The 252,983-nt window shown below is 45.9% G+C and overlaps 7 protein-coding genes and 1 long non-coding RNA gene across 13 annotated transcripts; 3 read left to right on the top strand and 5 right to left on the bottom strand.

Annotated features, from left to right (window-relative positions):
- Positions 1 to 9,200: 9,200 nt before the first annotated feature.
- Positions 9,201 to 21,111, bottom strand: SRM (spermidine synthase). The gene is made up of 8 exons (XM_081871289.1): positions 20,807 to 21,111; positions 19,482 to 19,602; positions 18,120 to 18,212; positions 15,568 to 15,721; positions 13,364 to 13,447; positions 12,330 to 12,475; positions 11,194 to 11,316; positions 9,201 to 9,959 (listed from the first exon to the last, which is right to left on the bottom strand). The coding sequence occupies exons 1-8, from the start codon at positions 21,022 to 21,024 to the stop codon at positions 9,942 to 9,944; spliced, it is 957 nt and encodes a 318-aa protein (XP_081727415.1). The 5' UTR covers positions 21,025 to 21,111; the 3' UTR covers positions 9,201 to 9,941.
- A 3,742-nt stretch (positions 21,112 to 24,853) lies between these two features.
- EXOSC10 (exosome component 10) lies at positions 24,854 to 51,885 on the bottom strand. 2 transcript variants are annotated; one of them, XM_081870902.1, is made up of 25 exons: positions 51,681 to 51,885; positions 50,748 to 50,884; positions 49,431 to 49,554; positions 48,624 to 48,728; positions 48,293 to 48,461; positions 47,118 to 47,229; positions 46,465 to 46,540; positions 45,987 to 46,097; positions 44,804 to 44,947; positions 43,067 to 43,257; positions 41,863 to 42,019; positions 41,075 to 41,223; positions 39,927 to 39,977; positions 39,082 to 39,193; positions 38,169 to 38,219; positions 36,999 to 37,077; positions 36,038 to 36,159; positions 34,978 to 35,073; positions 33,204 to 33,278; positions 32,215 to 32,302; positions 31,755 to 31,828; positions 27,894 to 28,065; positions 26,945 to 27,000; positions 26,512 to 26,588; positions 24,854 to 25,087 (listed from the first exon to the last, which is right to left on the bottom strand). In XM_081870902.1, the coding sequence occupies exons 1-25, from the start codon at positions 51,801 to 51,803 to the stop codon at positions 25,057 to 25,059; spliced, it is 2,682 nt and encodes an 893-aa protein (XP_081727028.1). In that variant the 5' UTR covers positions 51,804 to 51,885; the 3' UTR covers positions 24,854 to 25,056. The 2 variants fall into 2 exon arrangements, with proteins under 2 accessions (XP_081727028.1, XP_081727029.1); XM_081870903.1 differs by having other exon boundaries at positions 48,293 to 48,458.
- LOC309347098 lies at positions 36,140 to 42,362 on the top strand. The gene is made up of 2 exons (XR_014158848.1): positions 36,140 to 36,271; positions 42,293 to 42,362. It is a non-coding gene; the product is annotated as an uncharacterized lncRNA (long non-coding RNA).
- A 1,367-nt stretch (positions 51,886 to 53,252) lies between the features above and the next one.
- MTOR (mechanistic target of rapamycin kinase) lies at positions 53,253 to 153,216 on the top strand. Of its 4 annotated transcripts, none has more exons than XM_081870649.1 (59): positions 53,253 to 53,387; positions 55,318 to 55,480; positions 56,020 to 56,128; positions 58,152 to 58,384; positions 59,121 to 59,321; positions 59,738 to 59,872; positions 61,072 to 61,344; positions 63,811 to 63,919; positions 64,618 to 64,804; positions 65,430 to 65,558; positions 67,818 to 68,062; positions 68,201 to 68,416; positions 69,239 to 69,444; positions 71,936 to 72,058; positions 72,261 to 72,350; positions 72,498 to 72,590; positions 73,347 to 73,481; positions 74,224 to 74,353; positions 77,598 to 77,848; positions 79,991 to 80,032; positions 81,960 to 82,046; positions 83,486 to 83,653; positions 84,741 to 84,853; positions 85,898 to 86,060; positions 86,761 to 86,853; positions 87,019 to 87,165; positions 89,125 to 89,267; positions 92,614 to 92,776; positions 93,275 to 93,420; positions 120,922 to 120,997; positions 123,838 to 123,977; positions 126,289 to 126,389; positions 126,939 to 127,054; positions 128,840 to 128,917; positions 129,018 to 129,125; positions 133,183 to 133,308; positions 133,417 to 133,548; positions 135,568 to 135,683; positions 136,678 to 136,795; positions 136,979 to 137,185; positions 137,457 to 137,557; positions 137,854 to 137,950; positions 138,197 to 138,295; positions 138,411 to 138,533; positions 141,381 to 141,563; positions 142,051 to 142,185; positions 142,318 to 142,492; positions 143,992 to 144,127; positions 144,229 to 144,376; positions 144,720 to 144,842; positions 145,830 to 145,912; positions 146,660 to 146,732; positions 147,364 to 147,438; positions 147,862 to 147,997; positions 148,360 to 148,425; positions 149,583 to 149,663; positions 150,485 to 150,565; positions 151,234 to 151,339; positions 152,326 to 153,216. In XM_081870649.1, exons 2-59 carry the CDS (start codon positions 55,361 to 55,363, stop codon positions 152,339 to 152,341), a joined length of 7,605 nt encoding a protein of 2,534 aa, XP_081726775.1. In that variant the 5' UTR covers positions 53,253 to 53,387; positions 55,318 to 55,360; the 3' UTR covers positions 152,342 to 153,216. The 4 variants fall into 4 exon arrangements, with proteins under 4 accessions (XP_081726775.1, XP_081726774.1, XP_081726777.1 ...); XM_081870648.1 differs by having other exon boundaries at positions 65,427 to 65,558; XM_081870651.1 differs by lacking the exon at positions 79,991 to 80,032.
- On the bottom strand, positions 97,994 to 107,386 carry ANGPTL7 (angiopoietin like 7). The gene is made up of 5 exons (XM_081871259.1): positions 106,732 to 107,386; positions 103,191 to 103,291; positions 102,141 to 102,335; positions 100,527 to 100,725; positions 97,994 to 99,678 (listed from the first exon to the last, which is right to left on the bottom strand). Exons 1-5 carry the CDS (start codon positions 107,102 to 107,104, stop codon positions 99,485 to 99,487), a joined length of 1,062 nt encoding a protein of 353 aa, XP_081727385.1. The 5' UTR covers positions 107,105 to 107,386; the 3' UTR covers positions 97,994 to 99,484.
- A 307-nt stretch (positions 153,217 to 153,523) lies between the features above and the next one.
- LOC309346932 (F-box only protein 44-like) lies at positions 153,524 to 160,881 on the bottom strand. The gene is made up of 5 exons (XM_081871305.1): positions 160,562 to 160,881; positions 158,937 to 159,114; positions 156,949 to 157,044; positions 155,189 to 155,318; positions 153,524 to 154,999 (listed from the first exon to the last, which is right to left on the bottom strand). Exons 1-5 carry the CDS (start codon positions 160,797 to 160,799, stop codon positions 154,718 to 154,720), a joined length of 924 nt encoding a protein of 307 aa, XP_081727431.1. The 5' UTR covers positions 160,800 to 160,881; the 3' UTR covers positions 153,524 to 154,717.
- A 3,948-nt stretch (positions 160,882 to 164,829) lies between these two features.
- Positions 164,830 to 172,754, bottom strand: LOC309347005 (F-box only protein 6-like). Its single transcript, XM_081871430.1, has 4 exons — positions 172,642 to 172,754; positions 170,577 to 170,672; positions 168,819 to 168,948; positions 164,830 to 165,163 (listed from the first exon to the last, which is right to left on the bottom strand). Exons 1-4 carry the CDS (start codon positions 172,722 to 172,724, stop codon positions 165,008 to 165,010), a joined length of 465 nt encoding a protein of 154 aa, XP_081727556.1. The 5' UTR covers positions 172,725 to 172,754; the 3' UTR covers positions 164,830 to 165,007.
- A 12,107-nt stretch (positions 172,755 to 184,861) lies between these two features.
- On the top strand, positions 184,862 to 194,821 carry UBIAD1 (UbiA prenyltransferase domain containing 1). 2 transcript variants are annotated; one of them, XM_081871276.1, is made up of 3 exons: positions 184,862 to 185,012; positions 189,052 to 189,616; positions 192,191 to 194,821. In XM_081871276.1, exons 2-3 carry the CDS (start codon positions 189,094 to 189,096, stop codon positions 192,676 to 192,678), a joined length of 1,011 nt encoding a protein of 336 aa, XP_081727402.1. In that variant the 5' UTR covers positions 184,862 to 185,012; positions 189,052 to 189,093; the 3' UTR covers positions 192,679 to 194,821. The 2 variants fall into 2 exon arrangements, with proteins under 2 accessions (XP_081727402.1, XP_081727403.1); XM_081871277.1 differs by lacking the exon at positions 184,862 to 185,012 and adding an exon at positions 185,026 to 185,286.
- Positions 194,822 to 252,983: the final 58,162 nt, after the last annotated feature.

The following is a 252,983-nucleotide window of genomic DNA, read 5'->3' as shown; positions in this document are numbered from 1 at the left end:
GTGCAGTCCTAAGCATAGCATAGTGGGGTCCTTTTCTCAAACCATTTATGCCAAGTGATTTTTGGGAGGGGTGTGTGTGACAAGAGGAGGCTTTGCTGTGTATTTCAGGGTTTGTTTTGTTCCCAGCAGGTTACGACTACTGGATGCCTCTAACTTTTCGTGATGGTGCTATTACTTGCCCGTGGCACTTGTACTCAATAATCCATAAATGTAAAAAGGAAAAATGGTTCTAGTCCATTTTTCAGGTTGTGTTCATTGACTTTGCAACAGCACCTCCTCACCACTGATTTAGAAGCCAAGCAAGTGCTTTGGTCATGATGCACACACACATCTGTTAATTTCAACAGGTCTCCTCTGAACAGAGGTAATATTGGATACAAGTGAATTTCAATGTATAGCACTGGTCTTTATGGAGCTTGAAGCAATCTCTGTCTGATTAACACATGTGCAACTGATACCGGGTTCAATTCTGGATCTGCACAACAGGAAAGTCAAGAAATCTTCTTTCTTGTAGTTTGGAACCGTTGCTCTGTGTCCGCTTCTCTGGAGCAGCAGAAAACAACCTTTCTCCCTCCTCTATGTGACATCCTCAAATATATAAAAGGATGTCACATAGAGGAGGGAGAAAGGTTGTTTTCTGCTGTTCTAGAGAAGCGGACACGGAGCAATGGTTCCCAACTACAAGAAAGAAGATTCCACCTAAACATTAGGAAGAACTTCCTGACAGTAAGAGCTGTTCGACAGTGGAATCTGCTGCCAAGGAGTGTGGTGGAGTCTCCTTCTTTGGAGGTCTTTAAGCAGAGGCTTGACAGCCATATGTCAGGAGTGCTCTGATGGTGTTTCCTGCTTGGCAGGGGGTTGGACTCGATGGCCCTTGTGGTCTCTTCCAGCTCTATGATTCTATGATAGTGCAGGAGAATCTTTGAGTTGGTTTCGGGGAGTTGAGCAACTTCCCTACAAGGAAAGGTTGCCTTGACACTTCCAATGTTTGTCCTCTTTGGATGTACATGAATTGTAGTGTAATGAGAGGGGGAGCTTCTGGGGCACCGCAGCTATGAAATCCAATAGAAGGCAAGAGGCAGGAGCGCCAGATTTTAGCATGGCACAGGGCGCCACTGAAATCTCAAGCACCAAGGTCTGTCACTGTGTGCAGTTGCATGCATGCCTCTCTCTGTGTGTGTCCACAGTCCACATGCATGACTTGAGCAGGCCCTCCAGTTTGCAAAGGTGCTTACAGGCCTCACAGTATGCTTGTGAAACATGGACCTCTTAAAAACGCCATCTCCAACTCCTCGAAAGATTCCATCAACAGTGTCTCCCAAAAAGTTTATACATCACTTGGGAAGACCGGCGAACTAATGCCAGCGTACTGGAAAGAAGCAAAGATCACCAGTGTTGAAGCGATGAGTCTTCAACATCCACTTTTGTGATGGCCTGGGATTCCGATTCAGAGGCTGAACCAGAGGAATCCCAGCCTGCACAGGAGTCCCCGCCTCCAGGGCCGGCTGAACTGGGGCAAGGCCTAGATGCTGAAGAGCCTGCACCTGTGGCAGAGCACCAGGAGCTGGCCCCAGGTGAAACCCTTCTGGCCCCAGAGGGGCTTGAGGACTCAGTGGCTACAGGTGAGCCTCCTCCAGGGCCCAGTAACCCTTCGGCCTCTCCTGATCTGCAGAGGCTTAGGGCAGAGAGGCGAAGGGAACTGGTTGCTCCCAGGAGGAGTGCTCGCCTTAAGGCCAGAGGAGGCGGGGCTCCTGGGGGCCGGGACCGCCCCTGGCCTTAGAAGAGGATAAAAGCCCAGTCAGCCCGGTCCCAGGTTGCGGGAGCAACGTCGTTGTTGGCTTTGGACCTTCCTGTGTTCCTGATCCCTGCTTGGCCTCCTGTTCCTGACCATCCAGTGCTCCTGTTCCCTGCTCGGCCTCCTGTTCCTGACCATCCGGTGCTCCTGTTCCCTGCTCGGCCTCCTGTTCCTGACCATCCGGTGTTCCTGTTCCCTGCTCGGCCTCCTGTTTCAGCGTTCCTGTTCCCCGCCCGGCTCTCCACCTCGGACCTCGCCCCTCTTCGTGTGGACTCAGACTACGCTCACGGTACCTTTCCCCCGGGTCCAGCACAACTTTGTTGGACTGGTCATGTTGTGCGCATGCCTGGTTATTGTCTTCCAAAGCAACTGCTCTATTCCAAACTTAAAAATGGAAAGCATAATGCTGGTGGACAACAAAAGAGGTTCAAAGACTCTCTCAATCTAAAAAAAAAAAAAAGTAGTATAAACACAGACAATTGGGAAACACTGACCTGCAAGGGCTCCAATTGGAGAACAGCTTTTACCATGGGCTTTGAAGACGTTCAAACTCAGGATGAAAGGGAGAAACGTGCTAAGAGGAAGGCACACTTGGCAAACCCTCACCATGATCAACTCCCACCCAGAAGCCTATGTCCCCACTGTGGAAGTGTAGCACCCTGCTTGTGGTTAACGCTTAGCTGGAATGAAATATTCAACGCAGCAATAGAGAAATTAAAATAATAATTTATTTGTCAGACAAATAAATGAGAGGCACAGTGGTATATGGTTACCAAGCTCTGGCCTGCCCTCCTGCCATTATGGCCACCACTTATATTTCCTTAACCCAGCCCCCTTGCTCCTCCTGTGGCTGCCTCTGTCCAATCAGCCTGGTTGAAATTCCTATTGGCTGTTTGCTAGAACCAATCACAAAAGATACACCCATTTCCTTTTGCCTTTTATGGGAAATAAAAGCTATATATTCTTCTATCTATAAATGACAAATAAGTAGTCATATATCTTACATTTGTCTCAACAAGGAACCTTAATTACCAGCTCACCTCTTGCCCTCCTTGCCCTATTGCCCTCCAAAACAGATGGATATTAGTTTTAAATTTTTATCTTAAACAGATGTCAAGGATCTTGAGTTCACATCATCATTGAAAGATCTCCTTCTTTTGAAGGTCTTTAAACAAAGGCTTGACAACCATATGTGTGCTCTAATGATGTTTCCTGCTTGGCAGGGGGGCTGGGCTGGTGGCTGACTTAATTTCAGGATAGTTACAACTCTTACAACTATATGAAATAAGAATCCATCATTTCTTAAATCCTTTGCATAATTACATTTAAGCCAATATATTTCATACATTATCATAGGTAGCTTTTTAGAAGAATAAACCTTCTCAAAGTAAAAAGGAAGGTTTACAGCCTCAAAATAAAAATAGGAAGAAGCCTCTTCTTCTGTTTACACCCCCCCTTCTCCAGCCAAGCCAGTTGCTTTTTCCATTTGCTCTTGACCTTTTAACCTTAGGAAAATATGGCTCAAGTTTAATGGGAGGCACATGGTTTTATTTTACTATTTACCAACTCTTAATTATGTTTTTCTCTGCTTTTTTTATATTCTGTAATATGTAGGGTCAGTGTAACCTTGGCTCTCAGCCTGTAATTCCCTTTTTACGACTTTGAGAATTGTTTTCTGCTATAAATCAGGGGGCCCCCTTGTCCAGGAGGATAAACATCTTGCCAAAGTACTTAGGCAACTGGTCTTCTGCCTGGCATAAAACATTTGAAAATCTTTAAGCTCATTTTAAAATACTGGCCCTGATCAAAATATAAGCTTTGATAAAAATGCAGGCTATGATTAGATGCCTCAGAAGGATGTGTGGATCCAGAACTGGCCTCCACAGTCACTTACGGGCTCACTGTTAAGACCGTGTTTATGGTAAGGTTACCAGGTTGTTTTTAAATGAATCCGGGGACACTTTTCAACTTCCTACTAAATAGATGGATTTTGTCAGGGGACTGATTTGTAAATCCGGGGACTGTCCCGGGAAAGGGGAACATCTGGTAACCTTAGTTTATAGAAGACAATCTTACTCGACTACGAGTGATCACCAAAGAAGAAGTTTCATGGGTCCCAGGGCCCTCAAGGGACCAGGATTATCTGCTCTGCATAACCCTGGAGAATCGCTGCCAGTCATGCGTTGATAGTACAGAGCTAGATGGGCCCAACATTCAATTCTCTGACTCAGGGCAAGGCAGATTCCTACACTCCTTTTTGAAAATATGATTATTGGAGGCCTCCATCTTTTTAATAGCCTCTTTTTACATTTCCTCCTCTTAATAGGGACAGGACAGCAGTGGTTCTGTGCTAAGCCTAACTTTATGGGTTGTAATGTCCTTTTTCTAATTAGAAAAGCAGCACAAATGCAAAACAATTCTGCCATCAGCCAGCGGAGAGGGATTTGGAGCCTGTTGTGTTGCATCCGTTAGCTCTTCCCCACGCAATTCGAGCCACGCACCTCCTCACTTGCAAAGCCTCCTTGGACCATGGCATGACTTGTTCCTTGATGCACTTTAGCAAGGCCTTCGTCAGCGACTCGGGCCTGGAGCATGTCATACACGGTCTCTTTTTCAGGAACAGAAACCCTAAAAGACTGGGAGAATATACAGTATGTACATTCCCCTGTACTTCATCCAAAACCTGCACCTTGTGTTCAGAATGCGCCATTGTTGGTAGGAATGAGATTCTGTTGGCACCTCTGCTCAGAAGCTCTGCACTGCCTGCCGATTTGCTACCAGACCAATGTGTTACTATAAAGCCCTAAACTGCTTGGGACTAGTTTACTTGTGGGATCGCCTTCCCCCATAAGCACCCACTTTGACTGCTTCAATTATCAGAACCGGCACTCTTACAGGCGCCACATCTTACTTATTCTACACTTGCAAGATACCGTTTTACAAAGCGTGGCAGCACCTACACTTCGGAACTCCCCGCCTGTTGATAGTAGGGAGGTACCTTTGCTGTGTTTTTTTCAGCACCTGCTTAAAACACCTCTATATCTGTAGCTCAGTGGCCAAGCAATTGCTTTGCATGCAGAAGGTCACAGATGAAACTGGCCTCCTGACCTTTTTTTGGGGGGATCTCCCCTTTTTGCCTCCCTTGCAAATCCAGAGTGAAGACACACAGGTAGGCCTGGGGTCCCGCACCAATGGAATCCTGAGCCTTCCGCACGTGACCAAGGCAGACGGAGGGACATACACCAGTGTCAGGTGTTGGACTTTGACAGCCCCAGTATCGTAGAGCTGGAGAAGAAGGTGACCATCTATGTCAACTGTGAGTGCCCCGTGGACTGCTGGGGGAGGGGTCAACAGGGCCTCGTACTGGGAGACAGGTTGGTGGGGGACGACGGCAGTGAAACCTGTTAGCAAAGTCACTCAAATAGCACAGAGTCCAGAGAGAGGAGTAATCCTGACAACACCTTAGAGAAGGAGTAAAAATGGTGTAGAATTTGAGGAGAATGTACATAGCAGGGAGATGTACAACCAAACATACAGAGGATAAACTTCCTCCAAACTACACAGCCAACCAGGGCACTCGCTGCTTCACAGAAGATCCCTGGCATCTCCGGGTAGGGGCTGGCGATGTCTCCTGTCTGAAACCATGCAGAATCACGGCTCATCTGTGTAGACAATATTGAACCTGGTGGGGCAATGGTTTGGCACAGAAGACTGCAGCTTTGCACAGCCCTGAGAACAGCCTCTGCAACTTCTGTTCCAGAGGCTCACAGCATGTACAGATTAAAAGGTAAAGGTAAAAGGCCCCTGGATGGTTAAGTCCAGTCAAAGGCGACCATGGATTTGCAGCTTTCAGGCCGAGGGAGTTGTGGCGTTAGCTTTCTGGGTCATGTGGCCAGCATGATTAAACTGCTTCTGGCGCAATGGGACACCGTGATGGAAGCCAGAGCACACGGAAACGTTTACCTTCCCGCCACAGTGGTACATATTTATGTATTTGCACTGGTGTGCTTTCTAACTGCTAGGTTGGCAGGAGCTGGGACAGAGCAACAGGAGCTCATCCCGTCATGGGGATTCGAACCGCCAACCTTCTGATCGGCAAGCCCAAGAGGCTCTGTGGTTTAGACCACAGCGCCACCTATGTCCCTAAAATAGATTAGTACCCACCAGTGTTGAGGGGGGAATCAGCACAAAATGGGAACTACCGTATTTAGCAGCTGATAAGTCCTCTCGCCCTTTGTGCTGATTGGAGCCAATCCGAGTGAAAGGAGGCGAGTCGGTCACTGGTGATCGGCTCCTAGGGTCACTTTGAAGAAGGTCCGTGGGAAGAACATGGAGCTATTTTTGTATTGCTCTAAAGCAGTGTTTCCCAAACTTGGGTCTTCAGCTGCTTTTGGACAACAACTCCCATCATCCCTAGCTAGCAAGATCAGTGGTCAGGGGTGATGGTATTGCAGTCCAAAAGCAGCTGAAGACCTACGATTGGGGAACACTGCTCTAAAGCTAAGCCTTTGGTAACTTTGAAAACTCAAGGTGCTTCAGTAGCACGTTCTGCCGCAGACAATAGGAAAACACAGCTTAAGCCGCTCCAAAAGCAGATATTGGAGCCCTCCAAATCACTTGCCCAGCTACGATCCCAGAAAACGGCAGATCTAGCTGAAAGGCAACACATGGGAGATCTGCATTGATAGTTGCAATGCATCCTGAATTCTTATTATTGCATAAAATGGTTGTATAATCTTAGAAGTGGGTGTGGCTGTGTCATAAAGGAAGCCTGCCCCTCTGAATTTGCTATTGCCCTACTGGTGCCCATGTACCCAAGCTCTCCCACGCCACCGGAAACATGCTGAGCGGATGCTGAGATTTCATGGCATATCATCCCACCTGCCTCTCTCTCTCTCTCTCTCTCTCCTCTGGCAAGAACTGCCAGGTAGAAACTAGAGAAGGGCTGTGGCTCACTAACAGAGCACCCGCCTTGCAAGCAGAAGGTCCCAGGTTCAAGTCCAGGAAGGGCTGGGAGAGAGACTCCCTGTTTGGATTGCTGCCAGACAGTGGAAGCAGGGAAGAGCTCTCTAACCAGTGAACATAATAAAACTGAAGATGCAGCTAAAACCTTAGGAGAAGCATCTCTTATGGCTCCAAGAGGGCAGTAGCTTAGTGAAAAAGCACCAGTTTTGCATGAAGAAGGTCCCAGGTTCAATCCCCAGGTAGGTTTGGAAAACTGCCCTCTCTCTCTGAACCCTTGGAGAGCCACTGCCGGTCAGTGTGGACAATACTGGCTTAGGTGGTCCAATAGTTTGACCGGGCTAATTAGAGGCTGCCTAAATTCCTAGATTTAAAAACAAAACAAGAGCCATGCAAGTAATGAGATTCTTATTAAGTTAGCTCCACATGTACTAGCAAGTTCTCGTGTAAACAGAATAGAAAAAAGGCTGGGTATTTTGGGAGGAGGGGAAGCTTCTCCTGCTGCTGGCCCTGTGAGCCTCTCAGATGTTGCTGAACTACAACTCCCATCATCCATGACCACTGGGCCCAGGTTGCTGGGAATGATGGGAGCTAGAGTCCAGCAATAAAAGGAAGGCCACAAGTCCTCCATTCACGGCAACTTGCAATAATATTATTTATTTAGTATTTATACCCCGCCCATCTGGCTGGGTTTCCTCAGCGACTCTGGGCGGCTCCAAACAGAATAATAAAACACAATACAGCATTAAACATTTAAAACTTCCCTAAAGAGGGCTGCCTTCAGATGTCTTTTAAAAGTAAGATAGCTGCTTATTGCCTTGACATCTGATGGGAGGGCGGTCCACAGGGCAGGCGCTACCACCGAGAAGGCCCTCTGCCTGGTTCCCTGTAACCTCACTTCTCGCAGGGAGGGAACCCCCAGAAAGCCCTCGGCGCTGGACCTCAGTGTCCGGGCTGAACGATGGGGGTGGAGACGCTCCTTCAGGTATACAAGGCAGGGAGGAGGAACCTGCAGCCCTCGAGATGTTGCTGGACTACAAATGCCATCACCCAACTGATTGTTGGCCCTCGCTGGCTGCAAATGACAGGGATGGGAGTTCAACAGCATGTGGAAAGCCATAACCTCCCTCTTCTCTGCTTTAGGCAGAGCAAATGCCCTAAAGGAGAAATAAATGTCTCTCTGTGCCTCGTTCTATACATGCACTGTTCCACCTTCACGACATTTTTTAAAAAATGGGAGAACAAAGCCAACTCAACACTTTGGGCAAACCTTTCTTGTATCACAGGGCAGAGTTCAGGTGATTTTCAAGCACAGGCTGATATTAACAGATTCCCCCCCTCCCAACCCACGATCACCTTTGAAAACAGACATTTTGCAATCAGATATAAATGGTCCAAGATAGGCAACTGGTCTAGAGTTCTTGCAGAGGTGACAGCCATGTTGGCTGTTGAGCACCTCACAACAGCTGGAAGGCCACAGATACCTGACAATAATACATACAGTGGTACCTCAGGTTAAGTCCTTAATTCGTTCCGGAGGGCTGTACTTAACCTGAAACTGTTCTTAACCTGAAGCACCACTTTAGCTAATGGGGCCTCCTGCTGCTGCCGCACCGCTGCTGCACGATTTCTGTTCTCAGTCTGAAGCAAAGTTCTTAACCTGAAGCACTATTTCTAGGTTAGCGGAGTGTGTAACCTGAAGCGTATGTAACCTGAAGCGTATGTAACCCGAGGTACCACTGTATTGCTAAGAGGGAGGGAACCAGATGCATGAGCAGAGCTCTAAAACAGGGTTACCCAAACTTCCTCCAGCTGTTTTGGGACTGCAACGCTCACCATCCCTACCTAGCAGGACCAGTGGTCAGGGATGATGGGAACTGAGGTCCCCAAACAGCTGGAGACCCAAGTTTGGGAAAACCTGCTCTAAAACAAGAAGACTAAAAATAAAATGATCCTTGGATCCCAACCCAGCAGTTCTTAAGACACGTGTGGGTAAGCTGAATGCCCTCCACCCCAGCTGCAACTGAACTCCCATCAGCCTCAGCAGGCACTGCCAGTGATGATGGAAGTTGTCATACAGAAAGATCTCAAGGACCAACGATTCTCTGACTCTTTAAGAAAGCCCATTAACTCTTCCCACAAAAGCAGGTGCTACTGCTGAGGCCTTGAATGCTGATGGGACTAGGTTTTTTAGTAACTGGGGAGAGGGGAAGAGGCCCAATTAATTTCTAGGTCCACCCCCAAAGAAGAAACATGATTTAGAGCCACAGTTTGGGCGCCGAGGTGATGACGAGCCGTTGGAAATGTTTCGCTGGAGACGCCGGCTGATGTTAGGGCCTGGTAAGATCGTAATAAGCAAGGCACCCTGATCGTACGGAAAAGAGAGGGGGCTTATCTCAAAAGCTCACCCACCCACCCAGCCCTTAAGAAAATGATACTTAAATTTTATTTGAGTCCGTTTACTATACAAAGAGGTTAACAGTTCTCTACAGACAACTTTGGTCTTTCTGCGCTCAGCCAATTAAAACGCCGCGAAGAGACCCCATTGATGGGCTCAGGAGTCGGGGCAGGTGACCAAAACCACCTGACCAGGCAAGGAGGAAAGAGGTGTGGGCATTCTGTGGAGGTGGGGGGTAAGGGGGAGCGAGGCAAGGGGAAAGGGGGGGAGAAGAGAAAACATATCCAACTATGTCAGCTCCCACCCCACCCAATACCAATCCCCATGCCCCCTCGAAAGGCAGAGCGTCAAACCATTGTGCCTGGTCCTTCCAAACTAGATGGCAACCACTTTAAAGGGAGATACATTGTCAGTTATAAATACAGCATTTTCGGGGTGGGGGGGGGTGTTAAAAAGGAAGCAGGTAGGCGCCTGAAGGCTCTACATTAATGCTCCACATGTTGGAGAGACGAGTTCAAGCAATGGGCCAACAGCTTAGCCTGAACTAGGTGGATGGGGTTGTTTGGAAGTGGGGTCCTGCGGTTGGGTGCAAACCCAGAGTCCTTTCATTTTTTTAAATACATAATTGGAAGGAATGTTTAGCTGGCAGGCTGGAGGCCGCAAGGCAAGCGAGGACCACGTCAGGCCGCCCGCCCGCCAGAGACGATCCGCTAGGTGGATGAGGCTTCCGGGGTTTTCCGTCCCGCCGGGGTATCCGAGGCCAGAGGTGGATCTGCGTTGGGGTTCTCACACGGCGCTCAGAGCCTGGTGAGGAGGAAAAGGGAAACGAGGATAATCAACAGGATGGCGCGACCCTCATTTAGGGCTTTCCATGGCCGCATCCACAACACTGTGATACCACTTTAAGCAGCCATGGCTTCCCCCAGAGAATTCCTGGAACTGTAGTTTGTTAGGGGTCCAGGGAGTTGATAGGAGACCCCCTGTTCCCCTCCAGGAATTACAGTTCCCAGAGTTTCATAACCAATCCTTCTTCAAAGGAAACTCTGGGAATTGTAGCTCTGAAAGGGGAATAAAGGTAAAGGGACCCCTGACCATTAGGTCCAGTCGTGGCCGACTCTGGGGTTCCGGCGCTCATCTCGCTTTATTGGCCGAGGGAGCCGGTGTACAGTTTCCGGGTCATGTGGCCAGCATGACTAAGCCGCTTCTGGCGAACCAGAGCAGTGCACGGAAACGCCGCTTACCTTCCCACCGGAGTGGGAAGGTATTTATCTACTTGCACTTGACGTGCTTTTGAACTGCTAGGTTGGCAGGAGCAGGGACCGAGCAACGGGAGCTCACCCCATCGTGGGGATTTGAACCGCCGACCTTCTGATCGGCAAGTACTAGGCTCTGTGGTTTAACTCACAGCGCCACCTGTGTTCCTAGAAGGGGAATAGCGGTCTCCTAACAACTCTCAGCATCCTTAACGAACTACAGATCCCAGAATGCTTTGGGGTGGGGGTGGGGAAATGTGACTACTTAAAAGTGGTATCACAGTGCAGTAATTTTTAGGTCTTGCCTTCTTTCTGTGATGGCAAGTAGTCTTAAAACTGTTTCTAATATTGTGTTTTAATGTTGGGATCCGCCCTGGGACCTTGGGTGAATGACAATTATTATCATTATTAACAGTAATAATTTAGATGTACACTGGAACTTCTGGTTACGTACTTAATTTGTTCCGGAGGTCTGTTCTTAAGCTGAAACTGTTCTTAACCTGAGGTACCACTTAAGCTAATGGGGCCTTCCACTGCTGCTGCCACCCCGTGATTTCTGTTCTCATCCTGAAGCAAAGTTCTTAACCTGAGGTACTATTTCTGGGTTAGCGGAGTCTGTAACCTGAAGCATATGTAACCCGAGGTACCACTGTATGGTGTGATTGTGGCTTTTCCTGGAGAAATGGTGAATTGGAGGCAGCAATGCTTCTGAATACCAGCTGCTTCCCCCCACCCCAAAGAAAACTTCACTTTGTAAGGACAGCATCTCAGCCCCGGTGATTTACCTTTCGTGCAAATTCAGGCAGGACAAAGGCTGCCCGGTGGACATCCGAGTTGTAATACTTAAGATTCATTGCTTCCACTTCCTTCTGGGACAACTGTTGGACAGGGTCCCTGAAATTAGTGTTCTGCAGGAAGAATAAAAATTGGATTTATTTGCAGGAACATCCCTGTTTGCGTCCACAAGGGGGCAGAAATGGGGGGGGGCCTTACTGATGCATAAGTATCCTAATCCCCGCATCAATGGCATGTTGTCTGTATTGCACCCACCCTACTCTTTCTTGCCAAAGGAGCTCAAGGTTCTCCATCTCCTCGTTTTACCCTTATTTATTGCATTTATAGCCCAAGGAGCTCAAGGGAGTGTATACGCATCTCCTCTGCCCCCTTCACAATGACCCTGTGAGGTAGGAGTGGCCAAGAGGCAGTAGCACAGGAAAGAGGTGTGGATTGGAGAGAGTCATGACAGCCGGACAGAAGTCCCTGGGGGACTGCACGCAACCCGGATTTACAGTGGTACCTTGGTACTCAAACAACTTGGAACCCAAAACTGCAAACCCAGAAGTAAGTGTTCCAGTTTGCGAACATTTTTCGGAAGCCGAACGTGCTTGTGCTCCGTTTTGAGTGTTACGCTTCCAATTTAAGTGCCACACTTATGTTTTGTGTGTTATGCTGAGGTCTGTCTGCTTTTGCTATTTATTTTGTGTTTTTGCGGCTCTTTTGGTTTCGTTTTTGTGACTGTGTGGAACCCAGTTCAGCTACTGATTGTGTGACTGCAGTACATCGCTTATTGCTTTCATTTTATGGATCGATGGTCTCGTTAGTAAAAGTCATGTTGAATTGCTGTTTTAGGTGTTGTTTTCAAAAGTCTGGAATGGATTAATCCGTTTTGCATTACTTTCTATGGGAAAAGACGCCTTGGTTTTGGAATGCTTTGGTTTTGGAACGGACTTCCGGAACGGATTATGTTTGGGAACCAAGGTACCACTGTACTTAGGAACCAAGGTACCACTGCCCAGTGACATTGATGGAAAAGACTGATTCACGCCCGTAAGTTTCAATGCTCTGCAAAGGGCTTGCTCCGGCATGCAAGCCTCTGCTCCCCAAGCCCTGACTGACAGAAAGAAGCGGCAATATCCCTTACTGAATTCTTGCTGCAGAGCATGAAGCCGATCTGTCCGCTGGGGTAGGTCGGGATGGTGCAGTAGGCGTACTCGACCACGGGGAACAGCGACTTGCAGAACTGGCGCATCTCCTTAATGAGGTCCAGGTGCAGCCACTGGCATTCGCCTGGCAGAGAGACAAATGTGGAGAGGGGCGTTATCAAAGCCTTCCTGGGTAGCTGGGGGAAAGAAGAGCTGGTATTTGGTTAGCCAAGAATCTGGGGCCCTTCCACCTCTCAGGAACTAGGGGGCAGTCTTCCAAAGAACTAGATCTGAGCTGGACCACCCAGAAACCTGAAAGGGAGTTCCACTGCACATGTGCCACCACTGAGAAGGCCCTACATTATTTTTTTGGCTGTTGCAGCAACCCTGATACGCTGTGTTAAATGCAGCATGGTATTTCAATTTGTACTTTTATACCTTGCTTCATTTCTTACATATTTCATTTTTGCTGTGTATGTATGTATGTATTTGGTTGGTTTTCAGCTTAAAATTTTACAGTCACATATCCAACATACAACATAGAAACAAGATTCCAAAGAATCTCCCCTTTGTGGGTCCTGTTGTTAATCATTTCCTCCTGCATCTTCTACAACAATCCAAATCTTTTACCTCTCCATTGTGTCCAAAATTCACCATTAAACTACAAGTGTTATTCCAACCCTACTAACGATTTTAACTGTATACAATGGTTTTCAAGATAAATTAGAAATTTCCCCCATTACTTATTAAAATGGATGTGTTAGTTTGAACTGCAATAGAATGAAAAATAATACAGGAAGAAATACAAACACAATTAAAACCCAATACGAGTATTTACTGTGGGCGTGCTGCAGACCACCTGAATGAAGCTCATGGACCTACCTGAGTAGGGGGACCCCTGATCTTGGGGGCACCAGGCTTTCCATCCCTGCTTTTTTTTTTATTTTTTTAAAGGAGGGGTGGGGGGAAACCCAACAGTGCTCAGTGCCTCCAACTGGTCATCAGCACACAGGCTATTTCGGCTGTCCCTCACCTTGGCAGCATAGAATGCCATCTTCCCGCAGAGCTGTCTTCATCAGCTGGTAGTAGGATTCTTTGAAGAGGCTTTCTGCAGGACCTGGAGAGGAAGGAACAGCACCAGGGAGGGTTCAGTATGAAAATAAAGGTAAAAGGTAAAGGGACCCCTGACCATTAGGTCCAGTTGTGGACGACTCTGGGGTTGCGACGCTCATCTCGCTTTATTGGCCGAGGGAGCCGGCGTACAGCTTCCGGGTCATGTGGCCAGCATGACTAAGCCGCTTCTGGCAAACCAGAGCAACGCACGGAAACGCCTTTGCCTTCCCGCCAGAGCGGTACCTATTTATCTACTTGCACTTTGAGGTGCTTTCGAACTGATAGGTTAGCAGGAGCAGGGACCGAACAATGGGAGCTCACCCCATTGCAGGGATTCGAACCGCCGACCTTCTGATCAGCGAGCCCTAGGCTTTGTGGTTTAACCCACAGCGCCACCCACGTCCCGCCAGTATGAAAATACCTGGGAGGTATTTCTGGGATCGCTCGGATCACACCCTGCAAAACTGCATTCATCCATTTATATTCACCCTATCTGCAAGCCACACCTTTGAGGGCAAACCTCCCGCCACACAAAGCAGTTCGAAAGCGCATGAAAGTGCAAGTAGATAAATAGGTACCGCTCCGGTGGGAAGGTAAACGGCATTTCCGTGCGCTGCTCTGGTTTTGCCAGAAGTGGCTTAGTCATGCTGGCCACATGACCTGGAAAAACTGTCTGCAGACAAACGCTGGCTCCCTCAGCCAGTAAAGCGAGATGAGCGCCGCAACCCCAGAGTCGTCCGCGACTGGACCTAATGGTCAGGGGTCCCTTTGCCTTTACCTTTAATCAGAGTGTCTGAATTTGCTTCTCCTCTTCTCTTTTTCTTTTGAGCCAAAAGCATTTACCGTATTTTTCGCCCTATAGGGCGCACCGGCCCATAGGGCGCACTTATTTTTTTTTGGGGGGGGGGAAATCCCCACGAGCCCCAAAGGGCAAAGAAGCCATGACAGCCTCGGGGCTGGGGGGCTGGGAGCGAAGGCGAGGTTGCGCAACCTCGCCATCACTCTCGGAGCTTGCGGGGATGTGGGGGGGGAAGCCCAAGCTTCCCCCGACCCCAGCCCCCAGAACAGGCTGCTGTCTGCAAGCCTTGGGAGCTTGGTGGGAACTCCCGCGGGCTCCCAAGGCTTGCGGATAGCTTCCTGAAGCCTGGAGAGTGAGAGGGGTCGGTGCGCACCAACACCTCTCGCTCTCCAGGCTTCAGCGAAAGCCTGCATTTGCCCCATAGGACGCACACACATCTCCCCTTCATTTTTGGAGGGGAAAAAGTGCGTCCTATAGGGCGAAAAATACGGCATATACAGTGGTACCTCTGGTTACGTACTTAATTTGTTCTGGAGGTCCGTTCTTAAACTGAAACTGTTCTTAACCTGAAGCACCACTTTAGCTAATGGGGCCTCCTGCTGCTGCCGCGCTGCCAAAGCATGATTTCTGTTCTCATCCTGAAGCAAAATTCTTAACCCGAGGTACTATTTCTGGGTTAGCGGAGTCTGTAACCTGAAGCGTATGTAACCTGAGGTACCACTGTACTGCTTAATATTACCAAAAAAACAAAAAACCACCTGAAAGACAACAGCGGCAGCAACAGGGGCAGTTCCCACAAGTATCCAAACCAATCCGTGTTGCAAAGAGAACGTCAAAAATGTCTAGGCAACACAATGACCATACATACCTACATAATAGACAATCTTTCAGAGACTTTGAGACTAAATATTTCATTTTGGACTTGTTATGGTTTGTAGGAATTCTATAAAGATTGTCCATTACGTATGTATATGGTCATCGTGTGGCCTAGGAGTTCCCACAAAGAAGGATTCAGGGATTTTTGGAACTGGCAGAGAAAGCTTTCCGGCAGACCGCAGTGATTTGCTGGGTGCATAAGGCGGTCTCTCATGTCAACTGCTCCTGAGCTGTATAAGGACTTCAAACACCTTGAAAGTGACCTGGAAGTGGACTGGGTGATGGTGCTAATCCCAGAAGTCATTTGCCCCCACAAGCCACTTAGGTGTGCGATCTGTACAAGCTGCAGCCTCCAGGTCAACCCCAAGAATGCATGCCCCAGCATGTACATAAGATTCACGATCCAATCACAGTCGCTGGTCAAGATCCCCGACGCCCTCTGCACTCACCCATGGGGTCGGAAGAGTCTGTGATTATCACATCAAAAGCCTCCTGGTTCTGCTTCATGAATTCGAAGCCGTCTCCAACATGCAAGGTGAGTTTCGGGCTGGAATATCCCACGGCCATTCCTGGGAGGTACTTCTTAGATGCTTGGATCACATCCTGCCCCCCCCCCCCAAGAAAGAGAAAGAAAAAGTTTTGTCTATTTACTCGCCCAATTGATAAACCACACATATAGATGGCAAACCTCCCACCAAGTCCTAGGTGTACAGTAAGAAAAACAAACAAAATAATAAATTAATAAACGCGCCCGAGTTTGCTTTCTTCCTCCTCCTTCCCTATCCCCTTTTCCTTTTGTGCTAAGACTCCAAGCTGAGATTCCATGAGCTTCGGTTGGATGAAGAACAGGATTTTAGGCAGGGAAATTGCTTTAAATAAATAACAGTAATAAATTACTAAAACCACTGGAATAAATAAATCACTAGAAACCACACTTGGGTCCTATCTGCACGATACATTCTAGGCCGCATCATACCACTTTAAACAGTCATGGCTTCTCCCAAAGAATCCTGGGAACTGTAGTTTGTGAAAGGTGCAGAGAGTTGTTAGGAGACTCCTATTCTGATCGGAGAGCCAAATCAGGACCACAGGGAACAGAGAGGGAGGTTTCGGGGCTGCTGAGGAGAATCCAGAAGAATGAAGAGATGTTTGGGGATTTAAAGAAATCCCAAACCAAAGTGGTTCAGCTTATCTCCTCCCATTGAGGCAATGTGCCTTGCATCTCTAAGGAATGTTGGCTGTAGAAGTAACCGGCCCTGGGATGGGGAGGAAAGGCTCAGCTGGCCGGCTTTGCATTTTTGGAGGAACTCTGAACACAAACGTTCCTGTTAGGGACTGCACTGCAGCATTTTTAAAATTATTATTTAGACATACATACAGTGGTACCTCGGGTTAAGAACTTAATTCGTTCTGGAGGTCTGTTCTTAACCTGAAACTGTTCTTAACCTGAGGTACCACTTTAGCTAATGGGGCCTCCCGCTGCCACCGCACGATTTCTGTTCGCATCCTGAAGCAAAGTTCTTAACCCGAGGTACTATTTCTGGGTTAGCAGAGTCTGTAACCTGAAGTGTCTGTAACCCGAGGTACCACTGTACATACATACATACATAACAATAATGTACATACACTTACAGAAAAAAAAAAGAAAAGGCAAAGGAAAAAGAAAAATACATAAAATAGGTAAACACCCATGTGACTTCCCTCTGCCAGTGCTCGTCATCTTTATTACTTTATAGTTCTTATTTGCATTGCAATTCATGTATCTCCACCTTACTTCTCTTATTAAACTGTTAATTTTTTCTAGGTCAACTTTACAACTTAGTCTAAACATATCAGCATGCTATCTTCAGAGAAGTGTGTACTCATATATTCTTCAAACCATATCCATTGTGACCTTAATTTCTGATTTGCACTGCAGCATTTTGTTGCAGGTGCTACCTGTGCAAACCTGCCACCCCTACCCCCAATTTGGATTCCTGCCGACTTTGCCCTGGCAAGATTTCATTAGCATGATGCAAAATGCATTTTTCTCTCTCTGCCTCATCTTGCAAAAAACCCCAAAAAACTTCCAAGGTTGGGTGGAGGAGGAGGTGGTACTCGCCCCGCCCCCTCTTTGAGTTCAGTCTGTAGAGCATGAATGAGACTCTTAAATCTCAGGGTTGAGGGCTTGAGCCCCACGCTGGGCAAAAAGATTCCTGCCCTGCAGGTGGTTTGACAAGATAAGCTGCATAGTTTCCTTCAGTCCTATAATTCTTCACAACTAGAGGACAAGGAAGTAGGTCTTTAATAAGGAAGGCGGTTAAGAAATCATAGCCCCGGGGAAAGGATAGGTTGATAATTGCTTTTATCCTGTCAAAGAGCTCTGAAATGTACCAGGCAACAAGACAGTCAACGCCCTCAGAGCTTGGGCAAGAGGAAAGAAATTAGGCTAATAACACAGAAACTTTGGCTTGCAGCCACCGAAGCCTTAGGCCGATTGAAATTTATGAGCCCAAGTTAGTCATCTTCATTTATTTATTTCAACGGGTCTACTGGCTCCATGGGAAGGTGGTGGACTCTCCCCCTTCCTTGGAGGTTTTTAAGCAGAGGTTGGGTGGCCATCTGTCATGGATGCTCTAGCAGTGATTCCTGCATTGCAGAGGGTTGGACTAGATGACCGTCAGGGTCCCTTCCAATGCTACAATTCTATCAAACCTAACCTTGGCTCTCACCCATTGTGAGCTCTTGAGGTCAAATCCTTCTAAATTTTCTGTTACTGGTTTCCCATCGCCCCACCCCGCTGCCGGAGGACCTCTTGGAAACTCCCAGGGGTCTTGGCGGACCACTGGCCACCAATTTACTGGTCAACCAAACAGACCCCCTTGTTGCAGCAATCATAAATGTGTCGTGGGAGATGCCGTGCAATTTTAAATTGCACGTCGTGGACTGCAGGCTGAGGATCACAGTTTGGGGGAATCCCATTTGACAGGCAACGATCCATAAGCAGAACTAACTTTGTTACCTCGTCAATTTCGCACTGTATTACGGACTCCACGGAGGGGTGCTTGACCACTTCCCGCAAGACTCCTCCATCGCCGCCCCCAATGATGAGCACCTGTGTAGTGGAGACGGCACGGTTACTTTGCTCTGAGAACGCCCACCCATTCATCCCCCTAGACGAGGGCCGTGTTCCCTTTCGGGGGCCACATGCCAGAAGCAAACGTGGGTGGAGCAACGAATGCGAATTTTACCTTTGGACAGTAGGCTAGTTTCCCCACTCTACTCACACGCCCCTCTCTGCCCTCCATCCAAACAAGCAAGAGGCATAGTCACGGTCCAAGGACAAGGACATATTCCAGCTAGGCAAAAACATGGAAGGAGGGTGCAAAGCAGAGAGGGTGTGGCTGAGGAGGATGTGTGGTCAGAGATTCTTTAGTTGAGATTCCTGCATTGCAGGGGGTTGGAGGAGATGATCCTCAGGCTTCCTTTCAACTCTACAATTCTATGAATCTAGGATCCCCACCCCTGACCAACTGCAGCCTTCCCTTCTGTCGTTACATGGTCATTAACCTAAGCAATGAAACCTGCCCTTACCCCTTTCTGTACTTTACAATATTCTACATCTTTACTTCTTAAGTTAGATTACCTACCACCCACTCTCAAAGCAACTTACAGTTGAACTATGAATATATGTAACCATAGGACACGGGAGGCACTGTGGTCTAAACCACTGAGCCTCTTGGGCTTGCCGATCAGGAGGTCGGCGGTTCAAATCCCCATAAAGGGGTGAGCTCCTGTTGCTCTGTCCCAGCTCCTGCCAACCTAGCAGTTCGAAAGCACGCCAGTGCAAGTAGATAAATAGGTACCAGTCCGGCGGGAAGGTAAACGGCGTTTCTGTGCGCTCTGGCTTCCGTTACGGTGTCCCGTTGCACCAGAAGCGGTTTAGCCCTGCTGGCCACATGACCGGGAAAGCTGTCTGTGGACCAACGCTGGCTCCCTCGGCCTGAAAGCGAGATGCGCGCCGCAACCCCATAGTCGCCTTTGTCTGGGCTTAAAGGTCCTTTACCTTTACATGTAACCCTAAAAGCTAATGGCTGCCCAATAAAAATTAACAAAGGGTTGGATCCAGTGCTAGCCCTGTGCACAGCAGACTCACTGAAGTCAATGGACGTGACTAAATTGGGCCCATTAATTTCAGCAGGTCTGCTCTCCAGTAGGACTTAGTTGGAGACAGGTCAAAGAATCAAATGTGGCAAAATATGCAGGTAACCCCGCCGCAAAAAAACCCCACGGGTGCTGGCCTAGAGGACCTGATGCAGCAAAGTTCTTCACAGGATCATGTCCAGAGATGGATCCCCCAGGAGGATGACAGTACGAGGCTTACCTTCTGTGGGTTTGGGTGACTGCACAAGGGAAGGTTAGCGATCATTTCCTGGTACGAAAACTCGTCCCTTTCTGTGCACTGGATAACGCCATCGAGAACCAAGACGTTCCCGTATGTTTTGCTAGAGGAAGAAGAGAGCAGGGGAAATGATGGGTCTGAATAGCAGGGCAAAGGTGTACGGTCTCCAAAATATGCCCCTTTAAGTCCCTGAACACCAACGTTGCAGAGCTCCAGGGACAATACCTGGATGGCCACAAGTTCCCCATCCTTGAAGTAGGCCATCAGTTGCCTTCACTGTCCCTAAGGTGCCTTTAATGCAAGGACAGGGACCTCTGGCCATGCTGGCTGAGGCTGGTGAGAACTGGGAATCTAACAACCTATAGAGGTGCAAAGGGTCCCTGTTCCTGAACGAGGCCATCACTTGCCTTTCCTGTCCCAAGTTACCTCCATCATAAATCTGACCATCACTTGACTTCACTGTCCCTAAGGTGCCTTTAAGGCAAAGACAGGGACTGCTGTCTGGGGCTTGTGAGAACTTGAACAACGTACAGGGACACAAAGGGCCCCTGTTCCTCAACTAGGCCATCACTTGCCTTCACTGCCCCTAGCTACCCCCAAAATAACTCTGCCTTCTTTTTTTTTTAAATACAGAAGCAGATGAAGATACAGCCCTCCAGATGTTGTTGATCTACAGATCCCATCATCCCTAACAGCTGGCTAGAGCCCAATAGCACCTGCCTTGCATACAAAGAGCCCCAAAGGGCTCCAAGTAGGGCTGGGGAAGACTCCTGCCTCTGAATCCCAACAATGCCGCTGCCAGTCAGTGCAGGTAACGCTGACCTAGATGGACCAGTTGTCAAATTCCAAGGCAGCACCTGCTGCCACCAGCCAGGAAGGAGTCACCTTGAGTGAGAGGCAGAGCTTAGAGCAGCGTTTCTCAAACCTGGGTCTCCATCTACAACTCCCATCACTCTTACTGTAGCAGGACCAGTGATGAGGGATGATGGCAGCTGCAGTCCGACAACAGCTGGGGACCAGAGTTTGAGAAACACATGTGGAGGGTGTCCCACTGAGACTCAGGTTCAAATGCCCCACTTGGCCACAAAAGCTCAATGGGGGGAGCTCGGGGGGAGCCAAACAATGAGATCTTTTTCTGGGGGTGGGTGGATGGGTGGGAAGACTCCTTGGACAAAAAGGTGGGCTGTATGAACGCCACCCAAGGGCAGCCCCGCCCTGTGCTTTTGACAGGATCGGGGCAGCGCACCCGTGCACGCCATCCTCACGTGCTCAATCCCCGCATCCTGGCCTTTCTCCCGCACCCTTACCTCCTGAAGACCAGGATCTCTTGGAAGGGCGACCGCTGGTGATGCAGGACCTCCTGGACTTGCAGAGAGAGGGCCTGCCCGGGCCAGAGGCTGCACGTCTCGCGGAACCAGCCCTCTTGGATGACGGCTGCTGGGGCTGCCGCCTCCTCCTCCACCTCCCCTCCCGCTGCTGCTGCCCTCCTTCCTCCTCCTTCTCTTCCTCCCAGGCCAAGCTCCATGGCCGGCCGAACTGGGCAAGGCGAAGCGGCTGCCCCTCCGCTCCGCCTCGCCTCCGCAAGCGCAGGCCACCTGTGCACGCCTCAGCCGAACCGGCGCAGCGGCGGCTTCAAGGGAGGCGCGCCCAAGCGCGGCGCCGACCAATGAGGAGCCGCGTCCGCGGGGCCGGCGGAGGCAGCGGCAGCCTCTGGTTGGCTGCGGGCGGAGAGGGTTCGACGGGGAGGCGAGGCGAGCGAGCAAGGTAGGGTGCGCTCGCGGGGCGGGCGGGCCACGTGGGGCGCTGGGCGTTCCTTGCGCGTGAGAGCGAGATAGAGACGTCGCGGAGCAGCTGCGGTAGGGAGGGCGATGCGGGCTCCTGATTGGCTGGAAGGAGGGGAAGGCTGAAGCCTCTCTCCACGTGGCTCTTCAGCAAGGGCAAGTGAGGCCACGTTGCATCTTCAATCCATGTGCACGGGGTGGCTTTTTTTTTGCATTTGAGCAAGTCCATTAAACTCCGCGGGGCTTCTTCAAAGGTTCTTTAAGTGCCATGCATAGCCTGATATTCTCAGTCGAATATAAAAGCTTAAGAGAAAAGCAATGACAAACCTAGACAGCATCTTAAAAAGCAGAGACATCACCTTGCCATCAAAGGTCCGTATAGTTAAAGCTGTGGTTTTCCCAGTAGCTGATGTATGGAAGTGAGAGCTGGACCATAAAGTCCCATGGACTGCAAGAAGATCAAACGTATCAATTCTTAAGGAAATCAGCCCTGAGTGCTCACTGGAAGGACAGATCGTGAAGCTGAGGCTCCAATACTTTGGCCACCTCATGAAAAGAGGACTCCCTGGAAAAGACCCTGATGTTGGGAAAGATTGAGGGCACAAGGAGAAGGGGACGACAGAGGACGAGATGGTTGGACAGTGTTCTCGAAACTACCAGCATGAGTTTGACCAAACTGCAGGAGGCAGTGGAAGACACTGGCGTGCTCTGCTCTATGGGCTCACGAAGAGTCGGACACGACTAAACAACATCTCAAGAAACAATGTAGTGTGCCTTTCAGGGGTTAAGAGAAACCTCTGTGATAGACAGCACCAAAGTGACTGCTTGAGTGCAAGGGTTGCCAGAAGAGAATAACACCACCACTAATAGTTTATTAGGGACACGGGTAGCACTGTGGGTTAAACCAGAGCCTAGGGCTTGCCGATCAGAAGGTTGGTGGTTCGAATCCCTGCAATGGGGTGAGCTCCCGTTGCTCAGTCCCTGCTCCTGCCAACCTAGCAGTTCGAAAGCACCTTGAAGTGCAAGTAGATAAATAGGTACCGCTCCGGTGGGAAGGTAAACGGCGTTTCTGTGTGCTGCTCTGGTTCACCAGAAGCGGCTTAGTCATGCTGGCCACATGACCCGGAAGATGTACGCCGGCTCCCTCAGCCAATAAAGCGAGATGAGCGCCGCAGCCCCAAAGTCGGTCATGACTGGACCGAATGGTCAGGGGTCCCTTTACCTTTACCTAATAATTTATTATTTGTAAGATCGGGTCAACATCTTAGGGACTCCACTCTGGATTTGTGTAGGGTTTACCCTTTTTATCATTTTTATTTAAATTTTCTGTTTTACAAGTAATATCTAAAATGTAGCATACATTATTGGAGTGGGAGGTCAAAGATGAACAGGTCAAGGAGGTAATGATCAAGTGGGCTGTAGATATAGGGGAAACTATCAACAGCATGGGAAGAACTATGGAAAAAGAACTGGAAATTTACAGCCTGTGAAGTGTTGAGGGGAAATTTAATTGGTGGTTTATAGATGGTATTTAACACCTGCCCAAATAGCTAAAATGTATAAAACAAAAACACATCTGTGTTGGAGGTGTGGTAAAGCAGAGGGGACATTCATACATGTCTGGTGGACCTGTGAAAAAACCAAAAGCTTCTGGGACATAGTGTATGATGAACTTAAAAAAATGTTAAAGTATAACTTTATGAAAAATACAGATTTCCTATTAGGGATAACGGACACAGGTATAACAAGAAACGGTCAGAAAATATTCCTCTATGCCACTGGTGCGGCAAGGACTTTAACTGCCAGAAATTGGAAAAAAGAATTTGTGCCGACAAAAGCAGAATGGCAGGATAAATTATTAAAGTATATCAAATTGGCTAGATTAACAGAGGCAAATGGGGCCTCCCCAGACAAGAATTTCAAAAAGAATGGGGAAAATGTAAAGAAAACTTTACAAAACAGTTCCCTAAAATACATACCTGGACTTGTTTCGATTAATGTCTGGAGACTTGGGGGGGGGGGGTATGTTGGGGTTTTTTTAAGTCATAATTTGAAAAATCATAACTCATAAAGGAAACAGTTCATAAGAAGTAAACAAGGAGGCCATGTACAGGATAAAGGAAGTCTTTTATTTTGTTTGTTAAATTTTGTTATGTTTATGCTTTGTTTATGTCTAATGGTGGTGGATTTGTTTATTTGAGTTGTGGTGGGTTTATGTTGTAAACAAAAAAATAATAATTAAAAAAATCTGTTTTACAATTTAGAGTATTTAAACTACGGAGTATGGAGTGAATGCAGGGGGGGAGGCAAGCAGGAAAAGCCCCCAAGAGCCACACACAAGCTTCGCGCAGCTCTTGCGGGCTTTTCCCCAGGAGGGAGAAGGGACTGACGCGGCCAGTCAGTCCCTTCTCCCTCCTCTAGAAAAGCCTTGCGCAATCTCTCCAGCCCGGGAGGCTGTGCAAGGCTAAAGAGGAAGCCCGGGCAGCGAGCGCGATCTATCCCCAATGGTGGTGGATTCATTTATTTGAGTTGTGGTGGATTTATGTTGTAAATAAAATAAAATAATTTATTTTTAAAAATTGTTTTACAATTTAGAGTATTAATTTAAACCACCTTAAAATATCAATTTTCCCTTCTTCTCTTTCCATGGTTCATCTTGCATAGCATAAATCCCTGCATATTTTATACAAACCATTCAGTATTCTATTATTACTTCCATCAAAACTTATTTACACTGTTGAATTTATCTTAATGCTGACCAGGGCTGTTAATAGGAAGCAGACAACTCTTCCTGTTACATCAGCTCCACTGGCTACTAGTCTTGTTTCCAGGCATAATTCAAAATGTTGATTATCACCTATAAAGACCTGTATGGCTTAGGCCTGGGCTATCTGAAAGGCCATATTCTCCCATGCAAACTTGCCCAGATGGGAACAGGGCCTTTTCAGTGACTGCCCCCCATCTTTGGAACTCCCTCCCTGGAGAAGCCAGACTGACTCCTCCTTTGCTGGCCTTCTTCCGCCCACTTTTCCTTCCAACAGGCCTTTGGGAACTGACTGTTTCTGAGGAAAGGGCTGGTGCTGTGGGGCTAGTCTTGTTATTGTCTGTGTTTTCAAAGGATCCTCCTTTATATAATTTTAATTCTATTAGTGCTTAATTACATTTTGACAATGGTCCTTTCTATGTTTTTTAGCTAGCTCTGTTTTGTCTGCGTAAACTACCTTGAGTCTGGGACTGGGGAAAAGGTGAGATAATAATATTATAACAATAATAGGTAATACTGCACTAATACTGCCAGCTCAGGTTAAGGCAGCTGAGATCCACACTGGTCTCCTGCAGAGCTGCTGCCTATCTGTGCAGACAGTACTGAGCTAGATGGAACAAGGATCATTTCTCCTTAAGTGGCAGGAAGGGGCAGGACGACGATCAGGTGAGCTGTGAATTCTGGCTCTACCAGACTCAAATGTGCAATATTAAATCATGAGGATCTTATATAAAGATGCTTTGAGAGCCTCTCTGGGCTTTTCTGAACGAATGAAGGAAAGGGGGAGAAGAAACAAACAAACAGCCGTGCGAATCTATTAAGATGCTCCCTTTCCTCCATCATTTGTGGGGGAAAGAAAAGCAGATTAATATATATCTTTTTTATTTTTTAAAAAAGAGCAACAGCAGGTATCCGTACAAAAAACGGCAGTGGCAAACAGCATCCCCTTTCGTTTAAAAGCCATTCCAACTCTGCATTCCACGGCTCCTTCCAAAAGCTTCCAGGAGTCGTACTATCTTTTCGGCCAGTTATGCCTGAAGCCTCTGCAAAGAGAATTGCATTATAAATTCTTATTTCAGAATAAATTTTAGCCGGGGACGTTCCAACCATCAGCTGAAGCTTACCATATTTTTTGCACCATAGGACGCAGTTTTTCCATCTTAAAAACTAAGGGGGAAAGTCTGTGCGTCCTATGGAGTGAATGCGGGGGGGGGGGGGGAGGCATGCAGGAAAAGCCCCCAAGAGCCACACACAAGCTTCGCACGGCTCTTGCGGGCTTTTCCCCAGGAGAGAGAAGGGACTGACGCGGCCAGTCAGTCCCTTCTCCCTCCTCTAGAAAAGCCTTGCGCAATCTCTCCAGCCCGGGAGGCTGTGCAAGGCTAAAGAGGAAGCCCGGGCAGCGAGCGTGATCTATCCCGCTCGCTGCCCGGGCTTCCTCTTTTGCCTAGCACGCCTTTCCAGCTGCGGGAGGCTGCACAAGGCTAAAGAAGCCAACTTTTTAAAAATCTCTCTATCTCTACCTCTTTTTCTTTTTTTCGTCCTTTCTCCACCCCCTTATTTTCCTCTGGATCAGTGTTTTTATCTAGATTAACGTTTTAGTTTGGAGAGGGGAATATTATAAAAAAGGAAACTTTGCAGCTTTTATTTTAGTATACAATAAAAACAGATTAAACAAAACACAGGAGAAGGAACTAGCATAGAAGAAGAAGAGAAAAGGGAAAGAGGGAGGATACAAAGCCATTTACCAGAGGTAGATCTTAACCCTTGCCTCACCTGGGAGCTTCTCTGGGCAGGAATTCCCTTGGCTTAAGTGGGGTGAGGGAAGAGTGGCAGGTAGGGGGGTACCTACCTAGACAGTGAAGCCACATGTCTCTCCAATGAAAATTGGGAGTGGGCATTGTGTGAAGTGGCTGTGGATCTCCTGCCACAGAAGTGTAGGACTGTATAGAGTTGGGATGGCCACCCGAGGGTCATCTAGCCCAGCCCCCTCACAATCTAGGAATCACAGCTAAAGAACGCCAGGCAGATGGTCCCCCAACCGCTGCTTAAAAGCCTCCAGTGGTGGAGACCCCCAACAACTTCCGAGGTCACAGAATTGCAGGGTTGGAAGGGAACCCCAGGAGTCATCTAGTCCAGCCCCGGTGGACAGCAGGCACGATCCATCCCGTTGTGCAAGGCTAAAGATGCTGCTCAAGGCTAAAGAGGAAGCGTGCAGCCTGTCCATTGCTCTTTGGGGCTGGGGGGGAATAATATTTTTTTCCTTGATTTTCCCCTCTAAAAACTAGGTGCGTCCTGTGGTCCAGTGCGTCCAATAGAGCGAAAAATACGGTAACTGCTCTCTTGATGCAGAATGTACTTGAAAAAAAGCGTCCCGTCCCCCGAACAAACAATGTTGAGGACTAGAAAGCTTTAAAGTCCTATTTGCAAGGCAGCTCGAATGTTCTAGCAAACAACTGTCCGGACATACCTGTTGGATTTCCCAGCCATGTACGACATGCTTTTCGTTCCGGCTGGTTGCTGGACTTTGCCGGCTCCAGGAAACTTCTATGTTTGGTTTTTATTTTTGAGAGAGAAAAAGGCGGAAAGAAGGTAGTCATGTCAAAACAGCAGTTCTTGGCCCAAGGTCACCCAGTGAGCTTTATGGTCAAGTGGGGATTTGAAAGCTCTAACCACTACCCCACTGGCCCATCTAGTCGAGCATCCTATTCTCACGATGCCCCCAAGGGAAGCCCAGAACCAGGGCCTGAACACTCTTCCCCTCCTGTGTTTTCCAGCAGCTGATATTCAAAAGCATTATTGACCATGGAGGCAGAACTGAGCCATCCTCTGCTACTAGCCTTCATGGGCTCCCCTGCCTCAAGAGATTTATCAAAATTCCTGTGTGCAGAAAACAACCTTACCTTGCCAGCTTGCTTGGAGGGATCAAACTGTGTTGAGGGTTTAGGCCTGCTGCTTCCTGATAAAAAGAGAGAGGGAGAAAGATGGGGACAGAAGGCAAATCTTAGCAAGGGAGATCGCTCTTGCAGAGAATAGATCATTTCAAGAGCCGTCAAGACCAGCAAAGTTTAGGCACGAATAAAAAGCACCGGCTGTAAAACAGACATGCAGTGGAAGAATTCAAACAGCCAAGACTTCTAAAAAAGGAACTAGGTAAAGGGACCCCTGACCATTAGGTCCAGTTGTGACCGACTCTGGGGTTGCGGCGCTCATCTCGCTTTATTGGCCAAGGGAGCCGGTGTACAGCTTCCGGGTCATGTGGCCAGCATGACTAAGCCGCTTCTGGCGAGCCAGAGCAGCACACGGAAACGCCGTTTGCCTTCCCGCCGGAGCGGTACCTATTTATCTACTTGCACTCTGACGTGCTTTCGAACTGCTAGGTTGGCAGGAGCAGGGACCGAGCAACGGGAGCTCACCCCATCGCCGACCTTCTGATCAGCAAGTCCGAGGCTCTGTGGTTTAACACACAGCGCCACCCGCGTCCCTAAAAAAAAAAAAAAGGAACTAGGCAGCGTCTTATTTTGCCTTGGCGTCAAAACAAAGCAGAGGGCGTAAACAAAACTAAACAGCAGTAGTAATAGCAATAAAATAAATAATAATGTTGGTGATAAAAAGGTTAGGAAACTGCTATACACAGACCGTTGGTCCATCCAGCTCAGTACTGTCTACACTGACTGGCAGCAGCCCTCTGGCATTTCCATCTCTCCCAGCCGTAGCTGGAGAGTCCATTGGGGATCTAAGCTGGGACCACTGAGTTAGGCACCTTCCCCACACGTGACTATTACATAAGGAGAGCCCTAGTGGATCCTGAGTCCAGCCTCTTGAGCTCACGGGGGCCGACAGGAGCCTCACCGGCAAACACTTTGAGGTCGGATTTGCTGTAATCAAAGGGGGTGAAGGGCTTTGGAGTGGCCTCTGGTTCTTCCGTCTGCGGGGAAGCTTTGGGCTTCTTCTTCTCGGCCCGGGGGGTCTCGGTACCCGGATCGCTTACCACTCTCTCCCGCTTGTGGCCTGCTTGTTCCTGCTGTAAAACCAAAGGAGGGAGGAAGGAAGGAGTTTCAAAACATAGCCTGGAAGAAGAGGGCAGGGAAGGGCTGCAGCTCAGCAGAGGAACATATGCTTTGCATGCAGAAGGTCCCAGGTTAAAGCCCAACATTTTTTCCAGGTGGGGCTGCGCCTGTACTGCCACAGAGAATGCCCTCATCCAGGCTACCTCCTGGCACCCCCAAGGTCAGGGAAACTACCAAGGGGGCCCCCTTGTTTGATCTCAGCACCCAAGAGGGTCTATAGGGAAGGAGACGGCCTTTCAGGTATTCAAGGCCTGGGTTATTTAGGGCTATCACCCAGTGAGCTTCATGGCTGAGTCGGGATTCGAACCCTGATCTCCCAGGTCATATAATCCAACAGTCTAATAACTGTTAAACTACAATACAGATAAAAGCAGCGGCTGGATTACTGGCTGGGGTTCCTTTTGGGTCACATATAACCCTTGCTCTAAAGAAGCCGCACTGGCTTCCGGTTTGTTTCCAGGCTCAGTTCAAAGGGCTCATGCGAGCGACCTTGGGCCAGTCGCTATCCCTCAGCCTAACCTACTTAGCAGGGTTGTTTTGAGGATAAAATGGGGAGGAGGAGGAGAATCATGTACACCACCTAGAGCAGTGGTTCTCAAAGGGTTTGGCAGGAGAAGATGGCAAGAGAGTTGGGAAGATAAGATCCAGGGACAATCAAGGAAACATTTAAACATGTATACCAGTATAGCATAGTATATAGTACAGTGGTGCCTCGCAAGACGAACGCCTTGCAAGACAGAAAACCCGCTAGACGAAAGGGTTTTCCGTTTTGGAGGCGCTTCGCAAAACAAATTTCCCTATGGGCTTGCTTCGCAAGACAAAAATGTCTTGCAAGTTTCTGCGGGGTTTTTTCCCTTTTTCCCCTCTTTCCCTAAGCTGCTAAGCCGCTTATCAGCTGATCCGATGATAAGCCGCTTAACAGCTGATTGCTAAAAGCCGCTAAACCGCTAATACCGCTAATTCGCTAAGCTGTCAATGGGCTTGCTTCGCAAGACGAAAAAACCGCTATACGAAGAGCCTCACGGGACGGATTAATTTCGTCTTGCGAGGCACCACTGTATAGTAATCAATTTTAAAAAAATAATAATTTCAGAATATGGATAGATATCTTTTCAAAATTAGAACAAAAACCATCTTAAAAAACCATCTTTAGACCCGGCCAGTATGGCCAACTATCGCCCAGTCTCAAATCTTCCATTCTTGGGCAAGGTGATTGAGCGCGTGGTTGCTGAACAACTCCAGGCACGCCTGGAGGATGCGGACCATTTGGATCCCTTCCAATCGGGATTCAGGCCTCATCATGGGACTGAAACTGCCTTGGTCGCGCTGGTTGATGATCTCCGGCGAGCTAGGGACAAAGGTGAGAGCTGTTTCCTAGTTCTGCTGGATCTCTCAGCGGCCTTTGATACAATCGACCATAACATCCTTCTGGACCGTCTAGAGGGGCTGGGAGCTGGGGGCACTGTTATACAGTGGTTTCGCTCCTTCCTCCTGGGCCGTGTTCAGAAAGTGGTGGTGGGGGATGAGTGTTCAGACCCCTGGGCCCTCACTTGTGGGGTGCCTCAGGGTTCCGTCCTCTCCCCCATGCTTTTTAACATCTATATGAAGCCGCTGGGAGAGATCATCAGGGGGTTTGGACTGGGTGTCCATCAATATGCAGATGATACCCAGCTCTACCTCTCTTTCAAATCAGAACCAGTGAAGGCGGTGAAGGTCCTGTGTGAGTGCCTGGAGGCGGTTGGAGGATGGATGGCGGCTAATGGATTGAGGTTGAATCCTGACAAGACAGAAGTACTGTTTTTGGGGGACAGGGGGCGGGCTGGTGTGGAGGACTCCCTGGTCCTGAATGGGGTAACTGTGCCCCTGAAGGACCAGGTGCGCAGCCTGGGAGTCATTTTGGACTCACAGCTGTCCATGGAGGCGCAGGTCAATTCTGTATCCAGGGCAGCTGTCTACCAACTCCACCTGGTACGCAGGCTGAGACCCTACCTGCCCGCGGACTGTCTCGCCAGAGTGGTGCATGCTCTAGTTATCTCCCGCTTGGACTACTGCAATGCGCTCTACGTGGGGCTACCTTTGAAGGTGACTCGGAAACTACAACTAATCCAGAATGCGGCAGCTAGACTGGTGACTGGGGGCAGCCGCCGAGACCACATAACACCGGTCTTGAAAGACCTACATTGGCTCCCAGTACGTTTCCGAGCACAATTCAAAGTGCTGGTGTTGACCTTTAAAGCCCTAAACGGCCTCGGCCCAGTATACCTGAAGGAGCGTCTCCACCCCCATCGTTCTGCCCGGACGCTGAGGTCCAGCGCCGAGGGCCTTCTGGCGGTTCCCTCATTACGAGAAGCAAAGCTACAGGGAACCAGGCAGAGGGCCTTCTCGGTAGTGGCACCCGCCTTGTGGAACGCCCTCCCATCAGATGTCAAAGCGATAAATAACTACCTGACATTCAGAAGACATCTTAAGGCAGCCCTGTTCAGGGAAGTTTTTAATCTGTGATATTTTAGTGTATCTCTGGTTTTTATGGAAGCCGCCCAGAGTGGCTGGGGAAACCCAGCCAGATGGGCGGGGTACAAATAATAAATTTAATTTAATTTAATTTTTAATCAGTGATACTGAGGACAATCCCAGCTGTGATTTTTTTTATTTATCAATAAAGAAATACATTACTGAACAAACAATTTTTTATTCTGAAAGTGTGCCCCAGAGAAAAAAGTTAGCGAACCAGTAACCTACAGCCTCCCTTGGGGGAAACGTGGCAAAGAAGATGGAGTAAATAAACACAAAACAAATGTGTATGTTGCTAGAAATTCTATAGGTTGACCTCCATGTAAAGAATGTAAATAGTTTTAATGGGATTTTGAATGAGTGTAAAATTAAGTGTTACTGTTTTAAACTTCCTTGGATTGTCTACCCTGGTGGGTTGTTTATCATCACCAATAAATTTATTGTACTGGCCAAAAGCCATGACAAATCCATATTTTTAAGGCTATGGCACTCAGTATTCCTGAGCTGTCTCCCATCCAAGTACTAACCAGGCCTGATCCTGCTTAGCTTCTGAGATCAGACAAGACTGGGTGTGTTCAGGGTAGTATGGCTGTAGATAACCACTATTCTGAATTATGCTTTTTATAGGGTAGGACGCACTGTGGATGGGTTTATGGAGCCAAGGAGGCAGGGCCCCCCAAATCTAGATCTAGATCACTGGTCCTCAGCTATAATATTTTACATACAAATTGACACTGAGGTTTTTAAAAATTGGGATATTATTTTTACAGGTGAGTGTGGCTGGGGGTGGGTCCCCAAATGTATGTTTGGGCTAAAACAAAGGTCAGCAAGTTTTTTCAGCAGGGGGCCAGTCCACTGTCCCTCAGACCTTGTGGGGGGCTGGACTATATGGGGGGGGGAATGAACAAATTCCTATGCCCCACAAATAACCCAGAGATGCATTTTAAATAAAAGGACACATTCTACTCATGTAAAAACACACTGATTCCCGGACCGTCCGCAGGCCGGATTTAGAAGGCGATTGGGCCAGATTTGGCCCCCGGGCCTTAGTTTGCCTACCAGTGGGCTAAAAGATGGGCCCTAGATCTGCAAATGTTTAGTCGTAGATGCTGGGTTGGGGGACCCCACTTACCGCAACCAGCTGTCGGACAGAGACTGCGTTTTCCGCTTTGCCTTTGCTTTCCTTCTTGGGGACTTCATGAGCCGCTGGTGGGAGAAGGATGGAAAGGGCAAAGTTAGCACAAGGACTGCCATGCTGGCACACAACTAGCAATGCATTGTGGTCAACCAGAGCTTTGAGAATCCAGGACACCCAAGCCTAGGGTTGCCATACACCCAGGATTTCCCAGATGTAGCCAGTATTCAGCCCTCGTAATCGCTGAAAAGTCCCGGAAAATCGGGACGTGTGGCAGCCCATGTCGGTAGTATAGATTTTGGCAAATTTAATTAAAGCTATTAAAAAAAAAGACCTTTGATCTGTAGAAAACGCAACTTGAAAAAAAGAGACGATGCATGTATTTTTTTGTAAATGAAGAGATCTTTAATAAAAATATAATAAAAACAAAACAAAAACAAACAGGCCAGCCTCACACCTGTCTGCTGGATCTTCTTCTTAGCAGATTCTTTCTTTGTCCCTGCTTGAAGCTGGGCCTGGCTGAGGAGCTTCCACCGATTACTGATCTGGGAGGAGGAAACACACACAAAAATTCGGAAATGACTGGCAGAATCCGAGACCGGGGAGAAGAGTTGGTGGAAGAAGATTGGAAGAAATTTAAAATTTATTTACAGAAACATTGTAAAAATTTTGAATGTTGATGACGTTGAAATGAAATGAAGTGGTTCTAGTAATAAGGTAAAATAAGAATATGTAAGAATGGATTGATACTAGACGAAAATTTGAAGCTATAATATGTGAGGAAAATAATTAAGGATAAATCAAGAGGGTATGAATTTGCTGAACCAATTTTTAAATGGAATACAAAAAAGGGAGGTGTGAGGAAGTCAGGAAAACAAGTTAAGAACGGTGAGAAATTAAAAAGAGGGATTTTTCTTTTTTCTTTTTCTTTTTCTGTTAAATTTAAATTTTTGTATTTTTGTGTTTTTTGTTCATTGTCCTGTAACTCCTTTTTTGTTAAAAAACTAATAAAATATCATTTAAAAAAAAAGAAACACACACAAAAATTGCAGCTCTGCCAATGTTACACCGTGTTCTGGTGTATGTGGCTGAGCCAGCCCAATCTCCAGGGAGGGTGTAGGCAGTAGCACAGTGGTTGAGGAACCTGCACTGTGTGCAAAAGGTCTCAGGTTCGATCCCTGGCAGATCCAGGTATGGTAGGGAGACGGAACATCTGAAACTCTGGGGAGCCGCTACCTGTCAGTGCTGACAGCAATGAGCTAGATGAAGCAATGGTCAGACGTGGTGTGAGGCAGATTGCCACCCACGCTCCTGTTGTTCTCCAGTTAACAAGATCAGGCAGCAGCATTGGAGGGGACCGCAGCCCAAAGGCCAATGGCAGTCAGTGTGGACAACTCCGGCTTATAACCAGAGCAGGGGGAGGTTTTGTTAAATAACCGTTCTTACCTCATAGATTTTCGATGATGGGTCAAACTTTGCCAACTGGGAGATATGAGCGGGGTTCTGGTCCGCTGGCAAATACTGGAGGGAAGGAAAAACACGACCATGGGAATAATAATAATAATAATAATAATAATAATAAATTATTTATACCCTGCCCTCCCCAGCCAAGACCGGGCTCAGGGCAGCTAACAACCAATAATAAAAACAAGCTGATTAAAATACAATTTAAAAAACAAGATTAAAATACAACATTAAAACATTAGGATGCAGCCTCTTCACAGGAGGAGAAAGGAGAAAGAAAGAGGGGGAGGGAATCAAACTGATTCTAAGCCAAAGGCCAGGTGGAACAACTCTGTCTTACAGGCCCTGTGGAAAGAAATCAGATCCCGCTGGGCCCTGGTCTCATGAGACAGAGCGTTCCACCAGGCCGGAGGCAGAGTTGAAAAGGCCCTGGCTCTGGTTGAGGCTAATCTAACTTTCTTAGTGCCCGGGACCTCTAGGCTGTTGCTATTTATGGACCTTAAGGTCCTCCGTGGGGCATACCAGGAGAGGTGGTCCCGTAGGTATATAGATATCCCCTAATATCTAGATTAGGGCTGGGGAACCCTCTTCAGCCCGAGAATCACATTTCCCTTCCGAGTAACCTTCCGGGGGCCAGGTGGCAAAAGCAAGCAGAGCAATTAATGTTAATTTTGCCTTTGCCTAACTAGTTTCTTCTCTGTCTCTCTCCGCCTGCCTCTCTCACACATACAGCCCTCTTTATCCTCTGTCCAGACAGGTAAGAATTCAAAGACATATTCCAGCCAGGCAAAAGCATTCAAGGAGGGTTTGGAGCAGGAACAGTGAAGGGGTGTGGCTTGGGGAGGGGCCAGAGGGCCGCACAGAGAAGTCTGGAGGGCCACAACCTGCCTGCTGCCCTGGCCAGATTCCCCACTTCTGATCTTAACTAACCAGGGCCCACTCGCAATTGTAAGCTGTTTGAGGGAACCAATCCTGGATTAAAAGTGGGGTGCACCGCATGTTAGTTAAAAGAAATCAGAATTCCAAGGGACCACTTCACTTCCCGACAGGATTTATGCAGCAGGAATCTATCTTGCAGTATGAATTCTGCAACTCCCAAGGAGTGGGGAGACTCACAAAGCCCCCTAGAAGCAACAGCTTCCCAGCTGTGGAGTATGTGCAATTCAGACACTGCATTAACAAGCAATATATCTGTTTACATATATAATCATGTTGCCAAGACATAAAGAGAGAAAGAAGGGCAACATGAAAAATCTCTGGGTTTATTTTTTTTACAACTTGGAAACGTTTTCCTTCTCCCTACAAGCAGAATAGCAGGAAAACATTATGATTAAAATATGCACAGCCAATAAGTTAGAGATGATGGGAGTTGTCATTTGCTTATTAACACTGGCTAGGTTCACTAACCCAGGGCTTAGTGTGGTGCAAACCCTGCCTAATGGCTTGTTTGAATGTCAGCAAACTATGATCTGAAGACATGGTTTGTTGCTGTCTTTACCAACCTTGGCTTGTCTTAATTATAGCTTGTCACTATGTGTGAACCCAGTACCCTTTATCAACCATGGTTTGTTTGGCCATCGCACCCCAAAATACAAAGGCACAAGGAACAAGAAGCTAGAAGACAGAACAAACTTTGGAATAAATGAGTTGTGGTTTGCTTGCTCATCTGTGGTTAGCTCACAGTTGTTAAGCAAACCATGGTTGTAAGTGTTACATATGAGCCAAACCACTGGGTAGGAAAACAAGGACTTTTTACCATTCGGAATGGGTTTTCGAAGGATTCCATGATCTGGCGGGCTTTCCGTTGGGTGACCGTCAAACTCTCGTCCTCTTCCTCACTTGCTTCTGTCTCCTTTGGGAAGGCAGAAATATAGATTAGTGGGACTAAGTACAGAACTGGAGAGGCCTGCCTGGAAATCCCCTGAATGGGTTAAGATTGCATTTTAAATATCAAGAGGTCCCACCCTGCCGCCGCCCTCCCTTGTGCTTTAAAAGAATGGTAAGTAGAAGCAAACAGATGCTGAATTGTACTTCTGGTTTGGCTGGTTGTTTATAGCATTTTGATCCACTGTTGCTTTTATTAATAAATACAGTGGAACCTTGGTTCTTGAACTTAATCCGTTCCGGAAGTCTGTTCGACTCCTGAAACCGTTTGAAAACCAAGGCGCAGCTTCCAATTGGCTGCAGGAGCTTCCCGCACTCAAGTGAAAGTCAAGTTCGATGTTCAGCTTCCGAAAAACGTTTGGAAACCGCAACACTTACTTCTGGGTTTGTCAACTAAGCCGATTTGTCAACTAAGCTGTTCGAGAAGCAAGGTTCCACTGTAACCTAGAGACTTTAGTACCTTGGATCCCGAAAGCCTTGCCTTGTGACTCAAACCCGGAAGTGACTGTTCTGGTTTGTGGACGTTCTTTGGGAGCCGAACATCCGACGCGGCTTCTGCGGCTTCCGATCGTGTGCAGGAAGCTCCTGCAGCCAATCGGAAGCCACGCCTTGGTTTCCAAATGTTTTGGAAGTGGAACGGACTTCCGGAACGGATTCCGTTTGACAGCCAAGGTACGACTGTACTTGCTTTTTAATCTGTTGTGAGGTCAAGCGACTAATAGGTGGGCAACCCAAGCTAGGTGTCAAACATGGGCGGAGACAAGGATCATGCCCCATTCAGTGGGGCAGGGTAGGGAAAAGACAGGGATTGTGTCCCCGCTCCCAAGTGGCTGGGGAAAAGACCAGGATTGTGGGCCAACAGCTGAATACTGTTCCCTACCCCTGTTCTAGCTCATTTGGTCCCCTGCCCTGTTCTCAGAAACCTAACCTACATTAAAGATGTCAATGCTGGCTCTCAGCAGGAGGCAGGACAGACTTGGCAACTCGTCCGACCTTTCCGTCTCCTCCTCTGCTTCTGAAAAGAGACGCGCCTGCTCCCGGCTCAGCCCAGGTGCTGAATGACAAGAGGCGGGGGAAGGAAACAAAAGCACAAGGAATTAAGACTACCATTTACTTTAAATTGCATAGAAATTTATTTATGCATGCTACTACAGCAGCAGCAGCGAGTGCTACTTGCCCCAAAGTGGAAAGAAGCAGATGTCCCAGTAAAGGAAGAATGGATACAAAAACTTATGGAATATGCAGAAATGGCGAAACTTACCGGAAGACTAAGAAATCAAGATAACAAACATTTTTATAAAAAGAATGGAAATGGTTCATTGAATACTTACAGATAAACTGCAAACCGATAAAAACATTGGCAGGATTACTGTAATAACCTGCAGTTTCATAAGAGTATATATTTAAAGAAGATGAATAAATGAGTAAATTAAGTTAATTTGGATATGCAGAAGATATTAAAAAAATTAATGTAAGGAACCGCAGAAAGAGGGGGGAGGAAGTCAAACTTTGAAATGTTAAATTGATTGTAAAACTAATGAAATGTATAAACTTGAAAAATATAAATAAACCTTTTTTAAACAAAGACTAACATTTACTTATTACATTTTAATCCTCAAACGAACTTCGTGATGGGCGCATGGTTCTCCTTTCCTTACTTTTTAACACTCCCCTGAGGCAACTTAGGTTGACAGATTCATAGACCCACACGGTTATATAGGGCCCGTCTACACTATACATTTAAGGCTGTGCTAGACCGCTTTAAACTGTCATGACTTCCCCCATGGAATCGTGGGAGCCTGCCAACAAAGTGAACCAGCTACAGGGGTTTGTGTGCTTAGAACCCAGGGGTGGGGGGTGGGGGTCCCCCTTCACCCCTCTTTCCAGACCCACCTGGATCCAAGTGGTTTGGCTTCTCGTCCTGAGGCATGTGCGAGCTGTCATGAGGTCCAAACAAATGATTCTCCGGCTTCTGCCAAAGGAAATTAAAGATATCCTAGCCCTCGTGATTCTGAAGGAAGGGCTGGTCACATAGGGAACTGCTTGATATCAGGTCAAACCATTGGCCCCTCTCCCTCAGGTTTACCTACACTGACTGGCAGAAACTCTCCAGGCTTTCAGACCTAGCTGGAGATTGAACCTGTGACTTTCTGCATGCAAAGCTACAACACCCAGAACCCTTAAACTTTTTATTTATTTACTTACTGTTGGCAGGTAAAGCCTTTAACCTCTTGCAAGCAGTACTTGCAGGATCGCCGTACCCACTATGTGCCCACCCAGCTGCATTGATCTGCAGATGTCACATAATACTTGTTCCTTAGTTGGAAGAAACTAAGTGTTGGTGCTGACCTTTGAAGCCCTAAACGGCCTTGGTCCAGTATACCTGAAGGAGCGTCTCCACCCCCATCATTATACCCGGACACTGAGGTCCAGCACCGAGGGCCTTCCGGTGGTTCCCTCACTGCGAGAAGCCAAGTTACAGGGAACCAGGCAGAGGGCCTTCTCGGTAGTGGCACCCGCCCTGTGGAACGCCCTCCCACCAGATGTCAAAGAGAAAAACAACTACCAGACTTTTAGAAGGCATCTGAAGGCAGCTCTGTTTAGGGAAGCTTTTAATGTTTATTAGGTTATTGTATTTTAATATTCTTTTGGAAGCCGCCCAGAGTGGCCAGATGGGCGGGGTATAAATAATAAATTATTATTATTATTATTATTATTATTATTATTATTATTATTATTATTATTATTATCTGACCTTTTAGTGTGGCTGAATCTGAACTTTGGAACTCCCTGCCTACTGACACCAGGCAGGAGCTGTTACTGCACTCTTTTTAGTCCCCTGCTTAAAACATTTTTGTTTAGGCAAGTCTATCCAAATACACACACATCAATGTGTCTCAATCTCTTACACTTCAGGTTAAATTATTTCAAGCTGTTTTTCTATCAATAGTTTTAATATTTCCCTATAAGCCGCTCAGATGTCTCACTCCAGTCAAGTGGAATGTAAATTTGGTACATGAAAAAGTAAAACAAATGCAAGATTGGCATCAGAAAGAAGCTTACCTCTGTGTTTCGAAGAGGTCCTCTCTTTTTCACTCCAACTGCAATTTCAGACTAAGAGAGGGCAAGGAGAGATAATTATAAGGATAAAATTAAGATCACATTAAAAATCTCTTGCACACACACACACACACATACACACACTCCACCCTGACACCTCCAAGTCTACTTCCCAGTCACAGGCTGAACAGCAATGATATCAGCAGTCAAGGAATGCCCATAAAAAATTTAACTGCTCAAGAAAACATATGCTAGAAGGCTGACAGACAGTGCATAATTTTATTCTCATTGCATAACTGGTGCTAACTTGGCATAAGAGCAGGGTGATTTTAGGGAAGAGAGTTGGTATGATCCTAGGAACAGGGGAAGCTTCCTTTTATCAAGTCAGACTGTTGGCCTACCCACCTCAGAATTGTCTATACTGACTGGCAGCAGCTCTCCAAGAATTCAGAGACAGGAGTCTCTCCTGAAGGAGCATCTCCACCCCCATCGTTCAGCCCAGACACTGAGGTCCAGCTCCGAGGGCCTTCTGGCAGTTCCCTCACTGCGAGAAGTGGTCACAGAGAACCAGGCAGAGGGCCTTCTCGGTAGTGGCACCAGCCCTATGGAATGCCCTCCCATCAGATGTCAAGGAAATAAACAACTGTCTGACTTTTAGAAGACATCTGAAAGCAACCCTGTATTGGGAAATTTTTAATGTCTAATGTTTTACAATTTATGTGCTATAAGTCACCCAGAATGGCTGGGGAAACCTAGCCAGATGGGTGGGGTATAAATAATAGAATTCTTCTTCTTCTTCTTCTTCTTCTTCTTCTTCTTCTTCTTCTTCTTCCAACTCCACAGAGATGCCAGGGATTGAACCTGTTCAGTTGCTTTGAAACACAGCTGTCCTGTACTTAATACTGTCCCCCCATACCTTCAACAGTGGCATCTCTCTGGCCTGCTGGATGAAGAGGTGCATTTCGTTGATCTGCTGGCGAACAAGGGGAGGAACTGGGTTGCAGCAGGCGATGATGCCCTGGGGCTCCCTGCAAACCAACAAAAGGAGCAGGACATTTTTAAAAAGATAAAACGCTAGCCAATGAAAACCATAGCATTGTGGAGCTGGAAGGGACAAAAAAGGGTCATCAAGTCCAACCCCCTGTAATGTAACAACTACAGCAACAACAACAACAGGGTGTTGACTTTGAGATGCTATAGGACCAGGATGATCTTAGCCACTTCCTGTCCCAGAGCTGGTCATTAAAGAAATGTGGGTGGGGCACAGAAGAATGATGGAGCCACAGACCAATCACAGGAGAAGAAGGAAGAAAAGCCTCAGGGGTATCTGCAATGCCTATCCCCAATAGAGATATAAAGGTTGGGAGAGAATGAAGAAGGAAAGCAGAAAGAATTCCGATAGGAGGAGCGTTTTTCCTTCCTAGCTTCTGATCGAATTTTCTCATGGAAAACTTGCCAGTTTGGGGGAAAGGAAAATTACTATTTGGGCACCTGATTTCAAAATTCACCTGTTCACCCCATGCTTTCCCCAAAGAGGTGACCCAGCTAATGTTTTAAATACTATTAATTGGATCTACTGATAAGCGATGTGTTCCGTGCATTTGTTTAATGGGGTTGTCATTTGGCTTTGGGGAGTTTATTCTGTTCGCGGCCATGATATATATTTTTTCTCAATTGTTGGCAGCACATGCGTGTTTTTTCGTTGTTGCTGCTGCAAATAAACACCCGTTCTTCCCCTTGCAAAGCAAAAGGCACACTCACTTGGGCAGCTCCTCCGCTATCTTGAGCAGCATATGGTTCGGCAGCACGTACCTGCGGGACAAGGAGAGAAATGAATGGTAGAATCATAGATTTGGAAGGGGACCCCCAAAGGTAATCGAGTCCAACCCCCTCGCAATGCTAGCATCACAGCTAGAGAATCACAGGCAGATGGCCATCCAACCTCTGCTGGAAAACCTCCAATGAATCAATTACGAACTAAATGTTAAATGCCACTACTTTCGCTATACAATGAAATCAGTCTTGTAAAGAGACCTGCCAAATATATTACTAGCTTTAACTCTCTTTCTCCTTCCCCTTTTAGAGAGGAAGAGGAAGGGAAACAAGCCTGTAGGGGACAGATAGAAACCTCAAATCCTACTATGACTCTGCCCACCTGTGAAACGTGCCCTGCAAAGGAATGGGTGGGTGAAATAATAATGGGTGGCCAGATCCAGTTCTCCACTGCTGGTAAAGGTAAAAGGTAAAAGACCCCACGTCCAGTCAAAGGCAACTATGAGGTTGCGGCGCTCATATCGCTTTCACGCCGTTTGTCCACAAACATCTTTCTGGGTCATGTGGCCAGCAGGACTAAACCACTTCTGGTGCAACGGGACACCGTGACGGAAACCAGAGTGCACGGAAACGCCTTTTACCTTCCTCCCGCAGAGGTCCCTATTTATCTACTTGCACTGGCGTGCTTTCGAACTGCTAGGTTGGCAGGAGCTGGGACAGAGCAACGGGAGCTCACCACCGTTGCACGGATTCAAATTCCCAACCTTATGATCGGAAAGTTCAAGAGGCTCAATAATACAGGCAGCTTTGAAAGGATTCCTTTGCCGAGCAAGGGCTCGCTCTGTTCCATCCCAATTCTAACAGCTCCCCTTTTATTTATAGCATTTATACCCACCATTTCTCCCCCAAGGAGGCCAAGTGGACGGCTCACCACTCATTTAATCCCAACGATGGCCCTGAGAGGTAGGCTGGATTGAGTGAGGAAGTGACTGGGTCAAGGTCACGCCCAGTGAGAGCTCCAGGGCCAAGTGGGGACCAGAACCCGTGTCTCTCCCAGATCCTAGTCAGACACTCTAACCACTACACCACACTGGGTCCTATAGCCCGCTCCAGCAGTCCCCTGTAAAAGAGCTCACCCTGTGCTCTCATCTTCCTGCCGCCCCATCTTGTCCCTCCAGGCAAAGAGGAGCCGGAAGGCCGCCAGCTGCTGGCTGTTGAGGTGCTTCTTCTGCTTCCGGTAGAGCTCCAGGTACGAGTCTTCGGTGAAGATGGGCTTGACGTATTTCTAAGGGAGAAGAGGCAGGTGGAAGCGGCATGAGCGACCTGTAAGGACTTGTGTGCTGCTGCTGGTAGGGGGGATCCCTGACCCACAGCTGCCTGGCGCGGGTGGGAGTCCAGCTCTAGTTTCCCAGCACCCGCTCAAAGCCTTCCATGCTGCATTTCCTTACTTTTTTTACTGGAATTTTATTTACAACATAACATAACCCCCCCCCCACCCCCCAATACACAAATCCACCCTCATTAAACGTGAACATAACATACAATGAGCATAACATACAACAATACAAACAACCAAATAAAAGGCTTCCTTTATCCTGTATCTGTCCGCCTTATTTACTTCTTGTAAACTGTTTCCTTTATGAATAATTATTAAGATTTTTCTAATTATAACTTAAATATCCACAAAGTCTCCAGCAGACATTAATCGGAACAAGCCCAGGTATGTATTTTAGGGCACTGTTTTGTGAACCATTCTCTGCATTTTCCCCATGCTTTTAGAAACTCTTGTCTAGTGTGCTGCATTTTCCTATCTGGGGGTGGAGGGGTGTGTGTGTGAGTGTGTGTGTGTGTGTGTGTGTGTGTGTGCGCGCGCGCGCGCACTCCTCCTTCCCTTGCATGCCTCTGCCCAACACAGGGAGCTCACCTTCAAGCAGATGTCCTTGCTCCGCTGCCACACCACTTGGAGCTGAGTAGGCTGCCCATTGGCCTTCTCCCAAAGCTCCTCCCTGACCCGGTCATAGATGTACAGCAAGTAATGCGTGTCGTCGCGGGCGTAATTGAGCATCTCTTCTGGGAGGGGTCTAGAGGAGAGACAGAGAAACATGGATTACGGGGAATCTCGGGTGTGGTGGTCAGGAGGGAGCCAGCAGTAAATCACACAAAGCAGAGTTAACTCTTTATTAGAAAGAATGGGACCCGCACATTTCATTTCCTTGGGAAATGATATATAATGAATTGAAAAGGATGTTCAAAATAACTTTTATTTAAAAAAAACCCAGAAGCTTTTCATTTAGGAATTATAGGGACAGAACTAGCTAAATTGTATAGAAATTTATTTATGTATGCTACTACAGCAGCAAGAATGCTACTTGCCCCAAAGTGGAAAGAAGCAGAAGTCCCAGTAAAGGAAGAATAGATATAAAAGCTTATGGAATGTGCAGAAAAAGGTGAAACTTACTGGAAGAATAAGAAATCGAGATAACAAACTTTTAAATAAAAGAATGGAAATGGTTTACTGAATATTTACAGATATATTGTAAACAGATAACAACATTAGCAGGATTAGAGTTATAACCTGCAGTTTTAAAAGAGTATACATTTACAGTAGATAATTAAATGAGCAAGTTAAATGAACTTGGGAAATGCAGAAGGTGTTAAAAAATAAATTTAAGGAACTGCAGAAAGAGGGGGAAGGAAGTCAAATTTTGAAATGTTAAATTGATTGTAAAACTAAAAATGTATAAACTTGAAAAGTATAAATAAAATATAATAAGAATAAGAATAAGAATAATAAGAATAAGAATAATAATAGAACAGGATCTGCACAAACTTGGTGCAGTATCAGGCTTAATGAGGACAGCTGCCCATCCCCAGCAGGTCTTCCCTAATGGATCACTTGCCAAGACTAAAGGTCCCCACCTCCCTACAGCCATCTATGTCTTCTCCTCTCTAGGGTTTCCCCCAAGCAATCAAAGACTGTGCCTGCGTGCCTATCGTTGCCCCTCCCACTTCATGCCTCTTCTGGTTCTGGGAGACCAGGGCGGATGGAAGCTTGTTGTACAGACTCACATTGGTATAACCTCAAGATGGGATTGGAACATCCCAAATCTACCCCCAGTCCTCCATACCGTATCCTCCAGTCCGCCAGCTGGTACTGTTTGTTGGCATCCACCTTGCAGTAGAGCTTGAGCAAGTGGTCCAGGGAGTGCCGGCCGAGATTGAGGAGCCGAGCCGCCTGGTGGGTGTCGAAGACGTTCACCAAGTAGAGGCCGAAGTCTCGCTGGAGCCACTCCACGTCCGAGTCGGCCCCGTGCAGGACCTGCGAAGCACCAGAGCCATAAATAGCGGGGGGAATGTCAAGAAGGTCCCCTATCTTCCCACCCACCCGTGTATGTATCCTTCTGGTCATTCCAGGATGGCACTGCCTAGGCCAGGGTTTCTGAAACTTGGGTCTTCGGCTGTTTTTGGACTACAACTCACCATCCCTGGTGGTCTTGTAGTAAGGTTTAAGCCAGGCATAGGTAAACTCGGCCCTCCAGACATTTTGGGACTACAACGCCTATCATCCCTGACCACTGGTCCTATTAGCTAGGGATGATGGGAGCTGTAGTCCCAAAACATCTGGAGGCCCGAGTTTGCCTATGCCTCGTTTAAGCTTACTGGGAAATGATATATAATGAATTGAAAAGGATGTTCAAAATAACTGTATTTTAATATTTTGTTGGAAGCCGCCCAGAGTGGCTGGGGAAGTCCAGCCAGATGGGCGGAGTAGAAATATATTATTATTATTATTATTATTATTATTATTATTATTATTATTAAAAACAAACAAACCCAGAAGCTTTTTTGGGGGGGGGATTATAGGGACAGACCTAACTAAATTGTATAGAAATTTATTTATTTACAGCAGCAAAAATGCTACTCCCTCAAAAGTGGAAAGAAGCAGAAGTACCACCAAAGGAAGAATGGATACAAAGGCTTATGGAATATGCAGAAATGGTGAAACTTACCGGAAGACTAAGAAATCAAGATAACAAACATTTTTATAAAAAGAATGGAAATGGTTCATTGAATACTTACAGATAAATTGCAAACAGATAAAAACATTGGCAGGATTATTGTAATAACCTGCAGTTTTATAAGTGTATGTATTTAAAGAAAATGAATAAATGAGCAAATTAAGTTAATTTAGACATGCAGAAGATATGAAAAAATAAATGTAAGGAACCGCAGAAAGAGGAGGAAGGAAATCAAACTTTGAAATGTTAAATTGATTGTAAAACTAATGAAATGTATAAACTTGAAAAGTATAAATAACAACTTAAAAACAACAACTCCCACCATCGATAGCTAGCAGGGCCAGTGGTCAGGGATAATGGGGGCTGTAGTCCAAAAACAGGGAGAAACTCCACCCTAAGCACTTGAATTCCCACACCCCTGGGGCAGTTCGCAACCTTTTGCAAGGCTCCCCTTTCCCCCCGGTGTTTCTACAATTACTGTTGTCCCTGGATACAAGAGCTGGGAGCCCCAGAACATCTGGAGGGCCACAGCCTGTCCATCCTTAGGCTTACTGGCTTGGTGTCTGCTGCTCTACAGAGCAGTTAATGCAAATGGCCAAACAGGGCGCAGCAGCTCATCGGTCCAGCCTGGCCAGGTGACTTGAGGAACCAAGAGGAGCCCAGCTGCTCCTCCAGGCTCAGTTCCTCAGCCTGAGGAATCTGTCCTAAGAAGAAGCACCTGGACAACCCTGCTAGATTTTATTTGCATCGGCTTGTTGTTTTAAGCTTGACTGGAAGAGTGGGGTGAAGGACAAACCCAAACCTGACCCTGCTGCCATTTGTAAAAAGAAAGAAAAGGCCTTTCACCTTGACCACTGCAGGGTCTGTGAAGGTCTCGTTCAATATGTACAAGTCACTACGCAGCTCCAATGTGTCGATGATGAAATCTTCTGTCCGGGTGGAAATCTGCATAAGGCATGTCAAGCCCAGGAAACTCCGGTAGGAATGGTGCTGTGGAGGGCAGGATGAGAGAGGGAGAGAAATAAAGGAAAGGGGTCCATCAATTCACAGCAAACGCAACAGCTCGCCTTCCCTGGGTGGGTAACTGGAAGAACTGTTTTCAGAGCCTGCTAAAAACATTTTTTGTTTAGACAAGCCTATCCAGGCATGCAGGGATGCGGGTGACGCTGTGGGTTAAACCACAGAGCCTAGGACTTGCCGATCAGAAGGTCAGCGGTTCGAATCCCCGCAACAGGGTAAGCTCCCGTTGCTCAGTCCCTGCTTGAAAGCAGTTCAAAAGCACGTCAAAGTGCAAGTAGATAAATAGGTACCGATCCGGCGGGAAGGTAAACGCCGTTTCCGTGCGCTGCTCTGGTTCGCCAGAAGCGGCTTAGTCATGCTGGCCACATGACCCGGAAGCTGTACGCCAGCTCCCTCGGCCAATAAAGCAAGATGAGTGCCGCAACCCCAGAGTCGGTCACGACTGGACCTAATGGTCAGGGGTCCCTTTACCTTTGCCCAGGCATGCAGAATGTTGATGTGTGTTTTAATCAGTTTTTTAGTTTATGGCTGATTTTAATTTTTTGAATGTTTAATAGTTATTTTTACTGCTTTTACTGATTATGTCATTGTTTTATTGCCTTTGTAAACGGCTTGTTTTTGTTTTTTTACAATCCAGTGGTGTATTTTTTTTTAATGAAATAAATAAATTACCCAGCGGCATCTCTAGGTAGGGCTGGGAGAGACTCCTTGCCTGAAAGCCAGGAGGGCAGCTGCCAGTCAGTGTAGACAATACCAAGCTAGATGGACCCAATCGTCTGGTTTTGTATAAAAAGTGGCTTCCTGGGCTCATATAGGACCACAGTTGCACTCTGTCAGATGCATGAATCAAATTAACGATTTGAAAGATTGTGGAATTAACAGAAGATCCAAGCTGAATGTGAAACCTCTAGTTTTCACACCCAAGCTTCACTTCACACCTTCATCTCCTTGCCCAATGCAAAAGTTTTGCTGCAGGACACAAAACTGAAAAACCAGGACAAATTCTTACCTCCAAGTCCAGGGCGAACTCTTTGCAGCCCACCAGCTTCTCGTTCAGCTCCACCAGTTCGTCCAAGGTGGAGATGAAGTGGCAGGGTGTCTCCTCCAGGGACCTGAACATCTGGGAGGGGAGAAGAGTTTGGATTTGATATCCCGCTTTATCACTACCCTAAGGAGTCTCAAAGCGGCTAACATTCTCCTTTCCCTTCCTCCCCCACAACAAACACTCTGTGAGGTGAGTGGGGCTGACAGACTTCAGAGAAGTGTGACTAGCCCAAGGTCACCCAGCAGCTGCAGGTGGAGGAGCTGAGACGCGAACCCGGTTCACCAGATTACGAGTGCACCGCTCTTAACCACTATACCACAAGGTGTAGCAAGGCATTACGGCTCGGCAGGCATGAAGCCAGAAGGCTTTAACTTTTGTGCGTGATCTACTCAATGAAACATTATTTGAGAAAGAAAGCAAGCAAGAAAGAAAGCTAGCTTACCTGGACTTGTGGCTTTTCAAGAAGTTCGGCTGGTGGTGAAAAATGTGCCAGTTCGTACTGGTAAGGGTGAGCAAACCTTTTAGGATGAGAGGAAGGAGAAGGGAAAGTTAGAGAGCTCTGAGCAAGCTCCAGATGCAGAATCAATTGCCTAGGGAGATATTTAGGCCTGCCGGACCATTTAGGGACAAACCACACACACCTGCTGTATACCTGATGTCAAATATGGCGTCACAGGTGTGGGAGCAGGTACATAAGAACTCAGGATCAGGCCAAAGGGGGCCTATCTAGTCCAGCCTCCTGTTCTCGCAGTGGCCAGACAGATGCCCCAAAGCAAAGGCTGCGAGCAGGACTTAAGTGCAACAGCAGTTTTCTCTTTACCTGCGATTCCCAATAACTGGCACTCAAAGGCATACTGCTTTGGACAGAGGCAGGAGAATGTAACCTTCTGGGCTAGTAGCCAACGAAGGACATGGTTGGGCCAATACAGGGTGTGAGAGCCTCCACAATCAAGCTGATCCCTGGGTTCTGCGAAGCTTTGTGCTGGTTGTGCTGCCAAGTGTTTAGACAAGTAAGTGCCTTCCCCCACCCCCGGCCACCTGTCAAACTCGGGGGAACTGAAAGGCCCCGACCTGCTTGATCAATCGCTCTCTTACATGTCCTGCTCAGTCTGTTGGGTCCTCTGCTGATAGAGGAAGTCGGCCAACGCAGCCGGCACATCCAAATCCTCCGGGCGTTCCTTCCGTTCCCGCCTGCTTTTTGAGAGCACTGTATGTCCGGAGAGGGAAAAAAGGGTTAGAGGTGATGGATCTACTTTCTAGGACTTATTTATTTTTTAATTGGCAGGCTACTGCTTTCCCTCTGCAATAATAACCTTTGCACTCTGAGCATAGGAACACAGCAAGCTGCTAGGGACCTTTTGTCCATCTTCCTCAGTGTTGTCTACACCAGTGTTTCCCAACCATGGGTATCCAGCTTTTTTTTTTTTTACTACTGTAGGAGTGCTAATATCCAGAGTGTGGGGTCAGGTGGGATTACTATGAGGAATTATAAAATATGCATCAAGCCATTGTGTCCACGATGAATGCATTGTGTTGACTGGGTTTAATTCATTGACAATAATTTCTGACCAAATCCCACAACCCTCTGCATCTCTGCCCATTTCTCTTGCTTAACAAGTCACGTACACAGCCCAGTTGCTTTGCCAGGCATACATCCTAGGCCATAAAGATAGTGGGCAGTTTCCTTGATGTAGCTTTTCTGATATGTTAATCTTAGAATGTTAATCTTAGGGCCAGGAAACAGGTCTCACATAAAGGTGATAATGATCGCTGTCCTCCTGGCCATCCTTCTTATCATGTATATTGCTTGTTCGGGGTTGCCAAATGCACTCCTTCGTAGTTCTGTTTTGTTTACCCCAAAAGTATGTGTGCTTAATTAGTTTTGGTAGTTTAACTTTGTCCCCACGTGGGGTTTGTTGAAATGCTCAGAAGAAATTTGATTGGTTCTTACCAACACTCTGTAAAAGTTCTTTTGTGAATAAAACGACCTGGGCCGAGGGGTGGAGAGAAAGGCAGAGATTATTATATGCACCCTTCCCAGAGTCTTGCTGGTTCAAGCCTCTGTGTGGCCCTCCAGCTGTTTTGGGACTACAACCCCCATCATCCCTAGTTAGCAAAGACCAGTGGTCAGGGATGATGGGAACTGTAGTCCGAAAACAGCTGGAGACCCAAGTTTGGGAAATACTGGTCTACACTGACCGACAGCAGCTCTCCGGGGTTTCAGGCAGGGAGTCTCTCCCAGCCTTGCCTTGGAGATGGCATGCCCTTACCTTCTGGCAGTGGCTTCAGAGCGTTGGGCTTAACAAAGAGCTTTGGGACGAAGGGGGTGTTGGAGTTGTCCACCTTCTCACGGAACTTGAGCTGAGGGCGGACGATGTTCTTGGCGTGCAGCAGGCGGAAGGTTTCTGACTTTGTTCGCTTGTTGGCTTCCCCAGTCTGCTGGAAGACAAAAATCAGACAACCCCCTTCAGCCCTGACCGTTGGGGTGGGGGCTGATGGGAAATGCAGTCTGACACCGTCTGGACAGCCACAGGTTTCCCCACCCCTGGCTTAAAGAGAAAGAGCCCCTTAAAGGACATAGGAAGAATGGAAGCTTCTCACCTTGCGGTTCCAGCTGGAGACAATGGTCTTAGGAGGCTGCAAGCCCGAGGGGAGGATAGGCTGCTGGTTCTTGTTGACACCTGCTGCTTCATCCAATAGCATGCCCTGAAATTGCAGGTCACAGTGTGAGATGGGACCAGGGGTGGCAGGCAGAGGATGCAATTTTGGGGGAAGGACCTGGGGCTATCTATAAAGGTGACTCGGAAATTATAATTAATCCAGAATGCAGCAACAAGACTGGTGACTGGGATCAGCCACCAGGACCATATAACACTGGTCCTAAAGTATCTACGCTGGCTCCCAGAACGTTTCTGAGCACAATTCAAAGTGTTGTTGCTGACTTTTAAAGCCCTAAACTGCCTTGGCCCTTGATACCTGAAGGAGTGTCTCCACCCCCATCATTCAGTCCGGACACTGAGGTCCTCCTCTGAAGGCCTTCTGGGGGTTCCCTCACTCCAAGAAGTGAGGTTACAGGGAAGCAGGCGGAGGGCCTTCTCGGTAGTGGCACCCGCCCTGTGGAACACCCTACTACCAGATCAACTATCTGACTTTTAGAAGACATCTGAAAGCAGCCCTGTTTAGGGCAGTTTTTAATGTATGATATCTTATTATGCTTTTATATTTGCTGAAAGCTGCCCAGAGTGACTGGGGCAACCCAGTCAGATGGGTGGGGTACTATTATTATTATTATTATTATTATTATTATTATTATTAGCACACCCAACATGGGATCCTCATGGAGCGGCAACACCTAGGTGTTCAGGGGTGGGGAGTGAGAAGCACTGCACAAGGCCCGACGATGCTCACCACTCTTTCTAGGATGGCATCATTGGCATCGACCAGCAGGTCAAACTTGTCTTCCAGTTCTGTGATCTTGTTCCGGTCCCGGAGGTGGCTGCGGCAGCCATGGTACTGCATCACTCTGCTCATGCTGGGAAGAGAAAAAAACAGGTTGTTGGAGTGTGTCACACAATCCTTAGCAGCGTGTCTCAGCTCCCCGAAATCAAGCTGTGACCAGAACCTGCAATCTTAGTCCTACAATCTCTGTTGATACAAGCACTTTGGTACATCAGCCCCTCTTGGCTCCATAGGTCATACTAATTGCCTGCCCAGCTTTAGGTAAAGGTAAAGGGACCCCTGACCATTAGGTCCAGTCATGGCAGACTCTGGGGTTGTGGCACTCATCTCACTTTATTGTCCGAGGGATCCGGTGTACAGCTTCCGGGTCATGTGGCCAGCATGACTAAGCCACTTCTGGCAAACCAGAGGAGCAAACAGAAACGCCGTTTACCTTCCCGCCTATTTATCTACTTGCACTTTGACGTGCTTTCAAACTGCTAGGTTGGCAGGAGCAGGGACCAAGCAATGGGAGCTCATCCCCTGTGGGGATTTGAACTGCCGACCTTCTGATCGGCAAGTCCTAGGCTCTGTGGTTTAACCCACAGCGCCACCCACGTCCCTATCCAGCTTTACTTGATGCCAATTTCCTTTCACCTCTGAAATGCTAAGCTGAAATGACCTGGGGCTCCTCCCACCCTTACCTTACGTCATCTGGCAGTTTGAGAAAGCTGTGGCACAAGATCTGTCCCTGCTGCTGCCTTTTCTGGCTCCTGCTAGACCTAAGAGACAGTGATGGTGTCTCCAGCAGCTGCCTCTCCCTTGGCTGGTCTCCTAACCCACCTTCGGTCGCCAACTGTGTGGGAACTCACTCATTCCCAGGAACCTCCTCCTCCCCCCCCCGGGGGGGAGGGGAGCTGATGGGGTTGTTGGGAGGGACAAGCAGCACTCACTTGGGGGAGGGCATCTCCCTCCCCCACTGCCTGTGTCACCATTGCTCAGGGTCTTCACCCACATTGGCAGCCCCTGGGATCGTCCTCCTGTTGGCCCAACCCTGAGCTTTCCTGGATCTCCTCTTCCAGACCCAACCAGTTCCTGACAAAACAAGACTGATGGGTAGTTCATTATTATTATTAATTAAATTTGTATAGCACCCTACACCCATAGATCTCAGTGTGGTTCACATCTTGGGCACACGGGGCAAAAGCAATGTGAAAAGTGGCCCAGCTTTTAAAAAAAGTGAATCTTGGCATCACAACAAGCCTGCAAGAGAGCAGTAACACTCACCAGTGCAGCAATCGATCCCCTTGCATTTCGCAGAAGTTCTGGAAACCAGGAAAACTGCGGTAGAAATCGTATTCGTCTCCGGGCTGAGGGAGGCCGCCAGAAGCCTTGGTGGCTGACACCACCGTTCCAAGGGCATGCTGGACCGTGGGGAAAAGGACAGTGCGGTGGTCATTGCCGAACAGTTTTATCTATTTCACCAATGAAGCAAGGCAGATGCTTGACGACTAAGCTACAACCCTTAAATACCAGCTACAATAAAAAGCTCTTTTCAAGCCTAATTTCCACAGAGAGAGGGGGACATTGTGTGGGTGCACTGGAATACGGTGTACAGTTCCGGTCGCCTCAACTCAAAAAGGATATTGTTGGGAAAGGTTGAGAAAAGGACAACCAAAACAATCAAGGGAATGCAGGGACTCCCGTTACGAGGAAAGGTGCAGCGTCCGTGCCTTTCTACTTTAGAGTTAAGAGGCAACATGATAGGAGCATGTAAAATTATGAACGGCAGAGATAAATAGAATAGTTTCTCTCTCCCTCTCAGCATTAGAACTCATGGTCTTCCAATAAAGCTGAATGTTGGAGGATTAATACTATAAAAAACTTCTTTTGTAAACCGCTTTGACGGTGGGTTTTTGCTTTTCCTTTTTTACAGTGAAGCGGTGAATAACTTTCATGAAATAAATAACTAAAAAAAAACCTGTAAGCTGCTTTGGCAGAATATGGCGAATGAAGGACTAAATAAATAAGGCTTATTATATATTTTGCAATGACTCGCAGAAACAGCGGCAGCCCAAAATTAGATGCATTTTCCTATATCTTTCCCCACGCTGCTGGGTCCCCCAAGAGACTACAAATCCCGCCATGCTTTGCTCTTCCACGCAAGCCAAGCGGCACCCGTAGCGACTTTGCCTTTTCCCGAGTTTTCACCTCCTATACCTTTACGAAGGAATCGGCGTCTTTGAACCCAGGCAGCACGGCGTCCGCTGCCGTGTCGCCCTCTGCCCCCGGCGGCTCGGCGTTGTTGTCTGAGCCGCCGCCGCCGCGCTCCTTGGCCGCCATTTTCCTTTCCCGTTCCCAGCTGCCGCCGCTTCGCCACTCAGTGGGCCGCCGCCATATTGGGATCACACTTCCCGCAGGAGAGCGCTCATCTCGTTTCTCTCTCGCGAGAAAAACGAACCACAGACGTCATGAAAGTAGAGGTGACTGCATCTTCGGAGGTTAAATTTCCGAGTTCACTTGGGGGGAGTTTTTTGAGTGCGTGTTTTTGTGCATATATCTGCGCGCGTGTGTTTTTTAAGGTGTAATCATTCATCTTGTTTTTATTATTGCTCGTAAGCCGCTCTGAGCCCAGCCTTGGCTGAGGAGGGCGGGGTATAAAAAATTATTATTATTATTATTATTATTATTATTATTATGTGTGTGTGTATGTGTACTGTATATATATATATGTATGTATATATGTATATATGTGTGTGTGCATATGTATGTATATATATATATGTGTGTGTGTGTGTATATATATATATTTATATATGTGTGTGTGTGTACTGTATGTATATATATATATGTGTGTGTGTGTATATATATGTGTATTTGTGTATATATATGTGCTTGTATACATATATGTGTGTGTATACATATATGTTTGTGTGTGCGTGTGTGTGTATGTATATATATATGTGTGTGTGTGTGTGTGTATATATATATATATATATATATGTATATATGTGTGTGTGTGTCGAGATAGATGAAAATACACATATATTGCAAAGTAGAATGGAAGCTTTTTGCAACCCTCCCCGGTGCAATGCACCTAGTAATAATCCTAACCTGTATTATTGAGGGATAGGAAAATGTCCGATCTTGTATTGCTGACTGAATTTTGACTGATTTATGTACTGCACTGCACTTTGATTCTCTATTCACTTCATTGGAAACCTTTGGTTAAAGCAATATATAAATGAAGCATACCATAGGACAAAAATAATTCAACCATTAAAATGTATTTTTTCAATATTAGCTTTGAAATTTAAAAATTCCTCCGCAGTGGGGTCCATCAAATTAAGTCTTGTGATTATGGTAGGGAAGGTCAGAGAGTCTTCGGCTCCGTGAAGGCAAAAGAGAGAGCCGCTTCCCACCCCCCACCCCCACAACCATAGAGCCTTCAGATGGCTGAAGCCTTGAACTCTCTATGGTTCATGATAAGCCTGGCGCAGGCGCACGCGCACTTGCGACTCCTGGGCGGAAGCGACTGCGCCACATCCCCACCTTCCCGCTTAACTAGCGTCCTACTGGTCCCTGCGAGTGTCAATCTCCCAATTTTTCTCTTCTGATTAGACGGTTTCTCCGTACCTCCCTGAGGGGGCGGGGAAAAGAGGAAGGTGGCTTTCTTTTTATTTATTTTTTTAAAGAGGGCGGGGACAATACCCTGTCACTCCCTCCTCTTCTCTATTTCTACTAGCAGGGCCCCTATCCGTCAACAGCTTAGAGGCTTCTGGTTGGTTAGCTTAGCCGGTTAGGGGGCGGTGCTGACACTGAGGGCGGGCGCAGAAGCGGGGAAAGAAGGCGAGCGCTCTGCCGGGCCGCGAAGGAGAGAATGCGGCCGAGGAGGCGGTGAGAGGAAAAGAGGAAGGAAAGGAAAAGGTGACACTCGGGGGGTAAAGGGGTTGGAGGAATTACCTCGGGGTTTGCATTTTAATTTTTACCTCAGGATTTGTGTATACTCGTGAGTAAACTTCTCCAGTGGAGCTTACTCCCAGGTAGGGCCGTCTGCATCTCAGTTACGTTCTGCAGTTTCTTTGAATCCCAATTACGGTTTATTGCCTTTTTCCTTATTAATAATACGTTTTAACGTAACAGCTTGCGTGTGTGTGTGTGTGTAAACACACATATGTATAGGTTTTTAAGAGGTAGTATCCATATACGTATATATACATATAGGTATATACATATATATATATACACACACACATACATATATATGTACACAGTGGTACCTCAGGTTACATACGCTTCAGGTTACATACGCTTCAGGTTACAGACTCCGCTAACCCAGAAATAGTGCTTCAGGTTAAGAACTTTGCTTCAGGATGAGAACAGAAATTGTGCTCTGGCGGCGCGGCAGCAGCAGGAGACCCCATTAGCTAAAGTGGTGCTTCAGGTTGAGAACAGTTTCAGGTTAAGAACGGACCTCCAGAACGAAGTAAGTACTTAAGCCGAGGTACCACTGTATATACACACACGTGTGTGTATGTGTGTGCATGTATATGTACACACACATCCAGTGGTACCTCGGGTTAAGTACTTAATTCGTTCTGGAGGTCTGTTCTTAACCTGAAACTGTTCTTAACCTGAAGCACCACTTTAGCTAATGGGCCTTCTGCTGTCGCCATGCCGCCGGAGCACGATTTCTGTTCTCATCCTGAAGCAAGGTTCTTAACCCAAGGTACTATTTCTGGGTTAGCGGAGTCTGTAACCTGAAGCGTATGTAACCTGAGATACCACTGTACATATATATATATATATAGAGAGAGAGAGATTCTTCTAGGTGGTATCCAACTCAATGCTAGTCCTACTCAGAGTAGTCCCATTGTAGCTTTGTTTTCAGCTGTTCTTTATCCATAAGACAGTCTGGAGTCCCTGTCGGAAAAAGGCGGGGCTTAAATAAACAACAACAACAACAAATAATGAGCCTAACTTAGTTGTGCCCGTTAATCCAAGTGGGTTGCATCAGATCAGAGACCTGTAACATGACGGACTTGGTCTTGCAAGGGTTGCATCTCTTCGATTAGGCTTCCTGTCAAGGATGGCACTGGCTTTATTGCTTGTCATTGGTATTATCATTATTATTATTTAGTCATTGCTAATTAGAATACACACACACACATATATATATATATTTAGTCATTGCTAATTAGAATACACACACACACACACACACATATATAGATATGCGTGCGCACACACACATTGGTACCTCGGTTTTCAAGTGTCTCGGAAGCTGAACATTTCGGTTTTGGAATGCCGAAAACCCGGAAGTAAATGCTTCTGTTTTCGGACATGCCTCAGAAGCCTAACGGCATTTGCTGAGTCCCCCCCCCCAATTTTCTCCATTGAAATTGCAGACTGCCCTTTGCGCCTCGGTTTTTGAAATGGTAGCGGATCAGTAACCAATGCAGATCTCGTGAGTACAGGTGATATATGCTGACAAAGCCTCACTCTCCTCAGCAGTCGTCCTGCATCATTCTGCACTAACTGCAGCTTCCAGATCAAGCGTTGGATCAAGCCCCACATAGCGCTCATTGCCATAATCCAGTATTGACGCAACCAGTGCATTAACTACTTGTGAACTATCTAACAGTGGGATAAAGAATTCTGCTGTTTTATTTATGCTTTATTGATTTAATATGCTGTAAACTTCTTTGAGATTTTTCTTAAAAATATAAAGCGGTATAGAAATTAAATAAATAAATATTGCAACAGCTTGTTGAAAAAGGAAAAGCTTTTTCAAAAAGGAAAAGCTCTTTTTTCACCAGTTCATAATGGTCTCTTTCTGCCATTCTGTCTCCTTAAGGGCCCAGAGGACTTGATGCTAGTCGCTCTGATTTGCCTCCACCATGTCGGGGACGGTCATTATCCTTCAGCAGTTTGCTGGTGGCCTCAAGAGCCGGAATGAAGAGGCCAGGGCAAAAGCTGCCAAAGATTTGCAGCATTATGTCACTATGGAGCTCCGGGAGGTGAGTGAGATGGGAGGAGAGCTGGGCAGAGCTCCATATATCTTTTTCCTGGGAGTGGAAGTGTCCTTGCTGTCAGACTTAGATTGTAATCTCCCTGGGGGCAGATACCTTTCTTTGGATTTTGTTTGACGTGTACATCATGTAAACGGGTGCCGTTTAAATAATAATTTGACCCACAGGCTATTTAAAAACATTTTCAAATTTCATAGGCAACTGTCCTCCACCAGGCCATTCTGTCCATACCTGAACCCTTTTAATTGGAGAGCCTGGGATTGGACCTGGAACCTCCTACATGCAAAGCACATGCTGCAATACCCAACTCTGGTTCCTCTCCAACATCTAACACCTTTCCACCAAGGCACAAACGAGAAAGCCTAAGAGATTTCTTTGAGTTTGGATCAGTCATGTGTTCTTAACACTTTTTATTCATTTCTGCCTCCCCCATTCCCCCGTACAATTTATGGAGACTGGAAAAGCCTTTACTTATTCATGGCCAAGAACTGCTTTTCAAACATTTTTGTTTGTTTTCTCCTGCACAGATGAGTCAAGAGGAATCTACCCGTTTTTACGACCAGCTGAATCATCATATCTTTGAGCTTGTCTCTAGTTCAGATGCAAATGAGAGGAAAGGGGGCATTTTGGCCATAGGTAAGTGCCTGCATATTTTGTCTAACAAAAATCTTGATATGCTGAGAGTTCCTTTATTTTTTGCCACATTGGGTTATAGTATATTCTCTCTCTCTCTCTCTCTCTCTCTCACACACACACACACACACACAATTTATAAATAGTTCTTTTGTTTAACAAATAACCCAATGTAACCCAATGTTTTGACAAGAAAGCCATTCAGAATGCAAAAAGAACAATTAAAAAAGGGGTATTTTTATTTTATTCCCTACATTTTAAAAAAGCCTGTGTAACAGCTTGTTCTGCTGCCTTACAGCCTCCCCTTATTTTAGGAGTGGGGAACTGGATGGAGTCTCAAGGGCCTGATAGAGAGACTTGACAGTGGGCACATTTGGCCCTCAGGCCTGATGTTCCTCACTCCTGCCTTATACCATGCAGTATTATCATTATTATTATTATTAGCCTTTTTTTTTAACATTCAAAGTAGCCATAAAAACACAGCTTCAAACAATATTGTAAATAACTGAAATGCTGTCTCCTCTCCTGCCAGGGAGCCTAAACCTCCAATTAGCTGGAGAGGGGGTGAGTGAGTGAACCCATTGTCCATTTTTCATTTCCACTTAGCTGGGCCTGTTTAGGAAAAAGCTTGGCAAAAAGATGGATATTTGCTTATTGGGAATGGAAACTGCAGAGCAGTGTTCTGTAAGCAGCAGAAGCCTGCAGAATCTGCTGGACAAATGGTACCTGCAACTCAGTATATGACAGTGTTGAATATTCCTGTTTGGGTTCTAGCCAGCCTTTCCTTTCCCAAGATACTCCATTCCATTCCACTTTTCTAATAGAAGTTCAGCAGCCTTCAGCATGCTAAGCCATCATTAGACTGTTGGTGTGTGTGTTCCCTCCATCCTTTGGTTTTTTCCAATCTAAATTTTTTTTCTTTCCTTTCCTTTTTTTCCCTTCTGCAAACCCCGGGGTTCCCTCAAGCCTGCTGTTACCTCTCTTATGTATGGATGGTGCTGTTTTGCTGTGTAAGAATCTGCTCTTGGAGTTCACTCTTACTGTGCAGGATGATAATTGTATATACCTGTGATGGGATAATGAGCTGCTTGTGCGTAAAAGCTTGATCCCTCTGGTATTTGGCTGGTCAACCAAACCGAGTCACTAACGGAGCCCCCAAAGCATGACTCCGTCAGTCGCTGGTAGAATCTGACAGTGGGCGTCTACGGAACTTACGCCAGCATAAAAGTTGTTTGACGGACATGCGCCTCCGTGACTCTCTGCGTGACAGCTTCCGGCGAAGGGTGGGAGTTCCCAAGGGGGGTCCTGTTACCTCTTCACTATTCTCACTGGAAGTATCCCAGAGCCTCCCCTCCGACTCCCCCTCCGCCGGAGCTCCTGCTCTCCCCCTACTGGTTCCTTCTTCTGCTGCAGAATCTCTCCTATTCTCCTGGAGCCTTTCCACCACCTGTTCCTCCGATGGCAGTTCCCTGACAATACCTTACCAATTAAGCCAGGGATGGAGAACTTCAGGGCTGGGGCCAAAGGAAGCCCTCTGGGCCTCTCTGTCTGGATCTCTGGCCTCTCCCCAGGCCAGAGCGTCCCTCCTCAGACCTCCTTCATATCCCCCTAGAATGTTTTTGCCTGGCTGGAATATGTCCTTGAACTCTGACAGTGCCTCTTGTTTGTCTGGAAGAAGGATAAGGAGTGGCATGTGAGTGTGTGTAGAAGGCACCTTTGTACAGTAGGCTAATGTTTACATTAATTGCTTCGACCCCTTTCGCCTATCCGGCCACAGCATGTGGCCCCTCAGAAGGCTGCCCAGGTGGAAGTGTGGCCCTTGAGCTGATAAAGATTCCCCTGCCTCTGAATTACGATTTTCAAAAATGGTGGGTTGTCTTTCTCTAGGGTGGTTTGCAGTATAGGAAGAGGTAGCAGGGATGTATTTAAATTAGTGAATTGTAGGGATATTCGCTTTCTTCCAATGTCTAACCCAGCTGTGGCACTTTTGAAACACCCCCTGGCATTTTTCTTTTCTTTTCCCCAGCGAGCCTAATTGGCGTTGAGGGAGGCAATGTCACCCGCATTGGCAGGTTTGCCAATTACCTAAGGAATCTCCTTCCCTCGAATGACCCCGTTGTTATGGAGATGGCCTCCAAGGCCATTGGGCGCCTGGCCATGGCAGGTGACACCTTCACAGCGGAATATGTGGAGTTTGAAGTCAAGCGGGCTCTGGAGTGGCTGGGAGCCGACAGGAATGAAGGACGGAGGCACGCAGCGGTAAGAGTCCATTCTTTGGATGCAAACAGCTTGCAGGGCTTTTGAGGATTTCAGGAGTGGTACTTCAAGGGGAGATCCGGAACTGTGAGCAAATGCCTGAGCCTTGGTCATGTCCTCTGCTGTTTTTCCTTCCTCATCTCAGTGTCTTCTCTTCCTACCATACATTTAACCAGTGCTGTTTTGAAACACCAAACTTTGCACCATAACATAAGGCAGGGTTGTCCAGGAAGTTAACCACTCTAAGGGCATATTGTGCTATGAAACATGTGTTTGGGTTTATACCAGCTTAAGACTCTCTGCTTTCCCCAAATTAACTTTTGGAATTGTAACCTGTTGATGATGCTCAACCCTGCTCAATGGGGGATTCCCACCCCTCAAGCAAGCACCAGATTCAGATATGTTTGTCCTTAGGACCACAGCAGGGGAGGAAACAATTAAACTCTCCATCCACTCCTGTTGTGACCTTGATAATTATTAAACTTCCTCCCCCAGCAGATGCTATTTGTGTTTCTCAAAAAACCTGTGTGTTAAATGCAGAGCCGCATTTACTGTTGTATCTAGTTTGGTCTCGTGAGTTAGAAGTGGGGTATGAACAAATCTCCACCTTGCTCTTTGTATGATCTTCAGACAGAAGACATGACCCTCATGTGTGTGCCTGCCAGCACTGTTAGTAAGCATCTGATTTCTTGTTTCCTTCCTCTTGACTCGTATCGTTTCACTCTTACCTCCCCTCCAGGTCTTGGTTCTGCGAGAGCTGGCAATCAGCGTCCCCACTTTCTTCTTCCAGCAAGTGCAGCCGTTTTTCGACAACATCTTTGTGGCCGTGTGGGACCCAAAGCAGGCCATCCGTGAGGGAGCTGTTTCTGCATTACGAGCCTGCCTCATCCTGACTACCCAGCGAGAGTCAAAAGAGATGCAGAAACCGCAGTGGTATCGAGTAAGGAGAAATCTTTCAGGGCTGATGTGGGTGGAAGAAGCTCTTATCCATGCCACGCTATTGTAAATAACGCTCCCCCTCCTCATTTAATCCCCACAACAACCCTGTAAGGTTAGTCTGAGAAGTGGTGACTGACCCAAGATGACCCAATGACTTTCATATAAACCCTGGACTCCCAACTCTTGGTCTGATGCTTTAAGCACTATGCCACACTGGCTCTCAGCGTTGTAAGCCTTGGCATTCAGTTCAGCCATAAATCTGCTAGCATGTCTCTCAGCCTCGCTGCCCAACTCTGTGTTAATGAAGATAAAACACTGACTTCCTTGACAGTGTGAAGGAATAAGATACAAGTGTCTGAGCAGTAAGAAAAACAGCTATATAAATGCCAAGTAATAATAATAATAATGTCATTTTAGCAAACATACGAGGAAGCTGAGAAGGGTTTTGATGAAACTGTGGCCAAGGAGAAGGGTATGAACCGCGATGACCGCATCCATGGGGCCTTGCTCATCCTTAATGAGCTGGTGAGGATCAGCAGCATGGAAGGAGAGGTGAGTTGATAAGGGGGGCACAGCTGGGGTGTACTACTCTGGACGTTGAGCTATGAAACTAGTTCCTATAGGAGGCAACAATCGCCACCAACTTGTATGGCTTTAAAAGAGGATTAGGCAAATTCATGGGACAATAAAGCTATCAATGATGGCTAGACATGTTTTACCTCCACAATGCTTCAAAGTACCAGTTGCTGGAAACTGCAGGAAGGGAAAGTGCTATTGTCTTCAGTTTCTGCTTGTGAGCTTCACATAGAGATCGGGTTGGCCACTGTGAGAGCACAATGTGCCATTCGCCTGATCCAGCAGAGTTCTTAATGTTCTTCTGCCAGCTAGTTTAAGGTTGCTGATTTGAATCAGAGCCCACAAATATATTGAGGTCGGGCTGGTTGGGCCAATGATGATTTTTTAGAGTCAGCTTGCATTGCAAATATTTGTGAGCTGTTAACTTGCCTGCAGTGACCAGGTGCCAACAACCTCTTCAAACTCCTCCTCCTCCTCTCCATTAAATGGCAGAAAAGCAACCAAAATATGCCAAGACTGTAAAAGGTCAAAGGAATTATGTGTTCAGATTTTGCATAGAACCCAATCACTCTCTTGAGCGTTCCAGACGATTTAGGAGCATGTTCTCGGGTTGGGTTCATCAACCTTCCCAGGCTTGAGTCCCCATCTTCAATGCTAACCTGAAACAAAGGATCTTGTTTTGATTTTTAAAAATATATCCTTCTCCCCCTACTCTTTTTGCTCATTTTCTTAGGACATAGCTGCACAGCGGATGAACTGGATTTATCTCTGATTTCATCTCCTTTGGGCAGGCATGGCCCAATTTGGCTCTCCAGCTGTTTTTGGGGACTACAACTCCCATCATCCCTAGCTAACAGGACCAGTGGTCAGGGATGATGGGAATTGTAGTCCCAAAACAGCTGGAGAGTCAAGTTGGGCCATGCCTGCCTTAGGGGTTCTTGGGAATGATAGTTCTGTGTGTATTTAGTGGAGGAGGCTTCATGGGAGCTTAGGTATAGACATGTAACAAAGAGGTAAATGATCATTGGCCACACTGACAGGAACTGTAGCCAAAAAAATCTGGAGGGCATCTGGTAGGAGAAGCCCAAGCGGGCTGATCTTCTGTTGCCTTCCATGCTGGGGTGGGTGGCCAGGAAAAGCAGCATTAAACATCCTCTTCCTTCTCTTCCCCACAGCGTCTTAGAGAAGAGATGGAGGAGATTACACAGCAGCAGATGGTGCATGACAAATACTGCAAAGACATGCTGGGCTTTGGGACCAAACCTCGCCACATCACCCCATTTTCCAGCTTCCAGTCTATACAGCCTCAGCAGTCCAATGCCTTGGTGGGGCTACTGGGCTACAGCCCCCACCCAATAATGGGTTTCGGTGCATCACCTGTCCCACCCAAGTCAACCTTGGTAGAAAGTCGGTGCTGCAGAGAACTCATGGAAGAGAAGTTCGACCAGGTGAGTTTGAATACACCCCCCCCCCCTTATTTTGCCCTTCAAACTGCAACAAAACAGGCACAGCTTGAACAGCATCCCTTGGAGTTATGGAATCTCTCTGTTCATTTTTTCACCTGTTGCTGAAGAGAGATAATTTATGCGCCCAGTTCAAAATTTCCCTCTGAACAAACTCTGCGGTCATACTTATTTGTTGATGGGTACAGCAGTGAATGTGGCTCATTTCAGCCATTGCGGCAATCTGTTCCATGCATGCAACAGACCAACCATGATACTGTGCTGCTTTTTTGTCTGCTCAACTTGTAAGGTCCTTCTTTCTGCGGTGTACCAGCCTCCTAAGGCAGAGCAAAGACCCATAGTATAGTTTGTGAAATCAGACATAACTTCAAGTCAGTGCAAATGGTTTTGTAAATTAACTTCATCCATAGTTTCATATCCCAGCTTGTGATCTGACATGGGTTCAAATGTGAAAATAAGTAGTGTTTAAATAAAACATTATTTTGTGGGAGGATGACAGAGTTATTTGTTAGAAACAAATTGATCAATGCAAAAATACAAGGAGCAAAGGACATTCGTTTAGATGAGGTTTGATGGACGGAGAACCTTCTATCCTTTCCATCCTGGAAAGGAACAGAGAAGGACTGGAGTAACCTCACCATGCTCATTTCAGAGTTACTAGCCACAACTTTCAGGGACCTCTTCCCTTCTTTCCCAACTCCCACAGACAGTCTTACATTGAATGCAACAGTCCCAGCTTCCCAGAAAAAGGTAATGAGATCCCTCCCATTTGGTTCTGATTCTCTGCTGGTTCTATATGAGTTGACTCTGGCTCCCATTCAGATAGCCAGAATTTGTCCTATTTGGATTAGGTCTGGTGAGTTATATCCAATACTGTACTGGTCTTGCTCAGAATGTACCCATTGAAATTAACAGGCCTTAGTTAGCCATGTCCATTAATATTGGTGGGCCTACTCTGTATAGGCTATACATCCCCTTGAAATGAATATACCCATTGAAATTAACAGGCCTTAGTTAGCCATGTCCATTAATGTTGGTGGGCCTACTCTGTATAATAATAATAATAATTTTTATTTATACCCCGCCCTCCCCAGCCAAGGCCGGGCTCAGAGCACCTTATAAGCAATAATAAAAACAAGTTAAATAATTACAACTTAAAAACAAAATTAAAAATACAACATTAAAATATTGAAACATTAAAATATTAAAATGTAGCCGCATCGCAGGAGGAGAAGGAAAAGAAAAAAGAAAGAGAGGGAGGGAATCAAATTGGCTCCAAGCCAAAGGCCAGGTGGAACAACTCTGTCTTACAGGCCCTGCGGAAAGAAATCAGATCCTGCAGGGCCCTGGTCTCATGAGGCAGAGCGTTCCACCAGACCGGAGCCAGAGTTGAAAAGGCCCTGGCTCTGGTTGAAGCCAATCTAACTTCCTTAGGGCCCGGGACCACTAGGGTGCTGCTATTTATGGACCTTGAGGCTCTCCGTGGGGCATACCGGGAGAGGCAGTCCCGTAGGTACGAGGATCCTAGGTCCCCGACCAGAGATAAAAGAGCACAGCCAGTTACGGGCTATGCCCTGTATCCCCACGTCTGCGAGGCGGTAGTCCAGAAGATCATGATCAACCATGTCAAAGGCTGCTGACAAATCTAAAAGGATCATCAATCCTGACCCGCCTCAATCCAGCTGTCTACGGAGATCGTCTGTTAGGGCAACCAGAGCCATCTCGGTCCCAAAACCAGGACGGAAACTGTACTGAAATGGATCTAAAGCCATCTAAAGCATGTATAGGTTATACATCCCCTTGAAATGAATGGACATAGCTAACTTGGGTCTATCAATTTCAGTGGGTCTGCTTTTGGTGAGACTTGAGTGGGATACAAACCAATGTATGTGTCTAATACTAAAGTTAAAGTTACTGTAATTATTTTTTTATTATGCTATCTATTATTATACTTTTTATTATGTTTTGACAACTATGCTCCATAAAGTGTTCTTAATGTTAACGTCCTATGATCTTTTGATAAAGGACAGCATATCAATTGAAAATAATAATAACAACAACAACAAAACAACAACAAATAATATAGATCATTACTGATAAGTAATTCTACAGTAGACAGCCATTGAACTTACTGTGTACTGCAAATTTTAAACAATTTTAGAGGAACTGAAGTGTATCTCAAACAATGTTTTAAAACTAACCCTTGAAGTGCATTTCTCTCACTATTCTACAAAAGAAAATTGTTCATGAGAGGTTTTGCCCCCATTTTTTTTCTCCACTGGAAAAATTGCAGGGGGGAAAGACCCCTCTGGTTGCTATCTCAGCCCTTCACATCTCTTAACAACCACCCACACATCTGCAGTCTGAAGTGGTATGGTCCAACCATACACCTCAAGCCTCGTTTTCTGTTCTGTTGCCATAACACCCTTTTACCTTTTGTCTGTCTCTCAGGTGTGCTACTGGGTTCTGAAGTGCCGAAGCAGCAAGAACTCTCTGATCCAAATGACTGTCCTCAGCTTACTGCCGCGCCTGGCAGCTTTTCGTCCTTCTGCTTTCACAGGTAAAAGCACTCTTGCATGCTGCTTTTTCAGAGACAGGATTTTAAAATTTCATTTTGCAGGAGGCAACAGGTGGAGGAGATGGGACTGCAGGAGCAAACCCATTTGCTATTCCTATACAGAATGGAATATACTTATTCTACTACAGACTGGTGGTGACTGGGTGGAATATATCCTACTGCTACAACTATGCTGGCTGAGGCTGATGGAAGTGGTAGTCCAAAATATCTGAAGTGCTCCAGCTTGGGAAAGGCTGGGATAGAACTTCCAGATTCTGTGCCCTAGAACCAGAGCCATGCCTTAGCCACAGCTGTTATTTCTCTGTGCCTGCTGGCTGGTGGCTGTGAATGACCTCTGAGCATAAGCAAACTGCCTTTACTTCCTCACTCACTAGGTAAGGACCCACAAGCAGGACCCAACATAATAAAAGCCTTGCTGGATCAGGCCACTGGCCCATCAGGTCCAGCATCCCATTCTCACAGTGGCCAACCAGGACTTAAGTGCAAGAGCACTCTCCCCTCTTGCTGTTTCCAGCAACTTTTAACCAAAAATCGCCCACCTATATTTGAAAGCCGGGCTTGTGGTAAACAAGTTTGTGAGCAGATTTGGCCAGTAACCTCTTTCTCACTGAACAAATGCAGCCCTGAAATAATGTTGCTTGTGCTTCCTCTCTCCTCTTTTCATGTGAACGTGTGGCCAGCTGACCACTACCTTCCAGACACCATGAACCACGTGCTGAGCTGTGTCAAAAAAGAGAAGGAGCGAACTGCCGCTTTCCAGGCCTTGGGCTTGCTCTCGGTGGCCGTGCGGTCAGAATTCCAGGTGTACCTTCCCAAAGTTCTTGAAATTATCAAGGCTGCCCTCCCACCAAAGGATCTTACCCATAAGTGAGTGTGCTGCATGCAAAGGTCAGGAGACTGCTGTGATGTTCACGGGTTTCCCTTTTAAATGATAATCTCCAAACTGTGATCTGTGGGAGGGAATGATTTTTTGCCCGGTGTTTCTTCTGAAACATACAGAAGCTGCCAAGAATTGGGCTTGTGCCAAAATTATAATTAATATGATTTAAAGGTTTCCAAGCTACTTGGAACATATTTTAAAGCATAAGTGTAATTACATTATTCCATTAATTCATTCACACAAAATGTTAACAAATTCACACAAACCACCTACGATTCATTGATATAATTTATACACATACATATATAGAGAGAGACATGCACACATACAAATAGAACACACATTACGCACAAAAGCGCGTGCGTGCGCGTGCGCACACACACACACACAACCTATATTTTAATTGTGGTAACCTTCCCTGGGATCTTACAAATTGATAATGGTAATAGTAATAATAACACGCCCACTTGGTTTTCTTCTGGCTCGTTCTTAGGTGGTGTACCTTTGTCTTGGGGGACAGCAGGGGGCAGGAGAAATGGTTATACAAATAGGATGATATTCAGGATGACACTTCCTTCTTCTTGAAACTGTAATTCTGATTCACTTCAGCAGGAGGCAGAAGTCGGTTCAGGTGGATGCCACCGTCTTTACCTGTATCAGTATGCTGGCACGTGCGATGGGGCCCTCCATCCAGCAAGACATCAAGGAGCTTCTGGAACCCATGCTGGCTGTAGGACTGAGGTAGGGATTATCCGTTACCTCTGCCAGCCACTATGTGGCACTTGTGGGTTTGCGTTTCCCTCTGCTAACCACTAGCCTTTTTTCAAAAGTCACAACTGGCTAGGGCTCTGCTTCAGGCTTTAAGCACCTCCCACATTTCTAGCATGTTCTCTTTGGGTCCTGCTGCAAACACTGCAGCAACCCTGGAGCGGGCAGGGTTTGTCTCTAGTGCTAGTTCTACTCAGAGCGGATGCACTGAAATTAATGGCCATGATTAAATTAGCCCCAGTGGGTCTGCCCTGGGTAATACTTCGTACTACCCCAAATACATCTGAAACATCAAGTGGGCTTACCCCACGGAGCTGTTGCACTTGGTGGCTTCTCCTTGGTGCATGCCCACTTCATGGTTGCAGACGCATGCCTCTTGTTTAAGTGCAGCAGTGTTCCCTGCAGGGCTGGGGAGCAATGGGGCCCTCGAGGCGTCTCGATCTGGCCCTCTGGACTCTCCCCAGGACTCTCCTCCTTGAGTGCTTTTACCTGGCTGGAATGTGTCCTAGAACAGTTGACAGTTTCTCCCGCTTTCCCGGATGGAGGGATGTGGGTGTTGTGATGTCTTAACACCTGACTTCTGTAGCTTACTGTACAAAGGTGAGAGCAGCATCCATTGCCCCACTTGTTTTTTGCCTCTGGCCCCTATCCCATACTGCCATGTGTTGCCCGTGCAGGAATGCATCCGTTGGGCTCCATCTCTGAAGAATGGAGCTGAAGGGATATAAGATACAGTTTAAGTGTGTTACCCCATGCTACCCATTACAGCTATCTTGCCAGGAGAGCATTGGGCTATGTGTGCATGTTTGTGCTGAAGCATCCCAGAAGTTTTGACTCTTTTTCAAAGTATTAATTGCATTGTTTAATTACTGACACAGACCTCATTTGAGAGGAAGGGCCAGATAGAATTTTAATAATAACGAATAATGATGCAGGGGAGTTTGCTGGGAGCACGTGTGTCCCCATCGTCATGAATCCATTGGCTCACCTTCCTGTGTTGTTGGTACATGGGTGTTGCTGCTGGCACAGTTCCCAGTTGGTGGGCACTGGCAGAGTTTTTGTTTATTCAACCCGTGTGTTTTTCTTTCCCCCTCCTGAGCTGGCTTTGCATTGGATGCCGTGAGCATTCTGCTGGCATAGCAGGGGTGGTATTCCTAATCCCGGCGTCATGCAATTTAGGATTGTGCTGTTAATCATATTCTGCCCCTCTGTCAGGTGTAGGGGGTACGCAGAGTGCAGCACGTGTTGTTAGCTCTGAAGAAGCTGCTGTTTTTCCGTGAAATGTCAAGGTCTCCATGTGTCTCTCCAGAATGGAGTGTGTGCTGGTATTTAAAGTATTTCCAAAATTCCACATGAATTCCTCTGAAGGCCTCAATGTCCACTTCTGTCATTTTAAATATCTCCTGTGAGGCAAATGCCCAAGCAAAGAAGCAAGAAATTTTTATTAATCATTATTACCAGTGGGGCAAGTTTGAGAGCTGAATTCTTTTGTCTCTTGACCTTCCACAACCCTCTTGGTAGGAGTCTGGCAACTACAGTGGTTCCTCAGGTTAAGTATTTAATTCGTCCTGGAGGTCTGTTCTTAACCTGAAGCACCACTTTAGCTAATGGGGCCTCCTGCTGCCGCCACGCTGCCGGAGCCCGATTTCTGTTCTTATCCTGAAGCAAAGTTCTTAACCTGAAGCACTTTTTCTGGGTTATCGGAGTGTGTAACCTGAAGCGTATGTAACCTGAAGCGTATGTAACCTGAGGTACCACTGTATTGGGAATTATATCTAGGCAACTAGTCTGAGGCCGGAATTGTTTTCAGGCCTGGAAGGACTCTGCCAAGACATTTCTGATGATTTTTTAATCTGTGTGTCAGAAAGATAGAGAGACTTTTCCTAATAGACCCAAATGACTTTGGTTTTTTTTAAAAAAAAAATCTTTTGTGGGCTTTGACACCACCAAAGCCTGCAAAAGAGTTTGCCCAATAAGACTGGACTATTGGACTGGAGCAGAAGTGGGGAGCCCGTAACTCTCCAGGTGTTGCTAGACTACAACTCCAGTCATTCCTAACCATTGGCTGTTCTGGCAGTGGCTGATGGGAGTTGTACCCTGGTAACTTCTGGAGGGGCACAAGTTCTCTATTTTCAGCCTAGAGGATGAGGAGAGACCTGTAAAAGGATTTGAACCCCTGCTTAATGGCTTGCCAAGCTAAAGGACCTGTGTGGACCTCTGTCTTGCCCTCAGCCCTGCCCTGACAGCCGTGCTGTACGACTTGAGTCGCCAGATCCCCCAGCTGAAGAAGGAGATCCAGGACGGGCTGCTGAAGATGCTCTCCATGGTTCTGATGCACAGGCCCCTGCGCCATCCAGGCATGCCAAAAGGCTTGGCCCACCAGCTGGCTTCTCCCAGCCTCACCAATATCCCTGAGACCAATGATGTGGGCAGCACCACACTTGCGCTCCGCACCCTGGGCAGCTTTGAATTTGAAGGTGAGTGACAGCAGCGGGAGGAAACAAGTTGAAATCCTAAATAAGAGGAGCAGCAGGGTCATCCCCTGCCTTGCGTCTCATGCGTGAGAGTGGCAGCAAAATATTTTATCCATCTGTTCCACCCCCCTTCCCTTTTAGGGCATTCACTGACTCAGTTTGTCCGGCACTGTGCGGACCACTTCCTCAACAGCGAGCACAAGGAGGTCCGGATGGAGGCGGCTCGCACATGTTCGCGCCTGCTCACGCCGTCCATTCACTTGATTAGTGGGCACACCCATGTCGTCAGCCAGACTGCTGTGCAGGTGGTGGCGGATGTCCTCAGCAAACTGTTGGTGGTCGGTATCACAGACCCAGGTGAGTGCAGAGGCCAGGGGTAGGCTTGTCACTTCTATGGTGCTTTTATCAGGTTCCCAGCAAAGGATATGAACAGTGCCCACGCCCTTCTGCTTTAATCTTGCTATTCTGATCATTGGGTAGGCCAGCAGTTTAACTCCCAATAATCAGTTTTTCAGGGTGCTGTGATATGCCAACTCCTGGAGAACAACACTACTTTAGTAAGAGAGCACCTTCTTTGGAAGGTTCCAGATCCAGTTCCTGACATCTCTGGCGAAAACAATCGAGTAGTAAATGATGGGCAACATTTCTCTTTCCCTAAGACCGCAGAACAGGGCTGCCTAACCTTTTTTGGCCGAAAGGCTACATTCGCATTTGGCCCACTTTCTGAGGGGCTGGAGGATGCATGCTAGTGGTCAGAAGTGGGTGTGGTCACCACATATGTTCTCATAATCTTAAATATACATGCCCAGGCACACCTCTTCAGTTCAGCCGTGGAAGGGGTTTCTTGACCTCTCCCCACTCATCAGTTGATGGATCAGAAAGGGTCATTGGGATGCTGGGCTTATTGGGGTGTCTACTTTGTACCCCCCTGTTATTGCTGCCAAAATCAGTGGGGTCTTTGGGAATTAGCCACCCTTCCCCTAGAGAGCCACTGCCAATCAGAACCAACATTACTGGACTGGACGGACCCAGTATGAGGCGGCTTCTGGCATTTCTATGTCTTCCTCTAGCAAGAGAACAGGCACAGAAGCAATGCCCTCCCTGTGATTTGACTATATCATTCAGCACTGTTAAACTAGGCTTCACTCAAGCACCTTCTGCTCAAATGTGCTCTTTCAGACCCTGACATCCGATACTGTGTGCTGGCCTCCCTGGATGAGCGATTCGACGCACACCTGGCCCAGGCGGAGAACTTGCAGGCTCTTTTTGTAGCCCTGAATGACCAGGTGTTTGAAATCCGCGAACTCGGCATCTGCACCGTGGGCCGGCTGAGCAGCATGAACCCGGCTTTCGTCATGCCCTTCCTACGCAAGATGCTGATTCAGGTAATGGGAGTTGGAAGATTTCGGAGAGGCACCAAGAAGGTGAAACTGTCTGGCCCTGGAAGCAGTGAGAGCCCTGCTCCAGTTCAGAGGTGATTGGGTTTTATCCAATGCTAGAGTTGACTCATTGAAGTTAATGGACATGACTCACTTAAGTTTATTAATTTCAGTGGGTCTACTCTGAGGCCACATTTGCACCATACACTTAAAGCACTGTGGCACCACTAACCAGTCATGAAATCCCCTAGAGAATTCTGGGAGCTGTAGTTTGTTAAGGGTGCTGAAAGTTGTTAGGAGACTCATCTATTCCCCTTGCGGACCTACAATTCTCAGAGTTCCCTGAGAAAAGGGATTGACTATTAAACCCTTCTGGGAACTGTAGCTTTGTGAGAGGAATAGGAAGGTCTAACAACTCTCTGCACCCTTAATCAACTACAGCCCCCAGAATTCTTTGGGTGGAGGTCATGGCAAGTTAAGCATATGGAGTGAATGTGGCCTGAGTTGAATGCAACTCTTTCACTACACCCTTGTTTTGACCACGTTCCAGGTGCACTTCTCTAGGTTTTGTTTAAGGGACCTTGTCATAGCGACAGAAGAATCTGCCTTGTACTGTGTCACATGGGGAAGGAAATGAATTGAATAGTCATGTCTAGTATCATTGCTTGGGGAATATGGAGTTAACTTGTTAAGCCTGACCTGTCTGGGTGCTCAGATTGGAAGGTGGGAAAACCGTTGAAGATGTGAGGGATCTCACGTAGCCTGTCTTTAGTTGAGATTTAAAACCTAAAAGCTTCCTTGAACCTTGTTGATTGCTAGGCTTGTGAGTCACCTAGCCCCAGACTATACCCACAGTTCTTCTTTAGTATTCAGATCAAGGAGGGTCTTTCACAAAGGATATATACCAGTGAGAAGGATCATAGAAAAGTCTTATGTGAAGAACTGCCTGGTAAGTCTGTGGTCTTAGGGAATGTGACTGCAGGGGAGAGCTGGTTTTGTGGCTAACCATTTATTTAGTTTTTCTTTTGCTCCATTGCTGAGATATGCTGTTTTCTATAGGTTTTTCTATGTAAACTATTTTTTGTAAGAACTTCCCTCCTTCCCTTTTTAGTTAATATTTAACTTGATTTCATTAACACTTGTCTCTGTTTATACATCCCTACATCTGTAGCCAAGTTCCATGCTGTTTGAGTTGTCCTTGAGCAGACACAAGGGCTGTTTTGTGAAAGGCAGCCGGGGTCAAACCACTCATTCACCTGGTGGCAGTGAAAAGGTCTAAAGCATGGGTAGGCAAACTAAGGCCCGGGGGCCGGATCCAGCCCAATCCCCTTCTAAATCCAGCCCACTGACGGTCCTGGGAATCAGCGTGTTTTTACATGAGTAGAATGTGTGCTTTTATTTAAAATGCATCTCTGGGTTATTTGTGGGGCCTGCCTGGTGTTTTTACATGAGTAGAATGTGTGCTTTTATTTAACATGCATTTCTGGGTTATTTGTGGGGCATAGGAATTTGTTCATCCCCCCCCCCCATATAGTCTGGCCCCCCACAAGGTCTGAGAGACAGTGGACCGGCCCCCTGCTGAAAAAGTTTGCTGACCCCTGTCTAAAGGAAAGTGTGGGCAAGCAGAGTGTACACTCTGTTTGGCTGGATCTTTCTTTCCCCACATGGCATGGGGCCCAGGGTACAACATTGTGGTGCCTTCTCACAGAGATCATTGGCCCATCTAGCACAATAACCAGCAGCAGCTTTCCAGGGTTTCCGACAGGGGGCATTCCTAGCCTTACCTGGAGATGCTGTGGTTTGAACCTGGGGCCTTCTGCATGCAAAGCAAGTGCTCTGCAACTAAACTATAACCTTTCCCTTGGAGATGGGGATGTGTTTGTGCACTCATACAAGGGGGGCTTCCTGAGGGCAGATTAGGAGGACCTAAAAGGTTCCCCTTTGCATTTTTAGTTTTCTTCTTGGACTTTTCCCTGCATATGCCCCAACTAAGGAGGAAAAATGTGGGTTTGTGCAATTGATGGAGAGAATATGAATGCTTGAGTTGGCCTTCTTCATTCTTCAGTCCCTAGATGATGTTGGACTACGGCTCCCATAATCCCTGGCAATTGGCTAAGCTGGCTGCAGATGGTTGGAGTTGCAGTCCAGCAACATCTGGGGACTCAAGTTGAAGAACTTTGGTGTGGAGAGTCAAGACTTCATTGTGTGTTCTTGGGTGAAGCTTCCTAGCCAACCAGCAGCCTGATGTCCTGACCAAAACTGAAACCACCCCTGACCTGGCCTGATGTTACAAGCAGGTCTTTTCTTCATTATCTTTGCTTCTTCCATTGGAGGCTAAAGTCCACTGTTCCATTACATAGAGATAAGGGCCAGATGGAGAAAGATAATCTTTTGCTGCTTGAGAATGGGAGTTGTAGGCCTGTTATTTACTTCCCAATCTCCTTCTAACTGGGGAAATACTAGCTCTCACCTCCATGGCATCTTTTCCCCCCTTCAGATCCTGACAGAGCTGGAGCACAGTGGCGTTGGCAGGATCAAAGAGCAGAGTGCAAGGATGTTGGGGCACCTGGTCTCCAATGCCCCGAGACTTATCCGCCCCTATATGGAACCCATTCTCAAGGTAGGCCTTTCATAGCACATGTAGGATGGTTGTGTCCCCCCCCCCCCCCCGGAATTCATTTATACATTACGCCATGAATTGAATGATTTACATCCGCTGTACTTTTCTGGGCGGGGCATGAATGCTTGGCTGAAATGGGCCACAAACGCAGACTTATTTTCCTCCCTGATCAAAATTCCTCCTTCTGCATGTCATTCAACAGGCACTGATTGTGAAACTGAAAGACCCTGACCCTGATCCGAACCCTGGAGTAATCAATAACGTCCTGGCTACCATTGGTGAACTGGCACAGGTAAACCTCTAGAAGTTTGGAATTTTATTTTTCTTGACAGAGCCACACTTTTCATGGCAGTGTGAGAGCTGCCATGGTCACTTCATGCCTGTAAACTTTCTGTTCCTTCTGCTCACCTGCCAAATCCTCTTTTTCCTCCCTCATCAGGTTAGCGGGCTAGAGATGAGGAAATGGGTGGATGAGCTTTTCATCATTATCATGGACATGCTCCAAGACTCCTCCCTACTTGCTAAGAGACAGGTGAGCAGCGTGGCCTGCTTTCATGAAAGCCTTTTTGATTTTCCTCTTGATCTTAGAATATTGTACAAAGCAAACTTCATAATAAGAATCACTTTTCACAAAAAGATGCCTCTAAGCTACTTGCAGTTCTTAAAATACAAATAGCATAACAGACATTAATACCAAATTTAGAAGAACAATAATGGGACAAGAAACCCTGCAAAGTGCTCATTCAGGAAGCCACCTCCTCCCTTTATTTGTTCAGAAATTACAACCTTCTCAGTGATAGCCACACATGTATGGAATGCTCTCTTCAGGGAGACTTGCCTGGTGCCCACCTTGACATTTGTTTTCCTAGGTTTTTGGGGCAGCAGCAATGATGTGATACTATACTGTTTGTAAAAATATTTCTTTGATTTTAGTATTTCATTTTCTTTAGTTTTGATTTGGGACATTTTTTAGTGGGAAGCCATGTATAATTTGAATGAACCAAACTTACACAAAACAGGAACTCACTGCCACGCTGGTAATTCCCCAAGCCAGGAAGACTGGGAGGCACAATGTTAAAAAATCAGCAAAGGACTTAGTGCCTAGCTTTGACGTTTAAGCCAAATTGCCATTCCTTGCCCCTATCTCTCTCAGTCTTTTTCTTTTTAATGTCTAAGGCCACCTTCTCCAATCTGGTGACCTGTAGAATGATATCAATGGCTATTAGCCACAATCCTAACTATGTCTCAAAAACAAAAAGCATTCTTTTTTACGGTGGATTTGTTCCAGGTGGCTCTCTGGACCCTGGGTCAGCTGGTGGCCAGCACTGGCTATGTGGTGGAACCCTATAGGAAATATCCAACTCTCTTGGAGGTGTTGCTGAACTTCCTGAAGACGGAGCAGAACCAGGGTACCCGGAGAGAGGTAGGCTGCTATGGGCTGAGAAACAAGGGCAGGCTTGGTAAAAATTCTCTGGAATTCATGCCAAAGGGGGTGAATGGAAGTATGTTCTCTTGTACTTTGACCAATTTGACCAACACACACAATTGTGTGTTGAATGATTACAGGTGACCATGGTGAGATATGAGAAGTTTTGATTTCTTACTGTGAAAATTGTGCTCCACAGGTTGGGGGGGGGGGTTGTTACTTAAATCAATACTTTTTCTAAAAAAAAGTGTGATGTACTTTTTAAAGATCCCTAAAGCTTATGATAGGGTGACAGTAGTGCGGGAGAACATGTGAAGGGCTTTTTGTAAACCGCTTTGAGGTTTTATACCATATTTGCAGGCTTTATAACATATTTATAACATGCAAGTTAAATAAATAGGTGGAGAAGGCTTGATAAAATAATCAGGGAGCTGCACAGTGACCCAAAGTGCCTCCTAGCTGATGGATGGCTGGTAGAATCATCCCATCTGGTAAATTCTCTGCTTTGAATCAGTCACTGTTGTCTCTCTATCTATATTTAAGCCAGATCTGAGACTCTTAGGATTGTCCAGCTATACACTGAAAGCCAAAATTCTGTCCTTGGAATTGCTGGTTTGAGGTTGTGCTTTCACAGTTATTGTCTGCCTTTTGGGTTGGTGATGCTTCTTTTGATGATGCTTTCCTTTGAAGCGTGATGATGCTTTCCCCCACCCCACCCCACATCTTTTGTTCCTGTTAGGCTATCCGTGTCCTTGGCCTCCTGGGGGCTCTGGATCCATACAAGCACAAAGTGAACATTGGCATGATAGACCAGTCGCGGGATGCCTCTGCTGTCAGCCTGTCAGAGTCTAAATCAAGCCAAGATTCTTGTAAGTAGACTCAGAAAGGGGAGGTCCAGGGGTTCAGTCTGCTTCAAGGAAGAGCTCTTAGCCTTGGTGCTGGGTCTCCTGTCCCCCAAAATTCTTATGACCAAGATATAGAATGTGGCTTCCCTCCAGATGTTTGTGGACTCCACCTCCCAGCACCATCCCCTGAACCATTGGACATTCTGGCTGCTGGGAGTTGGAGTCCAAGCAACATCTGGATCCCATTGGTGACCTCTGGCTGGTAGATGAGGTGTGGGGTGCATGGATTTTTTAAACCTGAAGTTCCACCCGCAAATGTATACACGAGTTGGAATACTTGTGCCTCATGCTTGAATCGATAAAATGGAAATAGGTGGAGACCTTGTTCAGAGGGCTGCTGTGAGGATGGGCTAGATGGTTTCTACCACCACTCCTCTGCCAAACCCCTCCCCCAACATTACATTAATAGCTCAGCCGTGTTGATAAGCAGTGATTTTCCTTGATTCTCCTCAGAAGACATGGGTGATATGTAGGGATGTTACCTTCTTTAAAATATAAATAAATACAAAAAAACCCTGCCACTTAATAGAGTAGTTGTATGGAATTTGATTGATTGATCAGGTTGATTCAATCTATTTACATGTGCAGAAAGAAATGTACATTGTTGTTTGTAGATCAGCCTTTCTCAATGGAGCACATGCACCTTCCTTCTCTGTGATAGCAGCGTTCTGGGAAATGTAATCCACAGGCCCCCTAGCCTGCATATTAAATGGCAGGGATGGGGAACCTGTAGTCCTCTAGATGTTGTTGAACTACTGCTCCCATCATCTCTAACCCCTGGCTGTGCTGGGTTGAAGCTGGCAGGAGCTGAAACATAAGAAGCTGCCTTATACAGAGTCTGGTTTATCTAAGTCTCGGTATTGTTGATGCTGACCAGCAGTAGCTCCACAGAGTTTTAGACAGGACATCTTTCCCAACCCTTCCTGGAGATTGAACATGAAAAAAACTGTGCTCTCCCACCGAGCTGCTTCCATTCCCTTTAGATTTCAGTCAAGCTATGGGCTAGAAGTGGCAATCATAGACTTTTCTGTTTGAAACCTTTCCTGCAAATAACCACTCAGTTTATTTATTTAGACATAATGATCTACCCATCCTTCTTAAAAGAAAGGAAGTTGATGGGCAATTTAGCCTTCAATAGCAGCCTGCTTTTAAATGGTGAAACTGTCTCCACATCCACAAAAATTGTGGCTCCCCTTTTGAGGAGAGGCTGCCCATGAAAACCTCACACGTCAGCTCAGTTTTTCTCATTTCCTGTCTCTTTCTGCCTGTTTGTGTAGCTGTTTCCTGAATTAGAAAGTTTAAAGGTGCTAAACTACTTGGTGGGGTGGAACCATGCAGCTGCCTGCCAGATGTTTGCCTCAGTCTGCTCTCCTTTGGTTCAAAGAGTCCCCTCCCTGCACCCAAATGTAGCAATCTGGATTTACAAAATTGGGCATGATATGCCTGTTAGCCAAGTCCTGAACCCACATAATTAAACTTACAAGCAGCTATAATGAAGCACCCACCATTTGGAGCTGGAGCTCTTTTAGGGTTTGATGGAAAACCAGGATTCTGGCATGGAGAGCCAAATGGAGAGAAGAAAGCCAACAATAAGTAGAGGATATTATAAATCTCCCTCTCTCCAGCTGTGACTATAACTGATTAGCTTGTAAGCTTTCCTGAGAACTGAAAAGCCACTTAATACTGTGACTTATGATCAACATTTATTAAGGAAATTGTTTGACGGAGACGCTTGTTTGGCCAGAGATGGGATCTGGAAAGTTCCTGGCAAAGAGGGGTTAGTGTTTCATGGAGGTTCTCTTCAACTCCCCTGCACCATGTAATACTTCAAATACTTGCTCCATTGTAATGATAGAGCTGAAACAAGCTCTATCCACAGTCAGTTGAGTTTAAACACAATGTTTGCATGCTAGATGCCCTGGTGGGTTATGACTGCAAGTCTGCAAGTGCCGGAAAGGCATCAAATTCAGCTTCCTGAAATGCCCCGGATTGAGAAACAAACATTATGATTGGTTTAAAAGGGTTTGGGCAGTGCCTGGCAGTTCTCAGAAGCAAGAGATTAGCGGCTGAATAAGCTTTCCATTGGGCCAGGGGGCGACTGTGCTTCATTCAGCCCTTTGCCTCTCCCTATGCTCTGTGGCAGAAGTATAGATTCAACAAAATGGTTTACAACTGCAGAATAAATTAGGCAAACTAAGGCTGGAGACATGTAATTTATAGCAACCGTCGCCAACCTTTTTGGGGCAATGGGCACATTTCAAATTTGGAGAGAGTGCTGGGGGCACCAGACACAAAGTGTAGGAAGTGGCATAGCACAAAGTTAGAGAGTACAGTCATGGCGCACATTTTCCCATAATTGTATTTCCATACTAAAAAAGACTTAATCTGTTGAATATCTTCTGTTAAAGGTACATGAACCTGGTTTCCTCCCAATGCTAAACCAAAACCTCAGGCTGCCATCCTGTGTCTGTGGGAGGAAGCCCTGTTAAACACAGACTTACTTCTGAGTAGACGCATATACAATTGTACTATAAATTAACTATACAATGCATTTTTAACAAGTATCTGGTCCTTGGCACCTGCACAACAGGAGGCATGCTTAAGCCCCCTTGCAAAGTTTTCACATTTGCCTTCATGGGGAGGGGGGAATTCTTTAACATCCACCCATGCTTACTGTGTAGTAGTAGTTGCAGAAAATAGCTTTCAGGGACTACCTGATCTCAGGTGAACCCCCCACAGGAAAGTAGCATCCTAGCTGGAAGGGCAAACTATTGAGATTCCAAGGATAAGATAGAAGCAGGAAAAGTGCACTAAAGTGGAACCAGTAGCAGTTTAGGACCCTAGGGATTTCTGATGACCGATGTCCAAACAGCTCATTTATCAATCACAGCTCTAACTTCACTTGTTGGCCAAAAACACTTGACAGGCAGGAGCAGCTTCTGATTCACAGAAATCACAGAAAGTTTTCTTTCTGAAAGGGCTAGCCACTTCTTCTTCTTCCTCCTCCTCCTCCTCCTCCTCCTCCTCCTCCTCCTCCTCCTCCTCCTCCTCCTCCTTGTTCTTTAAATAAAAGCTCAGAGTTTCAAGGCCCCAGTCTAGGAGCTCCAAAGAATCTTCACAGTGGCTAGAGTTAGTGACTCAATATTCTATAGTGATCACATAACACCCCCCCCCCAATATCTGCGGTTAATCCTTCCTCCCTTTTCAGCCGATTATAGCACCAGCGAGATGCTGGTCAACATGGGCAACCTCCCCCTGGATGAGTTCTACCCTGCCGTCTCCATGGTGGCCCTCATGAGGATCTTCCGGGACCAGTCCTTGTCCCACCACCACACAATGGTGGTCCAAGCCATCACCTTCATTTTCAAGTCTCTCGGGCTCAAGTGTGTGCAGTTCCTGCCTCAGGTCATGCCGACCTTTCTCAACGTCATTCGGGTTTGTGATGGTGCCATCCGCGAGGTGAGTGCGCTCTTGTCTGTCCTCCTCCACCCTCCCCTGAAACCAGAATCGGCTTTGAGGAAACAAAACCAAGAAGGCCGATTCCTGAAATATGGGGCGTTGCTGAGTTGTTCGTGCCTGCAGGCATGCTGCAAAAGTGAGTGACCGCTTCCCGTCTCCGTTTCAATCTTTTCTGGAATATCGTCTGTTACTAACCATTCTTCGCTGCTGCCTTAGAAGACCTGCTATTTAGTGGCTTCCGCTTTTGTGAAGCCTCTTATGCTTTGAGCTAGCTTTCGCTGGTCTCCCTTGCCCTTCTGCCTGTTGTAACCTTCAGACCTCTATACCAGGCATCTGCTGCTTTTTGTTGTGGTTGTGGCTGCTGCCCTCACTACCGTCAGCAGGGGAAGCACATGTGTGATGCCGCAGCTGGCCAGATTCCCCCACCTTGGTTCCCATCACGGTTCTGGCAGGTGCCGGGTTGCTCTGAGCAAGTTTCAATTCTAATTCCAAAACTATAGAGTTGTATCCAATCAAGTTTATAAGGGTAGATCCATTGGAATTAATGGACCTAAGCTAGTCATCCCCATTACTCCATTTGGAACACGGTGTATAGGGTTGCCTCACCTCAAAAAGGATGTTGTAGAGTTTGTAAAGGTTCAGAAAAGGGCCAGCAAAATAAGGGGGTTGAGCAACTCCTCTGTGCAGAAAAGTTGCAGTGTTTCGGACTTTTTAAGTTCAGAGACAAGGTGAGGAATAGGTGGCATGATAGAAGTTTATAAACTGATGCATGCCACGTAGAAAGTAGATATAGAAAAGTCTTTCTCCCTCTCTCATAGCACTAGAGCTCAAGGTCATCCACTGAAGCTGAATGTTGGAAGATTCGGGACAAATAAAAAGTCTTTCGTTATGCAGTGCATAGTTAAACTGTGGTGGTGGTGATGATGATGATGATGATGATGATGATGATGATGATGCTGATAATAAATTTTAATTTATACCCCGCCCTCCCCAGCCAAGGCCGGGCTCAGGGCGGCTAACAAGCAATAATAAAAACAAGTTGAATGAATACAACTTAAAAACAAGATTAAAATACAACATTAAAATATTGAAACATTAAAATATTAAAATGCAGCCTCATCACAGGAGGAGAAAGGAAAAAGGAAAAAGAAAGAGGGGGAGGGAATCAAATTGGCTCCAAGCCAAAGGCCAGGCGGAACAACTTACAGGCCCTGCGGAAAGAAATCAGATCCTTTCAGGGCCGTGGTCTCATGAAGCAGAGGATTGGATAAATTCCTAGAGGAGGAGGCTATCAGTGGCTACCAGCCATGATGGCTGTGCTCTGCCTCCACAGTGGAAGCAATAATGCTTCCGGATACCCGTTGCCGGGAGAGTTGCTCTTGTGCTCAGATCCTGCTTAAGGGTTTCCCACAGGCATTCTGGACTACATAGGTCATTGGCTTGATCCAGCAAGCTCTTCTCATGTTCCTATTAATTTCAATGGACTTGCTCTGAAGAGGACTAAGATTGGACCTATAGTGTTTATATCAGATTTGAGAAACTCTTGTGGTTGATTGTGGATATGCTGCCGCTTGCCACCAAAGAACTAAACCGCAGCCTAAATTTATGTTCTGCTTCAAGCAAACTGCAAAGCTCTATCATTCATTTTAAAATAATTATAATAATGGATGGTAAGGATCTGAAACAAAAAAAGGGGTGTTTGCTTTGTCATTGGCATACCCAATGGGCTGGGAGACATGAGTTTTCAATTTGTCTGCCAAACCGAAAACAACTATTGAAATTGCACTGGGACCCACAAAGGACTCAGCTGCTTTTTGCTTGATTTTGCTTCCCGAATGGAGCGCAATTTGGAGGAATTAGGGTTGTTCCCTGGATTGAGCTCCATGTGTGGAGAGTGGACAAGCTGGGAACGTATGTTTGGTTAAGAGCTGTGTGTTGTATGTGGGATGAGCTTTCCCTGGCATGCACTGCTGTTAAAGTTACCTTTGTAGGACTGCAGCCGCCACCGGCTGGTTCTCTCCCAGAACAAAACAACTTGTGGATTTCAAGGCCAAATTCTGGTGCTCTGGGTGCCTGGACCAGACTTGATCTGACTTCCTTGAAAGCTACATACTTTTGCCTACTCTTTTTACAAATTTTCAGGTAAAAGAAGATGGTGAAAGTGTGCTGGGGAGAAGAGCTGAGGTGGGTACATACGGCATTTAAACACCTAAACAGGGCACTTCATGTGATGTGTATAAAGCATCTCGTATTCCCAAGCAAAGGCAGCTTTATGTCAAGCTCGGTGTTACACATCTTTGATAAATGGAAGTACAGAAGACGACAACAAGAATCTACCGACAGCATATGAATCAATCTAGCTTACCTTACCCAACAAGCCCTCCCCTCTCCCGTCACAAATGCAAACAAACCCCACTGCAACCAACCACACACAACCAACCACACCCTGCCCCCCAATACGTATCAATGCCAAGGAAAGGTAATAATGCAATAAACGAATAGAAAGAGAACCTACCCAGTTGACGCTGACCCAAAACCCCACACATACACTATACAAAAGAATATAAGCCTCACCACCTAACCCCTCCTCTCCCCGCTCTTCTTCCCCAACCTTATACTGTACTCAACACTAATGTCTCACAACAAATGTAACTGATTTGTAAGAAAGACTGTACAACCTGAAAAAAGAGGCAAGGCATGTACTTTTGTAAACCGAGAAAATCTTTAATAAAAATAAATTAAAATAAATGGAAGTACTGTACAAAAGAAACCTGCAGACCCAAATATAGATGTTTTAGTTGTAGGCAATATGTGAAATTCACCTCTTTGTCCTCCCTGCTCCTTTGCCTGCTCACTTCTCCCTTCCTGCACACACCACACAGTTTTTCCATTCCCTAGGAGTCCCTATAGACTTATTGGCCTGTACCTTTTCAGGCCTCATCCCCCACCCCGCCTGGCTGCACCCCTTGTCACTGCTCCCCTTTCTGGCAAACCCACAGAACCCCATCCAAACTTACCTTTTGCTTCTCTCATGAAAGCTTTGCTGCTAAGATTCTGTTGCTTGTACCTCTTATCCCCCGACCCCAAATTTGGAATGTTTATTAACATTCCATGGCATCAAAGCTGTTCAGCCGATGGCATGCCAACCAGGCAACAGGCTTTGAGCCTATTTCAGCACATGGTTCTCCCCTCCTCAAAGGCACTATGTCACAAAGCAACACCCAGCATGTGAACTAAGCAAAAAGAAGCAGGCTTCATTTGGGGACACTTTACCCTGGCGTGAACTAAGCTAACAAGGGCCCTAGGAAAGGAAACGCATTCCTGTTAAGTCCTTACAAAATGCAAGTAGTCTCCCCGCCCAACATGTAACCTAACCTGTCACAATAGTAGCCATTTTACTCATATTTTTGTGTGAATATACCTATATTTAATACTGTCATAGAAACAGTGAATGAACCTGTTTTTTCACAAAATAGTTTTCCAGCTAATTTCCCACACTTTTCTGCAACAGCCTCCTAATAAATTTACAGAGCTAGTTCCTCCCCTCTTCTGTTGCATTGTTCAGCTGAACCACCAAACAGATATTGACAAGATAGTAAAAGGTGAACTTTCAGCATAGAGCTCGGCCATCTTTTCTTCTGAAAAGGATGTGGATTCTCTTGCTGTGTGTCGTGTGCTTACAAATGCATCTAGGCACATGAGAGCGAAAGCGTTTGAGAGAGAGGGAAGTGGGGGTGCAAGAGGGGGGCATGGCTTGGATATCATGAAAACCCTGGGTGAGTTTGGCTGGTGGGACAAGTTGGGGCGGGATGAGTTGGCGAAGTTCTGTGGCGCTCCAGTCATGGTGTCAGCACTTGCATGTCTTGATGCTTTGTGGCTTGTTTGAATGCCTCTTGTGTGTGTGCACCCAAGATTTTGAATTGTGCACAGGAGGGCCTGTGAACTTCATAGAAATGGTTCCAAAGCAAAATTGAGCCCTGTGTTTGCAGCATGCCATAGCAGCGTGGTGGGTGGCTGTTCTTGTAAAGAGCTTGTGAGCCAGAGTTCCTGAGAACTACTCTGTCCCAAGCCTGACCTACGTTTCTATAACCCCTTTCCCTGCTCCTTTCAGTTCCTGTTCCAGCAGCTGGGGATGTTGGTGTCCTTTGTGAGAAGCCACATCCGACCTTACATGGATGAAATTGTCACCCTTATGAGAGTAAGTATAGCTGCCTTTTTGGACGCGGGTGGCGCTGTGGGTAAAAGCCTCAGCGCCTAGGACTTGCCGATCGCATGGTCGGCGGTTCGAATCCCCGCGGCGGGGTGCGCTCCCGTCGTTCGGTCCCAGCGCCTGCCAACCTAGCAGTTCGAAAGCAGCCCCGGGTGCAAGTAGATAAATAGGGACCGCTTACCAGCGGGAAGGTAAACGGCGTTCCATGTGCTGCGCTGGCTCACCAGATGCAGCTTGTCACGCTGGCCACGTGACCCGGAAGTGTCTGCGGACAGCGCTGGCCCCCGGCCTATAGAGTGAGATGGGCGCACAACCCTAGAGTCTGGCAAGACTGGCCCGTACGGGCAGGGGTACCTTTACCTTTACCTATAGCTGCCTTTTAGCTCAGTGCTTCTTCTAAAAGACTCCTTGCAGAAAACATGGACTCTGTAAGGGCACAAGGAGCAACTTCATGCTATTGACCCATCTAGTTATCTGTCCTGACTGGCAGCAGCAGCTAAGAACATCAGAAATGTCTTCAGCTGAGGCACTGTAGAAGCTTGAGAGCCACCAGCCTCGGCACCTTAATTTTGGCAAGAGGCTTCTCAAAAGTACAGCTGGGCATTAAAGAGTTCTGATATATACCTTGAAAATTTATTAGAAGCATTTTATATGGCACAGATGTATTAAGGCAGAGTTTTGTGGTTTACTGGGCCCAGATTCCCTTTGATCCTATTAAGAGGCATCAGTTGGTAAAGATTTAACTCTTTATTGAAGTCAAGCCTGGCTTGGTTTTATTTGCTCTGCACTGGAAAGGGAAATTGAGTTGGTGGTGGTTGTGGTCCATGCCCTGGTGTTTATTTTGTTCCAGGTCATGTGTGCTAAGTTTGCTTTGCTTACAAGAAAATCATTTCCCTCACTTTGGGTTGGGGGTAATAATCCTTTCAGGTTCTTCTGGCAGCCTGCCTGGTGGGCTGCAGAACAGACAGACCCATTTATGAAGCCAGGTGAGAGGCAGGAGGATTGTATTTCAGCATGGTGCAGAGGCCTACAGCACATAGTTAAAACTGAAATGCACCACTGCAAGGCATAGTGATGGCCGCCAGCTTGAACCACTTCAAAAGGAGATTAGACAAATTCATGTAGGGTAAGGCTATCAATACCCACTAGCCATGATGTTCTGCCTTTGCATACCAGCTGCTGGGGATCATGCGTGTGAGAATACTATCGCGCACATGTCCTGCTTATGTGTATCCCATAGGCATCTGGTTCGCCACAGTGAGAACAGCCTGCTGGACCGGGCAATAGATGTAGTTTATGTGGGATCTTAAGTTTTGGAGGACTTGAGAGTCACCTGAAGCCTCCCTAATTCATCCTACATGCCAAGTGTTCTTTAGCTTCGTATTTTTCAAAGTGTCCTCACCCCTAACTGTCCTTTCTCCCTCCAGGACTTCTGGGTTGTGAACAACTCGATACAGAGCACCATTATCCTCCTCATTGAGCAAATCGTGGTGGCCTTAGGTGGGGAGTTCAAGCTCTACCTTCCCCAACTCATCCCTCACATGCTGCGAGTCTTCATGCACGACAGCAGCAGCAGCCGCAGCGTCTCCACCAAGGTGAGCACAATGCTGCATTGGGGCAGAGGTCCTGGATGGCACCTGGGTGTCACCACTAATATATTTCAGGACAGTTTTTAAGTGGTGGATTGAGTGTGGTAAGCTTGATGGGTGGTTCAGCTGGCATTTAGCATTTTTCCGGCGTACAGCTTCCGGGTCATGTGGCCAGCATGACTAAGCCGCTTCTGGCGAACCAGAGCAGCGCATGGAAATGCCGTTTACCTTCCCGCCAGAGCGGTACCTATTTATCTACTTGCACTTTGACGTGCTTTCAAACTGCTAGGTTGGCAGGAGCAGGGACCGAGCAACGGGAGCTCACCCCGTCGCAGGGATTCAAACCGCCGACCTTCTGATCAGCAAGACCTAGGCTCTGTAGTTTAACCCGCAGCGCCACCCGCGTCCCTCCATTAGGGTGCATACACACCATATATTTAAAGCACTTCATTCATTCATTCATTCTCTGCCTTTTTCCCTGATGGCTTACAGATAAAAACATTGGGGGGGATTAAAAACCAATTAAACATTAATAGAATTAAATCTCTCTCCCTCTCTCTCCCTCTCTCGCTTCCCCCAAAGGATCTGGGAACTGTAGTTTATTAAGGGTGCTGGGAATTGTAGCTCTGTAGGGGTAAACTACCCAGGATTCTTTGGGGGAAGCCATGTTCTATAAATGAATGGCATGACTTGCCTTAGTATTCAGGCAAACATGATCATCAGCTGCAATACATTCTCTACAAGGGAAGTATTTTGTTCAGTGGTGTGAAATTATCCCAGTCTTCTCTACCAAGTGGGAAAAGCACGGGGAGGTGTGTGGCTTGAGCAGGGAACTGATCATTCTCTAACATTCACTTGATGTTTTTGGACAGGTGGCCGAGAACCTGTGGCCCTCCCACATATTATTGGATGATAGCTCCCTTCTTTCCTAGACGTTGGAAGTGCTGGTCAAAGCTAATGGGAGTTGTAGTCCAACAACATCTGGAAGGTCCCAGGGTCCCCATCCCTAGTTTTCTGCTTTAAAGCATCCTTGTGGTTAATCTTACAGTGACTGTTTGAATGTCATTCCTATTGAGCTTTCTCTCCTTTCCAGCTGTTGAACGCCATCCAGCTATTTGGAGCCAATCTGGACGATTACCTGCATTTATTACTACCTCCCATTGTAAAGCTTTTTGACGCCCCAGATGCCCCACTGTCAGCTCGCAAGTAAGTGCTGGTCTCTCCTGTATACTTCTCTCTGCAGGGTAGTCCCTAAGCATGTTCCTTGGTGATGCCACATTTATTATTACTATTTTTATTGGGTTTTATCCAAATAAAATGTTCTTAGAGTAGACTCATTCAAATGAATGGACCTAAGTTAGTCATCTTCATTAACTTGAATGGCTCTACGTTGAGTGGGGTGAACATTGGCTACAACCAGTTGTTGTTTCAGTTATGAATTCCTTTCAGTGAGGCATTCATAAGCAATTTGTAATATAATAGCCTATATAAGACAGTTACATATATAAACACAGTTAGAAACAATTGCACATATTTTTTATTTATTCTTTAGATTTTCACCCTGCACTTTCCTCTAGGGAGCCCACTATGGCGATACAATAAACAATACAATAATGTTTTTTGTTATTTTAAGAATTTGAAAAAGCTTTGTAACAACAGCACATGCATAAAATCAGTTTGTGACTTTCATTTCTGCCTTGTCTTCCCACTATCCATTTTCTCTTCCCTCTCATGAAACAGAAAAACTGTAACCTCATTGACTCAAAGTTGTTGTCACTCCAAAGAAAAAGAAGCTGATAGTCAGGGGGTAGTGAGAAATCAACACCACCCTTTCTCTCTGCTCACTGATATGATTACTATTGGACAAAGAAAGGCAGAGGAATATCCTTTTGTTCAAAGAGAAGATCATATCTTCCTCCTCACTTTTTAATACCTCTTTACCTGATGTGAATATTAAGCCAATTCCATAGTCCATCCCTCTTCCTCAGAGGGAAAAAAGGATGCAGTTGGTACTGCTCGTATATTTCCCCAAAGCTTTACCAACTTGAGTTTATAGGTTGTTTTTTTACATAGACCGTGTGTATCTTTTTTTTAAAAAAAAAATCTTTATTAATTTAAATTACACACCTATTCAAAGAATTTACAATGTGTATCTTTACCACAAGTGTTCAGTTCAGTTTAGATAATAATCACAATGCTTCTTTTCTTCTGCTACTCCCCCCCCCCCAAAAAAAACACCCCTCTCTTCAGAGCTGCCTTAGAAACTGTGGATCGCTTGACAGAGTCTCTAGATTTCACTGATTACGCCTCACGGATCATCCATCCCATAGTGCGGACCCTAGACCAGAGCCCAGAGCTTCGGACGACTGCCATGGACACACTGTCATCATTGGTCTTCCAGCTAGGGAAGAAGGTAAGAAAGGTCATTTTTCCAGAAATAGAGCTTTTTGGAGCAGTGGGTGGTATTTGACTTGAAATCTTTTGTCTTCTAATTTACCGCATTTTTCCATGTATAAGACTAAGTTTTCCCCCTAAAAAATAATGTCCAAAATTTGGGGGCATCTTGTACACTGATAGATCCCCCCATTTTCTTAAAATGGAGTCCCCAAAAATAGGGGGATCTTATACATGGGGGAGTCTTATAGACGGAAAAATATGGTAAATACTTTCCCCCTAAAGTGGTATGTGGCTTCCCAAATAGTCATTTGCTTGGCTGGAATGTTGTCCCTCTTAGTGTACACAGCTGTGTGCACCCACATACTTCAAATGGGGCATTAATTTATTGCAGGAAGGAGATGGAGTTTGCCAGCATTTATTTTCCAGTTTCAAAGTATCCTGGCTTGTTACCACATATGAACCAGGGATAAGTGGTTTATAGCAAACTAGTCAGTTTCAAGCCAAGCCAGCTTCAGCAATTGGATTATGAAGCTGACTTGTTTTAACAAACCAATAGCTTGTTTTAAAACATCAACTCCTGGCTGTGGACAAAGGGATGTGCATGAGCCTGCCACTTTGCTTCGACTCAGCTCTCCCATGTAGTGCTTAAATCACTGTTCCGCATTCTGAGTGAACCAGCCCACAGTCTCTTGGTGACCATTTCCTTTTGTTTGCAGTACCAAATTTTCATCCCGATGGTCAACAAGGTGTTGGTGCGCCACAGGATAAACCACCAGCGGTACGATGTCCTCATCTGCAGGATTGTGAAGGTCAGACTTCTTTAAAGTAGTCACATGGAAGGCTGAGGGGAGGCTGATGGATTCATATTAAGGTGTCAAGCCATTCAGTGGTGGCTCTTGGTGGAGCAATAAGCTAATTGAAATCAGCAGTGTCAAGCGCAGCACGGTTTAATGACAGATCTGCTCTCAAATTAGGGCTACACCCTTGCTGATGAAGAAGAAGATCCCTTGATCTACCAGCACCGCATGCAAAGGAGCAACCAAGGAGAGGCTTTAGCCAGTGGTCCTGTGGAAACAGGCCCTATGAAGAAGCTGCATGTCAGCACCATCAACTTGCAAAAGGTAGTCGGGGGGGCACTGCATCCTGCAGAGACTCATTAGTTGAGACTAATGAGTGCTTTTCAGAAAGAAGTCTTATTATTAAAGGAGATGATGATGATGATGATGATGATGATGATGATGATGATGATGATTCAGAAATGCCTTCAGGTCCAGTTTTCCATTTTCCACCAAGCTTAAAGGAATTGTTTCAGACACCCTCAAATTTGTCCACATTGAATCTCCAAACTTAAAAAAAGTTGTGTTTTTTTGTTTGTTTTGTTTTTTAAGTGAGGCTTCCCTAGGCATGGTGAGGTCCATTTCAGAACCTTCCCTTTTTCCAGGTCAGAGCATGTTGCTTGGGATGTGTGTAAGCAAAGTACGAGTATTCCTCCTACAACTGAGTGTAAGGGAAATTTATTAAGTGCATATATTGAGAAGGACCAAGGAGGAAACCTTTAGCATTTTCTTAGAGGCCAGCCTTCCACTGGAGATTACACAGTTAGCAGCTGGTTCACACACACACACATATTTCCTGATCGATTACAGCGGCACGAAGTGGCGACTTGTGAATGGACCATTGCAGAGCAAACACAAAAGGGTCAAGCTTTTGCATTTCCTCTGGGTCAGAGCTTGCATTATTTTATGTTATCTTGTAAATTCTTTTCACGCATTCAGTGGTCAAAATTCTTCCTGCACTGTTATTGTTGCACAAGGTGGGAGATGGGCCCACATGTATTTAAAATGCTTTCAAACTCTCAGCCTCCTGCTTTCTGGAAAGTGGCTCCATGAACCATTTAAACCCTGAGAACCATGTTTAAGTCCAGAGGTCCTTTTGCCCCTTCCTTTACAGCAGACCACTGTGCAACCCCACTCCCAGGCTCCTAGCTTTGCAGGAGTTTTATTTCATGCACAACATTTCCCCCTCCAGCTGTTCCCAGTTAGGCATTAATGCAATTACATTGAATGGGTATGATCAAAGTGTAGCCCTTGGCCAGATCTAAAAGGAAGTGCCTGTGTTTGCGGTGCTCTCTCGAGCTATTAAAAGTATAGAAACATCACCTGTGGAATGGATGCCTTTTTATGAAATTAGTGGGGCAACCCTGTGATTGTTGTACCTTACAAAATAAACCCTGAATAAGTTTTTCTCATGTGTGGCATGCAAGGCATACATTCATTCATTGTTTACATAATTAGTTTTTAAAATTATGTAACCATCGCCCATATCTGTGTGCATGTGTTTGTAACAAGAAGAAAAACAGGTTATGAGCCAAAAGTGGCAGCCATAGAAGCCACCTGCTGTATCTCTGCATGATTTGAGGGAAGTGGGCACCACATCTCTGTTGGTGGATTAGGCAATTTTGCCAAATGTGCATTGGATGTGATTGGGTCATCTACTCACACTCGTTCTGTATAAAGTATCACATGGAACAAAAACCTGTAGTTGGCATCCTAGCAATGACAGCCAATTAAGCATAACATATATATGCAAAAAAAAAAAAATCAAATTGCTTCCAAAACTGTTGCTTGGGATATATTTCTCTCTCCCTTTTTCTTGCTTAATGTAAGAGAAATGTATTGGGTGATGCCTTCTGCTAGGTGAGACTATCTGCCCATCTAGCCTAGTACTTTCTATCCTGGTAGACAGTGGCTTCCCAGGATCTCGGGCAAAGGAGGGTCTTTCCCAGACTGGAGGTAGGCCATGCATTGAACCTGAGGCCTGTTGGATGGAAAGCAAGTGCTGTCTAAGCTGTCTATTTAACCTTAATTAAAAACATGATAAGTTCATTATACTTCTGAGCCAAGACATGCATTTAGCTGTTTACACTTTGCACTTAGCTAAATTGTTTTGGAATTTTAATAGCTGGAGGGGGAGAAAACAATGGAGTTGTGGCCCACTCCGTAGCTGATTTGATCTGGGGCTTTTTGTGTTTATTTTTTAACACGGTGCAATGAAAGTGTCCTTTGTGTGCATTCCATCAGGCCTGGGGAGCAGCACGGAGAGTTTCCAAAGATGACTGGCTGGAGTGGCTGCGACGACTGAGCTTGGAGCTGCTGAAGGATTCCTCATCGCCATCCCTGCGCTCATGCTGGGCCTTGGCCCAGGCCTACAACCCTATGGCCAGGTACTGGCATTTCCTGCCTCTCCTAACTGTGTGTCCACTGAAGCCAAGTGCCATAAAAGAGGTGGAAATAGAAGGGCAAAGGCATTCGTGGAAAGAGCTTTTAACTGCTGTCCGGGGGCAAATAAAACCATTTGGGAATCTGATTTCATAGCCAACTTCCCCACCGTCCCCCTGGACTGGCAGCTCCTTAAGGTGTTTTGGGTTTTTTAAAGAGATCATAGACAGGAAGCCCTGCCCCCCGCCGGCTGCTTTCTTTTTTTAATACGTCTTCTGCTATTTCCAGCATATAATAGTAAACGGAAAAGGTGCTGTAAAATGCAGTGAAATTAGTTTGAGGGCATGATGTCTCCAATAAAGGCACTTCCATGCTTCTGTGACACTGCTGCTATCAAAGTTGCCCTAATCTTTCCCAATGCTCTGGATCACACTGTAAAGTGTAGTGTGTGTGTGTGTGTGTGTGTGTGTGTGTAACAACTGGTGGACTTCTCTCACTAATTGAATTGCTTTGAGAGAGTTGGAGGTTTCTATACATATTTCTAGCAGAAGGAACTCGAGAACTGTTGCCACAATTAATGCTGTAACTGCATGTGTGTGGCAGGCAGGATTGGATGGAGGAGGGGGAGATAGTCCTCCCGCAAAGTCTCACTTTAACCTCTAAGCTGCCTTGTGGTTCACAGAATTAAGGAGTTCCAAGATTTATTGGATTGAGTGTTCAAATCCAGATGAAGCTGCCTTTAGCCATCTTAAGAGAAGTGAAGGAATTTGCCCGTGTTTGAGAAGGAAGCTATTCTCTGTGTGTCCCATTCAGCATTCTAATGCAGACAGGTCGGCCCACTTTCACCCTGGAGGGCACTAGTTGGTCTGGTCATGTTGTTCGATCCCAAGACAGGGAATGAGAAGTAGCAGCAGGATTGGACTCCCTCTCAGGGGATGGGTTCGAGAAGAATGTAAGGAGAGTCTCGCTGATTTGGGCCGAGGGTCTATCTACTTCAGCAGCCTGTTTCTCACTGTGACCAAGCAGGGTGTGAAGGCAATAGCCCTCTTTTGCTTTAGTTCTCAGCATCTGCTATGCATGGGTGTCCTGTCTCCGAACACTACTACTAACGTCTTTGTAGTTTCTGGGTTTCTGGAGAACCAGAAGAGCTGAAAAACAGTGGTGTGGAGGGGGCAGGCAGGAGGGATCGAGCAGAGATCCTGCACATTGGGGACAGGAATCTCAAGAGCCATAAGCACAGAGCCAGCCTGTTACCTAAAAGAGAAATGGAAACAATTAGTCATGTTGGCGCCTCTCACCTCTGACCTTCAGAACGGAGGCCTCCTTCCCTGCCAGCCGTCTTTGCCACAGGCATCTGTTTCTTGGCATAAGGTCCCATTGTGTGACCAGTTTCATATATTTCTGGGCAGATTGCCTTAAGAATGGCTGTGAGGTTGTTGGCTCTTCACCCCAGAAACACTCCCTTCACTGTAAGAACATTAGAAGGGCCTAGCTGCTGGATCAGGCCAAAGGCTCATCTAGTCCAACAGCCTGTTTTTCACAGTGGCCAACCAGATCACTTAATGGAAAGCCAGCCCACAGTGAGGGCAGCTGGTATTTAGAGATTCTGCTGCTTCTGATCCTGCAGGTAGCATACACAGCCCTTGTGACTGGCCATTGTTAGTTTCATCTCCATGCTGTTGTGGGAGAACATCTACTTAGATGGCAAACGGGTTAGGTGCCGTATATTTTATGGCGGCTACGGCGGGTACAAATAAGAGCTCAGAACAGACACGAAGCTGCCTTATACTGAATTGGATTGTCATTCTCTTTAGGTCTCAGGCAAAACCCGTTCTCAGCCTGATCACCTTTAAAGTGGAGTTGCTGGTGATCAGACCAGAGGCAAAGCATAAAATTGTTTATATCTGTTTTAGATGTCCTGTTTCTTATGTATGCAAATGATAAAATTCAATCATTTGATCCTGCATGTACCCGGAGCTGTAGAAAATAAGAGCATACTAGATAAAGCCAGTGGCCCTTCTTTTCTGACCGTGGCAAACCAGAGGCCTGTGGGAAACGTATAAGTGGGACATGAGAACAAGAGCATTCTACCCACTTGCCCCCCTCGTGGTTTCCAGAAACTGGTATTAGAAGCCTTATTGCTACCAGTTGTGGGAGCATAGCAGAGCTATCATAGCTAAAAAGGTAAAGGTAAAGGGACCCCTGACCATTAGGTCCAGTCGTGACCGACTCTGGGGTTGCGACGCTCATCTCGCTTTACTGGCCGAGGGAGCCGGCGTACAGCTTCCGGGTCATGTGGCCAGCATGACTAAGCCGCTTCTGGCAAACCAGAGCAGCGCACGGAAATGCCGTTTACCTTCCCACCGGAGTGGTACCTATTTATCTACTTGCACTTTGATGTGCTTTTGAACTGCTAGGTTGGCAGGAGCAGGGACCGAGCAACGGGAGCTCACTCCGTCATGGGGATTCGAACCGCTGACCTTCTGATTGGCAAGTCCTAGGCTCTGTGGTTTAACCCACAGCGCCACCTGCGTCCCAGCTATCATAGCTAGTAGCCATCAAATAGCCTTGGCATCTATGAATTTGTCTAATCCTCTTTTAAACCCATCTTAGTTGGTGGCCATCACTGCCTCCTGTGTGAGTGAGTTACATAGGTTAGCTATGCGCTTCAGCAGCAAGAGGCTTCCCTCACAGCAAATTCGGGGCTGCATTTTTAGACCAGGGGTGGAACCCCTGCAGCCTTTCCAAAAGGGAGTTGGAGTCAATCAGCCCGAGTCAGCATTGCAGGTGGTTAGAGATTATGGGAATGTGAGTGCAGTTGTATCCTGGAGAGCCACAGATTCCGCATCTCTGCTTTAGAAGTCTCATTATACTCCTAATTTTGTCCCCAGATAACCTCAGACCCATGCCACAGTTGTATCCACAGCTGATTCTGCATCTGTTAAGGCTGTAATCCTGTTGTCTCTTGTGGGTTTGGATCCTAATTTCTCTAGTAATTCAGCAAGATCCCTTTCTAGCCTTTTCAAGCTAACCCTGCTCCAAGAAATACATAGGCTCTTTCATTGGATCTCTGAGACCAACATCAATTTCGGATAGACTGCTGAAGCAGCAGGTGCTGTGACTCAGTCCAGAAATCCTGCTTTATGTTTTTTTAAAAACAAAAAACCCTGAGTAACATTCCATTGTTTTGGGTGGCCTTTCTAGTGAACAGGGTTTGTTGACATTTGCAACTCTAGGCCTGTGGAATAGCGGGGCTTACTCCGTTCTTTACTCCTTAACTTAGTATAAGGAGACTAATGACTTGCTTGCTTAATGCCACATCACTCTTTCCCTCTTCTTCTCCCTTCCCAGAGATCTTTTTAATGCCGCATTTGTTTCATGCTGGTCTGAACTCAACGAAGACCAGCAGGATGAGCTGATCCGCAGCATTGAGTTGGCATTGACTTCTCAAGATATAGCAGAGGTCACCCAGACCCTTTTGAACTTGGCAGAGTTCATGGAGCACAGTGACAAGGTAAAGATGCCATTGAAGGAACCCTTTGGGGGAGCGGAGGGGATGGGGGAACTGATTATCTACTTGCATCAGCCTTGAAAGCCAACCAGTGAGGAGGATGGCTTTTATGTCCTTCAGTCCTGCTTCCATTACCTTGTTTGCCTCTTGCTGCTTCTGCTGTGGACTGCTTATATCTCACCTCGCCTTGCCTCTGGTGCTTGATGGCACCCAGTCATAGAAAGCTGCCATATACTGAGTCATACCACTGGGTCCATATAGCTCATAACGGTCTACAACTCTACACTGTTTGGCAGCCCCTTTCCAAGGGATATTCTGATCCCTATCTGGAGATGCCAGGGATTGAACCTGGAACCTTCTGCATGCAAAGCAGATGCTCTACCACTGAGCTATCCATCTCCCAAAGGTCCATATTCCAACCTTGTTCTTGCCCCTGGGCACACCTACTGTCTATAAGCCAGACTCCTGAACTTTCTTTGGCCTTCCTTTCTGTATTTTCAGGGGCCGCTGCCTTTGGGGGATGATAATGGCATTGTCTTGCTGGGGGAGCGGGCAGCCAAATGCCGGGCATATGCTAAGGCACTGCACTACAAGGAGCTGGAGTTCCAGAAGGGTCCAACCCCAGCAATCCTGGAGTCTCTTATCAGGTAGGGCCATTTCTTCTGAACTTCCTTTGTCAGAAATGCTGTTCCTGGCAGCTGGAAAAAAGCATTCAACAACCGTACTTCTCTACATAGTAAGCTTCTACCTATGTAGCACACTATCAAAGTGTTTGTCTATGTATTGAAGTATGTATCTATGTTTCCTTGCTATTTTTTCAAATTGGTGCTTGTGTGCAATGACAGAAATGGAGAATGAAGCTAGCATTATGAGATGTGCTGCATTAGTGCAGGACTTGCATACAACCCTTCCAGAAGTTTGGGACTACAGCTCCCATCAGCCGCAGCCAATGCCTATGCTGGATGGGGCTGATGGGATTTGTAGTCTATACCACGGGAGGGTGCCACATTGGTGAAAGCTGGTTCAGGGCAGAAAATGTGGTTGCTTCATAAACTTTATTAGGAGGATGGGACATGTATCTCTAAAACTATTCCTTTTTCCACTTAGACAAAAGCATTTTAAGGCAAATCTTGGCACTAGGAAGATCTCCCCTCTGTGTATCATCCCTGGCCAAAAAATTTAAGTGACTTTCAAGAGACTTTATATAAAGGACATTTTGAAGACATTTGGCCGTTGCCTTTTTAGAACACACAGAAATACCCTAAATAGCTGTGCAGTTTATAAAGTGCTTGGACTCCCACATCACAGTGGCTTGGGGGGATCAGTAGAGATTTCAGTATCGATTGGCCTGGCAACAGCAGCAGAAGCACTTCAGCACAATATAAGCTCATAAAAACTCCGGGAATTGACCCTCCCTGTTTCTTAAAATACCACCATCTGGTATTTATATGCCTGGGTCCAAGTACAATAGAAATGGTACAACTCACTGCCAGAAATTCTGCAGACTTTCCTCTTTTCTTTGCTCCTGCCTGGGCCTAGGCTGGGTGCCTCTATGAGCAACTCTGACCTTTTCTCCCTGTCCTATTTGTTTGGATCTTGCACTTCAGGGACTACCATTATGAGAGAAAGAAAGAGATTTATTTCCATCCACTTAGTACAATACTCATTTGCAGTTTCCTATAGACCACACTGTCTTTCCTCCCTTCTCCTCCTCTCCCCATCTCAAATGTCCTCTTCCCTCTCACCTCTAAACAAATTACAAGTCAACATTTTTGCCTGCTTCTGATGTCCATTTCAATGGTGTGGCGAGGGCAACGTGCAGAAATATTCCGGGCATCCTTGGGCACCCTTTCCGCAGCGACTGTGTCTGCCTCTGAGCCTGTGGAGGCAGGAAGTGAGAGGGATGACTGCTATTCAGCACTGAATGCTATGCTGTGTTAAGAACACATTAATCTATGATACCTAATTGTTGCTTTTCTGGAAGGAAAACCAAGCAAAATACCACTTATCCCTCTGCTTTGTAAGGGGAGGGAGATAAAAAACAACAACACCTAGCCTGTTAAATGTTCATCTGATATACCTGGTTAAAGCAATGGCAGGCTGTTTGTGTTTGGCTTGTCCATTGGCTTGTGTGGGACATACAGTTTTTGAGAAATGCTTCTCTCTCTCTCTCTCTCTCTCTCTCTCTGTGTGTGTGTGTGTGTGTGTGTGTGTTCGTGTTCCCCCCTTCCTTGTTTCTGAGCCAGCAAACCAGCAATAACTTCCACACAATTTTGTCCGGTTGGGGTCTCTGGATTTGGGGTTTATTATTGCTGTCAGCCAGCCACAAAGTGATCTCTTTGTAAAATTCCCATACCATGGTCAGAGTGATATTGGTGAAGTAACTTTTCTCAGCTGTCGTTTCCAGAAATTCTCCTGAGCTGCATTCCCAGCTGATGACAGATTGTCAGCTTGGAGAGCAGGCAAGAGGTGTACTTGAATCTAATGAAAGAACAAGAGCAGCTGCTTTTAAATGATGATGATTTAACGGCAGGGGGAAAGAATAGCTCTTTGAAAGGGCCATGTCTGTGCTTCCTCTTCTTGCAATGTGCCTATGAATACGGGAGCATATGAAGCTGCCCTATCAAAGAGACAGACCAGCAGGGGATAGTCCATTAGGGCAAATGGAGCGGTGTCCAATCAACCTCACTCTGCCCTCAGCCAGCCCTGCCTTCTTACTTGCGTCCAGTCCAGGGGGTGGCACTGCCTGTCAGATTCCTCCTCTTTCATCTGAGTGTTGCCCTTGTAGAATTCAACAGGGAGGAGAAGGAGGAATCTTGCAGAGCATGTGCTCCTCATGCAAAGGTGTTCAGGTTGAAATCCCCGAGCAGCCTCAGTTAAAAGGACCTTGAGCTTGCAGTTCCACTGCCTGAGAGAAACTGCTGGGCGGAGCAGACAGTGCTGGGACTGATGGACGAATGGTCTGTCTCAGAGATGCCTGGTGTCCCTTTGGATTGGTGAGGTAGAAAGTAGGCGGATTAATTACAGGCAGAGCTAGCTATTTCCACTTATGGTCCCATTCTTTCTACTTGGGAGGCTATACAAATAACTTAAACCCTAAAACAGTTTTAAATTGAAACCCGCCTAGCCTAGAGTGGCCAACTATATGCCACTCTGAAGGCCACAGTCCTCCCCCTGCTCTTGCTCCACAGGAACAGCTGCTATTTGTTGGTATACTGCCTTGGAACATGAAAGCTTCATGAAGCTAGGATAACTTAATAACCATTTGTGCAACAAGAAAGGAGATTGAAATGTGGCTCGCTTTCAACTTTTAAAAAATAAATAAATCCAGAGGGGGCTTTTTCATTAGTACATGTGTTTGGGGAAGATTTGGCCCTCCCAGATGTTGCTGAACTACAACTCCCATCAGCCCCAGCCAGTAGAGGCTGGAATCAAAGCTTGAATTTCTCAAGGACCTTTCCTGAAGGGCCACTTATATCTGCAGACTAATTATTCTGGTGTTAATTACAGATAGGTAGCCGTGTTGGTCTGCCATGGTCAAAACAAAATAAAAAAAAATTCCTTCCAGTAGCACCTTAAAGACCAACTGAGTTAGTTCTAGGTATGAGCTTTCGTGTGCATGCACACTTCTTCAGATACCATCTGAAGGTATCTGAAGAAGTGTGCATGCACACGAAAGCTCATACCTAGAACTAACTCAGTTGGTCTTTAAGGTGCTACTGGAAGGAATTTTTTTTATCTGGTGTTAATTAGCTCTTGAAGTGTGCTCTCTGGTACCCTAGTTTCAGTCCATCTTAAATTGAAATGGATTCAGTTTAAATAGAAATGTCTTTACAAGCTCAGTTGTCGCAAGCAATTGGAATTGTGCCTGAACGTCTTATTTTTTATTAGCCTATTTTTCTGTTTGCTTCCTTGTTTATTTAGGGCTTTTTCCAGTCTGGTGTATTGACTTCATTATGTTACTTCACTTCTGGAGCTAAGCATTTTGTTGCTGTTAATCAGTCTCTGTTCTGTTCCCAGCCAGTAGTCTTGGCTTAATTCAAACTGTGGACTTCTTGTAGAATTTTCTGTCCCTGGAGATGCATAATTCCTCTTGGGTTAAGCCATGTGCCTTTTGCCTGCCTGTTTCTGACAGATCTGTTAATCAATCACTGGCTGCAATTACTCTCTTCCTCTTCCCAAGCAAACAAAATGTACACGTACGTGTGTGTGTGTGTGTGTGAGAGAGAGAGAGAGAGAGAGGGGATAGCAGCTTCTATATTGTCATGCTTAAACTGCTTTTTGGACTGGTGCACAACCTAATGATGTTTATAGCATGCTTCTGAACTGCTACTGCCCATCCTTTAAAGATACAAAATTGCCTAGTTCTGAGTCTTCTATCTCATTATTGACGACAATGATGGGCAGTTGCTGTCAAGGAGGGGCATGGGAGTGGAGCCACTGGAGGGAAAGCCTTTCCAGGCTTCTTTAAAAGCCCCCAGGTAATGCTAGTCCAGGCATAGGCAAACTCGGCCCTCCAGATGTTTTGAGACTACAATTCCCATCATCCCTGACCACTGGTCCTGTTACCTAGGGATGATGGGAGCTGAAGTCCCAAAACATCTGGAGGGCTAGTTAGTGTCTGGGTGAGGCAGCACCTTTTCTAATAAGGCAAGCAGATCCCACTGGGAGCTGCCCAGGGTTTTGTCTGCTGTGACTGGCAATCATTATTACATCCCCCATGGACCCCAAGCCCCACCAATAGCTCTTCCTGAAATATTCCAGGCAGTTCCTGTCCCTTTCCTTCACTCTTTATCTATGGAAAACCAGGCATGCTTGAGTCTCTGAAGGAAATGGGACATGTAGCTTTAGCATGCCTATGGACCAGTCCTGTACAGCATTAGGTCACTGTGCATAGAATTGTAAGTCCCTAGTGGTGCTCACTCTCTAGTAAACCTGCTTGGCAGCGCAGCCTTTTATTAATTGTGTGTGGCTGTCCCTGTGTGCATTGCCCAATTTATCTCTGCCATGTTCCTGTTATCTTCTGCATGTCTCTCATTTTCCATATCATATCCATCCATTGCTCTTTTCTCTTGCCTGCTGAGCTATTTTCAGACCCTGTGTCTGCCACACAACACATACTGTCACCTTTCCTGGAGCCTTGCTTGTTCTTTTCTTCAAGGACTTCTGATTTTAATCTGCCTGCTTGTTAGGTATTTTGACAAAAGACTCAAGACCAAGTTTAAAAACAAGAGAGTTTATTATAGAATCTGAAAAAAACAAAACAAAAAAATCCATTGTGGAGGCATGGCAGATTTTGTACAGAGCGCTCTTTCAATTTACAGCACACACAGATCCACCTGGAGCATCACCCACTCAGCAACCATCTTTAACAACAATATGCTCCTGGAGGGATGGTCCCAAATTTTGGCCAGTCAACATGTACAAGACACTTTCCAGGAAACCAATGTCTTCTGGTGCCAAGATAGCAACTTTAAATTATGCTAGATCCCTCTTGTAAATAATAATTAAAAAGTGAATAAAAAATAGATATATTAACTATGAACCCACTCTGGCAACGAAGTTAAGCAGGGAACTGAGCTGTGAGAGGAGTCCTTGGTAACTTGTGTTTTTTTTAAACAATTCTTTTCCCCAATTGTGATGCATTGCAATGTGTGCATAATATTATTCCTCACATCTCTTTATTTGTATTGAACACTGCACAGTATATTAACAGGACTGAGGAATCTCAGGCCTGGTGGTTGCATGTGGGCCTTGTGGCATCTCTATTTGGTCCTGCTCTGCACCCTACTTGGGTGCTTTTGCCTGGCTGTGGTATGTGCCTTTGAGCTGTGGTAGTGTCTGTGGGTGGGAGATGTGTGTTGGTATGCAGAAACCTCTGGTTTTAGTGTGACTGGAATGGACCCTGCTGTAGAAAGATTAAAAGTTGCTCAATCCACTTTTTCCTATGGCCACATCCACCACTGTCTTGAGGCCCCTTTAGAGTTGCCTGTGACAGAATGTGGCCCTCGGGTTGCAAGAGGTTCCTCATCCCTGGCTTATAGAACCTCAGAATATTAATGTATATTTTTTATTGTTGTTGACAGCTTCCTTTTGTAGTAAACCCCTCCCCCACAAAAGCTTAAGGCATAAATAGTAGGCTTTTAAATCTGGAATGTCTTTGATGCCCCTCCCCATTCATCAATAGGAAGATCTGTGGGGAACTCCAATTACAATTCATCCAACGTCCCAATCTGATTCTTGTTTCTCTTTTAAATTGTGAGCCTATGCTTTTGAAAAGAGGTTCACCTCGCTTGCAGTCATCTTCCTAACTCAGCACTTCCCTCCCTCCCCCATTCCCTTACCTCATTTTGGCCGTTGCTGTATCTGTGCACTTGAGTCAACCTAAAACAGGGAGTGATTGCAAGGTGGACATTTTAAAAAAGCTGGGAAAGTTAATACCGCACTTTGCATCCCTGTACTCCGGGGTGAAATGCTATAGCAACTCTGTGATATTTGTGAATGGAACAAAATTCTTCTCTTATTAGGATGCTGCTTGCCAGGTCTACATGTCCTGGGACATTTGAGCATCCTACTGGAAGAGAGCGTTGTGATGAGAAAGATGCAGAAGTACAGCCCTTGTATTTCAGACCAGTGGTTGTGGTTTATTTTTTGGTTAGCATTTGTGTGTATCTTTCTCCCTGTCCCCCATGAAGTTGTGTCTCTGCTGCCTTACTCAACTTTGTTGGTATCCCCCTGGGCTTTGAAGTCTGCCGGCCGAATCTTCATCTCAACCCTCTTCAGGGAATAGGTTTTACCGTGCCATCCGTACCAAGTAATCCCATCTGTGCTCTTGTTGTGCTCTCCATTGCGGTAGTAAACCCCGTTCAGGTTGGAGTCTGTACAGCAGTTGTACCAGTAGCCGCCTGTTGAGAAACAAAAGTGGAGAAAATCTTTTGATCTGTCTTCGAAAGCAGTGGGTTTTGAAACTTTTCGCCTCCAGGGAGCCTCCTTTTGCATTGACATCTGCCATCATGGGACCAAGCAAATTGCAAAGCATTCTGGGGCACACACGGTTTCATTAATGCATTGGCCTACCCCTGAGCCAGAGGATCAGGTAGCAGGCAATGGGAAATAGCTTTCTCTGCCCACAATCTAGGAGAGCCATTGCCAGTTGGCCTAGACTAGGTATAGGGAACCTTGCCCCCCACCCGGTACATTGCTGAACTGACACTCCAATCACCCCAGCCATTGGCTATGCTTGCTGGGGCTGCTAGGAGTTGTAGTTCAGCAATATCTAGAGGGCCAAAGGTTCCCCTGAATTTGATGGACAAATAGTCTAACCTTTTATAAGGCAGCTTCCTATGTTCCTGTTTGCTTCAGAAAGTGCTTCACGTATCACATTTAGTAGTTCTCATTGTTCTTGCAATGCTTACAACTTCAAAGCAAATACAGTGGTACCTCGGGTTACATACGCTTCAGGTTACATACGCTTCAGGTTACAGACTCCGCTAACCCAGAAATAGTACCTCTGGTTAAGAACTTTGCTTCAGTATGAAAACAGAAATCATGCTCCAGCGGTGTGAAAGCAGCAGGAGGCCCCATTAGCTAAAGTGGTGCTTCAGGTTAAGAACAGTTTCAGGTTAAGAACGGACCTCCGGAACGAATTAAGTACTTAACCCGAGGTACCACTGTAAAGGTTTTGGAAATGTTTCTAAATTGCCCTGTTCAGCTAAAACTTAGTGTAGGAGGAGGAGCCCATCTACATGCTTACCTTTGCGTAACAGTGCACAATGATCCACGCACTTGTCGTTGTCCTTGTCCTTAGTGCTGAAGGCTGTGTTGTTGTGGTACCTCAGGGAGTCATGTGGAATGTTGCCACTGTAGTTGGCCAAGAAGAGGCGGTAGCTGTTTAGCTCGTTGCCCAGAGTGAAGTGGTTGTACAGAGCATAGCGGATGTTGCCATTCCAGTCCTGCAAGGGTAAACAGGAGGTGGATGAAGGTGAAGAGGAAACATCTTCTGTTAGCAAATTTATCTAGGAAAACCGTTTCCAGGAATGTATGCACCTATCCCTCCTTGCAAGGAGTGCCATATCTTCAGGCATCCATTGCTCTTTCAAATGGATGTGATGGATTCCTGCGTAGGAAACGATACGGCCATTTCCTCAACGTTTTGCATTTCATTCATGTGTTCAACCACAGGGCATCTTGTCTGCTCAAGAAGGACAAGGACAGGGCACCACAGTTCAAGAAGGACGCTGACAAACTGGAACGTGTCCAGAGGAGGGCAACCAAAATGGTCAAAGGCCTGGAAACGATGCCTTATGAGGAATGGCTAAGGGAGCTGGGCATGTTTAGCCTGGAGAAGAGGAGGTTAAGGGGTGATATGATAGCCATGTTCAAATATATAAAAGGATGTCACATAGAGGAGGGAGAAAGGTTGTTTTCTGCTGCTCCAGAGAAGCGAACACGGAGCAATGGCTCCAAACTACAAGAAAGAAGATTCCACCTAAACATTAGGAAGAACTTCCTGACAGTAAGAGCTGTTCGACAGTGGAATTTGCTGCCCAGGAGTGTGGTGGAGTCTCCTTCTTTGGAAGTCTTTAAGCAGAGGCTTGACAACCATATGTCAGGAGTGCTCTGATGGTGTTTCCTGCTTGGCAGGGGGTTGGACTCGATGGCCCTTGTGGTCTATTCCAATTCTATGATTCTATGCTAGCTCCACGGAAACTACTTCTCATCTTGTTCATAAGCCCGGTGTTTGTTGTAAAATCGTGCCCCTCCTGGTGCTGAAGGCTTAGAGCGAATAGCGTTTTTGGAACAGAGGATGCTTTAAGCATTCAATTATAGATGACTCCCTTCAGCAAAACCTCTTGCTCTGCCTGCAGTTTGGCAGGAAAATACCTCTGTAGTTGTGGAGCAGCCGCTGAGGACATCTGGGTATGTGCCCTTGCTTTTTGAGTTGAAGGGCACTGTTAAGAGGGCATAATGGAGGGTGGGGGAGATATCTGACTTGCCAACCCCAGATACTGACGCCTATGTAAAGCAGTACCTAGAAATTGCAATACAGTCGTACCTTGGATCCCGAATGCCCTGGAACTCAAACATTTTGGCTCCCAAACACCGCAAACCCAGAAGTGAGTGTTCCGGTTTGTTAATGTTCTTTTGGAACCCAAACATCCGATGGGTCAGCCAATCAGAAACTGTAGTTTGGTTTTTGAACGTTTTGGAAGTCAAATGGACTTCTGGAACGGATTCCATTTGACTTCCAAGGTTCGGCTGTATCTCAAATTGCTGTTGGAGACTGCTCATCCTTCTAATTTCCTCAGCTGTTCAACATAGATCAATTACCAAAAATTCGCCTGGTTTTTTGAAACCATTCCCTTACCTCAAGCTCCACACGCAGCATTGTTGGGCGCCGGGAAAGCCTATGGATGTGTTCATTTCCCAGCCAAAAGTCTCCCTGGATGCTGCCAAACCCTTGCTTGTATTGCTTCCAGTCCCGGCTGAAGGAAATCAGGCCAACTTTACGCCTCTGGATGACTGTCCATCCTCCTCCGTCAGTCTCCATGTCACAGTATACCTGGAGCAATAGGAAAGAGCATTGATTCCAGTCATTCATGGAGACTAGGGACTGTCCAGGCCCCTTTTGGGCAGGGGGCATGTATTTGTTGCTGCCAAATTGGACTGAATAGTTGAGTTGATTTGAATATCTGTTCTTCCCCTCCTCTCACCCCACAAACCATATCAGTATGAATATAAGTGAAAAAATGTATTATTGGTAATGGCAGAATAAGGGATTTTAGGCACTGGGTAGCAGCATTTACCATGAGGTCAGCTGCTTTTTAGTTTAGGAGAGATGTTCTCTGTGATGCTACAGGTGGAATGAAGCTACTTTCTCAGAAAGCCATTTTGAGTACCAAGAAAGGGAAATCCATGAACATCAAAAGGTTTTTTAAAATAATGATCATCATCATCATCATCATCCTAAGTGTCACTCTTTCAGTCCAGGAATCCTGGACAGTTTTCCCTACTGGACCATTGTAGAGAAGCTCTTACCAGCACCCCTAGAGGGTCACCTTCTGTGGGTCATGGAGGCTCAGAGAGAGCAAATGTGTGCTCCTTCCATAGGAACCTGTCCTGAAAGCTGCCCATCTTGACTACAGTGGTACCTCGGGTTACATATGCTTCAGGTTACAGACTCTGCTAACCCAGAAATAGTGCTTCAGGTTAAGAACTTTGCTTCACAATGAGAACAGAAATTGTGCTCTGGTGGCGCAGCAGTAGCAGGAGGCCCCATTAGCTAAAGTGGTGCTTCAGATTAAGAACAGTTTCAGGTTAAGTACGGACCTCCGGAACGAATTAAGTACTTAACCCGAGGTACCACTGTATAACTGGGGCATAAGTAAGTCATAGCATTTGTATTAAAACTTCTTACTTGCATTTCTGGCGTTCCCAGGAATTCATCAGGGAGAAGTCTGTAGACCCCTGAAGTTCTGTAATTTCTCTGATAAAGCGATGAGCAGTCGTACACAGCATCTGTGTCAATGGAGGGGGTGGAATGGGAAGCAACAAATGTTTAGCAATGACCGACGAGTATTATCTGATGAGGTCAATCTGCTTCAACACCCCCAACCCACAAATTGTGATCTTTTGACACATTTTTCTTAAATGTAACCTTGCTTATGTTACAGTTCCTCCAAAAACAGCATGTAAGTTTTAAACCGTTACGTTGCAATATTTAGTGAAGCCTCCCTAGAATTTCAAAGCCAGAAGGGGAACCCTGAGACCATCAAGCCTCAACCACCTCCAACATTAAGCTATGTGACTCAGACAGCCATGTGCTCCACAAATAAGAGGACAGCTGTGTATCTCTTCAGGATGCTTGCAGCTGATGCCTTCCTCAAGCAAGTGAGCCAAACTGTGTTCTACTGGTGAATGAAGCCATTGCCCAGTTTGGGAGAGCTAATAATAATAATTTTATGATGTATACCCTGCCCATCTGGCTGGGTTTCCCCAGCTACTCTGGGTGGCTTACAGCACATAAAAAATTGTAAAAGATTAAACATTAAAAATTTCACGATACAGGGTTGCCTTCAGATCTGCATGATGGCGGCTGCACTCTAGAAGCATTTCCTGAACCTAGTAGGCTGTTTCAGCAATTGATTGGCACACATGGAATCAGGAGGGCCATCCTGCTTACAGAGAGACCTACTCAAGTTATTTTTCTCGTGTCCATATATAAGTGTAGATTTTGGGCACTAACGTCTCCAGCCTTCTGTAACCCTTCAAAAACACAACCATTGAACAGTAAGGACTTGGAGCGGGATCAGGCTAGCAGAAAGGGAGGCTCGCTCAGTGGCACAAGGGGGATTTGATGGCTTTGGCATGTGTGCCTGAACCCCCCCCCCCCCAAAAAAAAACCCATTCTAAAATTATGCAAACATTATCCTGATTAGTAAAGAACAAAGAACCAGAATGGTTCAGTAACCATAGTATTGAACTTTGAGGACTTAAGGTTCAGATCCCAGCTCGGCTGGGTGAGTTTGGGCAGCTTACAAACCCTTGGCCTTGACTGCAGCTGTAAATTTGACGTAATAGCAACGTATCTCACCATGGTCTTTTAAAGGTGAAAGAGAAATTGTTTTAGCAGTGTAGCAGAAGTACTTGTCTGTTCAGAAATGGCTAGTGCAAGAGCTGGTGTAACCAACAGACTAGGCTACAAATCTAGAAACTTCAGGTTTGAATCTCACTTTGAATTTTCTAGTTACAGATAGGTATCCGTGTTGGTCTGCCATAGTCAAAACAAAAAATTCCTTCCAGTAGCACCTTAAAGACCAACTAAGTTAGTTCTTGGTATGAGCTTTTGTGTATCTGAAGAAGTGTGCATGCACACGAAAGCTCATACCTAGAACTAACTTAGTTGGTCTTTAAGGTGCTACTGGAAGGAATTTTTTGTTTTGAATTTTCTAGGTAGCCTCAGGGCAGGCATTCTCTGCTGCATGCTTTGTCCTACAATAGGGGCGTATCACACCCATACCAGCCTGCCTCACAATAATTTACTATAGCAAGATTGTGTAAAGTGACCTGAACACTCAGAAACAGCACTTCACAGATGCTGAGCAGTAGTGTTACTACTTCTGAGTGTGAGAGAGCCAGTTTCTCCTCCAAAAACTTCTCTTATTGCAAAAGCCCCCAGACTGAAGCAATGGGGAATAGCAAATACAGTTTGTTGCCATTCCGCAAAGCCCAACGTCTTGATCTGATAGGATGGCCATGCCTGGGACAGCTTCCCCGGTTTGCAGTTGTGCTCTCGGGCAGACGAGCCAAATCAGCACATCTGACATGTTTGGACTGTGCACGGTCTGTTTTCTGCATCATGGCCTGCTCCCACTTGGAAAGTACATTCCCACTCCGGCGAGCGTATCAGCCTTTTTGGAAATGGTTGCTTCCCTTTCCATGTTAAGAACTGAACATCCAGCTGCTTCAAGGGGAAGGGAGAGGCCCTTCCCGAGGTTAACTTTTATCCATCCTGACAGGTGTAACAGAGTGCAAGGTGAATGATTTCCACCTATTAGGAAATATTAGGTGCCAACTGGGGCTTCTTCGCAGCCAGCAATTCAAGTCCCTACGTGGCTGCCTTCCGCATGCAGTGTGGCCTTACCATGCCTGTAATAAGACATGTTGTGGTTTAATAATTTTTTACCTTGAAGGCACACTCTGGACTATTTATGTGAATACTGCAAAAACCTCAGTGTGAGGATTTTTTCCCCCAGGGCACACTTCTATATAGCTTGGTTGCTCACAATTGAGGGAAAGAGCTGCTTCCAGGCGGCCATGGCTATAAGCTAAGTTGAGTTGATTATTTATTTCACTATAAACCTCAAATGATGAACCGGCTAGTTAAAAGGTGTGTTAGTAAAAGTGTGTGTGGCTATATTGGCCCCTGTGGGAAAAGGTGACTAGGTGGTAACCAAGGTTATGTTACTCAATTAAATCGGATGAGCTTTAATTGATTATTGGGGTGGAGTTTTTAAAAATAAAGCTATACATATAGTGTTGAAGGAAAATTCATATTTTCTTTTAGGGAATGGTTGCGGATCAGTAGTAGAACAACTGCTTTGCATGCAGAGGGCAGCAGGTTCAATTCTGGGGGTCTCCAGGCAAGGCTGGAAATTAGTCCTGCCTAAATCTTGAAGGGCTGCTGTTGGTCAGTGTGGGCAGTATCAAGCTAGATAGTGATCTGACTTGGTTCTTTAATTTTGAATGGTGCAGATATATATGTAAAATATCTCACAACATTCCCCCTTGAGTGAGCATACAGGTGGAGTGCCTCTTTGAAGATGACACCATCCACAGTTTTCATGCAGGCTTTTTTCTTTTTTAAGCGTTTTGTCATTGAGCTGAAATGGCTTTCAGTTTGATTTACTGAGGTTTTAAAACTATTTAATCCAACCAGTGTTTGTTAAAGATGGCAATGCTAGCGTCCATGCATCTCCGGATATGACTGCTCATATTCTCACACAGAGTTCTTTGTGCGAAATCACACATGTGCTCACAACCTTCCCTCTTTCCTCACAAACTGCTCCTGGAAAAAAACATGAATGGGATCTGGCTGCACTTTCCTATCTTTAAGCACACACAAAGACAGAGAGACCATAATCTTAATGTAGGACTGTCTCTCCTCACTTTTCTGCTGACATTCTAAAGAGTGATTGTGTTTTGAGTGTCTGCAGGTCTTATACGCAGAACAAAGCTGTTATCATTTAAAGCATTCAAGCTCTCTTGGAAATGAAATAGTTGAACAACTCAAAAGCAAATACACAAGATTGTGATTCCCTGTTTAAAAGCACCTCTCCTGGGGTGCATTTTGCCCAGCAGAGTTTGCTTGCAGTATTGGGGGTCTTAACTGAGGGGAGCAGCTTCTGAGGTTCTATTTTTTCCATGCATTTATTTGCCATACCGCTGGTCCTCCTTACCTGCGGATGTTTGCGTGACAGTCTGAGCTGCCTGGAGCTGCACGATGCCCAGCTGGTTGTTCATCTCCGAGTACTTCCCTTCCACGTCATTGAGGCGCAGGTCCATCTGCTTGAAGCTTCCTTCCAGCTCCATCACCTGCATGATGGCGTTTCCCAGTTCATCCTCCTGCTTCTTGCTCAGCTCCTGTATCAAGGTGGACAGGTTGGCCACGTGCATCTTCAGCTCCTTCAGCTCCTCGCAGCAGCCTAGGTTCTTGGGGTTCCCATTGATCACCTTCCTCTTTGGAGGTTTCTGCAGCCAGGCTGGGTACACGGCCAAAGAGATGGTTACTGCACATAACCAAGCCAGCTGAGTGCTGAACGTGGTCTGCATGCTGTGTCTAGGGATTTTTCTTCTTCTCTGCTCCCCCGCTCACTTGGTCCTAGGGATTGCTTCAGAAATTCTTATCTCCTGTCCCAGGAGGAGGAAGAGTTGCTTTTTTAGTTGAACTGTATTTGTACAGATGTTTTCTGTAAAGCCACAGCTATTGTTTCCCTCTTTCTCTTTCTCAATGAACCAAGTCTCTCAAAGGTGGATCGCTCCTGTCGGAGTCTATGCTCTCGAGAAATGTGTGTGCCTCTCCCTCGCACACCGCATCTTAAATATCTCTTGCTTCTGGGTACCTCCCCCCCCCCCTTGCAGCCCATACACAGCCCGCTAAGCCACTCCCCACTCATCTGCTCATATCAGGTGGAAACAAATACTTTTTAGGGCTTGTTTGCGTGAATGTGAGCGGGGGGGTTAAGGGTGGGCAGCTTGGAGGCTTTTTCTGTTCAACTTTGTCATTCTCTCAGATTTGGGAGTGGGGGGAGTGCAGGGAAGTCATGGGAGTTGCCAGTAAATGCCTCCTACTGGATTTTAGCCTTTTTGGTGACTAATCCTCTGGCAGCATGTTAAGGGACAGAGCAGGAGTTCAAGTTTGGTAAATGGAAGGGGGTTCTGCAGGTCAAAAGATTATATAAGAGGTTGGGGGGGGCTGATCCCACTTCTAGCAGCCCTTTATTAAGAGAGAAAGGGTGACTTGGATTTCTGGTATGTTTTTCTGACTGCCTCGGAGGAAGGGACCCAAAGGCCAACTGGTTCAGAACTGGGAGGGAAAGGGCTACGTCATGTCACCTATCAGATGTCCAGCACGCAGAGAGAAAATGCCTGCAAAGTCTTGTGACTCAAGCAAGCGAACCCAACCTCAGCACTGCCATGTGCAGGTGGTATAACAAGTAGCAAATCTGAACTGGTCCAGCGTCTGTCCTGATCCATCAAGCAGTGAACACGAGCAAACCCCATTCCTTAGGGGAAATTTCAGTAGGTACATTTCTCACATTATAATACAGTAAGTAACAGTGTGAGAAACTAAGATATGAAAGCTAGGAGCTAAGTGATACCTTAAACTATGGTTACCAGATTTTTTTCAATGAATCCAGGGGCACTTTTTTTTTTTTTTTTTAAGCAGAGTAGTCGTGAGGATGGTGAGGCAAAAGACCCGGGGCTCAAGCACACATGCATATTGTATAAAGGTGCAAAGCCCTTCTTTCGCACCCTGTGAAACATAGATGCGCAGAGTTTTTTAAAAACTGGGCAATGGCACACCGCCCGCCCGTGACTCCCGAGCCTTCCCCAATCTCCTGCCCCCTTCCCCCTTTGTTTTGACAGATCGGGGGAGGCTCAGGAATCGCAGGCAGGCGGCCGTTGCCCAGGAGTGGCGCAATGAGCGCGGTTTCTCTTCCAGGCAAGGTGCAAAGCCCTTCTTTCACACCCTGTGAAACATAAATGCACAGAGTTTTTTAAAAAACTGGGCAATGCCCGCCTCCCCAAGACTCCCCCGATCTGTCAAAACAAAGGAGAAAGGGGGCAGGAGATCTGTACCATTGGACGTTCCTGGTTCTCCTTCGGCAGTGGCGGTGGCAGCGAGCAGCTCCTGAAGCTAGCCAGAGCCAACTGTGCTACCAGGCTGGCTCTGGGCTGCTGAGGCTGCCACTGCCACATTTTCTGGGGACAGATTTGCAAATCTGGGGATATTCTGGGGATGGAATTTGTCCAGGGACAGATTTGCAAATCCGGGGACTGTCCCCGGGAACAGGGGACGTCTGGTCACCCTACCTTAAACCCAGGTTATGGATGCAGCAACAGAATGTCTATGCACGCTTTTTTAATAACAAAGCTGAAAATGAATGAACTGCAGCTAAAATATCTGTAACTAAAATATTATGTTCATTTTTCACATGGTCTAGTCCTTCCCCTGCCCACCCCCCTAATATTCTTAAGAGGGTCTCTTCTCCAGTCTTCAGAGAGTAGCTGGAAGTGGGGAGGCAGAAAAAGGTCCTTTCTTTACACTTTGCAGCTTTAATCTGAAATCTTACGCGCAGCACTGCACCCAGAGCTCAGAAACTGCTCACGCTAATGAAATTCCCGGTCGCAAAATGCACATAGATTAAAACTATGGGAGATTTGAACACTGATAGGTACAGTTGCTCACATCATAGAATCTCAGACATAGTGAGAAGGGGGACCCCAGGGTGGAAACTACTCTGCTGGCAGAGACATGTCCAAAGGGGATTCAGTGCATCTCTTTTAGCTCCCAGATACCTAATACAGACAGACTAGCTGTGGTAATGTGTTTACAACTCTTTAGAATTGGAAACAGTCAAGGATAAACCGGGGTTGTCCCTCCACTGTCAAAAGCAGCGAACCTTTCAATACTTTGCTGGGAATCTCAAGTACAGAGAGTTGCTATTGCATTTAGGTCTTGCTTGCGGACTTCCCATTGGGGCACCTGATGACAATCTGTGACAATAAGATGATGAACTAGATGGACCCCTTTTAGCCTGATCCAGCATGTCTGCTTTTTGTTCTTATGCTATCATCTCAACTACTGCCATGGAGCCAGATTCTTGTTCTGCAATTGCATTTCTGCATGAAGTGGCTCATGCATGGATGAAACCTGATATAAATAAAACACAAAACCTCCAGTGTATATATATATATATATTAGGTCTTCCTGGATCAGTTTATTTCCTTTGCTTTTTTGTTTTTTTCCTTTTTGGTGGGTGGTGTTCTCTTAAAAGGGGTGGGGTAGAGCTGTAGCAAGTAGAGCATCTTCTCTGCATGCAGAAAGTCCAAGATTTAATGTCTGAAACCTTGGAGAGCCACTGCCTGTCAGTGTAGATAATCCTCAACTGGATGGACCAATGGTCTGGCTTGACTTGATATCATTATAGTCTTTGTTTTATGATATAAAGTAACTTCCTATGGTCCTACCTTTTAAGGAACCACCCTTTCAACATTGAACAGTCTACTGAGGAGCACCTTCAAGTCTGCCACATAAACTTCTGTGAATTATACCGTATTGGCCTGAATATAAGCCTCACTTTTTCCCCAAATTCCAACCGTGAAAAGTTTTTTGTTTTTTTTTAAATTAATATTTATTAAGAGTTTAAAGATTACAAAAAGAAAGAAAAAGAATTAAACAAATCAATATAATATAATACAATACAAAAACAGAAACAAAAACACTACATAAAACATTGAATTAACAAAACAAAACAAGAGCAATTAAAAACACTTCCAATATTTTCAAGCTTATCTTTCATTCACTTGTTTCATTGACTTCCTCACGCCTCCCTTTTTGTATTCCACTTCAATTAACTGTTTCAGCAATTCCTTTCCATCTTCCTCTGTTTTCTGTCCTGTAATTAATCTTAACATATTCTAACCTTGTTTTTTCCCTTTAATACATTAACAATCTATATGTACCTAGTTCCTTATAACATTTCTGCCAAAGCCATATAACTTCATTCCACCATTTTTCTAAAGCTCATTAATTTTACAATATTTCTGTAAATAATCTTTAATTTTTTTCCAATCTTCTTCCACCGACTCTTCTCCCTGGTCCCAACCGTAAAAAGTTAAAGTGTGGTTTATATTCACGACCTTACAGTATGCAGCTAGGAGTGTGGGACAATTAGTGCCAGGAGCACGCCATGCATAGTCCCCTGTCCTCTCCCCCAAGGCAAGGAAGGGTGAGAGAACGAGGAAGGGGAAAGGGTGCCAACAGTACAGGTTGGCTCTCCCCCTCCCCCCTTATGCAGCTAGGAGTAGTGAGGAAGGGTGTGGCTTATATTTGGGTATTTTCTTTTCTTTTCCCCCTCCAGTTTTTAAGGTGCGGCTTACATTCGGCTGCAGCTTATATTCAGGCCAATACGGTGTGTCTAAAGCACACAGCTAGTCCAGGGAAACCTAGATGCTGCAATCCGTGCTCTTCCAAGTCTGCATTTTACTGAGAAAGATCAGTTGAAGCGGGCCAGCTGCCTCTCATGGAATCTTGTTGATCATTACTATCCTTCTCATTAAGGAACTTAAGCAAGATCAGTAGTTGCCTCTGCAGTCAAAAACACAAAAAAGCCCAGTTTTGAAAAAGTAAAACCATTCCACAAATTTTGTAGCACCCCCCACTAAGAAGAAAAAAGCATATTGTTCCCAGGAATGCTGCAAAGCCACACAAGTTAGTTTGCTATAACTAAGAAGGTCTTTAGTTTGGTCGGTGCCCCTGTAATAGAATGCCTATAGGTCTCCATGCATGCCACCTTGACTTCCATGTTGGAAGGAAGGCGGGATATCAACATGCTAATAGCTTCACATATTCCCTGTAGGAGGGAGGGAGAAGAATTTCTGGAATTTCATCCTCCTGTCCCAAGCAGCACTGCTCACTTGCACGCACCCGTGGTCTCTGGCTCCCATGACCTGAGATGCCACCAAATTTCTGCACTCGGAAACTACGGGGATGAAAGATCCACATTTTCCTCATGTTGACGCAGATTATTTTGTACAAAAGTTTCTTGAATGGAATTGCTTTTAAAGAAATACATGGGGCGTTGACCCCTCTCCACACAGTCTTGACCCTTGACCTTTTTCATTCTCTCTCTAATCCCATCTGAGTCTCCTCCCAGCCACGGTTTCGCTTGTTCCTAGGGGCAAATTCTTATTTGGGCCTCTTGTGATGAGAAACATATTTGTCAAACTGAAGGCCAAGGAGAGGATCGTGATCCTCTGTGTGTCAGTTGTTGCCTCCCCTAGTTGTCCTTGTTCTTTTTGCATTTGTCTCCTTTGTGCCCTGGTATCCCTCTGCTAGGATTTCAGCAAGGTGTTTTGTTTTGTCACTTCTATGCCAGTGTTTCTTAGAATGTGTGTACTCAATTTAATGATGCAGGTGGACTATCATTTAGATCAGGGATCAGCAAACTTTTTCAGCAGGGGGCTGGTCCACTGTGTCTCAGACCTTGTGGAGGGTCGGACTATATTTGGGGGGGGGGGGAGAGAGAGAGAGATGATGCAAGAGCAGCACGAGCCCTGGTGGCTGCTTACCTGTGTCTTGCGAGCGACAGGAGCTGGCAGCAGCAGAGGGACAATAAGCGGCGTGCTTAAAATGGCGACTGCCTTGAGCAGACACTGGCTGCTGCTGCTGGCACCAACAAATTCCAGCCCCCTTCCTCCTCTAGGCAGGGCAGGGAGAAGCCAGGAGGAGGCACTGCTGCCGCCACCACCTTGTGAGGGAGAGGGAAAGAACGTGTGCGCTGGCGATCCACGTGGCGATTCCCAAACAGTTCGTGGGCCGGATCCAGAAGGCAATTGGACCTGATCGGGCCCGCAGTCCTTAGTTTGCTTACCCATGATTTAGATTGTGTGTCACCAATATGACACAAGTGCCCACAGAGGCCTTCCTTGGTGGCATCAGGGTCCTGTCTTCTCAGTGAAATTAAGTGGGAAGCCTTTAGCCAATAGCTTTAGCCTAAATTGCAGCACAGGTGCCATTTCAGGGTAGAGGGGCTTACAGCTAGGGAGTAGAGAATTGTGACATGCCTGTAGTGACTATGACAGTTTCTTGGGGTTGCACATGATACCGTTGTGCCCATAAAGGTTGAGAACCCTTGTCTAGGATTATTTTGTACAATGCCTTAGCTGCATAAAGTTCTGCAGGTCTTGGCTGGACAGGCAGAGTGACATTCCAGGACCAAGGTGGGAAATCTCCAGTAACAAATGGTATCCCATTGCTGTAAAGCACATGTGGTGTGTGTCTCTTTCTCAAGCCAACTTAAGCAGCCTTTTAAATAAACCTACAAAAATTACAAGCCTGAAATAAATTTTGCTAGCTTTACTAGAGTCTGACAGAAAGCTCCATCCCTAGAAACATAGGAGTCTGCCTTATGCTGTGTCAGACCATTGGCCTATCTAACTCAGTGTTATCAACACTGACTGGCAGCAGCTGTCTGGGGTTTCAGGCCGGGAGTCTCTCCCAGCCCCACCTTTGGATGCTGGGGATTGAACTTGGGTCCTTCTGCATGCAACTATGTGGTCTGTCTTTTGCATTACTATGTTGGGTGTAGAATAAGGAGGTTTGCTTCTCCGCCATCCTGCTTTGGGTTGTGTCCAACTAAGTCCTACTCACTGAACCCATTGAAATGAATCTAAGTTGCTTGTGTCCATTAACTTCAATGGGTCTACTGTGAGTAGGACTAGCATTAGATAAAACCCCTTGTGTCTATGCTCTGTTCTTCCTCTGCCAACTGATCTCATTCCTCTGCATGGCTACTGGGCAAATGTTTTAAAACACAAGACTAGTTTTAAGCTCCAGCCACACTGTGCCAGCTACTAGCATTGCAGACTGAGCTCAGTACAGCAAGTGGGGACACTGGCTAAGTAGCTGGCCCCCAAGGACCAGTGCCTATCCACTAGATCAGGCATGGCAAACCTGTAGTCCTCCAGATTTTGTTGGACTCCAGCTGCCATCAGCTCTAGCCAGTATGGCCAGTGATCAGGGGAGTTGCATGATGGGAGTTGCAGTCCAGAAATAACTGAGGACCACAGATTCTACGTCTCTGCCCTTTGAAGCTTCAGCCTCTGGCACCTCTCCTCTGTCTGACATGTTTTTCTCACAATAGAAGACCTGAGAGGCTCCCACTCTCATCCCCAGCTCATCCTTGCTTTCCCATTTTGGTCTAAGTTGCTTCTTATCTTCTGATTTTTCAATGCCACTTCTGAAACTGGATCTGTGCCTGCTCTGAACCATGCTACCCACTTCTGGCTCCTCAAGAAAGACAAACAGGAACACCAAAACCTCACCAGGGCTGTATCCAACTAAGTTCTGGAGTCTGACCGTTGCTATCGTTGGTGTGACTCCTTTGATCAGTTTTCTGACTTGTCTCTGAAGACCATTTAAGCAGGGCCTATTTTTCAGATGGGATGCTAGGTTAAATGTGCATGGAGGGCATGCTTGCAAACTGAATTGGCCATGAAACCCTTATGCAGGGGTGTGAAGAAGCCAAATGTGGCTCTCCAGGCCTCCCTATTTGGCCCTCTGGTCTCTTCCCCAGGTTACAACCCTTCCTCAGCTGCACCCTCACCATCCCCAGATGTTTATGCCTGGCTAGAATGTGTCCCTCTTGCTTGCCTGGATGGAGAATAGAGAGAGGGAGGGGTGTAAAAACTGGCCTATGCTACAAAGCTAAAATTCATATTCACAAACCCTGAGACTGGGAATGCTGGGTTGGTGTATACACTCTTAGACTTCACATGGTGGTATTGATATGTCAAAAGCTGAGGCTTTGGGGAATCAGCCCCCAAATGGACACATGCATTATTCAGCCTCCTGCTGCCCTATGCAAGAGAGAAACCTAACTCTAGACATCAGGTGTCGGGGAAAATGGCAGGTTAATGCAGTTTGAGGTTCCCCATGCCTCCTCTACATCTCTGTGGACTTCAACCTTTTGGTAGCCAATCTACCAAAACCATTTTAAAGTCCCAAGGACTTAGGCTGCAACCCTAAACCAAATAATTGCAGAGTATAAACCATATTAAACACAGTGGGATTTACCTCTTGAGTAAACACTCTTAGGATTGCTCTGTTGAGATGATCAGCAGAGAGAATTATTTCTCCAGAGCCAGCCAGTCAGTGAGGAAAAACATCCACCTGTTTCTTACCAACAAATGTTGAGAATCGCAGCAACAGCATGTGGCAGTTCTGTCTGAGAGGAATATTAGCCCCTTGGGGTGATATGCATGAGCTTAAAAATATTTTTCTCTTTCTCTGATGCTTCCCGCTTGTTGAACAGTAACTGGAAAACAGTCTTGTAATTCCTTAAGAATGTTAAAGAATTTCAAAAGTTGATGCCTGAGTGTCCAATTTGATGGTTTGGGGCCAGAGTGTGTTTTGCCAGTTGCCTGTGGAGGTGGCAAAAGCTACCCTTGAGCTTTTAAAAAATGTATGTTTTTTTAAAGGTGCTGTCACAGTTCTTCTTGGAAGCTGGTTGTCTAAACAGTTAGTCACAAGCTTCTAGGAAAGTCTATATTCTTTCGCATCCCATCTGACGCTGCTCTTTTCCAGCCTCAAAAGAGAACTTCCATCTGTTTTAAGTGACTCTCTTCCTTACAAAAACACACATTCCAGTTACTGATGATAAAACAACTTCCATAATCTGTCAATAAGCCACTAATAACAGCTGCTTTCACACATGCATGCACGCACACACAGGCATACACACACACACACACTCAAAGACACGTGACAAATCTTTCATACAGTGGTGCCTCGCAAGACGAAATTAATCCGTTCCGCGATTCTCTTCGTCTAGCGGTTTTTTCGTCTTGCGAAGCAAGCCCATTGACAGCTTAGCGGATTAGCGCTATTAGCGGTCTAGCGGCTTTTAGCGATCAGCTGAGAAGCGGCTTATCAGCGGATCAGCTGTTAAGCGGCTTAGCAGCTTAGGAACAGGGCGAAAAAAGCGGAAAAAACCCCGCGGGAACTCGCAAGATTTTTTCGTCTTGCGAAGCAACCCCATAGAGAAATTCGTTTAGCAAAGCGCCTCCAAAACGGAAAACCCTTTCGTCTAGCGGGTTTTCCGTCTTGCGAGGCGTTCGTCTTGCGGGGCACCACTGTACTTGGAAGAAATTATTGCTGTCTTTGGTGGGGGACCTTGGACCTGCAGGCCCAATTAGGCCCACCAGACGGCTCTGTTTGGCCTGCGGGACCATCTGAGCCAAGTCACACCTACCTGCTCTAAACCAGACTTCATATATGACATCTGTATGGGCAAAAAATGGGTCACCTGGTGTAATTATGAGCCCAGGTATTTGACAGGTAAGTGGCCCCATGAGGGCAGGGAGATTAGAATATTTGCCACCAGCCAGATTCAGTTTTCCACCCCTGCCCTGATATATGTAACATGCAAGTAGTTTTATAACCTTTTTTTTATTATGCAGAACTCAAGTTGCCCAGATGTTGGCTGGGCCCCAAAGGCTAACTTAATGTTCTATTTCAACCCAGTTTCAAGCCCTGTTATTATCCAATAGTCAAAACTGATTTGTTTATTATTTATTCATCAGTTTGATTTAAATGGATAATCTCTGCTCTCAAGGTTCACAGTACAAAGACACAGCACATGAGGAAAAAGAGACAGGAGGGAGGGAGGGAGGGAGGGAGGGAGGGAGGGAAAAACAAGCTCATGTGTATAAAATCACAGTTGTTGTAACACAGTTAGATAGTTCTGGCTATGCAGATTTTGGCTATCCAGAAGACCAGCAACTCCTTGTCAGTGGTGATTCCTTCTGTCTTTCTTTCTCTGAAAGCACTATTCCCCCCATTCCACCTGCCCAAGATTAGATCCAGGAGCAGAGCAAGTGACAATGTCCAAGCCAGGAGGGCAGGGACTGTTCATCTTGGGGTCAGCATCTTCCCCAAAGTCTTGATTTTTTTCCAGTATAAAGTCTGGGATACACACACAAGCACAAACTCTTTCAAAATGCTTTCAAACAGAAGATCCCAGCAGGTTGTATATCTGAGTCTCCATCTGCAAGCTGATAAATTATAAGGATCAACATTATTGTCAAGTGGATTCGGCTCTCTTGAGGAGAGGGAATTGAAAATGATGTGTGTGTTTTTCAAAAAAGAAACGTTTGTGCTTCTTCCAAGATTTAAGAATATGTGTGGTCTCGCTCAGCCTTTTGTTTTGAAGTATAAAACATCTTGTCTCGTTCTCCTTTTTGACAAGCTGTGGAAAGGAGAGAGAAGTTAGTGCTAGAAAGTGGCAGCAACAGAGCAGCCATAATTATGATAGAGGCTGGGAAAGGATAATGGCCAATTTGTCAGTAGGTGTTGACAAGAGAGATAAAGTTGGAAGTAATTAACTGCCTGACATACAGGGAGTGATGTTTCTGCCTGCCAATGGGACTGTGACGGCCATTTATCACTTTTACAATGCACTACAATGAATCACTCTTGCTCAAGGAGCAGGAAAGACATGGGCGTCCTTAATTCCCTCCCTGGAACATCAGAGGTTTATCTCCCAAGTCCATCTTCTGTCTCAGAGGTGAGAGAATCCTGGCTTGCTGTTTTGTCGATAAGGATAATGTTGGTGCTAGCGAGTAATTGGCTGACGATTTGGAAGCTTACAGCCTGCTGCAGGGGGTGGATAACCAGGGTTTTATTACACCAGTGCTTACAACTCTGCATAGCTTCTCATAATTGGGGCTTGACCTTTGCCAGGATCTAACCTTGTTGGTTCTGTGAGTCTCTTGGTGACGTTCAGTACTGTTAGGAGGCATGGTGTGCTTCTGGACTTCCTGACAGGGACAGAACCAAAGGATGCTATTTTGCAGTAGCTCTGATCCCTGCTTATGGGTTGGTCCCAGAATATAGGGATGAGGAATTCCTGTTTGGCACGTAGACCATTGGTGTATGCCTGCATGGTGCTTCTCGGCTTGATTCTGTCAACAGACCATGAACTTGTCCGTTTTTAAGCACTGTACATGAGGCAATAGCTTAGGAGAAGAGTTGTGGTTCAGTGGTGGCTCTCACAAAAGATCGCTGACACAAATAGGATTGTGTAACAAGTAGTGAAAGAGACCCTGCTGTCTGTCAGAGTTGACAGGATTGAGCTAGCTGGGCCAGAGGCCTGTATTGGTATAAGGCAGCGCCCTATAGCTTGAGTGAAGGGATATAGCTCAGAGAAGGTGCCCCCGTACCTTGTATGGAGAAGGTCCTAGTTTCAGTCTTCTAACTCCAGTTAGAAGTATCAGGTACAAAGTGACAGACAAAACCCTGCCTGAGACCCTGGGAAGCCAGAGCAGGGCTTCATTGACAAATATACTGACATGTAATGCTTCCTGTGTTCCAATGTAAATGTAAACATCTTCCATATTGTAAATGTGTGTGCTCGTGTGCTGAGAAGCCTGAGAGAGGATGCTCTAGAAAGAGGTTTATGACTAAGATTAAAAAAAATTGAGCCAGGACTTCCTCGCTGTTCCTCTTAAGATCTGTGCTACAGTTCTGTACATTCTTATTATCAAGAGGAGTGATAAGCATTTGAAGTTCTGTTTGACTATTGCCTGCAGTTTGTCTAAATGGGAATGTATTAGCAGGGCTCTAAAAAAAGGTCCTCTCTCTTCCTTGTGCGGTATCCTAGAAAAGCTAAACTTACTCTGAGCACTTACGATTTGCTCCTACAATGAAGGGGAGTGTGTAGGCAAAAGGTTGCCATCAAGCAGGCTTCATGAAATCCCAGCCAACCCTATAAAACTAGAAAGTCACAACGCAAAGCAAGTGTGTGTGGCCAGAGTGTCGTTGCTTGCCCTTTTATAAGTCGGCCAGGTTTTCTCCAGAAGCCCATAAAACCCGGCATGAATTTGAATCCTTTCATAGGGATTGCAGCGCTGGACTCAGCTGGGTAGGTCTGCTAGGCTCAGAGGGTACCAGCCTGGCCTATGCTTTCTCCAGACAGGAGACAGGACAACGAGGTGTTGCTGTTCTACCACGTTAATTCAGTGTTCTCGAATCATTGCCAAAAGAGAAGCTCATCGGCACATCTTGTGCTGGCTTGTTTTGGAGTGGGTTTTCTTTTTTGACAGACTCCAATGCAAGAATTGTGGACGACTCCATCCTTGCATATGGTTCTTTGCCAGACTGGTGCCCCACGGACTGTAATTCCCATCAGCCTCAGTGACAGTAGTTGTTAACTCTTTGCTATTTTGTTGGTTTGCTGCATCAACTGCAAGAATGTGAGCATCCAGCCATCCATACCAGAAACTGGTGAACTCAGATAGCGGAAGGGGAGTGGGTAAAGCAGGGTGAGGAGAAAAATGCACCAGACAGGGAAATAAAGTGAAGCTATTCACCACTAAAGGGACGCGGGTGGTGCTGTGGGTTAAACTACAGAGCCTATGACTTGCCGATCAGAAGGTCAGCAGTTCAAATCCCCGCGACAGGGTGAGCTTCCGTTGCTCGGTCCCTGCTCCTGCCAACCTAGCAGTTTGAAAGCACGTCAGAGTACAAGTAGATAAATAGGTACCGCTCCGGCAGGAAGGTAAACGGCATTTCCATGCGCTGCTCTGGTCCGCCATGCTGGCCACATGACCCAGAAGCTGTACGTCGGCTCCCTCGGCCAATAAAGTGAGATGAGCGCCGCAACCCCAGAGTCGGCCACAACTGGACCTAATGGTCAGGGGTCCCTTTACCTTTATTCACCACTAAGAACCTAAGAAGAACCTGCTGGATCAGGCCAGTGGCCCTTCTAGTCCAACATCCTATTCTCACAGTGGCCATCCATATGCCCCAAATGGGAAGCCCACAAGCAGGATTCAAGCACAAGAGTATTCTCCCCTCCTGTGGTTTCCAGCAGCTGGTATTCAGAAGCACTGCTGCTGCCTCCCAACTGTTGGGGGAACTGGAAACAAAAGGACAAGAGAAAAAGTGAATGTCCAATGCATGCAGGCCCTTCATCAAGACTTTTCATATACAGAAGTTCAGTCTCTTGGTCTCCCTCAGTAGAAGAAAACAGTATAATACATAGATTGAACTTGTGTATTTGAAACTCCCCGATGAAGAACCTGAGAGGTCCAAAATTCATGGGACATTCACTTTTACTGCTGCTGCTTTGCTTCCTGATCCTGCCCCCCTAAATTTGCTGGGCGTTTCTGTCCCACCTTTTGCAAAAAGGGGACAATTGATGCTTCTTCAAGAGAGTAGCAAACTGCAGGGCTGAAGTGGGAGAGGCAGCTGTTTAATATAAAATGTTTATTTCTTCTTCAGTCCTTATGAGATCTGTCTTAAGAGCGCTTAAAACCTCTAATTCTTTTGAGGGATTAGTAGTCTTTCTAAAGGGAGCGGGGAGGAGGACTTCCACCAATATTTATTTTTTTAAAGAAAACCTGTTATGACTGGATGCCCATAAAGCCCTTGAATACGTGGATGTTCAAGAGGAGGAATAGGCCGCGGGTAGGAAGTCCTAGCTTAAGGGAACGCAGCCTAGAGGAAATTAAAACAATGACATGCAATAGACATGTGAGCCTCAGCTGAAGTCCCCTGCTGCCAACTCTGCTAAATCTTGTTCAAAGCCTAAAATCATGTGGTGGCGGCGGCAGCAGCTATTTGGGGGAATGGAAGGCTTGGTGGCTGAGAACAGTAACTACAGCAGAGGTGTGTGGAAGAATCCTGCCTATGAAATGGGCAATGCTGGTCTTCTTCTTTATTTACAGATGGCGTCTCATCTTCAGTATCCACTTTGTACCAGATTAGCAACTGCATCAGTTGTCCGCATAAATGACTGATGTGACTTGCACAATGACAATTGTGCCATCCAGGTGTTGTGGGTCTACAACTCCCATCCACCCTGATCATTGACCATGCTGGTTGGGGCTGATAGGAACTCAAGTCCCACAACATCCTGAGGGCCACAGGTCTCCCATCCCTGAACTAGACTGTCACTTGCCTTTACTGCTGCATGCTACCTCCCATCACACACCTGCCATCTTGTAATGCAGGGATGGGGAGACTGTGGCCCTTCAGATGTTGCTGGACTACAACTCCCATCATCTCTGACCATTGATCATGCTGATTGGGGCTGATGGGAGATGGAGTCCAGCCATATATGAAGGGCTGCTCTATATTCTCCTGTCATTGCACATATAGCAGGGGAAGATTGGTCGCAGTGGGGAAACTGCCATTTTATGATTGTTTATGGTGCTGTTTTAAAATGTATTTATACTAGTTTGGTTTGAACTTGTTTTAAAAAAAAATTGTTTGTGGAAGCTGGAAAAGCGAAATAGAAATAAATAAAACACTAGGATCTGCCCTAAATGGCTTTTTATTCCCACTTACCTCTTTCCAGTATTAACAATAAACTGCAGCAACCAGAGGCAGCAGCCGGGGTTCTGGAATATGCAATGAAACACTTTGGGGAGCTGGTGAGTAGCCTCTTAATTCCCCATCTCCCTGTTTTCATTTTGAGAAAGAGGGCCACAGCTCCATAGTAGAAGATCTGTTCAGCTTGCAGAAGATCCAGGTTCAATCCCCAGGCAGGACTGAGAAGGATTCCTGCATGAAATTTGAAAGAGCTGCTACCAGTCCATGTAGACCATACTGAGCGATAGGGACGCATTTTTTCCAGCTTAGTATAAGGCAGCTTCCTATGCTAGCCCTTCATCCATAACCTTGAGGACCAGAATCTTACTTTACTTTTAGAGCAGAGGTTCTTTACCTGTGATCCTTGGATTCCTAGGATCACAGGCTTTGGGGGTCCATGAACTTTAGAGAGTGTAAAAATATGACACACACACACACACACACACACACACCATTTCCTTCCTGTTTCTTTGAAAATTGTCTTTGTGAAAAAAATTCTGGGGAGAGCTTCCATTAGATTTCCAACGGGGTCTATCACTCCAAAAAGGTTAAGAACCACTGTTTTAGAGGAGGGTTCAGACTAGAGCATCTGCTTTGCATGCAAAAGGTCCCCTAGCATATTCAGATAGGGCTGGGGGCGGGGGAGACCTTTGCCTGAAATGCTGAAGACCCGCTGCCAGTCAGCGCAGCCAGATTCATAGTCTGACTTTGGTATGAGGCAGCTTTCTATCTGCCTATGAGTGGAACCCATAATCCCCTGATCACATCAGCAACCTTTGCATGCTCGCCTGTTTTGAAATGATCTGCCTGTGGAGCCCCAGAGGCCAGACCTGCAATGTCTCACGTGGAGGGGCACTGAAGTGTGGCATGTGTTGTGTGTGTGTGCAGCTTTATCCTGCCTGCAGGGCCCTCAAAGAATCCACTGCTTGGCATAACGTCGCAGCAAGAACTGCCAAGGGCTGAGCAGAAAAGAACATTGGCCTAGAGCCCATGTTGGGGCGGGCGGGCAGGAGGGGGTTGCGGGAAGCAAAAAAATCCCAAAGAAATCCAAGTGGTAGCTTGTCCCCTCCCCTTGTCCCCCCCCCCCTTTTAATCCCTTGAAAATGAAAATCCTTAAAGAAATGAGAGGCTGGTGAAAGTGTTGGGAATTTGAAAACTGTCATTGGTCGGCACTTCTGTTCTTTTTTACCGCTCACCTTCAGAAAATCTGGACTGCTAAGGCCAGTAATAAGGCCTTAGTATCCTTTCCCTTGCTGCTGTACAATGCCCCACGTGCTTGTAGGCTGTCTGTCTGCTGGGCTGTTCCAAACTTCATCCCCTGCTGCTCTTGTTTATATGTGTTGATGCTACTTAGACTTGGAGCTGATGGCACAGCAGGCAGTGGAGGCTGGCTCTGTTAGGGCAAAGGGGATGTTGTCTCACCAACCTCAGCCAGCCCCCACCTGCCTGCCTTCTTACTTACATCCAGCCCTGCCTGTCAGCTTCCTCCTCTTCCTTAGTCTCAGTGTTGCCCTTGCTGTACTAAAAGCAGGCAGGAGAAGGGGGTGGGCAAAACTAGAATGAATTGACTCTGCCTGCCACTGGCTCTGGCTTCACCACCTGCTGGTGTCTCTGCCTTCTGCCCTACTGCCTGCAATGGGCACCAGCCATCAGTGGTTGCAAGGGAGGCTCTACTTCTGTCCTCGGGTCTCCCAGTGGTGTTTGCTGATGCTCAAAAGGGATGGCTAGATTTTAAGGGGATGGAGCCAAGAGCCACATTCATCTTTCGCTAGCCTTCTGGGGGCCACGTCCCAGCAGTGACTCTCACGTGGAAACACACACACACAAACAGACACACACACAGGCACACAGCTGCCCTTTCTCACGTGACCCAGGCAAACCAGCCAGTCATACTGGCCTAGATGGACCAATGGTCTGATTATTATTCATCTCTTTATTTTTCATCCATTTACCTAGGGTTATATCCAACTGAGTAGGGGCGTGGGTGGCGCTGTGGTCTAAATGACTGAGCCTCTTGGGCTTGCCGATCAGAAGGTCGGCGGTTTGAATCCTCACGACGAGTGAGCTCCCTTTACTCTGTCCCAGCTCCTGCCAACCTAGCAGTTCAAAAGCACACCGGTGCAAGTAGATAAATAGGTACCGCTGTGGTGGGAAGGTAAACTGCATTTCCATGCACTCTGGTTTCCGTCACACTACCGGTTCCGTTGCGCCGGTAGCAGTTTAGTCATGCTGGCCACATGCCCCAGAAAGCTGTCTGTGGATAAACGCTTGAATCCCTTGGCCTGAAAATGAGATGAGCGCCGCAACCCTATAGTCGCCTTTGACTGGACTTAACCATTCAGGGGTCCTTTACCTTTTACCTTTACCTTTATATCCAACTGAGCCCTGCTCAGAGTAGATTGACTGGTGCAGGGTAATGTAAACTAATTTGTGTTAGTTGGAACCTTGTAATAGTGGCCTGTTATACTTGATTTTGGTATGGATATTTATTCTGCCATGTTCAGTTCTAGGTACCCCCATTACTTTGGGGCATCTGTTGTTGTATGTCATGTCTTATTAAAAATAACAACATTTTTTAAAAAGTAGATCTATTGAAATTAATGAACCCAAGGTAGTCATGTCCATTCACTTCAGTAGGGCTACTTTGAGGCAGACTAGCATTGGATACAACTCCTAGGTTTTTATTTCCCCCCTTCCTTTCTGCAAACATCTTCCCAGTGCTGCTTACACAAAGCGTTCCCTCCCATAATGCTAATGGCATAACTATAGACCTATTGTGAGATGGGACATGAAAGCATATGAGACTTGCATCACTTGGGTCTTCTTTACTCCTGCCACTTTCCCACACTAAAATTTGCTATTTTGTTAACCCTCTCTTCCCGCCTCTTCCCCACTTTTATAGGAAATTCAAGCAACCTGGTATGAGAAACTGCATGAATGGGAAGATGCTCTGGTGGCCTATGACAAAAAGATGGATACAAACAAGGATGACCCAGAACTGATGCTGGGGCGCATGCGCTGCCTGGAAGCCCTGGGGGAATGGTAAGAAGAGCCAGCGTGGTGTGGTTAAGAGTGTCAGACAAGGAGCTGTGTTAAAATCCCTACTTGCAGATGCACATTGGGGGGCTGTCTCTCAAACTAGCCTACCTCACAGGGTTATTGTGAGAATAAAATGAAGAAGGGGTAACCTGTGTATGGCACTTTGAGCAATGTAAGGGGAAAGTCAGTTATAGATGCAATAATACATAAATAAAGAGCATCTTATTAGCATGCTAAAGGCCATCCATGGCGTCTCCAGGTAGGAATGGTATTTATCCTCTGTCAGAAGCCTGGAGAGCTGCTGCCAGTCAGCATAGACAAAGCTGAGCTAAGCGGACCAATTATCTGATTTGGTACAAGGCAGCTTCCTATTAATCTGCAACTTTATTCAGAACCATGCTCAGTTGTAGAACATCTGCTTGGCATGCAGAAGGTCTCATGTTCAATCCTCAGGTGTCTCCAGGCAGAGCTGCAGGAGACATCTGTCTAAAAGCCTGGAGAGCTACTGCCAGTCAAAGTAGGCAGTTCTGAGCTAGAGGGACCCAGTTGTCCATCTCAGAATAAGCCAGCTTCCTAAACTCCTATGGGAAACAAAAACAGACATTTGGTATGTGAAGCATGTGCTCTTCCACTGAGTTACAATCCTTTCCATGGTTCTAATTAATAACTTAGGAATAGATATTTTGATTCCCCCTCTTCTTGTTTAAACTACTTCAGAAATTTTTGCTGGAAAGTGGGAATATATTAAAATAAGGTACCTGCCCATTAGCCCATATAAGAGTTTGCAAAATGACTTCCCTTCCAAAGGAGGGTGGGAGGTGTGGGTAGTTTGCTTTTTGCAGGCTTGCGTGGATCAAGAGCCTTTGTGAAGTGAGGAGTCTTTATCCCTAGCAGGGATCTGCAGCATGCACATTCAGTGTGCATATGTGTGTATGAGAGAGAAAGGGAATGTGCTTTTTTTGGAGCCTAATTGGAAAAGACAGAACCTGCATAAGGTACTGTGCAGTTCAACCTGGATGGTTCAGCAAATCCAAGCCAGTCCTGCCTAAATCGCTGCATGCCTCATGTCATTGAGCCTCTCTGTTTCGATGGGTCCTGACGTGAACCCAGGTCGATGGCACAAGGGGAGTGGGAGAGGGGAGGGGAAGATGCCTGTCGATTGAAGTCACTCCACAGACCAAGGGGGCTGCACAGAATTACCTGAAGCAGCACAACCTGTACCTGATGTTCCCATCTTTTTGCATCCTGGGTGGCAGAACGGGGAGGGGGGAGCCAAGTGACTTTGTGGAGAGTGAGAAGTTAGGCTGTGTTGGCTTTACCAAGTCTTCAGATGAATACACAATGTTTAAGAACAAAAGAAGTTCTGTCAGCTGAATCAGGTCATTGACACATTCTAGTCCAGCATTTGGTTCTCGGGGGGGGTGGGGTGGGGTGGGACCAGATGCCTCTAGAGAGCCTGGAAACAAGATTCCAGCACAAGAGCAGTCTCCCCACTTGCAGTTCCTAGCAACTGACATTGTAGGTAGAACACAGCCATCGTGGAATGCAGCTTTGGTGCCTAAAGGTCAGCTAACATCATATTAAAAGAACCATCAGATTCAATTAAAATGAGTACAAATCTGACAAATGAAACCAGTAAAGAGGAGGAAATTTCCTTCTGAGAATCACCTGCCTGCCACCCTTGCCTTTATTGTCTTTTAAGACTCCCAGTGAAGTCTCTTGTGTCCTTCCAGCCCTTTTGACAACCTTAAATATTTTCCTTCAATGTTGCTGCTGTTTTGATCACTTTTCACTTTCAATCAGTGTTGTTGCTCATTAGCTGCCAACTTTCCTGCATGTGGTTTTATTTGCCTTTTAACACTGTCTTGTTGGATTGTGTGTGTGTGCGCGTGCATTTAAAGACTGCTTTCATGGGTGGGTGTGTTTAATGACACTGTATTTTAGGTTACAACCTTAGGTTACAATTACAATTCCCTTGGAGTGAGTTGTCTCCAGCATTAGTCCTATACAGGATAGACCCTTTCAAATTCATGAACATGACTAACTGTGGTCAATTAATTTTAATGGGTCTTCTGAGTAAAATTTGGCTGGCAACAACCCAGTAAATCCAACTGATCTCAATGGGGCTTCTGTGTGAGTATGAACAGTATTCCAGTATCATCAGCAAACTGCAGTTTGGGGTTTATTTTTTCACAATTACTGAATACTGTTTCCTTAATGGAAAGGCAGTATAAAATGCACATTTTAAATAAAAGCAGGGAAGAGGATTATCAACAAACTAACTTTTGCATCCTTGTTTTTTTCTTCTTCCTAGGGGACAACTTCACCAGCAGTGTTGTGAGAAGTGGACCTTAGTGAACGATGAAACCCAGGCGAAAATGGCAAGAATGGCAGCAGCAGCTGCATGGGGGTTAGGTAAGTCCCAGCTTTAAGACTGTCCTTCTCTTCCCTGCATGCACACACACACATATATATATTGGGGGTGGGGTGGGGAGTTTTGCCAAGTGTCTAATCTAAGCACTGAAACAGACAGTCCCTCTAAAATGCTGTTTCACAGAGAAGGGTGTCCAGCACAGGTAGACATGGGATGGCAAATGATTTGTTGAACACTGGGGGTGCATTTTCCACATAGGAGAAGCAGTTCTGCAGTGGATATAGGGAGGTCATCGAATTTTCTTCCATTGAGTAGGTTTAAGCTCATTTCTTTCAGGGGCGCTATGGGGCATCTATATCTCCACATACGTAGCCCTTCAAACGTTTTCGACTACAACGCCCAACAGCCACAGACTCTTGCCAGGGATGATGGGAGTTGTGGTCCAGGGACATCTGGAGGGTGCAATGTTGGCTACCTCCGGTACAGGGATTAATCCCTTTCTTCAGATAGATTGGAGAGGATAGATGAGCATGTCCCGCTGCATGCCTCCCAACTCTTACGGCTTACGCAGGTTGTGTCTGTCTCTGCAGGTCAGTGGGATAGCATGGAGGAGTACACCTGTATGATCCCAAGGGATACCCATGATGGCGCCTTCTATCGGGCTGTGCTGGCCTTGCATCAGGACCTCTTTTCATTGGCTCAGCAGGTACACTGTGAACCTTTCTGCCATCACCCGCTGTGGTTTGAAGAGCAGCAACTGGGTGTTGCTTTCCCGTATGGCAGGGAAGGCTCCTGTTTGAGGGGACCCCTGGCAAAATGCCCTCTGGTGGGCCTCCTACACAAGGGGGCCCTCCTTCGGCAGCCCATGTTGGGATCTGACCATGGTAATTCATGCTGTGCTGGCTGGGGTTGCTGGGAGTTGTGGCTCAAAACATCTGAAGGGCACCAAAGTGTGGGAGGCTGCTCTAGGACACAAGAAATCTTCAGTCTTTATGGTGCCACAGGACCATGCTGTAACAGACTCAAATGGCTGTTGATCAGGCACTTTTGTAAAGTGTCCCTATATGGCAAGTCTTACCCGCCATCCAGGCAAGCAGCAATTCGCAAACTGGTCTTTGGTCTAATCCTGCATGGATATTCCTATGCTTCTGTTGAGGATTCAATTTATGTTGTCTTTGTGAATGTGAAATACACTGTTAATTTTAGGAGGGGAACTTGTATTATTTGGGGGGGGGGGTGGCTACATCCATCCTGCCCCACCCTGTATTAAGAGCTGAAGTTGTAGAATGAATTCCTCTTTAAGAAAGAAAGAAAATAATCCAAATAAGCCCTGTCAGAATCTGTCTGTCTCTATTGATGTGCACAAGAAAATTCAGCCAGGCGTTTGAAAGAGCTAAGGCCTCTGTAATTAACCTTTTTCACATTCTGGGAAGGGGGTGGGGGAAGAGGGAAAACTCTGGTGGAAATATTATATAATATATGGCACGACACCCAATGTTTTGGACTTCTCTTTGTGCATAGCCTGTAAAATGTGAAATGGAAGCTCGGGCACACATAGAACCTCAAAACCTAATGGAGAAAAATTATGGGATGTGCCTAGGTCATAGTAGGCAGTGCGCTTTCAAGCATACATCATACAGGCACCATTTTATTTGTATGCCGCCTTTTCATAGTTAAAGCCAGGCTCAAGGCAGCTTACAGCATGAAAAAAATGCAATATATAAATTACATAAGCAGGGTGGGACTCTGGTCATCCAGTTGTTGTTGTTGGGACTCCAGCTCCCATCAGCCTCGGCTGGCAGGGCCAATAATCAGGGAATATGGGAGATGTATTCCAGCAGCGTCTGGAGGACCACAGGTTCTCCACCACTGCTGTCGAGGATTGGTCCTTGTAGATGCACCTTGGCCAAATCCTGGATGACATTCTGGGAAGCTTTTCAGCTGGTACACCTCTTGATAATTGGTGTGTCTCCAGGGTCTCAGGCAGAGGGTCTGAGAACGTTGAATTGGAAATGTTGAGGATTCTGCATGCAAGACAGGTGCTCTGCTACTGAGCTACAGCCCCTCTGCAAGCCTGACTCAGCTTGTATGTTCCTGGGCATATGGAGTCACTGTCAGTACTTTGAAGGAAATGCAAAAGTGGAGTCTGTGTACAAAGCAGGGCAATGTATCTGTTCTAGAGCAACAGGCAGGAATAGAAAGGAGCCAGTAATAATGGACAACCCAAGAAAGACCCTGGCCAGTCCACAAGATCTTGAAAAAGCGCAACTATCCCGAACGAGTGAAGGAAACAAAGTTCTAGATGTACATGGTCATTTTTTCCTTCATAACTGAAGTGCAACAGCCTCTCTTCACCTCTCCATTGTTTTTTGTCTTTTTTGTCTTTAAGCTTATTGTACTATGTTTTCAGTGTCTCCATCGCCTTAGTAGACAATCAAGATATTATTATTATTATTATTTATTAGACCCTTCCTTTCTTTTCCTCCATCAGTGCATTGACAAAGCCCGAGATCTGTTAGATGCTGAGCTGACAGCTATGGCAGGAGAGAGTTACAGCCGTGCCTATGGGGTGAGTACTTTGCTCCTGGCCTCGGGTGATGACCCTCTGTTTGGGAATTGTTCCGGCGCAGCAGTGATTGGGATGGAATGTGATTGGCTGTTTCCTTTAGGCGATGGTATCCTGCCAGATGCTTTCGGAGCTGGAAGAAGTCATCCAGTATAAACTTGTACCGGAGCGACGTGAGATCATTCGCCAGATCTGGTGGGAGAGACTCCAGGTAAAGACACTGCAGAAAGTTTATAACACCAGTATGGTGTAGTGATAATTGAGTGCTGGGCTTGGATCTAGGAGACCAGGGTTCAAATCCACATTCAGGCATGAAGTTCACTGACTGACCTTGAGCCAGTCACACACTTACCTAACCTACTTCACAGGGTTGTTGTGAGAATAAAATGGGGAATCATGTAAACCACCTTTTGTCTCTTGGAGGAAAGTTGGAGATAGGTAGAGTACCTAGAGCAGTAGCCATGTCAGCAGTCACCGAACTCTCTAGCTCCCCTGAACCTTAGCTTCCTTTCATCCATCCTTTCTACCGCCCTACCTTGGAGCAGACGCGGGCTTGCAGCTTGATAGCCAGTGGCTGCTGTCCCATATTAACTCCAGCACCCACCCAGAGGAAGAATTTTTTCCACCGTGGCGCTCTCCTTCCTGTTGTTCCTGCGTGTGCTTCCGTGCGGCACAAGAAGCTGTTTACCTGTTGCTGCCAACGGCTTGCTTTCCCCCCCCCCCCCTTCTCTCTTTCCCTGTGCCATTTGGGAAGCTGTGACAAAGCTCTTTGCCTCCAAGATTGCATTCCTGTCTGGAAAGTCTCAGAGAACATTCCGCCCAGAAGGAATAGCCCGGAGCAACGGGGTGGGTGAAGTCTGCAACTGCAACTGTTTATAGACCTTGAAAAGTAAGGGAGAAAGAAAAAAACAGGACACTGAGTTCTTGTGTGTTTTTACAGCATCTTCCTAACAAATACAAAAAGGCCCACTTTATGTGGACCTCAGGGAGCTTTAGATTTCCTACCTAATTTGGATGTGGGATGGCATACCTGGCTATCTAATAAAGGCACTGTACTCTCTCTGTTTCTCCGGAGCAGGAAAACCTCTTCAGTCTTTCTAACCAATGTTTAATACTCTGTTTTGAATGCAAGGTCTACAGTAGAAGTAAACTGCTGCCAAGGAGTGTGGTGGAGTCTCCTTCTTTGGAGGTCTTTAAGCAGAGGCTTGATGACCATATGTCAGGAGTACTCTGATGGTGTTTCCTGCTTGGCAGGGGGTTGGACTCGATGGCCCTTGTGGTCTCTTCCAACTCTATGATTCTATGATTCTATGATTCTTGGAGATGTAAACTCTTGTTTTCCTTTGGTGCAAATTGCCACCATTTGTGGAAGATAGGAAAAGCCCAGATGGGTTCTGGGTCCCTCTAAATTTCTCATTGGTTACATAGGAAGCTGCCTATACTGAGCTAGACCATTGGTTCATGTACCTTAGTGCTGTCTACACTGACTGGCAGTGGCTCCCCAACATTTCAGACAGAAGACATTCCTAGCCCTAAACTTGTATGTACTGGGGATTAAACCTGGGAGCTTCTACATGCAAGGCTGATGCTGTGCCACTAAAGGGTCTTTTCCCATCCCACCCCTCCAGCTGTTGTTCAAAGCTGGCATGGACTTCTCCAATTTGACTCATGTCTCCACCATGGCAGTGGGCATTGAGCTATTGTGGCACTCAGCACAGGTAGGTGAGAGGAAGATGCCTCTCCTGGCTCAGCCTGCCTGCCAACAAGGCAGCCTAATTCAAAGGGATGGCCAGGCCAGCGAGGCAGCAGGAAAACACCAACACTAGGCAGGGAGAACAACAGACAAAGCAGAAATGCAAAAATATCTGTGTGGGGAATGTGTTCGCTTAGCGCCCCCCCCCCCAAAAAAAACCCTTTTCTTTCTCCTTGTTTTTCTTCCTTTTTGATGCAGGAACAAATTGTCGTTGGAACTCAAAATAACATGTTCTTTTTCGGAAATTGAGTCAGACCCCTGTCTTGTTGTTTTGAAAAGGATTTAGGAGGACACAGACGTTACTGCTTTGTGTTTTCAAGTCTGTTCCTTTTACTGGGGGTTGATCGTTCCTCCTCTCCGAATTGCCCCCCTTTTTTTCCATTAACGAACATAGTTAACGCTGGAGAACCTGGCCGGCTCCTGGAGCTGGCTTCTACTTACAGTCCCCAAGGACTGAAGTTCAGCAGCGTGTGCAGGGTGGAGTGGTGTGCAAACTGCGAAAATTAAATGCATATTGCTTGATGTAATAAAGCAGTGACATTTTCTCTTTAGGAGAAGTTGTCTGTGTTCAGCATTAGCAGGAGCACTAGCTGCTTGTTTGGACCCACGATAGGTTAGATATTCCTTACTAACTGCAACATACAGCAGTCTTTATTTTCTTTTCCTTCCTTCCCTTTCTCCCCTAAGACAGCCTTTTTTCTGTTGATGGCCACAAGAGTAATGGTTCAAGGAATACACATTGGTCTCTCCCTCTGTGTCCCCTTTTGCATTTCCAGCTGGTCATTAGAACAACTGGTAGCTAAGCATTTGTACCTGCCTTTGTGTATTTCCTCCTCCCGATCCATTTTTCTTCTTCCATCGTGCCATGGTTATGGTTTACTTTATCACTTTCCTCTATATGTTATGCTCAAAGCATGACAAAAAACCAAAATCATTACAAAAGACCTCTCAATACCACTATCCACATAAAAAGAAAACAAATTCCTTCCAGTAGCACCTTAAAGACCAACTAAGTCAGTTCTTGGTATGAGCTTTCGTGTGCATGCACACTTCTTCAGATACACTGCCATTTCATGCGGCTCAATGTGGTGCCTTCCATAGTTCCAGTTACAGATAGGTAGCCGTGTTGGTCTGCCATAGTCAAAACAAAACAAATTCCTTCCAGTAGCACCTTAAAGACCAACTAAGTCAGTTCTTGGTGTGAGCTTTCGTGTGCATGCACACTTCTTCAGATACACTGCCATTTCATGCGGCTCAATGTGGTGCCTTCCATAGTTCCAGTTACAGATAGGTAGCCGTGTTGGTCTGCCATAGTCAAAACAAAGCAGTGTATCTGAAGAAGTGTGCATGCACACGAAAGCTCATACCAAGAACTGACTTAGTTGGTCTTTAAGGTGCTACTGGAAGGAATTTGTTTTGTTTTGACTATGGCAGACCAACACGGCTACCTATCTGTCACATAAAAAGAGTCCAACATAATAACAAAAATGCATAATATGAAATAATTTCTGTTTCAAGTTAGGAAAATTAGTAACTTATTGAACAGCAAGAACAAAGTGGGAATGAAGTATGTCTGCTTCTGTTTTCACCTATCAAGGCAAGGGCTATAGCTCAGTGGCAGAACACCTGCTTTGGATACAGAAGGCCTACTGTTCAATCCCCAGCTCCCCCATGTTAGCCTGGGAATGTCCCTCACCCAACAGCCCTGGAGAGCTGCTGCCAGTCAGTGTTGACAAGGCCGAGCTAGATGGACCAGTGGCCTGCCTTGGAATAAGGCAACCTCCTATCCTTGTAGCAGGGATGGGGAAGCTTTGGCCAGAAGTTGTTGGACTCAGACTCCCATTAGCCCCAGTCAGCATGGTCACTGGTCAGGGGTGGTGAGAATTTGTAGTCCAACTACATCTGCAAGATTGTAGGTTCCCTGCTAGATCATAGCAGCAGAGTGAGCCCTTTTTAAAGACCTAGAAAGGGAAGCAGGGCCAGTGCCTGATGTTAGCAGAAACAGGGCAAAACGTCCTCTGACCTAGAGAGTTCAGCAAATCTCCTAAGATGATGTTGTTCATGGACATGGCTCCACTGCCTGTTACAGCTAGTAGCTACCAATTGACTTATCCTCCTATGCAAAGGTTTAGGAGCAGAGGAAGCTTCCTTGTACTGAGCCAGGCCTTTGGCTCATCTTGTTCAGTATTCCCTGCACTGACTGGCAGACCCTCTCCAGGCTATCAGGCAGGAATTCTTTCCCTGCCTTAACCTGGAGATGCCATTGGGGAATGAACCCGGTACCTTTTGCATGCAAAGCAGATGCTCTACCACTGAGCCACGACCCTTTGTGTAGATAGCTACCATCACACCGGGTGGAAATGACTTGCGTAGGCTGCTGGCGCACCATGTGCAGCTGCTTCTTGTTTGCCGTAAGCCTATTGCCTATTTTAATTTCCATGGACAGCAGGAATAAGAAATAAACCAACAGATACATGGACCTAAGAGGTCTCTGCCTATGCTTCTCTTTTTCTAGGGCTGCCAGCGGATCGTTGAGGACTGGCAGAGGATACTTATGGTCCGGTCCCTTGTCGTTAACCCCCACGAGGACATGAGGACTTGGCTCAAGTACGCCAGTTTGTGCGGCAAGAGTGGGCGGCTGGTGAGTGTGTCTTGCAACTCCAGCAGGTATGAGAACAGGAAAAAGAGTTGGACACAAAAATCCACAGTAACCTTCCCCCACCCCCCTCCTCTTTTCTGTTTATTCAAGGCTTTGGCTCATAAGACCCTCGTGTTGCTTCTTGGGGTTGACCCGTCCCGGCAGTTGGATCACCCGTTGCCAACTGTTCATCCTCAGGTGACCTACGCATACATGAAGCACATGTGGAAAAGTGCCCGCAAGGTAAAAATGTTGGAAAGAATTTCGAAAATGCTTTTCTCCCTCTTGCTGATAACTCCTGCTTCCTAGGACTGCTGCAGTGCAAGGAGCAAAATGCACAAGTATCTTCTCCCTTCCTTGCCCAGCCACCTTTTCTGGTTTCGAAGTGGATGGCTCTCCACCGTGTCCCAGCATTTTCTATACCCTTGTGTGTGTTGTGTCAGTGGTCAGTAAACAAACAAGCAAACACACCAGGCAAACCAGAAAAGGGTTTAGGGGTGGGGCTTTTTTGCACAGACAAAACATCTCTGCAGACTTAGATACCCAGCCAACAAACAGCTGGAGAATGCACAGGGCTATGCAAGGCCAAATCACTTGGCTTTGCAGGGGCACGGCCGAGTCTCTTTGGCACAGCCATGTGAGGGGAATTTACATAATCAAATCCAATAAACCTCAGTCTGGATCCCTTCTTATTCCTGTTTAATATATGGTAAAGTCTCTCTTTTAGTCCTGAATGTGCTGCCACGTCATTCCTTCTATTCAGTGCCCCCACCCCAAACCCATCTTGGTTTTTGCCGACTGCGGAGGGTAAATCTCTTATAATTGTGTGGCTCAGCTGCACACCTTCTGAAATGCAGAAAGGGCCACCCCACCAACAGCTAATCTTTTGACTATTTTTGAATTGGACAGGTTTACACCCGTGCTTTTCTTGTAGCCAGCTCAACTCACAGTGGGGGGAGATTTAAGCAACCTTGCATGTTTGTGTGTGTGTGTGTGTAAACTTCATCAAGTATTAATGTAACACCTTAAGAAATAATAATAATTTAGGAATCCTTGAATTTTCAGAAGAAGTTGTAAATTTGTACAAGCTAAGCTCATTGAGAGGGAAGAGGGGTAGGTGGCATTGCTGAAAGGGTCTTGTGCCTCACCTATGGTGTAGTTATGAAGGTGTGGGTGGGTGCGTGCCCTTTGCACTAGGGATGGGGGCTGAGAGCCAGAAGCCACTATATCCGGCATTAAGATTCTTCCCAGGGCACCCTTGTCACCAGTCCTGTTCAGAGCCCTCCTCAAGTGCCTTTGCCTGGCCTGTAATGTGTTTTTGTAATGCAATGATGATGCTTGCTTGCCTGGATGGAGGGTGGTTTTTGTGTGTGTGTGTGCGCGCGCGCACGCACAGAGATAGAAAAACTCCTGTCTTTTATATGACTGTAATGTAGCTGAATGCTGCTCTGCCCATGTTTGCCTCTGGCCACACTTGCCAATGGAATGTCACCCCCAGAGGGTTTGCCCATGAGGGAACACGGCAGCCCTCAGGCTGAGAATGGTTCCTTTACACTTCTACAGAAGTTGCAGGAGGAAATCCACTTTGATTATGTAGCTTTAATGAATTGTTAGGGCATGTCCAAAGAATCTTTGCCTTCTCTTTCTGGCTTGGGTGCAGAAGTGTTGCAACCCAAGAGAGGAGGGACGGGAAGAAAATGGTGATGTTCATCTTCCTCTTTAGTGCAAAAGCTGCTCTGCATGGCACAGATGAATTACCAGCTTGGTGTGTGATTGCTGGCTCATTTTACCCTATTGTTTCCAAGGCTTTAAAAAAAATCCACGTTTTTTTAAAGAAAAAGGAAAGGGATATAAATGTATTTTTAATTGAAGAGATATACACAGGGTACTCTAAAATAACATAAGCTGACCGCTTGTATGAAGGAAGGTGAGACCTTGAATCACTTTATCATTTACTGGCTACGACATCTGACAAATGGCTGGAAATCAGGCTTGAGATGGAAGAGGAGAGAGAGAAAACGCCTTGGGTTGTGTCAAACTATGACCTACTCAGAGGAAATCCACTGAAATCAATGGACCTAAGTTAGCCATGCCTATTAATTTATATGGGTCTGCTCTGAGTAGGGCCCATATTGGATACAACCCAGTGATTCCTGATTTGTATGTGTATGTGTATCTTTACAGCTGCAAAGTCCCCCCTTTGTCAATGCTTGATAACAGCCTAGCAGTGAACTTCAAAGCACACATGCATTCATTTTGCAGATCGACGCGTTCCAGCACATGCAACACTTTGTTCAGACCATGCAGCAGCAGGCTCAGCATGCCATCGCGACTGAGGATCAGCAGCATAGGCAGGAGCTCCACAAGCTCATGGCACGGTCAGTACCTTCCTTCCCCGAGGCTCAGCAACCAGGCCAGAAGCAGCGACATGCCTTCCCAAAAACTGCAGATAACACAAAGTGTCAGCCGATGGCCTGAACAGCTGAAACCATGCACACTCTGGATGAAACAACTCTCTCGACATCAGTAACCTGTGCTAGTAGCCACAAGAAGCTTGCTGTTCCCAAAGCAGTACCATTCCAGCAGTGTTAGCACCATTTATTCTGCTTTCATTTGATAACATCATTGTGCCAGCTGCTCAGCAGAGACCACTTTGCTGTGTGTTCCGCATTATGTAAGCTGGATTGATTCTTACTGCAAGGATGGGGAAGCTGTGGTTCTTCAGCTTTTGTCGGACTCCCATCTAGTCATCCCACCAGCATGACCAATCTTCAAAGATGCTGGGAATTGTTGCCCAAGAAATATCTGTGGGGCTCCCTCACCTGAGTTACATGCACTGACCTCCTGAAGCCACCTCTAATAAGATGAGGCATGCTTTTCAGGGTGCTTAAAATGAAAAGAGATGGTAAAAGAGTTCTGAGAAGGGTCTCCACAAACCAAATGACTGGCAGTAAAACAGCAAATGCATTTCAGTGTAAACAAGTGTGAGGCTGAATGCTGGAAGATTCAGGGCAGGCAGAAGAAAGCACTTCTTCACACAGCGCATAGTTAAACAGTGGAACAATGGCTCCCACGAGCAGTGATGGCCACCAACTTGGGTTCTTTAATAGAGAATTAGTGGGGTAGGAGAGATGAAAAGAATGCCAATATATTTCACAAAACATCTAGCAACCCATGTGTCCCTTTGGTTTCAGGTTAGTTAGTATAGAGGTTCAGTTCAGTTAGTACGAGTCTAAAAAGTCTGGGACTCAAATTGTCACAGTCCTCTAACAGCTATGGTGGCTCATTTACTAGAAGTAATGTATTTAGCGTTAACTCTGGAAGTGTATACTCGATTCTGACCAAACTTCTCCTCTGGGCATATGCTCTCAGGTGTTTTCTGAAACTGGGCGAGTGGCAGCTGAACCTGCAAGGTATCAACGAGAGCACTATCCCCAAGGTCCTGCAGTACTACAGTGCCTCCACAGAGCATGACCGCAATTGGTACAAGGTAAGCAAAAGGTCCCTATGTCGCCTAGAGTAGCAGCAGCGCTTCTGGTGCGGCCTGTCAGTCCGGGGTACAAAACACTTAAGCACCTCTGCCCTCCACCTTCTGCAGCAGAGTGTTGGCTGGGGGATCAGCAGGGGCGTTGTTTATTGGCTCTTCTAATGCGTGCACACCCACACCCGGCAGGCTTGGCACGCATGGGCAGTCATGAATTTTGAGGCCGTCCTCCACTACAAGCATCAGAACCAGGCCAGGGACGAGAAGAAGAAGCTTCGCCACGCCAGCGGAGCCAGTGTCACCAGTGCCAACACGGAGGGCAGCAACAGCGAGAGCGAGACAGAAAGCACCGAAAACAGCCCCGTCCCATCTCCCGTGCAGAAGAAAGTCATGGAGGTACACTCCAATTGTCTCCCCTTTGGCTCTCCAGGCCCAGTGGGCTATGTGTCCAGCTGCTTCCCCTTCCTTTCAGCCTTCCAATTGATATGCCCCAAGAGTGGGGAAGCTGTGGCACTCTAGACGTTGGCAAAACACCCGCCGGCCCAGGGTCAGGGATGGTGGGCATTGTAGCACAGCAACATCTGCGGGGACGCAGGTTCCCCATCCCTGGCTTGGCTGTCACTTGCTTTCATGCGGAGTGACCTGCAAAATGTTTGTTCCCTGGCAGGACTTGTCCAAAACACTCCTGATGTACACTGTTCCAGCAGTGCAGGGTTTCTTCCGGTCCATCTCTTTGTCACGAGGAAACAATTTACAGGATACCCTCAGGTGAGGACCCGCCCCCCCCCCTTGTGCAGTGGCAATGAATCAATGCTGCCCTTGCCCTGTTTATTTTGATGGGGACTCTCCACCGCCGGAGGCAGTGCACCTCTGAATTGCTAGAAAGCCCACGTGGGGAGAGAACTGCTCTTGCACTCAGGTCCTGCTTGCTGGCTTCCCACTAGGGCATCTGGTTGGGCACTGTAAGAACAGGATGCTGGACTAAGTGGGGCACTGCCCTGATCCAGCTGCAGGACTCTTCTTGCATTCTTATGAGCCTGACGTGTTTTGATCTTTTTCCTTAGAGTCCTTACTCTATGGTTCGACTACGGCCACTGGCCAGAAGTCAATGAGGCATTGGTAGAAGGGGTGAAGGCCATCCAGATTGATACCTGGTTACAGGTAAGGGACTGGTTTCTTGTGAGCATCCCTTACATTATTTATACCTAAGTACAACAGCGGACTAAAGAAAATAATCCATGGTTATGTCTGGATTTCCCAAGCCCCATCGTTCATAAACCTGAATTTGTTATTCTGCCATTTTTCCTTTGCTTGTCTTAGCTTTGTATGAAATAAGAGCATCTTTTGAGAAATGTCTGAGTTCATTCCCCATCCCCACCCCTTACCTCTCTTGTCCTCTAAAATCAGGTTATCCCTCAGCTCATTGCTAGAATCGACACCCCTCGTCCTTTGGTGGGCCGACTTATTTACCAGCTTCTCACAGATATTGGAAGGTACCACCCACAGGTAAGCACTCCTGCTTTCTTTTCCCACCAGCCCCGCCCCCCCAAAAAAACCTCGTTGAGGCTCCAGACTGTAAACAAACTCCGGTTTTATAAATTGATGCTTTCTGATACTTTAGGCTTTGATCTACCCACTGACTGTCGCTTCAAAGTCAACCACAACGGCCCGTCACAATGCCGCCAACAAAATCTTGAAGAATATGTGCGAACACAGCAACACACTAGTCCAGCAGGCCATGATGGTGAGTGTTGCATGCATGCACACATTTTGCTTCTCCTTCCACCTTGTGCAACATTCCAAGTTGGGGCATTCATTTAGGTTTTTACCCCTCCTTGTCAATAACCTCAGTGGTGGGTTGTATTGTTTTAATTAATATATCCCTCTGCTTTGCAATTTGGTCGACAGAGTAACCATTATGAGCTTCACTTTGTCTTCCCCTTTGTACTCAAAAACATCCTAATTATGGTTTTGCAAGGATTGATCTGCCTGACTCTTAGGGAGTTGTGTGTGCTATTTATTTTAACACTCTTCCCTTTGTATTCTGAAACAATTCTAATTACAGTTTCGGCAAGGATTGATCCGCTTGACTCTTCTGTCTGAGAATGTGTGTGATCTTTTTCTTTAATGCTAGCATACAGAATTTTAAAGAGGGTGACTGTCAGTCAGTCAGTTTTATTGCACATAGCCAAAGGCTGCTTCAATGTACACAGAATCATTCAACAATTAAAAGAAAATATATTGGATTGATACAAAAGACTTAAAACATTTATATTATCAAAACATTACGTACTCTAAACAGAGCTATAAAAGTACCCCAATATACAAATCAAGTCATTAAACAATAAAATTCATAAGCTAAAATCATCACATGGCCACTAATATATCAAAAAACAATGAAGAGAGTGATTGGGGTCCGGAACCAGTGGGCTGGTACTTCTTTATTTGCTTATAGTTGAATTTTGGGATTCGATTGCATAGGATGTAGTGATTGCCACCAGCTTGAATGCCTTTAAAAGAGAACTAGATAAAACCACGGTGGCTGAGGCTAGTTGCTACTAGCTACAATAGCTATCTACTGTATGTTCTGCCTCTATGATCAGAGGCCATATGCCTGCGGATATCAGTTGATGGGAGACACAGGTGGGGAGAACTCTGTTGCAAGCTCCCCAAAAGGATCTGGGAAGCTACTGTGAGAACAGGATGCTATCTCTTCTGCAGCGGAAGCAGCAATCTTTAGAATGCACCAGCACCCCCTCCCTTCAATCAAGTTATTAAACAGAGATTGGATGGCTGTTTGTCAGGGCTGTGATTCCTGCATTTCAGCAAAGGCGGTTTTAGAGTAGCACGACTGGTGCAGTGCTGTGGAATGGAGCATTAGAGGCAGTGCGGGTGCAGAATTTAAGCGTTGCACAGGGAGCCACTGAAATTTGAGAGCCTAAAGGCTGCCCCTGATTGCAGGAAGTTGAACTAGATGACCCTTGGGGCACCTTCCAGGCCTATGATTCAAAGTGGAGGCTGCTCCCTCCTTCCACCCCACCCGAGCTACAGCCATGCCATGTGCTTCCAGCAACAGTTGCGGAAAACCAGGCATCTTTCATTTCCTTCCGCCTCACCGTGTGTTCTTCCCCCCCCCCCCCCTCATCCCGCATAGTAGTGAACTTGTGGAACTCGCTGCCATAAAAATGTGGCAACGGCCACCAGCTTAGATGGCTTTAAAAGGCACATTTGTGAAGGGTAAGGCAACCAGTGGCTACGGTCATGGTGGTCATGTGCTGCCTCTGGAAACAGTGGCAGTGTGCTTCTGAATTGCTGGTGCCTGGATCACAATGGCAAGAGTCAACTGATTGGTCACTGTGGGAAATGGAGTGCTGGACTAGATGGGCTTGTGGCCTGATCCAGCAGCCAGGCTCTTTTTACATTCTTAGCCAGGCTTCCTCAACCTCGGCCCTCCAGATGTTTTGAGACTACAGTTTCCATCATCCCTGACCACTGGTCCTGCTAGCTAGGGATCATGGGAGTTGTAGGCCAAAAACATCTGGAGGGTCGAGGTTGAGGAAGCCTGTTTTTAGCTCTCCCACCGAAAGTCCCTGTCCTTCTCTCCCTGAACCCCACTTTCAAAGTCAAATGGTTAAAGAATACACGGAGGGGGTGTGTGTTAAAGCTCTTGTGAGGTCACAGGTGCATGAACATCAGGGGAAGGCAGAAAGTGAGAGAGAAATGTTTCTTCACTGAATGCTGCTCTGGGAGACTTTCTTGGATGGAGAGTGGGAGCAAAATGTGTTAAATAAATAGAACTGTCTACAGTGGTACCTCGGGTTACATACACTTCAGGTTACAGACTCCGCTAACCCAGAAATAGTACCTCGGGTTAAGAACTTTGCTTCAGCATGAGAACAGAAATTGTGCTCCGGCGGCACGGCAGCAGCAGGAGGCCCCGTTAGCTAAAGTGGTGCTTCAGGTTAAGAACAGTTTCAGGTTAAGAACGGACCTCCAGAACGAATTAAGTACTTAACCCGAGGTACCACTGTAATTTGGTACAGTAGGCTCATATGCTCACATGCTGATGTTGGGATTGCGCAACGTAGCACCACAGTGTTTTAAGACGCTCCTTAAGCTCCCTCTTGTGGTCAGTCAGAAGTACTATTAACCCCTGCAACAGATAATGCCTCTTGCTAGCCTTGTTGTTGTTGTTGTTGTTGTTGTTGTTGTTGTTGTTGTTGTTGTTATTTATAGAATTTATATACCTCCCTATATCTGGAGTTTTTGATATGGAACACAGAGAGTTGTGTCTCTGTGTGGTATAGAGAACCTGACTTGTGTGTTTGGAAAGTTGCCTTGTGTGCAAAGGTAGGAGTCACATCAGTTGTGCCACTGGTCCTGCCCACTGCGTTATGTAGACCCCAGGAAGTGGCTCTGAAGGGTGTGGCCCTCTGCCTAAAATAAGGTTCCCCACCCCAGGTTGTCCCAAGATAACAGGGCTGGGGAACACACAGAGAGACACCCCAACCTGAAAACTGCTGCTGCCAAAGGTTCAGGTGGACCCTTGTATATATACAAGGCAGTGATTTCCATCATGTGTTCCATTCAGGTGAGCGAAGAACTGATCCGTGTGGCCATCCTCTGGCATGAGATGTGGCACGAGGGGCTGGAGGAGGCATCACGTCTCTATTTTGGAGAGAGGAACGTCAAGGGGATGTTTGAAGTGCTGGAGCCCCTTCATGCCATGATGGAGCGTGGGCCTCAGACTCTTAAGGAAACTTCCTTCAACCAGGTATGAAAATATGAGTTGAGGACTGTCAATATCTGCTGCAATTCCAAGTCCAGGTCCACAAAGCAAGAATTGTGAGTGGTTCACATTAGGAACGATTTAATCTTGAAATGAGCAGCCTCACTAAATAAGCACACAGGTGGCTACTCCAGGTGTTTTGGATGTTACAACTCCATCAGCCCCGACCATTGACTTTGCTGGCTGGTCCCAGCAAAACCTGCAATACATAAACAACTAATCACAAGGTCTTTCAGCCTCTTTGCTTCATGGGTCTGTCTTTTGGAAGTAGCAAGTTATAAGAAGTTGGCCCCGATTGAAGATTAGGGGAAGAAAGAAAAACAAAAAACCCTGTAGGTTGAGGCAGACTTGCCCACCTTTTGTGAAGGAATTTAGCACAATTGAGTACCGTGTGACAGTACAACCCCTCGGCAGTCTCTGCACTAGTCGGCAACCATAGAGTGATGGGCTAATTTTTCTCCTTGCTCGGCAGGCTTACGGCAGAGATCTGATGGAGGCCCAAGAATGGTGCAGGAAATACATGAAATCAGGAAATGTGAAGGACCTCACCCAAGCCTGGGATCTCTATTATCACGTGTTCAGGCGCATCTCTAAGCAGCTGCCTCAGGTAAGCTGAGAGGCACAGGGTTTTTCCCCTTGGGGGTGGGATCTACCATTGGCAACCATTCAACAGGCACTTCAAACTGCCTGTATTAAAATGCCATACTTTTGTCTACCCGCTTCGCCTTTTTGCTGGCAGCTGACTTCCTTGGAGCTCCAGTACGTCTCACCCAAACTCCTGATGTGCCGAGATTTGGAGCTAGCGGTCCCAGGGACGTATGACCCTAACCAGCAAGTCATCCGCATCCAGTCTATTGCGCCATCATTGCAAGTCATCACGTCCAAACAGAGGCCAAGGAAATTAACCTTAATGGGTAAGAAATTGACTTTTTTTTTTTCAATGGGTGAAGAAGCACACATACCTTCTTCCCAGCTTTAGTTTCAAGTCTCTCTGTCTGTTTTTCTCTCTGGTGTTCTGATGATCACTGATTTAGAGGGGGAAGGATGGGAGGGGGAATAGATGTACTCATAAACTGTACAATTCATAGGTTTGTTGGTAGCTAAAGAAGGGGTGAAGAACTTCTGGTCCTGGGACCAAATGCAGTCTTCCAACCTCTTGGGACTCTCCCCTGGTGTCCCTCACCTGCCTACTTTCCCCAAGTATTTTTGCTGACTGTAATCAATGCTGACTGGGGATGCAGGTGGCACTGTGGGTTAAACCACAGTGCCTAGGACTTGCCGATCAGAAGGTCGGCGGTTTGAATCCCTGCGATGGGGTGAGCTTCCGTTGCTCAGTCCCTGCTCCAGCCAACCTAGCAGTTCGAAAACACGTCAAAACGCAAGTAGATAAATAGGTACTGCTCTGGCAGGAAGGTAAACAGTGTTTCCGTGCACTGCTCTGGTTCGCCAGAAGCGGCTTAGTCATGCTGTCCACATGACCTGGAAGCTGTACACCGGCTCCCTTGGCCAGTAAAGCAAGATGAGCACCGCAACCCCAGAGTCGGTCACGACTGGACCTAATGGTCAGGGGTCCCTTTACCATTTAATGTGCCCTTGAGCTCCAGTAATGCCTTTTGCTTGCTTGGGTAGATAGAGATGGTTGTGTGAGTTTGTGTAGAAGCCAGCCTATTGTACACTGTTCAAGGTAAAAAATACATTAATTGCTCCACCCACTTTTGCCTCTGGCCCCTCCTACCACTGGGATATTGCCCCTTCAGAGGGTTGGCCAGAAGTGGTGTGTGAGGCCTCTGTTTCCCCCCAGTATGCAGAAGTGGTTGATGTCTTCGTCCCCAAAATCCTTTAAAGCTTTTCCCTCTGTTAAGCTTGCTGATGTTCACGTATCCATCCAAAGTGCCCTGGTTTTTCGCTGATGTGTGGGCAACTTGTTCTTAATCATTGTTTATTAAGTGTCTGTTTACTTTTTATCATGTATAAAAAATAATAAGTGCAGCTGGCTTATGAATGATAAGACAGACAAATTGTTATGGATGCTTTAGTTGAGATTCCTGCATTGCAGGGGGTTGGACAAGATGACCCTTGGGGTTCCTTCCAGATCTGTGATTCTTTGAGGCAAGCCTGCTAGCACTTTTTGAACTGACCAGAAGTTGCTTAAGAAGAGCAGAATTATTTGAGTTTTTGTTTGACCAGAAGAATACTGAAAGAAATGGAATAGAAAGCAATGCCATGCAAGACATGGTACAAGAGAAAGAGAGCACAAAACTTTCTTTAATTTATTTCATAAAATGTATATACTATTTGATTGTTGAGGGAGAGAAACCCTCAATTTGACTAGGGGGCATATTCATACCCAGCTCCCTTCAAACCTTCATCTGAGTTTACACAACTTAAGAAACCTTCTCCTTTTCCCATACAGGTAGCAACGGGCACGAATTTGTCTTCCTTCTGAAGGGCCATGAAGATCTGCGTCAGGATGAAAGAGTGATGCAGCTTTTTGGCCTTGTGAACACTCTGCTAGCCAACGACCCAACATCCCTGCGTAAAAACCTCAGGTGTGTTGAAGGAAACCTGGTTGTTGGAATGAGTGTATTTTCAATAAAGCTGGGGCAGGCAATTTTTCAACAGTTTAATATCCTTCTCCCTCTGGTTCCAGCATCCAAAGATATGCAGTTATTCCACTTTCTACAAACTCGGGGCTTATTGGCTGGGTGCCCCACTGTGACACTCTGCACGCACTCATCCGAGACTACCGAGAAAAGAAGAAGATTCTGCTCAACATTGAACACCGCATCATGCTGAGGGTAAGGCTGTGCCTGCAATAGAAGATTCTAAGTTCTTCACAGTGGGGAAGAGTTAAAGTTGCCTTTGGAGCTCTTATGTATAAAAGAACCATAGCTCAGTGGTAAAGCACATGTTTTAATCCTTGACAACCCATGTTAGATCTATAAGAGACTTCAGACTGAAACCATGGAGAACTGCTGCCAGTCAGTGTAGACATTACAGAGCTGGATGGACCCAGTGGTCTAGCTTGGTATACAGCAGCTTCTTATGTTCCCTTCCTGTATTTCCTAAAAATGTATCTTCTTGTGTCTCCTTGAGAAACATGGTAGCTTTTAAATGTTGTCTTTCTCCAATTATTTTCAGATGGCTCCTGATTATGATCACCTCACTCTGATGCAGAAGGTGGAGGTGTTTGAACATGCTGTTAATAATACAGCCGGGGATGATCTCGCCAAACTTCTTTGGCTGAAGAGTCCCAGCTCGGAGGTACAACAGGCTCTGAATGCTTTCTGAAGTACTTGCAGACTTGGATAAGGCATATTTCAGTCAGTGAATGAAGAATGATAGAATACAACTGCTAGTTATCAAAGTTGCTACTTTATATTCCCTAGCGCTAGATACTGCGTGTTCTGTGGTACGTTGGTTCAATCTCAAACCATGGTTTGGAGAATTGGAAGCAAGTCTCGGGCTCACAAACTCCGATTTTACTCCCTTTGCTTCCTGGTTTAAGCAAGCCAATGTTTACTGTGACATTTGCACTAGGTAAACTTTGGTTTGCACAACCCAGGAAATGAAGGGGGGCGGATTAGAGCACAGGAAGGGTAATGAGAGGAAGGACAAATCTAAAGCTAGTTTCCAACCTTCTAAACTGTCCAAGTGTGATAGAAAATACAAAGGTCTCAGGTTTAAAAATATGTGCCAGGCAAAATCGCTTTGAGCTTGCTGCTAGCAAAAAATAAAAAGGAAAGCCTACATATGACTTGAAGAACAAAAGCCACAGTCATAACAGCCACAGCTTGTGTTTCTGTGAATAGAAAAGACTGAAAAGTGCCTGTTAACCTGACTGTGCATGAAATGTTCACAAACCTAATTGCAGGGAAGGGCCTTTTATAGACGGTTGATGGTTCTGAGAGGAAAGGAGCATCTTGGTGGACACTTGAGATTCATACCTGTGTGGGTTTAGAAAGAATATATGGGGTGTGCAAATAGTTGTGCAAGAGAGCGGGAAAAGCTCTGGCTGGATTTCACTTTAGGTTGTATCCAACTAAGTCCTGCTCAGAGTAGACCTAAGTTTGTCATGTCCATTAATTTCACTGAGTCTACTCTGGATCTAGTCCATGGATTTTAAAATATCCAGCCCAATCTCCGGTTGGCATTCCCTTGCATAAATTTGCTCTTTAATGCTGCCCCATCTCAAACCATTTCTCTGGCAAATACGTTTCACTCACATCTATGATCCGTGTTCCTCTTTAGGTGTGGTTCGACAGAAGAACAAATTACACTCGGTCGTTAGCAGTGATGTCGATGGTTGGTTACATTTTGGGCCTTGGTGACAGGCAAGTGGAACTGAACTCTTTTTCCCTTTAAAAAAAATAACCATTCAAAAATCAAAGCAATCATTGCACCTGGAGCAGGAGAAGCGGGCAATGAAATCTTAGGCTACTAGACATGATGACTGTGTTCTCCCTCTACTTTCAAAGGCATTATGCCTCTGAATGCCAGTTGCTGGAAACTGCAGGTGGGCAGAGTCCTGTTCTCAGGCCCTGCTTGTGGGCTTCCCAGCAGAGGCGTCTGGTTGGCCACTGTGAGACCAGGCTAGATGGGCCATTGGCTTGATCCAGCAGACTCATCTTAAGTTCGTCTCCATGCCTTTGTCTCCTGGATCAGCTGCCAGTGCATCAACCTACTTTTCTTGGTATAAAGTATTTCTACCCTTTTGACAAAAAGTGGCTTGCAACTGTTTAAAACGGGACCAGACCTGCCAGCCCTCCACATGTTGTTGGGCTCCCTAACTCCCTTTGCAGGCTGGAGTTGAAATCTAACAACATTGGGAGACGGGGGGCAGAGATTATTCCCCCCTGGTTTAAAACAATATCGCAAGGAATAACATGTGTCAACAAAATAAGAACTATCTAAAATCTGCCATGCAGGAGGGAGATGAAATAGTGATAAAACAGGGGAAGAACGTGCATTTACAGTGTTCTCGGGCCACAATCAAGGATCTGTTCTGACAGGACATAGAGGACCAAAGTAGTTTGTGGAGAATTGTTCACTAATTATTCATTGTTCTATTGCTTCGACAGGCATCCCTCCAACCTTATGCTCGACAGGCTGAGTGGCAAGATTCTGCACATTGACTTTGGAGACTGTTTTGAGGTAACACGATTCCATTTTCAGAAAATGGGATGGAAGTTGGAAGTGTGAAGGCACAGCGGGTGGGAAGGAAGGAAGCTGAGAAATGTACATCCCTCCAGATTCTGCTGGACTACAGCTCCCATCATCCCTGACCACCAGGCATGCTGGCTGTTTGGGCTGCTGGAAGTTGGAGTCTAACAACCTCTGTGTTCCCAGTTTCTGAAGAAAGCCTTCCATAATGCACTGGGAGCCAAAACTGAAACAATATGGGTGTTTTAATTTGCCCTTGAAAGCAGAGATCTGTGTGTGTTTTGCAGCAGGGCTAATAGCAGCTGCTGCAGGAACATCATAAAGATCTATGAAATGGCATGAGGAAAAGGATTGGACTTCTCTCTCCCACCCTGCTCTTTTCCTAGCATCGCTGCCCTGATCCTACTCAGGTGGGATAGAGGAAGCCCAGTTAATTTAAGTTAAAATTAAATTGTCAGGGAATTCAGTTGCCGCTGCCCCCTGCACTAATTTCTTTTGGCCTTAAGAATCCTGCCCCATCGGTGTAATAATAATAATAATTTTATTATTTATACCCCACCTACTCTGGTCGGCTTACAACATATGTCTTAATTTAATTGCCTTTCTTCCATCCTGGTTCTAGGTGGCGATGACCAGGGAAAAGTTCCCTGAGAAGATTCCTTTCAGGCTGACAAGGATGCTGACAAACGCCATGGAGGTAAGCAGGAGGAGAAATGTCTCTTAACTGTGGAGCTACAATATGGGAAACATAAGGATGCCATCACAAGGCGATAGACATTTCCCCTTCTTCTTCAACAGACAATTAATTCATTCGTTTGCTTTCATTTGGAGCCAGGATGGGGAGCCTGTGACTCTCATCCTGGACTACAATTCCCATCATCCCTGACCACTGGCCATGCTGACTGAAGCTGATGGGAGTTCAGGGGTTCTAACATGGAGAGCCACAGGTTCCCCATCCTTGGTTTGGAGGCTTATCAGGGTCAGTCTGGTGCCAAGCTTTCCTTTTACTTACCTGCTATAGATTTTCCCTGTAATGTAAGGCTGCAGCAGCAGAGTGTTGTGTATGTTTTTGGAAGCAAAATATAAATAAATGCTTCCTCTCTTCTCTCTCCCCCTGCAGGTGACTGGCTTAGATGGAAACTACAGAATCACTTGCCACACTGTCATGGAAGTCTTGCGAGAACACAAAGACAGCGTCATGGCTGTGCTGGAAGCCTTTGTCTATGACCCCTTGCTGAACTGGAGGCTGATGGATAGTAAGTTTGCCTGGAGAATAAGAGAGAAGTGAGGCAGAAGATGACCAATTTAGGCATCCAGTTGCCCTGGCCAGCTTGTCTGCTGAGCCGTGTGGTTTGCTACTGACTGCCCATGGTTGTGGAGCTACTGTGGAGGGAGAGTGGTGGCCTTCAAGCCCTGGGATAAATAGTGGCAACTGGCTAGCTGCTATAAGAAGCAGAATGTTGAACTAGACAAACTTACTGGTCTGATCCACCGAGGTTGGTCTTATGGGGGAAGTCTGTCCCCAGACTTAGTTGTCTGGAACAGCAGCTGAAAAAATTAAGGCCCATAAGGAAAACCTGCAATGCATTGAACCTTTCTTTTTCTGTCTCTCTTGCAGCAAACACAAAAGGCAACAAGCGATCACGGACACGGACGGACTCCTACTCTGCTGGCCAGTCAGTAGGCGAGTATTGGCCCAAACAGTGCTTTTTGTTGTTGTCCTTTTGTGCGGGATATCCTTCATTTAGGTTGAGCCAGAATAGTTTCCCCTTCCCTAATTAGACTGCAACAAGAAGGGAGCTTTGTGGTTCCAGGATTCCATGGCCAAAGCCCTTCTGGTTTCTGAAATGGGGCATTGAACAATTCTCTTTCCCCCTTCCTCATGGGAAATATGTTCATATTCAGGCAGGGGTGGGGAGATGAGAGCACCAGGCAGGTGCTAAAACAGAGGCTGCTTTGTTGCACCTAAGTGTGCAGCAGTGAAGCAGCTTTTCAGCTAAGGCTGATGCAATTCCCACAATCCAAACTAGTTAGCCCCTATAAAACAGCTGTGTGGCAGAAGTGAGGAACCTTTTTTAACCTGAAGGCAGCGTTTCCTTGGGGGGGAAACCTTCTAGGGACCACTTTTTGGTAGTGGGTGGGACAACAAGTCAGTGACTCTTAACTTTTGTACCAGCAGGGATAGTGAGGGATGGAGAAGCTTGGGAGGGGCTGCATTTGGCCCCCAGGTCAGAGACTTCCCTGTCTTTCTCTATGGGAACACAGTGGCCAGTAACCAAAGCCCAGCTCTTACCAACAGCCTATTGGTAAAACCTATTTGGTGTTTCGCAACTTTCTGACTAGTTGCAGGACCTTAGCCAGACCTAGCAGAGTACACGCAGAATCCACAGAAGCAATTGGCGACTTGGCTGCAGACAGGATAGACGAAGCAGGAACCAGGAACTTGTAGTTAGGTGTTTATTATATACAGTGGACTATTTACAGGAACAGAACATTTGCTAGCTCTCTCTGACACAACTCTCAACTCCCACACTGAACTACTGAACTTCTGAACTCACGAACTAACACATTCCAGTTAGTAGGCCATTATCACTCCCTTGAGAGAGCTTGACCAATCAGGAAGCTGTCTCCATGCCTCTGTTATCACCAGGCAGACTTACTCCTTCAGTTTGCCTTCTGGCTGTCTGCCAAACCTTAATTGACTCTGTGTGAGTAGCTGCACGTACACAGTTTCCCAACACATCCAGCATCCTAAAGTGAGGCAGCTCCAAGCGGCAGAGTAATGGAACTAATTGCATATTTCTCTTTTGGTCTGATCATCTCTCCCTCCTTCCCTCTTAGAAATGCTGGACAGTGTGGAGCTGGGTGAAACAGCCCACAAGAAAGCTGGGACCACGGTGCCTGAATCCATCCATTCCTTCAGTAAGTTTGGACCCCTTGAGGGAGCACTTGGGTCTTCTGTTCTGCTGCTGTTGGTGTTAAGGGCCCGAAATGTAGAATCCAAACTGCCTCTGATGGGGTAGAGTGTGCATAAAAAGAGCCCTGCGGAATCAAGACCTAAAGGTCCATGTAGTCCAGCTTCCCATCTCCCAACCAGACACCTTCCAAGGAGCCTATAAGCAAGGCATGAAGGCTGCAGCTCTCCCCCACTGGATATTCACATCACCAAGTTTGTTCAGAGCTAACTTGCCTCTGAAACTTTATTTCCATTTTTTTTAATTGAAAGCAATGTCTTATCTAATAACCGTTGCATAGGCCTGTCCTCTGAATTTGTCTACACTTCTTTTTTCAGATCCATCTAAGCTAGTGGTCATCTCAACACCTTGGGGCAGCCAGTTCCTAATTCCATGTTGTGTGAAAAACATCCTGTGTCTGCCACTCATTGGTTTTCATTGTGTGACCCAAAGTCCCAGTATCAGGAGAGAGGCCAAATATTCCTGTCACTCATAATACTATAGACCCCTGTCATATTCTCCTTTCAGTCATATTTCCCTCCCCCATTAAACTGAGAAGCCCCAAGTGCTATAACTTTTTTATTACAGGGCTGGTTCACCAACCTCTGATCAGTTTAGTTCTCTGAAGAAGGGGGTGGCCAAAACTGTACAAAAAAATACCTGTAACTCACTTGATTTCTCCCTTCCAACCAGTGTCAAGGGCCGAGGGTTTTATGCCACCGCTACCCATTTATTTTAGGTTTCAAGTCTTAAGGTTATCTCTTTCTCTTTTGTCTTTTTGCCTTCTAGTAGGGGACGGTCTTGTGAAACCAGAGGCTCTAAATAAAAAGGCTATACAGATTATCAACAGGGTCCGTGATAAACTCACTGGTAAGTAATGCCATATTCTGCAAAACACAAAAGATGAACATAAACATTTATATTATATTTGAATCCAGGTGCTTTGTTGGCACAGTCTTAAAATTCAGTGCAACTGTGTAGGGGAGAGGAGGGAAGTGGGGGGCAAGATGCTGAATCATGGGTTGGAGGAGGGCCACTAAACTGAAGCAGAGTCCCTTTCCTCTCGGAAGAAAAAGGAAAGCAACTTCTTGGGAGGAGGAAAAAGTCGTAGAGAATCCACTGTAGATGCTTATATACTTTATTTGGGCTGTCACCAAGGTTAGTCCTACTCAGAGTAGACCCTTGAAACTAATGGATCTAAATTAGTAATGAGCATTAATTTCAGTGGGTTTGCTGTGAGGAGGACTTAGTTGGATATGACCCTTCGTCTTTATCGAGTGTGGGGAACCTTTGCCCCTCCTAATTTCCCTGAACTGCAACCCATCAGCCGCAGGAAGAAAGGCCACAGGGGTGCCAGGAGTTGTAGTTTAGTGACATGAGGAGGGCCGAAGGTTTCCCCTCACCTGGTCCTAACTTATACACCATTCCACCTGTTTCTTTTGTATTTGGTTTTCTTCCAGAGTAACAGAAATGTGAAGGTGAGCTTCAGAGTCTCCTAATTATTCTCTCTCTCCCTCTCCCTCTTTCTCTCTGCAAAGGACGGGACTTCTCTCATGACGAAACACTGGATGTGCCCACACAAGTAGAACTTCTAATTAAGCAGGCTACCTCCCACGAGAACCTTTGTCAGTGCTACATTGGATGGTAAGTTTTGTAACTTCACAAACGGCCTACTGTTCACGCTTGTCTTATGAGATGCCCTAAGTGGGAAGCAAACAGAATGGTTGGTTTGTTCACCTTACTAGCCAAGGAGGAGTGCTGGGAAGGAGAGGCAATTTCCATTCAAAAGCAACAGAAGCAATCAGCAAAAGAACAATCAGGCGCTCCTTTCAAGCCCTTATCTGTTCCATACCTGATATAAACAGAAAAATCCAGAAAAATCAATGAGCTTATAGTCCAAAATGTTGGCAGTTGACAAATCATCAATAGAAAGAGGTATTCGGTATGCTGAGGTTCAGATAATAAATTCATCTATTCTGGATGTGGACTCTTATTTCTGCATGCTTGTTGTTTCTTTGTAATATGAAGCAACTCCAGTGGTGTCGTGGTTGGAGTGTCAGACCAGGGTTCAAATCCCTGCTCAAGTGTGAAACTCACTGAGTGGACTTGGGCCAGTCAGTCTTTCAGCCTAACCTACCTTACAGGGTTGTTGTGAGGATAAAATGGAGAGGAAGAGAGTAGTATATGCCACCTTGAACTCCTTAGAGAAAAGGTGGGATATACAGTGGTACCTCGGGTTAAGTACTTAATTCGTTCCGGAGGTCCGTTCTTAAGCTGAAACTGTTCTTAACCTGAAGAACCACTTTAGCTAATGGGGCCTCCCGCTGCCACCGTACAATTTCTGTTCTCATCCTGAAGCAAAGTTCTTAACCTGAGGTAATATTTCTGGGTTAGCGGAGTCTGTAACCTGAAGCATATGTAACCTGAAGCGTATGTAACCCGAGGTACCACTGTAAATGCAACAAGCAGACACACAAACCTGATGTCAGGGGTGGAGTGGGTGGGCATGCCTAGCCCAAAACCTGCGGGCCAAGTTTGGCCCGCAGAGCCAAGGTTCCCACCCCTGTTGTATGAGACATCCTGGCCAAATCATGAGCCAGTCTATCACATTTGTCCCTTTCTTCCCTTAGGTGCCCTTTTTGGTAACAGAAGACACACGATGGAACATCCTTAGCCTTTCCTTCTCAAGGCTTCTCCGCTCCCAGCATGTTTCTTCTCAGAAGCTGAGAGGGGAACAAGGACTGTGTGGGCAGGGTGAGAATTGCCTTTCATCAAATACTTTGAACTGTAAATGAGAACTGTATATTAAAAGTTTGTTTTGAGCTGATTTGCAACTGCTGATGCGCACTGGGCAGTAATGAAACACGACAGAGTTTCCAGAGTGCTTTAAAAAGGAACTGATACTGACCAGACGTTGACTAATGTGGTCGCTGGGGGATGACTTGGCAAGAAAAAAATTAGGAGCGAGACTGTATTTTCAAGATACAGGAAGTAAGTAATGTGGCCAAGCAGTAGTGAATTCACTTCCATGACCCAAGTGACCTTGATCAGGTTTTGGAAAGGCACAGAGGCCTCTTTAGAACTGCAGCCTGTTGCTCGTTGCTTGACATTGCCCCAAGCAGATTGTGACTGACACTTGTGTTGGAAAACGCAGTTGTAAGCATGTTTCTGGCTAAATGTGCATGGAAGAGCCCAAAGAAATCACGAGAGACTCTGTAAGAGCTGAACATCATAATTGGGTTGGGGATTGCAAGAGACAAGCTTGTGCCTTTGGGAAGTCTTCCATACTCGCACGGAGCAAAGAGAGAAATGGGGGTGGGGGGAGCATAAAGCCAGTGATGACGGGCCTGGAAGGGTATAAAAATGGGTGCTTGGAAAGCCTGGAGTGAACCCATAATGTCATGACTTCATTAATGAAACAAATATAAAGTAAAATGCACAAAGAAGTGTACTGATATTTAGATGCCATGTTGTAGTTGGATAATTTTTGTGCCAATAAAAAGTACACCAAACTGTGTGAAGCTGGATTCTGAATGTTTTCATCCACGACTGCATGACTCGGGACAGTGGGGAGCAAATGAGCAGGGAAACATTCCTATGCCAGTTCACATATTGTAATGAAAAGGGACAGTGCAGTCCTTGCAGAGGGGGAATGGATCACCTTGGTTTCACTTTCAGATCCGTCCATTGAAAACACATGGGCATATTGCCCCCAGTGATGAAACTTACACCACCAGATGGAAAACCTAGATGGTCTCCAAACTTGTCTCCTTCACCTGGGGTGAAATGTTCACGTAGTTCCCCCACATGCAGAAAGGAAGTGGCATGGTCTTTTCATTTATTTATTTCAGCACTTATATTATGTAAAGCACCCCCAGCAGTTCACACCATCGTAGTCTCTGCACTTAGGACTGTTTCCATTTCACGTCACTTTCTGACCCATCTATACAATTCAGGTAACAAGTTCACATAGGGATAAAGCAGATGGATGGTTGCTTCAAGTCTGTCCCATTTTAATCTTCAATTTCCCCCCCTGATAATTAATGCCCGTCTGCTATCAACATTCCCAGTAAAGCTTTACATTGAGTTTAACACATTGATACCGCATTTAGTCCATCCACCTAATATTTTCTGTAGAGCAGGGATGGGGGAACCTTTGTCATTCCCTTATAGATCCTTCAAAAAGCCAAGTAGGTAGCCTTGCATGTCTGCTGCTGCAACAACAAAATCAAGAGCCTTGTGGTATCTTTAAAGTCTGGATCATTTTTTATGGCAGATGCTTTTGGTGGCTAGAGTTGCCTTCATCAGATGCATAAAGTGCTGTCCTCTGTATAAATACAGGCATATGACAGAGGTATATGGGAGAATGTAAACATCAAGGTTTTAAATGGCAATGAAAGTCATTCTGTAACAATTCTACATGGAGCCTGCCAGCAAAAAAGACATGAATTTCAAGTGAGCAAACCTAACCAGCAGTCGGATAGTAACCTTACAGATTAATAGTGTTACTTCTGCAGAAGCTTGCCTGAGGCATAGGCCACACACAAGTCACAGGAATGGCATGGTCACCTAAGTAGTTAGATAGAAAAACACACCGAGTCCACAGAGAATTACAGGACTATTCTTCCCCCCCCAAAAAAAGTATAGCCACAAACAATTGGCAATAGCCAATGCCCTTTTAACTAGGCAGAGCACGGACAGATTATTTTATCCACTCAATGGGTCAATTCCCTGTTCCATGTCCCCGCACCTTGTGCTGTGAAAACGGAAGACCCTCTGCTGCCTGAAAACCATCTCAGTTTCAGAGCTAGCTTCCATCCTCCTCCTGGATAGCCCATTGAGAAACAGCCTGCGTTCTTTAATTCCAGAAATGCCCATTATAGAGAGAGTGAGCAGGTGCAGGCATACAACGTGACAGAAGCTCAGAACATCTGAAATCTGCAACAAGACCGGTGCAAATTTTAGAGGAGGACGAGGGGAAGGACTCCATGCAGGACTCGCGGGAGAAAACAAAAGTACTTGTTACCAGTGGAGATAGTTGCCGCGGCAGGGACACTGGATGCCTCGGTAATAAATAAAGCTACATCTGCTCAACTCTCTGCCGTCCTTATAGTACATGGTTTTGTCCAAGGAAAACGGGCCAATGGTGACGCTGCTTTTGGTGATCCTCATCCTTTGGTTTGTTTTCATGCATCTGGCTATTCTCATCAAAAGGCTGGATTCCTGCCAATTCAGATTTTGGCTTTGGTGTTGGAAGAAGATGTGGCGGACTCCGGGAGGGAAGTTGTGAAATGTGTGCGAAACCTGAACGTGACGAGCAGTTGGGGGGAGAGAGGGGGGTGATGGCAGAGTTGCTTGGGTTTAGGAGAGATTAGCCACTTGGGCAGGGGAAGAAGGCACTTACCCCACCTCCCAATACATAAGGAACCATTTACCACTGGATGCACCCATGGGCCACAGCCAACCCCACTCTTTGAACCGAGCTGACTTTACCTCGCGCCATTCCTCATCTTCTGAATGGCACGTGTACCGGCCTTTGGAACAATATTCTCTGATCACAGTGAAGTCTGCAGACAAGAGCTTTACAGAGAGCTGGTAGCGGCGGCCGAGAACACCATAGAACCTATTTATTTTAGGGGCAGAGCAGACCAAGGAAAAAGAACACCAAGAGTTAGATTCACTGCACCTCCGTGCTGGGACATCTACTTCACATGCAGAAGGTCCCAGGTTCATCTCCAGGCATGTCCCCTGTCTGAAACCCTGGAGTGCTGCTGCCAGTCAGTGTAGCTCATGCTGAGCTAGATGAGCAGTGTCCTGACTCAGTATAAGCTTCCTATGTAAGCATCTCCCTGGCCCCGGGATGGCGAGAGGAAGAGCAAAGACCATCACATTGCTGAGCTTGTTCCTACAGAAGCCTTCTGGTAGAGAAGTGGCTCACGAGGTATTAAAAATGAAGAAATTAATGACGCTCCAATCAGCACTTCTGCTATCAAATTTGAACTGGGTACCACTCGAAATTGCCAAGGTGTGTTACGTTCCACAGAGAGCCAGGAATACAGCAATGTCCCCTTCTCCTTCATGACGGCACAATGGTGGCCTTCACACATATCGCTACACAGCAGAGAAGTGGTGTGTTTGTGTGACCTAATAACCACTACTGAAGTTCACTAGCACAAATATGTCATTTTGGCTGCCACCAGGCCCTTCCTTTCCCTTATCAGTTGACAATTTGGATGTTCATGGGTATAACCAATGTGTGCAGCTTTTTCTGAATGGCTTACTTGGACATCTCCTTTAGCAGGGAATCTGTGGCCCTCCAAGTGTTGCTAGATGCCAACTCCCATCGCTCCTTGCAGTTGGCCATGGTGGGAGCTGGGAGTTCAACAACATCAGGACGGCCAGAGGTTCCCCATCCCTTTGCCTTACAAAGGGGCCCGGGAACGAGCCTTTGCTCCTTCAGATGTGTACAGAATACAGCTTCCGATAACACAGGCTGCTTCCTTGTAAAGTCAGCACACCCAAACATTCCCAACCGCAGTGTTTCATTTCATTTCTGCTAGCTCGGAGAAGTGAGAGAAAACGACATATCCCGTATTGTGAAAAACTCAACCGAATCCCCATGCCTTGCTGAGTGAGAGAAGACAGCATGTCCACACCCACCCGTGGCTGGGATGCCTTGGCATAAAATCACAGAATTGTAGAGTTGGAAGGGACCATGAGGGGCACTGTGAGCCAGCGTGGTGTAGTGGTTCAGAGCGGTGGACTCGTAATCTGGTGAACTGGGTTCGATTCCCCGCTCCTCCACATGCAGCTGCTGGGTGACCTTGGGCTAGTCACACTTCTCTGAAGTCTCTCAGCCCCACTCACCTCATAGAGTGTTTGTTGTGGGGGAGGAAGGGAAAGGAGATTGTGAGCCCCTTTGAAACTCCTTAGGGTAGTGATAAAGCGGGATATCAAATCCAAACTCCTCCTCCTCATGTAGTGTATGTAGGAATCCTTTTGCCCAGCATAGTGCATGACCTTTAGATTATGAGTCTCATGGTCTACCAACCTCTAGCCAGACTCACTGTTCTGTGTCCAAACCCCAGGCCTCTTCTGGATTTGTCCATGGTCCACCAAAACCTGCTCCTCTGTCTGCAACCCACTGGCCCCTCCTGTTGTGTGACACTCATAGATACCTTAGAACTTTGTCTCACTGTGTACCTCCTGGTCTGATCCCACCCCCAGCCAGGACAGATTGCTCAGTCACTCACCAATCCTTCACCACAATCGTGGGCCTGCCCTCATCCATCAGCTCATCCCAGTAGCCTTCATCCTTTAAAGTGATGAGCTGAGACTTGACGCAGAGCCTGAGACACAAAATGGGAAAGCCATCAAAAACCACCCTGAGAGTTTGGACAACGCTGCTTTCAATACATGCTTCGCACACCTATTGGGTTGGCTGTTGCAGCAAGCAGAATGTCAGATGATAGCCACATTCACACCATTTAAAAACACTCTGATGCCACTTTAGCCAGTCATGGCTTGTTTCCCCAAAGAATTCTGGGAGATGTAGTTTGTTAAAGGTGCTGAGAGTTGTTACCAGACCCCTGTTCCCCTCACAGAACTACCATGCCCAGAGCTCCCTGGGGAAAGAGGGGTTGACTGTTAAGCCACTCTGGGAATTGTAGCTCTGTTTGGGGAATAGGGGTCTCCTCACAACTCTCAGCTCCCTTAAACTACAGCTCCCAGAATTCTTTGGGGGAAGCCATGACTTACTAAAGTGACATCAGAGTGTAATGTGTGAATGAGGCTTATATGGGGCTTTACCCTGATCCTGCAAGGTTCCTACAGTTGTAAGCTTTAAAGAGGGGATGGACAACTTTTGGCCTTTCAGTTATTGCTTGACACACACACACACAACTCCAGTCATTCCTGACCACTGGGCATGCTGGCTGGGGCAGAGGGGAAATAGAGGAGAACCCTGGTGTAGAGTTAACCCCTTCCTGTTATTACAGTGGTATACCTTGTTTCCCAAACATAATCCGTTCCGGAAGTCTGTTCCAAAACCAAAGCGTTCTAAAACCAAGGCATGCTTCCCCATAGAAAGTAATGCAAAATGGATTAATCTGTTCCAAACTTTTAAAAACAACCCCTAAAACAGCAATTTAACATGAAGTTTACTATCTAACAAGACCACTGATCCATAAAATGAAAGTATCAATCAATGTACTGTACTATAAAATAAATAAGACAGTATTGTAGATGATTTAAAAAAAAATGTAAAAAATTCTTACGTGCACTGATGATAGTCATTGTTTGGATGGGGGGCTTTTATCCATTTCCGCAGTCACACAATCAGTCAGTAGCTGATCTGGGTTCCACACAATCACAAAAATGAAGTCACAAGCCACAGCCACAACTCAGTCCCATAAAACGAAGAACAAGTCGCAGTCAAAAAACCAAAAAAGCCACACAAACAAAAGCGCAAAAAAAAGCAAAAAAAAAGAGCTCCAAATATCACCTCTGTGTTGCGTGGGTGCTCAGGACTCAACAGGAAGCCTCTGATTAGCAGCGGGGGACTCAATTTACAAACGGAATACACTCAACAGGAAGTGGAACATGTTCCGCTTCCAAGGCAGCGTTCACAAACCACAACACCTACTTCCAGGTTTGCAGCGTTCTATTTCCAAGTTGTTCATAAACTAAGCTGTTCTAAAACCAAGGTACCACTGTATTGCATTTGAAGTGGAGGTACTATCTCCTGGATAGCCCAGTTGGTTAGAGTGTGGTAACACGAAGGTTGAAGCTAATCTAAGTTAGAAATGAGCATTCATTTCAGTGGGTCAGCTGCATAATCCTGCATTGCAGGGGGGTTGGACTAGATGATCCTCAGGGTGTCTTCCAGCTCTTATGCTTCTATGATCTACCGTATTTTTTGCTCTATAAGACTCACTTTTTCCCTCCTAAAAAGTAAGGGGAAATGTGTGTGCGTCTTATGGAACCAATGCAGGCTGCGCAGCTATCCCAGAAGCCAGAACAGCAAGAGGGATTGCTGTTTTCACTGCGCAGTGATCCCTCTTGCTGTTCTGGCTTCTGAGATTCAGATTATTATTTTTTCTTGTTTTCCTGCTCCAAAAACTAGGTGCGTCTTGTGGTCTGGTGCGTATTATAGAGCGAAAAATACGGTACATGCAGACCACGAGGAACCCCTTCCCCATCGCCTAATGAATTATGGCTCAGCCACCGCTGTGATCCTCACCGACCGTAGGCAGCAAAGCATTTGTTAACCTCTTGATAAGGGATAGCGTCATCTTTCACATAGAAATGCCTCTGAAGGAAATCCCACTTCTGGAGTTTTGAGGAATCCGCTTCCGACATTTCTTTAATTTTCCACTGGCCCCTTGGAGATGTTTGGGTATCCCAGAAGTCCAAGCCCTCTGGGAGAAAAAAAAATGAGAACGTAAGAGCAATAAGGCGGGCCAACGGCCCATCTAGTCCAATATCCTGTTCTCGCCGCAACCCCATAGTCTCCTTTGACTGGACTTAACCGTCCAGGGGTCCTTTACCTTTTAGAGAGATGCAGAGCTCTACAGTTGCCCCAGGCCTGAGGTTTCTGACCACTGCTATGTATCTTTGCTAACTTTGTGTCCCTTTAAATTGCCCTTTTTCTGTCTCCATTCAAATCCACTCAAATGTGTCCGTATCTGAATATTTGGGGGAAAAATGGGAACTTATAGCTGCATTCTCTCTATTGCCTGTTCATAAGATCTTACTTATCTCCAATCTTGCTACTAGCCTAAACTTTTCCCCCCTAGCCATATCTAGAAACCCCAAAATTTCTCATTCAGAAATATAATGCGGTCCAGCTAACCTTTTTTTTTTGAACACAGACATTTCAATATTCCACTATGTAAAAATAACAACTGTGGACATAGAAGACTATTGTGCAGAAGAAACAAGTTATCTTGTCTACAGGTAAAAGGTAAAGGACCCCTGGACGGTTAAGTCCAATCAAAGGCAACTATAGGGTGTGGTGCTCATCTCGCTTTAGGCCAAGGGAGCTGGCGTTTGTACACAGGCAGCTTTCTGGGTCTTGGGGCCAGCCTGACTAAACTGCTTCTGGTGCAATGGGACACTGTAACAGAAACCAGAGCGCAGTAAGTGTTTACCTTCCCACAGCAGTATCAATTTATCTACTTGCACTGGCATGCTTTCAAACTGCTAGGTTGGCAGGAGCTGGGACAGAGCAATGGGAGCTCACCCCATCGCGGGGATTCAAACCACTGACCTTCTGATCAGCAAGCCCAAGAGGCTCAGTGGTTTAGACCACAGCGCCACCTGCATACTAGTCCACTGCTGACTGGTGCCCACTGGGACTGATAGGGTGGAAGGCAGGGAGCCCAACAGTAGGTGGCGCTAGACCCAATGGCAGGCAGAGCCAAGTGATTCCAGCTTTGTCCCCATCTATCACCTTGCTGAATTCTACAGGGATTAAGGTGGAGGAAACTAACAGGCAGTGCTATCCCATGGACTGGGCGCAAGTAAGAAGGCAGGACAAGCGAGGGCTACCTGAGGGCAGACTGAGACTGGGGGTCCACCCTAATGGACCAGACTCCAGTGGTCTTAGATGCCTCCTTTCCACAGACAAGGAGGTTATCAGATGGAGGGGAGAATCCAAACATGTGGTCTCCCACCAACCAGCAGGCCAGGTTTAGGCAAGCTTTGGCATTCCAGACATTGCAGAACCACTGGCCTCGCTTGTTGGGCCTGGTGGGAGTTGTAGGTCAGCAACATCTACAGGGTCAAAGCTTTCCCAATACCAGATTCTTTGAGAAAGACATTTGTCCTTCAGAAAAAAGAAATAAAAGGCCAAAAGGGACACACCTTCTCCACAAGGATTCTTGATCAAGTTCCTCTCCAGGTGAGAAAAAACATAGAACTCTTTGGTCTTCTTCAAGTTCTCATTTTTATGGCGGTATTTGCTCTTCCAGAGGATGGGCAAGTCCACCAGGTCTCTCCACCGGGAGCAGACCAGCCGGCAGCTGAGAACCAGCTCATTCATAGGAATCAGCGACAAGATGTCCAGCATGACGTGGTCTGGCAAGTTGCCAATGTTCGTCATCTCCCTTCAAGGGCCTGCGAAGAAGAAAAACAAAACAGAACCATAAAAGGGAAGAGGATCACATGAAGTCCATTTGCAGGAAGCAGATGCCGATCTCATGAGCATCCTTGACGTGGAAGCTGTCTCAAAGCGTCAGAGGCCTCCAGAAGCAAAAGGAGAGGTGCAGGTGCAGGAGGTCCCCGGTTCAGACTTTTTCGCCTCTTCTGCATAGGTGGGCCATAGATCTGTGTGGTGAATCTTCTGCAGCATGAGGGCCACATTCCTCTCTAGGGAGTCCCCCGGGGGCCAATGGTGGGTGGGGCCAGAAGCAAAATAGGGCAGAGCAGCAAATATTAATTTGGAACTTTTTGTACAGCAGAGGAGCTCACACACTTCTTTGTCCTCCATCCAGGCAAGCCAGATGCAGGAATTGAGTTCAAGGACACATTCAGGCCAGGCAAAAACTCTTAAGGAAGGTATGAAACAAGGCTGGTGATGGGCAAAGCCTGGGGAGTGAGGATTTGCCTGCGGGTTCCCCATCCCTATCCCTCTCTGCTTCTTATAGGAGCACAGGAAACTGCCTTATACAGAGTCAGGCCAGCTGGTCCACCTGGCTCAGTATTGTCTACACTGACCGGCAGCAGCTCTCCAGTGCTTCAGGCAGGGGACAGTCCCAACCCAACCTGGAGATGCTGGGAACTTTCTGTACGCTCTACTACTGTGGTCTTTCCCCTAAAAACAAAGTAAGATTCTAGTCCTCATGGTTCCAAATTACGGCTACATTAAATAGGATCTTTATTATACTGAGTCAGAACAGCGGCCCACCTGGCTTAGTATTGTCTACACTGACTGGCAAGATTTCGGGCAGAAGTCTCCCAATGGTAACTGGAGATGCTGGGGATTTCCAGACAGATCTCTGGGCCCTTTGCGATGGGGAGGTTTAAGGGGAAACAAGAAGGGCCTTTCTGGATCAGGCCACAAAGGGCCATCTTATGCAGCATCCTGTGACCCTTTGGGGGGGGGGAGCCAAACCAGATCCCTCTAGGAAGCCCACAACAGGGCATGATGCCAGCAGTCCCCACTCCACTCCCTGAGTAGTATTCTCAGATTCTGAAATCCAGAGGTTGGATATAGGAACTGGGCTGCCTCGCAGGGTTGTCGCCGGGGGCATAAAAGAAAATTCCGTGCAAATCCTAATAAGCATGATACATTACTGGGTAGCTCAGTTGGTTAGAAGTGTGGCACTGATAACGCCAAGGTCACAGGTTTGATCCCCATGTGGGACAGCTTTATTCCTGCATTACAGGGGTTGGACTAGGGATGTTCCTCAAGGTCCCTTCCAACCCTAAGATTCTATGAGCAAGACGATTCTCCAGTGTCAGTTCCTGCTCTCTCGCATTGACCTGAGGCCATGAGCCTTCTCGAGACCACTGCCCAACTAACTCCCTTTTTGCTGATCCTACCCAAAACTTTGGTGGGACGCGGGTGGTGCTGTGGGTTAAACCACAGAGCCTAGGACTTGCCGATCAGAAGGTCGGCGGTTCGAATCCCCGCGACGGGGTGAGCTCCCGTTGCTCAGTCCCTGCTCCTGCCAACCTAGCAGTTTGAAAGCACGTCAAAGTGCAAGTAGATAAATAGGTACCACTCCGGCGGGAAGGTAAACGGCATTTCCGTGCGCTGCTCTGGTTCGCCAAAAGCAGCTTAGTCATGCTGGCCACATGACCCAGAAGCTGTACGCTGGCTCCGTCAGCCAATAAAGCGAGATGAGCGCCGCAACCCCAGAGTCGGCCACGACTGGACGATCCCTTTACCTTTTACCTTTTACCTTTTACCTTTACCCAAGACTTAAGACGTCCCCCCACCCCAGCCAGGCGTGCCTTACCTTCAAAGGACCGCCTTTGGGGGCGTTTACCTGGGTCTAGGAAGCGAGCAGGATCCAGCTGGGAAAGATGAGCAGTCTCTGCCCCGCTCGGCTTCCAGCTTCCGAAGGCAGGCAGGCAGGAGAAGTGGGAAGAAGAACCAGGAACCGTTCCCCCTTCACCCCGCTGCTGTTTTGCCTCCTCCGGAGAGGGGCGGGGCGGACTACGCAGGCGGCGCCTCCCCCTCCGTGGGCGGTCCGGAGATGGGAATCCCGGGCAAGGCGATGACGCGCGTCTGCTGTCCTCACGCAGCTCCTTGCAGCGACAGTACTGCCGTCCAACGCGCGAGGTGCGACGCTAACTAGGAAGTTAAATCCCACGACGGACTTCGGGTCTTAGCCTCGTGTCAGAAGAGCGCAGCTTCTTGCTCATCTTCTTGCTCTCTTTTTTTAAAATGTATTTTTATTACAGATTTTCTTGGTTTACAAAAGTATGTGCAATGTCTCTCTCTCTCTCTCCTTTTTTTTCCCAAGTAACATTTTTAACAGATCAGTTTTGTTTGTTGAGACATTAGAAAGAAAAGGGGGAGAGAGGTGGACATCTTCGTGCTTTTATGTTTTAAATTATGTTCATAGGTTCTCAAGGAATGTGGCACGGAGAGGAGGAAGGCAAGCGGGGCGGGAAGGTCCAGGGACAAATCAAAGAAACGTTTGGACATTTCTGCCAACCCAGTGCCAGATTTACGTATAAGCTAAACAAGCTATACCTTAGGGCCCCACTCTCTTGGGGGGCCCCAAAAAATTTAAAGGGGGGGACTGGATGTATATTTCCAAAATATAAGATAAAAAACAAAAAACGGCTTTAGCTATTAGGTCCATAAATTACCATATATCATGTGTTCAACACAAAAAACCAACGACAGTTTGTTGTTGACAAAGGACAACTGGACATATAGGGCCTCATCAAGTCCAGAAAGATGGCATCGGTTCAGAAAGCAGGCTTCGGGGGCTGGGGGGCCGAGGGAAGTCCAAGGATTAAGGGAATCCTATATATGTATAAATATTGATTATATTTGAATGTAAATGATATTTGTAAAAAAAAATTAAAAAATTAAGAGAAACTTCTACTCTGAGTAGACCCATTGGAACTAATGGAAACAAAGGAGTCATGCCCTTCAAAATCAGGGAGTGCACTCCAAGAAGGACTAGTGCTTATGCAGAACCCTGGGAGATTAGACAGGTTGTGCATCCACAGCAGTGACCAGGGATGACCACTGGGAGGAGCGCAGAGAAAAGAAACAGCCATTGTGCATCTGCAGCAACCCAACCATGTGCTGACCTTTAAAGCCCTAAATGGCCTTGGCCCAGTATGCCTGAAGGAACGTCTTCACCCCCATCGTTCAGCCCTGACACTGAGGTCCAGCTCCGAGGGCCTTCTGGCGGTTCCCTCACTGCGAGAAGTGAGGTTACAGGGAACCAGGCAGAGGGCCTTCTCGGTGGTGGCGCCCGCCCTGTGGAACGCCCTCCCATCAGATGTCAAGGAAATAAACAACTATCTGACTTTTAGAAGACATCTGAAGGTGGCCCTGTTTAGAGAAGTTTTTAATGTTTGATGTTTTATTCTGTTTAATATTTTGTTGGGATCCGCCCAAAGTGGCTGGGGAAACCCAGCCAGATGGGTGGGGTATGTATGTATGTATGTATGTATAAATAAAATTATCATGATTATTATTACCGTTATTATTTATTATGCCTTCACCTGCCCTCATTTGGCATTGGTCTCTGCAGCCACAGCAGACGCTGCAACCTCCCAACAGTTTGACTTCACTCCCAAAAGCGCAGACGTTTCCTAGGCAGACGGATGCCAACAACATTCCCCTGTTGCCTTCCCTTCATGTATGTTAATGTCTATTTACCAAATTTGATATCCCACCTTTTTCTCCAAGGAGTTCCAGGTGCCTTGCATGGTTCTTCCCCATCTCATTTAATCCCCAATTAAGAACCCTGCAAGGTAGGTTAGGCCAGGAGGCCATGACTGGCCCCAAATCACCCAGTGAGCCTCATGGCAAAGTGGGGAGGGGGCAGGATTTGAACCCGGCATCTCCCAAGGCCCTAGTCCGACACTCTGACCATTTTGCCACATTTCAATATATATATTGATATGTGTCCTACCTCAAAAAGCAGGAGGCCGTACAGACATGTGGCAACAGCAACAGATCACAAAAATAATTTAAAATGCATTTATTCTGCGGTACCAAAAAAATACCTTGTAAAAGTCTCACCCGCACAAGAACAAGTAAAGAAACAATTGGCCCAGCCAAAGAAGGGGTGTGCTTTGTTTTCTCTCCAGCTTCAAAGGGAATTCAGCAAATCAGTTCCGTTGACCAACAGTGTAAGTGAACTTAAGGGTGATGCTGGTGTTAGTTATGCGCACACCTTTATGGTTACGTTCGTTGACATTTTGGCCTCGGTGTTCAAAGTAGATGTAGCGGACACCAGGAGGGCAGCCAAAGATGGTGTAACAAACCTACAGGATTGGGGGGGGGGGAGAGAGAAAGATGGGTGGTGATTTGGGTAAAGTTTAATTTATGCATTATTATTCCTTGCCTGTCCCTTCACCAAAATGTCCCATAGGGCAGGCTGTTGCAACATTTATTTCAAAGTACAGTTGTACCTCAGTTTTCAAACATAATCCGTTACGGAAGACCGTTCGAGTTCTGAAACATTTGAAAACCAAGGCACAAAGGGCAGTCTGCAAATTTAATAAATAAAATTGAGAAAAATGACATACAGTGGTTACCTCGGCATGTTCGACTTCCGAGGTGTGTTCAAAAACCGAAGCATTTACTTTCAGGGTTTATGGTGTTCAAAAACCGAAAAGCTTTGTCAACAGAGACATTCAGAAACCAAGGTACCACTGTAATTTTCAAAATAAGATTTGCAAATGCAAAAATAAAGTAAGATTTGCAAATCCAAAAATAAAATTCGTCTAAAGTACATAATAAGGGGTATAATTTGTTGCTGAAGTGGAATACAATAGACGAGACAGTTAAATCAGCCATGATTAAATGGGCACAGGACATTGGCCATGACATTATGTTTGCTGACTGGGAACAGTTATGGACCACCGGTATTAAATTTACGGCATGTAATGCCTTAAGAGAAAATATTATGAAAATGATTTATAGGTGGTACATGACCCCAGTCAAGCTTGCGAAGATTTACCATCTGCCCAATAATAAATGCTGGAAATGTAATGAGACTGAAGGTACCTTCTTTCACCTTTGGTGGACCTGCCCAAAGCTTAAAGCCTTTTGGGAAATGATCTATAATGAAATTAAGAAGGTACTTAAATGTACCTTCCACAAGAAACCAGAGGCATTTCTTTTGGGCATGGTCGGCCAATTGGTGTCAAGGAAGGATAGGACTTTTTTTATGTACGCCACTACAGCAGCAAGGATCCTTCTAGCAAAGTATTGGAAGACACAACAACTTCCCACACTGGAAGAATGGCAGACGAAAGTGATTGACTTTATGGGATTGGCAGAAATGACTGGCAGAATCCGTGACCAAGAGAAAGAGACGGTGGAGGAAGATTGGAAGAAGTTCAAAGCTTATCTTAAGAACTGTTACAATATTGATGAGTGCTAAAATGTCAAGGGAAAGGAAGATACAGAATTGCAGCTGAAATTGTTTGTGGAATTAAGATGAAATTGAGAAAGATAATAAGTTTTAATTAATTGGAGTAAAGGGTTGCTGAAAAATTGTAAAATAAGGATGCAAAAAGGGTGAGGTATGGGGAAGTCCGAGAAAGAAGGCTTATGAAAATGAGGTTATGAAACTATATGTGTGTGTTTGTTTTTGTTTGATGATGTGTGTATGTTGTATCGTTTTAAAATTGGAAAATTAATAAAAATTATTTTTAAAAAATAATAAAATAAAATAAAGTACATAATAAGGGAAGTGGGTGGCACTGTGGTCTAAACCACTGAGCCTATGGCTTGCCGATCGGAAGGTCGGTGGTTCGAACCCCCGCGGCGAGGTGAGCTCCCATTGCTTGTTCCCAGCTCCTGCCAACCTAGCAGTTTGAAAGCACATCAAAGTGCAAGTAGATAAATAGGTACTACTCTGGCGGGAAGGTAAACAGTGTTTCCGTGCACTGATCTGGTTTCGCCAGAAGCAGCTTAGTCATGCTGGCCACATGACCCGGAAAAACTGCCTGCGGACAAACGTCGGCTCCCTCAGCCAGTAAAGCGAGATGAGCGCCGCAACCCCAGAGTTGTTCATGACTGGACTTAACTGTCAGGCGTCCTTTCCCTTTAGAGTACATAATAAAAACAGTCATAAAGAGGAACAAAAACGCAACAGTAATCTTTTAAAAGCTGTAAAAGGAATGAATAGTTATATCGAGACAGTTACGGAATACACACAACTGTTCCAAAATGGTAGAGCACAGTAGAAATTGTGCAACAGAGGTGAACCCCACAAAGATAGGGGGCAAGGCAGAAATCTCTCTTAGGACCCATTTGCTGCAGACTGCGACTCCTGGGGCCCCAACCTTCCACCTGGGTTATTAATAAATAATAATAATAATAAAACAGTGTTATCTTGGTTCCTGAACGGAATGCATTCTAGAAATCCGTTCGACTTCCAAAACCAAGGTGTGGCTTCGGATTGGCACAGGTGCGCAGAAACAATAGTGGAAGCCGGATTGGATGTTTGGCTTCCGAAAGCGTTAGAAAACCAGAAGACTCCAGGTTTCGATTGTTCGAAAGCCAAAACGTACGAGTACCAAGGCATTCAGGAACCAGAGTACCAAAGCGTTCAGGAACCAAGGTACCACTGTAATAATTTTTTTATTATTTCTACCCTGCCCATCTGGCTGGGTTTCCCCAGCCACTCTGGGTGGCTTACAGTTAAGTTTTATTTATTTATTCGACTTATATACTCCCCTTCATCACAAGAGCAGTTCACAAGGTGAAAATACAAGGTGAAAGCACAAATAAATAGTTAAAACAAAAACAACAAAACAGTAACCTCCCTCCCAGAAACATATTTAAAAGGCTGTAGAATATTAATCAGCATAAGGCCTGGCACCTAAAGATATATACAGTGGTGCCTCGCAAGACGAAAAGAATCCGTTCCGCGAGTCTCTTCGTCTTGCGGTTTTTTCGTCTTGCGAAGCAAGCCCATTGACGGCTTAGCGGATTAGCGCTATTAGTGGCTTAGCAGCTTAGCGGATCAGCTGATAAGCGGCTTAGCGGATCAGCTGATAAGCGGCTTAGCGGCTTAGAAAAAGAGGGGGAAAGGGGGGAAAAACCCACAGGAACTCGCAAGACATTTTCGTCTTGCGAAGCAAGCCCATAGGGAAATTTGTTTTGCGAAGCACCTCCAAAACGGAAAACCCTTTTGTCTAGCGGGTTTTCCGTCTTGCGAGGCGTTCGTCTTGCGGGGCACCACTGTAATGGCACCTAAAGATATATAATGAAGGCACCAGGTGAACCTCCCTGGGGAGAGCAGTCCACAGATAGGGAGCCACTGCAGAAAAGGCCCCGGCTCTTGGGTTGCCACCTTCTGGAAGGGGCACACGAAGGTGGGTCTCAGATGATGATTGCAGGGTCCGGGTCAGTTTGGCTGCGGCTCCAATCTGGTGGAACGCTCTGTCACAAGAGACTAGGGCCCTGCGGGATTTGACATCTTTCCGCAGGGCCTGCAAGACAGAGCTGTTCCCCCAGGCCTTTGGTCAGGGCGCAGCCTGACTCCCTCCTTTGGCAATCTTTACAGAATTTAAGCTTAATGGTTGCCATCAATTGGATTTTAATTAATTTTTATAATGAAATGCTTTTAGAATGTTGCACTATTTTATTGTTGTTAGCCGCCCTGAGCCCAGCTTCGGCTGGGGAGGGTGGGATATAAATAAAATTTATTATTATTATTATTATTATTATTATTATTATTATTATTTATAGGGGGAGAGGCAGTCCTTGAAGTATTACGGTTCTGAGCCGTTTAAGGCTTTATAGGTCAAAACCAGCACTTTTGAATTAATTGGGTCCAGAAACTAATTGGAAGCTGGTGCAGTTGGTGCCAGGTGTAATATGCTCAAACCATCTTGCCTTAGTGAGCAACCTGGCCGCCAAATTCTGCACCAGCTGAAGCTTCTGAACCGTCTTCCTTCTTACCTCTCGCCACCTTCCATGTTTAGATCCATTCATGAACAAGTCTTCAGAACACCGCTCTCTTAGGACCTTGAAGTCTGCTGATAACAGCTGTACCAGCAGCTGGTATTGGGTGCCTTTGGTGCAGTAAAAACTATATTGAGAGACAGAGAAACAGAGAATATGCCACACCATAAAAATTGTACTGAATCCTCACTCTCACAAGGAGCTAAAATCTAAGAAGAGCCTGGCTGGTGGATCAGGATAATGGCCCATCTTAGCCCAGAATCCTCTTCTCTTCCTCTAATAATTGTCATAGTTCTAACAGATATCATCTTGGCCCCTCTCCTGCCCATCACCGCTGGGCAGTTGGTGGCGGATGACCCTGTGGCTGGGACAGAACTGCGACCCGTGATTCTGGTACCCACAAGGATTGTGGAGGCCTCATCCAGTAGCCCTGTCTAAGAGGAAAATACAAGCCCTCAGGAGTTGAACTTCAGAGCCAGCAATCCTGCACACTCCAACTACTAGCCAGAGGCCCCTGCAGGAGCCCACCCCACCCATGTTGTTAGAAGCAATGATGACAGAGTTTTGTTGGCCAGGGTAACTGGCAGGCAGTCACTGTCCAACTTAGGAAAGCAATGTGGATCTTTTAAGGAAGCTGTCACGCCACCAAAGCTGGGCTTAGCATGGTGGTGAAAGCCTGCACAGGTCCAAAAAAGTTGGACCACTGTTGGAGCCTATTGCCAACTTTGGAACTGTCCGTGGTCCTGAAGTCCAGGTCCTAACAGACACACTTGTCCCCATCCATCTAACTCGCTGGCCAACTCTGGAACTTCACATGGTCCTGAACCCTAGGTTCAATCAAACCTTCGACATTGTCCTGTCCTTTTTAGTCCAGAAAGTATTGATCTGATGTGTATAGATCTTTTCTAATGTGTAGCGATCTTTCCTAATCTAATTAATTCAAGAGGGTTCTGGAAGCTTCTTTGTGTGAAAGAAACAAGCAGAAGGTTCATGATGCTTGGGTTATTCCTTCAGAGAAGCTGAGTACAGCTGGTTTAAACTGGTTCTGGTATCTCTTTCAGTCAAGGTCACGCTGACTATAAAAGTAAGGCCAGAAGGAGCCTGGGTTTCACTTTCTCTTTCTATCTCTCTTCCTTGATGTGGTGTTCTGTACATAGTATGTTTAGTGTTAAGGTTTAAACTTATTATATGTTATTGTAAGTTTAAGTTAATTCTGCTGCAACTGGGTTTCTTATGGACTGTGCCAATCCTGAATGTATTGGATTTGTGACCATTATGCTCATTTGCCTTCAGTAGCAGTATAGCTCTGTTGGATGAAATATAATTGCCTCTGATCTATTTTGGGGAATCCTGCAACATGTTTGAGTTTTTACTCTACTAACTATACAGTGGTACATCAGATTACATACTCTTCAGGTTATAGACTCTGCTAACCCAGAAATATTGCTTCAGGTTAAGAACTTTGCTTCAGCATGAGAACAGAAATTGTGCTCCGGCAGCGTGGCGGGAGTAGGAGGCCCCATTAGCTAAAATGGTGCTTCAGGTTAAGAACAATTTCAGGTTAATAACAGACGCCCGGAACGAATTAAGTACTTAACCCGAGGTACCGCTGTACATTGGAATCTACTCTGGATCAATATGGAGTAGAATTTCCATGACATGGCCAACCCACTGGCCACCTCTATCCTTTTGATCTACTGGAACCTTTGAGAGTGTCTTCTTGCCACACAAACTCACCAAACTCACTGCACTCACCAGTCCGTCACCACGACAGTGGGTTTCACCCTATCTATCAGCTCATCCCAGTAGCCTTCGTCCTTCAAGATGATGAACTGAGACTTGGCGCAGAGCCTAAGTGAAAACCACAAAGTAACACCATCACTATCCTGCCTTTTGCTCCAAGGATTTGGGGGCGGGGGAAGTCAGCCGCCGGAAGCTCCAAGCCAAATGCAGCCCCACTGAAGGAGGCTCATCAACCCACCTATGGAGATGACTAGCAAGCCTCACTGCAGAAGGGCACTGGTGCTTGGCCACTTATTAACGTGGTGCTCTAGGGAAATCCTGGCCTCCGTTTTGGGGACGTTGGTTGGTTGGTACTGGTTCCTGCCTTGTTTAGTGTGCAAGAAGAATGTTGCAAACCTGAAATCCACTCCCTGTGGCAGGGCTTTGAAACTGTGCAACACATGACCCACAAAGCTGAAAGCATGCCAGAAGCCAGAGGTTGTGGGGATGCTCTTCCTAGCGCCTGTTAGCCTCCTGAGAGGCAGCATGGTGTTCTGATCAGCGTATAAAACATACAAAGCTGCCTTATACCATTGTTCCATCTAGCTCAGCATAGCCTACACTGACTGGCAGTGGCTCTCCAGGTTTCAAGCAGGAATCTCTCCTGACCCTACCTGGAGATCCTAGGGATTGGAACCAGGACTTTCTGCATGCAGAGCAGGTGAGCTGTGGCCCTTCCTACATCCCAGGCAGAGAAGTTAATACAGTGGTACCTTGGTTCTCAAATGCCTTGGCACTCGAACAAATCGGCTCCTGAACGCCGCAAACCTGGAAGTAAGTGTTCCGGTTTGTGGATGCTTTTCGGAAGCCAAACGTTCAACGCAGCTTCCGCTTGAGTGCAGGAAGCTCCTTGCAACCGATCAGAAGCCGCGCCTGTTGGGTTTTTTGACTACGTGCTATTCTGTGCAGCTTCACACAGAGTCAATTAGGAGTTGGCTGAAGGCCAAGAAGACTGAGCAGAGGAGTTATCTGTCTAGAGATATGAAGTCTTGGAAACAGCTCTACCATTGGTTGAAGTCTCACACAGGCATGATGATTTAGGACCTTACTGACCGGAATGTGTTGGTTGATCAGTGTGGTGTTCTGAGAGTCGTTTGGAGTTTGTTAAGAGAGAGCTAGTTAAGATCCGTGTATCTGTTCATGTATATAGTAACTTGTAAACACCTTATAAATAATTAAGTTACTAGTAGCAGGTGTACCTGGGTACCATGGGTGGCGCTGTGGGTTAAACCACAGAGCCTAGGACTTGCCGATCAGAAGGTCGGCAGTTTGAATCCCCGCGATGGGGTGAGCTCCCATTCCTCGGTCCCAGCTCCTGCCAACCTAGCAGTTCGAAAGCATGTCAAAGTGCAAGTAGATAAATAGGTACCGCTCCGGCGGGAAGGTAAACAGTGTTTCCGTGCGCTGCTCTGGTTTGCCAGAAGTGGCTTAGTCATGCTGGCCACATGACCCGGGAGCTGTACACCGGCTCCCTTGGCCAATAAAGCGAGATGAGCACCGCAACCCCAGAGTTGGCCACGACTGGACCTAATGGTCAGGGGTCCCTTTACCTTTACCTTTACCTTTACCTTTACCTTTAGCAGCATTTTGTTCCTGCTTCATCCATCCTGCCTGCAACTGATTGCTTTCTAGAACTCTGCGTATGCTCTGCTAAGGTCTGGCTAAGGTCCTGCAACAGGTCAAAGTTGCAAAACACCAATAGGTTTTCGAATGGTTTCAGGAGTCGGACGGATTCCCGGAACGGATTAAGTTCGAAAACCAAGGTACCACTGTACATGGGGGGGGAGAATGGTTGCAGTTTCATGCAGGTGTGTCTGACCCTATACCAATTTATTGGCTATTAAAAAGAACTCAGTAGATTGAACTTGTTGATGTAAGTTGTGATTATTATTATTAATATTTTAAGAAACTGGTCCAGGATTGAGGAGAGGGTATCTAAAGGCAGGCTTCCATGCCGGCCCAAGATTCCCCACAGGAAAACAGTGAATCGCTCTCCCCATCTCCAGCTGAATCCCAGATCAAACAGTATTATCCTTACCCATCACAAGCAGCAAAGCATTTTTTAACCTGAAGACAGGGCCCATCATCCACAGGGCGGTTCCGCAGAAGAAAGTCCCTCATTCCAAGTCGCAGTGAGGCCTTTTCAGACACTTCCTGAATTTTCCATTGGGCCTCTCCAACGGTCTTGGTTGTCCAATAGTCCAAGCCATCTGTAGGAAAAGGGGACAAGTGATAGGGAAGGGTTAACAACATAAGAAGAGCCCTGCTGGATCAGGCCCAAGGTCCATCTAGTCCAGCATCCTATTCACACAACCTATAAATTACTGGGAAATTTATGAAAGGGCATGTTAAATAACATAATTTAAATACTTGTGGCATTGAGTGGTGTAGATATCTCAGGTTGTTAGTAAAACAGTGTACAGTGTAGGCTACAGTCCTAACCCCATTTACCTGGGGGTAAGCCCCACTGAATTCAATAGGACTTGCTTCTGAGTAGACACAGTTTGGACTGCATTTTTAAGTTTGCAAGGTCTAATATTTTAAAGCGGAATCCAGAAATGAACTTTAAAATACTCCTGTGTTTTTTTTCCCAATAGCTAGAACTACCAGCTTTTTGCCAGTTTTAACGCTCAGTTCCACTTTCCTGGGAAATCATGAAAACTGGAGTTCTGTAAATGTGGCTCTGGGATGCTGCCCCAGAAATCTGCAAATCCCAGGGGGCTGGTGTCTATTGGGACTGGGAGGGCAGAAGGCAGAGAGCCCAGAGCCAATGACAAGAGAACCCACCAATTCTAGTTTGCTTGTCTCCATCCCATCAGATGTCAAGAAAATAAACAACTACCTGACTTTTAGAAAACATCTGAAGGCAGCCCTGTTTAGGGAAGTTTTTAATGTTTGATGTTGTATTCTGTTTTTAATCTGTTGGGAGCCACCCAGAGTGGCTGGGTAAACCCTGCCGGATGGGCAGGGTATAAATAATAATTAGTAGTAGTAGTTGTTGCTGTAGTACCTGGGACCTGCTGCACGCAGACCAGATGCCCCAACACTGAGTGTTTTTTTAAGGACTATAAGCAGAGGCTTTTGGGGACTTCCGGGTTGGCACCTCCGGCAATGGCTGAGCTCCTCCGATCGGGAGGAACTTACTCAGTGAAAAAAAGGGTCTGACCGCCATGGCGAAGGCGGAGACCCACTGAAATCACAGGTGGAAGAAGCCTGTGAACCTGGGATTCGGCTGGCACCTTTTGCGCCTCCCCTACTCGCGGGGAAACCCTGTTTAGGGGATCCGGAGCGACGTGGGGTGAGCGGCGCGGTGCTCTGAATCGACTGCTTCTTTCACGGAGTGAAGCCGCATTGCTTTTGCTGGAGAGCGCTGACTTTTTCCTGTGGACAATTGGATTTTAAACAACTACCTGTGAGTAGAACGGAAAATTGGATTTTTAAGTACCTTAATTTGGCGCCAAAGCGGGAAGGTCATAAACAGGAAGTCCGCCTTCCGCTTTTGTAAATAGACTGAAGCAAAGACGTTACAAGCTAAAGTCTTTGAAAGCTTTTGATAAAGGATTAAATCTCCATCGGTCAAAAATACAAAACCCCCCTTGGGAGCAGGTGAAGAGGGGGGAAATTTTGCAAAATTAATGAGTGATAGAAAAATGATGGATTGATATTTTACGGATTTAGCAGAAATGTTATAAGGAGTTAAACACATACAAGCATTTTAGTTTTAAGGTTAAAATAAGGTTAAAAAAAGAAAGAAAATGGTGAAAGGAGGGAAAGTAAAGTTATATTATATTGAGATAAATTACAGAACAAAAATTGGAAAAGATGGAAAGGATTTGCTGAAATTGATAATCGAATTAGAATACAAAAAAAGGAGGTGTGAGGAGGTCAAGGAAATAAGCGAATGAAAAATAAGGTGGGAAGATTAGTTGTGTTTTTTGTCCTTTTTTATTCTTTTTTTTCTTTCTCTTGTTGTGATGTGTTGTTTTGTTTTTGTTTGGTGTTATTGTTTTTACTTTTGCTTTTAGTAACCCTTGAAAATTTTAATAAATATTATTTATATATATATATATATATATATATATATATATATAAGCAGAGGCTTTTGGAAAGGACTGTGCAAATCAGTTCCCTCTATGCTCAAGGTAGGCTTGTTGGTATTTCTCCCGAATAAGCAGGGACTTGCCTTCTCCAAAGGGGTTCTTGATCAAATTCTTCTCCAGGCGGCCCAAAATGTAGTAGGCCTTTATATCATGTGGCACAACTGGCACACGTTTGTTGCTGTCCTTCCGCCGGAAGAGCCGCTTCCAGAGAATGGGCAAGTCCACCAGGTCCCGCCAGCGGGAGCAGACTGGACGGCAGTTTCGAATCAGGTCGCCCATAGGGACAAGAGACAAGATATCCAACAGGAGGTGATCGGGCAAAACGCAGAGGCTTGCCATCGCCTTTCAAAGAAGTCCACTCCACCTGGAGAGGAGAACTGGGAGAGGGAGGGAGAGAAGCACACAAGAAGGATGTGATCACACTAAATCTCCTAGCAAGGAAAGGGCAACCCAAATGATCAAGGGGATGGAACGATTTCCCTATGAAGAAAGATTGAAATGTTTGGGACGTACAGTGGTACCTCGGTTTTCAAACGTCTCTGTTGACAAAGGTTTCAGTTTTCGAACGCCGAAAGCCCAGAAGTAAACACTTCCATTTTTGAACATGCCTCTGCAGGCCGCCCTTTGCGCCTCGGTTTTCGAACGTTTCAGAACTTGAACGGTCTTCCGGAATGGATTATGTTGGAAAACCAAGGTACCACTGTATAGTGGTACCTCGGGTTACATACGCTTCAGGTTACATACAAATTAAGTACTTAACCCTCGTACCTACGGGACCGCCTCTCCCGGTATGCCCCACGGAGAACCTTAAGGTCCATAAATAGCAACACCCTAGAGGTCCCGGGCCCTAAGGAAGTTAGATTAGCCTCAACCAGAGCCAGGGACTTCTCAACACTGGCTCCGGCCTGGTGGAACGCTCTGTCTCATAAGACCAGGGCCCTGCAGGATCTGATTTCTTTCCGCAGCGCCTATAAGACAGAGTTGTTCCGCCTGGCCTTTGGCTTAGAATCAGTTTGATTCCCCCCCCCCTCTTTCTTTTTTCCTTTCTCCTCCTGTGAGGAGTCTGCATCTTAATGTTTTAATGTTTTATTTTAATTTTGTTTTTTAAGTTGTATTTTAATCAACTTGTTTTTATTATTGGTTGCTAGCCGCCCTGAACCTGGTCTTGGCTGGGGAGGGCGGGGTATGTATGTATGTATGTATGTATGTATGTATAAATAAATAAATAAATAAATAAATAAATTATTATTATTATTATTATTATTATTATTATTATTATTATTAACCCGAGGTACCACTGTATAAGGTTAGAGGAAAGCTGAGTAAGAGGAGACATGATAAAAGTTTATAAAAATTATGCTTGGCATTGAGAAAGTGGATAGAGAAGCATTTTTCTCCTTCTCTCCCAACATTGGAACTTGGGGACATCCAGTGAAGTGGACATCCATTGAAACTAAATCCACTGAAACTAAACCAGGCAGAGGGACTTCTCGGTAGTGGCACCTACCCTGTGGAAAGCCCTCCCATCAGATGTCAAGGAGACGAGTAAATCTATAACCTTTAGAAGACATCTGAAAGCAGCCCTGTATGTAAAGGTAAAGGACCCCTGGAAGGCTAAGTCCAGTCAAAGGTGACTATGGGGTTGCGGTGCTCATCTCGCTTTTCAGACCGAGGGAGCCAGCATTTGTCCACAGACAGCTTTCTGGGTCATGTGGCCAGCAGGACTAAACTGCTTCTGGCACAACAGAAACACTGTGACAGAAACCAGAGCGCATGGAAATGCTGTTTACCTTCCCTCCGCAGCAGTACCTATTTATCTACTTGCACTGGTGTGCTTTCAAACTGCTAGGTTAGCAGGAGCTGGGACACAGCAACAGGAGCTCATTCTGTCACAGGGATTTGAACCACTAACCTTCCAATCGGTAAGCCCAAGAGGCTCAGTGGTTTAGACTACAGTGCCACCCGCGTCCCTAGCCCTGTAAAGGGAAGTTTTAAACATGTTATATTTTAATATGTTTTTCTATACTTTGGAAGCCACCCAGAGAGGCAGGGGCAACTCAGTCAGATGGATGGAGTACAATTATTATTATTATTATAGGAAGATTCAGGACATATAACAGAAAATACTTCTTCATGAAATGCAGAGTTAAACTGTGGAACTCTCTCCCATTTGAAGCACCAGCATGGATGGCTCATGTCCTGCTTGTGGGATTCCTCCTCAGGGACCTGAGTGAACAGAATGCTGGACAAATGGGCGTTTGGCCCAATGCAACAGGTCTCCTCTGATGTTCTCATAAATAGCAGAGACACCAGAAACTGCCTTGCACTAAGTCAAACCATTTCTCTATCTAGTTCAGTATTGTCTGCACTGACTGGCAGAAGTCTTGCAGGATTTCAGACAAAGCTGTCCCCCAGCCTTACCTAGTGATGACAGGGACTTGACCTGGGATACCACCTGCATGCATGGAAATAGACAATGCCAAGGAAGGCCCTTGCAACACAATGTTGCTGTGTCAGGGCCACCCAGTGAGGGAGGCTGCCCATGGGCTGGAATGCAGGGAGACCAGCAGTAGGGGGCGCCAATGACAAAGAGAGCCAGCTAAGTCTGGTTTCATCCCTGCTGAGTTCTGCAGTCTTAAGGAGGAAGGTGCCATCAATCAGTACTAATCCCTGGGGGGTGGTTGTAAAAAAAAAAGCAGGCAGGCAGGGGCTGGCTAAGGTTCATGGGGCAGAGAATTCTATCCACTGAAGTCAATAGACCTTCGTTGTGATTATTACGCATTCAAATAAAATGTGCATGATTATTTAAATCTATTAATTGGTGGATATTATTATTTCTAATTGTTTCTAACATGCATTTTTTTGAACCGTTGTACTTAATTGACGACATGAGATGTTGTGAGCTGCTTTGGGCACAATTTTGTGGGAAAGTGGCATACAAATAAACAGATAATGTTGATGATGATATATCCCGCCTTTCTCCATAAGCTCAAGGTGATGCATCCCAGCTCTGCCCCCTCATTATTTAACCCCCCACAACAACCCTGCGAGGTGCATTTTGCTGAGAGGCAGTGACTAGCCCAAAGTCACACCCAGTGAGTTTCAAAGCCCAGTGTGAAATTTGAACCCAAGTCTTACTCCGACACTCTTAACCATGATGGCCACACCTTGCAGGCTAGACCCATCCTTTAAAATTAAGTGGACAGGCCAGACAACTCTAAATTCCATCCCTGGTCCATTGTGTATAAAATTCCTGAACTCTGCAGCTGCGTTTTTAGAAGGCTGGGGAACCAACTGCCTTTTATTTTTTCGATGGGGGTTAAAATAGATTGTGAAGTTGTGGCGTTTGCCCTCTTAGGTGGGTCATAAGGAAAGGGTTAAATGAGTGTGAAGTGATTGGCCAGTGGGAACCCAAGGGGAGGAGTTAGAGTTAGAGTTGGAGTTGTGTAAAAGTCAGTTGGGAGAAGGAAGAGGGAGGATATAAGTCTGTGGATTGGTCTAGTTTTGATGTGAGAGCGAGTGATTCAGATAAACAGGAGGAATAATCAGTTAGACGTTATTAGGAAGCTATAGCTATAGAAACTAAGGATAAAAAACTGACAAGAAAAATGATCTGAAACCATAACCTTGTTCATGCTTATCAAATAAACTTGATCATTTGTTTTAATGTCAACAACTGTCTGGACTCTGTGTGTACACGAGAGAAACGGGTTGGTGGCAGCGGGGAAGTGATCATAGTGGTGACACAGGGATCAATAGACCGTCAAACGTCCGGGGACCCTGTGTGATCCCCACAGAGGTATATAGAATTCATTGAGGCATGGTGGGGGTAAAGAGTAACTTTCTCCCGTTATTCACACTACACAGGAGTTTTTGGGGGGTGAGTGGGAGCACACTGGCAACAGGGATGGGGCTGATCCACTCCACCAGCTCTCTTAACATGCACCAAGGCACCCTGAACCACCAAGAGGGAGAGGGTTTTGCAAAACCACTCATTCCAAGGGTTGTAGCCAGCTAAATTATTCTCAGGAGCGGGCCCATAGCAATGAATGAACCTGCTAGTTATGTCCATTAACTCCACTGGGTCTACTCTGAGTTGGAAACTAGCGAGAGAGACTTAAAGATGCTTAACTGCTCAATTCTCTCATTCTTTGGGTCCTGCCCAGTTGCAGGAATTTATGTATAGGTTGGGGGGGGGTTGCCCCTCCAGCAGATATCATGCACATGCAGCCCACTACCAAAATCAGCACAATCACTTTTGTGACTTTTGTGATTTGTCCCCACAAAACACTTCATTGCAGTTTCTTCCTATCTATTCAAAGGGCCTTTGCTGCATGATACCAAATGTAACAATTCACTGATAAATTTATCTATGTACTGGCTCACAGGGAAAACATCAGAAATTCGTATAGACATGTGAGCTCAGCTACTCAGCAGCCCCTCTGCCTGAGTGATTCCTGGCATCCTGATACCCGGGTGCCAGACAGGTAGCCATTCCAGAAATAACAAACAAAAGAAGACAAAAGGGTGTGATTAACTTGGCTGGGGAACACGGAAATATAAATATCTCTTTTGTTACACTTGATGGGTGTTTGGTGGAGGGCAAGGAGAACCATGGGGCAGGGTCCAGGATGCTCAGATTACTTCCACCAGACCTCCCCTTTCATGATGTAACCATGATGTATTAGTGATGTAGTTTGGGCGGGGTGTAACGTGGGGATTAGCAGCTAAAAAAAGTTTGGGGTCTTTTGTTCTGGGCTTCCATCTTGTTCCACCTTGTGGCAGGTGAGAGTCCTGTCGTGAAAGTCTTCAATAAAGACCAAGCCTACTGGCTGCTGTTTTGCTCTGGTATTCCTGGCTGGTGTCCTTGTTTTTTGTCCAAGGAGCCCTCAGATTTCTCCATTAACATCCCAAAGCTAAGAGGCTCCTTGTTTGCCTAAAAACTTCTAGGGGCAGTGTGGTGCGATGGTTAGAGTGTCGGACTAGGGCCTTGAGAAACCAGGGTTCAAATATCCCACTTGGCCATGAAGCTCACTGGGTGACTCACTACCTCTCAGCCAAACCTACCTCACAGGGTTGTTGTAGAGATTCAGTGAGGAGGAGGCAGAGCCATGTACAACACCTTGAGCTTCTTGGGGGAAAAGGTGGGATTTAAAGGCAATAAAACAAAATAAATAATACTGACTTGGGAAGGGTGCAGGAAACAAAACCGTGTAGGCTCCAAATTGAAGTCGAGTCTCTGCCCGCAGAGCAACCAGAAGAAAGGGGAGGAGCAAGATGGAAGTTGGGCGTGTCCCCCTCCTCCTCCCATAGCCCCTCCCTTTATAGAAATCCTGGGCAAGACTCATTTGCATACGATTTAGAGGGCCTTACGCACAGCTGCTGTGGCTTTGCTCTTTATCCTCTTAATCATTTTCTAGGGGGTATCCTGGGTTTGCTTACCCAAGAGTAACTCAGACTGAAATCATCGGGGCTTACTTCTGAGTAGTAGGCAATGGGCTGTCTGCGGTGCAAGCCCTACTCAGAGTAGGCCCATTGACATTCGTGGACAAGAGTAACTTGGGTTAAATAGTTTTGGTGGATCAACTCTGAGAAGGACTGTGTTGGGTCCAGCACAACTGCATGTTTGTTTAGTCGTTTAGTTGTGTCAGACTCTTTGTGACCCCCTGGACCAGAGCACGCCAGGCACTCCTGTCTCCCACTGCTTCCTGCAGTTTAGTCAAACTCATGCTGGTAGCTTCGAGAACACTGTCCAACCATATCGTCCTTTGTCGTCCCCTTCTCCTTGTGCCCTCCATCTTTCCCAACATCAGGGTCTTTTCCAGGGAGACTTCTCTTCTTATGGGGTGGCCAAAGAATTGGAGCCCCAGCTTCAGGATCTGTCCTTCCAGTGAGCACTCAGGGCTGATTTCCTTAAGAATGGATAGGTTTGATCTTCTTCTTCTTTGATCTTCTTCTTCCATGGGACTCTCAAGAGTCTCCTCCAGCACCATAATCCAAAAGCATCAATTCTTCGGCGATCAGCCTTCTTTATGGTCCAGCTCTCACTTCCATACATCACTACTGGGAAAACCATAGCTGTAACTATACGGACCTTTGTTGGCAAGGTGATGTCTCTGCTTTTTAATATGCTATCTAGGTTTGCCATCGCCTTTCTGCCAAGGAGCAGGCGTCTTTTAATTTCGTGACTGCTGTCACCATCTGCAGTGATCATGGAGCCCAAGAAAGTAAAATCTCTCACTGCCTCCATTTCTTCCCCTTCTGTTTGCCAGGAGGTGATGGGACCAGCTGCATAGCACTGCACATTTAAAGTTCTCCATTGCAAGCTTTCAAATGATTCCCTGTGCTGAGCCGCCTTCCGTTTACTCTTAAGTAAGTCTCACGGAAGTCAGTGGGGCTTGCTTCCAAGTAACGGCGCTGCTGGCCTTCCATTAACTCTCTTTCCTCCTCTCTCCAAGGATTTTTGATGAAATAAGAATAAAAATGGGGTCCCTTCAAGGGGGTCAGCTTCTTAAGGAAGACTGGACCTTCGGAGAGAGCGTACCTTTTAAGGCTCAAACTGGTCGGGAAATGAACAGAGACCAGACCAGGATATACAAAAGCAAAGCAGCTATATGCCTGGTCTTTATTAAAGCTGTTGCAACAGGGTGTTCCCCCCCACACACTCAGGAGAGAGGAGGAGGACCCAGGACAAAGGTGTGCAAACCCTTATATAGACTTTGAAATTGCCCACCCTGGAGCTCAAGACCACTTCCAGAAACATCATATGTACATCACAGAAGGGGCGGACTACAACAGAAATCTGAGTGCGTTGTTTTTTTCCTCTTGTCTGCTAGGTTGCTTGCTTGGATTACTTGGGAATCCTGGCCACTCTTCTGTTGCTCAGTTCCTGAATCCAGGGCACAGGCTCACACCCTTTAAATGTGCCTTTAAGACAGGATTTGTGAAAGAGACAATGGGGAGATTTCCTATTTCCTTCGACCTTGCAGAGGAATATTTGAGGTCATTTTGGGAGAGAGAAAATGGTTTCAGGACTTTTCTGTGGGTTTCAGACATGTGGTTTGTATGTGTTTGCTTGGTACATTTATGAACATCTATTTTATATATGGGACATGGGTGGCACTGTGGGTAAAACAACAAAGCCTAGGACTTGCCGATCAGAAGGTCCGCGGTTCACATCCCCATGACGGGGTGAGCTCCCATTGCTCGGTCCCATTGCTCCTGCCAACCTAGCAGTTTGAAAATACGTCAAAGTGCAAGTAGATAGTTTCTGCTCCGGCGGGAAGGTAAATGGTGTTTCCGTGCACTGCTCTGGTTCGCCAGAAGTGGCTTAGTCATGCTGGCCACATGACCCGGAAGCTGTACGCCGGCTCCCTCGGCCAATAAAGCGAGATGAGCGCTGCAACCCCAGAATCGTCCACGACTGGACCTAATGGTCAAGGGTCCCTTTACCTTTACCTATTTTAAATATAAAAGAGCTTAAAATTCTTATAACATTTGAACAGCCCAAATGCACAAGATGGATTGTGGCAGGCAGGTGGAGGCTATGCCAATTTACTCAGCCTATCGCTTTCTATTCTTATCCACCCAGGCAGCTATCGTTAAGGGGTGTGTGTGCTGACTTCCACGATGAAACGAAGGAGGAGAACCACATTTCTGAATAGTAAGGAAATGCATGGAAGCGGCCAATGGGGACAGCGACCCCTGGAGGCAGAGAGCGAGCATCTCTCTACTGCCGCATTCCTGTCCGCCTCATCCCAGATACAACAGGATTGGGGAATTGCCCCCCTCTAGTGGTTGTTGGAAGGAAATCAGCCCTGAGTGCTCACTGGAAGGACAGATCCTGAAGCTGAGACTCACTCCAATACTTTGGCCACCTCATGAGAAGAGAAGACTCCCTGGAAAAGACCCTGATGTTGGGAAAGATGGAGGGCACAAGGAGAAGGGGACGACAGAGGATGAGATGGTTTGATAGTGTTCTCGAAGCTACCAGCATGAGTTTGACCAAACTGCGGGAGGCAGTGGAAGACAGGAGTGCCTGGCGTGCTCTGGTCCAGGGGGTCATGAAGAGTCGGACACGACTAAACGACTAAACAACAAAGTGGTTGTTGGACGCCAGTGTGACCAATGATCAAGGATTGTTTTACACCATGGGTAGGTAAACTAAGGCCTGGGGGCCAGATCGCCTTCTAAATACGGCCCACGGATCGTCTGGGAATCAGCGTGTTTTTACATGAGTAGAATGTGTGCTTTTATTTAAAATGCATCTCTGGGTTATTTGTGGGGCATAGGAATTTGTTCTTTTCCCCCCCAAATTATAGTCTGCCCCCCCACAAAGTTTGAGGGACAGTGGACCGGCCCCCTGCTGAAAAAGTTTGCTGACCCCTGTTTTACACAGTTGACATCTATTGTCACGTGTGCGAAGGATAGCGCCAGGATCCCAATATGACTTTTCTTTTTGACATCTCTGGAGTCAGAGGAACATCTGTCGCCCTCCAGATCCTGCTGGTGTACAACGCCTGTCAGTCCCAACCAGCACAGCCAAAGTCCATGGATGAGATAGGAACAATCTCTGCAGTGCCGCAAGTTCAGCATACTTGCCTTGCAGAGACTTTTCACCTGACTATTGCAAGAGATAATCGTGGAAAAGAGAGCATAAGTGAGGCGACCCAGTCCTGGAGATCTCTCTGCTATGCAGTCTGGCCCACAAACACTGTAAACTAATAAATAACATGAATGAATAAAAGTAATAAAAGGCAATCTTTACAAAACTTTAGTTTATGGTTGCCATCAATTTTGATTTTAATTAACTTTTATAATGTTTTTATAATGTTGCACTGTTTTAGTGTTGTTAGCCGCCCTGAGCCCGGCTTCGGCTGGGGAGGGTGGGACATAAATAAAATTTATTATTATTATTATTATTATTATTATTATTATTATTATTATTAAGTACACTGCCTCCTTTTTGGGGGTGGGAAGAGAATTGTCGGCAGATTGCACCCTCCGTGAAAAGGATGATCCCAAGCCTTCTTTCCAGCCTGTTGGTTTTTTTTCCGTGGGGGTGTGATTTTCCATGTATGGGAGGTATAGCCCATAAATGTGTGCTTTCCAATAAATGACTCCTAAGTCCCCCCTCCCCTTCTTTCCCCCTCTTTTCTTCCTAACCTAACACTGTATGCAACGCCAATGTCTCGCAATGAATGAAACTGATCTGTAGAAAACACATCTTAAAAAAAGAGACGATGCAAGTATTTTTGCAAACTCAGAAATTTTTAATAATTTTTTTTAATGACTCCTAAGTTTCAACTGAACTGGTACAGTCCCTTGTGGCAGGGCTGTACCACCTTGCCATTGCAACGTATGAACAAGCAAGGGGGGTGCAGTGTCTCCCCACTACAAATGCCACACAGTCGTCAATGAAAACGCAGTCTGAAGCCAGGATGACACACCCAGTTTGGTGTAGTCAGACCTCGGGTTGCGAACGTGATCCGTGCGGGAGGCACGTTCGCAACCCGCAGCACCGCGTCTGCGCATGTGCAGGTTGCGATTGAGTGCTTCTGCACATGCGCAAAGCACAATTTAGTGCTTCTGCGCATGCGCGACAGCCGAAACCCAGAAGTAACCCGTTCCGGTATTTCCAGGTTTTGGCGGGTCTGTAACCCCAAAAAACACAACCTTAAGCGTCTGTATGAGGTATGACTGTATATATATAGCATAGCTGTCAACTTTCCCCTTTTCTTGCAAAGAATCCTATTCGGAATTTCCCTTTAAAAAAGGAAAAAGTTGACAGCTATGATCTATAGTGTGTATAGTGTGTTTGTGTGTGTGTAGTGTATCTATATACTGTGTGTGTGTATAGGACGTGTGTGTGTATATATATATATAATATAGTATGTATGTGTGTGTGAATATAGTGAATGTATATATAGTGAATGTGTATGTATATGTGTGTGTGTATACACACACACACAAATACATATCTATATAGATATAGATATAGATATATGAATGAAAGGTCGGGTTCCAGGAAGAATCTGGCGTGAATAACCCGCCCCGGAAAACCAAATAAGCAAGCAAGCAGACACGCGGGCGTTCAGCTCGCCGGCCTCCCTGGGTCGGAACCTTTGACTCCGAGGGAGTTCTGTTTCCGGCCGGGCCGCTTTCGGAGGCGCACGCGCTTCGGGCGCGCGTCGGCGGGGGCGAGGAGAAGGGAGCGGACCCGCCGATGGCAGAGGCGAGCCGGAGTGGGCGTCGGCGTCGGCGTCGCGGGAGCTGGGGCTGCTCGGGAGCCGCCTTCTCTGGGCGCAGGGTGAGTCCTGAGCGGGGAGAGGTTCCCCCCTTCCGGCTTCCTCCCGCCCGGACTTCGCCCCCCCTGCAGGGTAGGACGCTGCTGCGGAGGCTGCCGCCCCGCGGAGGCAGGAGACTGGGGTGGGGCGGGCCGAGGGCCTGGCCTTTCTTCTGGGCTGGAAGTGGCCCGGCTTCCTCAATGCTCGCGGGAGGAGGCGGCGGCGGCGGGCAAGCGGGGCTTCGGCGTCTCCTCGGACGGCAGAATGGGACAAGGCGGGGTAGGGCTTGCGTGACCGGTATGGAATTCATTCCCTTGGTTGTCATGTATATGTTACTTTTATATATCCTACATTTTGTCTTATCTCTCTGGAGAGCAGGCGCTCAAAAGACCCAGTTTGACTACATACGTTACTTTTATATATCCTGCATTTTGATTTTTCCTGTAACACTGGAGAGCAGGGGCGGAACCAGACTCAATGACCCAGTTTGGCTATATATGTTACTTTTATATATCCTGTACAGTATTTTGATTTTTCTCTCTGGTTAGCAGGGGTGGAACCAGGCTCAATGACTCAGTTTGGCTATACAGTGGTACCTTGGGTTACAGATGCTTCAGGTTACAGACGCTTCAGGTTACAGACTCTGCTAACCCAGAAATAGTACCTTGGGTACCTCTTTGCTTCAGGATGAGAACAGAAATCGGGCTCCAGCGGCGCAGCAGCAGCAGGAGGCCCCATTAGCTAAAGTGGTGCTTCAGGTTAAGAACAGTTTCAGGTTAAGTACGGACCTCTGGAACGAATTAAGTACTTAACCCGAGGTACCACTGTATATGTTACTTTTATATATCCTGTATTTTGATTTTTCTGTCCAGAGAGCAGGAGCGAAACCAGGCTCAATGACCCAGTTTGACAATATATGTTACTTTTATATATCCTATATTTTGATTTTGATTTTTTTCACATATTTTCTATTAAATGTTAGTTTTGCATTTTAGAACATTCATTTAAACAACCTTAAAATATCAATGACTTCCCCCCTTCTCTTTGCGTGGTACATTTTGCATAACATAAATCCCTGCATATTTCATATAAACCAAACCATTCAATATTACATTATTACATCCATCAAAACTTATTTACACTGTTGAATTTATCTTAATACTGCCCACATTTTCAATGTACACCATTTCCCCCCATATATTCAATTAACATTTTCCAGTCTTTTTTAAACGTATGTTGTTCGTGTTCTCTTATTCTATATGTTAGGTCCGTAAGCTGCGCATATTCCATCAGTTTAAGTTGCCATTCTTCTTTAGTTGGGACTTTGCTCGTTTTCTGTTTTTGGGCTACCGTAGTGGCATACATAAATAACCTTGTTTGACACCTGGGAATTTCCGTCAGAATTATCCCCAACAGAAAGGACTCTGGGTTTTTGGGGGGAAGTACTTTTAAACATTTTTTTTTCAATTCATTATGAATTATTTCCCAACACTCTTTTACCCTTTTACAGATCCACCACATATGACAGAACATACCCTCAGTCTCATTTCACCTCCAGCACTTATCTGATTTAGTCTTATACATCTTAGCAAGCCCACTCGGAGTTACACACCATCTGTGAATCATTTTCAGGTAGTTCTCCTCCAAGGAATAACAAACTGTAAACTTCAGATCGCTCTTTCAAAGCTTTTCCCAGAGATTAAATCTATATTATGTCCTTTATCTATTGCCCAGTGTGTCATAGAAGCTTTGTTTCCCAATGTAGTAACAGATTGTATATTTAGATTTTTCTGTCTGGAGAGCAGGGGCAGAACCATACTCAAAGACCCAGTTTGAGACACACACACACACACACACACACACACACACACACACACACACTTGCATACCCCCACCTCAATGGTGCCCCTCTGGAGGCTTCATTTGGGGCAAAAAAAACCCTGGCTCACACACACAGACGTAGCTGTGGGTCTGCTGGGGAGATCACTTCACCCAGGGATTTGACTTAACTCCCCACCCTCCACCGACTGTAGAGTCGGACCCTATTGTCTCTTGAGGCAGGTAGACGCCAAAAACAATTAGATTTATATGCCACCTTTCTTCCACTCCCCCACTCCCCCTCTCCCATTTCATCCTCACAACAACCCTGTGAGGTAGGTTAGGCCGAGAGCCCACAGTCTACATTTGTGAGCTCCATCATAGGGATTCGAACCCAAGTCATAGTCTGAATCTGCAACCACACTGGCATAATTATTGTTATTGCTATTATTAGCACCCAGCATTAACATCGGAGTTCAATATTGAAAGCTGTTTAAAACAGCTTTAGAATAGCAAAAAAGAAGAAGTCGTCTATTATAGTACATTGTGTTTATCCAGTTTTTGGTTTGCTTGTTTTTGGTTTGCTTTTGTATTTATTACAGGGGTTAACGAAACAGGAATGTTGAATGTTGAACAGGCAAACTGTTCTGGCTTCCATATTGCCATAAGGGTGTAAAATGTCTGTTCTGTTAGTCACCTTTAATAAATATATGGTTTGAATGTTGAACTGCATACTACCAGTTCCGGATCAAACTTGTCTGAAGTGCTGGTTGATGCTTTCATTACTTATCTGTCTAGTACATATTCTGTTTGTTATTTTGTAAACCACTTGGGAGACTGGGATATGTAAAAATATTAGATAAATAATATTAGATAAATAAATTAAGTTCTACAATCATGCATTTTAAAATAACTTAAAATAAGTTTAAAAACAATACAAAACAACTAAAGAGAGGTCATTAAAAAGTGTTGCTTTAAAACTTATTGCTGAAAGCCCAGCTATGAATTATTGTGGGCTTCTGACATTTTAGAGACCTCAGAAACTCTCCTACAGATCACACAGCCTTCTTTGGCATGTAAAGGCATAAGTCAGACTTTCAAGGAAAACAACAGGGTGACAGGTGGAAGTTGGGCAAGGAATGCTTCAAATGCCCATCACACATTGTTTTATTTCAGTCCGTTCTGATTAATCCCCGTGCTTTAATTCAGTGCTCATTTTAAAGGCAAGTTTCATTAGCCTTATGTCCTCCAAATGTTTTTGGCTACACCACGCTGGTGAAGGGAAGGGAGGCTTTGTTTCTTGGTTTCAATTTGGGTGTTTTTGACTATATTTATGTTCTATTATGGCGTGTCCTATGCGGGACCAGTGTGCCCTGTGCTATTGCAGAACGTTTGCCTTCTCTGAATCGCTTGGAGCACAGTGGAAAATGTGGATTTTTATTTTTTTAAATGGCTGGAAGGTGGTTTAAGCAATGGCTGTTGTGAAAAATCTTTTAATTAGTATACTAAATCAAACCTGAAACCTTCGAAAGTGTCAGGCTCTCCTTCATTGGAGGTTTTTAAACAGAGGTTAGATGGCCCCTAAGTTGCAGGGGATTGGAGTCGATGCCCCTTTGGGGCCTTTCCAACTTTACAGTCCTATTATTCTGTAATTCAATGTCATTGACAGGGTGTGGGGGGGCTGCACCTGTTGAAATTTTATTAGATAAACCTGCAACCCTCCAGATATTTTGACTACAACTCCCACCAGTCCCATTTTGTGTTGTGAACCGCTCTGTGGTCTTCGGATGAAGGGCGGCGTACAGATTTAATAAATAACAATAATCCCAGTCAGTAACCAAAAGCATCCGATGGGCATCAGATGGCTGAACTAAGTCATAGGAGTCCCATAAAAGGAATATAAAGACCTGATTCAGCATCATCAGTCAGCCTGTTGCTGGATCATTCTGCAAAATCTCAAGCCGGATCTCTCCCCAACTTAGCTACATTTTTTTAAACGGGAAATGTTGGGGATGGGGGGAGAGCCCCGAGGGCCAGAGAGGAGTGGACAAATTAGTTCCCTGGGTCCTGCGGTCTCCCCACCCATGTGTTACACAGTTCTAGAAGGGTGCCCAATTCTCTCCATCAAGGAAATAACTCCTCTAAAGAGGAGGAAAGGGCTATTGTGAAAGGGGTAAGGTACAGGTTTTCCTCAGATTTAATGGACCACCACACAAATTTCTCTTCTTCCTTTCCCCTTTTCAGGTTCACTTCTGACACCTGGCGTTGCAGCAGCCTGTTTGAACAATGGAAGCGGAAGATGAGATGGAAAAGATCAATATTGTCAGCGAAAACAACCAGGAGAGCGAGCCAGAAGATCAAGGGGCGGCGTTGCTGGGCACCCCAAAGAGCCTGCCCAGCACCTGGCAGCACAAGTGTGCCTCTTATGTCCTGGCCCTCCGCCCCTGGAGCTTTAGTGCTTCCCTCACCCCGGTGGCCCTAGGCAGCGCTCTCGCCTACCGCTCCCTGGGGACTTTGGACCCTGGTCTCCTGGTCGGCAGCGCAGTGACCGTCTTGGCCGTCCACGGGGCCGGGAACCTCGTGAACACTTACTACGACTTCTCCAAGGGGATCGATCACAAGAAGAGCGACGACCGGACCCTGGTGGACCGGATATTGGAGCCCCAGGACGTGGTCAGATTCGGCGTCTTCTTGTACACCCTCGGCTGCATATCTGCGGCCTGCCTCTATTGCCTCTCTACCCTCAAGCTGGAGCATCTAGCCCTGATCTACTTCGGAGGGCTCTCCAGCTCCTTTCTCTATACTGGAGGTAAGGAATCCTCACCAACACATGCAGACCTTTTCTTGTTGCAGAGCATCTTTCCCCAACCTGGGGCCCTCCAGGTGTGTGGGGCTCCCAAATCCCTGGGATGCGAGAGTCCAAAGGTTTTGAAGGGTACCAAACTTAAGGTGTAGGCTCTTTAAGAAGAGCTGGGCAATATCTGGTTTTCAACATCCTTATATATCACAAGCTAAACATGGTGATATACCGGTATATCACAATGTCTGAAATAAGGATGGAGCATTGGCTGGCTTCATGGTTTTTCCTGCATCGTGATTTTTGCTGGCATCTGCTTCTTTGATTCGCTGCCCCATGCATGAGGCAGGGGAGAGCTGAGCTGGCAGAGTTAACAGTAGCTGCAGAAATTGAGAGAAGCATTGGCTGGCTTCACAGTTTTCCTCACATTGTGATTTTTGCATAGCACACCCACACACAATTCGTGATATATTGCCAGGTAAAAAGTTATGAAACCGATTTCACAATATGGACTTCAAACTGGTTTTGGACAATATATCAGTATATCGTCCAGCCCTAGCCAGGTTCAGTAGCTGAGGCGACAGGGGTTCTGCGCCAGAATTCTGCAATTTAGGCTTAGGGCTGAGTGATAACTGGTTTTCAACATTGCGATACAGTGGTGCCCCGCAAGACGAATGCCTCGCTAAACGAAAAACCCGCAAGACGAAAGGGTTTTCCGATTTTTTAGCGGCTTCGCAAGACGAATTTCCCTATGGGCTTGCTTCGCAAGACGAAAGCCCATAGGGAAATCTCCGGGGACAACGGGGAAGCGCAGCGCGCCTTCTCCTCTGTTCCCGGACCTGTCCTGAAGGCTTGCGGTGGGAGGTCCGGGAACAGAGGAGAAGGCGCGCAGCGCCTCTCCTCTGTTCCCGGGGCTTGCAGTGGGAGGAGGGTTTTTCCTCCCCACCGCCAACATTCAGAAGGCTGTTCTGAAGGCTGGCGGTGGGAAGAAAAGCCCTTCTCCCCCGCCAGCCTTCAGAAGAGTTCCCTGCAGGGCTCCCCAAGCTGCGAATGCCTGCCCCGCGCGAGGGGCGCTCTGAAGCAGAGCGCCCCTCGCGCGGAGCAGCAGGCTGCGATCCGCAGCTTGGAGAGCCCTGCGGGGAAGTCCTGCAGGGCTCCCCAAGCTGCAGATGTCTGCCCCGTGCGAGGGGCGCTCTGCTTCAGAGCGTCCCTCGCACCGGGCAGCAGGCTGCTATCCGCAGCCTAGGCAGCCCTGCAGGAACTCTTCTGAAGGCTGGCGGTGGGAGAAGGGCTTTTCTTCCCACTGCCAGCCTTCAGAAGGCTGTTCTGAAGGCTGGCGGTGGGGAGAAAAGTCCTTCTCCCCCCCCCCCCCCGCCAGCCTTCAGAAGAGGTCCGGGGACAGATTGTCCCCGGACCTGGTCTGAGGGCCGTCTCCCTAGGAACGCATTAATTGATTTTCAATGTATTCCTATGGGAAACCGTGCTTCGCAAGACGAAAAACTCGCAAGAAGAAAAAACTTGTGGAACGAATTAATTTTGTCTTGCGAGGCACCACTGTATATCACCAACTAAACATGGTGAGATACCAATATAGTACTGTGACTGAAATAAGCATTTAGTTACGCAGAGGTATAGGCTTCACAGTTTTCCCTGCATTGTGATTTTTGCTGTGTTGATCATCTATGTTGCCTTCTGCCAAAAAATTATCAACATAGGGCATTTTGCAAACATGTTTTAGAGAAGCATTATCCCTGTTACATCCCCAGCAGCTGGATGTCTTAGATAATCCTTTCATAAATGAGTGCAATGGAGTTCTAAAAATTATTTTTCATTCTATGAGTCTTAATTTGAGGTCCAGAGACACCCTTGTTATAGAACTTAACACAATTGCTTGGTTGTGATTGAGATTCCCAATTCTTTTTTCCATTCCTCCATTCATAATTGCATATCAAACTGGTTTGCTGCTAAGGAACATTTATATATGGTAATTGTGGGGTGGTGTTTTTGTTTGTTTGTATGTTGGTTACATAAGAGTTAATCGACTCTTTTAATATCTGGGGTCTCTGAGCCGCAGAAGGTCTTTTGTAGGCTTAAGACTCCACCCTCCTGGTCTTCAGTTCATGGGTGATAAGACTGTCGGTGCCCACTAGCCGCAATGGCTATTCTCTGCTTCCACTATTGAAGGCCACAGGCCTGCGAGCAACAGTTTCTAGGAATCAGCAGCAGGGAGAGCACTGTTGCACATGGGTCTGGGTTGTGGCGTTCCCATGATGGGACCACCTGATTGGCCACCATGAGATCAGGTGGCTTTCGCCCTGATCCTGTCGGGCTCTCATTATGATAGTATTATTTATTGCATTTATATCCCCCCCCCAAGGAGCTCAAGGTGGTGCACGAGGTTCTTCTCATTGAATCCCCACAACCACTCTGTGAGTTAGGCTACGTTAAGAGAGGCAGTGCCTGGCCTGTGCTCACCCAAAGAGCTTAATGGCATGGGGAGGGGATTCGAACCCTGGTCCCGGCCTGCCGCTCTAACTGCTACAGTTTTGCTGCCTCCTCTGTCATTCTGTTCTGTCGTGACTGCAGGCATTGGCTTCAAGTACGTGGCACTGGGCGACGTGGTGATCCTCATCACCTTTGGGCCACTGGCCGTGATGTTCGCCTACGCCGTGCAGGTGGGCTACCTGTCGGTTTCACCCTTGCTCTACGCCGTCCCTCTGGCCCTGAGCACCGAGGCCATCCTGCACAGCAACAACACCCGGGACATGGAGTCGGACCGGCAGGCCGGCATCGTCACCCTGGCCATCCTCATTGGGCCGACGTTCTCCTACTTCCTGTACAACGCCCTCCTCTTCCTGCCCTACCTGGTCTTCTGCGTCCTGGCTACCCGCTACACCATCACGATGGCCCTCCCACTCCTCACAATCCCCATGGCCTTCTCCCTGGAGAGGCAGTTCCGCAGCCAGAGCTTCGTCAAGCTCCCCCAAAGGACAGCCAAGCTCAACCTCTTGCTGGGACTCTTCTACGTCTTCGCCATCCTCTCGGCGCCCCCGGGGGCTCTTCCGAAGCTCTAGTGGGGGGGGGGGCGAGTTCTGTGGAGGCGACCGTGGCTGGAAACTCCGGGTTCTCCCTTGAGAACTGGGTGCAGTGGAGGTCAAGGCGAGAGGGGCCGCTGCCCCACCAACTCCGGCTTGCATCCAGTCCAAGGTGGTGAAACTGGCTGTCGGCTTCCTCCTCCTCTTTAGTCTCAGTATTGCCATTATAGAACTCAGTATGGAGGAAAAGGAGGAGGATGGGGGCAAAGCTGGGATTGGCTGGTTCTACCTGTCGTTCTCTCTGGCCCCACCTTCTTGGGGGCCTCTCTGCCTTCTGCCACACCTGTATCGGTGGGCACCAGCCTCCGCTGCCTGGGCAGTGCTTGTGGGGTTATTTTTCTCAGAGAACAAGAATAAGAGGTCTCTCAATTGAGCTTTTTAAATTTTTTTGTCTTAATGGTTTAGGTGGCCAGGCCGTGACCTAGAGTTGCAGCAGTCCTGCTCATGGGACCCCTCTGTAAAGATGCTGCAAAGTGTTTTCTTTTAAGTGGGGTGGGGGTGGAAAGACATATTAAAGCTTAACTCCCAATGTTCCGTTTGTTCTCCCACCACTCCCCAAAAGTTGGAAAATAAATGTTTAAAGAAACTGTCCAGCTTTCTAGGGAAGGATGTGCCATACTTTGCAGAGCTAGTTGAAATTGAAAGTAAGCTGAGCAAGGAATTCAAGGAACCCTGAAGGATAGGCAGCCTTTGCCAAGCAGGTGCCCTCCAAATGTTGCTGAACTGCAACTCCCATCAGCCCCAGCCAGTGTGGTCCAATTGATGATGGAAGTTGTGGTCCATCAGCATCAGGTCATCAACAGGTTGCCCATTGCTGCATTAAAAGAACGCTGAGTTATGACGGAGGTATCTGGGCGTGGTAGAGACACGTCAGGAGGTAGCTAGGGGGCAGTAAGGGCAAGTGACAGTCCAAAAACTGTTGGACTCCCAACTCTTATCAGCCCAGCAAGTTGGAATTAGGGCTGGGTGGGATCTGGTTCTCTCTCTCTCTCTCTCTCTCTCACACACACACACACACTCTCTCTCTCTCTCTCTCTCTCTCTCTCACACACACACACACACATATACATATATAATTTTCAACAAAAATAACAAAAAACTCCCCGCACAATAACAAATACAATAAGAAATACAAAGAAAAATATACACAAAAACAATATCAAATCCATAAAATGGGATTCTCCGAATTCCGTGACTTCCCTCTCCCCCCACCCCTGGTCCCCTAAATTTTCTTTTCGGCTGCATATCATTTTTACTCCAAATTATTTTTGGCGATATCTGTTTTTCAGCATCATATCACCAGCTAAACCTTGCGATATACTGATATATCACAATGTCTGAAATAAGGATGGAGCTGTGTAAAGGCATTGGCTGGCTTCACAGTTTTTCCCACACTCTGATTTTTACATAGCACACACACATCATGATTTGCGATATATTGCCAGGTCAAAATTTATGAAACGGATCGCACGATATGGACTTCAAACTGGTTTTGGAAGGTATATCAATATATCGCCCAGCCCTAGTTGGAATTCAGTAACTGTTTGGATTCAGAACTGTTTGGGGAAGGCCAGTTAAGCATATAACGGCATAGAAAACCAATGTTTAAATGCACAGCCTGAACCAAGAAAGAAGTGTCTTCCCCATCCTCTTGACAGCCTCCTGTAGGTGGAACTCCGCCAAACCTCTCATCGGAATGAATTCCAGAGGACTGACAAGATGCCATGACACAGAAATCCTTGGTTCATTTTCTCTCCTCTCCAGAGAGATGGGTGCCAAGACGGATCTACCCTTTGGATCTTGACGATGATTATTAAATCCTCCATATAGTTCTATAATAGGCACCCTCCTTATTTAACAGGTACCCCACTTTAACCACTGCCAAAAAGCTCAAGGGACCAGTGGTGGTGACAGTGGTGCTTGGAAGCCCAGGTGTTGACAGTTGGACAACCTGCTGTTTTTAATTTTAGTGATGTGCTGAGCCTATTGAGGTTGGTGGGGGCGGTCAGTAGGTTGGGTCTCTTGGGGATAGGGTCCCCGAAAGATCTTCCTCCCCTCTTTCCTGTTTGTTTCCTGGGAAGAGTTCTTGAAAAATAAAGCAAAACTTTTATCTTACTTAAAAGCCATAGACTGGGCGCCCTGTGGCCTAAGAAAAGTGTTGTTTGCCAGAAAGCTTGAAAGGTGAGCAGAAAGGGCAAATCTGGCCGCTTTGCCGTGTGTCCAGGTGATGAGACTTGAAACGGCAACCGGTTTTGTATTGAGGGTGGATCACAAACTGTCCTAAAAAAAGAGAACCAGGGTCCCTTTTTCTTTTGTGCTCTCTGGTGGAGAAACGGCCCCTAAAAAACCAGGCTGCAAAAAATTCTGGAGTGTTATGCTTCCTAATGGTGCTTGTTAGAGCTTCAGTTTAACAGCAGCTGAGTTCTCTCCCTGCACCCAATCCTTTTTACAGCACTCCCTAAAGGAAAGGCCGGGGGAACCTTGCAACCCCTTCCAGAAGTTTTTTGACTACATCTCCCATAAGCCCCAGCCAGATCAGGTACGATGGGAGCAACATCTGGAGGGCCACCCATTTCTCATCCCTGGACTAAAGGCCCCTGGGAGCTGGGAACACCAAAGAAAACTCCCTGTTGTGCCTCTGTATGAGTGGCTGCTCAAGCAGGGATGGCTCACCTGTAGTCCATCCGGACTTGTTGGGACTCCCAATTCCCATCAGCCCCAATGGTCACGGATAGCGGGACTTGTAGTCCCACCAAATCTGGAGAACTGCAAATCTCCCATCCCCTGCCTGAAAGGAGGTGGCTGAAAGGAAAAAGGTGCACTTGGATTGTTCATGCCTGCAGACACCCAAAATATGTCAGCTGACAAGGGATGGTGAGGGGCCGCTGGCAGCCCGAAATGACAAATTTGCATTATTAGGAAATTTCGGGAGTGGTTAGTAGGTGATCTTCCATGTATGTTTGGAAAGCCACTGGTGTCTCAGCCTAGTGATGGCCTTTCCCTGGTGATGTGTTCACTTTAACAGCTGCCAGAAGCAGATTGTGGGCGGTGTTTTGCAATGCTATTTTTCTAGAACTCACCTCATTCTCTTATACTGGCAATGGCACCCACCTGAGAGGGGCTGGAATATTCGTTCCAGCTGAAAAAAAGCCCTGGTGTTTAGGGTGGTTTGTTGCAGAACCATGCTGTGGCTCAATATGTCGAGGGCTTTCTCCTTCCATCTCTCCTCCTGCTGAAGGTTGTCCTTCCTTTCCTTTCCCTGCTCCTTGCTTACGTTGCCCTATTTCATCAGTGATCACTTTCAGCTCCCGCCTTGGGTTCCCATCCCACGGATTCAGGGTTGGGCAAGCTGAGTCAAGTCTTCCTCCTACTGGGTCCTGCTGGCTCGCTCTTGTTCCAGAGCAGGAGGGCAGGTATGTCACAAATTGAGCCTGCCTCACCCTTGGCAAGAGGGATGGTGACTCCACGCGGGGAAGCTGTTAGCTGCCTGGAAGCCTCTGCGGTTTGGTTGTCGTAACCAGAAGGGAGCTCCAACCAGGCTTGCTGGTTTTGCAGCAAACCAGATCAGTTCACCCTGCTGTAATGAGTGCCATAATGGCTGGGGTTTCCACACTCCCTGTGTCAACACAAATTACGTGTATGAAGCAGAGGAATTATTTACGCCTCTGCTTTATGGGCCGACTGCACAGGATATTTTCTTCCTGGGTGTTTTCTACAGCTCTTCCGGTGCCGAGCTCATGCTGGGGCACATTGAATTTTTCAGCTTTTGAATTCCACATTTGTGCTAAAATGTCGTAGCATGACTTGGGAATTCAAAAGGTACTTTGGTTAAGTCAGTGTAATTTAGTTTTGCTTGGTAAACAAAGCGTGGGGGGAAACTGCATAGAAATAATGGCAAATGATTGCTAAGTGCTTGCAGTTGAACCCGTCTCAGTTGCTAAAAGGCACTTCCAGCCACTGAGCCTCTGGTGACAGAGAAACACCCCCCAGACTGCAAACCTCCTCCTTCAGGGGCAGTGCAACCCCATCCATGGTACACAGCTGATCAATTTCTCCAACACATGAGTGCCTCCAAGATTCAAGTTCAGCTTGTTTTCCCTCTTCCATTTCACCACTGCGTTCAGGCGGTGGATTAGGGACTGCAAAGCCTCTCCTGATTTCAGATCCTATGGAGAAATAGAGCTGAGTGTCATCAGCATACTGTTGACATTTTGCCCTGAAACTGCCAATGGACACTCCGAGCTGCTTCATGCAGATATTAAGTAGCACTGGGAATAAGGCCGTCCACTGCAGCACCCCATAATGTAAAGGGAAAGGACTCCTGGATGGGTAAAGGTAAAGGGACCCCTGACCATTAGGTCCAGTCGTGACCGACTCTGGGGTTGCAGTGCTCATCTCGCTTTACTGGCCGAGGGAGCCGGTGTACAGCTTCCAGGTCATGTGGCCAGCATGACTAAGCCACTTCTGGCGAACCAGAGCAGCTCACAGAAACGCCATTTACCTTCCCACCGGAGCGGTGCCTATTTATTTACTTGCACTTTTGATGTGCTTTCGAACTGCTAGGTTGGCAGGAGCAGGGACCAAGGTACGGGAGCTCACCCCGTCGCAGGGATTCGAACCGCCGACCTTCTGATCGGCAAGTCCTAGGCTCTGTGGTTTAACCCACAGCGCCACCTGCGTCCCCCTGGATGGTTACGCTCAGTCAAAGGCAACTATGGGCTTGCGACACTCTTCAGGCCGAGGGAGCCAGCGTTTGTCCACAGACAGCTTTCCGGGTCATGTGGCCAACAGGACTAAACTGCTTCTGGCACAACAGGACACCGTGACAGGGTCCTTTACCTTACCATATGCAACATCCTCCGAGGAGCACGCAGACATGCCAAGAGCTGATGCCCAGGGAGTTCAATCCTCTCTGGCCCAGGTGCGCGAGTGTTTCCTGCGCATGGAACTCTTGCATGAGCCCAAACCCTACCCATCGAATCCTCCTCCCACCTGCTGGTGCAGGGTGAGTTCAATCCTGTTAGGTTCTGGGCGTTCAATCCTGCTTGGTTTTCTCACACCCTCAAAGGCCACACCACCAGCTGTGTAGTGTTTAGTTTCCAAGAGATGGTTTCCGAAGCACCCAAGCCTTGCCCCTTGATGAGGGATTCAATTTGCTAGCCTTCCTAGTGGAAGTTGAATACTAGTAGTGTTGCAGGAAACCCCCCCCCCCCCCAATCATTCAGTTTGTACAAACTTCACACACACTCATACACTACATGCGCTACGCTTCTGTTATAAATTCATAGAAAATCAACCATACATCAGATTTGCACTGTTCCACTTTTATTTTACTCCATGAAGGAAGGACTACAAAATGGGGAAGGTTTGATACAGGGCAGCCATAATCCCTTGAGCATACCAGCACATACACAGGAGCCCTGCCCAGTTGCTATGCCAACCCTGATGGTCCCAGACGGAAGACCATCAAGATCACAAAGAACTTGCATATGGGAGTGGATTCAGCATGGACTGGACAAAGGACAATAATCAGCTCTTCCCTCTGGGGGCAGGAAACTGCAAACTCCCCTCTGTCACCTGGAAAGTACTCATGGGGAGGGGGAAAGGGGGAACCAGCCAGGTGACAGGACACTCAGGTTACCACCGCAACTCCTCCCTCAACCCCTCCTTTCTGTGATGAAGGTGTGATGTATCTGAGGGGTGCTCTTAAGTTACACCCCTTCTGTGATGTATGTATGATGTTTCTGGGAGTGGTCTCGGGTGGCAATTTCAAAAGTCTTTATAAGGCCTTGCGCACCATTTTTCTGGGTCCCTCCTCTCTCCTGCAAGTGTGGGGAGCACCCTGTTGCAACAGTTCAATAAAGGCCAAGCCTACAGGCTGCTGTTTTGCTCCAAGTAATCCTGGTTGGTGTCTTTGTTTTTGTCCAAGGGAGCCCTCGGATTTTTCCGTTAACAGTAGTATCATCAAGAGTGTTGACCCATTGGAATTAATGGACCTAAGTTCGTAAGAACATAAGAAGAGCCTTCTTCCACAGTGGCCAGCCAGATACCTGTGGAAAACACACAAACAGGATCTGAGCACAAGAACACTTCCCCCTTCTGCCGTTTCCTGGAAATGGTATTCAAAAGCATCACTGCCATCAATAGCCCTCTCCTGCATGAATTTGTCCGATCCTTTTAAAGCCATCTAGGTTGGCGGCCATCCCTGCCTCCTGGGGGATCAAGTTTCAAACTTTCACTATGTACTGCATGAAGAAATAGTTCATTTTTATCTGTCCTGAGTCATCCAATGTTCAGCTAATGTTATGTGAAAGAACGCCACTTGCACAACTTTTAGGAAGCCCTCGCTATATAAATGTTGCCGGCTATTAAATCAGATTAAGGCAGGCTTAGAGGCTGTTCTGACAGCACAAGGAGGAGGACTATTAAAGGTGACTCTTGGGCTGAACCAGGTGAGTGAGGCATCTGTGCATGTGGGGTGTCAGGGTGAGAAAGCCAGAGAGGTACCTTTCACTCTTTCGTAACATCAGAACCCATAGGCATCCAGCGAGGCTGGATTCAGGATACACAAAAGGAAGGACTTCTTTACACAGAGAGCATGGCTAAACTATGGAACTCACTGCCACAGGATTTAGTGATGGCCGCTAACTGGGATGGTTATAAGAAGGGAGTAGAGAATGCACTTGGAGGCAGCAATGCTTCTGAATACCAGTTGCTTAAGAAACTGCAGGAGGGGAAAACGCTCTTGTTCTCGGGCAGTTTTGCCCTCCCCCCATGTATTTTTTTGAGCCCCCTCCCTGGGTCCCTTCAGTGTTCAAAGAGTGTGCGTTTCCTCCCCCCTGACTCCTTGTGACGCCGTGTGTGCAACTTCAGGATGTTGTGTCGGGCCCCCTCCATCAACTAGAGAAGACGGCGCCTCTGATAGCGCTTGGACCAATGAAGTCATAGAATTGTAGAGTTGGAAGGGACCCCGAGGGTCATCTAGTCCAGCCCCATGCAATGCAGGGTTCAAATGACCAGAAAGGAGATTCCGACCAAACATCAGAAAGGACCTCCTGGTATTAAGAGCAGTTCGACAGCAGAACAAACTCACTTGGAAGGTGGTGGACTCACCTTCATTGGAGGTATCTAAGCAAAGGTTGGGTGGCCATTTATCAGGGATTCTTTAGCTGTGGTTTCTGCGTTGCTGGGGGTTGGACTAGATGACCCTGGGGGTACCTTACAACTCTACAACTCTAGGATACTACTATCCATGTTCTGCTCCCTGTGGTGAATTTTTGATCACACTATAGCAGCAGTTCTCAACCTTGTGGGTCCCCAGATGTTGTTGGACTACAACTCCCATCATCCCTGGCCACTGGTCATGCTGGCTAGGAATGATGGGAGTTGTAGTCCAACAACATCTGGGGACCCACAGGTTGAGAAACACTGCATTATAGGAAGAAGTGATGAGCAAAGCCTGGCTACTCACCTTCTTTGGTGATCCCTCATAGCCAAGTAAGATTGTCTTCCACAAACATGGTTTTAACAGTGAGTCCATATGTGACCGTGGAGTCCAATTCTGGATCCACACATCCTTCCACAGTGGGGACATAGGTTTCCAGGTGGGAGTTGATAATGGTGAGGGTTTGCCAAGCGTGCCTTCCTCTTAGCACGTTTCTCCCTTTCGTCCTGAGTTTGAGCGTCTTCAAAGCCTATGACACCTTTGGTAAAGGCTGTTCTCCAACTGGAGCGCTCGCAGGCCAGTGTTTCCCAGTTGTCAGTGTTTATCCTACACTTTTTAAGATTTGCCTGGAGAGAGTCTTTAAACCTCTCTTGTTGACCACCAGTATTATGCTTTCCATTTTAAAGTTGGGAATAGAGTAGTTGCTTTGGAAGACGATAATCAGGCATCCGCATCAACGAAGTTGATGTTGAAGAATCATCGCTTTGACACTGGCAATCTTTGCTTCTTCCAGTAAATGGGCATTAGTTTGCCTGTCTTCCCGGGTGATGTGTAAAAATTTTCAGGGACACTCGGATATGCCTCTGGGTATCCTGCAGGTGGTAGCATTTCACCACTTACCTGAGACTTAGTTGGTTTTTTCAGATTGCAATTCAGTATCTCGGGGAGACTCACTGCTCTGTGCAGCAGGATCAGTCTGTGGCATCTCTGGCTAAGGCTGGGCAAGACCCTTGCTTGAAACCACTGAGAGTTACGGCTGGTCAGTGGAGACAATACTGAGTGGGGCATCTGGCCCAACCTGCTGCAATGCAGATATCAGAGCTAAAGGATCCTGGACAGATAGCCATCCAATGTCTGTTTCAAAACCTCCAATGAAGGAGAGGTCACCATCCGAGGAAGCCCATTCTGCTGTCAAACAGCTCCTTCACTGGAGGTTTTTAAAACAGAAGTTGGATGGCCATGTGTCAGGAATTCTTTGCTTGCAACACCTGAAATTCAGGGGGTTGAGCTAGACTAAAGGTAAAGGGACCCCTGACCATTAGGTCCAGTCGTGGCCGACTCTGGGGTTGCGGCGCTCATCTCGCTTTATTGGCCGAGGGAGCCGGCGTACAGCTTCTGGGTCATGTGGCCAGCATGCCTAAGCTGCTTCTGAGCAGCACACGGAAATGCTGTTTACCTTCCCGCCGGAGCGGTACCTATTTATCTACTTGCACTTTGACGTGCTTTCTTTTTTTAAAAAAATAATATTTATTACTTTCCCAATTTAAACACTACAAAAAAAGAACAATACAATACAACACAAAAACACCACACAACACCAACACATTTAAACTAACAAAACCAAACAAACAAACAAACAAAAAACAATTTAAAACACATCAAATAATTTCAATATCTTATCTTTCATTCACTTATTTCTGCGACCTCCTTTGACGTGCTTTTGAACTGGCAGGAGCAGGGACCAAGCAACGGGAGCTCACCCCGTCGTGGGGATTCGAACCGCCAACCTTCTGATTGGCAAGTCCTAGGCTCTGTGTTTTAACCCACAGCGCACCCGCGTCCCTAGAGCTAGACTAGGCATAGGCAAACTCGGCCCTCCAGATATGTTTTGGCCTACAACTCCCATGATCCCTAGCTAGCAGGACCACTGGTCACGGATGATGGGAATTGCAGTCCCAAAACATCTGGAGGGCCGAGTTTGCCTATATCTGAGCTAGACGACCCTTGGCGTCTTTTTCAACTTGACAGTTCTATAATTTTATTATTCTATGTGGCCCCCCCCCCCCCAATCATGAGCATAGCAAAAATATGAATCCATTTCGAATGGGTCTGCTGGTTCAGGCCAGTGTTTTGAGCAAGGTCATGGAAGATGATTCATCTGGTTCGTATTGGAGCCAGAGTCCTCTCTTATCTCTCTCCGCTGCCCTCCCCCTCTTGTCAAGTCTTTCCTTAAAGAGCTAATTTATCCGGGGTGAGCAAATGTGTGGAACATCTCAGCTGTACAGTGCACCAGGGAGACTTCTTCTCTCGGAAATAATGGTTGGGGAAATTGCATGTAATTGAAAAGCCTTAATGACATTAATGTAATGAGGAGGACCGGTGGCTCGAGAAGATAAAAAGCCCCGGCTTGGCTGCTTTGCTGCCCTCATTCCAGGCCTTCTCGCCTGGGAAAGAGAGAGGACGGAGGTTTAGGAGCGCACAGAAAGATGCAGAAAGGCAGTTTGGTGTAGTGGTTGGGATGAAGAAACCTGGGAGACCTGGGTTCATATCCTGATTCGGCCATAAAGCCATAATGACCATGGGCCAGTGTCTCCACCTATCAGGGGTGTTGTGAGGGTAAAATGGGGCTCGGGATGAGGAGAAGCATGTATACCACCTTGAGGGCAAAGTGAGATAAATGTAATAAATAAAATAAATGAAGATGGCTTGAGTGAAACAAACTAGGCACCCACACCTTAATTTTCAAAGTTGGGACGGGTGGGGGAAGGAGGATCTGGAGGAAGGACTGGTCTGTTTTGTTGGGTCCCAAGCAGGATCAGAACCCAGAATTCCCTAGGAGAAGGCCACCTTACTGCTGTAATATAAAGTTACTGACTCATACTTGTGTGTATGACGTTGCAAGTGAGTGTGGCTTAGCAGGCTCTTGGCAGTCTCTGCTTCCCCACTTCTCAATCTTTTTCTCTTTATGCTTGGTGGAAGAAGGAAAAAAGGAGCCATGCGGCCAATGGCTCCCAGCTACAAGAAAAGCCAAAGGAAGTGAATCTCTCCAAAAGGGAGATTTTACAGCCTGCTATCCCAAAGATTGCATTATCATTTTTGTAAGGAAACTAAGTACTTTTAAAGTCGTTTGGAAACTTTCTTCTTCGTTTCACTGCCAGGAGATGGAGATTTGTTTGTTGTATCTTCTGGAAACTTTGTGAGTAAAATATTCTCTTACCTGCAAAGCTAAGTGTCTGTGATTTATTCTAGCCTAAGTATTTTTGTGGGGAACATTTGTTTAAGGGTGGGTGAGGGCTGATGTAAATCTAACCAAGTTTTAATGTGCTTGGAGCAATCACCATTGTACTTAACTCTGCTATGGAGAGTAGGACTCTCTTTTCCAAACCTCTCTCTCCAACACTTCCTCCATGCAGATGGGCTGTGAGGACTCTGGGACCTCATCCTCTAAAACCTTTGTCGACCTCATTGCCACATTTTCAATTTTATTTCAATGAGGACTCGTAGCTTCCTTTTTTTTTAGAAAGAAAAAGAAGAGAGGCAAAAGAAGAAAACAAACCAGAGTTGTCAGGATTCTGCAACTTCCATTACTTCTAAATTGGCTTGGATGAAAAAAATGAGATAGAATCTGAGATGTCACCAACAACCCAACATACTTGTCCGATATCCACCTTCCCAATGGAATTTTACTTAGCTCATTCAATGCTTTTATTTTTATGTTGCCTACCATATTCATCTGTCTCATATGTGATTCTATGTACCACAATGTGTTCTAATATTAGTCTATTGCATATCTGTTTTATAATCCATTACTGTCACTATATATTGAATTTTTATTTCTACTGGGTAACATCTATTATTTTTCGCATGGTTACAGGCCCTGTTGACTTTAGTTTTTTTTTTAATATTTGAGACGGGCCGCTCCTGTGTGTTTCTGAACATTCCATGACATCACAGAAGCTCAGCCAGTGGCTGGGTAGAGGGGATAGGTTTGGGACAGGCCATCCACAGACAACAAACCCTTCTCATGTAGGCCTTGGTGATAACAAAACAGAACTATTGGTCCCACTTGGACCCAAACTGTCCTGCTCACTGAATCTTCCCCCAAAGCATTTGACAGTAAGTGGCCTTCTCTGGCCTTGCCTGGAGAGGTCTTTTTCTTTGCCTCTGCCCTCTCTCTGTTGGGATTTCCTCCTTAAGTGGTGAATTGCTGCTCTAGTTTTCAGGAGGCTGTTTTTCACTTTAAGGTGGAGCGGAATATCTGCCTGAGTTAAAAAATCTATAGCTCCCAGCACTGCTAAAAAATTCATAAGGCTTAATAAAACTCTGTGTTATTGCAGCAGAGGGGCTGGGGACAGGGCGGAGTGTGTGTGGAGAATGGAGAAGCAGGAACAGCCCAGCTTCTTCTTGAAGTCTTGGGCAACCCGCCACCGTTTTGAAAAGAGGTCATTTTGGTGCCTCCAACTTATAATTTGAGGAAGAGGAGAAATCTCTTCCTCTGTCTCGTAGGATGGTAAGAAGAGCAGGCAGGAACTGGCCAATGGCTTCTCTGCTTGGGCATCCTGTGGGAAACCAGCAAGCAGGATTCGACCTCAAGAGCCCTCTCCCCTCGTGTGGTTTCTGGCAATTGTTATTCAGAAGCATTGCTGCCTCCCAACAGTGGAGGCAGAGTGTAGTCGGCCATCATGGCTTTTAGCTATCAGCAGCCTTCTCATCTATGGATTTGTCTAATCCTCTTCCATGAATTCGTCTAATCCTCTTAGTTGGTGTCCACCACTGCCTCATGTGGCAGGGAGTTCCATAGGTTCAGCAGGTGCCGTGTGGACTTTCTTTTATCTGTCCCGAATCTTCCAACGCCCATCAAACTTCCATTCCATTGTAGGAACAAAGGATAGCTATGGCACATCTAGCACGGGTTAGCAGGACCTCTGCAGGGTTTCTGGCACTGAGACCTTCAAAATAACAACAACAACAACAACAACAACAACAACAACAACAACAACAACAGTAATAATAATACCTTTATTGTCAATGTACAACCTGTGTACAATGAAATTAACCAAGCCTTCCCCCCCCCCCAAAACAACACTCAATCTGTTTACTAGCTCCATCTGGTACGCAGGCTGAGACCCTACTTGCCCGCGGACTGTCTCACCAGAGTGGTGCATGCTCTAGTTATTTCCCACTTGGACTACTGCAACGTGCTCTATGTGGGGCTACCTTTGAAGATGACCTGGAAACTACAACTAATCCAGAATGTGGCAGCTAGACTGGTGACTGGGAGCAGCCGAGACCACATAACACAGGTCTTGAAAGACCTACATTGGCTCCCAGTACGTTTCCGAGCACAATTCAAAGTGTTGGTGCTGACCTTTAAAGCCCTAAACGGCCTCGGTCCAGTATATCTGAAGGAGCGACTCCACCCCCATCGTTCTACCCGGACACTGAGGTCCAGCACCCAGGGCCTTCTGGTGGTTCCCTCACTGCGAGAAGCCAAGTTACAGGGAACCATGCAGAGGGCCTTCTCGGTAGTGGCGCCCGCCCTGTGGAACGCCCTCTCACCAGATGTCAAAGAGAACAACTACCAGACTTTTAGAAGACATCTGAAGGCAGCCCTGTTTAGGGAAGCTTTTAATGTTTAATGTTTAATGTATTACAGTATTTTAATATTTTTTTGGAAGCCGCCCAGAGTGGCTGGGGAAGCCCAGCCAGATGGACGGGGTATAAATAATAAATTATTATTATTATTATTATTATTATTATTATTATTATTATTATTATCAATCTCATTGCACTCTGTGTGCTTGGGGCATTCTAGTCATAGGGAAACATTTTGCTATCATTTCCACAGGGGGAGGACAAGTCAAGGAAGAAATCCAATTGCTGGAGTGAGGTGGCCCACCCATGTTTTCAGCAGGGCCAGGAAATGTGGACACATGCCCTGCATATAGAAGTGCCCAGGTTTTCGATAGGAATGTAGAGATCTGCCTTATACGGAGTCAGACCATTGGGTCCATCTAGCTCCATACTGCCTACACTGACTGGCAGGCACGAGTCACTCACAGCCCCACCTGGAAGATGCCGTTGGAGACGGAACCCAGGGCCTTCTGCATGCAGAGCAGTTGCTCTGCCAACAGAGATGCGGTCTTTCATCTCCCTCTTTTCTTCCCTTTCTCCGCTTTAGAGACTGCAGGAAGTTCCTTGTGAGAAGGACTCTGCCAGGCGCCCAGAGGCCTTGTTGAACAGCAGAAAGCATCATGAGCACCACAAGCTGGCTGCATTTGTTGCCTTGGAAACTGCCGCACATGTGGCCACCTGTCCCAGTTTCTGCGCTAGAGTCAGTCACCCTTGGTGCAGAAGATTAAACTAAACACAACAAAGCATCCAGGGCCTTCTGTGTATGTGGGTGTGTAGGAAGGAAGGAAGGAAGTGGGTGGAAACAAGGAGAGTCAAGGCTTCTGCAAGAATTACCGTATTTTTTGCTCTATAAGACTCACTTTTTCCCTCCTAAAAAGTAAGGGGAAATGTGTGTGCATCTTATGGAGTGAATGCAGGCTGCGCAGCTATCCCAGAAGCCAGAACAGCAAGAGGGATTGCTGCGCAGTGAAAGCAGAGATTCCTCTTGCTGTTCTGGCTTCTGAGATTCAGAATATTTTTTTTCTTGTTTTCCTCCGCCAAAAACTAGGTGCGTCTTGTGGTCAGGTGCGTCTTATAGAGTGAAAAGTACGGTAAGTTGGACTCACACCCACCCACCCACACCCCTGTGCTGATCCAGCCAGCTTGGGAGCTGGCAGGACCCTAAACAAAGCTTAACTCCTGGCTGAAGCTACTGCTGCACCTGTTGAATTCATTCCCTCTTCCAATAGCCCAGGTATGGGAGGGCAATTGGCCCTCTAGATTTTGGTGAACTCCCATTATCCTTGTCCATTGGCCAGACTGGCTGCGGCTGATGGGAGCTGTAGATCGGCAAATATCTGGAGTACCAAAGGTTTGCCTGAAACAGCCTGGTTGTAATACCAATGTTATTTGTACAGCGGGTCCTTAGAGGTCCTCCATCCCAGCCCCCTTCCTTCTCAGTGCAGCAACCTTGCAACTCCAGCATCCATGACAGATGACCGCATCCAACCTCTGCTTGGTCCAACTAGCTCATCAGTGTCTACGATGCCTGAGAGCATTCCCCAAGGATTTCAGACATGATTCTTTCCCAGCCCCACCCGGAGATGCCAGAATTTGAACCTGCAATGCCTGTGCTCCACTGCTGAGCAATGAGTTTTTCCTTTAAAGTATGTGTGTGTGTGTGTAGCAATGGGAGAGAAGTTGACAGGGAAGGGCCATCGCTCAGTAGTGGAGCATTTGCTTTTCATGCAGAAGGGTCCAGGTTCACTCTCCAGGATCTTCAGGTAGGCCTGGGAATATCCCCTGCATGAATCCTTGGAGAACCACTGCCAATGGTTAACAGGCTCGATGGACCAATGCTCTGATTTCATATAAGGCACTTAGTGGCAGAGCATCTCTCAGTAGGACTGGGTCAAAGACTTCTGCCTGAAATCCTGGACAGCTTCTGCCAGTCAGTACTGAGCCCGATAGGCCAATGGTTCCAATTTCTTATAAAGCCACTTCCGAGCTGGATTGGAGGTGGGGTTGCGGGCCCACACCCTCCCCACGCACGCAGAGGCTGGCTTACAGCCCCCGGGAGAGTAAGGGAATCCTCAGGCGCATCACCAATCGGCTGGCCGGGGAGGCGTGGCCTGGGCCATTTAAGGCTAGCACGCCCGAGGACTTTCCTCTGTTTCACATGCCAGCTGCTCCGGTTTCCCACCCCGCCCTTCCTTAGGATTAGTCCTTTGACCTTGCTATGGACTACGGTTGGTCGCCGTCAAGGGGCCTGGTAGGAATTTTTCCACTTGGCAAATTGGCACCAGCCATTTGGTTTTTTCGCCTACCTCGTAGCAAACGTCACAACTTTCCCGGTATTGGCAGTTAGGCATTGGCAGGGGTATTGTTATGCAAATGAAGGGGGAAGGAAGCGCCATCACCTTCCTCCAAGGTAAAAGGATAGTCCGGTAAAGGATTCTGGGGGGTGTTGCCCTGTCCGAAGCCTATGGAGGTGTGGGCCTAAGGCACGCCCCCGAGCGGTGACCCCGGGGGGATCCTAGTTGAAGTACTTCAGCAGGACTCCCCCCATTGGTGGTTAATCCTTACCAGTTTTCATGCAATTGGGCTGAAGCCGGTTAGTCGATAGGAACCAATGCCTAAGCCAATACCACTCAATTCCTGCAATCAATAAAGTTGTGGCCTTTTACACCCATTAACCTTAAATAACGTGTCCGTTGTCTTTATTTCACAAGGGGGGAGGGGGACTCGCCACGCAAGGCAGCTTCTTGTGCTCCTAAAACAGATCCATCCACTTCCACGTGAGTAAAGGTGAGCCCTGAAAAATGGTTCTTTGCACCATCATAGAATGGTAGAGTCGGAAGGGACCCCACGAGTCATCTACTCCAGTGTTTCCCAACCTTGGGCCTCCAGCTGTTTTTGAACTACAATTCCCATCATCCCTGACCACTGGTCTTGCTAGCTAGGGATGATGGGAGTTGTAGGCCAAAAAGATCTGGAGGCCCAAGGTTGGGAAACACTGATCTACTCCAACCTCGTGCAATGCAGAAACCGAGAATCCCCGACAATTGGCTATCCAAGTGTTTAAAAAACACTTGGAACTCAGCTTTTACCTGCCCTTCTTTGCGGTTTCCTCTCTCCTCATCCTAAAAGCAGGCTAAAAGTTTGGGTAATACAGAAACGTATTTAGACACAATCAATGAGCTGATTAATTGATGAAAAAATAGATGATTAATCAAAAAGCAGCCGCCTTCCAACCCAGCCCTAATTTTGCAATCCTTTGTGCAGCGAGGTGGTTGCCGCCCACAGATCTATCGGAGGGAGATTCCCTGGTAGTTAATCAGCCAGTGTTGTCAATAACTTGCAGAGATGAATGAACCAGTGGAGGAAATCATTGAGTTGGTGGTTTTGTTTTTTTTTGTTTTGCAGAGAAATGGGCTTGAAAAGGAATACCAGCAAGGAGGAACAGTTCCTCCAGTTCCGAGAGGCGCGGGCCTCTTTGTACCTTGCAAAAGACCCACTGCTATTTCTGCAGCAGGGTTCCTGTCTGCTGCATCCTAAAGTCACCCAATCACTCTGGAGAAGGCATGCAGGAAACGAGCTGTTCCGTATCCTTCAAAGCTAAGCATTTAGGAGCACTGAAAATGCAAGGTTCCAAGAGAACGGTGTGCACGTTTTTATGTCATGCAGTGAAACTTCCAAGTAAACCCCACACAAATCTGGAGTGAAGTCCCTAAGATGTTTGGGTGGTGCCTTGTACGCCTCCTTCCTGCCACTCCTGCAGCTAAGCTGGTGCCAAATAGTTATTTATTTATTGCATTTATATACCCCCCTTTATGGGATGCAGGTGGCGCTGTGGGTTAAACCACAGAGCCTAGGACTTGCCGATCAGAAGGTTGGTGGTTCGAATCCCCGCGATGGGGTGAGCTCCCGTTGTTTGGTCCCTGCTCCTGCCAACCTAGCCGTTCAAAAGCACTTCAAAGTGTGGAGTTTGGAGTTTACAGGGTTAAAACTCCTTGGTGTCCTGTATCTGGGAGGGGCCTGACGCAGGGCCCTACGTCACAGACTTTGTCCGTCTTTGTCTGTGAGAGTTGGTTTCACTTTAGACTGAGAGACGCTGCAAAGAAGCTGCGTGTGCTCTAAGCACGGAGAGATGCCGGAAAGTTCTGATGGATTTATTGCTGTGTAAATAAACGTTTTTAGAGATAGCAACGAACTGTCTCTGGACTTGATTTATCCCTCTTTCTCACACGGACGGCAGGACCGCTGCAACTCTGTTTTTCTTGCCCAGGTCAGTCCCAGCAGAGCTACGCAGGGAAGTGCTGACTGGACGGCAGGATTTAATGGCCAAACAAAGTGCAAGTAGATAAATAGGTACCGCTCTAGCGGGAAGGTAAACGGTGTTTCCGTACGCTGCTCTGGTTCACCAGAGGCGGCTTAATCATGCTGGCCACATGACCTGGAAGCTGTATTCCGGCTCCCTTGGCCAATAAAGCGAGATGAGCGCTGCAACCCCAGAGTCGGTCATGACTGGACCTAATGGTCAGGGGTCCCTTTACCCTTTACCTTTATACCCCCTTTATCTTCCAAGCAGCTCAAGGTGGTGTACATTGCCCCCCCCATTTCATCCTCACAACAACCCTGTGAGGTAGGTTAGGCTAAGAGATGGTGACTGGCCCAAGGTCACCCAGTGAGCTTCATGGCTGAGTGGGGATTCGAACCCTGATCTCCTAGGTCATAGCCCAACACTCTAACCATTATGCCACACTGTCTTATCAACATATTGCTCTGCTTTCCATCGGACCACATCAGCGAGGCTTAGAGGGGGGTCTGGGCATCTGGACAGCCCAGGACCTCCATACACACTGCCCAATCTTGCAACCCGGGAAAGATAATTGGGTGCTGCTAATGCAGCAAAAATAATAATGCAGCAGTTGTGAGTTACCAGTTACTGCAGCCACAGCAGGCGCTGTGATTCTCCCGTGGTTTGACTTCACCCTTGGAGGCAAACTCCATTGTGTCCTATGTGTGCGCTCACTGACATGTGCGCATATATATACACACACACACACATAAAATCTGCCAGATCTCAATGTACGTTCAGGCTCATTTCCAGTGCCCTTTCCCTCTCAAAAGCATGTTTTGCAGGTGGAAGTACGGATGGCAATGAATGAGGTTTTCGCTCTCTCTTTTTTGCCTTGGCTTGTCCAGCCTCTCCACTTCAATCTGCTATAAATTGCTCTACTCCCTGCCAAATGTGCGACAGCAAAGAGAGATCCCCTTGGCTCGGTGCCAGCCTCGTGGATATAATCTCAGCTGCCAATCCAAGCACACCAAGGCGAGGGAAACATGTCACTGCCAAGAGCATAAAAGGAGCCCTGAAGCTGCATCAGGCCAGGGACCCATCTATTCCAGCACCCTCGTCTCGCAGCCGTCAGCCAGAATCCCACAAGCAGGACCTGAGTGTGAGAGCTGCTCTCCCCTCCTGCAATCCCCAGCATCTAGAATTCAGAAGCATTACTGCCTCTGAACATGGAGGAAGAGCATAGTCATATTCCATGGGAAGAGGGTGAAATATGGTGTTAAGGTGGGGGGAACGAGTAGCATGAGACTGGTATGGAGGGTTCAAATATTGAAGCGCCCTGGAGTCTTTTTTAAAAAAAACAGGGAGACTGTTCATTGGGTCCAGGTAGTAAGCATGTAGGGAGGAAAATGAGCATCTGTGAGCATGTGCAAAGTGCCTTTCTCTCACTACTGAATAATTGCAGCCATTGGAGGAAAGGTTCTTAAGTTAGCAGACTAGGATGGCCAGCTAGGCTGTGGGCTTCAAATGTTCCAACTCTTGTCAGCCCCATCAAGCATGGCCAGTGGTCAGAGATGACTTTAAATGGTGTTAATATTGGGTCATTAAATTATAATATTTCCTGTCTTCGATCACATTTTATCCAGCAGTGACAGGTGAGCAATGGGACGAGTGGGCGGAAGGCAGGGAGCCCAAACATTCATTGAAGCCAGATAGGTGGAGGTAGGGGGACGCGGGTGGTGCTGTGGGTTACACCACAGAGCCTAGGACTTGCCGATCAGAAGGTTGGTGGTTCGAATCCCCGCAACGGGGTGAGCTCCCATTGGTCGGTCCCAGCACCTGCCAACCTAGCAGTTCGAAAGCACGTCAAAGTGCAAGTAGATAAATAGGTACCGCTCTGGTGAGAAAGTAAACGGTGTTTCCGTGCGCTGCTCTGGTTCACCAGAAGTGGCTTAGTCATGCTGGCCACATGACCCGGAAGCTGTATGCCGGCTCCCTTGGCCAATAAAGCAAGATGAGCGCCGCAACCCCAGAGTCGGTCACGACTGGACCTAATGGTCAGGGGTCCCTTTACCTTTACCTATAACTCATTAGCAGAGTACGTGCATCACAGACAGAAGGTCCCAAGTTCAGTCCCTGATGGCATCTTGAGGTAGGGCTGCAAATGCCCCTTCTCTGAAACCCTGAATGGCTGCTGCCGGCCAGTGTAGGAAATATCAAACTAGATGTGGACTGTGGCTGTGACTCAGTATAAGACAGCTGCGTACCTCCATGTAGGATCTTCTCCATATTCCAGATGGGCCAGCTAAACTGGAATTATCACTACATAATGATAATCTTTATGGAAGCCATTTAAGAGGGGAGCCTAATCTGTTTTTATGAGGTGACTTTTGAAACTTTCAGTGCTGGGTGATGGGGACAGGCGAGGAATATTAAGAGGCAGGGAGGGGTGTGTGCGTGTGCGTGAGTGAGTGAGTGAGTGAGTGTGGGAGAGAGAAATCTGCAATCTAGTGGCTGCTTCTCCCCGTTAATTGGACACCTAATCCCTGTAGGGTTGAGACAGCAGCGTGCTTCCCTGGGATGGGAATGAGAAAGGGCGTCCAATTAGTAGAGTTCCATGCAATTGAGACTGGATTGCAAAGCAGGTGATTCAGGGAAAGGGGGGGGGGATTGAAATGTATGACAGATGAGACCCCTGCCATTTCCCTTCTCCTCAGCTTATTTGTGGGCCAAATTACCTGTGAGGGTCCCCCCCCCCATCATTGTCTGCTGCCCACCTCCCTTTGGAGACGATGAGTTTGGGATTATCAGCGCCTTTGCATACATCAGCTCTGAATTGTCATGCAAATTGTAAGTGCTGCTTTGTTCAGCCTCACGGAGCTTCTGGTAAACAAAGCCCCCCAGATGCGCTCTGGATTTAAGTGCAGGGACAGAAAGTCAGGCGGGCAGGGAGGATTGTCGAGCTGGAGAAAAGTTGCAGGAAAGGGGGATTGAAACGATCAAGGAGCTGGAGAGAATCCCTTGTGGGGGGGTATATTGTTATGACTCATTGGCTTTTAAGGGTTTTTTGGGGGGGGTTGCTATGAAGAAGGGCCACAATAAGATTATGCAGAGGATCAAATTAGGGGTGGTTGTTTTCCTCCTCCCTCTCTTATAATGCAGTGGTACCTCAGGTTAAGAACTTAATTCGTTCTGGAGGTCTGTTCTTAACTTGAAACTGTTCTTAACCTGAAGCACCACATTAGCTAATGGGGCCTCCTGCTGCTGCCTCCATGCCGCCAGAGCACGATTTCTGTTCTCATCCTGAAGCAAAGTTCTTAACCCGAGGTATAGTGGAGATAGTGTATAGTGGGATAGTGGAGTCTGCAACCTGAAGCGTATGTAACCTGAAGCATATGTAACCCGAGGTACCACTGTACTAGAAACTGGGGGCATGTATAAGAACATACAGTAAGTGAAGGGATAACTAAAACAAGACGGTCAAAACCAACTACAGTGGTACCTCGAGCACCTTACTTGCATCAGCAAAGGGATCTCACTCTAAGTTCTTTAACCTCCCTTATCCATCACTCTGCCCCCAAAAAACAACAGCAACAACAACAGCAGCACGGCTCCTCTCCCCATTTTGTATAACTAGATTTTAAGCCTGTCTATCAGGAATGCTTTGTGTGTGGTTCCTGCACTGCATGGTGATGCTTAATGTCTCTTCATACTCTCTGGTTCTAGCTGGATGCTGTATATTCCCTGAGACTTATTTACCTGACAGTGTCTGGGAAAAGACCAGCGAAAAAATCGGGCCTGGCGTAGCAATTCCCAGCCCTGGTGCCCATTTTCTCTTTGTAAAGGCCACGTACGCTGGAGCCTAGAAGCGCAGAGGCTTGGGAATTAACTCGTTTATTCTTTCCCCGGCTTTCCGAACACTGAGGGTTGCGGTACCCATTGTGCTTTATTAGTTTAATATATGTTGAGGGCTTCAAATGGATGCCGGGGAGCAGGTGGAACAGATGAAATGTGACTAAGTTCCAGGATGATTGATAATGAGCAGGGCCTGGGAAATCAATGGTGTTAATTCCTGGCCTGTCGGTGGGAGAGAAAATTAATGAGAAAATCTGTCTAACTTAATGGTATTTACACATTTTACCGAGGGTGATAAAATTGTCTCCAGGTGCACCATGGCATTGCAATTACGGCGTTCTGACTGTTCCAGAGGCAGGTGCGCATGTGTGCGCACACACAAAAGGTGTGCGAGAGAGGACGTTTTGCCAGCCATGGCGACACCAGCCAACCCTGTAAACCAGAAGCGAGAACATGTCGTCATAGTAGCATGAGCAGCATAGCTGTCAAGTGTCCCTTATTTGGAGGGACAGGCCCTTATCCCAGCGCCATGTCCCGCTGCTGTCCCTTATTGATGGATGTCGCTTAAATTTCAAAGGAAGCAGCTCCTCTCCCTCCCTCCCTGCCGGCCAGGGAGGAGGGAGCTCCAACTGTGTTGCTTTGCTGCCTAGCCCGCCCCCCTCCGGCCTCCGCTCACCAGCCTCGGCCCCCGGGAACCCCTCCCTGCCGGGACTGGTGGGAGCCTTGGGCCCTTCTGCTACCATCCTCCTCGCAGCTGCCAAACTGAGCGCCTCTGCCTGGGTCCTCCCCTCTGCCTGTCACCGCCGCTCCCGCTCCCGCTAGGCCATACTGCGGCTGTGCCGCCGAAGGACCCGAATGAGATGGGCAGCCTGGCATGGTCTATGAATTGATGAGGAGCCTTGAGAGAAGAGCGAGGGCAACCATAGAGAAAGCAGTTCAGAGAGAGGAGGAAGAGGAGGAGGCGGAGGCGCGGGCAGATGTTCCAAGGGCTACAAGGGAAGGACCACAAGCGCTTCTCCCATAGATTTGTAGTGGTAGACTAGGATAGATGGTCTGATCTGCAGGTTTACTTCGGGCGCTATTCCTCTCCCTTCCTCCTGCCCCACCTGATGGAATTGAGAGCTGCTGATGGAGCACGAGAGAAAAGATACAGAACTGCAGCAGCATCTTCATAGCTTGGACTTCATTTTGCACGAAAAGTGGTGGCTGCTTGTAGTTATTTAATTGCAGTGTTTCATCAGCTGGTGTCTTGAGCAGCAACCTCTGGAAACGAAGGGCTAAAAAACGGCGCTGCTCTCCAAAATTATCTGGTCCCTTTTAACTGGTTGACTAAAATCCCTTATTTTGGCTGCTGGTCCCTTATTTTCAAGGCTGCTGGTCCCTTATTTTCAAATCTGTAAGTTGACAGCTATGATGAGCAGGAGTGGTGCAGTGGATAGGATGTTGGACTAGGGAGAGCTCTGAATCTCTGGCATCTTCAGGTAGGACTGGGAATGCCCCCTGCCCAAAACTCTGGAGTGGTGCTGCCAGTCAGTGTGGACCACACTGAGCTAGATGGAGCAATGGGCCTGGCTCAGCAGAAGGCAGCTTCCTGCCTTCTCATTGTCTTCAGGGTAGGGTGGTTGTTCAGTGGTGGAGCACCTGCTTGGCATGCAGAAGGTCCCAGGTTCAACCTCTCCAGGTAGGGCTGAGAGAGACTCCCTGTCTGAAACCCTGTAGAGTTGTTGCCAGTGGTCGGATTTAATAATATCACACATTTCCTATGTTCCTAAGGATGTCAGACCAAATAACTGCTTCCCACTAATTTGAGTGGTGGCAGTTCCCCTTTTTATATGTTCCTCTCTTTCTCTCTCTGCTGGTTCATTTTGCAAGTGACTTAGACCAGGGTCATAATGTGAGTTGTTGGCACCTGGACTGGGGCGGGGCAGGTTTTGCGCCCCCCCTGGTTGCAGTCCGCCCCTTTGCTGGCCTGCCCCTCTCCATCTTTCACTTCCTCCCTCCCTCACCCCTTGGTGGGTGGTGGCAGAGCCCTCCCCCTCCCTCCCTCTCAGCTGGCCCAGGAGTGTGGCCCATGGGGCATCCCTTTGCCAGTCACAAAGAGGAGGAGGCGCTGTCGTCACCACCTCAGCCCCAAAGTCCCAGCTTGGGCACAGCTTGCCTCCCTGCAGCTCTGGCCTCAGTAAGGGAGCCTGATGTGGGGGTGCCTGGCTGTGCCCCCTCAGAAATTTGTGCCCGAGGCCACACACCCCACGCTATGCCACTGGCTAAGCCCATTCTAAAGGAAGGTGGCGAACCTCTGAGCTTTCCTGGAGCCTTTGGCCATCCAGATGTTGTTTGCCCCTGTTAAGTTGTGGGTGAACATATCAGACGACACAGCGATTCTTCAAACAGCTCTTGTTTATTCACAGGCCAGATCAGAACTGAACTGAAGGGTTCAGCCAGCCTGCTTATATAGAGCTCCAGTACAACGTAACTGTAACAACTTTCTGTAATTATCCAATCACTGAACGTCACTTTGGATCCCTTATTTGCATATGTGGACCTGAACTATCTACAGTATCCCCCTGCTGGCCCAGGGTGAGAACTTCAGTACATAACAGCCCCCAACTCCTGTCATCATCCCTAACCATTGGCCATGCTTACTGGGGCTGATGGGAGTTCAGGAGGGACAATTCAGGAGGGACGCGGGTTCAACAGCCCTTTGCTTGAATATGTCCTACTGGAGGTCCTGTCCACAGTCCCTATGAAGGTTAGAATTGCATCCAAAGCTCAGAACAGACACATTGATGCTTAACAACCTGACTAACAGGTTCATTTTTAATGGGTCTACTTTGAGCATAACTTATTTGAATACACCTCACAATCCTCAAGGTGCTGCAGGACTCTTGTCTTGGAAGTGCCACAAGACCCTTTGCTGCTTTTCTGCAAGAGGTTTCAGAGGGTTTCAAATTCAGGTGTCCTCAGTCCTTGTGTGTCTGGTCGCCATCCAGACACTGGCAGGATTATGCACTCTGAGCAAAACAGACCCATTAAAATTCCACTCTGGTGCTTTGCCTGACCATCTGCCAAGCCAGAAGCTGGCACCAATTTGAGTATTTACTGTGGTGTGTTCCTAATAAACCAAAGTGTACTTTCATTTACCTCCTCTACAGCAATCAAGGAGCCTTGGCTGCAATAAATCGTTTCATTTCCAAACTCACGCACTCTCCTGCCTTGTCACTGTGCCTGCCAAGGTGGAGAGACAAAATGTTCCATAGTCTCCACAGAAGGAAAATAACCCACATTTTGTACCTTTCCCTATGACGTTAATGACTGACACAGAAAATTGCATGGGGACATTCCCAATAAAACCAGAACAGGGCAGCAGGGGAAGAGAGAGAGAGAGAGAGAGAGAGAGAGAGAGAGAGAGAGAGAGAGAGATCTGCAAGATTACCACCATAGAAGAGGAGGAGGAAGAGGAGGAGGAGGAGGAGTTTGGATTTGATATCCCGCTTTATCACTACCTGAAGGAGTCTCAAAGCGGTTAACATTCTCCTTTCCCTTCCTCCCCCACAACAAACACTCTGTGAGGTGAGTGGGGCTGAGAGACTTCAGAGAAGTGTGACTGGCCCAAGGTCACCCAGCAGCTGCATTTGGAGGAGCGGAGATGCGAACCCAGTTCACCAGATTACGAGTCTATCGCTCTTAACCACTACACCACATTGGCTCTCAGGGATGTAGGGATGCAGGAGGGCAGGGATTTCCATTCTGATCTATATTCATCACAATTCCCATTTCTGTTCCGCTGCAGTTTGGTTTGCACCAAACACTACATTATTTGTCTCACTCTCTACTATTTAAGTTACGGAGCTTGCCATAACTACCGTATTTACACAAATTACACCACTTACATTCATTTCAATGTAAAGGAAATGCCAAAAGCATGTTTTCGAAAAGCCATCAATTACATATCATTTGTGGACTTTGTGAAACCAGCAACGATGATGTGAATGGATACTGGCCATACTCGCTTGACCAAAGGCGAATGAACTGCAGCAATTTCTACTTCCTTTTCTGCCAGAATCCTCTGACATCCCTACGCAAAGGACAGGACATTGACACCACAAAGTTAACAAGAGGTCTATGAGTTGCTGAACTGTTTTGCCATTCCTGATATGTTATCAATAAGCATTCTCCAGCCCATGGGAAGGCAAACTAAGGCCCTGGGACTGGATCCGGCCCAATTGCCTTCTAAATCCGGCCTGCTGATGGTCTGGGAATCAGCGTGTTTTTACATGAGTAGAATGTGTCATTTTATTTAAAATGCATCTCTGGGTTATTTGTGGGGCCTGCCTGGTGCTTTTATTTAAATGTGTGGTTTTATTTAAAATGCATCTCTGGGTTATTTGTGGGGTGGTTTTATTTAAAATGCATCTCTGGGTTTTATTTAAAATGCATGTGTAGTTTTATTTAAAATGCATCTCTGGGTTATTTGTGGGGCATAGGAATTCGTTCATTCCCCCCCCCCAAAATATATATAGTCAGGCCCCCCACTAGGTCTGAGGGATAGTGGACCAGCCCCCTGCTGAAAAAGTTTGCTGAACCCTGTGTGTCCAGCCTTTCTTAGCAGTAACATCTCTTCTGCTTTCTTGATTGAGATGGCTCTCCCCACTCCTGTTGTGGTCTGTTTGCATATCAGCCATGGAAGATTAAAGCTACCACTGATGTGTCAAATGCATCAACACAGACAGAGAGAGAAACAGAGAAAGATGCAAAACAAAGAATACACACTTTGGCATTATCTTTGACAGTTGAGAGAAATAGATATTGTTATGAGTTTAGCGGGGAGGAAGTAGGCAGCATGTGAGATATTCCTAACCCCTGGATCCAGCAAGAGTTCCAATATAAGTCAGGCTAACTTCCAGTTTTGAGATGATCACCTGCATGACAGTTCATTAAAAGAACAAAGGAAAGGGCTGTGCGTGCAAGACAGCAAATGGGTTGAGGGCAGAGACTGAGTTTAGAGTTGAAAGGGGAGTGATGTGTCCTAGAAGCAAAGCAGTAAGCTGGAGAGAGTCAGAGCAATGCTTGAGAGCAATGTTTGATTTCTGTTTGAATCCAAGGCTGCGGCGATGGGAGAAACAAGACCCTTTTGAGGTGTTAATGCTGTGAATCCCTCCACTGCAGGTTGCACATATGTACAAATAAACCATATATCCTAAGAAGCAAAGATCACCAGTGTTGAAGCAATGATTCTTCAACATCAGCTTCTTTGGACTGGTCATGTTGTGTGGATGCCTGATTATCGTCTTCCAAAGCAACTACTCTATTCCCAACTTAAAAATGGAAAGCGTAATGCTGGTGGTCAACAAAAGAGGTTTAAAGACTCTCTCCAGGCAAATCTTTTTTAAAAATGTAGTATAAACACCGACAACTGGGAAACACTGGCTTGTGAGTGCTCCAGTTGGAAAATAGCCTTGACCAAAGGTGTCATGGACTTTGAAGACGCTTGAACTCAGGATGAAAGGCAGAAACGCGCTAAGAGGAAGGCACGCTTGGCAAACTCTCACCATGATCAACTCCTGCCCGGAAACCTATGTCCCCACTGTGGAAGGACGTGTGGATCCGGAATTGGCCTCCATGGTCACTTACAGCCTCACTGTTAAAACCGTGTTCATGGAAGACAATCTTACTTGGCAACAAGTGATCTCCAAAGAAGAAGATCTCCTAAAGGCACCAAAGTCTTTGCTGTGTCTCATTTCTAAAAGGAAACATGAACCCTGGGTAAGTGCCTGGAGCCCCTGGAATCCTATGGAAACCTAGCAAACTGTCCTATGAATCCTTCGTCAAAAGACGCGAGTTGGGTGCTTTGGAGCGGCATCTGTTAAGAATAAAACAAGTCTGTACTGTAAGTCCGTACAGGTGACCTCTTGCTCCAGCCCTGTGGCTCTGCAGCTTCCCAGCAGCCGATCTGGGGGTAAACAGTACTATGGGAGGACTTAACCCATGACATCATCTTCCCTGGGACTTTAATTAAAGGTCGGGAAACAGGGGAGAAGTTTTCTCTTTTTTAAAACAGGTGTTGCTACCTGTAGGTTTACAACAGGGGTGACTAAACTTTTTTCAAAGAGGGCCAGATTTGATGAAGTGAAAATCCATGAGGGCCGACCAAACGGCCGACCAAAGTTGTTGACCTTTTTATTGGATTGAAGTAGTTGACCTTTTTTAAAGATTGGAGTTGTTTTTTAGGATTTTACCCCAGGAAATAAACTGCCACAGGGGTCAGATTAAACCAACTGGCGGGCCGGGTTAGGCCCCCCAAAAGGACTTTGGACATACCTGGTTTACTTTTTTTAAAAAATAACTTTTATTAAGTTTTCCATTTAACAATCCAATCATATCACATTAATTATTCCAAATTGTACCAATACATATCATAAAGTCCAAATATTTTGCCAAATTATAAATTTTTGTTGGGGGTTCAAACGCTTTGAGTTCAGTAAGGGTCCAGTCATCTCATATTTCTGCTGCTTTTAGTATTCACCAATCCCATCTTTCGATCTTCTTGTTGTTATCTTTTTCCTTCTTAATGGCCTCTGAGTTGTTTCCACAGGCGTGTTAAAGTACAGTGGTGCCTTGCAAGACGAAATTAATCTGTTCCGCGAGTCTCTTCATCTTGTGGTTTTTTCGTCTTGCGAAGCACGGCTATTAGCGGCTTAGCGGCTATTAATGGCTTAGCGGCTTTAAGAAAAAGGAAACAAACTCACAAGAACTTGCAAGACGTTTCGTCTTACGAAGCAAGCCCATAGGGAAATTCATCTTGCGGAACGACTCAAAAAACGGAAACCTCTTTCGTCTTGTGCGTTTTTCGTCTTGCGAGGCATTCGTCTTGTGAGGTACCACTGTAAACATTATCATGCTTCTGTGTGAACTTTGTAAGGCTCTCCCTTTTTTAAAGCTGGTAAGTCTTTTGTTTGCAATAAATCTTGACATGCTGATCCAAAAGTCCTGCTCGGGCGGCAGCCGCCATCTTTCTCAGTTCCGAGGAAATAAAATCTAAGCGTCTGCTCATTCATTTTCCCAGACCATAAATCATGGACATGCACCATAAATCATGGACATGCCTGGTTTACAATGTAATCAGCCTGATACAAAAGGAAGAGGCAGGTAGAGAGAGGGAGCAGAGTTGCCAAGGCCGAATTGGAAGTGGCAAAAGCTAGCAGGCACTCCTGCAGAGAAGCGACAAACTCCCTCCTCTTTACCCCTGCCCTGAAGTGGGTGGGGAAACACTTTCCTAACCCTTTGTAGGCAATCTAAGCAGATGGGAGGGGAAGCCAGAGGCAAAAGTTGGTGGAGCAAAGAGCAAAGAGCACAAACTTTATCTTTCTGGATGGTCGGCTGGTTTCTACACATTCTCAGGATGCAAAGCTGGCGAGGGGGCATGGCATGGGGGGGAAAGGGGTGGATAGGAGGAGGCGATGTGGCATGGGGAGCTTCCTGAGGGCTAGACGACCTCATTCAGCCCATAAACCTGAGCTTCCCCAAGCCTGCCTTAATGCACCGAGTCTGTCCACAGCATGGTGGCAGGGCTATTGTGCCCAGGCAGATAGGGCGTGGAAGGAGTGGCATTTCACCAGTGCTGGAGCGGCAGTTACAAGGTGAAATGGAGGTTTTTTTTAAAAAGGAGAGATCTGCCAAAGCTGTCTGCCTACCCCTGCAGCCTCACAATTCCATTACTGAGCCTTTGTAATAAAGATATTTCTTCCCCACTTCCCACAACCCCTCTCCCAGTCGCTGGTAATAAAGAGATGCACGTTGTGTCTCTCTGAGGATTCTGGCAGAGCCGACTGAAGAGTGCCAGGCACATGAACCTTTTAAGATTTTAATCCTTTGATTCTTTAAGAGTTTTATATCTTTTTTTCTCCCCTCTCCGCCCCCTCCTCCCCCGCACCTTGCTCAAGCTCTTATCGCGCAGTGCTGAGTTCCAGGCGATAAGCCCACAACGGAGGGAGCCCTGAGCCTCGCTTATAGACAGGAGAAGAATCAGATTCTTCTGCCCCTCAGAAGAGAAAAATCCCCAGACTGGCTCTATTTCCCACCCTGTTTAAAAAACCCAGAGGGATTAAATAGACTGTGAAGAAGGTTTTGTTCCCTTGGGGGGGGGGGGGAGAGAAGCCTGATAGGAGAAGCAGATATAATAAAAGTAATAATAATAATAATAATAATAATAATAATAATAATAATAATAATACCCCGCCCATCTGGCTGGGTTTCCCCAGCCACTCTGGACGGCTCCCAACAGAATATTAAAACCACGATCAAACATCAAACATTAAAAACTTCCCTAAACAGGACTGCCTTCAGATATCTTCTAAAAGTCAGGTAGTTATTTATTTCCTTGACATCTGATGGGAGGGCGTTACACAGGGCGGGCACAACTACCGAGAAGGCCCTGTACCTGGTTCCCTGCAACCTCACTTCTCGCAGGGAAGCAACTGCCAGAAGACCTTTGGAGGTAAACCTCAGGGTCCGGGCTGAATGATGGGGGTGGAGAATGAGAATTGTGAAATTCTGACCCCGCTGGATAAGGATTTTTTCAAAAAAAGATTTTCCGCATCCTAAGGCCTGATTTCTTAACCTAAGATAAAAACCCTTCTGTTTTCACCGCCAAACCTATCAGGGGAACATTTGCAACAGTTTGGCACGATTTTTGAGTGAATTGCAGAATGTTAGATATTTTGTGAAATTCTGACCTCGCGGGTTAGGGATATTTTTCAAAAAAAGATTTTTCGCATCCTAAGGCCTGATTTCTTAACCTAGGATAAAAACCCTTCTGTTTCCACTGCCAAACCTTTCGGGGGAGAATTTGCAACAGTTTGGCACCATTCTTGAGTGAATTGGAGAATTTGAGATTTTTGCTGAAATTGTGACCCTGGGGTTTAGAAATTTTTTTTCACAGGTTATGTCACTGAGGGCTGATTTCTTGACCTATGCTAAAAAGCCTTCTATTTCGACCACCAATGCTTTCAGTGGAGCATTTGCAACCGTTTGGAACCATTTTTGAGTGAATTGCCGAAAGTCAGATTTTTTCTGAAATTGTGACCCCGGGGCTTAGGGATTTTTTCAAAAAAATATTTTTCTGCCAGTTAAGTTGTCAAGGTCTGATGTCTTGTCCTGTGATAAAAAGCCTTCTGTTTCAACCGCCAAACCTTTCAGGGGAGCATTTCCAACCGTTGGGCACCATTTTTGAGTGAATTGCTGAAAGTCAGATTTTTTCTGAAATTGTGACCCTGGGGCTTAGGGGTTTTTTCAAAAAAATCTTCTTCCGCAGGTTAAGTTGTTGAGGTCTGATTTCTTGTCCTGTGATAGAAAGCCTCCTGTTTCGACCAACAAACCTTTCAGTGGAGCATTTGCAACTGTTGGGCACCATTTTTGAGTGAATTGCTGAAAGTCAGATTTTTTCTGAAATTGTGACCCTGGGGCTTAGGGGTTTTTTAAAAAAAATCTTCTTCCGCAGGTTAAGTTGTTGAGGTCTGATTTCTTGTCCTGTGATAGAAAGCCTCCTGTTTCGACCAACAAACCTTTCAGTGGAGCATTTGCAACCGTTGGGCACCATTTTTGAGTGAATTGCCGAAAGTCACATTTTCTTTTGAAATTGTGACCCCGGGGCTTAGGGATTTTTTCAAAAAAATATTTTTCCTCCGGTTAAGTTGTCGAGGGCTGATTTCTTGTCCTGTGATAGAAAGCCTCCTGTTTCGACCGACAAACCTTTCAGGGGAGCATTTGCAACTGTTGGGCACCATTTTTTTTTTTTATTAAAAGTTTTTCAATTTTATAAACCAAAAAGATCCAATTGACACAACAGAAAAACATAAACATAAACAGAAAACATAAATATACATTTAACAACAAAACAAAACAGATATAATTCCCAAATCTTATCTCCATTACCTTATATCCCGGACTTCCTCTCACCTCCCCCTTTTGTATTCCAGTTTAAACTTAAATTCAGGAAAGTCCTTATTTCCACATTAATATAACTTATCTTAACTTATTTTTCCACCTTTACATTACAGCTGGTAACCATTTAATTTCTGTCCAACATCATTCTATCTTTCATTAATTTTACAGTATTTCTGTAGATAGTCCTTGAATTTCTTCCAATCTTCTTCCGCCGACTCTTTCCCCTGGTCTCGGATTCTGCCAGTCATTTCCGCCAGTCCCATGTATTCGATCATCTTCATCTGCCATTCCTCCAGAGTGGGTAAATCTTGTATTTTCCAATATTTTGCTATAAGAATTCTAGCTGCTGTTGTCGCATACATAAAGAAAGTTCTGTCCTTCTTTGGCACCAATTGGCCAACCATGCCCATGAGAAAGGCCTCTGGTTTCTTCAAGAATGTGTACTTAAGTACCTTTTTCAAATCATTATAAATCATTTCCCAGAATGCCTTAGTCCTTGGGCACCTCCACCAAAGGTGAAAGAACGTACCTTCAGTCTCTTTACACTTCCAACATTTGTTATCGGGCAAATGATAGATTTTTGCCAGCTTGACTGGAGGCATGTACCACCTGTAGATCATTTTCATAATATTCTCTCTTAAGGCATTACATGCCGTGAATTTCAAACCGGTGGTCCATAACTGTTCCCAGTCAGCAAACATAAGGTTGTGACCAACATCTTGTGCCCATTTAATCATAGCAGACTTCACAGTTTCATCCTGAGTATTCCATTTCAACAGCAGATTATACATCTTAGACAAATTCTTAGTTTTAGGTTCTAACAATTCTGTTTCTAATTTCAATTTTTCCACCTGGAATCCAATTTTTTTATCCATTTTATACACCTCCATTATCTGGTAGTAATGAAGCCAATCTCGTACTTTACTCTTTAGTTTCTCAAAACTCTGCAATTTCCATTTCTCTCCCTCTTGTTCCAAAATCTCACAATATTTTGGCCAGTTGGACTCCATATTAAGTCTTTTGAAAGCCTTAGCTTCCATCGGTGACAACCACCTTGGGGTTTTATTTTCCAGTAAATCTTTGTATCTTATCCAAACATTAAACAATGCTTTCCTGACAATATGATTTTTAAACGCTTTATGAACCTTAACCTTGTCATACCATAAATATGCATGCCACCCAAAAGCATTATTAAAACCTTCCAGGTCCAAAATGTCTGTATTCTCAAGAAGCAGCCAGTCTTTCAACCAGCAAAAAGCTGCTGATTCATAATAGAGTTTGAAGTCTGGCAGGGCAAAGCCCCCCCTTTCCTTTACATCAGTTAAAATCTTAAATTTTATTCTGGGCTTTTTGCCCTGCCAGACAAATCTAGAAATATCCTTCTGCCACTTCTTGAAACAGTCCATCTTGTCCACAATTTGCAATGTTTGGAACAGAAATAGCATTCTAGGCAATACATTCATTTTTATAACTGCAATTCGGCCCAACAAGGAAAGCTTCAAATTTGACCATATTTCTAAATCTCTTTTCACTTCTGACCAGCATTTTTCATAATTGTCTTTAAATAAATTCACATTTTTCGCTGTCATCTTAATCCCTAAATATTTAACTTTCTTAACCACAGTCAAACCAGTCTCATTCCATTGATGTTAGATTTTTCTCTAAAACTTTAGTTTTTGACTTGTTCAGTTTAAAACCTGCTACTTGACCAAATTCATTAATTAGATCTAAAACCCTTTTCGTACTAGATTCTGGCTCCTGTAATGTTAAGACTAGGTCATCTGCAAATGCTCTCAATTTATATTGTTTAGCTCCGACCTGTATCCCTCTAACCAACTGGTCTTTTCTAATCATATTCAGCACGACCTCCAAGACCGATATAAAAAGCAGTGGGGAGATTGGGCACCCCTGTCGTGTCCCTTTTTCTATCTTAAATTCCTCCGTAACCACATTATTTATAATTAATTTTGCTTTTTGTTCCGAATAAATTGCGCCTATACCGTTTTCAAACCCTTGCCCTACCCCCATACCATGTAAATTCTTTTTCATAAAACTCCAGGAAATATTGTCAAAGGCTTTCTCCACGTCCACAAATATAAAGACTGCTTTCGTATTTATATTTACTTCTAGTTTTTCTAAAATGTCAATTATGTTCCTCAAATTATCAGATAAATGCCTTCCCGGGAGAAAGCCCGCCTGGTCTTTATGAATCTCATCCACCAAAACCTTTTTCAATCTTCTAGCCAAAATATCAGCAAAAATTTTGTAATCCACATTTAATAAGGATATGGGACGGTAGTTCTTAAGTTGAGTCTTTTCAGTCTCTGTTTTCGGTATAAGCGTGATGTATGCATCTTTCCACGACTCCGGCGCCCTTTTCCCCTCCAAAATCTCATTGCAGACCTCCTTCAAAGGTTGTATTAAATAGTCCTTCAAAGATTTGTAATACCGAGAGGTCAGCCCATCTGGTCCTGGAGACTTGCCCAATTGCATACTTTGGATGGCACCTTCTATTTCCTGTTCTGATATTTTGTAGTTCAACATCAGTTTATTTTCTTGTGAAATTTTCTGTAATCCATTTATCTTTAAAAAACGTTCTATGTCTGTATCTTTCTGGGGCCCTTTTAAGTATAATTGTTTAAAATACTTTTGAAAACAGTTTCTGATCTCAGTTGGATTATGTATATTCTTCCCTTCCACTTCTATATTTGTGATGGTATTTAACTTTTGTCTCTTTCTCATTTGCCAGGCCAAAAGTTTCCCACACTTATTTGCCGATTCAAAGGTCTTTTGTCTCATTTGTTTAATCTTCCATTCTATTTCTTGGTTCATTAATTCCATATATTGTGTCTGATGTAATTTTATTTCTCTCAAAATTTCTTGAGACTTCGGTTTTGCTCTCAATTTCTTTTTCCCCTCTTCTATTTTCTTTAAAATTTTATCTTTCTTCTCATTTTGGCTTTTCTTCTTTATTGCATTCTGTTGGATCAGAAACCCTCTCATAACGGCCTTACTTGCGTCCCATATTATTCTTTTTTCAACGTCAGTATTCATATTTATTTCAAAATAGTCTCTCAGAGTTTTTTGGGCCTTTTTGTAAACTTCTTCATCTCTGAATAAGGTGTCATTCATCCTCCATCTAAAAGAACCAGTTTTTGTTAGTTTCATCTCCATCCTAACGGCATTGTGGTCGGAGCAGGTTTTTGGGCAGATTTCCACTCTCTTTATCTTCGGTGCCATCCCTCTAGTTATCCATATTTGGTCAATTCGAGTCCATGTCATCTTGGCTTCAGAGAAGAAGGTTCCCTCTCTTCTCAAAGGGTTCTTAATTCTCCAGATATCCACCAAGTCCATATTGTCAGTCAATTCAAAGAAAGTTGTCCATATTTGTAGATACAACTCCATTCATGTCTCCCATCAAAATTAAATTGTAATCCAGATGTTCAAGTAGGGTTTCATGCAACTTCTTAAAAAATTCCGATTTTCCCTCATTCGGTGCATAAATTCCCACTGCCAAAAATTTTTCTCCTTGATATTGAATTTCAACTGCCAAATATCTTCCTTGTTCATCTTTAAAAATTAGTTTTGGTAAAAGTCTCTCCTTTACATATATCACCACACCCCTTTTTTTTACTCTGTCCGATGAAATAAATTCTTGTCCCAATCTCTTATTAATAAGTAATTTCCTGTGTTGCCTCGTTACATGTGTTTCTTGCAAACAAATTAGATCCAATTGTTCTTTTTTCAATATATGAAACACACATCTTCTTTTTCGAGGGGAAATCAGTCCATTACAATTCCAACTAAGAAGTTGCAAGGCCATGATGGGATTATTCTGCTTCTCCTCCCACTGCTCCTAGTAGTTGCTCTTCGTCTGTCGGTGGTTTTCCCTTCTCTGGGCTGGGGAGTCCAAATGGTAAGTTTGCTATACCCAAAATTCCTTTTTCCAGTGTTTTTGTCACTTCCTCTGATTCTGCTTTTTTCTGAAGATGTTCTCCGTGGTCTCTCAAAAACTTCTCTTTGTCGTTCACTGTTCTTATTCTTATTTTCCTATCTTTATGTTTGAAAGATAGGCCTTGGGGAAATTCCCACCTGAAAAGTATCTTGTTCCTTCTCAACAGAACCACAAGATCTCTGTATTGTGCCCTTAAATCCAAAATGTATTTTGGAATATCCTTGAAAATCTCCACAAAAGAGTCCCCAATTTCCAAAGTTCTCTGGTAATGTAAATTCAGAATTTTATCTCTTTCTTCTTTCGTTCGCAGAGTAATCAGACAGTCTCTTACCCTATTCTTCTTCTGGCGTATCCCAATTCTGAAAGCGCTCACAATCTTAAATTCTTCCTTCCCCAATTCCTCTTGCCAAAAGCCTGTAAATTCCTTTGTGAGAAAGTCCTCCAGATTCTCGTTCTCAATTTCCGGCACCGCTCTAAGTCTCAGATTTTGCTCCTTGGATCGTAGTTCTATACAAGACAGTGCCAATTCATGGTCTTCCAGTCTCTTGTATGCTGGTAAAAATTTTTCCTCAGCGGCAGATGCAATCTGTTTCGCTTCCTCAGCTACCTTCCGGGTGGTGGCTGTTTCCTCAATTAATTTTTCAATAGATTCTGTGTTAAACGATACTTTCTTTACCAAATCATTAATGTTTGCCATATTCACATCAATTTTTGCTGATGCTGTCACCACCTGTTTTTTTTGTATCTACCACTTCTTTTGCTAAATTTTCCAAGGAGTCATTAATTTTGCTAAGTGCTTGGGTCAACACATCGTCAGTTGACATAGTTTTTAATTTAGTCTGTGTGGCGGTTGCCCCTCCTGTTACTCCCGGAGTTGAAGGCCTTCGCTGATGGTATGTTTTGCCTGATCTGGTATGATGTATTGAGTCTAATTTTTCTTTACCATCTGCTGCCATAGCCTTCTCATGAGAATTCAAGGTCAAATCCCACGCCTGAGGAATTTCTTGAAAGTTTGTTTTGAGAAGTAATTTTCCAGTGGCGCAGTTACTATAGCAGGATAGGAATTTTTCAGTGGCTTAGCTGTTTATTGCAACAATGTCACTGTCCTCTAGGGGGATAACTTCAGCAACAAAATAAATCTTTAACAGCAAATATGGTCTTTAAAAAGCCCCCTTAGCCCTTCAAAGCCACAGAGTTTCAGAGTCCCAAATAGCTATTGTAAGAACCCTAAAAGGGTTACTTTGTACTCAGAAGAAGTCCAAAAACATTGTATCTTTCTTGCAGGGTTACTTAAATAACTTTACTTTCCCTTTCAAGTAAAGCCCCTTTCAGCAGACAGTCCGTTTCCAGGGCTTTGAGACAACGGAATTAGCTTACAAGTTCAACTTTCATGCAGGGATATAAATTAAGTCTTCCCCCCTCCGTTCCTGCAGACTAGGGGGGAGACCACTTTTTGGTGTTGGATTTTATATCTTTCAAAAATAAGTCTTTTCAAGATTTCCGCCTTAGAAGCCCCTTCTGCTGTATTCTATCTACAATCAGGGGAAGCAGACTTCCTGTTTATACTTTCCCCTTTCAGCACCGAATTTGTACAAATTTGTTCTTCAGTTTAAGTCCAAAAGAAGCCTACTCACGGGTAAATATTTTAGTGTCGAATTGTCCAGGAAAAAGTCAGCGCTCTCCAGCCACAGCTGCGCAGCTTCACTCCGCAAAAATGACAGTTGGCTCTCAGCACCGCGCCGCTCACACCGATACGCTTCGGAGCCTTTAAAAAGGCTCTTTCTCCGGTCGGGGAGGGCGCGAAAAGTGCCCACTGAGCCCCCACGCTCACGGGCTTCACCCGCCTGTGATTTTCAGAGGTCCCCCGCTTCGCTGTAGTGGCAGGACCCAATCTCACGGAGCTACTCCCTCTGGAACTCAGAGGGATTCCGCCATTAGCGGGAGGCGCCAACCCGGAAGTCCCCCCCGACCGCCAAACCTTTCAGGGGAGCATTTGCAACCGTTGGGCACCATTTTTGAGTGAATTGCCGAAAGACACATTTTTTCTGAAATTGTGACCCCGGGGCTTAGGGATTTTTTCAAAAAAATATTTTTGCTCCGGTTAAGTTGTCGAGGTCTGATTTCTTGTCCTGTGATAAAAAGCCTTCTGTTTCGACCGCCAAACCTTTCAGGGGAGCATTTGCAACCGTTGGGCACCATTTTTGAATGAATTGCCGAAAGTGAGATTTTTTCTGAAATTGTGACCCCGGGGCTTAGGGATTTTTTCAAAAAAATCTTCTTCCGCAGGTTAAGTTGTCGAGGGCTGATTTCTTGTCCTCTGATAAAAAGCCTTCTGTTTCGACCGCCATACGATTCAGGGGAGCATTTGCAACCGTTGGGCACCATTTTTGAGTGAATTGCCAAAAGTCAGATTTTTTCTGAAATTGTGACCCCGGGGCTTAGGGATTTTTTCAAAAAAATATTTTTGCTCCAGTTAAGTTGTCGAGGTCTGATTTCTTCTCCTGTGATAAAAAGCCTTCTGTTTCGACCGCCAAACCTTTCAGGGGAGCATTTGCAACCGTTGGGCACCATTTTTGAATGAATTGCCGAAAGTCAGATTTTCTGAAATTGTGACCCCGGGGCTTAGGGATTTTTTCAAAAAAATCTTCTTCCGCAGGTTTAGTTGTCGAGGTCTAATTTCTTGTCCTGTGATAAAAAGCCTTCTGTTTCGACCGCCAAACCATTCAGGGGAGCATTTGCAACCGTTTGGAACCATTTTTGAATGAATTGCCGAAAGTCACATTTTTTCTGAAATTGTGACCCCGGGGCTTAGGGATTTTTTCAAAAAAATCTTATTCCGCAGGTTAAGTTGTCGAGGTCTGATTTCTTGTCCTGTGATAAGAAGCCTTCTGTTTCGACCGCCAAACCTTTCAGGGGAGCATTTGCAACCGTTGGGCACCATTTTTGAGTGAATTGCCAAAGGTCAGATTTTTTCTGAAATTGTGACCCTGGGTCTTAGGGAATTTTTCAAAAAAATATTCTTCCGCAGGTGAAGTTGTCGAGGTCTGATTTCTTGTCCTGTGATAGAAAGCCTCCTGGTTCGACCGACAAACCTTTCAGGGGAGCATTTGCAACCGTTGGGACCATTTTTGAGTGAATTACCGAAAGTCAGATTTTTTCTTAGGTATTTTTTCAAAAAAATATTTTTCCTCCGGTTAAGTTGTCAAGGTCTGATTTCTTGTCCTGTGATAAAAAGCCTTCTGTTTCGACCGCCAAACCATTCAGGGGAGCATTTGCAACCGTTGGGCATCAGTTTTGAGTGAATTGCCGAAAGTCAGACTTTTTCTGAAATTGTGACCCCGGGGCTTAGGGATTTTTTCAAAAAAATCTTCTTCCTCCTGTTAAGTTGTCGAGGTCTGATTTCTTGTCCTGTGATAAAAAGCCTTCTGTTTCGACCGCCAAACCTTTCAGGGGAGCATTTGCAACCGTTGGGCACCATTTTTGAATGAATTGCCTCGGGGCTTAGGGATTTTTTCAAAAAAATATTTTTCCTCCGGTTAAGTTGTCGAGGTCTGATTTCTTGTCCTGTGATAAAAAGCCTTCTGTTTCGACCGCCAAACCATTCAGCGGAACATTTGCAACTGTTGGGGACCATTTTTGAGTGAATTGCCGAAAGTCACATTTTTTCTGAAATTGTGACCCCGGGGCTTAGGGATTTTTTCAAAAAAATCTTCTTCCTCCTGTTAAGTTGTCGAGGTCTGATTTCTTGTCCTGTGATAAAAAGCCTTCTGTTTCGACCGCCAAACCTTTCAGGGGAGCATTTGCAACCGTTGGGCACCATTTTTGAATGAATTGCCTCGGGGCTTAGGGATTTTTTCAAAAAAATATTTTTCCTCCGGTTAAGTTGTCGAGGTCTGATTTCTTGTCCTGTGATAAAAAGCCTTCTGTTTCGACCGCCAAACCATTCAGCGGAACATTTGCAACTGTTGGGGACCATTTTTGAGTGAATTGCCGAAAGTCACATTTTTTCTGAAATTGTGACCCCGGGGCTTAGGGATTTTTTCAAAAAAATATTTTTCCGCAGGTTAAGTTGTCGAGGGCTGATTTCTTGTCCTGTGATAAAAAGCCTTCTGTTTCGACCGCCAAACCTTTCAGGGGAGCATTTGCAACCGTTGGGCACCATTTTTGAGTGAATTGCCAAAGGTCAGATTTTTTCTGAAATTGTGACCCTGGGGCTTAGGGATTTTTTCAAAAAAATCTTCTTCCGCAGGTGAAGTTGTCGAGGTCTGATTTCTTGTCCTGTGATAAAAAGCCTTCTGTTTCGACCGCCAAACCTTTCAGGGGAGCATTTGCAACCGTTGGGCACCATTTTTGAATGAATTGCCAAAAGTCACATTTTATCTGAAATTGTGACCCCGGGGCTTAGGGATTTTTTCAAAAAAATATTTTTCCTCCGGTTAAGTTGTCGAGGTCTGATTTCTTGTCCTGTGATAAAAAGCCTTCTGTTTCGACTGCCAAACCATTCAGCGGAACATTTGCAACCGTTGGGGACCAGTTTTGAGTGAATTGCCGAAAGTCACATTTTTTCTGAAATTGTGACCCCGGGGCTTAGGGATTTTTTCAAAAAAATCTTATTCCGCAGGTTAAGTTGTCGAGGGCTGATTTCTTGTCCTCTGATAAAAAGCCTTCTGTTTCGACCGACAAACCATTCAGCGGAACATTTGCAACCGTTGGGCACCATTTTTGAATGAATTGCCGGAAGTCATATTTTCTGAAATTGTGACCCCGGGGCTTAGGGATTTTTTCAAAAAAATCTTCTTCCGCAGGTTAAGTTGTCGAGGTCTAATTTCTTGTCCTGTGATAAAAAGCCTTCTGTTTCGACCGCCAAACCATTCAGGGGAGCATTTGCAACCGTTTGGAACCATTTTTGAGTTTATTGCCGAAAGTCACATTTTTTCTGAAATTGTGACCTTAGGGATTTTTTCAAAAAAATATTTTTCCTCCGGTTAAGTTGTCGAGGTCTGATTTCTTGTCCTGTGATAAAAAGCCTTCTGTTTCGACCGCCAAACCTTTCAGGGGAGCATTTGCAACCGTTGGGCACCACTTTTGAGTGAATTGCCAAAGGTCAGATTTTTTCTGAAATTGTGACCCCGGGTCTTAGGGAATTTTTCAAAAAAAACTTCTTCCGCAGGTGAAGTTGTCGAGGTCTGATTTCTTGTCCTGTGATAGAAAGCCTCCTGGTTCGACCGACAAACCTTTCAGGGGAGCATTTGCAACCGTTGGGCACCATTTTTGAGTGAATTGCCGAAAGTCAGATTTTTTCTTAGGTATTTTTTCAAAAAAATCTTCTTCCTCCTGTTAAGTTGTCGAGGTCCGATTTCTTGTCCTGTGATAAAAAGCCTTCTGTTTCGACCGCCAAACCTTTCAGGGGAGCATTTGCAACCGTTGGGCACCATTTTTGAGTGAATTGCCAAAAGTCAGATTTTTTCTGAAATTGTGACCCCGGGGCTTAGGGATTTTTTCAAAAAAATATTTTTGCTCCAGTTAAGTTGTCGAGGTCTGATTTCTTCTCCTGTGATAAAAAGCCTTCTGTTTCGACCGCCAAACCTTTCAGGGGAGCATTTGCAACCGTTGGGCACCATTTTTGAATGAATTGCCGAAAGTCAGATTTTCTGAAATTGTGACCCCGGGGCTTAGGGATTTTTTCAAAAAAATCTTCTTCCGCAGGTTTAGTTGTCGAGGTCTAATTTCTTGTCCTGTGATAAAAAGCCTTCTGTTTCGACCGCCAAACCATTCAGGGGAGCATTTGCAACCGTTTGGAACCATTTTTGAATGAATTGCCGAAAGTCACATTTTTTCTGAAATTGTGACCCCGGGGCTTAGGGATTTTTTCAAAAAAATCTTATTCCGCAGGTTAAGTTGTCGAGGTCTGATTTCTTGTCCTGTGATAAGAAGCCTTCTGTTTCGACCGCCAAACCTTTCAGGGGAGCATTTGCAACCGTTGGGCACCATTTTTGAGTGAATTGCCAAAGGTCAGATTTTTTCTGAAATTGTGACCCTGGGTCTTAGGGAATTTTTCAAAAAAATATTCTTCCGCAGGTGAAGTTGTCGAGGTCTGATTTCTTGTCCTGTGATAGAAAGCCTCCTGGTTCGACTGACAAACCTTTCCGGGGAGCATTTGCAACCGTTGGGACCATTTTTGAGTGAATTGCCGAAAGTCAGATTTTTTCTTAGGTATTTTTTCAAAAAAATATTTTTCCTCCGGTTAAGTTGTCAAGGTCTGATTTCTTGTCCTGTGATAAAAAGCCTTCTGTTTCGACCGCCAAACCATTCAGGGGAGCATTTGCAACCGTTGGGCATCAGTTTTGAGTGAATTGCCGAAAGTCAGACTTTTTCTGAAATTGTGACCCCGGGGCTTAGGGATTTTTTCAAAAAAATCTTCTTCCTCCTGTTAAGTTGTCGAGGTCTGATTTCTTGTCCTGTGATAAAAAGCCTTCTGTTTCGACCGCCAAACCTTTCAGGGGAGCATTTGCAACCGTTGGGCACCATTTTTGAATGAATTGCCTCGGGGCTTAGGGATTTTTTCAAAAAAATATTTTTCCTCCGGTTAAGTTGTCGAGGTCTGATTTCTTGTCCTGTGATAAAAAGCCTTCTGTTTCGACCGCCAAACCATTCAGCGGAACATTTGCAACCGTTGGGGACCATTTTTGAGTGAATTGCCGAAAGTCACATTTTTTCTGAAATTGTGACCCCGGGGCTTAGGGATTTTTTCAAAAAAATATTTTTCCGCAGGTTAAGTTGTCGAGGGCTGATTTCTTGTCCTGTGATAAAAAGCCTTCTGTTTCGACCGCCAAACCATTCAGCGGAACATTTGCAACCGTTGGGGACCATTTTTGAGTGAATTGCCGAAAGTCACATTTTTTCTGAAATTGTGACCCCGGGGCTTAGGGATTTTTTCAAAAAAATATTTTTCCGCAGGTTAAGTTGTCGAGGGCTGATTTCTTGTCCTGTGATAAAAAGCCTTCTGTTTCGACCGCCAAACCATTCAGCGGAACATTTGCAACCGTTGGGGACCATTTTTGAGTGAATTGCCGAAAGTCACATTTTTTCTGAAATTGTGACCCCGGGGCTTAGGGATTTTTTCAAAAAAATATTTTTCCGCAGGTTAAGTTGTCGAGGGCTGATTTCTTGTCCTGTGATAAAAAGCCTTCTGTTTCGACCGCCAAACCATTCAGGGGAGCATTTGCAACCGTTTGGAACCATTTTTGAATGAATTGCCGAAAGTCACATTTTTTCTGAAATTGTGACCCCGGGGCTTAGGGATTTTTTCAAAAAAATCTTATTCCGCAGGTTAAGTTGTCGAGGTCTGATTTCTTGTCCTGTGATAAAAAGCCTTCTGTTTCGACCGCCAAACCTTTCAGGGGAGCATTTGCAACCGTTGGGCACCATTTTTGAGTGAATTGCCAAAGGTCAGATTTTTTCTGAAATTGTGACCCTGGGTCTTAGGGAATTTTTCAAAAAAATATTCTTCCGCAGGTGAAGTTGTCGAGGTCTGATTTCTTGTCCTGTGATAGAAAGCCTCCTGGTTCGACCGACAAACCTTTCCGGGGAGCATTTGCAACCGTTGGGACCATTTTTGAGTGAATTGCCGAAAGTCAGATTTTTTCTTAGGTATTTTTTCAAAAAAATATTTTTCCTCCGGTTAAGTTGTCAAGGTCTGATTTCTTGTCCTGTGATAAAAAGCCTTCTGTTTCGACCGCCAAACCATTCAGGGGAGCATTTGCAACCGTTGGGCATCAGTTTTGAGTGAATTGCCGAAAGTCAGACTTTTTCTGAAATCGTGACCCCGGGGCTTAGGGATTTTTTCAAAAAAATCTTCTTCCTCCTGTTAAGTTGTCGAGGTCTGATTTCTTGTCCTGTGATAAAAAGCCTTCTGTTTCGACCGCCAAACCTTTCAGGGGAGCATTTGCAACCGTTGGGCACCATTTTTGAATGAATTGCCTCGGGGCTTAGGGATTTTTTCAAAAAAATCTTCTTCCTCCTGTTAAGTTGTCGAGGTCTGATTTCTTGTCCTGTGATAAAAAGCCTTCTGTTTCGACCGCCAAACCTTTCAGGGGAGCATTTGCAACCGTTGGGCACCATTTTTGAATGAATTGCCAAAAGTCACATTTTATCTGAAATTGTGACCCCGGGGCTTAGGGATTTTTTCAAAAAAATATTTTTCCTCCGGTTAAGTTGTCGAGGTCTGATTTCTTGTCCTGTGATAAAAAGCCTTCTGTTTCGACTGCCAAACCATTCAGCGGAACATTTGCAACCGTTGGGGACCAGTTTTGAGTGAATTGCCGAAAGTCACATTTTTTCTGAAATTGTGACCCCGGGGCTTAGGGATTTTTTCAAAAAAATCTTATTCCGCAGGTTAAGTTGTCGAGGGCTGATTTCTTGTCCTCTGATAAAAAGCCTTCTGTTTCGACCGACAAACCATTCAGCGGAACATTTGCAACCGTTGGGCACCATTTTTGAATGAATTGCCGGAAGTCATATTTTCTGAAATTGTGACCCCGGGGCTTAGGGATTTTTTCAAAAAAATCTTCTTCCGCAGGTTAAGTTGTCGAGGTCTAATTTCTTGTCCTGTGATAAAAAGCCTTCTGTTTCGACCGCCAAACCATTCAGGGGAGCATTTGCAACCGTTTGGAACCATTTTTGAGTTTATTGCCGAAAGTCACATTTTTTCTGAAATTGTGACCTTAGGGATTTTTTCAAAAAAATATTTTTCCTCCGGTTAAGTTGTCAAGGTCTGATTTCTTGTCCTGTGATAAAAAGCCTTCTGTTTCGACCGCCAAACCTTTCAGGGGAGCATTTGCAACCGTTGGGCACCACTTTTGAGTGAATTGCCAAAGGTCAGATTTTTTCTGAAATTGTGACCCCGGGTCTTAGGGAATTTTTCAAAAAAAACTTCTTCCGCAGGTGAAGTTGTCGAGGTCTGATTTCTTGTCCTGTGATAGAAAGCCTCCTGGTTCGACCGCCAAACCTTTCAGGGGAGCATTTGCAACCGTTGGGCACCATTTTTGAGTGAATTGCCGAAAGTCAGATTTTTTCTTAGGTATTTTTTCAAAAAAATCTTCTTCCTCCTGTTAAGTTGTCGAGGTCCGATTTCTTGTCCTGTGATAAAAAGCCTTCTGTTTCGACCGCCAAACCATTCAGGGGAGCATTTGCAACCGTTAGGAACCATTTTTGAGTGAATTGCCGAAAGTCAGATTTTTTTCTGAAATTGTGACCCCGGGGCTTAGGGATTTTTTCAAAAAAATATTTTTCCTCCGGTTAAGTTGTCGAGGTCTGATTTCTTGTCCTGTGATAAAAAGCCTTCTGTTTCGACCGCCAAACCTTTCAGGGGAGCATTTGCAACCGTTGGGCACCATTTTTGAATGAATTGCCGAAAGTCATATTTTCTGAAATTGTGACCCCGGGGCTTAGGGATTTTTTCAAAAAAATATTTTTCCGCAGGTTAAGTTGTCGAGGGCTGATTTCTTGTCCTGTGATAAAAAGCCTTCTGTTTCGACCGCCAAACCTTTCAGGGGAGCATTTGCAACCGTTGGGCACCATTTTTGAGTGAATTGCCAAAGGTCAGATTTTTTCTGAAATTGTGACCCTGGGGCTTAGGGATTTTTTCAAAAAAATCTTCTTCCGCAGGTGAAGTTGTCGAGGTCTGATTTCTTGTCCTGTGATAAAAAGCCTTCTGTTTCGACCGCCAAACCTTTCAGGGGAGCATTTGCAACCGTTTGGAACCATTTTTGAGTGAATTGCCGAAAGTCACATTTTTTCTGAAATTGTGACCCCGGGGCTGAGGGAATTTTTCAAAAAAATATTTTTCCTCCGGTGAAGTTGTCGAGGGCTGATTTCTTGTCCTATGATAAAAAGCCTTCTGTTTCGACCGCGAAACCTTTCAGGGGAGCATTTGCAACCGTTGGGCACCATTTTTGAGTGAATTGCCAAAGGTCAGATTTTTTCTGAAATTGTGACCCCGGGTCTTAGGGATTTTTTCAAAAAAATATTTTTCCTCCTGTTAAGTTTTCGAGATCTGATTTCTTGTCCTCCTGGTTCGACCGACAAACCTTTCAGGGCAGCATTTGCAACCGTTGGGCACCATTTTTGAGTGAATTGACGAAAGTCAGATTTTTTCTTAGGTATTTTTTCAAAAAAATATTTTTCCTCCGGTTAAGTTGTCGAGGTCTGATTTCTTGTCCTGTGATAAAAAGCCTTCTATTTCGACCGCCAAACCATTCAGGGGAGCATTTGCAACCGTTGGGCACCAGTTTTGAGTGAATTGCCGAAAGTCAGACTTTTTCTGAAATTGTGACCCCGGGGCTTAGGGATTTTTTCAAAAAAATATTTTTCCTCCGGTTAAGTTGTCGAGGTCTGATTTCTTGTCCTGTGATAAAAAGCCTTCTGTTTCGACCGCCAAACCTTTCAGGGGAGCATTTGCAACCGTTGGGCACCATTTTTGAGTGAATTGCCAAAGGTCAGATTTTTTCTGAAATTGTGACCCCGGGTCTTAGGGAATTTTTCAAAAAAATATTCTTCCGCAGGTGAAGTTGTCGAGGTCTGATTTCTTGTCCTGTGATAGAAAGCCTCCTGGTTCGACCGACAAACCTTTCAGGGGAGCATTTGCAACCGTTGGCCACCATTTTTGAGTGAATTGCCGAAAGTCAGATTTTTTCTTAGGTATTTTTTCAAAAAAATATTTTTCCTCCTGTTAAGTTGTCGAGGGCTGATTTCTTGTCCTGTGATAAAAAGCCTTCTGTTTCGACCGCCAAACCTTTCAGGGGAGCATTTGCAACCGTTGGGCACCATTTTTGAATGAATTGCCAAAAGTCACATTTTATCTGAAATTGTGACCCCGGGTCTTAGGGATTTTTTCAAAAAAAAAATTTCCCCCCTGTTAAGTTTTCGAGGTCTGATTTCTTGTCCTGTGATAAAAAGCTTTCTGTTTCGACCGCCAAACCTTTCAGGGGAGCATTTGCAACCATTTGGAACGATTTTTGAGTGAATTGCCGAAAGTCAGATTTTTTCTGAAATTGTGACCCCGGGGCTTAGGGATTTTTTCAAAAAAATATTTTTCCTCCGGTTAAGTTGTCGAGGTCTGATTTCTTGTCCTGTGATAAAAAGCCGTCTGTTTCAACCGCCAAACCATTCAGCGGAATATTTGCAACCGTTGGGGAACAGTTTTGAGTGAATTGCCGAAAGTCAGATTTTTTCTGAAATTGTGACCCCGGGGCTTAGGGATATTTTCACAAAAATATTTTTCCTCCGGTTAAGTTTTCGAGGGCTGATTTCTTGTCCTGTGATAAAAAGCCTTCTGTTTCGACCGCCAAACCTTTCAGGGGAGCATTTGCAACTGTTGGGCACCATTTTTGAATGAATTGCCAAAAGTCAGATTTTCTGAAATTGTGACCCCGGGTCTTAGGGATTTTTTCACAAAAATCTTCTTCCGCAGGTGAAGTTGTCGAGGTCTGATTTCTTGTCCTGTGATAAAAAGCCTTCTGTTTCGACCGCCAAACCATACAGGGGAGAATTTGCAACCATTTGGAACGATTTTTGAGTAAATTGCTGAAAGTCAGATTTTTTCTGAAATTGTGACCCCGGGGCTTAGGGATTTTTTCAAAAAAATCTTCTTCCGCAGGTGAAGTTGTCGAGGTCTGATTTCTTGTCCTGTGATAGAAAGCCTCCTGGTTCGACCGACAAACCTTTCAGGGGAGCATTTGCAACCGTTGGGCACCATTTTTGAGTGAATTGCCGAAAGTCAGATTTTTTCTTAGGTATTTTTTCAAAAAAATATTTTTCCTCCGGTTAAGTTGTCGAGGTCTGATTTCTTGTCCTGTGATAAAAAGCCTTCTGTTTCGACCGCCAAACCATTCAGTGGAGCATTTGCAACCGTTGGGCACCATTATTGAGTGAATTGCCGAAAGTCAGATTTTTTCTGAAATTGTGACCCCGGGGCTTAGGGATTTTTTCAAAAAAATATTTTTCCTCCGGTTAAGTTGTCGAGGTCTGATTTCTTGTCCTGTGATAAAAAGCCTTCTGTTTCGACCGCCAAACCATTCATGGGAGCATTTGCAACCATTTGGAACGATTTTTGAGTGAATTGCCGAAAGTCAGATTTTTTTCTGAAATTGTGACCCCAGGTCTTAGGGAATTTTTCAAAAAAATCTTCTTCTGCAGGTGAAGTTGTCGAGGTCTGATTTCTTGTCCTGTGATAGAAAGCCTCCTGTTTCGACCGACAAACCTTTCAGGGGAGCATTTGCAACCGTTGGGCACCATTTTTGAGTGAATTGCCAAAGGTCAGATTTTTTCTGAAATTGTGACCCCGGGTCTTAGGGATTTTTTCAAAAAAATCTTCTTCCGCAGGTTAAGTTGTCGAGGTCTGATTTCTTGTCCTGTGATAAAAAGCCTTCTGTTTCGACCGCCAAACCATTCAGGGGAGCATTTGCAACCGTTTGGAACGATTTTTGAGTGAATTGCCGAAAGTCAGATTTTTTCTGAAATTGTGACCCCGGGGCTTAGGGATTTTTTCAAAAAAATATTTTTCCTCCTGTTAAGTTTTCGAGGTCTGATTTCTTGTCCTGTGATAAAAAGCCTTCTGTTTCGACCGCCAAACCTTTCAGGGGAGCATTTGCAACCGTTTGGCACCATTTTTGAATGATTTGCCAAAAGTCACATTTTATCTGAAATTGTGACCCCGGGGCTTAGGGATTTTTTTCAAAAAAATCTTATTGCGCAGGTTAAGTTGTCGAGGTCTGATTTCTTGTCCTGTGATAAAAAGCCTTCTGTTTCGACCGCCAAACCATACAGGGGAGCATTTGCAACCATTTGGAACGATTTTTGAGTGAATTGCTGAAAGTCAGATTTTTTCTGATATTGTGACCCCGGGGCTTAGGGATTTTTTCAAAAAAATATTTTTCCTCCGTTTAAGTTGTCGAGGTCTGATTTCTTGTCCTGTGATAAAAAGCCTTCTGTTTCGACCGCCAAACCATTCAGGGGAGCATTTGAAACCGTTGGGCACCATTTTTGAATGAATTGCCGAAAGTCAGATTTTTTCTGAAATTGTGACCCCGGGGCTTAGGGATTTTTTCAAAAAAATATTTTTCCTCCGGTTAAGTTGTCGAGGTCTGATTTCTTGTCCTGTGATAAAAAGCCTTCTGTTTCGACCGCCAAACCATTCAGGGGAGCATTTGCAACCATTTGGAACGATTTTTGAGTGAATTGCCGAAAGTCAGATTTTTTCTGAAATTGTGACCCCGGGGCTTAGGGATTTTTTCAAAAAAATATTTTTCCTCCGGTTAAGTTGTCGAGGTCTGATTTCTTGTCCTGTGATAAAAAGCCTTCTGTTTCGACCGCCAAACCATTCAGCGGAACATTTGCAACCGTTGGGGACCAGTTTTGAGTGAATTGCCGAAAGTCAGATTTTTTCTGAAATTGTGACCCCGGGGCTTAGGGATTTTTTCACAAAAATATTTTTCCTCCGGTTAAGTTGTCGAGGGCGGATTTCTTGTCCTGTGATAAAAAGCCTTCTGTTTCGACCGCCAAACCTTTCAGGGGAGCATTTGCAACTGTTGGGCACCATTTTTGAATGAATTGCCGAAAGTCAGCGGGGCTTAGGGATTTTTTCAAAAAAATCTTCTTCCTCCGGTTAAGTTGTCGAGGGCTGATTTCTTGTCCTGTGATAAAAAGCCTTCTGTTTCGACCGCCAAACCTTTCAGGGGAGCATTTGCAACCGTTGGGCACCATTTTTGAGTGAATTGCCGAAAGTCAGATTTTTTCTTAGGTATTTTTTCAAAAAAATATTTTTCCTCCGGTTAAGTTGTCGAGGTCTGATTTCTTGTCCTGTGATAAAAAGCCTTCTGTTTCGACCGCCAAACCATTCAGGGGAGCATTTGCAACCGTTCGGCACCATTATTGAGTGAATTGCCGAAAGTCAGATTTTTTCTGAAATTGTGACCCCGGGGCTTAGGGATTTTTTCAAAAAAATCTTCTTCCGCAGGTTAAGTTGTCGAGGTCTGATTTCTTGTCCTGTGATAAAAAGCCTTCTGTTTCGACCGCCAAACCATTCAGGGGAGCATTTGCAACCGTTTGGAACGATTTTTGAGTGAATTGCCGAAAGTCAGATTTTTTCTGAAATTGTGACCCCGGGGCTTAGGGATTTTTTCAAAAAAATATTTGTCCTCCTGTTAAGTTTTCGAGGTCTGATTTCTTGTCCTGTGATAAAAAGCCTTCTGTTTCGACCGCCAAACCTTTCAGGGGAGCATTTGCAACCGTTGGGCACCATTTATGAATGATTTGCCAAAAGTCACATTTTATCTGAAATTGTGACCCCGGGGCTTTGGGATTTTTTTCAAAAAAATCTTATTCCACAGGTTAAGTTGTCGAGGTCTGATTTCTTGTCCTGTGATAAAAAGCCTTCTGTTTCGACCGCCAAACCATACAGGGGAGCATTTGCAACCATTTGGAACGATTTTTGAGTGAATTGCCGAAAGTCAGATTTTTTCTGAAATTGTGACCCCGGGGCTTAGGGATTTTTTCAAAAAAATATTTTTGCTCTGGTTAAGTTGTCGAGGTCTGATTTCTTGTCCTGTGATAAAAAGCTTTCTGTTTCGACCGCCAAACCATTCAGCGGAACATTTGCAACCGTTGGGGACCAGTTTTGAGTGAATTGCCGAAAGTCACATTTTTTCTGAAATTGTGACCCCGGGGCTTAGGGATTTTTTCAAAAAAATATTTTTCCGCAGGTTAAGTTGTCGAGGGCTGATTTCTTGTCCTCTGATAAAAAGCCTTCTGTTTCGACCGCCAAACCATTCAGCGCAACATTTGCAACCGTTGGGCACCATTTTTGAATGAATTGCCGGAAGTCATATTTTCTGAAATTGTGACTCCGGGGCTTAGGGTTTTTTCCAAAAAAAATTTCTTCCGCAGGTTAAGTTGTCGAGGTCTAATTTCTTGTCCTGTGATAAAAAGCCTTCTGTTTCGACCGCCAAACCATTCAGGGGAGCATTTGCAACCGTTGGGGACCAGTTTTGAGTGAATTGCCGAATGTCAGACTTTTTCTGAAATTGTGACCCCGGGGCTTAGGGATATTTTCAAAAAAATATTTTTCCTCCTGTTAAGTTTTCGAGGTCTGATTTCTTGTCCTGTGATAAAAAGCCTTCTGTTTCGACCGCCAAACCTTTCAGGGGAGCATTTGCAACCGTTGGGCACCATTTTTGAATGAATTGCCAAAAGTCACCTTTTATCTGAAATTGTGACCCCGGGGCTTAGGGATTTTTTTCAAAAAAATCTTATTCCGCAGGTTAAGTTGTCGAGGTCTGATTTCTTGTCCTGTGATAAAAAGCCTTCTGTTTCGACCGCCAAACCATTCAGGGGAGCATTTGCAACCATTTGGAACGATTTTTGAGTGAATTGCCGAAAGTCAGATTTTTTCTGAAATTGTGACCCCGGGGCTTAGGGATTTTTTCAAAAAAATATTTTTCCTCCGGTTAAGTTGTCGAGGTCTGATTTCTTGTCCTGTGATAAAAAGCCTTCTGTTTCGACCGCCAAACCATTCAGCGGAACATTTGCAACCGTTGGGGACCAGTTTTGAGTGAATTGCCGAAAGTCAGATTTTTTCTGAAATTGTGACCCCCGGGGCTTAGGGATTTTTTCACAAAAATATTTTTCCTCCGGTTAAGTTGTCAAGGGCTGATTTCTTGTCCTGTGATAAAAAGCCTTCTGTTTCGACCGCCAAACCATTCAGGGGAGCATTTGCAACCGTTGGGCACCATTACTGAGTGAATTGCCGAAAGTCAGATTTTTTCTGAAATTGTGACCCCGGGGTTTAGGGATTTTTTCAAAAAAATCTTCTTCCGCAGGTAAAGTTGTCGAGGTCTGATTTCTTGTCCTGTGATAAAAAGCCTTCTGTTTCGACCGCCAAACCATTCAGGGGAGCCTTTCTAACCGTTTGGAACGTTTTTTGAGTGAATTGCCGAAAGTCACATTTTATCTGAAATTGTGACCCCGGGGCTTAGGGATTTTTTCAAAAAAATATTTTTCTGCAGGTTAAGTTGTCGAGGGCTGATTTCTTGTCCTGTGATAAAAAGCCTTCTGTTTCGACCGCCAAACCTTTCAGGGGAGCATTTGCAACCGTTGGTGCACCATTTTTGAATGAATTGCCGAAAGTCATTTTTTCTGAAATTGTGACCCCGGGGCTTAGGGATTTTTTCAAAAAAATCTTCTTCCGCAGGTTAAGTTGTCGAGGGCTGATTTCTTGTCCTGTGATAAAAAGCCTTCTGTTTCGACCGCCATACGATTCAGGGGAGCATTTGCACCCGTTGGGCCCCATTTTTGAATGAATTGCCGAAAGTCACATTTTTTTCTGAAATTGTGACTCCGGGGCTTAGGGATTTTTTCAAAAAAATATTTTTACGCATGTTAAGTTGTCGAGGTCTGATTTCTTGTCCTGTGATAAAAAGCCTTCTGTTTCGACCGCCAAACCTTTCAGGGGAGCATTTGCAACTGTTGGGCACCATTTTTGAGTGAATTGCCGAAAGTCACATTTTTTCTGAAATTGTGACCCCGGGGCTTAGGGATTTTTTCAAAAAAATATTTTTCCTCCGGTTAAGTTGTCGAGGTCTGATTTCTTGTCCTGTGATACAAAGCCTTCTGTTTCGACCGCCAAACCTTTCAGGGGAGCATTTGCAACCGTTGGGCACCATTTTTGAGTGAATTGCCAAAGGTCAGATTTTTTCTGAAATTGTGACCCCGGGTCTTAGGTAATTTTTCAAAAAAATCTTCATCCGCAGGTGAAGTTGTCGAGGTCTGATTTCTTGTCCTGTGATAGAAAGCCTCCTGGTTCGACCGACAAACCTTTCAGGGGAGCATTTGCAACCGTTGGGCACCATTTTTGAGTGAATTGCCGAAAGTCAGATTTTTTCTTAGGTATTTTTTCAAAAAAATCTTCTTCCGCAGGTTAAGTTGTCGAGGTCTAATTTCTTGTCCTGTGATAAAAAGCCTTCTGTTTCGACCGCCAAACCATTCAGGGGAGCATTTGCAACCGTTGGGGACCAGTTTTGAGTGAATTGCCGAAAGTCAGACTTTTTCTGAAATTGTGACCCCGGGGCTTAGGGATTTTTTCAAAAAAATATTTTTCCTCCGGTTAAGTTTTCGAGGTCTGATTTCTTGTCCTGTGATAAAAAGCCTTCTGTTTCGACCGCCAAACCTTTCAGGGGAGCATTTGCAACCGTTGGGCACCATTTTTGAATGAATTGCCAAAAGTCACATTTTATCTGAAATTGTGACCCCGGGGCTTAGGGATTTTTTCAAAAAAATCTTCTTCCGCAGGTGAAGTTGTCGAGGTCTGATTTCTTGTCCTGTGATAGAAAGCCTCCTGTTTCGACCGACAAACCTTTCAGGGGAGCATTTGCAACCGTTGGGCACAATTTTTGAGTGAATTGCCGAAAGTCAGATTTTTTCTTAGGTATTTTTTCAAAAAAATATTTTTCCTCCGGTTAAGTTGTCGAGGTCTGATTTCTTGTCCTGTGATAAAAAGCCTTCTGTTTCGACCGCCAAACCATTCAGGGGAGCATTTGCAACCGTTGGGCACCATTATTGAGTGAATTGCCGAAAGTCAGATTTTTTCTGAAATTGTGACCCCGGAGCTTAGGGATTTTTTCAAAAAAATATTTTTCTGCAGGTTAAGTTGTCGAGGGCTGATTTCTTGTCCTGTGATAAAAAGCCTTCTGTTTCGACCGCCAAACCTTTCAGGGGAGCATTTGCAACCGTTGGGCACCATTTTTGAATGAATTGCCGAAAGTCATATTTTCTGAAATTGTGACCCCGGGGCTTAGGGATTTTTTCAAAAAAATCTTCTTCCGCAGGTTAAGTTGTCGAGGTCTGATTTCTTGTCCTGTGATAAAAAGCCTTCTGTTTCGACCGCCATACGATTCAGGGGAGCATTTGCACACGTTGGGCCCCATTTTTGAATGAATTGCCGAAAGTCACATTTTTTTCTGAAATTGTGACTCCGGGGCTTAGGGATTTTTTCAAAAAAATATTTTTACGCATGTTAAGTTGTCGAGGGCTGATTTCTTGTCCTGTGATAAAAAGTCTTCTGTTTCGACCGCCAAACCTTTCAGGGGAGCATTTGCAACTGTTGGGCACCATTTTTGAATGAATTGCCAAAAGTCAGATTTTTTCTGAAATTGTGACCCCGGCGCTTAGGGATTTTTTCAAAAAATATTTTTCCTCCGGTTAAGTTTTCGAGGTCTGATTTCTTGTCCTGTGATAAAAAGCCTTCTGTTTCGACCGCCAAACCTTTCAGGGGAGCATTTGCAACTGTTGGGCACCATTTTTGAATGAATCGCCGAAAGTCAGATTTTTTCTGAAATTGTGACCCCGGGGCTTAGGGATTTTTTCAAAAAAATCTTATTCCGCAGGTTAAGTTGTCGAGGTCTGATTTCTTGTCCTGTGATAAAAAGCCTTCTGTTTCGACCGCCAAACCATTCAGGGGAGCATTTGCAACTGTTTGAAACCATTTTTGAGTGAATTGCCGAAAGTCAGATTTTTTTGAAATTGTGACCCCGGGGCTTAGGGATTTTTTCAAAAAAATATTTTTCCGCAGGTGAAGTTGTCGAGGTCTGATTTCTTGTCCTGTGATAAAAAGCCTTCTGTTTCGACCGCCAAACCTTTGAGGGGAGCATTTGCAACCGTTGGGCACCATTTTTGAGTGAATTGCCAAAGGTCAGATTTTTTCTGAAATTGTGACCCCGGGTCTTAGGGAATTTTTCAAAAAAATCTTCTTCCGCAGGTGAAGTTGGCGAGGGCTGATTTCATGTCCTGTGATAGAAAGCCTCCTGTTTCGACCGACAAACCTTTCAGGGGAGCATTTGCAACCGTTGGGCACCATTTTTGAATGAATTGCCGAAAGTCACATTTTTTCTGAAATTGTGACCCCCGGGGCTTAGGGATTTTTTCACAAAAATATTTTTCCTCCGGTTAAGTTGTCAAGGGCTGATTTCTTGTCCTGTGATAAAAAGCCTTCTGTTTCGACCGCCAAACCATTCAGGGGAGCATTTGCAACCGTTGGGCACCATTATTGAGTGAATTGCCGAAAGTCAGATTTTTTCTGAAATTGTGACCCCGGGGTTTAGGGATTTTTTCAAAAAAATCTTCTTCCGCAGGTAAAGTTGTCGAGGTCTGATTTCTTGTCCTGTGATAAAAAGCCTTCTGTTTCGACCGCCAAACCATTCAGGGGAGCCTTTCTAACCGTTTGGAACGTTTTTTGAGTGAATTGCCGAAAGTCACATTTTATCTGAAATTGTGACCCCGGGGCTTAGGGATTTTTTCAAAAAAATATTTTTCTGCAGGTTAAGTTGTCGAGGGCTGATTTCTTGTCCTGTGATAAAAAGCCTTCTGTTTCGACCGCCAAACCTTTCAGGGGAGCATTTGCAACCGTTGGGCACCATTTTTGAATGAATTGCCGAAAGTCATATTTTCTGAAATTGTGACCCCGGGGCTTAGGGATTTTTTCAAAAAAATCTTCTTCCGCAGGTTAAGTTGTCGAGGGCTGATTTCTTGTCCTGTGATAAAAAGCCTTCTGTTTCGACCGCCATACGATTCAGGGGAGCATTTGCACCCGTTGGGCACCATTTTTGAATGAATTGCCGAAAGTCACATTTTTTTCTGAAATTGTGACTCCGGGGCTTAGGGATTTTTTCAAAAAAATATTTTTCCTCCTGTTAAGTTGTCGAGGGCTGATTTCTTGTCCTGTGATAAAAAGCCTTCTGTTTCGACCGCCAAACCTTTCAGGGGAGCATTTGCAACCGTTGGGCACCATTTTTGAATGAATTGCCAAAAGTCACATTTTATCTGAAATTGTGACCCCGGGGCTTAGGGATTTTTTCAAAAAAATCTTCTTCCGCAATTGAAGTTGTCGAGGTCTGATTTCTTGTCCTGTGATAGAAAGCCTCCTGTTTCGACCGACAAACCTTTCAGGGGAGCATTTGCAACCGTTGGGCACAATTTTTGAGTGAATTGCCGAAAGTCAGATTTTTTCTTAGGTATTTTTTCAAAAAAATATTTTTCCTCCGGTTAAGTTGTCGAGGTCTGATTTCTTGTCCTGTGATAAAAAGCCTTCTGTTTCGACCGCCAAACCATTCAGGGGAGCATTTGCAACAGTTGGGCACCATTATTGAGTGAATTGCCGAAAGTCAGATTTTTTCTGAAATTGTGACCCCGGAGCTTAGGGATTTTTTCAAAAAAATATTTTTCTGCAGGTTAAGTTGTCGAGGGCTGATTTCTTGTCCTGTGATAAAAAGCCTTCTGTTTCGACCGCCAAACCTTTCAGGGGAGCATTTGCAACCGTTGGGCACCATTTTTGAATGAATTGCCAAAGGTCAGATTTTTTCTGAAATTGTGACCCCGGGGCTTAGGGATTTTTTCAAAAAAATCTTCTTCCGCAGGTTAAGTTGTCAAGGGCTGATTTCTTGTCCTGTGATAAAAAGCCTTCTGTTTCGACCGCCATACGATTCAGGGGAGCATTTGCACACGTTGGGCCCCATTTTTGAATGAATTGCCGAAAGTCACATTTTTTTCTGAAATTGTGACTCCGGGGCTTAGGGATTTTTTCAAAAAAATATTTTTACGCATGTTAAGTTGTCGAGGGCTGATTTCTTGTCCTGTGATAAAAAGTCTTCTGTTTCGACCGCCAAACCTTTCAGGGGAGCATTTGCAACTGTTGGGCACCATTTTTGAATGAATTGCCAAAAGTCAGATTTTTTCTGAAATTGTGACCCCGGCGCTTAGGGATTTTTTCAAAAAATATTTTTCCTCCGGTTAAGTTTTCGAGGTCTGATTTCTTGTCCTGTGATAAAAAGCCTTCTGTTTCGACCGCCAAACCTTTCAGGGGAGCATTTGCAACTGTTGGGCACCATTTTTGAATGAATCGCCGAAAGTCAGATTTTTTCTGAAATTGTGACCCCGGGGCTTAGGGATTTTTTCAAAAAAATCTTATTCCGCAGGTTAAGTTGTCGAGGTCTGATTTCTTGTCCTGTGATAAAAAGCCTTCTGTTTCGACCGCCAAACCATTCAGGGGAGCATTTGCAACCGTTTGAAACCATTTTTGAGTGAATTGCCGAAAGTCAGATTTTTTCTGAAATTGTGACCCCGGGGTTTAGGGATTTTTTCAAAAAAATATTTTTCCGCAGGTGAAGTTGTCGAGGTCTGATTTCTTGTCCTGTGATAAAAAGCCTTCTGTTTCGACCGCCAAACCTTTGAGGGGAGCATTTGCAACCGTTGGGCACCATTTTTGAGTGAATTGCCAAAGGTCAGATTTTTTCTGAAATTGTGACCCCGGGTCTTAGGGAATTTTTCAAAAAAATCTTCTTCCGCAGGTGAAGTTGGCGAGGGCTGATTTCATGTCCTGTGATAGAAAGCCTCCTGTTTCGACCGACAAACCTTTCAGGGGAGCATTTGCAACCGTTGGGCACCATTTTTGAATGAATTGCCGAAAGTCACATTTTTTCTGAAATTGTGACCCCGGGGCTTAGGGATTTTTTCAAAAAAATATTTTTCCTCCGGTTAAGTTGTCGAGGTCTGATTTCTTGTCCTCTGATAGAAAGCCTTCTGTTTCGACCGCCAAACCATTCAGGGGAGCATTTCCAACCGTTTGGAACCATTTTTGAGTGAATTGCCGAAAGTCAGATTTTCTGAAATTGTGACCCCGGGTCTTAGGGAATTTTTCAAAAAAATCTTCCGCAGGTGAAGTTGTCGAGGTCTGATTTCTTGTCCTGTGATAGAAAGCCTCCTGTTTCGACCGACAAACCTTTCAGGGGAGCATTTGCAACCGTTGGGCACCATTTTTGAGTGAATTGCCGAAAGTCAGATTTTTTCTTAGGTATTTTTTCAAAAAAATATTTTTCCTCCGGTTAAGTTGTCGAGGTCTGATTTCTTGTCCTGTGATAAAATGCCTTCTCTTTCGACCGCCAAACCATTCAGGGGAGCATTTGCAACCGTTTGGAACGATTTTTGAGTGAATTGCCGAAAGTCAGATTTTTTCTGAAATTGTGACCCCGGGGCTTAGGGATTTTTTCAAAAAAATATTTTTCCTCCGGTTAAGTTGTCGAGGTCTGATTTCTTGTCCTGTGACAAAAAGCCTTCTGTTTCGACCGCCAAACCTTTCAGGGGAGCATTTGCAACCGTTGGGCACCATTTTTGAATGAATTGCAGAAAGTGAGATTTTTTCTGAAATTGTGACCCCGGGTCTTAGGGATTTTTTCAAAAAAATCCTCTTCCGCAGGTTAAGTTGTCGAGGGCTGATTTCTTGTCCTGTGATAAAAAGCCTTCTGTTTCGACTGACAAACCTTTCAGGGGAGCATTTGCAACCGTTGGGCACCATTTTTGAGTGAATTGCGAAAAGTCAGATTTTTTTCTGAAATTGTGACCCCGGGGCTGAGGGAAGTTTTCAAAAAAATCTTCTTCCGCAGGTGAAGTTGGCGAGGTCTGATTTCTTGTCCTGTGATAGAAAGCCTCCTGTTTCGACCGACAAACCTTTCAGGGGAGCATTTGCAACCGTTGGGCACCATTTTTGAATGAATTGCCGAAAGTCACATTTTTTCTGAAATTGTGACCCCGGGGCTTAGGGATTTTTTCAAAAAAATATTTTTCCGCAGGTTAAGTTGTCGAGGGCTGATTTCTTGTCCTCTCATAAAAAGCCTTCTGTTTCGACCGCCAAACCCTTCAGCGGAGCATTTTCAACCGTTGGGGACCAGTTTTGAGTGAATTGCCGAAAGTCGGACTTCCGGTCGGCGCCAGCGTTTGATGGCGGTCCTAGCCTCGAGCTCCGAGGCAGGACTGCTCCGTAAGTTCGGGTCTTACCCGCTACGGCAAGCGGGGGACCCCTAAAATCACAGGCGCTGAAGCCTGTGAGCAAGGAGATTCGGTGGGCACCTTTGCGCCCCCCCGGCATCGTGAAAGAGCCTTTTTAAAGGCTCCGGAGCGGCATCGGGGTGAGCGCGGTGCTGAGGATCGCTACCCAGCTTACGGAGTGAAGCCGCGTCGCCATTAACGGAGAGCGCCGATTCCTTTCTGAAATCAACGATTGGCAACAACAATACCCGTGAGTAAGATCGCAAAAGTAAAACGGGACTTAAAAAATTTAGAAGATTTGGCTGAAAACGGGAAGGCAAAAATTAAGGAAGTCAGCCTCCCGGAATTGCATGATTAACGGAGCAATGAAAAGACTAAGCTGTGTTTAAATGGACTTTCCTTTTAACTCTTATTAAACCAGACATCGAAAGGATCTCCCCCCTGTTGTGCAGGAGAAGGGGGGGAGGAAACAGAATTAATTTAACCTGCAAAAGAAAGGGATAAGGAATAAAAAACCTCTGCTGCCGATACTTCTGGCCAGGCTGCCGGAGCAGCGATCGCCTGAAAAAAGGAACTGTCAAGTGAGCTGTCAAAGGACAGCGGCTACAAAATAAGACTTATTTTGAAACATACTCGGGACTTTGGTGGATTACAATTCTAACAGTAAAGTGCTACAAACTAAAGACTTTTAATGGGACTTTTGCCTTTGGACTTTCTGTTTCTTTGTTCTGGGTGCCTTTGGATGGTTACAATTTCCTCCTCTAGAGGGCTTTAGTTACATTACGGTGTATCCAGTGGGTATCCAGTGGGATTTTCCACTTGCAACTTTCCTGTGTGAATGACCTTGAGTTATGAGCAACCCGCCAGAAGAGATTTCAACAAGAAGTAAAACAAAGCAGGCTCAAAAACAAGCTCAAAAAAGAGGCTCCTTATCAGGAGCAGCAGCTGCACAAGAAAAAATAACAGCAGCATCAATGGAGTCAATGACACAGGCCCTGCTTAAAATAAATCAGTCACTAGAAGTACTCACTAAGCAATCTGCAGAACTTACCAAACAGTCTACAGAGAACTCTAAGAAACTGACGGAGTTGACAACAAGACTAGACCTGAATACAACAATAATTTCATCTAATACAGATTCTATAAACCGTTTGGTTCAAGAATCTACGGAAACAAGGAGAATAGCTGAGAGTGCTAGGTCCACTGCTGAAGAAACCAAAGGAAAGTTTGCGCCTATTGTAAAAAAAGTACATGAACATGATTCAGCATTAGCCCTACTAGAACTGGAAAGGAAAAGTAAGAATCTGAAATTAAGACTGGTTCCAGAAGAGGAAGAGGACAAGCTTGGGGAATTCCTCACAGATAAATTTCAAGACTTCTGGAATGATGAGCTAGATGGAGAGGAAGATGAATTTATGATAACTTCAGCCTTTCGGATTGGCAGGAAGCAAGGGAAGAAGCTAAGAGATTGTTTAATTACTTTAGGATCAAAGGAACAAAGAGACAAAATATTGAACCTACACTTCCAGAAGGCCTTGGTCATTAAAAATTCTCAGATTCAAATCTTCAAGGATATTCCTAAATATTTTTTGGAGGTTAGATCTCAATTTAAAGAACTAGTTGATCTACTTAAGAAGAATAATATCCCATTCAGGTGGGAATTTCCACAAGGGCTGTCCTTTAGCTTCAAAGGGAAGAAAATTAAAATAAAAACAAACCAGGATAAAGAGTTCTTTTTGGAAAGAAATCAAGAGGATCTTCAGAAAGGAACTGTCAGTGAGGAGGAAGTACCGGACATCTCCAATCTATCTTTTGGACTGAACCGAGCACCGACCGAGGAGGAACAACAACTTGGTGCAGTCGGTGGAAGATCTACCCAGTAACCAAAATGTCTCTGCAACTCTTCAGTTGGAACTGCAATGGTTTGAACCACCCTCGAAAAAGGGGCCAAGTATTTCATTTATTAAAGAAGGAACATCTAGATGTAATCTGTTTACAAGAAACCCACATTGCCAGGATACATAGAAAACTTTTAACAAACAAGAGATTAGGACAAGAATTTATATCATCAGATAGAGTCAAGAAAAGAGGAGTTGTGATTTATGTCAAGGAAAAATTTGAACCAAAATTGATCTTTAAGGATGACCAAGGAAGATACCTGGCAGTGGAAATCCAAATTCATGGAGAAAAAATATTGATTGTTGGAGTTTATGCACCAAATGAGGGGAAGGCTGAATTCTTCAAGAAGTTGCATGAGACTTTAATGGACTTTTTGGACTTTAAAATTATAATGATGGGTGACATGAATGGAGTCGTCTCTACAAATATGGATAAGGCCCAAAGACAAACAATATCTAATGATGGAAGACTACCAAAGACTTTTTTTGACCTGACTGACACTATGGATCTGATTGATATTTGGAGAACTAGGAACCCTCTGGAAAGGGAGGGGACCTTCTTCTCTGAAGCAAAAATGACATGGACTAGAATTGATCAAATATGGATTTCTAGTAATCTGGCATCAAAGGTTAAAAAAACAGAAATCTGCCCAAAGACCTGCTCTGACCACAATGCTGTCAAGATGGAAA

The sequence above is a fragment of the Podarcis erhardii genome (assembly GCF_964252035.2).
Source record: "Podarcis erhardii genome assembly, chromosome: 7".
Lineage (NCBI taxonomy): Eukaryota > Metazoa > Chordata > Lepidosauria > Squamata > Lacertidae > Podarcis > Podarcis erhardii.
Note: the sequence above shows the minus strand (reverse complement) of the source record. Positions and strands in the feature narration are given on the sequence as shown.

Coding starts and splice junctions, on each gene's coding strand:
- SRM (XM_081871289.1), bottom strand. CDS start 21,024: ATGGAGCTTGGCCTGGGAGGAAGAGAAGGAGGAGGAAGGAGGGCAGCA. Junction 15,722..18,119: donor TACAGTGCGAAATTGACGAG/GTAACAAAGTTA, acceptor GGGGGGGGGCAG/GATGTGATCCAAGCATCTAA. Junction 13,448..15,567: donor AGACTCTTCCGACCCCATGG/GTGAGTGCAGAG, acceptor CTTCCTCTCCAG/GTCCTGCAGAAAGCCTCTTC.
- ANGPTL7 (XM_081871259.1), bottom strand. CDS start 107,104: ATGCAGACCACGTTCAGCACTCAGCTGGCTTGGTTATGTGCAGTAACC. Junction 103,292..106,731: donor TGTCACGCAAACATCCGCAG/GTAAGGAGGACC, acceptor CCATTGACACAG/ATGCTGTGTACGACTGCTCA. Junction 100,726..102,140: donor TGCTGCGTGTGGAGCTTGAG/GTAAGGGAATGG, acceptor TTACCCTTGCAG/GACTGGAATGGCAACATCCG.
- UBIAD1 (XM_081871276.1), top strand. CDS start 189,094: ATGGAAGCGGAAGATGAGATGGAAAAGATCAATATTGTCAGCGAAAAC. Junction 189,617..192,190: donor CTCCTTTCTCTATACTGGAG/GTAAGGAATCCT, acceptor TCGTGACTGCAG/GCATTGGCTTCAAGTACGTG.
- EXOSC10 (XM_081870902.1), bottom strand. CDS start 51,803: ATGGCGGCCAAGGAGCGCGGCGGCGGCGGCTCAGACAACAACGCCGAG. Junction 42,020..43,066: donor CTGGCGGACTGGAGGATACG/GTATGGAGGACT, acceptor TCTCTCCTCTAG/ACCCCTCCCAGAAGAGATGC. Junction 27,001..27,893: donor CGACCTCAAAGTGTTTGCCG/GTGAGGCTCCTG, acceptor TCTTTTTATCAG/GAAGCAGCAGGCCTAAACCC.
- MTOR (XM_081870648.1), top strand. CDS start 55,361: ATGTCGGGGACGGTCATTATCCTTCAGCAGTTTGCTGGTGGCCTCAAG. Junction 133,309..133,416: donor GCGGCAAGAGTGGGCGGCTG/GTGAGTGTGTCT, acceptor TGTTTATTCAAG/GCTTTGGCTCATAAGACCCT. Junction 144,377..144,719: donor AACACCGCATCATGCTGAGG/GTAAGGCTGTGC, acceptor AATTATTTTCAG/ATGGCTCCTGATTATGATCA.
- LOC309346932 (XM_081871305.1), bottom strand. CDS start 160,799: ATGACGAACATTGGCAACTTGCCAGACCACGTCATGCTGGACATCTTG. Junction 159,115..160,561: donor CAAGAATCCTTGTGGAGAAG/GTGTGTCCCTTT, acceptor TTTTTCTCCCAG/AGGGCTTGGACTTCTGGGAT. Junction 155,319..156,948: donor ACGATTGTGGTGAAGGATTG/GTGAGTGACTGA, acceptor TAAAATAAATAG/GTTCTATGGTGTTCTCGGCC.
- LOC309347005 (XM_081871430.1), bottom strand. CDS start 172,724: ATGAGGGACTTTCTTCTGCGGAACCGCCCTGTGGATGATGGGCCCTGT. Junction 170,673..172,641: donor TGCTTTGCTGCTTGTGATGG/GTAAGGATAATA, acceptor GTTTTCACTTAG/GCTCTGCGCCAAGTCTCAGT. Junction 168,949..170,576: donor ACTGTCGTGGTGACGGACTG/GTGAGTGCAGTG, acceptor CTCTCAATATAG/TTTTTACTGCACCAAAGGCA.